We start from the raw sequence: 288358 nt of genomic DNA, 5'->3' as shown, positions 1-288358 counted from the left end.
TCTGGGTATAGTAAGGATCAAAGTTTAAGAGCTAGAAGGAGTCTTACAGACCACTTCGTCCAGTGCCTTCATTAGATATATAAAGAAACTGAGGGTAAGAGTATTTACATGATTTATCTAAAGTCATCTAGGTATTAAGTGAAAGGGGTGGGATTTGAATCTAAGTCTTCTGGTTCTCAATCCTGAGTTCTCTCTACTATATCATATTGTACCCCAAAGCACTGACACCCTGACATAAAATACTTGAACAGGAAGACTGCAGTCATATTAGATGGATCCCTGATCATAGATTTGCAGGGAAGTCATGGGCAAGAAATACTAAAGATGAAAGGACTGGATATTTAAAATATAAGTCCCTTAAGGGCAGGAATTGTCTATTTTCTCTTTTACCTCTTAATAAATTGTTGTCAAAAGATTGATTGTCATAGTAAAAACAGATTCTAAAACACATAGTGGGGATTTATTCAAAACAAAAGAGGTCAAAAGGAATAATTTAAACCGCCCAAGAAAAGCTACCCCAGTCTACCTTGTAAACAAGTGTTTGGAGACATTTGAAACTGCATATTATCGCTACAGCATCTTTAAATGGTTTGAAATCCTAAATCCATAGACCATAGTAATTTACTGGTAGTCTGGATACAGCTGTAAAGTGTTTTTTAAATGTTGCTTTGTATAAGTGCTTGGCCTTCTGAGAAAAATGTTGAATATAAAATACAGTTTGTTCCAGAAAGTTCGTTATCATGATTCTGAAACTTGCAAAAAAGTTGCCTGTTAATATCTGGCCTTGGAGTAGAATAGTGTAGTCAGAGATTTAGAATAGTTTTCTGGAAAGAGTACAAGATTTCGGAATCAGTGGAATAGTCATTTTAAACCTACCTCTGCCTTCTTGGCTGTGTAACTAGAAGAAAGTTACTTAACCTCTTTGAGTCTCAGAAGGAGGCTCCATCCCTGGCAAAAACATAGATTGGGATAGCAATTACCTTACAGAGTAGTTAGGAGAATCAAAAGAGTTAATGTATTATGTGTTTTGAATGTAGCTCCCTTGTGAATAGAAGTTATTTCTTTGTCTTTCTATCCCCATCATTTAGTATAGTATCTAGTAGGCACTTAATGAATTATTGCTAGTTGACTGACAAACCTTAAAGTGCACAGAAATATTTATGGTTACTATTTAATGATTCTCTAAAACATTAAATATAGTTTTTCAATTCATTTGAATCTATAACAATAGCAAAAAGTTAAAACCTTGATGAATACATCTAATTTTATCCTTTGTACGTCGTAAGATATGTCTGTCTCTAAATGGATCTTATATCATTCTTTTGTATTTTCCAAAATTCCACAGAGCTTTCTGATCAATATTTAATATCACATTTTAAATTTATCTTCAACTTAAAATAGTGTACTTACAAAATTATTTGAGAAAGTGCTGCTTTGTTTATTGACATTGTAAATATTTTCTTTATACTTTCCCATAATTCTTCCAGACAAAAGTCTGGAATCACTAATATTGTTGCAAAGAAGAAATCCATTAATACAGTGTGGAAATTAACATATATTACTGTGGCTTTTATAATAATATATTTATTCATGTTAGTACATAAAAATATCATTTAAAAGGCAAAAAGCACACTTACCAATCTAGCATCTACCTTATTTCTAAAATTCCCCTGATTATCTCACAAAGGATTATTTCTGTCTCTATTCCTCTCTGATCGTTTCTATTTTTTAGAAAATCTAACAATTCTATTAAAATATTGCAAAAGAAATGGAAGCATTTTCCATGAGTAATAAATGGATGTTTTTTAAAAAGATAAGCTAGAAAATGCTGAACTGCCATAATATGAATAGAATAAGAACCTTGAAAAGGCAAGAGTTCCCACTTAAGCAAAATATAAGAAGTAATGTAAGATGACTGTTAATATAATTTGGAGTATATTCAGGCAGAAGTTAGAGTCTTTCTGAAGTTTTACAGATACTACTACAGGAATGGGAATATTAACAAAGGCTTGGACAAGTTTTAAAAGCAATAATTAAGGGAGATTTTTTTTGGTCATTAGCATGTTTCTATGTCTCCCATCAATTTTGTAGTAAGATTTTCAGACAGAGACATCAGAGTAAAACATCAGTGTGCAAGACAAACCTTTTCCTACTTCTAGCCCATTGAAGCCACATCAAAGGGGATATAAAACAATCAGGTTTAAAACATACTTGAATTCAAAGTTTCCTTTCATACTCAGTGGACCCACGTTGAGTCTTGAGCTGTGTCTTGTCTCAATTCTTTTAGAAATACTAAATAAAAGTGTTTCTTGTGTCAATTATTTTGTTTAATTCGAATGTGAAAAGAATATACATGCCCATCTAGGATCTAAAGATGAAAACAAGTATCAAATTATAGTTTGTCTTGATGCAGAACAAATAGAAAATTTATAGTTACTGACAGTCAAGATTATATGCAATTTTGTAAAAAAATCTCAGGATATCTAAAAAAAAATTAAATAAAATTACCGTAAGAAATTTCTTACAAAATTTTTATTCTTATTTTCTTCTCTTTCCTACTTACTGCTTTGCATCTTCCCGCCTCCACTATACACACAATGTCCAAATATATATCTAGTAGAAAAATATAGGCAGTCATAAGTATCATGGTGTTTGCTGGATATAAATTTGTTGCGTTCAGTAACTACTTAATATCTTCTTTTTAAAAATATAATTTTATATAAAGTATTTAAAGAGAAGATGTGGCATAATTTTAAAAACAAATGAAATAAAAGTAAGGAAAATAAAATTCTAGGAAAGTATATTTTGTCATCAATATGCCAAAAATGAGGAAGAAGACATTCTCCTACAAAATTACAGGAGACATTAGTGGAAAATGGAGATGACCATTTACGTGAAGTTGTCTTAATACCTGGTTCTTGACAAATACACGTATTCACACATGATTTTTTACAAATATGTGAATTTTTTTGTTTTCCTAAATTTTAAATAATGAAGCATTATAATTTTGAGAAAAGCAAAATACTTACAAAGTAACAATGAAAGAATGGAGCAGAATTCTGAATATTTATTTTAAAGTTACAACTTTTATAGAAAAAAAACTTCAGAAGTAGAGACTTAAAATTTGACTCATAGAAGACTCAGGTGTCTAATTTTACAAAATTTCTTTAAAAGGAAAATAAGCAACCTTAAACCACTATAACATATAAAAGCTATTTGATATGATTTCTGCAGACCTAAATTAGTAGGCAAGTTTTGCTCATTGCTACCCCGGTGGCCAAAGAAAAGTCATCTCACAAATCTCTTATCCTCCAGTTACTCATGTATATGGTGAGAGGAATAGACTAAATATTCTCTAAGATCCCTTTCACTTCTAGATGCTCTGATTCTACTTGTCAGTAGTACCAGCATCATATAAAAATGTCACACACACACACACACACACACACACACACACACAGCCCAATAGCATTAAAATGTTGACAAAGTGGATTTTAAATATTCTTAGCCACCAGACTTTCAGTCTTTGTTTAATTTTACAAATAATCGTTCTACCTATCCTATCTCACTTATGGATATGAATACAAAGTAAGGAATTCTGAAAAAGGGCGTTCTTTCTAGAATTATATTTTAGGAAAAACACAATATATGTATTTAAGTAGATTTACTTATTTTTAAAATTTATTGTTATCAGAGAAACGTTTGATCAGAAAAAAATATGGATGGATTGATTGTATTGTAAAAAGGGCAATTTATGTGCTCCATTGTCATCCACAAAATTTCAGGAGAATATGGTGAAGCCTCCTCCCTCAGCATTTAGAAGGACCCTTCAGTACTGAATTTATGGAAGGATATAAACAACGATTAATCAAGAGAAGGAGGCATGAGAGGATTATGATCTGCATTGTTGAAATGAAGACCCATATCAGTGAGATCAAAATCAATTGGGGAACAAGGTATAGATAAGTTAAGGACTTAATTCAAGGACCAAAAATAACTCCAAAAGATTCATGATGGAAAATGCCATCCACATCCACAGAAAGAAATATGGAGACTGAATGCACATCAAAGTATATTGTTTACTCTCTTTTTTTCTTTAGTTTAGTTTAGTTTTTTTTCTTTCTCATGATTCCTCCCATTCATTCTAAGTCTTCTATACAACATGACTAATGTGAAAGTATGTTTAACAAGAATGCACATGTAGAATTTATATTGTATAGCATGCTGTCTTGGGGAGGGAGACAGAGAAAATTTAAAAGCTACGGAAGTGAAAGCTGAAAATTAAAAATAAATAAATTATTTATTTAAAAAAAGTTAAGGACCTAAATAAATAGTAATGACCAGTGCTTTGAAGGCTGTTCACCTTTAAAGATATTCCAACTAGCATTTATATGTACACATTCCAGATCCATGAAATTGTTGGAGGGGAGGGATTTCTATCAGTACTCTAATGAATGTGAATATTTTGAAAATATGGGACATTTTGTAAATTTTAATTTATAATTCAGGAATTGTAATCAGCAAGTGAAAAGTGAATTTTGTGTTATGTGGATTCATTCATAAAAAGTAAAATAGAAGTTTGGTAAATATTAAATAATAATTTCAAAATATGTGCTATCTTAATAGTTCTGATCAAAATTTCCTTTCTAAAAGGGAAATATCATTAACTTAAAAAAACTTTAAAATAATCATGTTGAAAGAGACAGATGAGACAGAATTTAACCAAATTCTTGTTAATAAACAATTCCAGTAATTTTTAGGAGGCAATGTTGATTCTTTGTCCAATTTTTTTTGTTCTCTGTCACAATACATAAAACTGTCTATTTTTCATCCAAATGTATTTTCACGGACTAGAATTTGTATCTCAATCAAACCTTTTTTCCCTCCAAAATTAATGAACTTATTTTTCAAATTAACTCAAAACCACATTATACTATAATAGTTAAAAAATAAATATCATAATTTTTCATCTTCTTTCATTTTGTCAGGGCTCTTGGTATTCCATAAACTTGAAAAACATTGACTGAAGTAATAACATGAAGATCTGAGACTTAGGAATGAATCAGCATCCTCTTGTCATAAAGCCATGGTGCAATGATCCCTGCAGAGCTCTAAGACTTGATTTAAAATGGAAATGCTCATCCCCTCCTGAGCCAGCAAGATTAAACTTCTAAGATCTCACATATATCACCTCTGTGCACAGAATACTATGGGAATAACTTCTCACTGTTCTTGATCTTTTAAATCCCTCCAATAATCTCTGAGTGTTATAATACATGTATTATTTATGTATTCATACATGCATGTATACAACGAAAGAATCGAACAGAAGCTTGAACACATTTTGTGGAATTGCAACTTCTAGTTGGGTGTGTTAAGAAATATATAAATAAAAGATAAGTTTGTAGAAGATCCAAGAGTCTATTTTTACAAAATTTCCATAGTAATGTCTTAAAGACTACAGAGTATGGTTTTTGTATATCTGAATTTGAAGTCAAGCTCTGCTCACTGCGTCCCATGTGACCTAAGAATATTCTTCTAATCTCACCAGATCTCAGTTTAATCATGTACATTATAAGACAAACTAGAAGTTCTCTAATGTCTCTTACAGCTCTAGAGGTTCTGGTCTAATTTGCCAGTGGTACCAGCATCATCTAAAAAATGGTCACAAAAGCATAAATATATGTATAACAATGTATATACATATAGAATGTATATGTGTGTATAATGCATATAACTATGTATGCACACACATATACATATAACATATGTACATATATATTCTACTTTAAAAAGCTTGAAAGTTCCATTTACAAATAGTCCAATTACAAATCGATACTTCATGATTAAGTTTTTTAATTAAATTCAGTGCTTAGGGACATTTAAAAAATTCAGTAATTTTGTAGAAGATTATTTATTTGTGTACTGGTGTACATTTTGTCCTCAAGTTCCCCTCCTGAACCCCAACAAAATGTAAGTTTCAATTTAGTTCATGTATCCCAAATGTCTGACACATAGTAGGTGATTAATATATGGTTTTAGAATTGAATAGAATTCGTGCATTCACAAAATATTTATTCAGAACCTGTGGCATACAATATACTGTGTTGAGAACTAGAGGAGATTAGACAAAGAAGTCTTAAAAACAGATTGTCCCTGGTAAATACAAATAACTGTAATACACAACATTATGTGACAAGTGCCTTAGAGATCTGGAGAGTTAAAGATGAAATATAGCCATATTCAACAATAATATTTTAAAAGGCAAAATGAAAATTTACCAACTTTTTTTAGGTACCCTTTTGAGAGACATCTACTTTTTAGTATATTTTTTTTTTTACCCTCTCAATGTTCTTCTTAATTGGCATATATGCTCTAAGTACATTCTAGTTCCAATCTGGCTATCTAAAGTCTTTTCACATATCTATATTCCCAGTGTCCTTTATGTCACCTCACTGACCAGTTTACCAAGGATGCAGTTCTAACTAGCACTATTTCATAGAATATCCTCATCTGCTGGACATATTAAAGAATAAAGAAATTTCTAACCTGAAAATACCTAAGAGTCAAGAGGGAGTCAGCTATAGATATTAGGCCCGTACTAGATAGCTTAGGAATCTGATTTTGAAAAGAAGTTAAAAATGAGTTGTTTGGAAAATTTAAATCTTAGGCATCTATCCCCTAGCTCTTTTTCTAACGCACATTTTTTCTTTTAAAAAGAAAATCTAAACTAAGCTAACATATCCATTTTTTAAATTAATTACATTTCGTAATTTGACTTCTGTGTGTGCACTACCAAGATCATTTGTGTCTGTGCGTGACAGTTATGTGAAGAACACAATATTTTCTCCTATATCTCCATCTGCTGGCTTAGAGGGAAAAAGTCAGACAAAACTGATTGTGATTTTTCCATTTCTTTAACATTAATGTTCTCCATGATAAATTTTGTTCTATGAATCTGAAATAGAATTTTTCAAAGACTACAGATATTTGCAAAAACCAAATATCAGAACAAAGTTAAGTGATTAGCTACTTATCCTGATTGAAGAGGAGGTTTGTCTCATGCTATATTCTCAGCAACATCGTAAGTCATATTTGCTAGGGTTGCAGCTTTTTTCATAAAATGTCCTTTGCAAAAGTTTTTTTTTTTTTTTTAATTAATGAGACTGTCAGGCTATAATTGTCAAAGTAGAGAAAAGTCCGTCATTTGCCTCCAAAGTTTGCTCTTATCTGTTGCACTTAATGGAATTTAATTTGTGATAAGACTGCATATGTCAAGATTTAGGACAATGCTTTCATAAGAATTCAAATCTTTATGGGACAATTATGAGTAGAAAATGTTGCAAAGAAGCATACCTATGTTCCAATCCAAAGAAAAATTGCTTGACAAAAAACAACAAATTGTCAGCAATGTGTGAAGGATACTATCCATATAATTGAGTGAGATAAATATTCCAAAAGGTTAAATAAAAAGGTCACCAAAAGAAATAAAAAATAGAGCAATTGTTCCAGAAATTAATATTCGATAATAATAATAGTACGGGATTCACCTGCTGAACTGAAATTTCTTGCTAATACATTCTGAAAATAAAATTCCATTTTGTGAGCAATTTAAAGGGAGGAGGGCAAAGTCTATCATAGTAGCTCCATCTGTCTCAGAAATAAAAATAAAATTGAAAATACGTTGTTTTTTGTTTTTGTTTTTGTTTTTTTGTCTCCAGGTAGTCAGTGAAATAACAGATAACAAATGGATACTTTTTCTTTTAATGGGTAACTTTATCACCCCCCCCCCCCCCACTGTGAATGATAAAGCAGATAGGACTAGAAGCATTTCAGAGTAAAACATATGTGACTCTTCTCCCAAAATAAATAAATAGTAAAGTCATCTGATCTCTTCATTTAAGTTTTCAACCACACTGTTGATCTTATTGATTACTTATATTAGTGCCTATTTAGTCTGATCTGATAGAGAAAATCCTCAGTCTGGTATCCTACATAAACTGAAATGAACAAGTTATGCCATCAGTAAAAGCACTGATCTACTGAAAATAGAACAGAAATATAGCCTATAAAACTTGATTTCCTGTGGTATGTTGGGCAAGTCACTACATCTCCTTCTGACTCAGTTTTCTCATTTGTAAAATAAGGAGATTAGACATAATAACCTATATAGTACTTGTCGGTTTCAAATAATAAGATTCTAATATTGTATACATTTCCCATTGAGATATGTCTTTTTTTAACATTGTAGGAATAAGTGTTGCTTTACTAGCCATATAATTTTCAAAATGAAAACAGAAAGAAAAATTCTATCAATTTCTAGAATTCAATGGAAAAGTAATTGTATTAGTTAAGTCACGAATCTTGATTGGCCCTACTGTTTCAAATGTATCGTGGGCAAAACTTTATTAATGCCAAGATGAGAAGACCAGGAAAAGAACCACAGAGTAGCGAGAGGTTTTCATGACTTTTGGTAAGATTAAAAGGATAAAGAGTCCATATGGTAAGCTTATCTCATTTTCTCAATATTGCCTTGCATTTCACTCTAGTCTCTGGCTTAGTAATTGAGTTTGTCAACAGGGAATAAAGTATAGAGAATCAACCTTGAAGCCAAGAAGACCTGGGTCCAACTTCTGCCTCCAACACATACAGGTTACATATGTGTGTGTATACATATATATATATTACTCCCATGAAAATCACATAAGTTTTCTAGGTAACTCTCTAAGAACATAAATTCCAGAAATGCACACCTGTATCAGCAGAGGGAGTTTCCTTATCTGGGAACTGAACTCTCAGATCCAGTCCCATTCTCTATTCCTACATTCCATTTAATCAGATCTTCAAAATGACATTAGTATGACAGATATTATTATCCACGTTTTAGAAGTGAAGAACTTAAAACTCAGAGAGTTTAAATAATAATAACATAATTATATAGCTTTTATGGTTTACATAGCATTTCATATATTTTACTAATTTGAAATTTTTAACCATCCTATAATTTTACTATATAACTATATAATCATCCTCATTTAAGGATGAAGAAATAGAGCTATTATTAAATTTAGAGAATTTAATTTCCTTGTCTGAGATAAAATAAAAAGGGAAGAACCAGAATGCAGGCCTTTTACACAATTTTGTTCCACAAAGGGTTAAATCATTGTCAATTGTTCCTGTTTACACTTACGCTGTAATTATTACAACAAAGGAGAAACTGAGGCAAAGAATGACTAAACGACTTGTCCAAAACCACACAGAAAGGCCTAGGCAGGTCTCATGAGTTTACAGTAGATTTGAGTTTCTACATTATACATTATACATCATCAAATATTTGATGAATCTCCTTATAACTTTGGAATCATGGTATCACTAGTCTGAATTGTAATACCTAAAAACTGGAAAACATTTGACCAAGAATAATGACTCCACATTTGTTGTAATGTAAAGTAAAATATTTGGTAAATTAAAAATGCTCATTTTCCCTTTCAGTCTAGGTTTCCCAGTCATATGTATGATCTAAATTTAAATACTCAAATTCTGATGTCATTCTGAATACTACTTCTTTCCCTTTAATCGGTTAATAATCATACAATTCATTTATTTTTTCTAGGATTTTTGTTTTAATGTTTCAAAAATGGTTCTGGGGATGATTTAGATTTTTTGAACATGTAGGGTACTCTGAAACTATATACGTATATGTGTGTATATATGTATATATATATATGTAATATACACATATATACATGTAAGTATATGTATATAGAGAGGGATGCAGATAGATAAAGATTTATAGAGATGCAGATAGATACAGATTTATGTGTCTCTATCTCTATGTCTATATCTATCTATCTATCTATCTGTCTGTCTGTCTGTCTCTGTCTATCTATCTATTTATCTATGGAGAGAGAGAGGGAGAGAGAGAGAGAGAGGCCAAAATTAAAATCACTGTATCTCTCTACAGTAGATTTGTTTTTGAGTAAGAAGCATGGTTATTTAAGAATGTTTTCCCAGGAAAACCTATCCCGATCAGAATCCTCAAATCAAGTAAGAGATTTCAATCATATTCTCTTCCATAATGTAAAACTTTTAAAGTATCATTGTATTTAAGATTTAAGTCTTCACTAAATCCATCTTAAAGTTCACTTCTTGTTATACATTACTTTTCAGACCTTGTTTCCCAGCCATATTTAATCAGATAAATGCTTGCTAGTACCTCGTAAATCAAACCTATTTTGGGGGTGGGAGTGGTGGGAGAAGAAAGCAACTTGAAACTTAATGGAAAGATTTTAAAATTAAGAAAAAAGCTTTCAAACAAGTCATTGAAAGTTCAAGAAAAATACCACCTTAAAATTACAGTAACCCCATCTTTATAGGTCTGCTACCTTCTTACCCACCCATCACCCACCCAAGTCATTAGTAAGTATTTTTTATACTATTTATGGCCTAAACTACAAAATCACTTTAGACATTTCTTCATCTCATTATTTTCTCCTGAAGACCTCTTCCCTCATTTCCCCCCTACAAGCACTGATATTTCAGTCATCTATTGTGATCGCAGTCCTGTCCCTGTTTTGTCAATCAAATAACGAAATTTCCATCCACCCCCCTCCTCGGCCCAGAATGGTTTTGAAATGAGCTGATACCTCTCAAGTCTATGAAATCAACCTAAATTATTGATAATAAACTCAAGACTCGATGGAAATGGAATTTCAATCACTTCTTCCCAAATATGTTGGTGAAACGTGGAGATATTTCACCTCCTTTCTTCCCCCACTGTGAAAGTGGTCACCTAGCTCTTGGATACTGGACGTGTGTGTGTCTAGTGGGGTCAGAGTTAGGGGATGGTCATCGGCAAATCACTTGCATCGTTTCATATGATATAATGGCATGAGGATCAAGCCTTAGGAGAAAATGGATCAATCCACCCAGCAGCAAATTATGGAAGCCAAACCAAAGAGACAGTCCCTTGGTAGTGGCATCCTGGGCCAAGCTCAGGGTTGCGGTCTTGGTAAGATGGGAGGAGGGAGTGACGGGAGTGGAGATTTGCAGCTAGAGAGGCGAACTATTCCAATGCAGTTTAAAAATCACTTGCTTTGTCTTTTTAATATTTTAATGGCAGCCAAACACAGTCTCCCACGAGGGACGAAAATTGTTGAGAGATGGGAAGGAAAATGAGAGTGACAGGGGGCTAATATGGATTGTAGAAAAGAATAAAATGGCTGATAGGCAGCGGTTCCTTTTCAAACTCAACCGGATCCAATTGTTTTCAGATCTCTTTCCATTTCGTTTCCTTTGCTGAAGCCCCGCGATGCAACCCAAAGCTAGCTGAGAACACAGCAGGCAGAGTCCGCTAGCAAAGAGCTGCCGGGTGGACAAAAGAATCTCTTTCAGAATAACCTGGAAGCACAATTGCCTTACAAATACTAGACACCTCCAAGAAGAGATCTCTCTCTGACCCTTAATAGCACACACACATCACAAAGTCTGAGATAGGAACCAAGTCTAGCTTCCCTAGTGGAGGAAAAACCCTGCCTGGAATACAGCTACCCCCCCGGCCCCTGAAAAAGCTGTTATGTAACGCACCCCTAGCCCAGCGCATCCGGAACCTTGTGTGTGTGTGTGTGTGTGTGTGTGTGTGTGTGTGTTTGTGTGTGTGTATGCGTGTCCCATCGAAAAGGAAATAGTGAATGTTCACTTGAACCATTGCTGGCAGTGCAGGAGCTGATCCGGGGCGCCAGAGTCAGAGAGGAAACAGCTTCTAGAATGGCTATGACCTCTCATTCAGTTCCTGGATCTGTCCAGCATCCCATGAGTCTGCTTACCCTGGGAGAATAGTTTGTCCAAGAGAAGTAAAGACTCTTGCAAGGACAGGGTGGGATAAGGGGAGAAAGGGGAGGGAAGAGATCAAAGCATAAAGGCCTGAGGTTGAGAGTGGGAACCTAGAGGCCCTAGGAATAAAGCAGCCCAGCCCAGGCCACCTCAACCTTGCCCACGCCCCCAAGCCCCTAGTGCGCACGCACATTCTCCAGTTCCCCTCTACTCTTTTCAGCTAGAGGGGCCCCCTGCTCTTCTCCTCCCACCACACAGGCGCACCCACCACCACCACCCACTTCCTCGCACCCAGTTTCTTTCTTCTTCATTTGAATAGCATGAATATTCATTACTCACAAGCATTGGTGACTGCAAAGCTGTTGGCTACCTCCAGATTGTCGATGTGGGGTGTCAGCCTAAACTCTGAAGTGGAAAACTGAACCATCCCTACCCGAAATGCACTGTATTCCTGATCAGCGCCCCTTGGAAATAACCCCCCTGTAAAGAACAAACACAGGAAACAAGAGAATATTGTCAGTGCCAGAAAGAAAGAAGATCAGTCCCCTACGGGGAAGAACAGGAGCCGTGTTTCCCCTAAAGGGGAGAATAAAGCCATCATTCCTCTGTGGGAGTGGGGACTCACACAATCCAACTAGGGGAAAGGGGGTCATGCAATTTATCAGAATTAGAGGCTATAAGATAGCTAGTCAAAGATATTCGCCTTTTCCTTTCACCAGAAACGTTCCCATACAGATCCTGAAGAACCCAAGCACACGTAAGAACATTGTGCAATTGGAGGGCGAGCATCTTTCTCTGTTGTATCACGGACATAGCCTTTCCCCATAGCCACATTCTAGTTACTATATGCATATTCTACACATTTAAAATCTGGAATGTGGACAAGGTATGACATAACTCTACATGATAAGAATTGTCAATACAGAACCAGGATTAGCATTGAATAAAGGACAATTCAAAAGCATAGTCTAAGATTTACCTACCTATCTGTATGCTGTTAGAAGAGACACCAAAAATCAGTCCCCAAAAAACAGGAGAAAGGAAGACAGAAATATGCATAATCTTTTGCATTTCCAAGAAAAGTAGAGCATCCATAAAATATTCTTTTGTTGTTGTTCTTTTCCTCCTCTTTTTTGGCCGTTTCCGTCAGTAAATTAGATCCTCTGCATTTTGAGAGACCAATTTAGCACCAAGCCCCTAAAAACCTCTAAGTGGAGATAGGGGAGCCCGTAGTCACAGCTGCTGCTGGGGGCTGCTGCTAGTCTGCTCGTTGTCCCAGCTCCAGAAGTCAGAAGAAATGGTTGAATGCAGTTTTCAGTGGTGATGCTGCTGTGGTCCGGTTGTCTCAGTACATTCAGCACACTCACATGCACTCACTGCTCTCTCGCTTGCTCTCGTTCTCTTCTCCCTTTTGCCACACACACGCACACATACAGACAAGTCACAGAGAGGCAGGCAGTCCCAGGCGCGCGTGCGCGACTCGTCAAAGCAGCCGGGAGCGCGCCTCTCCTCACCACCCCTCCTTTTACTCACCCCACGCAGCTCCTAGAGCTGGGCTTCACCGCACTTAGCCAAGAGCTCTACTTCCTCAGTGGCAGCCGCCCTCTCACTAGCAGAGCAGCTGCCACTGAAGGCACACTAAGGCCCTAAGAAGGTTCAGAACCGAGGACAGCGCCACAAGCATAGCAATTAAGCGTCCACAGGATCTGCAACAAACCTGAGAGAGACAGAGAGACAGAGAGAGAGAGAGAGAGAGAGAGAGAGAGAGAGAGAGAGAGACAGACAGACACAGACGAACACACACACACACACAGAGAGAGAGAGAGAGAGAGAGAGAGAGAGAGAGAGAGAGAGAGAGAGAGAGAGAGAGAGAGAGAGAGAGAGAGAGAGAGAGAGAGAGAGAGAGAGAGAGAGAGAGAGAGAGAGAGAGAGAGAATGAGAAAACCGCTATCCCCAAAGCTGCGAGTACCAGTTCGAAAGCAAGGGTTCCAGCGCTTTGAAACCGCGCCTTGCAGTTTGCAGTATTTAGTTGATCCCCCTTCTACCACTGCTGCGTTAAATCTATTTTTGCATACTCCAGTCTATATCCAAATAAATGGATATAGTTTAAAGTCCAACACATTAAATTGGGAGGGGGGGGAGTGAGTGGGCGTGATTTGTGATTGTTATTTTCAGCTGTCCCCTTCTCCAGACATCCAAAAATCAGAATCATCAGGCAGATCCATAGTTTAAAATCCCCCCAATGTAAATTCCAATATATTCTCTATGCAGTCAAGAGTTCTAGACAGAGTCGATCCGCATTGGAAGGAAAATACCAGATGGACTGTTTCTCCCGAATACTTTATATACGGGATAAGAGAACTGTAGGTCTTTTCTGTCTTTAAAGTCTGTTCCTTATAGGTCGAAATGCGGACTTCCAGAACCACATCGCACGTAGTCTTCTTTCTTGCAGCTCTCACTGCAGGGTTCCTCCTGGAGACCTGTAAGTGTGGACCAGAGGGAAGCAACCTTCCTTACTAGAATTACGTTACTCCCAAGACGAAAGGGAGAGGGCTGAGGAAACAGTGCATTGGAGGAAGAGCATATAAGAAAGTGAAGAGAACCTGAGCTAGGAAGACGGGAGAACAGCCGAACTTCTCCGGGACTATCTTTACATAGAGTGTGAAGAACTCGTGACTGTGAGCAGATATGGGATATTCCCTCTGGGCTCGGCTCGGTAGTTTGGAGAATAGCTGGGGGGGTGTGTGTGGGGGAGATTCGAAGTTGCAATTCTGCAACTAAAATGATAGTGTTTCTGAGGGGAAAAGAAAAAAAAAAAACAAAAACCTTTCTTTTTTTTTTTTTTTTTTGGTGAGTGGAGGTAAAGATCTTTGGACTTTCATCCAGAAATTCCTATGCTTGCTTCCTGGACAATTAAACCAGGAAATTTTTTAGCCTACCTCTCCTTGAAAAGTCAGCTCTTTTCTCAAGTCTTACAATACAAAATATGGGCCTTTATAACAGGAAGAAAGGCAAAATTCTAGAAATGCTGCTAATTTATTTTGCGAGGCCTCCTTTTTGTGTTTTTTCCATGGTCATTACCGTCTTTCTCTCTTCATTTTAAGACTGTTCAGGTTCTTCAAATAGCTTGCTGAAAAACCGTCTCTCATTTTCTCTCTGTTAAATAGTGTGGATTAGATGACTCCGCTCCAGTCCCACCAATCTGTCATTCGATTATGTGGACATTCCATATAAAACAGCTTTTACTTGTTAAAATTTTCAGGGCATATGTGTTTACTAGTCAAAATTAATTAAATGACTTTTCAAAAAAGAAAATCAGAATTGTCTGACTAGTAGAAAAATTTTCATTAAAAATGAATTAAACAATGAATTCAAAAGGAGTTAGAAAAAAGAAAAGTGCTTGGAGAAATGTAGCATAATCACCCAAATAAAAATTAACGTATAATTTTAAACATCCATTAAATATATCCCTCAATTACTAAATTATTGACGTTTCAGTATCGTTCTAGAATTATTCAAGTATGCAACTTTTTTTTATATACAATGACTTCTCTTCAATTATATTAACATCATTCTTCTTAGCTGTTATAAAAAGAAACCTCTGAAATTCCTTGTTAGTGTTTTAAATCGAATATATTTGATCTCAAGTCAGCTACAAAGTATTAACAAATCAAGTGTAATAAATTAATTTTTACTGAAGCAAGTGAGTTATGCAAATATAGGAAAAAATAGGGAATGCATCTTAAGAATTTAAGACACTTTTTCAAATGATGAAAACACCACAACTTCATGAGAACAAAGCCATATATACTTCAGAGTTTTACTTTTAAAATTTAAAGCATTAAAGCAAATCTCGAAAATCAAATATTTAAGTGAAGTATAATTCCTGTCATCTAAAACTTTGCGCCCTCTGCTGTTGAATTTCGTATATTGCCTGCGTTGTTAGCCACTCCCCTAAAGTTGGACAGTTAACAGAGATGATAGAGATGGAAGAAACTAGTGTATGCATATCACCTCTATTATTCAGGGACTTAAAAATAAATCATCAAGCAATGACACAAAATTTAGATTTATATAATGTAGTTTAATATATTTTTTGAAATATAGTAAACAGTTTTTTTCCCTTATTTGCTTTAAAATACCAACGCTAAAAATAAGTCCTTATGTCCTTGATCTGAATTTCATCAGTATGTGGGCAAATACTTTTTGATGCCTGATAATTACTAGAATTCAGTGATTCATAATTGAAGGAACTACTGCCAACTTGATCATCTACCTCCTCCATCTCCAGGTGAAAATGATCTCCCGCTAAGATCTTTCACAGGCCTTTTTCTGAATTCTCCTTTGAACTTATCTCAGTCTCCATTGTGGATACGTGTGTATGTATGCACGCACACACATATACGTACATGTGTATATGTACATGTGTATGTATAAGATATACACACATACATGTAAGTGTATGTGTGTCTTCCAGTTACCCATAGATTTTTAGCTTCTTTAGTGCAGGTTTTAAGCATTATTTATCACTGTATCTTAAGAACTCCATCTAATTCCACATACATTACAGACACTTTATAGATGTTTCATGAAACGTATTGAATAATAGAGGCTAAGAACTGGAAAAGATCATCTGATCCAACCACCACACAATGAAGAAATGCCTTCTTTTCTGCCATGTATAGTGGGAAAAAAATGGTGTCTTTTGTAGTCATAGGACCTGGCTTTCTAGCTGAGTTTTGCCACCTACTGCCCGGTATGATATAGGCAAGTTACCTACTATCCCTTGGCCTCAGTTTCCTCCAGTGTAAAATGAGGTAGTTTGACTAGATTACCACAAGGAGGCATTCCAACACTGTCAGTGATCCTCTTAGAGTCTGCTTCCTTGTCCATAAAATGAGGGGAAAATACTTCTATTTCATCCAGTTAAGAACAGCATAGTGCAATAAGTGAGCTATAGTTTATGTGAGCTATAGTTCCTGACAGATATGTTTTATAGAAGGACACTTCATGAACACTTCAAGAGGCAGGAAGTTCACTTTATGAAGTAGCTTACTCCATTTTTAATAGCTTTTATATTTGGGTCAAAATCTGCCTTCTTGTAATTTTCACCCATCTGACCTTACTTCTGGGGTCAAACAAAATGCATTTCATTCCTCTTTTATATTATAAACTTTCAAAAATACAAAATTAAGGCTTTATATCTCCCTTTTTTCCAGGCTAAATATACTCATTTTCTTCAGTGGATTCCTACATGACATTTTCCAGATCATTTCACCCTTTCATTTTGTCAATATATTGGTATATCAAAGAAATGTCTAGCCAATACATCCATTATTCATCCAAGCATTTCAAGGTAGATAGAGACAAGGTCTTGGAGTTCAGAAGACTTAGTTTTGAGGTCCATCTAATACAAGCAATAGCTATGTGAACACTGGCAAATAACTTAACCTCTTGGTGGCACAAGTTACTCTCCAAGACTCTAAATTACAGAAAATATACTAATCTTCATCAATGAAAAGTGTTTCCATTGATGAAAATCGCAGGATTGAATTTCACAAGTTTCTGTCAAATATTTTGCTAATACACATACACATACTTATGTTAGCAAAATATTTGAGATGCACACATGTAAATGCTGTACAGAGAACAAAAAATGTGCTAGCAAAGTAGCTGATACACATATGTTTATATTTCTATATAGTATAGAGTGTGTATGCAAAGTATTTGATAAAGTCTTTGAAGTGTTTGTTGGCAAGATGCAGAAATATCAGATGAATCAAATAATATCATAATTTGTTAATATACTGGGCCAGACCTAGTTCAGGCCAATTCAGAGATTCATGATCAGAAACAGAATTCAATAAAATACTTATAAGCCATAAAATGTAATAAAAACACCTTTATTTGTGCCATTTTTTTTAAAATGGAAACAGTTTCTAATTAAGTTCAGATAAAATGTTATTCTCCCTTTCCCTGCAGGTTCAACACCTGGCCATTCTTGATGGGCAATGGAAATTGCACTAAAACTTCCCAAAGTACTAATTAACTATAAGCTGGGTCTGCTATGCCTCAGGGAGGAAGGAAACCAAAGCAAACATTTAAGCCCTAGTTCTTGATCAACCAAAATCTCAGACTGTTTTCCTGTACCCTTAAAAGACTATATAAAACATGGCAGGCACTGTACCTACCTGAAGGAATATTTCATATCCCTTGAATAAAGTAAGTTCACTCTGTCCTTTTGGTGACCTCTCAAGGAATATAACATGCGCGAGTTGGCCATGCCTTAATGTTTTGGGAACTAGCCACTCCCGGAACACATAGATAATACTTGGAGGATCTGGCTAGTCCTCTCAGTATATGATTAATTAACTTATATCTTGTGGCCCCCGTATGATATGTCCTTGACGAACAAACACCTGCATTCCCATGGCCTTGTGCCTGACCAGCTTGGAACAGTGTGCAGAGCCCTTGGCAAAAAGCCTTCTTTGTCTAGGTCCCTATAAAGTCCCCCCGCTTAGTGCAAGTCCTCGGAATCTCACCTGTGGAGAGGACGCTCTGCCTGGGACCTCTGTGCTCCCAATTCGGACCCTGAGCGCTGTATCCCGGGATTCCCCAGCTGATGTAATTCAGGTGTTGGTGCTCCTCGAATTGGTGATGTTTTCTTTTTCTTTTTCTTTTTCTGCTGTACTGATTATTATTATACTTATTACTCTGTGCTTATTGTGTATTATCTGTTGTATTGGATGTAATTATAGACAGTCTATAATTAAACTACCTTCATTTTTAAAGCAGTGTGAGAGTGTTATTTACAGGAACGAATCTGAACCCCTAAAAATCACAAAACACTACCACAACTGGATTAATATAAAAATAATATTAATTAATGATTATCCCCAGTAAAGGTTAATGGCAGGCTCAATATTTTCAGCAATGACTGGATAAGTATATATATCTATATATATATATATGCCATTCTTATTGAATTTCCTGAGCATACAAGTGCTGGGAGAGCTAGATCAATGAAATAAGAATGAAAATTTGTAATAAAGGTAAGAGAGAATTTTAAAACATTTTCTACATGATAAGAATATTAATGTTCCCTCTGAAAATTCTTTGCTACTTATGTAAAAAAGTACAATGATAAGGTTATTATGCTTAGGGGGTACCATGTCTACATTTGCATGTGGTATAAACTAAGAGAGGATCCCTGGAAATTATTTTTTTTTACTTGAGTATTGAAGAGTAGACTAGCCATGGTAATTTAAAAATCAGTTTTCCCTTATGGAAAATGGAAAAGGCCATTCATGGTATAACCCAATCCAGACTTTTTAATTGTTTTGAGAAAAATATTCAATTTTAAAATAAAATTTTATATTTTGAATTTAAATTTATAATTTAAAATTATATGTGTGTATATTCAACTAACATTTATCTATTCTTTTCCCCTTCCTATTTTCCCCCTATCTATACCTTTTCCCCCTCCAATTCATTGAAAAATGTAGGGGAGAAAAAAATTGGCACAAGAATGCACTGTTGGTGGAGATATGGATTGATTTAGCCATTCTGGAAAGCCATTTAGAACTATGCTGAGAAAGTTTTTTTTTTTTAAACTGTGCTTAACACCAGAGCCAAGATGGTGGATGAAAGACAGTGACTCACTTGAGCTCTCCCTAAAGTCCCTCTGAACATCTTTAAGTAATGCATAAAACAATTTAAGAAGAAGCAGAATCCACAAAAGGATAGGGTGAAGCAATATTCCAGCCAAAGACAACTTAGAAGGTCAGCAGGAAAGGTCTATGACACCTTGGTGAGAGTGCGGCACAGTGCAGCACAGGCCACAATAGCTCAAATCAGGCCCCAACAAAATAGGAGCAGGTCTTGGGAACCACTGAATCAGCAGGGGTAGTAGCTGCTTCCAGAACTCTCATCCCACAGATGGTAAGGGAGTTGAACAATTGATCAAAAAGATTATAGTGATGTCTTTGTTGGAACTGAGGCAGGACTCTGTTGCTTTGCCCACACTCAGATCTGGGTCCCAGTTTTGTGTGGCAGTCTCATGGCAAAAAGGAGCAATAGTACAGCAGAGTCTGCAGCTGCAGTAAAGTAAAGGCCTTTGTCACAATTTCAGGGAAGAAAACAGTACTTGTAGTCACTCAAAGACCAGAGCACAGGGTAGGCGAGTAGTAAACACACCTCTCCTTAAACCATACTACCTTGGAAAAACTGACAACTTACAGATCCAAGAAGTAACTCTGAAAACACCTGCAAAAACCCCCTGAAGTTTGAGACACTGCCCTCCTTGAAATAGAGCCCTATTTTAATAAAGAGTTAAAAGATAAGAAATAGATTGGAAAAATGAACAAATAACAGAAATTAATCCCCAAAACACAGAAAGTAACTATGGTGACAAGGAAGACCAAAACATATGCTCAGAAGAAGGTAACAAACTTAAAGCTCCAAAGAGAAAAAATATGTATTAATTGATATCAAGGCCATGGAAGAGTTTACAAAGGACTTTGGAAATCAAGTAAGAGAGGTAGAAGAAAAATTTGCAAGAGAAATGAGAGTAATGTGAGAAAATCATGAAAAACAAAGAGTCAACAGCATGGTAAAGGAGAGATGAAAAATGCCAAAAATTAGACCAAATGGTAAAAGAGGCACAAAAAGGCAATGAGAAGAAGAATGCCATGAAAAGCAGAATTGGCCAAATTGAAAAGGAAGCATAAAAATTCACCGAAGAAAAACGAAAACTCCTTAAAAAATACAATTTGTCAAATGGAAAAGGAAACACAAAAACTCTTCGAAAAAGAATAGCTTAAAAATTGGAATAGAGCAAATGGAAGATAATGACTTTGTGAGGAATCAGGAAAGAATAAAACTAAACCAAAGGAAGAGGAAAATTATAAAACAATGTGAAATATCTCACTGGAAAACTAACTGACCTGAAAAATAGAGACAAGAGAGATAATTTTAAAATAATTGGGCTACCTAAAAATCTCCCCCCAAAAGGAGTCATATTTAAAGAAATTACAAAAGAAAACTTCCCTGATATTCTAGAATTAGAGGGTAAAATAGGAATTGCAAAAATCCATTGAGTATCTCCTAAAAGAGATCCCAAAATGAAAATTCCATGGAACATTGTAGCCAAATGCCAGAATTATCAGATCAAGGAGAAAATCTTGTAAGCAGCCAGAAAAAAAAAACAATTTAAATATTGTGAAACCACAGTCAGGATTATACATGACCTTGCAACTTCTATATGTGAAAATTGGCAGCAAAAATTGAGCAAAATCTTTCAGGGGAGGAGAAGGACATTCAGTGAAAGAGAGGACTTCCAGACCTTCCTGATAAAAAAACAGAGCACAATGGAAAGGATAATCTTTATAGGCATAAAAAGGTAAAAAGGACAGAAAAAAACCCCATATTGTTCAATAAGGGCAAATTGTTTACATCTCTACATGAGAAGATGATACTTGTAACTCTTGAGAACTGTATCTTTATTACAACATTTAGAAGGGATATATGTAGACACAGGATGTGGGTTTAAGTTGACTTTAATGTGGTGATAAAAAGTCTAATTAAATGGTGAAAAGGAATTGTAATGAAAGAAAAGGAAAGGAGGAGACATAAAATGGAAGAAGACAGTAGAATGGATTAAAAACCATAGTCCCACAATATGTTGTTTACAAGAAACACATGTGAAGCAGAGTAAAGGCAAAAAGCACTGAGGTAAAAAGGTAAAGTAAAGCACTGAGTAAGGTAAAAAGCTGGAGCAGAATATAGTATGCTTCAAATGAAGTAAAAAAAAAAAAGCAGTGGTAGCAATCCTGATTTCAGGCAAAGCAAAAGCAAAAGTAGATTCAATTAAAAGGTATAAGGGAAGAAATTATATCCTGCTAAAAGGTACCATAGACAAGGAAGTAATATTATTACTAAACATATATTCACTAAATAGTACTGCATCCAAATTCTTAGAGGGGAAGTTAAGGGAGTTACAGGAAGAAATACATAGTAAAACTATGCTAGTAGGGGACCTCAATCTCCCCCTCACAGAACTAAATAAATCTAACCACAAAATAATAAAAGAAAGAAATTAAGAACAAGTTGTACACATCCAAAAAAAGAAAAAAGAATTATGGTGTCTGAATGCAGATTGAAGCATGTTATTTGCTCTTTTGTTGTTGTTGCTGTTTTCTTCATTCTTGTGGATTCTCCCATTGGTTTTAATTCTACTAATGTGAACATATGTTTAATAGGAATGTATATGCATAGTCTATATCTGATTAGATGTTGTCTTGGGGAAAAGGGGAAGGGAAGAAGGAAGAGAAAATTTAGAATTTAAAATCTTTTGGAAATGAATGCTGAAAATGAAAAATAAATGAATTAAATTTAAAAAGTAAATAAAGGAGGTAAATAGAATATTAGAAAAGTTAGATATGGTGCACCTTTGGAGAAAATTGTATGTTGATAGAACAGAATATACTTTTTTTCTCAGTTGTACATGGCACCTACACAAAAATTAACCATGTACTAGGGCATAAAAACCTCACAATCCAAAGTAGAAAGGCAGAAATATTAAAGGCATCCATTTCAGACAATGATTCAATAAAAATTACTTGTAATAAAGGGCCATGAAAAGATAAACTAAAAATTCATTGGAAACTAAATAATCAAATCATAAAGAATGAATGAGTCAAACAAAAAAAATCATAGAAACAATCAATAACTTCTTCCAAGAGAATCACAATAATGAGACAGCATACTAAAACTTATGGGATGCAGCCAAAGCAGTTTCTAGGAAATTTTGTATCTCTCAAAGCTTACATGAACAAAAGAGAAAAAAGAGATCAATGAAGTGGGTGCACCACAACAAAACAAAAAGGTTAAAAATTAACAAATTAAAAACTCCCAAATAAATGCCAAGTTAGAAATTCTGAAAACCAAAGGAGAGATTAATAAAATTGAAATTAAAAAAATTATTGAACTAATAAATAAAATTGATGTTATAGGAAAAAACAGTAAAATAGAAAAACTTTTGATTAATTTTATTTAAAAAAGAAAACCAAATTGCCATTATCAAAATGAAAAGCTTGAATTCACCATCAATAAAGAGAAAATTAAAGCAATAATTAGGCAGTATTTTACCCAACTATATGCCAATAAATTCAACAATCTTAGTGAAATGGATGAATATTTACAAAAATATAAATCACACCGATTAACAGAAGAGGAAATAAAATATTTAAATACCCTATCTCAGAAAAAGGAATTGAATAAGCCATAAATGAACCCCTGAAGGACCAGCCTCACTTCTCCTCCAGAGCCATCTGAATCCAGTGACCAGATATTCATCCGGATGCCTGGAGATGACACAGGATGAGGCCATTGGGGTTAAGTGACTTGCCCAAGGTCATACAGCTAGTGAGTGTCAAGTGTCTGAGGTGAGATTTGAACTCAGGTTCTTCTGACTCCTGCATTGGTACTCTCTCTACTGCACCACCCAGCTACCAATAAGAGGAGAAAACAAATTGAATGAATTAAAATAGGCAAAGAATAAACTAAGTTTTCACTCTTTGCAGATGATATGATGATATACTTATAGAATCCCAGAGACTCAAGTAAAAAACTCCTTGAAATAATAAACAACTTCCTCAAAGTTGCAGGTTACAAAATAAACCCAAAGAAATCTTTTGCATTTCTATGTATTACTTACAAAGCTCAACAGCAAGAGATAGAAAGAGAAATCCCATTTAAAGCTATAGTATACACTATAAAATATTTGGGCATCTACCTGCAAAAACAAATCCAGGGACTATATGAACACTATTACAAAACACTTTTCGCACAAATAAAGTCAGATCTAAGTAAGTGGAAAAACATCAGTTGCTCACGGGTGGCCCGAGCTAATGTAATAAAAATGGCACTACCTAAATTAATTTACTTATTCAGTGCCATACCAATCAAACTACAAGATCATTATTTTCTAGAGCTAGAAAAAATAATATCAAAATCCATCTGGAAGAACAAAATGTCCAGAATATCAAGGAAACTAATGAAAAGAAATGCTAAGGAAGGTGACCTAGCTCTACCAGATCACAAATTGTATTGTAAAGCAGCAATTATCAAAACCACTTGGTGCTGACTAAGAAACAGAAGGGTAGACTAGTGGAATAAGTTAGGTTCTTAAGGCACAGTAGTCAAAGAATACAGCAATCTACTGTTTGATAAACCCAAGTATCCCAGCTTCTGAGATAAGAACTCACTGTTTGACAAAAATTGCTGGGAAAACTGGATAACAGTGTGGCAGAAACTAGGCATAAACCAATGCCTGACACCATACACAAGAATGAAGTCCAAATGGCTACATGATCTTAGTATAAAGATTGATACTATAAATAAATTAGTGGAGCAAGAAATAGTGTATTTATCAGATTTATGGAGAAAGGAAGAATTTTTGACTAAACAAGAGAAAGAAAGCATTACGAAGTGCAAAATGGATAATTTTGATTACATTCAATTAAAAAATTTTTGCACAAACAAACCCAATGCAAGATTAGGAGGGAAGCAGAAAACTGGGCAAGATTTTTTGCAACTAGTGTCTGTGATAAAGGCCTCATTTTGAGAATATATGGAGAACTGAGTCAAATGTACAAGGATACAAGTCATTCCCCAATTGATATCTGAGGATATTGATATCTGAGGATAGGAACAGGCAGTTTTTAGAAGAAGAAATTAAAACTATCTATAGTTATATGAAAAAATGTTGTAAATCACTATTGATTAGAGAAATGCAGATCAAAACAACTTTGAGATGCCACATCACACCTATCAGATTGACTAACATGACAAAACAGGATAATGATAAATGTTGGAGAAGATGTGGGAGAGTTGGAACACTAATTCATTGCTGGTAGAGCTGTGAGCTGATCCAACCATTCTGGAGAGCAATTTGGAACTATGCTGAAAGGGCTACAAAAATGCACGTGTCCTTTGACCCAGCAATACCACTTCTAGGACTGTATCCCCAAGCGATCATAAAAATCAGAAAGGATCCCACATGTACAAAAATATTTATAGCAGCTGTCCTTGTGGTGGCCAAAAATTGGAAATCAAAGGGATGCCCATTAATTGGGAAATGGATGAATAAATTGTGGTATATGAATGTAATGCAATATTATTTTACTATAAGAAATGATGAATAGGAAGATTTTGAAGAGGCCTGGAAAGACTTATATGAACTAATGCTGAGTGAAAGGTACAGAACCAGAACTTTGTACACAGCAACAACTACAGTGTGTGAGGATTTTTTCTGGTAGACTTAGTACTTCATTGGAGTGTAAGAACTCAAAAAATACTCAGTGGTCTCTTAAGGTAAAATGCCTTCCACATCCAGAGAAAGATCTATGAAATTCAATCGCAGAATATTGCAGATTATTTTCTTTTGTATTATGTTTTGATTTGTTTTATGATTTCTCCCATTCATTTTAATTCTTCTATGCAATATGACTAAGGTGAAAACGTATTTAATAGGAATGTATGTGTAGAACCTATATAAAATTGTGTGCCGTCTCAGGGAGGGAAGGGAAGAAAATATAAGACTTATGGGAGGATCTTTTGAGCTCCATTTCCTAGCAGGTCCATTCTTTATATGGGCAGCCAGAAAGATAACATTGGAGACAAAGTAAGGGATTAATCAATTGAATTAATTAATTCATTCACTATTCTATTCTGCTCAGTGGATAATGAACACAAACTCCTACAACATCCCCTAATTATTCCTCACAAGGACCTGCAAGGTGTAGTAGTACCCCAGCCTTGAATGAGGCCAATCAAAGCATGCACAGCATTCCAACTTGTGCATTCCCATTCACCCTGTGAGTTCCTCCCCTTACTGACCAGTACTCACTTGATTTATAGAGAAGCACACAAAGAAGGCATTTTGCCACCAACAGCCTCACAAATTTGCTTTCACTTTAGCAATATCATGTTGATTCAGCACACGTGCTATGGGTGTTTACTGGCTTGATGCAAGTGTTTACATTACCTTAAGTTTATGATATAATGCACAAACATTGTAGAAATATTTGCAATCCTTGAGCCTAGGAAATAGTAGATTATTATGACCATAGAACTAGGAACTAGTATCTTAAAAAGAATAACAAAATCCACCTTACATATAGCCTCTTATGCTGAGGTCGGACTTGTCTGTTTTTAGGGAAAAATTGGCCTATTCATAGATTCAGCTTAAAAGAAGGGAGATAGATCCCAAACAGGTAAGTTGGTTTTCCCAAAGAGGGTGATATTGCCTCCTAGAGGGTACTGGAAATTTTCAGAAGGGGTGGTAGCAGCCTCGGGTATAATTGGGCGGAATTGAATAAAAAAGAAGTGTTAACCTCACTTAAACCAAGGGGGGCATTGAGTAAATTTTTTTAAAGGGACCAGTAAGGACCCACAACCCATAGAACAACTACAAAGAAGTAACTCACGGCGAATTCTGCACCCAGAGGCCACAGAACATTGGAGCGAGGGAGATTTCTGTTCCGGAGAGACCTGCAAACCTCTCGTAAAAGGTCCTTCGTGCTGCAGACTGGGCGCCGGGACTGGGAGCTGAGTACAGCCCTGCCGTGGCCGCGGCACCGAGAGGAACAGATCCGAGCGGGCTTCAGGGACGGGATCTCCAGCGGCCCGCACAAGTACCTCCACCCACAGGTGACGGGGATTGGTGAGAGAGTCCCTTTGGCGGGTCGAGGGAGGAGTGGGGTGCCCCCATGGCTCGGGGCCCCTCGGGAGACAGAAGCTGAGGGGCAGCGGCAGACCAGAGCTCCCCAAGCAGGCAGGAGCCTGGATCCATTGTTGAAGGTCTGTGCATAAACTCCTGAGGGAACTGAGCCTGAGAGGCAGCCCTGCCCTCACCTGAGCATCTGAATTTAATCTCACACTGAATAGCAGCCCTGCCCCCGCCCAAAGCCCTGAGGCTGGAAACAGCATTTGAATCTCAGACCCCAAACACTGGCTGGGAGGATCAGGAGGTGAGGTGGGTGTGAGGAAAATATTCAGAGGTCAAGTCACTGGCTGAGAAAATGCCCAGAAAAGGGAAAAGAAATAAGACTATAGAAGGTTACTTTCCTGGTGAACAGGCATTTCCTCCCTTCCTTTCTGATGAGGAAGAACAATGCTTACCATCAGGCAAAGACACAGAAATCAAGGCTTCTGTGTCTCAGCCCACTCAATGGGCTCAGGCCATGGAAGAGCTCAAAAAGAATTTTGAAAATCAAGTTAGAGAGGTGGAGGAAAAGCTGGGAAGAGAAATGAGAGACATGAAGTCAAAGCATGAACAGCAAATTAGCTCCCTGCTAAAGGAGACCCAAAAAAATGTTGAAGAAAATAACACCTTGAAAACTAGCCTAACTCAATTGGCAAAAGAGGTTCAAAAAGCCAATGAGGAGAAGAATGCTTTCAAAAGCAGAATTAGCCAAATGGAAAAGGAGATTCAAAAGCTCACTGAAGAAAATAGTTCTTTCAAAATTAGAATGGCACAGATGGAGGCTAAGGACTGTATGAGAAAGCAAGAAATCACAGAACAAAGCCAGAGGAATGGAAAAATGGAAGATAATGTGAAATATCTCATTGGAAAAACAACTGACCTTGAAAATAGATCCAGGAGAGACAATTTAAAAATTTTGGGACTACCTGAAAGCCATGATCAAAAGAAGAGCCTAGACATCATCTTTCATGAAATTATCAATGAAAACTGCCCTGAGATTCTAGAACCAGAGGGCAAAATAAATATTCAAGGAATCCACAGAACACCGCATGAAAGAGATCCAAAAAGCGAAACTCCTAGGAACATTGTGGCCAAATTCCAGAACTCCCAGGTGAAAGAGAAAATATTGCAAGCAGCTAGAAAGAAACAATTCAAGTATTGTGGAAATACAATCAGGATAACACAAGATCTAGCAGCTTCTACATTAAGGGATCGAAGGGCATGGAATAGGATATTCCAGAAGTCAAAGGAACTAGGACTAAAACCAAGAATCACCTATCCAGCAAAACTGAGTATAATACTTCAGGGGAAAAATTGGTCTTTCAATGAAATAGAGGATTTTCAAGCATTCTTGATGAAAAGACCAGAGCTGAAAAGAAAATTTGACTTCCAAACACAAGAATGAAGAGAACCATGAAAAGGTGAACAGCAAAGAGAAGTCATAAGGGACTTACTAAAGTTGAACTGTTTACATTCCTACATGGAAAGACAATATTTGTAATTCTTGAAACATTTCAGTATCTGGGTACTGGGTGGGATTACACACACACACATGCACACACGCACACACACATAGAGACAGAGTGCACAGAGTGAATTGAAGAGGATGGGATCATATCTTAAAAAAAATGAAATCAAGCAGTGAGAGAGAAAGATATTGGGAGGAGAAAGGGAGAATTGAATGGGGCAAATTATCTCTCATAAAAGAGGCAAGCAAAAGACTCATTAGTGGAGGGATAAAGAGGGGAGGTGAGAGAAAAACATGAAGTCTACTCTCATCACATTCCACTAAAGGAAAGAATAATATGCACACTCATTTTGGTATGAAAACCTATCTTACAACACAGGAAAGTGGAGGATAAGGGGATAAGCAGAGTGGGGGGGGATGATAGAAGGGAGGGCATGGGGAGGAGAGTGCAATTTGAGGTCAACACTCATGGGGAGGGATAGGATCAAAAGAGAATAGAAGTAATGGGGGACAGGATAGGATGGAGGGAAATATAGTTAGTCCTATACAACACAACTATTATGGAAGTCATTTGCAAAACTACACAGATTTGGCCTATATTGAATTGCTTGCCTTCCAAAGGGAAGGGGTGGAGAGGGAGGGAGCTAAAGAAGTGGGAACTCAAAGTTTTAGGATCAACTGTAATGTTCTTACCACTAGGAAATAAGAAATACAGGTAAAGGGGTATAGAAAGCTATCTGGCCCTACAGGACAAAAGAGAAGACAGAGACAAGGGCAGAGAGGGATGATAGAAGAGAGAGCAGATTGGTCATAGGGGCAATTAGAATGCTTGGCGTTTGGGGGGGGAGGGGAGAAAAGGGGAGAAAATTTGTAACCCAAAATTTTGTGAAAATGAATGTTAAAAGCTAAATAAAAAAAAAAAATGTCAAAATGAAAAAAAAAAAATAAAGGGACCAGTAGGCCAAATGTCTTTGGGAACCTCTGGAAAATGCAGACCACCCCCTCAACCTCAAAGACTTCACATCTTTGGAGATAACCATGTCTCATCTCCACCAAAGGACTAGACTAAAAAGCCCAGGCTAAGACTCATCAGGACCACAGGTGAAACTCCCTTCTTTCATTTGTGTGAAGATGAGCTCTTTACAAAAATTTCAGAGGAAAATACTGTTCCCTAAAGACGTAGCTATGTGGAATTACTCAGTATGGGCAGTGAGGAGAAAGGAAGGGAGAGAGTTTGGAACTCAAAATTTTAAAAACAAATGTTAAAAATTATTTTAACATGTAATTGATGAAAAATAAAATACCAAATAAATTTTAACAGAAAAAAGTGCATAAATTAGCTTTACCATCATTGGACTCATACTACAGAAAACAAAAAAAAAGTCAAGGAAAGAGGAAAAAGATTTATATGTATAAAATATTTATATTTACAGTAACTGTTTTCATGGTAGTCAAAGACTGGAAACAAATAGACTGTTCTTTTACTGGGGAATAACTAAGGAAAATGTAGCATGTGAAAACAATGGAATTTTATTGTGCTTTAATGATTACATCATTAGTTTTAGAGAGAATTGGAAAGACCTTTATGAATGGATGCAGAGTGAAATTAATGGAACTAAATGAACAATTTATACAATGATAACATTATAGAGAACAATAACTTTCAAAATTTTAGCACTCTCATGCATTGATAAACCAAAATAATGAAGATGAAATACGACACTCATCATCTAGCACAGATATGACAAATTTAAAATACAGAAACATTCTTTGCAGATGTGGCAGATATTTCACAAGATTATGTAGACATATTGAGGGAATTATTCAGTTTTTGTTTCTGTAACTTTTAGTTTGCTCAGTAGCAAGAGGTAGTGGGAGGGAAAGAGAATTATAATACTTGCTACTTGAAAAATACAAGCAATAACCTAAAAAGAAAATCAAATAGAAAGCAAACTATTGTAACAAATATACATAGTCAAGCAAAACACATCATTGCAGTATCTGGGAATAAGTGCTCTGAAGTGCCAATTGATCATCTATTGTATTGATTAGAATTTTTAAGTATTTTAAAGTTGTTTGTGTGTTTTTATTATTTTCTAATTTGTTCTCCTGATTCTGTTCACTTCACTACACTGTGTTGGTCCATACAGATCTTCCTGGGTCTCTCTAAATTTTTTTCTTTAATAATTTCTTATAGGTTTATTAAAAAAACATAAAAACAACTTGAATTAAATAATGAAGAATGAAATGAGCAGAATCAAAAGAACATTGTATACTGCAGCAACAACACTGTTTTAAAAACAATTTAGAGTAAGTAAGTTATTGTTTCTCTTATAAATATCTAAATTAAATGTGAAGGACATATAGAAAAAGACTATATGCATTCAGAGAAAGACTTGATAAATAGATAAATGCATAGAATAATTTTACATATGTGCAAACATATATAAATACTTACATGCACGATTTCTTACACATATGTAGATACATACACACATATATGGCTATATCTATCTATATGTATCTATAAACTTTTCTGTGTCTAACAGTAGCCATCTCTAGGGCAAGGGTGGAACTGGGGATGGGGAAGAAAAAAAGGAATTTATTTGATAATTTTGTTGGATATTTGAAAGGAATAGCAAGTTGTGCACAGCAGATTTGCAGTTTCAAGTAAATTCTTTTTTTTCCTCTTACTTTATTACGGAAACGGTTGTTTTATTCTGTACATTTCATATATATATATTTCTAAATTAAAAAATAATTTCTTGTAGTCCAATAGTATTTATTTACACTCACATACCATAATTATTTTAGTTATTTCCTAATTGATGGGAGTCCCCACAGATTCTAGTTCTTTGCTACAATGAAAACTGTTGCTATTGATGTTTGTACCTTCTTTTTAAATATTTCTTTAATCTCTTTTGGGTATTAGGCCCAGCATACATCATTGTTTCACAAGTAATGAATAATTTTATAACTTTGGAGGTGTAGTTTCAAACTAATTTCTAGATAGGCTGAATGAATTCACAGCCCCGCCATATTGCATGAATGTGCCTGCTTTCCTACAATCTCTTCAACATTTGTCATTTGCCTTTTAAAAAAATAGACTTATAGTGTGCGAGAGTTTTTTTCTGGTAGACTTGGAATTTCGTAATAACGCAAGAACTTCTTAAAAAAAAAAAGAAATCCCAATGGTGGTTCTCAAGGCAAAATGCCTTCCACACTCAGAGAAAGAAATATGGAAGTCATTCGCAAAATGTAGCAGATCATGTTTGTGTATGTGTATGTTTTTGTGTATCATGTTTTGAGTTGTTATATGATTTCTTTCATTTATTTTAGTCTGACTACATAGCATGACTATAGTGAAAATATACTCAGTAGGAAAGTATATGTAGAACCCATAGAGAATTGTATGCAGTCGTGGGGAGGGAGGGGGGTAGTGAGGGGTAGGTGTGAGGGGGATAAAATCTCAATTGTATGGCAGTGATTGTTAAATATTAAAAATAAATAAATAAATAAATAAAAAATAGACTTATATTGATATTATCTATTTCTGATGTATCACTGTACTATCCTACCCAGAGACTCATCCTCTGTGATATTATTTTTGAAGAAAAAAAATACAGAAGTGATCTATCAGAAAAAGTCCAAAAATATGCATAACACATATTGACCTCTTACCTGAACCAAAGGCTGGGTAGGAGGTGTCTCTTCGTTTGAGTTCTCCTTGATCTTTATATTATGTTACTTTTATTTATTTTTATGTTTTTGCTGTGTCGTTGTTCTTTCCATTTGCATTGTTTAAATTTCTTTCCATAGATTTCTCTGTTTACTTCACTTAGCATCAGTTTATATAGATCTTTCCACGTTTCCATTTATTCCTTACATACATCATTTCTATTCTAAAAGCCATTACCCAATTATTGGACATGTACTTTTTTTTGCAATTCTTAGTTTCTATAAATGGTGCAATAAAATTTTTGGAGTATATAGGGACTTTTTTCTTATCAGGAGCTTCCCTGGAACATAAGCTTAGTACTAAGTTTCTGGTTCATTAATATTTTAGCTATTTTGTGTGCATAATTCCAAATTGCTTTTCAAAATAGTCATACCATTTCACAACTTTGTCAACAATTTATTAATATACCTTTCCCCCCACAACTATTACAACATTACTGTCATTTCTGTGTTAATTTTGCCAGTTTGCAAAGGTGTGAGATGAAGCCTCAAGGTTGTTTTGATTTGTATTTCTCTTATTAGTAATTTAAAGCATTTTTATGTAGTTGTGAGTAGCTTGCAATTCTTTTGATAACAGTGTATTCATATCCTTTGACCATTTATCTGTTGGGGAATGGCATTTAGTCTTACACATAGTCATTAATTGTTTTTATATCTTGGATGTCAAATCCTTATCAGGGAAATTTGGAACCTATATTTTTTTTTTTTCTCATTCAACCACTTCCTTTCTCATCCTAAATATATTAATGTTGTCTGTACTAAAGCTTTTCAATTTTAAGTTCTCTCTTCTGTTGTACACACAATATTGTATTCCTTCAGTTACTTTTTTAAAACTTCTTTTTAAGGTTACACTGTTCCCACTGTCACTTTTACATACCCCAGACCCTCTTTTCTCATTCTTTCCCTTTAGAGTTTTATTTTGTAGTTCATTTTATATCTCCTGCTTTTATCTAGTATTATATTTCTCCTGCCTCTTTGTTCCCTCAGTCAAAAAGATTCCCCCCCCTTTCTCCTATTCAGTTCCTCCTCTATTTTTTAGGTTTAAAATTTTATTTTTGTACCCTTTCCTAAAAAAAAGAATTTGTCTCATTCTCTTCATTATCTATCTTCTCTTTCTGATTACCTTGGACCCTCCTTCTTTGATTTGTGACCTCTATCATTATCTGGTTCCTCTTTTCTGTGCATTTTTCATGCAATCAAAGCTTTCCCAGCTTCCTTCCCTCTAAGCATTTTCTTCTTCTATTTTGTGGGGCTTCCCCTTTGATTCCTCTTTTTCATTGTGCATCAGTTCCAGAATAATGCCAATTATTGTGGGTGTCAGAGAGGACACTGCTCCATGACTAGGCCCCTCCTGCTCCACATGATTTTGCAGTTCACCATTAATCTGTACCCTCCTTTGTTCAGCTTTTTTTCTACATATATTCAGAAATATTCTTTCCTATGTCCATGCTATTTCAGTCCTCTAAGTGACAGTTGCCTGCAAGGATTCCAATTCACCCCTCCAAGAAGAAGAGTTTTCAGGCACCAAATAACTTAGTTTTTATCTAGTGTAAGGTCCTTATCTCCCTTTACTGACCATCCCTCTTCACCTATAAGTTTATCGAACAATGAAAACCCTTCTCATCTCCAAAGTAAGATTTCCTTCCTTCCCTTTCCCCTTTTTTGATTTTATTCCTCCTTTTCACTCACTTCCCTGTAGGTTCCTCTCTTTCTGGGAACACAGAGGTTACCTGTCCCTCAACTGACATTCACCACTTTATCTATTCTCCACCTTTCCTACCATGTACCCTCTCATGTAATGTAGTCACATAAAATCAATATTCACTTTTGGGCAGGGTATTACCAGATTCTACTCATAATGCCTCCCGTCCTCCTCTTTGCAATTATATCTATTAGATTTCTGCCTTCATCTCTGTCTTCTTATATACCTTTACAAAGATGTCTCATTGTTCTTTCTGTTGTCATTCAACTGCAGTTACTGCATTTGTTTCATTTATTTTCTCCTACTGCACTTCTGTTGTTTGGGGTGTTTGTTAGACAAATGATCTCTTCAGTTCTGGTTTGCTTTCCAAAAATGTTTCAAAATTTTTTATTAATATTTAATGATGATCATTTATCCTGCATGGTAAAGTTCAGATTTACAAACTAGGTTACTAGGGACTGCATCTTGAGCTCCATTGTTCTTTGGAAAGCACTGTTCTATTTTCTCCTCTATTTTTCTACTGGTTACTTAATAATCTTACATTATTCAAATATTGTTTCTTTTCTATATGAATGTTCTTCTCCTGAGTGCTTGCAGAATATTTTTTTAACTGAATTGTTAAATTTAAATACTATGTTCTTGGAGTTTGTAACCTTGGATTTTGGGGGAAGGCTATCTCTGAAATCTATTGGAATTTCATTTTTAAAGTTTAGAATTTCTGGGCATTTCCTTCTTATTTCCTTCATTGTGGTGTTAAAGTTTTTTGTCCTGCCATGTTTTTCTCAGAGACCTGTGATCCTTAGTTTGCCTCTGAACACTTTGTCTTTGGGCTAGTATGTTTTGCTTGCATGGTGCAGATATATTTTTTCAATGTGATTGTTTTATCTTGTTTTTTTTTCCCTAGGTTGCCCTTCGTTTCTTTGTATTTGTATTCCCAATCTATTGTCTCTTTTTTATTTCTTTTGTGAAACCTGTCATTGTAGTTCCAAGTTTTCTGTTCTATTGTCACTTTTAATTTATTGTTTTTTGCTGTGAATGACAAAAATTCTGCTCTCATAATTTTCATTCCTCTTTTAAACCATGCAATAATAGTGTTGTGGTTCAATGTTCTGGATTTACACTAGTTTCTATATCTCCTTAATTAATTAATCAATTTTCTTAATTTTGCAGCATTTGTTCATATATTACTGAACCTTTTTACTAGATCTGAACACTAATTCTTTCTGTTGTTACTATTTGTTTTTCTTGTTGATTTATATATTTATATTCAAGGCCTTTGAGTTTTCTTCTTTCTGAAATTTTTTGTACTTTAAGCCTTCTTTTCCCCTCCTTATTCTCCTTATATCACTTCCTGACTCCCTCCTGTTTGACTCTGGTTTTCTTAGTGGCTAGATTGCAAAGTTTCTCAGCGTCCTCCCACACTAGGAAATTCATGATTGACCAGTCTAGATCTTTGCCCCAAATGGCTTTTGAATATTCAGAACTGGCCCACAAACAATGCCCTTTCTCTCAGATTGGTGGAGTGCTGCACAGCCTTCCACATACACAGTGTCCTGTCCTAGTGAAGTAACTTACTCCCGATTTTTCTCAGTTCTCTGACTCAGTACCATCAGTTCACAGAGTATTTTCCCCAGAAGTTCAGAGTTTGCAGCATTGGTGCTTCCAGGTTGTAGTCTCTGGGAGACTTGTGCTCATGAATGACCATGGATAAGATTGCTGTCAACACCTAAGAAAACTTCTACAGCTATGAGTCGAGGTCTTTGCAGCACTGGAAGGGGGGAGCATAAAATTAAGATATAAGGGTGGATTTGTTGTAAACCTTTATTGTGGTTTTGATTCCCTTAGTACAGTCTTGCTGCCGGTGGAGGGCAGCTGGTAAGAGAAGCGTGAATTCAGGGTCAATGAGGGTTCATGGATTGGTTTTGTTTGTTTGTTTTTATATTCTTTGAATTTTATATATCCTAGACTAGGGAGACAGTTGAAGTTGCTTTATTTTTGGTGCAAAATTCTCTTTTTAACAGGTTTGAGAGACTGATTGTGTGATCTTAACATCCTATCATTTTACTTTTTTCTAAACATTGGCAATTTGAGGATGTAAAGAAAGGAGCAAAAAAATACTAATAATTAATGCAGATGTACTATAGTATATTGCTAATTTGCATGGGTGGTACAGCATGAAAGACTGTAGATTTTTATGTGGTCAGAACAAATAACATAACAGTCATCTAAAATTAGAGGCAGAAAATGGGCAGCTACAAACACCAATAACCCTAAGATATTAAAAGAACCAAAGGAAGGATTCCATTGTGTTGGATGGCTTTTATATGGCAAGATTAAGGCAAAACATGAATGAGAATTTCATTGAATAAAAGGAATTAGAAAAGTTTCAATTCGTATTGGTTGAGGAAGCATCAACACCAGTGAAATCATAGCTTTATGAAAGTTGTAAACTTAAAGATCTGTACCTTCTGACTGAAAGAACCAAAAGCTACAACACTCAGCCAACATCATGAATTGGAAAAAGCAGACGAAAAGTGAAAAAAACATAGAATCTTTCTATGGGGATAAGGACCAAAACACAAACACCAAAGAGGTTAGGGCTGAGACTGTACTTCCATCTGAAACCTCAGATGGGACTATGAATTTCTCGCAAGCACAACTAGATTACCTGGAACGTCTGAAGAAGGATATAAAAGAAAAACTGGCCAATGATTTTAAAACTATAAAAAAAGAATTCACTGATGAGAACATCACCCTGAAAAAGAAAATTGAAGAAATGGAAAAGGAAGTTCAAAAATTAACTGGAAAGAATAATTCCCTAAAAGGAAGAGCTAATCAAATGGAAAAGGAAACCCAAAACCTAATTGGGAAAATTGATCAGATGGAAAAGGAAACCCAAAACCTAACTGGGAAAATTGGTCGATTGGAAAAAGAAGTACAAAAGTTAAATGGAGAAAATAGCTCCCTAAAGGGAAAAATTGGTCAGATGGAAAAGGAGATGGAAAAGCTAACTGAAGAAAACACTACGATGAAGATTAGAATTGGGCAAGTAGAAACTAATGACTCAATGAGGCAACAAGAATCAGTCAAACAAAATCTAAAGAATGAAAAGATAGAAGAAAATGTAAAATATTTAATTGGAAAAACAACTGACCTGGAAAATAGATCCAGGAGAGAAAATCTAAGAATTATTGGCCTGCCAGAAACCCATGATGAAGAAAAGAGTCTGGACAATATCTTCCAGGAAATCATCAAGGAAAACTGTCCAGAAGTACTAGACTCAGAGGGCAAAATAGTCATCGAAAGAATCCACCGTTCCCCTCCCGAAAGGGATCCCAAACTCAAAACCCCAAGAAATATAGTTGCCAAATTCCAGAGCTATCAAGTGAAGGAGAAAATACTACAAGCAGCCAGAAAGAAACAATTCAAATATCAAGGACACACAGTCAGGATCACACAGGACCTTGCAGCTTCTACATTAAAAGATCGAAAGAATTGGAACCCAATATTCCGTAAGGCAAAGGAGTTGGGACTTCAACCAAGGATCAACTACCCAGCAAAGTTCAGCATAACATTTCAGGCAAGGAGAAAGTCATTCAACGAAATAAGGGATTTCCAGAGCTTCCTGACCAAAACACCAGAACTCAATAGACAATTTGATCTTCAAATGCAGGTCTCCAGAGAATCATAAAAAGGTAAACAGAGGGGAAAAAACAAAAACAAAAACTTGCTACTCAATTAGGGCAAACTGTTTACCTCCCTATAAGGGAAGATGATACCTGTTAATCTTGAGAACTGTGCAGCTATTATGATAAAAGGGATATATGTAGAGGGAACGGGCATAAAGTAAATGATGTCATGTCAAAAATATGATTTAAGTATGAGAAGGGAATGTAATAGGAGGTGTGGAAAGGGGGAAGCAGAAAATGGCAAATTATATCACAGGAAGAAGTACAAAACTATAGTAGAGGGAAGGAGGGGAGGGAGATGAGCATTGTTTGAGAGGTACTCTCATCTGATTTGTTCAAAGGAGGGAACAATAATCTTAAGTAGATAAGCCTAACTAGCTCTATAGGTAGTAGGAGGGGAAGGGGGAAGAAAGGGGAGGGTGGCTAAAAGGGAGGAAAGAAGCAATAAGAGTAAAGGGAACTAAAAGGGAGGGGGGTCAAAGAAGGAGGGGAAGGCTGCAGGAGGAGGGGGAGAAAAGTGAATACTATTGAGGAGGGGAAGGGAGACGGGAGAGCTAAAAGCACAAATGGTGGGAAAGAGGTTGGAGGGAAATACACAGATTGTCATCATAACTGTGAATGTGAATGGAATGAACTTCCCATAAAACGGAGACGGATAGCAGAATGGATTAAAAGCCATAATCCAACAATATGCTGCTTACAAGAAACACATTTGAAACGGGGGCATACACATAGGATAAAGGTCAAAGGATGGAGCAGAATATATTGTGCCTCAGCTCATGTAAGAAAGGCAGGAGCAGCAATCCTAATCTCAGACAAAGCAAAAGCAGAAATAGATCTAATCAAAAGGGATAAGGATGGAAACTATATGCTGCTAAAAGGCACCATAGACAATGAAGCAATATCATTACTGAACATGTATGCTCCAAGTGGTATAGCATCCAGATTCTTAGAGGAGAGGTTGGGGGAGTTGAAGGAAGAAATTGATAGCAAAACTATACTAGTGGGGGACCTCAACCTCCCCCTCTCTGAACTAGATAAATCCAACCTCAAAATAAACAAGAAAGAGGTTAAGGAGGTAAATAAAACTCTGGATAAGGTAGATATGATAGATCTTTGGAGAAAATTAAATGGGAATAGAAAGGAATATACTTTTTTCTCAGCGGTACATGGAACATTTACAAAAATTCACCATGTACTAGGACATAAAAATCTCACAATCCAGTGCAGAAAGGTAGAGATAATCAATGCATCCTTTTCAGATCATAATGCATTAAAAATTACATGTAATAAAAGGTCATGGAAAGAGAAACCAAAAATCAATTGGAAACTAAATAATCTAATTCTAAAGAAGGGTTGGGTTAAAGAAGAAATCATAGAAACAATCAACAATTTCATTCGAGAGAATGACAATAGTGAGACAACATACCAAAACTTATGGGATACTGCTAAAGCAGTTATTAGGGGAAGTTTTATATCTCTGAATGCTTACATAAATAAAATAGAGAAAGAGGAGATCAATGACTTAGGCTTGCAGTTGAAAAAGCTAGAAAAAGAACAAATGGAAAATCCCCAAGTAAATACCAAATTAGAAATACTGAAAACCAAAGGAGAGATTAATAAAATTGAAATTAAGAAAACTATTGAATTAATAAATAAAACCAATAGTTGGTTTTATGAAAAAACTAATAAAATTGATAAACCTTTGGTCAATCTGATTAAAAAAAAGAAAGAAGAAAACCAAATTACTAATATTAAAAATGAAAGGGGTGAACTCACCTCCAATGAGGAGGAAATTAAAACAATAATTAGAAACTACTTTGCCCAACTTTATGCCCACAAATTCGATAATCTAAATGAGATGGATGAATATTTTAAAATATACAAATTGCCCAGATTAACAGAAGAGGAAGTTGAATACTTCAACAACCCCATCTCAGAAAAAGAAATTGAACAAGCCATCAATGAACTCCCTAGGAAAAAATCTCCAGGGCCAGATGGATTCACAAGTGAATTCTATCAAACATTTAAAGAACAGTTAATTCCAATACTACATACACTATTCTTGAAAATTGGGAAAGAAGGAGTCCTCCCAAATTCTTTCTATGATACAAATATGGTTTTGATACCCAAACCAGGAAGAGACAAAACAGAGAAAGAAAATTATAGACCAATTTCCCTAATGAATATAGATGCAAAAATTTTAAATAAGATTCTAGCAAAACGAATACAGCATCTTATCATGAGATTAATACATTATGATCAGGTAGGATTCATACCAGGACTACAGGGCTGGTTCAATATTAGGAAAACTATTAGCATTATCGATCACATCAACAACAAAGCTAACAAAAACCACATGACTATCTCAATAGATGCAGAAAAAGCTTTTGACAAAATACAACATCCATTCCTACTAAAAACATTGGAGAATGTAGGAATAAAGGGAACTTTCCATAAAATAATAAGCAGTATCTATCTAAAACCTTCATCAAGCATTATATGCAATGGGGATAAGCTAGATGCATTCCCAATAAGATCAGGGGTGAAACAAGGTTGTCCATTATCACCACTATTATTTAATGTGGTACTAGAAATGTTAGCTGTAGCAATTAGACAAGATAAAGATATCCAAGGAATTAAAATAGCCAAAGAAGAAACTAAGTTATCACTCTTTGCAGATGATATGATGATTTACCTAGAGAATCCCAGAGATTCAAATAAAAAATTACTAGAATTAATAAACAACTTTGGCAAAGTTGCAGGGTACAAAATAAACCCACACAAATCTTCTGCATTCCTATATATTAGCAACAAAGTCCAACAACAAGAGATAGAAAGAGAAATCCCATTTAAAGTTAGGGTAGACAGTATAAAATACTTAGGAGTCTACCTGCCAAAACAAACCCAGGGATTATATGAACACAATTACAAGACACTTTTTGCACAAATAAAGTCAGATTTAAGTAAGTGGAAAAACATTAGTTGCTCATGGGTAGGCCGGGCTAATATAATAAAAATGACAATTCTACCCAAATTAATATACCTATTTAGTGCCATACCAATTAAACTATCAGACAATTACTTTCTAGAGCTGGACAAAATAATATCAAAATTCATTTGGAAAAACAAAAGGTCCAGAATATCAAAGGGACTAATGAAAAGAAATGCTTGTGAAGGTGGCCTAGCGCTACCAGACCTCAAACTGTACTATAAAGCAGCAATTATCAAAACCACTTGGTATTGGCTAAGAAACAGAGAGGTAGACAAGTGGAATAGACTTGGCACTCAAGATGCAGTAGGCAAGGAATATAGCAACCTTCTGTTTGATAAACCCAAGGACCCCAGCTTCTGGGATAAGAACTCATTGTTTGACAAAAATTGCTGGGAAAACTGGATAACAGGCTGGCGGAAATTAGGCATAGACCCATACCTGACACCGTACACAAGAATAAAGTCCTAATGGGTACATGATTTAGGTATAAAGATTGATACCATGAATAAACTGGAGAAGCAAGGAATAGTGTATTTATCAGATCTATGGAGAAGGGAAGAATTCTTTACTAAAGGAGAGATAGAATGCATTATGAAATGCAAAATGGATAACTTTGATTACATTAAACTGAGAAGTTTTGCACAACCAAACCCAATGCAACCAAAATCCGGAGGGATGTAGTAAATTGGGAAAGAATTTTTACAGCTAAGCTTGGGGATAAAGGCCTCATTTCTAGAATATATAGAGAACTGATCCAAATGTATAATCATACAAGTCATTCCCCAATTGATAAATGGTCAAAGGATATGAACAGGCAATTTTCAGAGGAAGAAATTAAAGCTATCTATAATCATATGAAAAAATGCTCTAAATCACTCTTGATTAGAAAGATGCAAATCAAAACAACTCTGAGGTACCACATCACACCTATAAGATTGGCAAACATGACAGAACAAGAAAATGATAAATGCTGGAGAGGATGTGGGAAAGTTGGAACACTAATTCATTGTTGGTGGAGCTGCGAGTGCATCCAACCATTCTGGAGAGCAATTTGGAACTATGCCCAAAGGGCTATAAAAATGTGCATATCCTTTGACCCAGCAATATCGCTACTAGGACTATATCCCCAAGAGATCATAAAAATGGGAAAGGGTCCCACATGTACAAAAATATTTATAGCAGCACTCTATGTAGTTGCCAAAAACTGGAAGTCAAGGGGATGTCCATCAATTGGGGAATGGCTGAATAAATTATGGTATATGAATGTAATGGAGTACTATTGTGCCATAAGAAATGATGAACAAGAAGACTTCAGAGAGGCCTGGAAGGACTTATATGACCTGATGCTGAGTGAAAGGAGCAGAACCAGGAGAACTTTATGCACAGCAACAACCACAGTGTGTGAGAGTTTTTTCTGGTAGACTTAGATTTGTGTAATAACACAAGAACTTCTTACCAAAAAAAAAAAAAAAAAATCCCAATGGAGGATCTCAAGGCAAAATGCCTGCCACACTCAGAGAGAGAAATATGGAAGTCACTCACATATTGTAGCAGATCATGTTTGTGTATGTGTATGTGTTTGTGTATCATGTTCTGATTTGTTATACGATTTCTTTCATTTATCTTAGTCTGACTACATAGCATGACTATAGTGAAAATATACTCAATAGGAAAGTATATGTAGAATCTATACAGAATTGTATGCAGTCGTGGGGAGGGAGGGGGGGAGTGGGGGGTAGGTGGGGGGGATAAAATCACAATTGTATGGCAGTGATTGTTAAACATTACAAAATAAAAAAAAATAAAAAAAAAAAAAGAAAGTTGTAAAAGGCAGAGCTGGGAGTGAAACAGAACTTTCAGGTCCAAGAACAGTATGTGTGACTCTTTGCACCCAAATTAAGAAAAAGTTAAAATAAGCTTACACAAGGGAAAAAAAGTTGCAACAAAAATAGTGTAGGATATGGGTTCATTGATAAATGAAAATATGAACAAAATGAGGTTTCTTCTTTACAGAATGATGGAGGGAAGAGCTGATATGCTCAAAGACTACCTCACTGACCTTTATATAGTAGAAGCCTGAAAGATGTAAATTTAGGGAGAAAAGGAATTAAGATATATCATTTTTTCATAGATATTAACAAATATATGGAAAGCTTCATTCCCTAAAGATCATAGAGATGGATTTATTGAAAACATTTATCTACTGAGTCATTAATAAAAGCAAGAGTTTTTCGGGGCATGTCCCTAAGCATTGAGATGAATGTCAGAACGTGATTCTTCCCACAAAATATTTTTAGTTAGTATAACAAAAAAAAATGCTACTGTCAATTTAATCCAATAACATAGTTATGTTGTTCTTATGCAATTCAAATTAACTAAAGAAATTTATTATAAAATGCAGGAAATAGAGAATTTGACACAGTATCAAGTTTATATTATTCTCTGAGCAATACATAGATTTCAGCAATCATGAACATTCTCTCAGACTAGAGAATGTGCTCTGCAACCACTGAAGTAGTGTGAGGCCAGAATAGATCCCTGAAGTCCATTAGGCAAGTTCCCCTTCTTTCTTGGTTCTGCAGTTTTATGGGCATATAAATATTTTAGCTTCAAATACAGCTAATGAGTTCCATAGTATGAAACACAAGTATCATTGTTCATGATTCCAACTTGGCAACTGTAACTAATCAGTTTTTAAGACTATGTTAAAATATCTAATAGATTACTAATCTAAAGGTCAGGTTAAATGACCAAAAATTCTCTTTGGTACCATGGGACAAAAGACACAAATATGTCATATACATTATTTGTGTGGGAATATGTGTATGCATGTTTGTTCCAGAAAATGAGCAGCAGACTGCTGCATAATCAATTAATGATTTTTATGGCCCTTTGCTATATTGGTGAATGTTTCAAATTTTACTAATAAAATGTCGTATTTCAGACAATGACATGAGGGCAAGAATTCAAGTTAGCCTCCACTAAGCCACATCTCAGTTCCTTAATGGGGAAAAATTATGCTACTCCAAATCCAAGCAACATTTTATATATATATATATTTCTAAAGGCCTTATCTAGGTGTGCTCTCTCTCTACTTCTCTCTCTTTCTCTCTCTGTCTCTGTCTCTCTCTGTCTCTGTCTCTGTCTCTCTCTCTCTCTCTCTCTCTCTCTCTCTCTCTCACACACACACACACACACACAAACACATGATTTTGCCTTTTTTTCTATATCCAAGATAATAATAAACTCACCTCTGAATTTCTCAAAACTTCCTTTCCATTAGCATTCTATTCCAATGCTTAGAATATCATCATGGGAATTTTCTGATACTGATTTTAAACTATTTATTTCTATAATTTTAAATTGCTTTAGGAAAAGGTAATCACCCTCATGCTTTACAAAATTATTATTTACACAGTTGTGAAATGGTTTCCTGAAGCAATGTGAGAGAGTGGAAAGGCTGTTGACTGAGAATAAGAAACAAATAGGTTCCTATTCCGACTTTGAAACTGAATAGCCATGTGACTAATCTCTGAGACTCTCAATTTTCTAATCTATAAAAATGAAAGCATAATTGTTGGATGACCTACTGTTGTTGGCAAGAAAGGATCTTAGGATCCAAGATTCAGAGCTGAGCAGACCTTCACACGGAGCTTACATCTATAGAGGTGTGTGTATGTGGGCATCGGGTGTATGTGTTTACATAGGTATTTATGTGTGTATGTATATGTGTGTGTGTGTATATATGTATAATCTTCATTCAGAAAATACATCTAAAACACAAAGACACATACAGATTAAAAATGAGGGGATGAAACAATGTGAATTATTTTCAGGTAGATCCTTAAAAAAATGTATGATTATAGTCATAGTAATAAGATAAGATAATAATAAAAACTACCTAGTTTAGGAGTTCAGTGGTAGAGTAATGGAGCACCAGACTTGGAGTCAATAAGATATGAGTATAAACCCTATCTTCATGTAATTCTATCTTCATAAAATTCTATCTCCAATGTGTAACATTAGAGAATCTCAGTTTTCTCAGTCTCAGTGTCCTCATTTGTAAAATGGAGATAAATAATGCCACCTAAATCACATGGCTTTTGTGAGGCTCAAATGAGACAAATCGTCAAATGTGAAAAGTGCTTTGCAAAAATTAAACCCTATAAAAATATTGTTTGTCATTATTATCATTATTTCAAAACAGAAAAGGGGAAATTCACATTTTAAAACTTAATAGTATTTTATTTTTCCCATTACATATAAAGATAGTTTACAATGTTAATTATTGTTAGATTAGATTATAAATGTACAATCATGTTAAACATATTTCCCTAATAGTCATGTTGTGGAATAAGAATCAAACCAAAAGGGAAACATCATGCGTAATAGGAATTTAAATGGAAAGATCTTTCTCATTCATTAATAAGTCCATATCACCTGCTTGAATCACCTGGAGGCCTAAGACACATGTGGTAGGGGCAGCTAATTGAACAGGTGGAACAAGAAGGGTAGAATCAGGAGAAAGTGAGTGAGCATGGTCAGGAGTGGAGAAGGCAGGCAGGAACAGCAAGGTTCAGGCTCATGAGTGTTTGCTTGTGAGAAGGTCCCAGCAGAGGGTGGGGAGGCTTGGTAATGGTTTGTCTCTGCATTGATCATGTTTATTAACTTCTTGGTCAACATTAAAGATTATGATTTCTGGTTCTTGAATTTTGGCTTTCTGATATCTAAATCAATGTTTTCCTCTACCTTCTAAATGGAGAGTCTTTTATACATTGTAATTGAGAACTACACCAGCATATTCATAATTACCACCAGTGCTATGAGTATTGCCTTGGCTATACATTTGTCATCATGAACAGGATCACAAGGTATACAATTTTCATTTGAGGCACAAAGGATTTAGAGGAAGAAACTAGTACCCAAGGTTGGGATGATTTAATGTATTATTCCCTAGCTAGGGAATGGGTTAAAAACACTCAACCCTGTGAAAACCGGGAAGTGAAGTTATAGGAGAGGGAATCCAGAGAATTGAAAGGTGTTTCCAAGGAATTCCAATTAGCCCAGGGAAGTATCTGGTAGGGGTAAGTAGGAAAGTGTGGATTTTATTAACAGGTTACCTTATTATGACTAATTGCATAAGGAAAAAAATTAGATGAAAAAAGAGTAAGTTAGTTTGCATGGGAATTCTCAGCCTTTAAGCTCTCTTTTAAAAGAGCAGACTGTGGGCTCTGGAAAGGTTGTCCATTTAGCTCAGAAGAAGCTGTAATCTGACAAAAGAAATGCACATATGACCTTTGTATAGACCCATCCTAGTTGATGTAAGGAAGTCAGAGCAAGGAAGTGAAAAAATTTTAGAGGGAGATGTTTCTCAGGCAGAAGCATGCCCAATAATGAGGTGATAACAGGAGAACCAAGGAGGTAACATAGTGTTTAGGGAAATAATTGAGGATTGTACTCAGCAGAAGGTCACAGAAATTTTGTGTTGGTTCACTGAAAGGAAGGGAGAATTATAATATCTTTAATAGTGAGAATCAATGATGAAGGGGCTGGAAGAGTATGTAAAGATAGTGTGGATTGCTTGAAATTTATAAGCATTAGAATCCTTTTGTACAGTAAAGTTTCAGAGATTATAATATGCAAGGACGTAATACTACAACTTTTCTGTTAGCTTTGGCTGCAGAAGGCTGCAGTAGGCAGTATCCTACTGACTCTACGTAGCCTAATGGAGACAGACCTGCTATTCATTTAGGGACTGTATAAGAAAGTTAAAGGAGGAGGTAATGAATACTGCCATAATGATCAGAAATGCAGATGCATACTATGATACTCCCTTTGCAGTTTACCATAGGAATATAATAGTGTAGACAGCTTCTTCTATTTACAAGCACTTAATTTTGACTCTAATCATTGGGGGAATAGGGCACCCTCTTTTGGAGGTGCTGGACAAGATTTCACAGTTAAGTGACTTAGGGGACTGAGGAAAAGACAAAATTCCTTTAGAGAGAACAGTAAATACCAACAGATTCAAAGTCAGAATAGAATGACAACAAAAGAATTGTTTACTTCTCTATTGAGAGCTGTGGTAGATTTTTGGAAGCAAATACAGTATTCCAACTAATTATACAAAATGTACCAAGAAAAGGGGCTTGATACTAGATGAAATAGAGAAATAAGAATTGTCCTTAGAGATTCTCTTGAACCCTTGTATCCAAGTTTGCCACACCTCCAGGGAGAATAGAAAATTGGTTGAACCCCAGCTCAAATTAAAGAAATACATAGACCACATATCAATTTGAACACATATTGGAAAAAATGAATCAAATACTGTAACTAGAGCATTAAAAGATATTAGGACAGAGGCCTCCCTTATACATGCAAACCCTGATAAGTTTAAACATGGAACTCTTATCATCATCACAAGACTGGGAGGGGCTGAAATGTCAGCCAGTCAAATCAACCTAATGAGGCAAATTGGACAAATACCTAAGAAAGAATAAACTGTGGCAATTGTACCCTTTCCTGAATACATCACTGGAATACATGTATTGAAAGATATGACTTTAAATTTACCTAAGGGGAGATACCAATTTCCTGTAAGGAAGACAGGAATTAATACAGTATTAGTGGATAAAATAAAAATGAACCCATTCACTTTACCTGAACACTATGCAGTGAGTACTTTAAAGCAGTATCATATGCCAGTTAATCAAGATGAGATTACCAATACTGTAAAGGAATACGTTGAGGCAGGAGTGTTAGTCCCTACCACCCTTTGATGGAATAATATTGTCTGGTCAGTATGAAAGTCATATGGGAGATGGAGTATGACAGTGGATTATAGACAGTTGAATAAGGTTACTCCTCCCTTTTTTGCTGCTGTTCCAGATACCATTACCTTAATAGAAAGGATCCAGAAATATGATGGGACTTGGTATACAGTTATTGATTTACTCAATGCTTTCTTTACTATTCCATTTAATTCAACACAGTGGGACCAATTTGCTTTCATTTGGCAAGGCCAACAGTATATTTTTTACGTGCTTGCCACAAGGATATCTGCATAGCCCCACTATTTGTCATAGAATTGTGGCTGAACATTTGCATGAATTAGAGCTACCCACTATGTAGATACAAGGAAAAATTGTAGAAGAAGTGGAGAAGAGTTTGAGACTTAATTGAGCATATGAAAAGCAAAGGGTGGGAAATTAACCCTGCAAAGATTCAAGAACCAGCTTAAACCGTAAAGTTTTAGGGTATACAATGGAATCAGGGGCTGTGAGAGATTTTCCTGCAAGCCCAACAAAAGAGTCAGGATTTTCCTGTTCCCATCAATAAGAAAAAGGTCCAAAAGTTGATAGAATTTTTTGGATATTGGCAGTATCACATACCATATCTAGGACAAATTTTGAAACTCATATAAAATTAACAGGAAAAGTTATGAATTTGATTGGGGACTTGAGCTTTTGAAGAAGCAAAGACCTGCTTAGCCCTAGATTTATGACTTATGCAAAGTGGCCCAGTGGAATTACAAGTGACTGTACAGGATGAACATGAAAACTAGAGTTTATAGCAAAAACAGCAAAGTTGAAATGTACCCTTAAGATTTTGGTCTAGGAAATTCCCTTCATCTAGAGCTCAATATATATAACCCCCTTTAAAAAGCAGTTGTTAGCTGCATATTGGACTTTGGTAGAGACTGAACAGCTGACTTTAGGCCTCAAGATAATATTTAGGCCTGCAGTCCTAATTATGACCTGGGTAATGAGTACCCCAGCTTCTCATAGAATTGGACATGCCCAGGAATTATGTTCCATAATTAAATGGAAATGGCACATTCAAAATAGATCTAAATTAGGCAAAAGTGGAGTTTCTGTTTTATATGAATCTGTAGCAAACATAGATACTGAGGGAAATTATAAACCCTCTGAACCAAAGCAACAGTTTTTACAGTCCTTGGTAAATTAAAATGAGGGATATGATGGATTAACTGAAGAACAAAAGAGCATGCATGGTTTACTTATGGAACAGCCAAATATTTGGGCCAGAGAAGACACTGGAAAGTGGTAGCCTCCCCATATACTACGCAGATTTTGGAAAGTACTGAGATAGATGGAAGTAGCCAATATGTTGAACTTATCAGTACATCAAGTATTAAAACAGAATAAGGAGGACAATGTCATACATTTACTGATTCATGGGTGGTAGCCAATGGGTTAGCTACATGGATGCCCATGTGGAAAAATCAAAATTGAGAAATTCACGGTAAAAAAGTCTGAGGCAAAGAATTATGAGAAGACATACGGGAAATGTCTTTGGTTACCATAATATTTCAGTTTTTCACATAGATGCTCACATGGCCCTCACCACAGCAGAATGTGAGTACAATGCACATGCTGATCAACTAGCAAAGATTGCTACTAAACATGTTGTCCCTACTCTGATGCCAACTGATGATCTAGTACTAGCAAAATGGTTCCATCAAATGGCCAACCATTTAGGGGTCCAGGCCACACACCAGGGAATATAAGACCGAGGTATTATTATCTCTCACTCATTGTTAAAACAAGTAGCAGAAGAATGTTATATATGTCAGTTGGAAAAAGAACAAACTGTTCCTCAGGTAGTAACTGGAGAGATAGCAAAGAGAAAAGTATCAGTTCAAATCTGGCAAATTGATTATATTGGACCCCAACCCCAAGATAAAGGATGCAAATTTATATGTATTTGTGTTGACACCTATTCAGGTATACTAGTTACTTGTCCCTATAAAAATGTGACCCAGAAAAACACCTGTAAAACTTTAGATATCATAAGTTTATATTGTAGAACCCCAATGCAGACACAAAGCTACAATGTGTCACATTTCAAAGGTAGTGAAATGAAGAGATATATGTATTAAACAATATAGAATGGATATATCATATTCCATATTATCAATAAATGTCTGGGTTAATTGAAAGAATGCATGGATTATTGAAAGAACCATTAGGAAGTTAAGTTCTAGTAATTCTTATCAATATTGGAAAGATAATTTGTATATTGCTTTATATAATTGGAATAATAGATCACTGGGAGGAAGTACACCTCTAGCCAGAATGATGACCCCAAGTTTTCAATTTGAAAACAATAAACACATAAGATCCCAAATATTGAGAACTGTACTGTGAAGTCAGATGTCCCAGCACTGTATCCAGGGACACCTGTTTCAGCAGGATATGATTTACATTACTTAAAGGACTTTTGTTTGGATATGAAAGAAATAACAACAATCTCTATTGGAATATGTATGAGAATCCCTAAGAATCATTTTAGACAATATTACCTAAATTAGAATTAGTAGCTCAAAGAATACATGTATTGACGAGAGTGAAAGATTCCATTTATCAAGGAAAAATTATTGTGACATTCCAAAATTTAGATGATGAACCCATACAGCTTTGTAAAAATGATAGAATAGTTCAAGTGATTATTAGATTATTATTCCTTGTGAAACAATACCACTTGTGAAAGCTGAACCTCTTTCTGAAATAACTAGTAGATGTACTGAAGAACTGGGGTCAACTGATAGAATAAGATAGGGAGCTGATGTATGGGTCAAACAGAAGCCAGACAATATTCCAAAGGCTGTGGAAATTATAGCACATGAGAAAGATAATACCATAACTGTTGTTTATTCAAGAGAAGATGTTTACCCAATTGTACCCTTAACTCATATATTCTACCTTGAATCAGTCTATGAAAGCGGGTTCACAGACTCCAGAACCACGGCTGACCCTATATCTACCCTGGTTCTGGTTATTGTTTCCTTGTTTCTTTTTGGCTTTTCATCTGTTAAACTTGTTTGCTACATTTGTTTCCTAAAGACTCCGTACTCTTCACCTGCAGATACCTGTCCACTTAAACCGGATGTCATTCCCTATCCACAACTGTGATGTATCATCTCTGGGCCTGAAGTGAACCAAACTCCAGATGCCACCTAAAGAACTAATCTTTCAAATGGGACTTGTTGGGGCAGGGACAGCTCTATGTCCAATTTCAGCATGAAGTCGTTATGGAAGAAGAAACTTGTACCCCTTACTCCAAGATTTTAGGCTCCATTCATTCAAGGGAAGAATGATGGGGTACTTGTGCTCAAGCCCCACCCTAAGATATTGTTTTATGTGCTCATTTTGTATGAACTCTGTTGTACTGTTGCCAAGTTCTATTGACACCAGTTGCCTAAGATATTGTTTTGTATGTTTATTTTGTTATCCCTGTTACAATTCTGTTGATACCCATTGCCCCACCAACCTCTGTAATGAATATCAAAGATCTTGGAGCTGAATGTAATGGTAATTTAAATGGAAAGATCTTTCTCATTCATTAATAGGCCCACGTGACCTGCTTGAATCGCCTGGAGGTCTAAGATGCATGTGGTGGGAGGAGCTTTCTGAACAGGCAGAACAGGAAGGGTGAAGCAGAACCAAGAGAAAGTAAGGGAGAAAGTGAGTGAGCATGGTCAGGGATGGAGGATACAAGACACAGGCAGGCAGAAACAAAGACTCAGGCTCATGACTGTTTGCTTATGCATTGGAGAGGTTTGGGAATGACTTTGTCCCCTTGCATGGATCGTGTTTATTAACTTCTTGGTCACCATGACAGATTTTACTTTCTGGTTCTGGAATTTGGCTTACTGGTGTCTAAATCAATGTTTTTCTTCTGCTTTCTGTATGAAGAGTCTTTTTTATTTTGTGATTGAGAACTATACCAGCATATTCATAGTTACCACCAGTGCTGTGATTATTGCCTTGATGATATACTATGAGAAAGAAAAACCAAAACAAAGAAAAGTGTGGGTAGTATTCTTTGATTTGCATTCAGACTCCATAATTCTTTCTCTGAATGTGGTTAGCATTTCCATCATTAGTCTTTTAGAATTGTCTTTTATCTTTGTGCTGTTGAGAAGAACTAATTCTATTATAGTTGATCATTGCACAGTGTTGCTATTGCTGTATATAATGTTCTCCTGTTTCTACTCACTTGACTCAGCATCAGTTCATGTAAATATTTCCAGTTTTTTTTTTCTTTTCTGAAATCCAACTGCTCGTCATTTCTTATAGCTCAATAAGATTCCATTACATTCATGTACTGCAACTTGTTCTGCCATTCCTAAATTGATGAGCATCCCCCTAATTTCCAATTCTTTACTAGTACAAAAAGTTATTATAAATACTTTTGCACTTGTGGGTCCTTTTCCTTTTTTTATGATCTCTTTGGAATAGTAGTGATATTTCTGGAAAAAACAGTACACATAGTTTAGTTGCCCTTTGGGCATAGTTTCAAATTGACCTCCAGAATGGTTGTTTCAGTTCACAACTCCACCAAAAAATGTATTAGTGTTCCAATTTCCCCCATCTTCTCCAATATTTATAATTTTCCTTTTCTCTAATATTACTCAATCTGATATGTGTGAGGCGGCACCTCAGTGCTGTTTTAATTTGCATTTCTGTAATCAAGAGTGATTTGGAGCATTTTTTCATATGATGCTATAAAGCATTAATTTCTTCATCTGAAAACTGCCTTCATATCCTTTGATCATTTATCAATTAGGGAATGACTTGCATTCTAGTAAATCTGAGTCAGTTCTACATATATTTTAGAAATGAGACCTTTATCAGTAACACTGACTGTAAAAATTGTTTCCCAGATTTCTGCTTTCCTTCTAATCTTGGTTGCATTGGTTTTATTTCTGCAAAAACTTTTAAATTTAGTGTAATCAGAATTACCCATTTTGCATGTCATAATGTTCTCTATCTCTTGTTTGTTCATGAATTCTTCTCTTCTCCATAGATCTGACAAAATTCTTTCTTGCTCTCCTAATTTGCTTATGATATTATCCCTAATATCTAAATCATGAACCCATAAGTAATATATCTTATTACAACCCATAAGAAATAAACATATGCACTAAATAGCTATGACTAAATTATTCAAAGAAAATCTAACTGACTTATAATATTAGTGATATTAAAACCATAATAATAGGAAACTTTAAAGTTACTTTCTCAGAACTGGAAAAATTTATTTTTTTAAAGCCATGTAAGAAATTTTACTACTTTTTATGATTTAGAATAATCTTTTCTCTTGTCTGATTGCAAATGCTTTTTGAAGCTAAAGTAGAATCTTTCTTCTTATAAACTGCATTCATTCTCTGATTCTCTTATTCACCTGCTTCAAGGAAACCCATGTGTTTAATATGCTTCCTCAAAGTTTAGCCCATACCAAATGGTTACTGAATCCAAATATCTGGGCTGTAAACTGAGCTGCTCCCTCAGGTGAAAGTATAGTTGAACAAGTATGACCACTCGGCATTCAAAATGAGGACCACACATCCTGAGCTCCCCAATCAGGTGTAAGGGGAGGACAGTTGATTACTGGATACGCAATATTACCAGACATTACTGGTCCCAAACCATTGCTTCTGCCAGCTACTGCCACAAATACAGTAGGAACATCATGTGCTTCATATTTTGCTTCAATCTTTAGAGTTTCATCTGGTCCTTTATGGGTAGATATTACTCTAAGTTCACAGGGAATTCCATAGTTTCCACAAGCCTTCTTAATTTTTTCACAATGACCAAGGTCAGAAGTTGAGTTCATCAAAACCACAACTCTACATGGATTTTCCACTTTATGAAGTAACTCTACTCTTTCTGCCACTGATTCAAAGATTTTCTTCACCATCTGGAGGCCTTCAGGAGTCCCTTCCTTAAGGCTCTGATGTGACTGTTTGTCTTTTTGTTGGGTTCTATCGCCAGATGGCCAGAGCTTCCAGGAATCATTATCAGTAACATCAGCAAGAACAATTTCTTTAGTAGTTACATCAACACCAAATTCAGTCTTCATGTCAACCAGTGTACAGTTCTGAGGTAACCAGGATTTTTCTAGTATTTCAAAGATAGCCTGTATGGAATGGCTCATGATATCCACTTCAGTTTGACCTATGTTAAGTCCAGCAAAACACCATTTTGCAGCAATAATCTGTTCTTCAGAACACTGTGGATCACTGTTGGCATCATCCTTGAAAAACAACTCCACTTTAGGTGCATAGAACTTGTATCCTTCTTTGACACCAGGATTTCTTTTAGGAAAAGAACCAGTTGCAATTCTTCTATATACCCATTCAATTGGAATCATTTCACACTGAGCCGCAATGAAAGCTGTCTCACCACATTTTTTGGAGAAAGAAGTTTTGATTCCTGCTTCCTGTAACAACTTGAAAATACAGCTGGTAATTTTATTTGAGATTGCAACTTTTCCATACAGGTAATTTTTTTAGTTGCATTGCCTGCTGTGATCTGTTCTTTAGATTGCAAGAGGACTTTCCCAGGACTATCCAATAACTCATATACTTCTTTTCTTTTACCTTCATAGAGCTTCTTACCAATCTTCAATACTTTGGTTGTCATCATTTCTCTGATGGTGGAGGTGGCTAAGGGGAAGACAGGAACCTGGGGAGGAGAAGAGAGAAGAACTGGATAAATTTAACAAAAAGATTAAAAAAATTTAAAAAAATTAAGGAAGTTGTTGCAAAAGTTAACTATAGCTAACTTATGTTGACTTTTGAATAATAATATTAAAGAATATTCATATGTAGTAGCATTCTGAAACGTTTATTAAATTTGATCATGTACTAAGTCATTTAAGGGATCATAAATGCTTTCTAGAAAACAGATAAAATAAATGCACATTTATACACCACAATGTAATAAAATTAGCAATAAACAAAGAAATATGAGCCTAAGATACTTATTCAAAGAGACCAAGTAATGGTATCCTCAATAATGATTTTTCTCAAAAAACAATAAAATCTTATTCATATTAGAGAAAATAATAAAATAAATCAATATATCAAAATGCATGGATGCAATTAAATAGTACTCAGAGCATATATACAGTAGACAAAGATCAAATACTTGAGAGGTCAAAAGATCTAACATTTGTTTTAATTAGCAATGCCAAAACAGATACAAAAGAGAAATCTTGAAAATTGCAGGGAAAATAAAGAAATTTAAATTAAAATAAGATCAAAAATAAACCTGAGACGTGTTTTCAGACCAAAGGAAAAAAAAAAAACCATGTTATTTAAGCTAATTAGGAAAATAAATGAGAGAAAATAATTAGAATGTCAAAATTTGCACATTAACAAGATTTCACAGCAAGTAGATTTACAATTATCAGAAGTTATTATAAACAACAAGAAAACCAGTAACTGAAAATTCAAAGGGAATCAAAGTATGCAGAATAGCTCAGAAGAGCTGAATTTTGCAACTAGCTGTGTCCTCATTCAGGCAGCTTGCGTTACTCTCTGGTTATGTTTATCCCTTGTTCTTGGGGGATGATGACATGACTTGCAGTTGACTTTGATTTAAATGATGGAGGGCTGTGCAAGGTCACCAGCCTCACTTTATCCTCCAGAGCCATCTGGGTCAGTGGCCAGATGTTCATCAGGAAGGCTGGTGATGATCCAGGATGCAGTGGGAGACTCTGGCCCATTCAAGCTAAGGTCTTTTCAGATTCTTACTTTGAGTGAAATAACTCCCATTCAGTGAATTGGTCTCTTTAAGAAGTGAGTCAAGGGATGGCAGCTTTAATAAAAAAAATCAAAATGAGAGGGGAAGACCCTCAGTGATACTGGTCAAAAGAGAAACAGTTCCTATTTACATTCACTCTGAGCCAGGAGGGCCCCCCAAAAGGCAGGGGATGCTTGGGCAGGGACTTATTGTTGTTCAGTCTGCAGGCTCCACAGTGAAGTGGCTTTAAGGTTTGGTCTTTGAGAAAGAAATCTAGCTAGTAAACCCCAAGTAAACTAGGCAGTTTTCAGCCATCAAAATTTACCTTCCTTGGAAGACAAAGAAAAGAAGAAGGAGGAGGGAGGGAAAGGGAAGAGGGAGGGAGAAGGGGAGAGGATGAGCTAAGTCACCCAACTGGCTTGGTCCCCATCCAGGCAGTTCAGACTACTCACAGGTTGTGTTTGTCCTTCATTCTTGAAGAGGACCATGATATCAGGCTGGAATTCACTCTGGCTCTCATTGACTAACAATAGGTACCTGCAGAAGGACCACGTAGTGGCTTATTTTTGACTCCTTCTGGCTCAGAGAGAATATAAATAGGAACTGTTTCTCTTTTGGCCAGCAACCCTGAGGGTCTTCCCCTACTAGTCTGATTTTTTTTTATTAAAGCTGCCATCTCTTGATTCACATCTCATAGGAAAAACAACTGACCTGGAAAATAGATCCAGGAGAGACAATTTAGAAATTATGGGATTACCTGAAAGCCATGATCAAAAAAAAAAGAGCCTAGACATTATCTTCCATGAAATTATCAAGGAAAACTGCCCTGATATTCTAAAACCAGAGGGCAAAATAAATATTGCAAGAATCCACTAATCACCTCCTGAAAGAAACCAGAAAAAAGGGAAACTCTAGGAATATTGTGGCCAAATTTCAGAGTTCCCAGATCAAGGAGAAAATACTGAAAGCAGCTAGAAAGAAACAATTTGAGTATTGTGGAAATACAATCAGGATAACACAGGGTCTGGCAACTTCTACATTAAGGGATCAAAAGGGCTGGAATAGGATATTCCAGAATTCAAAGGAACTGGGATTAAAACCACGAGTCACCTACCCAGCAAAACTGAGTATAACACTTCAAGGGAATAAATGGTCATTCAATGATATAGAAGACTTTCAAGCATTCATGATGAAAAGACCAGAACTGAATAGAAAATTTGACTTTCAAACACAAGAATCAAGAGAAGCATGAAAAGGTATATATGAAAGAGAAATCATAAAAGATTTTCTAAAGCTGACTTGTTTACATTCCTACATGGAAAAAGAATATTTATAGCTCTTGAGACTTTTCTCAGTATTTGGGTAGGTGGAGGGATTACACACACACACACACACACACACACACACACACACACACATATAGACAGAGAGTACAAGTTGAGTTGAATCATATGATATCCATAAAAAAATTAATAAAATAAAAATTAAGGGGTGAGGGAGGAAAATACTGGGAGGAGAAAGGGAGAAATGGAATGGGGCAGGCTATCACTCATAAAATAGATAAGAAAAATCTTGTTCAATAGAGGCGACAAGGGAGAAGATGGGAGGGGAAAAGTGAAGCAGACTCTCTTCACATATGGCTTAAGGAGGGAATAACATGCTCACTAAGTTTGATATGAAAATGTATCTTACACTACAAGAAAGTAGGGTCAGAGGGGACAAGTGGGGTGAGGGGCATGATAGAAGGGAGGGCAAATGGGAGAAGGGAGCAACTAGAAGTAATCACTTTTGGGAAGGGACAAGGTCAAATGAGAGAACAAAAGAAAGGGGGGAACAGGATAGGATAGAGGACAATATAGTTAATATTGCACAACATGATTTTTATGGAAGTCTTTTGCAAAATGATACATATATAGCCAGTATTGAATCACTTGACTTCTCAGTGGGGATGGGTAGGGAGAGAGGGAGAGAGAGAAATTGGACTTCAAAGTATTAGAAATGAATGTTAAGAACTATTATTGCACATAACAGGGAAAAAAGAAATACAGGTAATGGGGCATAGAAATTTGTCTTGCCCCACAAGAAAAGAGAAAAGATGGGGATAAGGAAAAGGTGGAGTGTGATAGAAAGGAGGGTACATTGAGGGAAGGTGTAATCAGAATGCAAAGTATTATGGGGAGGCAGGAGGGGAGAGATAAGGAGAAAAATTTAAACCCAAAATTTTGTGGAAATGAATGTCAAAATCTAAAAATATATTTAAAAAAATAAGTGAAAGGGGGAAAAAGTATGTCATGAGCACAGCAGAATGTAAGATATGATTCAAAATATATAACAATATTTCTATTTCAAGAATATCTATATAATAATTACTATGCCTTGTGTTGAAAGAAAAAAAAAGAAATTAACTATTCTTTAAATGTTTGATAGAATTCACAGGTAAATGTATCTGGCCCTGAAGATATTTTCTTATGGAATTCATTGATGGCTTGTTCAATTTCTTTTTCTGAGATGGGATTATTTAACTTCCTCTTCTGTTAATCCGGGCAAGTGATACTTTTAAAACATTCATCCATCTCACTTAGATTTTCAAATTTAAGGGCATATAATTGGCCAAAGTAATTTCTAATTATTGTTTTAATTTCCTTTTCATTGGAGGTGAGTTCACCCCTTTCATTTTTGTTACTGGTAATTTGGTTTTCTTCCTTTTTTCAACCAAATTGACCAAAAGTTTATCAATTTTCTTGGTTTTTTCATGAAACTAATTCTTAGTTTTATTAGTTCAATAGTTTTCTTAATTTTAATTTTGTTAATCCCTGCTTTGGTTTTCAGTATTTTTAATTTAGTATTTACTTGGGATTTTTCAATTTGTTTTATTTCGAGCTTTTTCAACTGCATGCCCAATTCATTGATCTCCTCTTTCTCTGTTTTATTCATGCAGATGTTCAACGATATAAAACTTCTCCTAAGAATTGTTTTTGCAGCATTCCATAAGTTTTGATATGTGGTCTCATTATTGTCATTCTCTTGAATGAACTTATCAATTATTTGTTTTTTGTTGTTTAACCCACTCATTCTATAGGACTGGACTATTTAGTTTCCAATTAATTTTCGGTTTATCTTTCCATGACCTTTTATTACATACAATTTTTATTGCATTAAGATCTGAGAAAGATGCATTGAATGTCTCTGCCTTTCTGCACTGAGGCTTTTATGCCCTAAAACATGATTAACTTTTGTATATGTACCATGTACTGTTGAGAAAAATATATATTCGTTTCTATCTCCATTCAGTTTTGTCCAGAGAGCAATCATATGTACCTTATCTGGAGTTCTATTCACCTCCTTACCCTCTTTTTTTGTTTACTTGGGGATTAGATTTATGAAGTTCAGAGTTGGAGAGGTTGAGGTCCCCCATTAGTATAATTCTGCTTTCTATTTCTTCCTGCAGCTCCATTAACTTCTTCTCTACAAGTCTGAATGCTATACCACTTGGTGCATATATGTTTAGTAATGATATTACTTCATTGTCTGTTGTACCTTTTAGCAAGATATAGTTTCCTTCCTTATCTATTTTGATGAGATCTGTTTCTGCTTTTGCTTTGTCTGAGATTAAGATTGCTACCCCTGCTTTTTTTTTACATCAGATGAACATGATATGTTCTGCTTCAGCCTTTTACCTTTGTCTTGTGTGTATCCCCCTGTTTCAAATGTGTTTTTGGTAAACACCAAATTGTTGGATTATGGTTTTTAATCCATTCTGCTATCAGACTCCGTTTTGTGTGAAAATTCATCCCATTCGCATTCACAGGTGTGATTACAGTCTGTTTCTTTCTCTCAATTCTATTCCCCCCCTTTTATGACTTTAGTTCCCCCTTTTCCCTTCCCCTTCACAACAGCTTTAATTTTTGACCACCACATCCCTTTCTTCTCTCCCCTCTATCAACCCCACTCTCTTTTATTTCTCTTTTCCCTTCCTACTTCTTCCCTCCTTTTTAATTTCTGCTCCATTTTCTTTCCCCTCTCCCCTCATACTGCTTGTAGGGCAAGTGAGATTTCTATACTTAACTGAGCTTGTTGTTCCCTCCTTGAACAAAATCAGATTAGAGCAAATCTCAAACAGTGCTCATCTCCTTCCCCACTTTCTCTCTGCTATAACATGATTTTGTGCCTCTTCCTGTGATGTAATTTATCTTTTTCTGCTTCCTCCTTTTGACATCTCCTGTTACAATCCTTTTGTACCCTTAAATAAAATTTTATCATCACATCATATCATAATAAATGTACACTTCTCAAGATGAACTAGTATCATCCTCCATTACAGGGATGTAAATAAACAGTTTGCCCATATTAAATAACAAGTTTTTTTTTCCTCCTGTTTACCTTTTGATGCCTCTCTTGAGACTTGTATTTGAAGGTCAAATTTTCTATTGAGCTCTGGCATTTTCATCAGGAAGATCTGGCAATCTCTTATTTTTTTTTAATGTCCATCTCCTTGCCTGAAATATTATGCTCAATTTTGCTGGGTAATTAATCCTTGCTTGTAGTCCAAGCTCCTTTGCCTTAAGAAATATCATATTCTAATCCCTCTGGAAGGCAGAGGTCACATAGGTAGTAAGTGACTGAGGCTGGATTTGAACACAAGTCTTTTTGATTTTATGTCCAACAATCTATTTATTCACTGCACCATCTAGGTGTCCTGATAATATTGGAGGACTTCTGGGAGTTCCTCCAAAGACAGAAGGAACTTGAATAAATCACTTGACAATCACTATTTTTATATAGAAGAGATTTATTTTCAAATTGCCTGTGGGATGATGTATTTTTTTTTCACAGAAAACTAATGAAAATAATCTACTAAAAGGGAAGAGTTGTCCTTAGTCTATATAAATGTATCCATACATATCTATACTTCCTTAGGACAGTATACAAATTAGGGGGGACAAAGTAGGGAAAGGATAAGAATAAGAAATGGACCTGTGATTTCTTTGGCATAGTAAACTTCCAGGTAAGAAAACTTACTCTAGCAATGTAGATTGATGTCTTCTTTTTGAAAGTTACTTTATTGAAGAATTGCCTGGGGCATTGAGAGATTAAGTGACTTTCCCAGGATCACATAGACAGCATTTATCAACTGGTATTAAGATTAATCTCTAAATATCATTGTTTTTAATTTTCATTTTTTTTTGTCTGGGAGTAAATGAAATAATTAAATTATCTGTATGATAAAACTAGCAACATTTACATAGAAGGCTTTTAATATGCCGTATGTCTTTCCTTTCATGAAATCACAGACTTTGCAATTTTTGGCATCAGGATTTTGGCATATATTAATTCTTCATCTTAAAATTGCACTCATCTCATTTGGTAGCCAATATATTTTTGACAGTCAATTTTCCCACCTAGCCTTGAGTGTGGTACCCAGATTTTCAAGTAGGTGCTCCACAAAGCAAGCACATTTTAAAGTCATTGAATCATATACATGTATACACACATTTATACAATTATGTGCATGTATATGTATATATATATATCTGTATTTTGTATGCACACATGTGTGTATATGTATACACACATATTTTGAACAAATTTCTTAACTTTTGCACTATGTAGCATGATGAAAATTGGTGCTGCAATATTCCATTATCGTTTGAGAAATTTGCTAATTTTGGAACATTTCTGCTTCCCAATATATTAATATGAGTTCATCATTTTCACTTTGAATGTCTTGGAAGGAGGCCACATTACAAATATGTGGTAACATTATTATTAGATTGATCCCATGGTGAACTGTGTTAAATAAACTACTTATTTTGTTAAGGGAATTTCTTCACATGGTACATCAGTGTACCATGTAGTAAATTATCTCTTGAAGTGCCCTCCCTGATCCATAGACTAGGCTCATTCCCATCAGGTGAATAAGCTCCACACACCAAAGCAAAATTTTTTTCCTCTCAGGTTGTTCCGAGGATGACCTATATAACCACATATCACAAGAATCCCCTGATTCCCTCCGTAAATAAACTCATACCACTTTATTAATGTGTAATCAAGGGGAGTAGTAGAAAAAAATTTAAGTACAAAGTACATGTAATTTAGATACACTTTTAATTGGAGCAAAGGAAAAGAACTGCTTCACAGACAATATTGCATGAGGAAAACACTCCTACTTAAATTTCTGGCTACTTAAATTTCTCCTAATCACTCTACCTACCTCTATTCTTTCTTCTCATTAATTTGTCCTTCAGACAGCTTCAAACATAATCTTCATAATGCATGTCTTGACATGTCAGCTCCTTCCTTATGCAACTCACACATTTTCTATATCTCACAATTTACCATTGGTTACTGGAGGATAGTGTGTGAATTACTTGGGACAAGCAATAGTTTTGATATGTTCTCATTTTGTGGCACTGTATAGTCAAGACAATATTCACAGAACTAGTGGTGACTATGAATATACCAGCATAGTTCTTAATCACCAAGTATAAAAGACTCTCCACGTAGAAGGCAGAAGAAAAACATTTATTTAAACGCCAGAAAGTCAAATCTCAGAACCAGAAAGCAAAATCCAAAATCTAACTTTTCATAAATTTATTTTTAAACTGGATAAAATATATGCTTCCTATAACTGCATAGTTACTAGGAAGAAAAAAACAATTCCAAACCCTCTGCCCAATCATAAGAATGTGAATATTTTATGTCAGTGATCTATAGTGAAATTTCATTCTGGAGACGTTTTATAACTTTTCTCAAAATACTTCAGTCAAGTAATCCATGCTTTGTGATTTTCTATGTTTGAATCTTTCTGGGGTAACTGCTCTTCTTTAAATCTTTCTGAATCACAAGAGATATTTAATTTCTCAAGATTTCCTTGAATAATACTATTAAGAAGACCTTTGACCTAGAGCTCACTCTTTTGACTCCCTAGCAGTAGAGTTTAAAAACTCTCTACAAGTCAATACTAATATGTAGTCATTTTCATCTTATGTAAATTTCCTAATTAATCCTCTCCTTAATGACATAGATTTTTGCTTCTAAATGAAAGTAAATTTAAAATATTATTCAATTTGAGAATTTAGAAACCTCTCTTATATTTCATTCCTCCCCCATCCAATAAATTATTTGGAGCCATTGTGGGATATATTATTAAAATAAAGTTAAGAATTGATGAGGTTTTGAGTAAACTTTTCTTTCACTGGATTTGGCTTAAGGAGGGACTAACATACGTACTCAATAGTGTATAGAAATCTATCTTACCCTACAAAGGGGAAGGGCATAAGAAAGAAAGGAATGATAAAAGGGATAGGAGGGGGTAATCAATAGCAAACACTTTTGTGGAGGGACAAGGTCAAAGGAGAGAATGGAAGCATAGCTAGTATTTCACAATATGCCTATTATGGAAGTGTTTTGCATAACTACATAATTTCTTGTCTTCTCAAGGAATGTGGGTGAGGAGGTAGGAGGGGAGAGAATTTGCAACTCAAAGTTTTAAAAGCAACTGTTAAAAATTGTTTTTACATGAAACTGGGAAATAAGATATAAGAAAATAGGGTATAGAAATGTATCTTGCCCTACAGGAAAGTAGAAGGGAATGGAATAAGAGGAGAGGTGAGGCATGATTGATGGGAGGGCAGATTGAGGGAAGTGATAATCAGAATACAAGTCCTCTTGGAATGGGGGGCGGGGAGAGAGGGGAGAAAATTTAGAACTCAAAATCTTTTGGAAATGAATGTTGAAAACTAAAAATGAAATTATTAATGAAAAGAACTACTCTGTGAGGCAAATATGAGATATTACTCCCATTTCAAAAATGAATAAACTGAGGCTAAGAGATATCATTCTGATTATTTAAGGTTGGGGTGGCAGTGGTGCTCCCCTTTAGGTTTTAATGAATCACATACCAGCTTTCTAGACACTGTTTTCATACTGCTTCTATGTCAAAATATCAATAATACATTTAATCCATACAGAAGAATATACTCAATTTTCCTATAATATTCTCACAGCAGAATATCTTTCCTGATTTTTCCCCTAATAGCTATTTATTTAAAAGTATATCACCCCCTCATTCTATCTCTACCAAATCTTGAAAATTTCAAAGTAGTTACACTGGCGAAGAAATATTTGGTAGATTATATATCCAGTAGGTTATTTCTTTCTGAAATATTCCCATTCTTTGTGAGTGGACTACTAAATCAGTTTAAGTGTGGTATTGTGTATTGTGACATTTCTGGGTTTTTTTTAGTAAAAAAAAATCTAGAATTTTATTTTTAAACCTATAGAACAATGGAATGAGTTGCATCCCAAATACAGGCACCATACACTTAGTATATGAACACTGAACAATACGCTCTCAGCTCAGACATAAACTAATTTTCAGGACCTTGAATAAATCATTTTAAAACCCTGAATCTCAGTTTCCTTATTTGTAAAATGGGATATAGAAGTGGAATGACAACAATACATTCATGACTGGGTTTTGAGTCAGGGAGATCTGGGTTAGAATCGTTTTCTTTTTTAAAAATTTATTTATTTTTAGTTTTCACCATTCATTTCTGCAAGATGTTGAGTTCCAAATTTTTTCACCATTTTTACCCTTCCCCCACCTCAAGACACCATGCATTCTGAATATCCCTTCCTCCAATTTGAACTCCCTTCTATCACACCCCTCCCCTTCCCTTATACCCATCTTCTCTCTTTTCTTGGAGAGCAAGATCGATTTCTATACCCCATTACCTGTATTTCTTATTTCCCAGTTGCATGCAAAAATAATTCGCAACATTTGTTCCTAAAACTTTGAGTTCCAGCTTCTCTTCCTTCCTCCCTCTCCACCTAACCCCACTGAGAAGACAAGCAATTCAATTATGGTTATACATGTGTATTTATGTGAAAGACTTCCATAACAGTCATGTTGTAAAAGACTAACTCTATTTTCCTCCATCCTAACCTGATCCCATTTATTCTATTCTGTCTTTTGATCGTGTCCCTCCCCAAAAGTGTTTCCTTCTAATTACTGCCTTCTCCAATTTGCCTTCCCTTCTATCATATCCCCTCACACCCCACTTATCCCCTTCTTCTCTACTTTCCTGTAGTGTAAGATAGATTTTCATATCAAATTGAGTGTGCATGTTATTCCCTCCTTAAGCCAAACGTGGTAAGAGTAAGTTTCATTTTCTCACTCTTACCTCCCCCTTTTATCCTCCACAGAGAAAGCTTTTGCTTGCCTCTTTTAAGAGAGATAATTTGACCCATTCCATTTCTGCCTTTCTCCTCCCAATATACTCCTCTCTCACCCCTTAATGTTATTTTTTTAGTTATTATCCCTTCCTATTCAACTCACCCTGTGCCCTCTGTCTACATGTATGTAATCCCTCCAACTACCAAAATACTGAGAAAATTCTCAAGAGTTGCACATATTATCTTTCCTTGTAGGTAATATAAACAGTTCAACTTTAATAAGTCCCTTATGATTTCTATTTCCTGTTTACCTTTTCATGCTTCTCTTGATTCCTGTGTTTGAAAGTCAAATTTTCTACCCAGCTCTGGACTTTTCATCAAGAATGCTTGAAAGTCCTCTATTTCATTGAATGACCATTTTTTCCCCTGAAGTATTATACTGTTTTCCTCAGTACGTGATTCTTGGTTTTCATTTTAGTTCCTTTGACTTCTGGAATGTCATATTCCAAGCCCACGAACCCTTAATGTACAAGCTTAATGTAGATCTTGTGTTACCCTGACTGTATTTCCACAATACTTCAATTGTTTCTAACTGCTTGAAATGTTTTATCCTTGATCTGGGAGGTTTGGAATTTGGCTACAATATTCCTAAGAGTTTGCCTTCTGGGATCTCTTTCAGGAGGCAATCAGTGGGTTCTTTCCACATCCATTTTTACCCTCTGATTCTAGAAAATCAAGGCAGTTTTCCTTGATAATTTCATGAAAGATGATATCTAGGTTCTTTTTTTGATCATGGCTTTCAGGTAGTCCTATAATTTTTAAATTGTCTCTCCTGGATCTATTTTCCAGTCAGTTGTTTTTCCAATGAGATATTTCACATTGTCTTCTATTTTTTTCATTCTTTTGGTTTTGTTGTCTAATTTCTTGGTTTCTCACGAAGTCTTTAACTTCCATCTGTTCCATTCTAATTTTTAAAGAACTATTCCTTCAGTGAGCTTTTGAACTTCCTTTTCCATGTGGCCCATTCTGTTTTTTAGAGCATTCTTCTCCTCATTGGCTTTTGGACCTCTTTTGCCACTTGGGTTAGTCTATTTTTAAAAATATCATTTTCTTTGGCATTTTTGGGGTGTCGTTTATCAAGCTGTTGACTTGCTTTTCATGATTTTTTGGCGATGATCTTATTTCTTTTCCCAATTTTTCCTCTGCCTCACTTACTTGATTTTCAAAATCCTTTTTGAGCTCTTCCACAGCCTGAGGCTATTGCATATTTTTTTTGGAGGTTTTGAATGTAGAAGTCTTGACTTTGATGTCTTCCTCTGATGTTATGCTTTGTTCTTCCTCATCTGAAAGCATGGAAGAAGATACTTTTTTACCAAGCAAGTAACCTTCTATAGTCTTATATTTCCCCTGTTTTTGGTCATTTCCCCAGTAAGTTATTGACTTTTGAGTCCTTTGTCAACTGGAGGGTGTACTCTAGGGACCTGTAAGTTCTTAGTTCCTCCAAAGTGTCACAATCAAGGGAGAGGAATTGCTTCTCTTCTGACCTGAGTTCTGGTTTGGGAGCAACCACAAGCTTTTCTGCCCAGCATCGGTGAGTAGGATTCCCTCTCCAAAGCCACCATGACTTCCACCAAGCCAGCACTCATCCTTACCCCAGGAAAACCACTCAGAACTGAGACGCAAATCAGCTGCTCAGTTCTTTAGGTGGAACGTTCCAAAAATGGATGCTGCTGCTGAAGTAGCTGCCGCTGCCCTGGGGCCTGGGCTTGGACTGGATTTCACTCCCCTCTCACCCAAGTGAAAGAGGTTTCTTACTGACCTTTGAAGCTATCTTTGGCATTTTTGAGTTGAGAAATCTGGAAACTGCAGTTACTATCTATGATTCCACACCCTGAAGCCTGCTCCAATCCTGTTCAGGCTGTGCCCCACAGCTAAGGCTGGGTTGAGCTCCACTCTGAGCTGGTGTGATAGATCTTTCCTATCAGCCTTCCAGGCTGGCTTGGGCTGGAAATCTCTTTCAGTCTGTCCTTTAGTGGCTTTTGATGCTCTAGAATTTGTTTAGAGTCATTTTTTACAGGTACTTTATGTGGTATGAGGGTAGAGCTAGAGCCTTTTGTGACATTTCTGCTGCTTCTACAACTGTCTTGTTAACAGTTATGTTTCTTTAGTTCTCTGAGTTATTTTGTCATCAAATTTTGGTGGTAGGCAATCTAATTAGCCATTAGGCTAACTCATTTTAAGCATAGACACTGGCTTTTCCACTTTAGTACTTACATGAAACCATTTATAAACGTGAAAATTAGTGTGTTTATCTTGGAGGGAGTTGATCTCTAACATCCTTTTTGGTTATAAAATTTTATTTGTTTAATTCAGTAAGATTTTGGTACAGTGCATAAGGCTGACATAGAACTAAATTATAAAAACATAATTTGTAAACATACCTTGATAAAGAACTCTTGGCCCAGGATAATGGTAAAAATGGAATGACTGGATATTCTTGTCAGCACAGAATTGGCATTATGTCATAGTGCATGGATTATCTGTCTACACAGAACTGTAATATAGCAGCATTGATGTTAAAACTAGACAGAGTAAAATGTACATGAATGAATATAAAGTTAGTAAAGCTAGGGAAAAAATATACACAACATCATTACAAATGGAATGAACAAAAACTACAACGCAATAAAAAATGAAAGTGCAAAATTATAAAAATAAATCAGATCCCCCCAAAGTAAATATATAAGATAATTCCCCTTACTCATTTGCAGATGATAGGAATTCACAGGTGTAAATTTCTTTTCGTTGTATTAATAAGTTTTACTCATTTTAAAACATCCTTGTCTTTTTAAGACAAACGTTTGTGATGGGGGATGATTTTCTGGGAGGAGATAAAATTAAGGTACAAGACAACATCTGGAACACATAAAGACAAAGGATGTCAATGAAAATCTATTAAAAAACATATTGTCCAAGATTTTCTCAGAGATTCATAAGGTATTAGGTATAACAGTATGCTTCAGAATCTTCCTTACTTCTTTGTAGTATGCTTCAGAATCTTCTTTACTTCTTTGTACATATAGAAGGCATGAGATCGGGATGAATTTAAAGTCATCTTACAACAAAATCCTGCATTTGCATCACATCTAATTATTTTTTGCAAACTAGTAGACACACAAAAGTATGGTAAAACATATGAAAAGAGGGGGGAAAGAGTAATCAGTTAATTAAGTTCTATTTTTATTTGAATCCAAGATAACCTATGATGCTTTTTTTAAATTGCCTTCTTCCCCTTTGTCTACCTGCTTACAAGATAATATTTCAAAGCAGGTAGTTCCTTTATTCTTTGAGTTACTTATATATTATTGATCTCAAAGAAATCCCATCACATGGTCAACAATCCTCAAGTTCTGATATTTCAATAATTTATGGAAGATTGAATAAGGAGGTTTAGGGATAGAATGTGCTGCTAGAATACAGAAGGATAGGACAACTTGTGCCAAAGTCTCAGTGCATTCAATTTCAACATTATCCAATCATTCAAGTTACAAATGAAGTAAATTAATTTGGGGGAAAAAAACTAGAATCTGACCATAATAGAAGAAAAAAATACAATGTCTTTTAAGTGCACATAATCAGAGAAATCCTGGACTGGACTGGAGGGTACCCTAGTGAATGTGATAAAATTATAGGAGAGCTACCTTTGTTCAACTAGAACAGCTTTCATGGAGATGCATTGTGCATTTTGCTCCTTCAAGAGAGTTGATTTTCCATTCAGAAACACCTTATTGGTTCTCATTATTAGGGTTGGAAGGTAGTGCTGAAGATGACTGGATACTGAATCAAAAGGAGTCATTTACTCTAACCTGATTTTGGATAGCTTTGAAAATGGTGCTGTCCAGTCTCCTTCAGGATTTCTTCTGTGAGACTTATCATCTGAACTCTTTTGAATGGGTTTGAATCAAAGCTAGAGGGAGGAGTTTCTCTCCCTTCCTCCCTCAGTGGTAATGGTGGCTGCAAGCTTATGTCATTTGGAACATAGATTTGGTTAAGTAAACCTGAATTACTTATGACCTTCTTCTCTTTCTAGTTCAAGAAAAAAATACAGCCACAAGTGGTCCTGTGAAATGGACAGTTACAATCTTGGGTTTAAAGTTCCTGAGTCAATAAGAAATCCAGGAGGACAAGAAATAGTTTACATGTCAAATTTATGGAGACCAGAATAATTTTTTACCAAAAAAGAGAGAACATTATGAAATGCACAATAGATGATTTTGATTACATTAAATTGTAAAGCTTTTGCACAGGCAAAGTCAAAGCAACCAAGATTAGGAGGGAAACAGAAAGCTGGGGATCAATTTTTACAGCCATTGTCTCTGATAAGGGCCTCATTTCTAAAATATATAAACAATCTAGTCAAATTTAAAAGAATACAATTCATTCCCTAATTGATAAATGGTGAAAGGATATCAACAGGCAGTTTTCAGAGGGAGAAATTGGACCTGTAATCATATGAAAAATTGTTCTAACTCACTATTGATAAGTGACATGCACATTAAAACAACACTGAGATACTGTGTTACACCTATCAGACTGGCTAACGTGACGGAACAAGAAAATGATAAATATTGGAGAAGATATGGGAAAATTGGAAAAGTAATGTTTTTTTTGGTGGAGTTGTAAACTGATCCAACCATTCTGGAAAACAATTTGTCTCTATGCTCAAAAGGCTATAATACTGTGCATACCCTTTGAATCAGTCATACCATTCCAAAGAGATTGTAAAAAAGGAAAAAGGACTCATATGCCAGGCCTAGAGGCCTGTGTGGGCTACCCGAGTCTTCTTACCTCACCTCTGAGGTCTTCGGTTGGCCAAAACCGGATGCTCATATGAGAGAAAGGACGTTCCAGAGTCGAACAAGGGTTGAGCTTTATTTCACGGTCTAGGTTACAAGTGCAGGGGGATCTTCCTTAGGAGGAAGAGGGGGAGATTTCCTAAGGAGGCTAGGATCTTAAGGGATTGGAAGTAGAAGTACAAGCGGGGAGAGAGGGGGAGGGGAGAGAGGAAAGAAGAGAAGAAAAGCGGAGCCTACTGTCCTCTTGGCTCCTCACCTGCTAAGAGAGCTTTCAGGCTTCCTCAATCCTACTTAACCTTCAGCCACACAGTTTGCATCTCAATACCGTGCTGTTAGATAACAATAGTGTGCACAGATCCGGGATGACCTCGAGGGCAGGGAGACTCCACCCATCATGTATCTCCCGGGGAGAGGCGGAAATACCCGAGCTAGCCAGGCTAGCTCAGTCTGACCTTCTCGAATCCCCGCTGTTCATGGAGGGCCTCGTAAGACTCTAAGATTTAGAAGTCCCACTTTTACCCGCCCGAGACTGTCCACACGGAATTGAGCTTCCAATCCCAACATCTCCCCTTCTTTGTTATGCGCGGAGCGCACCTGGCTCTAGAGCAAACAGTGGCTGGAGGCTGAGTGGATTAGGAAGGCCTTTAGCATATGAGTACCCTACAACAAGACTTCATTCACACAGAAATCTGCAGCTAGCACAACTGACAAAGGGAGGCATCAAATAAAACAAAGATGAAACTAAATGGCTGAATTACAACAGGGGAAGTGCAATCAACTAATCCCAAAGCATATTTTAAGAGGAGCAGCTGGTGTAGGCGCCTTACACGTCACAACCCCCCTTAATCTTGCAAATGGATCTATACAGGTGAAAAATTGGTCACCTCCTCCCCCCCCCAATGTCCTTGGTTTGTGATATCAAAGTCCTCCTTCAGCCTGTGGAAAGAGATGCCTAGATGGGAAGCTGTCAGCAGCAGTGTCTGCGGTTGTGATGAGGGCTGCCTCCTCTCTGGGCATCAAAGTTAAAGCTGTTAGCAGCAGACTCAGGTGGTGTATGATCCTTCTCCAGGGTCTCCGGGCTCTCCGGGGTCTCCGCCTCCTGCGTCTCCGCCGTCTCCGACATCGGTTCCCACCTACGGATCCTTCTAATGGGAATCCACGCATGACCTTTTCCTATGGAGACACAAACATACCCTGGACCCCATATTAGTATCTTAAAATGTCTCATAGCTGGAGTAGTATGTGAGCTTTTTGAGACAGCTGTATCAAGCTCTGATTGTATTAGGCGACCTTTTCCCCTTCTTTGTTTAGCGAGGATCGCCTTCAAGGTAAAATTGATAAGAATGCATAGTGGCTCTTTACTTAGGTATAGCTGCTGCCAGGTGCTTACAAATGCTTGATTAACATCTGTAAGGAACCTGACTTTCCCGGATTTTTTCTTTATAACAAACACAGGAGCATTCCAGGGTGCTAATTGCTCCTTAACCAGTATTTGTAATGCCTGGAGTTTTTCTGAAGTCAGAGGCCACTGCTCCACCCAAATCGGGGTGTCTGACTTCCAATTCAAGGGTGGGGACTCCAGAGCAACAGCAATGGCCCTTACTAAAAATTTGATGACCTCATCCCGAGGCGGCTGATAGCCATTCCGGCAATCAAGACATAATTGGAGGCTGAGTACTGTAATTGATTTCCTGTAGCCTCAAACTGCCCTGTTCCTGTAAATTGCTGATAAGCCTGGGGGGCCTGAGCCCCTAGCCCACCGGTAGTGCTCTTTACCCTCTGAGAAAATTCTGATACCCAAATCACATTCTGCCCAGGGGTAAGGCAGGCTCTAGCTAAGCTCTTCCAGTCATTAGGAGTCAGAACGAACTGACCACTGAGAGTTTCAAGCATGGCTATGACAAAGGGTGAATTAGGGCCATGCTTGGTACAAGCCTCTTTAAGAGTCGCCACTCTCTTCCACTCTATGGGTATGTGGCTCCTTCGAACGCCACGGGGGACACTGGGGTCCGCTATTTCTAGCACAGGAAATGTCCCTACATCTTCTCCATTCTCTATAGCCTTTCTTATTCCTTTTTCCAAACTGGACTGTGTCCCTGAACTGTCTGACCAATGGAGCATGCTATAAGGAGGCGCAGAGGGAAGACACGGCGTATGCTCCCCTGCTTCGCCTTTTCCATCCGCTAGATGGAGCTCCGAGTCTATTTTTTCTTTACGCTCCTTAACTTTCCGCTTAACTTTCTGCTTGCCTGGACTCTCCATCCCTCCCGTGTTCTCCCCTCCCCTCTCTCCGCTTCCACTCTCATTCCAATCCCGCCCTGGCCTCTCAGGCCCTTCCAGCAGGCTCTTAATTACACCGAATATCAGGAAATCTAAATCCTCCAGCTCCCCAGGGTATTGTTGCTCATAAGCAGTCATTTGCTCTCCGACCACTCCCCACTTTTCTCTTGATATTCCTGCCTGCTTGAGCCAAGGAGAAACTTTCCAAATCCTTTTACAAAATTCTCGGAGGTCATCTAACTCTATTGTGACCCCCGCCTTCCTGCATTCCCTGTGAAGTTTCTCAGCCCAGACCTCCTGTTCCTCTGGCTTTATTACTGGCAATAGATTCCCCATCTCTGCCCTTTTCCCATGGGGGTGGGAAGCTTCTCTCACTCTTTCTCTCCTTCCGAATCTAGGATTCGGGACTCGCTTCTTTCACAGCCCCTTCCGGGTGTTCCCCAAAAACACCCAGGATATCTGCGCACCTGTCCCTGTTCGGAGACGCCAACTGCCAGGCCTAGAGGCCTGTGTGGGCTACCCGAGTCTTCTTACCTCACCTCTGAGGTCTTCGGTTGGCCAAAACCGGATGCTCATATGAGAGAAAGGACGTTCCAGAGTCGAACAAGTTTTGAGCTTTATTTCACGGTCTAGGTTACAAGTGCAGGGGGATCTTCCTTAGGAGGAAGAGGGGGAGATTTCCTAAGGAGGCTAGGATCTTAAGGGATTGGAAGTAGAAGTACAAGCGGGGAGAGAGGGGGAGGGGAGAGAGGAAAGAAGAGAAGAAAAGCGGAGCCTACTGTCCTCTTGGCTCCTCACCTGCTAAGAGAGCTTTCAGGCTTCCTCAATCCTACTTAACCTTCAGCCACACAGTTTGCATCTCAATACCATGCTGTTAGATAACAATAGTGTGCCCAGATCCGGGACGACCTCGAGGGCAGGGAGACTCCACCCATCACGTATCTCCCGGGGAGAGGCGGAAATACCCGAGCTAGCCGAGCTAGCTCAGTCTGACCTTCTCGAATCCCCGCTGTTCATGGAGGGCCTCGTAAGACTCTAAGATTTAGAAGTCCCACTTTTACCCGCCCGAGACTGTCCACACGGAATTGAGCTTCCAATCCCAACACTCATATGGACAAAAATATTTATAGCAGCTCTTTTTTGTTGGTGGCAAAGAATTAGAAATTAAAGGAACGTCCTTCAGTTGGTAAATGGTTAAAGAAGTTGTGGTATACGATCATAAAGGCATCCTATTGTGCTATAATAAATGCTGAGCAGGTGGATTTCAGAAAAACTTATATAAACTGATGCTGAATGAAGTGAACAGAACCAGAAGAACATTGTACATGGTTCCAGCCACATTGTGTGATGACTAAATTTGGTAGACTTAGCTCTTCTTACAATGTGAGGATATAGGATAATTCCAAAAAGTCTCATAACTGAAAATGCTATCAATATCCACAGGCAGAACTATGGAGTCGGAATATAGATCAAAGCACATTGTTTGCTCTTTTCTTTAAAAAAAATCATTTTGCTTCTTTTTTCTCATGGCTGCTCCTGTTGGTTCTAATTCTTCTTTACAACAAGACTAATGTGAAAATATGTTTAGTATGAATGCATATGTAGAGCTTATATCAGATTGCATGCTGCCTTGGGGAGATGGGAAGGGGAAGAAAAAGAAAATTCAAAACTCAGAATGTTGTGGAAGTAAATGTTGAAAACTAAACATAAATAATTTTTTTTTCAATTCTAAAAAAACAGAAAGAAGAAAGAAAGTTCTTGAGTCTGAGATTTAAGCATCAGTTAACCAGACAAACGACAGCTTTTTAAAGAACCATATTGCAGTGAAGAAATAAAAGAGAGCCTAAATACTAAATTAATCTCTAGCTGAGCAAAGAGAACCTTGTGGGTTATGAGACACTTTGGTTCATTGAAAAGATTCTGGATTTGGAGTCAGAATATATTCAATTTCTAGTTCTGGATTGAATCCCAACCCCTCTCCCTTTAGCGTGGCCTTGTTAAAATCACTAAACCTCTCTAGGCCTGTTTTCTCATCTGTAAGAAAAGAAAAAGGTCAAGTTAAGTTCTTTTCTGCTTCTGGTCCTATGAAACTCTGATCTGTCAAGCTAAAATCATACATATGTACATACATACATATATACATTTATGTATGCATATATGTGTGGGTATGTGTAGAGAGATATATAGCTATATACAAATATACATATACACAGATATGCGTATATATATATATATATATATATATATACATATATACATATATACATATGCATATGTGTGTGTACACAAGTGTATGCATATGCACACAGACTCATACATTTTCATGTGTGCATGTATACATATATAACACATACTGCATGCATGTATCTATGTATGAGTGTGATGTGTTTATGTATACATGTATACACATACACACACAAACACACAGTCTGTGTGTCTGTCTGGGTGTCTGAGTGTGCCTGTATGTGTATGAGGAAAGAGAGACTGTCTGCGATGGATGAAATACCCCAAGAGATAAAGTATCTAGATAATTAATAAGCAATTTATTAATTAGAGTAGCTAATAATCAGTAAATTGGGGGTCAGAAGTTTCTCTTAGAAAACCAAAGAAAAAACCATGGACTATCTGAAATCCTTAATATACTTTTGGAAAAGGGGATACCCCTGAAAGTGAAAATCAATGCTGATTGGTGGACATTTAATGAGGAAATGAGTTAAAATTCTTCATGTCCTCCTGCTGATTATAGAGACTCAGCTGATAATGATTATGAGACTCACCTGCCTCTAGAAATCTGTACAAAGGAATCCATCTCTATCCAGGCCACTTTGCTTAGTTTTCTCCTTCATGATCCTTTCCTGGGTAATGCTAAATTCTAATGGTTGCAAGGACAAACACTCATTTCCTTGAGATAAGAATTCACTCAGGCCAGATTCTGCTTACACTCTAAAGAGAAGCAAGCAAACAGTTGAGTGGGGGTCTGACCCATGATCAAGTAGCATGTTCCCCAAGGGCAAGGGCTATCTCATTAATTAGCTAGGACTTGCTTCAAAAACTGACCATCTTTCTACAGAGGCTGAGCCTAAAATGAGGAAATTAAAAGAGAGAACCTGGATCCTAATTTAAGAATGAATTGTAATTATAATAGCAAAATAATAATTTCTCTCAATACATATATGCATAGAAAGACCTACATATGTAGATATATTTAGTAGTCCTTTGAAGAGCTTTTATTTTCTGGAGAGTATAATGAGTTTTATGAGGTATTTAATATATTTTGTGTTTTTCTCTAAATGTTAATGTACATATGTAGTTCTTTTGAATCTTAATAATATACTGTAATGGAAGAAATATCTAGCTATCCTGAGCCTGATAGCTATATTACGTATTAAGTAGGTGCATGACCAAGGCAATATGCATAGCAGAGAACAATGACTTTGCATATGCCAGTGAAGCTCTGAATTGCAAAGTATAAGAGACTGTCCATATAAAAGGCAGAGGAAAGACATATATTCAGAAACCAGAAAGTCAAATTCCAACACCAGAAAGCCAAATCCATCATAATAACCAAGAAGCCCATACACATTATCAGGCCTTATAACAAACAAACACCCTGAAGCAAAGTACTCTTCTCTCACCCACAGCCAGCCGCCTCCTTCCTCTCTCTCTCTCCCAGATCTGATTAGTTGTAACAGTAATTACATGGTAAGATCTATCTCATTAATTAGTAGGCCCATATGATCTGCTTAAATTGCTCAGAAACCTGGGGCACATGTGGTGGAAGGAGCTTGCTGAAGAAGCGGAACAGGAAAGGTGGAGCAGAACCAGGAGGAAGGAAGTGAGTGGGGTCAGGTCAGAGGGGATAGAACATAGGCCAACTGACACAGTGTGACTGCTGATAGTGAAAAGGCCCTGGCTGAGGGAGGGGAGATTTGAGAATGGTTTTGCCCTCTACTGTGATCATGTTTATTAACTTCTTGGTCACCATGACCAGTTTTGCTTTCTGGTTTTGGATTTGATTTTCTGGTGTTTAAATAAATGTTTTTCTTCTGCCTTCTGGTGATTGAGAACTATGCTGACATATTCATAGTCACCACCAGTGCTGTGTGTATTGCATTGGCAGTCTGAACAGCTTTCCCTCAGTTCTGTTTCAGCTCCTCCTCGTTCTGTTCTACCCTTCTTATTCTAACCATTTATCAAGCTTCTCCCACCACAGGCTTCATGTGATTGAAACTCACATGCCTTAGGCTTCCATGTGACTTAAATAGATCACATGGGCCTATTAATGGATGGGAAAGATATTCAAACTAAACAAGAATACATTAACAATACATTTGGGACCAAGATCTTTCTTATCCATCACATAGGTCAATGGGGCAACTGATATCAACAAGATTTCATAACAATATAACAGGGATCACACAAAATAGCACATAAAACAATATCTTACAGTGGGGTTTAAGCACAAACACACTATTATTCCCCCCTCAAATGAAAGGGGCCTAAAATCTTGGGATAAGGAGCAAAGGTATCTTCTTCCATGGCTACTTCCTGATGAAATTGAACCTACCCCCAAAGAGGTTCCATGCAAGAGATCACTTCTTTACCTGGCATCCAGAACTTGGTTGATGCCAGGTCCAGAGATCACACATCATAGTCATGGACACAGGACAAGGTCTGTCTTAAGTGACCAAGCATCTGAAGGTGGAGGGTACTAAACGTTCAGGAAACAGATCCAACAAACAAATTTAACAGACGAAAAGAAAAAGAAACAAGGAGACAATAATCAGAAGCAAGGTAGATATAGGGTCATCTGTGTTTCTGAAGTCCAAGAACCCACTATCATAACCTCATTCATGGTAGAATATATGATTTAAGGGTACAATTTGGTAATCATCTTCTCCTGAATAAACCACAGTTACGGCATTACCTTTCCCATTTGCCATAATTTCCACAGCCTTTGGAATATTGTCTGGCTTCTGTTTTACCCAAATTTACTTCCATATTTACTCCCTATTTTATTCTACCAGTAGACTCCAACCCTTCAGTTCTTCTACTAGTTATTTTGGAAGGAGGGCCAGTTTTCACAAGGGGTTTTGTTTCACAAGGAATAATAATCACTTGACCTATCATTTTTGTAAAACTATATGAGTTAATCACTTAAATTTTGGAATGTCACAATAATTTGTCCTTAATCATAAGGATCTGTCACTCGAACCAAAACGTGTATTCCTCAAACTGCTAATCCTGATTTAGATAATATCCATCCAAAATGATTCTTAGGCATTCTCATACATATTCCAGTAGAGGTTATTCGTATTTCTTTTCAATCCAAACCAAAGTCCTCTAAAGAATATAAATCACATACTCCTGAACAAGGTATCCCTGGATACAGTGCTGGGACATCTGGCCTCACAGTCGAATACTCAACATTTGAGATCTTATGTGTTTGTTGTTTTCTAATTTGCAGATATGAGGTCATCATTCTGGCTAGAAGTGTACTTCCTCCCAATGGCCTATTACTCAAATTATTAAAGCAATGAACAAATTATCTGTCCGATTAACTCAGATGCTTGTGGGTAATATGGAATGTGATAAATCCATTCTATGCTAAATATACAATATCTCTTGATTTCATTACCTTTGAAATGTGCACCATTGTTACTTTGGATCTGCATTGGGCTTCCATAATATAGACAGGATATCTGGAGTTTTACAGGTGTTTTTCTGGGTCACAATTTTATAGGGACAAGGAACTAGTATATTTGAATTGATGTTAACACAAGTATATATCAATTTGTGTCCTTTATTTTGGAGTAGGGATCCAATATAATCTATTTGTTAAATTTGGGCTGATACTTTTACCCTTGCTATCTCTCCAGTTACTTCCCAAGGAACAGTTCATTCCCTTCCTAACTGAGATATATAACATGCTACTTGTTTTAACAATGAATGAGATGTACTAATACCTTGGCCTTGTGCCCACTGGTGTGTGTTCTGAACCCCTAAATGGCTGGTTGTCTGATGGACCCATATATGGATTTGATCCACCATAAGTTGGTGTCAGAGTAGGGACGATATACTGAGTAGCAATCTTTGCTAGTATGTGCACTCTACTCATGTTATGACACGGTAAGGGTCTCATGATCATCTGCATGAAAAATTGACAAATTAGTAACCGAAGACATGCCCTGTATATGTTCCCACAATTCTTTGCTCCAGACTTGTTTGCCATGAATTTCTCAATTTTGATTTTTCCTCAAAAGCATCCATGTAGCTAATCCATTAGCTACCACCCATAAATCAGTGAATATATGACACTGTCCTCTTTGTTCTGTTTTGATAGCCTCAGTTACTGCCAGAAGTTCAGCTTCTTGACTACTTCCACCCATCCTATACTTTCCAAAGTTCATCTAGTAAATAGGTTATTGCTTTCCAATGTCTTTTGTGGCCCAAATATTTTGCTGTCCCATCAGTAAACTATACATGTCCCTCTTGTTCTTCAGTTAATCCATCATGTTCCTCATTTCATTTTACCAAGGACTGTACCAACTGCTGCTTTGGTTCAGGGGTATATCATTTTCCTCCGTGTTTATGTTTGCTAGATTTGTGCAAAGTAGAAAATCCACTTTTGCCTGTTTTAGATCTATTTTGGAAATCCCACTTCGATTTAATTAAGCTGGTCTCTTGTATGTGTCCAATAATGTGAGAAGCTGGCTCATTACCCAGATCATAATTGGGATTCCAGGTCTTCATATTAACCCATGACCCAGAGTCAGTCTCTGCCAAAGCTCAATATGCACCTGACAGAGTTGTGTGTGTGTGTTCATCCTTCGTTGCCAAAGAAGACCACGCCATCAGAGAAATAATGACATGACTTGCACCTGACTTTGTTTTGAGTGAGGTGGGGCTGTGCAGGTCACCAGCCTCACTTCTTCTCCAGAGCCATCTGAATCTAGCGACCAGATATTCATTAGGATGACTGAAGATGACCCAGGATGAGGCAATTGGGCTTAAGTACCTTGCCTGAGCTAGTGAGTGTCAAGTGTCTGAGGTGAGATTTGAACTCAGGTCCTCCTGACTCCTGCACTAGTGCTCTATCCACTGCATCACCTAGCTGCCCTCATGCACCTAACAACTGCTTTTCAAAAGGAATATATTGAATTTCAGATGAAGGGAGTTTTCTAAACCAGAATCCTAAGGGTACATTTCAGTTTTCTTGTTTTGCCATAAAGTCAAGTTTGTATGTTCCTCCTGTACAGACACTGGTAATTCCATTGGTCCACCTTACATAGGCCATAATGCTAGGGTCAATTGTACAGTGACCTTTGCTTCTTCAAAAGCTTTACTCTGTTCAAGTCCACAGTTAAATTCATATTTTTTTCCTAATAATTTTATATAAGGATTTCAAATTTTGTCCTGCATGTGCTATGTAATGTCACCAGTATCCAAATAATCCTATAAACTTTTAGGTCTCTTTCTTATTGGTGGGGATAGGAAAATCCTAAATCTTGAGCTTGTAGGAGAATCTCTCACAGCTCCTTATTCCATATACCCCAAAATTTTATGGTTTTACCTGGCCCTTGAGTCTTTGTAGGGGTAAATTTCTACCCTTCACTTTTCATATGCTCAATTAAAGGCATGAAACTCTTCTCCATTTCTTTTACATTTTTCCCTTGTATCATAATATCATCAGTGTAGTGGGTAAGCTGTACACTAGGTAGCTTTAATTCCTCCAAATGTTCAGCCACAATCCTATGACAAATAGTAGGGGTATGCAGGTATCCTCGTGGCAAGTGTATAAGAGTATATTTTCGGCCCTGCCAAGTGAAAACAAATTGGCCCCATTGTTTCAAATCTACTGGCATAATAAAGAATGTATTGGCTAAATCAATAGCTGCATATGAAGTACCATAATTTTTTCTGGATCCTATCTATTAAGGCAATGGTATCTGGAACAGCAGCATGCAAGGGAAGGTTTACCTTATTCAGTTGTCTATAATCAACTATCATCCTTCATGTCCCATCTAACTTTCTTATTTACCAGATAGGATTATTCCGTTGAGTGGCTGTATGGACTAACACTCTTGTCTCAGCATACTTCTTTATAGTATTAGTAATTTCATCTTGCTCACCTGGCACACAAAGCTGTTTTAAAGTAATTACTTCATAGTGTTCAGGTTAAGTGATTGGGTCCATTTATATTTTACCCACTAAAACTATTAATTCTTATATTCCTTACTGAAAATTGATATCTCTCCTTAGGTAAATTTAAAGTTATACTTCTCAGTATATCTATTCCAATGATGCATTCAGGAATGGGTACAGTTACCACAATGTATTCTTTCTTAGGTATTTGTCCAATTTCCATTGCTAGGTTGACTTGTCTGGTTGATATTCCAGTCCTTCCCAGTCCTGTGATGGTGATAGAAGGTCCATGTCTAAACTTATCAGGGTTTCCATATATAAGGGAGTCATAGTATCTATTAATTCCCTAGTTACAATATTTGATCCATTTTTCCAATATGTGATCAAATTGATATGGGTCTTAAATCCCATCTGTGGATTTCTTTAATCTGAGCTGGAACTCAACTAATTTCCTATTCTCCCTGAAAGTGTGACAAACTTGGATACAAGGGTTCAAGAGATCTCTAAGGGAAGTTCTTACTTCTCTGTTTCCTTGACTATCAAGCCCCTTTTCTTGATATATGTAATATGGTTCATAAGTTGTCACGCTATGTATGCTTCCAAAATCTACCCCTGCTCTCAATAGAGCAGTAAATAATTCTTTTTTTGTCAATTTATTCTGATTTTGAATCTGTTTGCTACTTACTTTTCTCTTTCAAGAAAATTCATCTTTGGGGGGTGGAGCCAAGATGGTGGAGTAGAAACACACAAATATGCTAGCTCTGAACCCACAGCCCATGAAATATCTGTAGAAAAGAGCTGCCAATAAATTTGGGAGCAGGAGAAGCCACATAACAGTGGAGAAGACAAGATTTCTGTTCCAGAGAGCCTGAAAACCTCTCCCAAAAGGTTCTTCATGCCACAGACTGGGAGCCGAACACAGCCCTGCCGGGGCTGCCCGGTGGCGAGAGGAGCAGATCCGAGTGGGGAGCAGATCCAAGCAGGCATCAGGGACAGAATCTCCAGCAGCTGCTGGGTCCCTCCACCCACAGGTGACAAAGGTCGGTGAGAGGGTCTCTTTGGTGGGTCGAGAGGGGAGTGGGGAGCCCCCATGACTCAGGCCCCCTCAGGAAGCACCAGCAGAGGTGGGAGCAGACCAGGGCTCCCCAAGCAGGCAGGAGACAGGATCCATTGTTGAAGGTCTCTGCATAAACCCCCTGAGGGAACTGAGCCCGTGAGGCGGCCCTGCCCCTAATCCGGGCAGCTGAACTTGATCTCACACTGAATAGCAGCCCTGCCCCCACCCAAAGCCCTGAGGCTGGGAAGCAGCATTTGAGTCTCAGACACTAAGTGCTGGCTGGGAGGATCTGGAGGCAAGGTGGGTGTGAGGAGAATATTCAGAGGTCAAGTCACTGGCTGGGAAAATGCCCAGAAAAGGGAAAAAAACCAAGACTATAGAGGGTTACTTTCTTGGTGAGCAGGTTTCTCCTCCCCTCCTTTCTGATGAGGGAGAGCGGTGCTCACCATCAGGGAAAGACACAGAAGTCAGGACTTCTGTATCCCAGCCCACTCAATGGGATCAGACCTGGGAAAAGCTCAAAAAGAGCTTAGAAAATTTTGAAAATTATATTAGAGAGGTGGAGGAAAAACTGGGAAGAGCAATGAAAGACATGCAAGCAAAGTATGAACAGCAGATCAGCACCCTGCTAAAGGAGAGCCAAAAAAATGCTGAAGAAAATAACACCCTGAAAAATAGGCTAACTCAATTGGCAAAAGAGGTTCAAAAAGCCAGTGAGGAGAAGAATTCTTTCAAAAGCAGAATTAGCTAAATGGAAAAGGAGATTCAAAAGCTCACTGAAGAAAATAGTTCTTTCAAAATTAGAATGGGACAGATGGAGGCTAATGACTTTATGAGAAACCAAGAAATCACAAAACAAAACCAAAAGAATGAAAAAATGGAAGATAATGTGAAATATCTCATTGGAAAAACAACTGACCTGGAAAATAGATCCAGGAGAGACAATTTAAAAATTATGGGCCTACCTGAAAGCCATGATCAAAAAAAGAGCCTAGACATCATCTTTCATGAAATTATCAAGAAAAGCTGCCCTGATATTCTAGAACCAGAGGGCAAAATAAATATTAAAAGAATCCACTGATCACCACCTGAAAAAGATCCAAAAAGAGAAACTCCTAGGAATATTGTGGCCAAATTCCAGAATTCCCAGGTCAAGGAGAAAATGTTGCAAGCAGCTAGAAAGAAACAATTCAAGTATTGTGGAAATACAATCCGGATAACACAAGATCTAGCAGCTTCTACCTTAAGGGATCGAAGGGCATGGAATAGGATATTCCAGAAGTCAAAGGAACTAGGACTAAAACCAAGAATTACCTACCCAGCAAAACTGAGTATAATACTTCAGGGGAAAAATTGGTCTTTCAATGAAATAGAGGACTTTCAAGCATTCTTGATGAAAAGACCAGAGCTAAAAAGAAAATTTGACTTTCTAACACAAGAATGAAGAGAAGCATGAAAAAGTAAACAGCAAAGAGAAGTCATAAGGGACTTATAAAAGTTGAACTGTTTACATCCCTACATGGAAAGACAATATTAGTAACTGTTGAAACTATTCAGTATCTGGGTACTGGGTGGGATTACACACACACAGATGCACATGCACACACACATAGAGACAGAGTGTGCAGAGTGAATTGAATAGGATGGGATCATATCTTAAAAAAAATTAAATCAAGCAGTGAGAGAGAAACATATTGGGAGGAGAAAGGGAGAAATGGAATGGGGCAAATTATCTCTCATAAAAGAGGCAAGCAAAAGACTTATTAGAGGAGGGGAAAAGAGGGGAGGTGAGAGAAAAACATGAAGTTTACTCTCATCACATTCCACTAAAGGAAGGAATAAAATTCACACTCATTTTGATATGAAAACCTATCTTACAATACAGGAAAGTGGGGGATAAGGGGATAAACAGGGTTGGGGGGACGATGGAAGGGAGGGCATGGGGAGGAGGGTGCAATTTGAGGTCAACACTCATCGGGAGAGACAGGATCAAAAGAGAGAATAGAAGTAATTGGAGGCAGGATAGGATGGAGGGAAATATAGTTAGTCTTATACAACACGACTATTATGGAACTCATTTGCAAAACTACACAGATTTGGCCTGTATTTAATTGCTTGCCTTCCAAAGGGACGGGGTGGGGAGGGAGGGAGGAAAAGAAGTTGGAACTCCAAATTTTAGGAATAATTGTCGAGTACTGTTCTTGCCGTTAGGAAATAAGAAATACAGGTAAAGGGGTATAGAAAGTTTTTTGGCCCAACAGGACAGAGGAGAGGATGGAGACAAGGGCAGAGAGGAATGATGGAGGAGAGAGCGGAGTGGTGATGGGGGCAATTGGAATGCTCTGTGTTTTGGGGTGGGGAGAGGGGACAAGGGGGAAGAAAATTTGGAACCCAAAAATTCTGTGAAAATGAATGTAAAAGTTAAATAAATAAATTAATTAAAACATTAAAAAAAAAAGAAAAGAAAATTCATCTTTTCCCCAGTGTCTTAAGTTACTTAACTGTGAAATCTTGCCCAAGACCTCTGAAAGAGGATGCCCTATTTCCAAATTATTAGCGAGAGAACTAGGTGATTGTAAGCAGGAGAAGCCCTCTTCATTATTATATTCTCTTTTTTGTGAGGGGTTAACAATATACCTTAGTCAAGCCCATATATCATTTATCAGTAGAGAAAAATACAGGAAGAGAAATAAAGATCCAAAGACAGTCCACTAATTATCTAACCATAATATATATACATATTTACCAGAGAGGGAAGCACAAACATCTAGGTTTTCAAAACTGGGAGATTGCTTAGCAGCTTCCTTAAGTCTCATCTAGTACATAAACCTTCTTCCAAAAGTCAAACCCTGAAGTAAACCTCATCTCAGAGTCTTTATTCACTGTTTAGAGCCATAGGACATCAGAACCCTTAAGAACCAGTGCCTCATTAGAAAATTAACAAAAATGTGGGCCTTCCTACAAATCTTCCCATGTGCATTAGTGGGTGAGAAAGATCTTTGTTAATCACATTATTCATTCAGAGGCACTTTAAGCTAAAGCAAAAACAGCAAAAGATCCTACTTTGCTTGCCATCGCACTCCATCCTTCTAGTATCCTTGCCCTTACAATCTAAATGGCCATGGATCCTGGAAGAAATAGGCATTAACATTTCTTAAGTAAATACAACATAATTTCAGCCCTCCTTCACTCAAAACAAAGTCAAGTGCAAGTCATGTCGTTATTTCTCTGATGGCATGGTCTTCTTCGGCAACAAAGGATGAACATACCACAACATAATTCACATTTGCAGAATACATAACATAGCAACTCTTACCAGGGTGGTCAAATGGCTTTAAACAAACACAAAAGCATATACATAACATAACATCATTTTTGAGGAGAGAATAACCAACTCTTCCTTCCTCAATCCCAAACAAAAATGTCTAAGCAAAGTCAAAGTCCTTGGGGGTGAGTCCTCCTCACCCTGCCACTGCAGGCACTCTTAGGTGTATAATGAGTCATGTCCCAGTCTCAACAATGGTCAGTCCCCTGCTTCCAAATCCTGAGGGGTGGTGGGACAAGGAAGTCATCAAGGTGGAGTCATTGAGGGGTACAGGGCACTTCCCCCCATCCACAATAGGCAACTCTACCCCCTGGGTCCCAAACTGTCCCAAGTAAATGCTGCTAAAAAGCTCACTCTGTGCCTAGCCAATATTGCTCCACGACTAAACTCCAAGCTCCTGGGTTCCTCCTCCTCCAGCAGGAGCTGACCACTCTTAGCTCCCACCTAGGTCTGTATGCAGGAAGCTCTAAGCTCCCTTTCCTCTCACCTCTCCAAGGTTGGCCCACTGACAGTTCTCCACTTGTGTTCTCACCTCACCAAGGTTAGCACATAGGCAGTTCTCTGTTTCTGCTGGGTCAGTATGAAAGCATTTTTTTTTTGTGTTCAGATTCCAGGACACTATTCCAAGCTCTCACTGCTCTGATCTGATTTCTGAATACAATACACTTTCAGGGCTTTCACTCCTCCAGCACAGTCAGGAGCTGGGCTAATCCACCCAAGTCTTGGCTTTGGCTATCTCTACCTCCTGTGGTTCCACAGCACAACAGCCACTACAACTGGGAAACAACAGACAACTATTCCAGCTCCACAAAATGTCATACATTTCTTTTAATTTATGCATATCCCATCCTTGTTGCCCCAATGTATTAGTAAGCATCCCAACATACACAGTGGGGTCTGCTATCACAGGCTCTTTGATATACTTTTCTAAAAGAAAAGACAACTTTTGAGGGTTTAACAATCACTTTTAATCAAGCACATATATCATTCACCAATAGAGAAAAATACAAGAAGAGAAATAAAGACCAAAAGACAGGCTACCAATTGTCTGATCATTACATATACATAGTTACTGGAGAAGGAAGCACCAACATCTGGGTTTTCAAAACCAGGGGGTCGCTTAGCAGCTTCCCAGAGTCTCATCTAGCACACAAACCTTCTTCCAAAACTAATCCCTCTTCACTATCATATTCTAATGGGAAACTGAAAAGGGGCTATCAAAGAATGTATCCACATTTCCAATTACTATGGAAGTCTTCATTATCTCTTCCTTTAATTTTCTCAGGCAGTCCCTAAGTGAATACCAGGGTCTATCTCCACTAGGCCACATACAGTCTAGGATATTGCTTACTTCATCCTTCTACTGCCAAAATTAACAGATTAGTCATTTTGCTACCTCCTTGCCTGTTGTAATCTCTAAAGACTTGCTGAACAAAAGTCTTCTGATTGATACCTACAAATTTCAAGCAATCAGTGCCATCTATTGATACTCCTCCAGCCCCTTCATCACTTATTCTCACCATCCAAGATGTTGACAATTTTCCCATCCTTTGGGTGAACTAACTCAAAATATCTATGACTTCATGCTGAGTAAACCCCTCAATTATCTCTCTAAACACTGTGTTCCCCTCTGGTTCTGTTTTCACCTTATTGGGGGTGCTTCTGCCTAAGAAGCCTCTACCTCTAGCATAGTTTCATTTCCCCCCTCTGATTTTGTTACATATTCCTCCCACGTACTCTCCTAGCAGTCATTGCCATGGCAACTAGGCTGGGTATATACAAAGGTTGCATGCATACTTCTTCTGAAAACCTTTTGCTTCTTCTCCTGCGCAAAATGAATAGCCTTTCTTCCACCTGTGACTCTGCAGTTTACTCTTGTCAAGAAGAGACCACACATTTAGAATTCCCATGCAAATTAGCTTACGCTTTTTCCATCTGAATTTTTTTATTCGGTAGCTCATCTGTGCTGTTACACAAAATATGGTAAGCTGTTAATAAAAGCCAGTCTCTCCTACACATCTCTGCCAGTTCTTTACTTGATTTTATTGGAATTCTTTGCAAATACCTTTCAAAATCACTAGGTTCTCCCTCCTGTAAGCTCAGTTCCCAGTTTTCACAGGATGTAATGTTAATTATGTAATGAGAGTTAAAGATCTTCCCCACCCACTAATGAGCCTGACTATTAAGAGAAGCTTGAATAGGGGAGACTTGTTTTGTAGGAAGGCCCACACCTTTTGTTAATTTCTAATGAGGCTCTGGTTCTCAAGTGTTGTAATGTCCTCTGGCTCTGAAAAGTGTATATGTACTCTGAGTTGAGGTTTCATTTGCGGGGCTTACTCATTGAAAGTGTGTGTTTGCTTAGATGAGACTCTAGGTAGCTGCTAAGAAGCTTGCTGGCCTTGAAAACCCAGATGTTGGTGCTTCTCTCTCTGGTAGTTATGTATTGTTATGTATTATATGTATTAGACAGTTGGATTTGTCTGTTGATCTATGATGCATGTACTACTTAGGGTCAGACAGTTAGAAACTCTTGTCTGTTCGTTTTTCTGTTTGTAATTTCTGTTTGTATTTTCCCTGAAGTTAGAAAAGCAGATCTAAGAACCTATACAGCAGGCTGTCCTGTGTATGTTGGGGTCCTTGCTATTACATGGGTCTTTCAGCCCATTCCTTGCTAGAGAGGAATAAAGTGAACCCTACCATCCTGGGACATAGTTTTCTTCCTTTAAATCTTTTCTGTCTCCAAATAGAGATTTTATGCCTTGGGATCCTGTTTGCGATGTCAGATGTATCTCCAAGGCAATATTCACAGCATGAACAATAACTATAAATATGCTCGCATAGTTCCGAATTGCAAAGTATAACAGTCTCTCCATATAGAAGGCAGAAGAAAACATTTATTCAGATACCAGAAAGTCAAATCTCAGCACTTGAAAGTCATATCCATCATAGTAACCAAGAAATCCATAATAGTAACCAAGAAGGCTCCATAAATTATTAGGCCTTCTCGTAAACAAATGCCCTCAAGCAAAATGCCCTTCTATAACCCACAACTAGCTGCCTGCTCTCTCTCTCTCTCTCTCTCTCTCTCTCTCTCTCTCTCTCTCTCTCTCTCTCTCTCTCAAATCTGACTAGTCTAACTAACTTCCTCTTAGCTTTGCTCCAGCTCCACCTCTTCTTGCTCCTCTTCCAACCATTCAGCAAGCTCCTCCTAGCATATGTTTCATGTGATCCAAACTCATGTGACTTAGGCTTCCATGTCATGTAAGCAGGTCACATGGGCCTATGAATGGCTAGAAAAGATCTTCAAATTAATCAAAAATACCTTAGCAATACAATAAGTTTTCTAGAAGTGACCTTGCTCCTTATATTTTGAGGAGCACCTAGACATGAGTGAAACATAATCATTGCTTTATGTATTTAATCATAGTTTTACTTTGAAGTTGAGGTAATGGTCCAGAGAGTTTGATAAACCAGAAAACCTTTTGGTATCAGGATCCACTAGGATGAATCTGGGTCCACATGATCCCAGAGCTGGACCTCCCCTAGCTTATGGGGTACACTTACAATGACAGTTTTTAAATAAACTTTCACATTTATTTTTGTATTTGATCCAGTAATAATGTAGTACAGGTAAATATTATTATTATTATTATCTTGAAATATGAATATTATGAAGTTTGTCTTTGGTCGCTAGGCTGTAAAACCATGAATTGAACCTAGATCATCCAACATCTAATACTGAGTTCTCCACATGCTACCTTCACACTGGGGCCAGTATCGTACCAGATGTGAAACTTCCCTTTTATAAAATTTGGAGATCTATTTTAGTTTGCTTAATTGAGATTGAGATTCTAATGTTACATCTGTTGCCTTGGGTGAACCTTCTGGTGATGTGATATTTAGTCCTTAGAGAATAAACAATACATGATCCATTACCAAGTCTGCTCTCAGTAGTTTCCCAGGGTAATATGGGAACCAGTGATGACTACTAAGGACCATAGATTTACAATTGGAGGGTCATCCTTTCTGATTCTCTCATTTTATATATAAGGAAAGTGAGAACCAGAGAAAGTAATTTGTACAAAGTCACATGGGTAGAAAGTAGCACAGACAGTACTCAGAGATAGGTGCTCTTAGTTCAATTCTAAAATTCCTTATACAATAATATAATTAGCATAGCTGAAACTTAATGAGATAATAATATACACTTATTCATCATACAACCCTTTGAAAGAAGAAATTTTGCAAAAGGTCATCAGCTCTCAAATTATTGGATAAGATCCCTTGGATGGTAGGAAGGAAGTAAAAAAGGATTTATATGCCCTATTATGTGCCATACTCTGTGGTATATGCTTTACGCACATTAATCTCATTTGATCCTCATAACTTAGGGAGGTATCATGCAAGGCATGATATTTTGGGCCAAAGCCCCAGTTCCTTCCTTCCTCGACATATCATCTTCTAAGACCTATGGTCTTGTGTAATCTTAATTGTGGCTCCATCATATTTAAATTGCTTTAATCTTGATGTTCTTAATGTTTTATCCTTGAGCCAGGAGTTTCAGAATTTGACTATGATATCCCTGTGAGTTTTCCTCATAGTATATCTTTTCAGCAGTGATTGATGGATTTTTTTCTATTTCTACTGCTCAACTGCACCCCTTGTTCTAATGCTTCAGACAATTTTCTTTAATGATTTCCTGTATTATTGTATTAAGATTCTTTTTTAGATCATAACTTTTAGTTAGTCTGATTATTTTTCTATTTTCTTTTCTTGATCTATTCTCCAAATCTGTTGTTTTTCTTATATTTTACTTTCTCTTCTATTTTTTCATTATTCATACTTTGTTTAATTATTTCTTGATCTTTTATAGTTTCATTCGCTTCATTTTGCCAAGTTCTAATTTTTAAGGTGTCATTTTCTTCCTTAAGATGCTAGATCTCCTCTTCTAATTGGTCGGCTTTCCTTCTTGTTTTTCTTGGATTATTCTTAATTTTTTTGTTTTTCCTCCATCTCTACCATTTGATTTTTAAAATCTTTTTAAAGATCTTCTATAAATTCTTGGTAGGCAAGTAACCATTTGACACTACTCTTTGGAGATTTTTTTGCTTCAGTATCTTCCTCTGAAGCTGAACCCTGGTGATCTCTGTTCCCATAATAGTTTTCTATGGATGAATTCTTTTTGTTTTGCCTGTGCATTTTTTTTTGTGGTAATAGCTTAATTTTTATAATCACCTCTAACCATGGGGTATGGAAAATGGTGCCTTTTGTCACAGACCTTCAGTTCCCCCCTCCCACCTGGAACCAAAGCCAAATCCCCAACCTCCTGTAAGTGCCCATAGGCAGAGGCTTTCTGCCCTACTGCTTCTGCACTCACTGGGGAGTGTGCTGGTTCCTTCTTGCCTCCCACTCTTCCTTCAGAGAACTGCTGTCTGGCATTCCTTATCAGTAGAGATTCCCTCAATCTTTTTGGGCTCAAACACCCAACTCCCTCCACTATGTGGAGGAAAACTTCTTTCTGCTGGGACCAATGAAGCTTCTTAAACCAAAAACCTCTAAGAGTTGCTACTTATTTAAGGGATTTGAGGTTTGTTAAAAGGGAACCTAGCCTGGCAGTGTTTACTCTTCGCAGGGACCAAACCTTGTCCTGGGATTTTTCTTCCAATCTTCTTGAATTGTCCCAGGAAGACTCCTGTTGTGTCCCTATTATTTATCTCCACCTACACTTTTTTCACCCTAAGGTGCTATTTAAACTCATTTGTGTGGGGAAATCTTGAGAGCTTGGAATTTTCTGGCTTATTCTGTCATATTTCCAGAATCCTGTCTGGGACCACCATATACTGAGAAGCTCATATCTTGTTTCCTGCTCACTCCAGATCTGTTCCATCTCCACCTAAACTGCCTTGCCCCCAAGAGATCTGAGCTGAAAGATCATTATCTGCCTGGATGCATTGGTTCATATCATCACTGCCAGTCTGCCCTTAATAGAGAGAGGTTCATTAGGCACTACAAGAAGAGCTAATGACCACGATGAGGTAAAGCCCAGCAGATGGTAGCAGAGAGCTCCTTGGCAACTACAGTCCCAGCAAAGACCATAGCATGGATATCAGAGATGCAAAATCCAAAAGAAAGCAGCATGATGATATCAGTTAAGAACATTAGCAACTCTTTAGCATTGGAAGGGGATAGTGTAGTGGAATGAGTGCATAGTTAGGTTCAGGGAACAAGATATTTCAGTTCATCTGTCATAGATTATAGAAAGAGAAGTATGATGAGCCATCAAAGACATGGTGGCATCAGGTTGTGAATGACCTTGAATACATTGCAGTATGAAATTTGCATGGCAGTAAATATAAATCATCTAGAATCTTCAAAGCTGTCTTTTTGTTGTTGTTGCTTAACGGATGAATTGAAAACTTTGGTTGTCAATAATCTAGTGAATATGCTTGTGAGCACATAAGTGAATTCTGCTGAAAAAATAGACTTTGTAAAATACTATGGCAGGCTTCCATAATTATGATCATCTCAAGTTCCATACATTGAGAAGAGAAAGATTATCTTGGTAATCAGAATTTTTTTTTTGCATCTGCTTGAGATCTATAAAGCAAAACAAAATTAAAAGCAAAAAGCCGGAGATAGTGTACATTTTAGTGTAGCACATAAACATATGTGTTAACAGGGAAATTGTAAATAACTATGTTGTATGACACATGGTAAGTGAGATTAAGACTTTTTAGCATTGCTTTTGCTTAATGCTTTCTGGCCTCTCAACAAGCATGTAAAGGAATGTTCAAAAAACAGTAGCTGTCAGACATATCAAATAAGTTAGGTTCTGCAAAGTCTCAACTTATTTTTTAAATTCGTTTCTTATTCATAGTAAAAAAAAAAGTTTTTTTTTTTTGTCATAATCAAAAGCACAAGGCAAGGCAATAGCAATTGGCCAATAACCTTATGCCCCAATGAGATCATTTGAAGATGACCCACAGTGGGTTGCAGAGAAATCTTTAGTAAATCAGTCTGAGTCCTGTAATCATTAAAGATGCCATGCTGTCAATGAAATTGAGATGAAGTTATCTACCACTGCAAGATCAGATATACAGCAGGAATTTGGAGATTAAGTTCAGATGAAGATTTTAATTGAGAAAGAAATATTACCTACTTTTGCAAATAGCATCAGAAAATAAATATGACTAATATAAACAAAGTAAATAGCAAAATGTTTAAAAAAGGATTTTGCCAGTAAGATTTTATTTAGGAAATTGCTTGGATTTTTGTTGTTGCTATGGTCTTTTTTGTTTGCTTGTTTTGTTTTGTTTTGTATTTTTTAGGTTGAAGTTGTGGATTGACCTATTTCAAGAACTTTTATATAATTTTATCTGAATAACTGGGACAATTACATTATTTTTTTTTAAATTGGGGGAGGAGCAAGACGGCAGGGAGAAAACAGGGACTCACCTGAGCTAAAAAGTGAATCTGAACAAATTTTAGGGTGGCAGATTCCACTAAGAGATGGAATGTGGCAGATTTCCAGCCCAGGACAACCTGGAAGGTTAACAGGAAGACTCTCTTACTCCAGGCTGACAGAGTACAAAATACATGGACTGCACCAGTGCAGATTTGGCAATAGTGGAGCAAGAATGGTCCTTGGAGAACTGAATCACCAGTAGCAGTGTCACTTCCCAAAATTTTCAGCACAGGATGGGAGTTAGGCACAGCTGGATGAGAGAGAAGTGCAGGGCCCATGGCAGCAGCAGCAGATATCCCTGCAGCTATCAGCCCACAGACTAAATGTTTGAAAGTCACCTACTTCAACTTCTGGGAACCAAGATGGCAGAGTGAAAAGGAAGCACTATCACACTCCCCTTGTTGACCTTGAAAAGTCCAGAGAATATTGCCCCAGGAAAAATCCTGAAATAGTGGAGCCAATAGAAAGGGTACAGCAATCTTTTAGCTCAAGAGGCTAGTAGGGAAATTGATGGGAAAGGTCCCTCTTGTTGTGGCTGAAGGGGACCAGTGCAGAACATGAGGTGCCTCAGCAAGCCCCACCTCAGCCAATGCCAAGAGATCCTGAGCCTCAGGGAAGTGGAGCAGGAAAGCACCAACACCAAGACCCCAGGCATACCTTAGCACAGTCAGTGGAACTGGGCAGAAACCAACACAGATGGGGGTCCACCAGCCACTGATACAGCCTGTGCTCTAGAACAACTGTAGGGGAGGAGGAGACCTCAAGTGTCCAGATCACCCCTCCCCAACACCTCATACAGTTAACTTAGTGATACTCTGGGAAAACTCAGTAAGATTTGACCTGTCCTTGGCCTTGGCACACATAAGCCAGCTCAGCACCAGGTAAGTTGTAGCATTATAGACCTTCTAGTTAAAGAACCAGAGGCCACAGTACACAAAACCAATAACCAGACCCCTAACTTCCAGCACAAGAAAAGTGGGACAGAGCACTCTGTGGCCCAGAAGGAGAAATCCACTTTAAAAGCCACAAAAAAAGGCAATAACCATGAACAAGAAGTAAAATAGAAAAGCAAAAACCATAGAATCTAGAATCTTGTTATAGGGACAGGGAAGACCAAAATACGAATTTAGAAAAGGATAGTATTGTCACTATACCCATATCTGAAACCTCAGAAGGGAATATGAACTGATCTCAAGCCCAAAAACATTTTTGGAAGAACTCAAGAAGGATTTTAAAAGGCAAGTTAGATAGGTAGAAGAAAAATTGACCAAAGATTTTAAAAAACACAACTGACAAAATGAAAAAAGAATTCACTAAAGACAATAGTTCCTTACAAGTGAAACTGGCCAAATTGACAAGGAGGTACAAAACCTCACTGGAGAAAATAACTCCTTAAAAAGAACAACTGGAAAAATGGGAAAAGGAGCTGCAAAACTAATTAAAGAAACAATTCATTAAAAAATTAAAACTGAGCAAGTAGAAGATAATGACTCTGAGTCATCAAGAATCAAACAAAATCTAAGGAATGAAAAAATAAAAGAAAACATAAATTATCTCATTGGGAAAACAACGGGCCTGGAAAACAGATCCGGGAGAGAAAATCTAAGAATTATTGGTCTGCCAGAAACCATGATAAAAATAAAATCGCCTGCACAGTATCTTCCAAGAAATCATCAAGGACACCTGCCCTGAAATCTTAGAACCAGAGGGCAAAATAGTCATTGAATAAGTCAACTGATCATCTCTTGAAATAGATCACAAATTGAATATACCAGGGGATATTGTACCAAAATTCCAGAATCATCAGATCAAGGAGAAAATACTGCAAACAGCCAGAAAGAAACAATTTAAATATCAAAGAGCTAGAGTCAGGATCACACATGACTTTGTAGCTTTTACATCAACATATCAGAGAGATTGGATTATGATATTTAGTAAGGCAAAGGAGCTTGGATTACAACCTAGGATCAACTACCCAGCAAAATTGACCATAATCTTTCAGGCAAAGAGATGTACATTCAATAACATAAATGATTTCCAGACATTCCAGATGAAAAGGCCAGACCTCAGTGGAAAATTTGATCTTCAAATACAAGACTCAAGAGAATCAGAGAAAGGTGAAAAGAAAAATATAACACCTTGTTATTCGATAAGAGCAAACTGTTTATATCCCTATATGGGAGGATAATAATTGTTAATCTTGATAATTGCATGTTTATTACAACATTTAAAAGGGATATATAAGAATAAAGTGTGTGGGTATAAATTAACTGATGTGAAGATAAAAAAATATTTAAAGAATGCAAAAGGATTTGGAGAGGAAAGCAGGAGGTGGAAAAGGGCAAATTACATCAAATAAAGAGGCATCAAATCATATTATAGTAGAGTGAAAGAAGGGAGGAAGATGAGCATTGTTTGAGCTTTACTCTCATTACATTTGATTCAAAGAAGGAATAACATGCTCAGTTAAGTATAAGAAATCTAACATGCCTTACAGGCAATAGAAGAGGAAAGGGGAAAGAAAAGGTTAGAAAGAAGGGAAGAAGTAAGAGAAAAGGGAAAGAAAAGGGAGGGGGAGCTGATTGAAGGGAGGGAAGACTGATAGAGGTAGTGGTCAAAAGTAAAATTCTTTTGAAGAGGGAAAAGGAGAAGGGAGAAATAAAAGCACAAATGGGGGAGGGGGACAAAGGATGGAGAGAATGACACAGATAATAATCATAACTGTAAATGTGAGTGGGATGAATTGTTTCATAAAACTGAGGTGGATAGCAGAATGGATTAAAAACCATAATCCTAGAATATGTTGTTTATAAGCAACACATTTGAAATAAGGGGATACACATAGGGTAAAGGTAAAAGGCTGGGAGCAGAATACATTATGCTGTAGCTGAAGTTTAAAAACAAGTAGGGCAAGTAATCCTAATCTCAGACAAAGCAAAAGCAAAGAACCAAAAATAAATCTAATCAGAAGACATAAGGAAGGAAATTACATCCTGCTAAAAGGCACCATAGAAAATGAAGCAATATCATTACTAAACATATATGCACCAAGTGGTATAGCATCCAAATTCTTAGAGGAAAAGCTAAAGGAGTTACAGGAAGAAGTAGACGTCCATACTATATCATTGGAGGACTTCAACCTCCCCCTCTCTGAACTTGATAAATCTAATCTCAAAATAAATGAGAAAGAAATTAAGGAGATGAATAGAATTATGGGAAAGGTAGATATGATAGACTTCAGGAGAAAATTGAATGGGGATAAAAAGGAATGTACTTTTTTCTCAGTGGCACGTGGCCCATACAAAACAATTGACCACGTACTAGGGTATAAAAACCTCACAATCCAGCATAGAGAAGCATAAATAGTCCATGCATTCGTTACAGAATATGATGCATTAAAAATTATATGTAATAAAGGGACATGGAAAGATAGATGAAAAATTAATTTGAAATTAAATAATTTAACCCTAAAGAATGAGCAGGTAAAATAATAAATTATAAAAACAATCAGTAACTTCATTCAAAAAATGACAGGAATGATAGAATATAACAAAACTTATGGGAGGCAGTAAAACCAATTCTTGGGGAAGTTTTGTATCTCTGATTGCTCACATGAATAAAATTGAGAAAGAGGAGAGCAATGAATTAGGCAGGCAACTGAAAAATTTAGAGAGAGAACAAGTTGGAAATTATTAATTAAATACCAAATTATACATACTGAAAACAAAAGGAGAGATTAATACAATGTAAATTAAGAAAATTATTGAACAAATATATAAAAATAAAAGCTGGTTTTATGAAAAAAATAAAATTGATAAATCTGTGGTCAATTTGACTAAAGAAAGAAATAAGATCAAATTAACAGTATCTAAAATGAAAACAATGAATCCACCTCCAATGAAGAGGAAATCAAAAAAAAAATAGAAATTATTTTGTTCAATTGTATACCCATAAATTTCATCATCTTAGTGAAGTGAATGAATATTTACAAAAATATAAATTGCCCAGATTAACCAAAGAGGAAGTAAAATACTTAAATAACCCCATCTCAGAAAAAAAGAAATTGAACAAGCCATCAATGAATTCCCTAGGAAAACTTTTCCAGGGCCAGATGGATATACAAAAGATTTTTATCAAACATTTAAAGAACAGTTAATTCCAGCACCATATAGACTATTTGGGAAAATTGGCAGAGTCCTACAAAATTCTTTTTGTGATAGAAATATTGTGCTGATGCCTAAACTGGGAAGAGCCAAAACAGAGAAAGAAAATTATAGGCCAAGTTCCCTAATGACTATAGATGTGAAAATTTTAAATAAGATTAGCAAAAATATTATAGCAACTTAACACAGGAATAATATACTTTGATCAGGTAGGATTTATATTAGCAATGTAGGGCTGGTTCAATATTAGGAAAACTATCAGCGTAATTGATCATATCAACAAGAAAACTAACAGACACCATGTGATTACCTCAATAGATGTAGAAAAAACTTGACAAAATACAACCCCCATTCCTTTTGAAGAAACTGGGGAGCATAGGAGTAAATGGAGTCTTCTTTAAAATAGTAAGGAGTATCTACCCCAAACCATCAGCAACCATTATATGTAATAGGGATGAGCTAGATGCATTTCCAATGAAATTGGTGGTGAAACAATGATTCCATTACAACCCCTGTTATTCAATACACAGTAGAAACTTTAGTTTTATCAGGAAGAGAAGAAAAAGAAATTGAAAGAATTATAATAGGCAAATAAAAAACTAGCTATCACTTTTTTTTGCAGACAATACAAATATATATTTAGAGAATTCTAGAGAATTAAGTAAAAAATACTTGATATAATAAACACTTTTAGTAAAGTTGCAAGATACAAGATAAACCCACATAAATCATCTGCACTTCTATATATTACTAATAAAGCTGATCAGCAAGAGATAGAAAGAGAAATCACTTTTAAAGTTACTGTAGACAATATAAAATATTTGGGAGTCTATCTGTCAAAAGAAACCCAGGGACTATAAACACAATTACAAAACACTTTCCACACAGGTAAAGATAGATCTAAATAATTGAAAAACATCAATTGCTCCTGAGTAGGCTGAGTTAATATAATAAAAATGACAATTTTACCAAAATGAATTTACTTATTTAGTGCCATACTAGTCAAACTAACAAAAATATTTTATAGAGGTAGAAAAATTAATATCAAAATTTGTCTGTACATCCAGAATATCAAATGAATTAATGAAACACTAGGGCTGGGGGAGAGGGCCAGATGGCAGAGTAAAAACAGGGACCAGAGCTTTCCCCCCAAACCCAGACAAATACCTTTAAAATGACTCTACACAAATCATTAAGCTGCCGAACCCACACAATGATGGGAAAGCAAATCTCCAGCTCAAGACTGCTTGGAATGTTGACTGGAAGCATTGATGGCATTGGACTGGGAGCAGAGCATAGTCCAATGTGGGCTGTGTCACCATAGATGAAACCTAAACAGGCCTAGGGGGGGACTGAATCTCTAGCACCTGTGGCAGTCTTCTGACTTCAGGACCCCAAAATGCCAAGGACAAATTGGAAGGTCAGTGGAAAAAACCTGTTGGACCTATGTGGGAGAGTAGAGTGGGCCAGCTCCAGACCCAGGGTGGCAGAAGGGGTAGAGGAGCTTGTGGCAGTAACAGCAAAAGTAGCAGAAGTTACTGTTTCTGGAGCTCTAGGCCCACAGATTGTGGGGCGATGGAGTTGCTGATAGTACAACTCCCACCCATCCCTGGAAGCAGAGAATTACCTTGACAAAGAGCTCAAAAGTCATGTAATTGACTGGGGAAATGAGAAAAAAAAAACAGAAAAAGAATCAGACTATAGAATCTTACTTTGGTTACAATGAAGACAAAAATAGACAAACAGAAGACATCCAAGTCAAAGCTCCTATGTATAAAGCCTCCAAGAAAAATATGAATTGTTCACAGGCCATGGAAGAGCTCAAAAGGGATTTTAAACATCAGGTAAGAGAGACAGCAAAAATTGGGAAGAGAAATGAGAGTGATGCAAGAAAATCATGAAAAACAAGTCAACTTCCTGCTAAAGGGGATCCCAAAAATGCTGAAGAAAATAACACTTTAAGAAAAATAGAATAACACAAATTGCTAAAGAGATCCAAAAAGACAACGAGGAGAAGAATGTCTTAAAAAGTATAATTGGTCAGATGGAAAAGGAGGTCCAAAAGCTCACTGAAGAAAAAAATTCCTTAAAGATTAGAATGAGGCAGATGGAAGCTAAAGAATTTATGAAAAAGCAAGGAATTACAAAACCAAACCAAAAGAATGAAAAAATAGCAAACAATGTGAAATATCTCATTAGAAGTACAACGGATCAGGAAAATAGATCCAGGAGAGAAAACTTAAAAATTATTGAACTACCTGAAAGACACATTCCCAAAAATGAGCCTAGACATCATCTCTCAAAAAAAATTATCAAGGAAAATGGTCCTGATATTCTAGAATCAGAGGGTAAAGTGAATATAGAAAGAATCAATTAATTGTCTCCTGAAAGAGATCCCCAAAGACAAATTCTTTGGAATGTTCTACCAAATTCCAAAGCTCCCAGGTCAAGGAGAAAATATTTCAAGATGTAGCAGCTTCTACATTAGGGGATTGGAGGGCTTGGAATACGATATTCTGGAAGTCACAGCAGCTAGGATTAAAACCAAGAATCACCTACTCAGCAAAACTGAGTGTAACCCTTAAGGGGGAAAAAATAACACTCAGTGAAATAGAGTACTTTCAGGCATTCTTGAGGAAAATACCAGCAAATTTATAGCAAATTTTACTTTCAAATACAAGAATGAAGAGAAGCATGAAAAGGCAAACAGGAAAGAGAAATCAAAAGTAGAACTGTTTACATTCCTACATACAAAGATAATATTTGTAAGTCTTGAGTTTTTTCTCCGTATTATGGTAGTTGACTGGATTATATATGTGTGTGTGTGTGTGTGTGTGATTTTATATATATATATATATATATATATATATGTATATATATATATATATACATATATACATTTATATGTATACACATATATGTATATATATATACATACATACATTTATATGTATACACATATATGTATATATATATGTTTATATATATACATACGTATGTGTGTATTTATATTTCTATGTATGCATGTATACACAGAGGGCACAGTGTCAATTGAATATGAACGGATGATATCTAAAAAAATAAAGTTAAGGGGTGAAAGGGAATATATTAGGAGAAAGAGAAAGGGGGAAATAGAATGGGGTAAATTATCTCTCACATAAAAGAGGCCAGAAAAAACTTTTTCAACTGAGGGTAAGAGGGAGGAGGCGAGAAGGAAAGAGTGAACCTTAATCTCATTGGATTTTGCTTAATGAGGGAATAACATGAACACTCAATTTAGTATGAAAATCTATCTTACATTACAGAAAAGTAGAGGGGTAGGGAATCAGCAGCGTTTGGGGGATGATAGGAGGGAAGGAAAATGAGAGGAGGGGGTAATTAGAAGTAAACAGTTTTGAGGAAAGACAGGGTCAAAAGAAAGCATAGAATAAATGGGGGCAAGATAGGATGGAAGGATAACATAGTCTTTCACAACATAACTATTATAGAAGTGTTTTGCATGACTACACAAGTATATCCTATATCAAATTGCTTACCTTCTCAGTGATGGTAGGGGGGAAAGGAGGCAGGGAGATGAGTTGGAACTCAAATTTTTTTTTTAAACATATTAAAAATTATTTTTACATGCAACTGGGAAATAAGCTATACAGGCAATGGGGCAAAAAAAAAAACCTATCTTGCCCTACAAAAAAATAGAAGGGAAAGGGATAAGAGAATGAAGGGGTGTGATAAAAGAGGGCAGATTGAAGGAAGGGGTAATCAGTATGCATACTGTCTTGAGATGGCTTATGGAGAGATATGGGGAGAAAATTTGGAACTCAACTTCTTGTGGAAATGAATATTGAAAACTAAAAAAATTAATTAATTAAAAAATAAGAAATGCTAGGGAAAGTGGCCTAGTTATACCAGATCTTAAGTTGTATTATAAAGCATCAATCATCAACAGCACTTGGTACTGACTAAGAAATTGAGAAAATCAGTGGAATAGGTGAGGTACACAAGACACAAAAGTCAATGAAAATAGCAGTGCACTGTTTGATAAACCCAAGGACCCCAGTTTCTGGGGCAGAAAATCACTGTTTGACAAAAACTGCCAGGATAACTAGAAAATAGAGTGGTGGAAAATGGGCATAGATCAATGCCTGAAACCTTATACCAGAATACGGCCCAAATAGTTACGTGATCTAGGTATAAAGGCTGATAGTATAAACAAATTTGGGGAGTAAGGAAAAGTTTATTGATCAGATTTATGGAGAATGGAGGAATTTATGACCAAAGAAGAGATAGAGAGCATTATGAAATCAAAATTGGATAGCTTTGATTACATTAAATTGAAAAGGGTTTGCACAAACAAAGCCAATGCAACCAAGATCAGTATGGAAGCAGAAAATTGGGAAAGAATTTTTCCAGCTAGTGTCAATGATAAAAGCTTCATTTCTACAATGTATAGAAAACTAAATCAAATTTACAAGAATACAAGTCATTCAGAGCAGTTTGGAACTATGTCCAAAGAGGTATAAAAATGTGCATACCCTTTGACCCAGCAAAAATGCTTCTAGGATTGTATCCAAAAGAGATCATAAAAAATGAGAAAAGGACAAAAATATTTATACCAGCTCTTTTTGTGGTGGCCCAGATCTGGAAATCAAGGGAATGCCCATTTATTGGTGAAGGGCTGAACAAGTTGTATATGAATGAAATGGAATACTATTGTGCTATAAGAAATGATGAAAAGGAGGACTTCAGAAAAACATGTAAAGGCTTATATGACCTGATGTTAAGTGAAGTGAGGAGAACCCAGAGAACAATATATGCAGTAATAGTCACAGTATGTGGGGACTGATTTTGATAAACTTAGTCCTTCTCAGCAGCACAAGGACCTAAAACATTTCCAAAGGACTCAAGATGCAAAATGCCATCCACGTCCAGATAAAGAACTATGGAGCCAGAATGCAGAATGAGGCAGACTGTTTTCTCTTTTCTTATGTTTTGTTTTGTTTTTCTCATAGTTTCTCCCATTGACTACAATTCATTTATGCAACATGACTAATGTGAAAATGTGTTTAATGGGAATGTATGTGTAGATCGCACCTCATACTACATTTGGCATTGAGAAATGAAGGGGAGAAAATTAACCTATGCAAGTGAATGCTGAAAACTGAAAACAGGTAAATTAATAAATTAGGAAGATAAAATAAGTTGTTAGCAAAACTAAAAATGTCACATTTCACATTACTTTTGATTTATAGGATATAAGATAACTGATATACCTAGCAATATTAAAGAATTGCAGTTATCACATGATTTAATCAAGTTGCTTTCCTTCTAAATCTTCAATTAATCTTACTTAACAATCTTTCTTATAGGTCTTTATCATGAATATTATTGATCCTATGTCTATTTAACTATCCCCTGGCGTTGCTATTAATTTGATTTTATTTTTTTATTGAATAATGTATTCTTACAATATTTCTAATCATATGGCTTTCAGTTTAAATATTGGTACAGCTCTTTTATTTCTTTATTTATCAATTCCTATATCATTGATAGTTTCAGGTTAAATTGCACTATCTTTTCATCTAAAATAGTTCCATTCAAGTTATATTTTGACATTGAAGATAAAATTGCTTTATCTATTGTGTTCCACATGTTGTGATACAAAGAAAGACAAAGAACATCTCTTCTATCAAGGATCCTGTATGAAAATAACTGGGTACATACAAATTGTATACAGAGTAGGTGGATGGTAATTTCATGGTCTATGTTCATCCTTCATTTTTGAAGAAAACCACTACATCAGAGAAATGATGACATGACTTGCACTTGACTTTTCTTTTGAGGGAGAGAGACCTGTGAAAGGTCATCAACCTCACTTTCTTCTCCTGAAACACCTGGGTCCAGTGTCTAGATATACATCAATGCATCAGGATGACTGGAGATGACCCAGGATGCAATGGGATACCTTAACCTTTTTAGACTGGACTTCTCCAGTACTCATTTAGAGGGAGGTAATGTTCATATAGGGATCTAAATAGTTTACCTATATTAAATAACAAATTTTCTTTTTCTTTTATCTTTCTGTTTATCTTTTTATGCCTCTCTTGACCCTTGAATTTGAATATGAAATTTTCATTAAATGTCTGTCTCCTTGCCTGAAAGATTATGATCAATTTCACTGGGTAATTGATCCTTGCTTGTAGTCCAAATTCCTTTGCCTTGTGAAGTATTTTATTCCAATTCCTCTGATCTTTTCATGTAGAATCTGCAAGGTCCTGTGTGATCCTGACAAGATTTCTTTCACATTCAATATTTTCTTTATGGCTTCTGGCAGCATTTTCTCCTTGACCCAATAATTCTGGAATTTGGTAAGAATATTGCTTGGTGTTTTCAATTTGGGATCTCTTTCGGGAAGTGATAGTGAATTCTTTTGATGATTATTTTGCCCTCTGGATCTGGAACCTCAGGGCAGTGTTCCTTGGAGAAAGTAGCTGAAGGAACTTCTCTAAATATGAGATTTGATGTGAGTATTGAAGAGATTCAGAGAAACTAAGAGGCAGTGGTGAGTATTCAGGAATGGGGTAAAAATAGTGCAAAAGAACAGACTGGAGAAGGAGTTTCCTATGGAAAGAATTAGAAGAAAAGATGATGTGGTGGAGACTGAGGAGAGTGCATAAATAAAGGTAAACTGTAAAAGAACAGGAAAGATATGATGGTTCAAATTCCAGAGAAATTTATATTTGAAACTAGAAGAAATTGGAAATTACTGTGTTGGGGGTGAGAAATGAAATGGTTATACCTAGTCAGCTGGTGGGTAGTAGATGAGTGGCAATGGAGAAAAACTTGAGACAAGGAGATAAATTAAAAGACTATTGCAATAATTCAGGATAAGAGTGACAAGTGCCTTAACTACATTCATAGCCCTCTAAGTAGACAAAAAGTGACATAAAGGAGAGATATAGTATAGGTAGAAGAGAAATGATTTGGCAATGGCTTGGATATGTGGGATGAAAATAAGAAGTTAATGAAGACATCAAAATTGTTGGCCTAGATGATCCAAAGATGTTGGTACCCTCATCAATAATTGGCAGTGTGAAAAAAAGAAAAGATTTAAGGGAAAAGATGAGTTTTGCTTTGGACGTGTTGAGTTTGTGAAGCCTATGGGACATCCAGTTCAAAATATCCATTAGATAGTTCATGATATGGGAATAGTTATGTAAGGATATGTACATATGTATAGATTTAGCCTACAGAGATGATAATTTAATCTATAAGAGTAGATGAGATCACCAAATGAGATGAGTGATAAGAAAGCATTGGACATGGGGAACATTTATGGTTTGAAGCATGACACTGATGAAGAAAAAGCAAAGGAAACCACAGATTAGGCTTATAAATATGGCCTACTATTTCATACTAGGCCCAATTGTGTCTTATTTTTGTCCTTCTCAATCATTTTCTCCCTAGCTACCTTGCCTTCCAGGACAGAAAAATTGTGTCATGGTGATTTAACTCTTTCAGTTTCAGAACTTCCCTCTTCGGGCCCTACTAGTATGAAGAATGTTTCCTGATCCCATTTCAAAATGGTCCCAGTCACGACTCACTTTAATCCCTAGTCATCTTCTCACCTAAAACCTTGCTGCTCAGAACCACAGTCCTGACACTTTCCAGGTCCAAAACTGTTAGCCGATTAATATAGCCATTGTTCCTGGAAAGGTTTTATTCATTTGTAACCCCATGACTTCATTCTTTATAACTTTCAAAACCAAAATACCTCTCTTTATTTACCACATTCCTACATGTGTAGGAAGCATCTTGAGAGCATGGACTCTTTCCTTTTGTATTTGGACCCCAAACATATGTATCTCTTCTGAAGTATCAATAACTATGTGAAATTAACAATTTGAATATCTAAATGCCTGTGATTAATTATTAGAAAAATAGATGTCACATTTAGCTTTAATTATACTTCACTGATGCATATATTTATAAAACTCAGGATACATCTCTAAATAAAGGCCAAATGCCAATTAATATCTAGAAAAAATGAACAATTATTTAATTCATGAATATTATTCTTATTTTTACTTGTCTTCCCAAATCTGATATTTACATGCCTTAACAAGCGTTTTTCTTGATGCCTGACATTAATAAATGAAAGTGTATATGCATTGCCATAAATAGGTGTGAAATCACAAATTTTGCTTTTCACACAAAGAAGAAATCTTAGCAAACATTACAAGCTACCACACCTCTGACTAAGTCAGATGACATATGTATGTATACACATACAGTCATGTCCTAGAATTTGCTATGAACATTGTTCAGTGTTGATTCTACAGTCTATAATAAAGACACATTAGATGTATGTTTTAATATGTTATGATTATTAGAATTTTTTATTTTGCAAAATATTTCACAATAATATTGTTACACAGCAGAAAAGAAAATAATTTACACAGATTACTACAGATAAGAGGTATCATGGATTGAGGAAAACAAACCTGCCTTATAGTACACTTACCATTTTAAGGCCTAATTTCTTACGCTTGACATGATCAAAAACACTCAATATTAATGGAATTTAACAGCACTATGAATGCATAATTAAGTTCTAAAAAGATGAAATGATTTCAAAAGGAAAATGGAGATAATTTTCCACATGGTCCATCAAATTGATGTAGTTGTACTCATTAGGGCTTTGTGATTACTGGAAATGTTCCCATTTTTAACCTTTTTAACCAATTGTCTATTAACATGTTGCTTACATCTTCTCTAAGTGATCTGGTTTCATCTAATTCTTTGCTGACTTTGCAATTCACATGTAACTAGCATAGAACTATTTTTTCAACAGACCACCTGACAGACTACCAGTTTATAAAATTTTGATGACTTCTGAGGAGCATTTAAAAAAATTTAACAGATTTGACACCAATGTGTCAAATATAGCAATCAGAAGAAATACACAGTGGCAGCGTTCACTTAAAATGATACTTTTATAGGAATCACTTAAATTAATGTAGAGTTTAATTTAGTCTTTATGGGGATGCTTGTTAATATTTATCCAATATGAATTGTTGATATCTTTGAATTTCAACAATAAAATTCTAAGACAAAATATAAAAGCCTTTGGAAACAATATTAAATAAAAAGCACATGCATCCTCAAATTTGAAATCACTTTTTATGTTGGAAGGATTAAAGTTGGTAAATCTTAACTAGAGAGCAAGATGAGGAGAAAAAAAATTGAATTCCTTTAAAAGAGCACCAAAGTTCTAATAGTATTTTTACCCTTTCAGTAAACTGATTAGGAAAATGCTAATAGTACAACAGTGGTTAAATGTCTTATAACAAATCACAAAAGACAAATGGGGAAGCAAAAGAATCACACAAAATTTATAAATGTGACTAAATAGTTGTCTGTGCAATGTGTATAATCATTTAAAAACTATTTTTAAAAAACTAGCAATCTAAGATCCTTTAGTAATTAATGAATTTTTCGTGTACCAAAGTAGTTCTAGCTATGGGACATTTTTACTTCTTTGAAAAATCATCCATACATTGCCTCTATATTCAAAAGAAAGCATTACTATTTCTTCTTCAAGGCACTATGGTATTGTGCCCACAGTATCACTTCAGTTTCAGTCCTGCTCAACAACAAGGTGCTATCCAATTTAAAAAAAATCACTTCAATAAGATTTTACTACCTTGGGTATTTTGTCATTTTGCCTTTCCTAATTTGGTCTTTCTTGTTTCACCAAAAACAGGGCATGATACATTTTCACATACTCCCATATTCCTCCAACCTTCCCTTTATGATATGGCGTCTTTTAAACAAGATTTCTTTATAAAATTAGCAATTCTCTGCTCTTTATCATTTTTTTAACAGAATGCAGATTAGAATAACCAATATTTTTACAACTTACAAAGTTAAATGAACTGAATTACAATTCTGTTTGTTCTTCAACAGTACCATAGAAAATTATATAACAACAAAATGGTTTTGCCTGAAAGTTACAAGAAAGGAGCATTGAAATACTACATATACTAGAATACTGACATTAATCAGAGAGCGTGCACATCATTTTCTCATTATTCAGGTTACCTGAAATATTTGCATGTTTACAGAAACAATAGCATTGTTTGAATTTGATCAATGATGTAGTATGTTATTTTCCATATATTCCTAAAGCAGGATGTATGCTGTACATATATACACATTAACTGATCAGAGCACAGACATTACAGTGTCATGCTTTCATTCAAAATTAAGATGTCGTATTTTCATTACAATCTCATGGCATCAAAATGCAATATATTGCTTCAAATATGCAAACGATTTCACAGACTAGCCTTTGTGATTGAGAATACAAAGAAGAAAGGTCTTACATTTTACACAAATGGAGAAAAAATACATCATAAATATATTGACCAATATATAACATTGAAGAACAAGAAACAAAAAGGAAACAATGCCCTCGCATAAAGATCAATTCTCTTTGCTGCTGTTGGAATAACTGGTTTCGCAGGGGGAGGTTTCTTGTTGTTCTTTGCCTGAGATTTCCCCAGCCCATTGTTGACTTCAATGGGTTTTCCATAACAGTCATAGTTGGACAATTCAAAATCTCTAGGTAAGCTACCAACAATGCTGAAGTCATTTGATCTCAGGTCAGATTTGGAAGTACAGACTTTTTTGCATCTGGTTTCACCAACCTGATAAATAAAAAGTTGTAGACATAATATTCTTAGAACTTTTTTCCATTCTTAAGTAAAGTGTCTTTGTAGAATACACATTTTGAGAGAACATAAGCAAAAGATACGTATTACATTAAGAATTTGTTAAATTCTAGTTTTCTTTTGAGTAAAAAGTAACTAATTGAATTATTAAATTTGTTGAATACTTATGTCCCCATAGCACTATCTGTGTAAAGTTATTTATGTAAAAGAAAGCATTACACCCACATAAATTATCAGCATTTCTATACACTACCACTAAATCCCAACAGCAAGAGGTAGAAAGAGAAATTCCAGTTAAAATAATGTCAGATAATCTAAAATACTGGGGAATCTACCTTGTAAGACAAATCTAGGGATTATGTGATTATAATTGCAAAACACTTTCAAAAAGTTGGAGAAATATAAATTGTTCATGGGTAGGACAAGTCAAAATGATAAAAATGACAATTCTACCTAAGTTAATTTACTTATTCAGTGCCATACCAATAAAACTACAAAATAATTATTTATGGAACTAGAAAAAATAGTAACAAAATTCATCTGGAAGAACAAAAGATTAAGAATAAGAAGAGAATTGGTGTAACAAACAAAAGGAGGGTGGTTTAGCAGCTTCAGATTTCAAACTATTACAAAGCAATTATCATAAAAAACAATCTAATATTTTCTAAGAAATAGAATGGTCGATGATTGGAATAGATTAGGAACACAATACAGAGTACTAAATGACAGTAAAAATCTAAAGTTTGATAGACACAAACATCCAAACTTTTATGGTAAAAAATTCAACATTTGACCAAAATTGCTGGGGAAACTGAAAAACAGTTTTGCAGAAACTAAGCTTAGACCAACAGCTCACTCCAACAGCTCACTGCACTTTGACCAAGATAAGGTAAAAATGGATACATAATTAAACATAAATGGTGATATAATTAAAGTATGGGAGAATGGGAAAAATTTACCTGTTGGCTCTATGGAGAGTTAATAACAAAACAAGGAATAGAGAGCTTCACAGAATGTAAAATGAATAATTTTGATGACATGCCATTAAAAGGATTTTATACAAACAAAATTAATGTAACAAAAATTAAAGAGAAAACCAAAAACTATGTCTCTGATAAATTTCTCATTTCTCAAATACATACACATATACATACAAACATACATATGCTTTGCATGACTTCGCATGTATAAGATGTATATGTATGTGTGTGTGTATATATATATATATATGTATATATATATATATATAAAATTGCTTTCCTTCTCAAGAAGGGTGAGAGGAAAGAGAAAGGGAAATAATTTTGTACTCAGCATTTTAAAAATTTTATATGTAACTAATCCAAATTTATAAAAAAAAAAAAGAGCCATTCTCTAGTTGGTAAATGGTCAAAGGATATGAACAGGCAGCTTTCAAAAGAAGAAATCAAAGTTATCAAGTTACATGAAAAAATGTTCTAAATAAATATTTACTAGAAAAATGCAAATTAAAACAACTCTGAGATACCACACTTTTATCAGATTCAGTAACATGATGGAAAAGGAAAATGACTAATGCCAGAGAGGATGTTGAAAAATTGGCACACTAATGCACTATTGGTGGAATTGTGACCTAGTTCAATCTTTCTGGAGAACAATTTAAAACAACCCAAAGGTCTATAAAACTGTACATCATCTTTGACAGAACAATAATGCTACTAGGTCTGTATCCCAAAGAGATGGAAAAAAAAGGAAAAACAATCTCTTTGAAAAACAATATATAATAGCCCCTTTTGTGGTAGCAACGAGTTGGAAATAAAAGGGCTGTCCATTAAGTGGGGAATGGTGGAACAAATCTGGTGTCTGTCATGGAATACTATTGTGCTATAAGAAATAATGAGCAGAATGGTTTCAGAAAAACTTGAGAAGACTTATGTGAACTGATACAAAGTGAAGTGAGTAGAACCCATTTTACACAATAACAGCATTATTGTAATTAACCACTCTGATCGAGACAATGACCCAACACAATTCCAAAGAGGTCATGATGTATAATGTCATTCACTTCTGGAGAGAGAACTGATGAACTCTGAGTGCAGATTGAACATGCTTTGTTGTACTCTCTTTGTTTTTATTGTTTTATCTTGTCTGAGGATTTTAATTTTTTTCAACATGACTTATGTGGACATTTCTTTTGCATGACTTCACATGTATAATACGTAAATATGTATATACATACATACATATATATATATATATATATATATATATAATTGCTTGCTTTCTCAAGGAAGGGAGAGAGGAAAGAGGAAGGGAAATAATTTGGAACTCAGCATTTTAAAATGTGATTGTTAAAATTTTATATGTAATTGAGAAATATTTAACAAAATCAATGAAAAAATATTTTTAAATCCCTTATGAGATTCGTCTATTTTGTCATTAGAGTGACAAAAAAACGTTCATCTTCAAAACAGTGGTGTTTGTAAAAATTCCAAGTTAGAATTCCTATAATTGTGAATTCCTGAAATTGTGCATTCAGAGGAGGTATGAAAGGCATTTTCACCCTATCCTGCCACTAAGATTCAACCATGATCCATGTTTGCCTCCCCTTAGGTTGATGCATTGCAGACATCACCTTGTACTTTCAGTCTTTGCCTTCTTTATTGGGACTGTTTCAAGAGATGTCAGCTTCTGGGACAAAGGCTTCTTTCTATTAGCTGACTTACATATAATTATTCTTATCAAAATTATAAAGTGAACAGACTTTCACATCTTATTATCAGTTGAGTGAATCAGTTGCCCTAGAGGGGGAAAAGAGTTAACTGTTCATCAAAGGACAGTATGCTGTATGAAATATTCAAATTATGTCACTACCTGAATTCAACTTAGTTCAACAAGATTATCAATCACCAGATCTCATTGTAATCCATTAAGAATACAATGATTTAAAACAGCACAGTTCCATAATCTACTAGAAGACTATAATATATATTATGATAAACATGATAAAAGGTAGAAGGTAAGTAGGGCAATAAGAACAATCTGATAGAGTATTCTGATCATACCACAATCATTAATCTACTGGAATTAATTATAAATTTGAATAGTTACCCTATAATCTAGAAATAAAGCATTAAAATATATATTATTTGGATTAATGTGTTTGGAAAGTCCAGTGATGCCCTTTTACTCAATTTTTTTTTTCAAAATAGCCCAATTAAGTCCTAATTAGTGCAAATAATAAATCATAGTCATGCATATTTGAATTTGCATTATTTGAGATTATGATTATGTGAAATATTGTCAATAATAAGACCACTTCAAGGGTATTTATTATTTTTACTCGTCATTATTTCTCTGTATCATAGCAAATTTTTTAAAATGCCAAATTTTCCCCTGCTTTGCGCTACTCTTGGAGTATAATTGAAAGACCTCAGAACACGGTATTAGCTCTTTAGCTATTTAAATGTACTGCTACTGAGAAATGAAACAATTCTGTATTTGAATGACACCCTGTTTTTTTATTACATGGCCTTCAAAATTAGAATCTTAGATATTTCAATAGTTCTGTCACCTCAATGATATGGTCAGTCTCTTTAACAGCACTGATTATAACTCATTCATGCCTGCTCATTCTCTCTCTCTCTCTCTCTCTCTCTCTCTCTCTCTCTCTCTCTCTCTCTCTCTCTCTCTCTCTCTCTCTGTCTCTGTCTCTGTCTCTCTCTCTCTCTCTGTCTCTCTGTCTCTGTCTCTCTCTGTCTCTCTGTCTCTCTGTCTCTCTCTCTCTGTCTCTCTCTCTCTCTCTCTCTCTCTCTCTCTCTCTCTCACTCTTTCTCTCACTCTCTCCCTCCCTCTCTCTGTTTCTTTCTATCTCTGTCTCTCTCTTCCAAACTTCCACACTTTCCTTTCCCCATGGCTACAAAACTAATTCAAGCCCTCATCACCTCTTGCCTGGACTAATAATGGCTACTTACTTGATTTTCCTTTTTGAAGTCTCTCCTAGTCTTTGCTATCTCTAACAATTACAGGATAAGCGTCAATTTAAAATGTCATAATACCCAGAGCCAAAGTAAGTTATTTCAAAATTTAAACTGCATTTTTCCTAAACAGCTGTGGCATTTAATAGTCTAAAGAATTTTTAAGATATGACTCTATAGGCTCTCATTTTCTTTAGGACCTCTCTCAATCTTCCATTCTCAAGTCTCCCCACTCCAACTCATCACTGACTCAGCTATCAAAATGATATTCCTAAAATATAGGTCTGATAACACAACTCTTCCTCCAACTGAAAAACTCTAGTGTCTACTTATTACTTCCTGAATCAAATATAAAACTCCTCGGCTTTTAAAGGCCCTCATAAACTGGCTCTTTCCTACCTTTCTGGTCTTCTCATACCTAACTCTCCCTCCCCACAACACTGCAGGATATTTTACTGACTGCCTCCCATAAATGTTTTCCCTCTTTATTTCCACCTCCTGACTTCTTTGTCTAAATCTAATCCTCATCTTCTGCAAGAAGCCTTTTCAGTCTTCCTTCATCTTAATACTTTCCCTCTGAAACTACCCCCAGTTTATTCTTTATGCATTTTGTTCATACATAGCTGTTTGTATATTGTCTCTCCTCCATTAGACTGAGTTCTTTGAGAACTGAGATTTTTTTTTTGTTTTTAATATTTTGTATCCTAGGTGATTAAAACAGTGCCTGAAACATAGTAGAGACATAGTAAATGTCTTTTGACTGAGTGATTACCTGTATAATTTATACAAAGTCTATTCTAAATACAAATTTGTTGTGCTGTCATTCTAATCACCAAATGGGAAATTATTGACACATAGTGAACTTACCCTTAAGAAAACAAAGGCATAATGCCAATTAATCTAAAAGTTAGTTACAATGAAAGCTGAGCTGTCTTTTTGTGACAATGGATGTTGTCAATTCTCCTGGAGAAGTTTGAGATTTTCACTTTTGAATTTCATGTTGTTTTTGTGTAACTCAAAAACTTTAAAAGAAAGTATGTTAGATGTTCTATTCAGACTTACATATGGCTTCATTGGCTGAAAAGAAGCAAAGAAAGAATTCCAAAAGAAAAGCAGTAATAATATCCAAAGAATAATAAACACAGGAATCAATTAATAGTGCCAAGTAAGAACTTGCTTCTCAGTAACACAAAATTGACAAAACCATACTCAGAGTATGCACTTACAAGGTGATATCATATATACCTAATTCAAATTTTATAGTTTTTATGGCATCTCCTTGATAAGTATGAGACTTATTTCCCTTTCTTGCATAAAGTTATGTCACTTCCCAAATTTGCTAGTAGCAGAAATTAAGCCAGTTATAATGAGGATCATGTGTGAAACAGATATAAATGACCCAGTGGGTCAAGTTATTTTCTTTTTTCTTTCACACTTGAACCCTTTTGCTTTAAGTATACCAAAAAACTGAGAGGCTGTTAGGCAAAAATATAATTCATGATAAACAGAAAATGTTACTATGCTGTACAGTATATAACATCTTCTTTAGATCTTTTACTTATCTAAAGGGTAGTATTCTGCTGGATTCTAACTTAAGAAACCAGAGTCAGGCAAATAAATAACTCATTTTATGCACAGATGAGGAAAAGGTTGTGTTTTCTATCTGAGTGGGGTAGAATCTGTGATTTCATCAGAATGGGGAGTTCCCAATGTAGTTTCCCTGTGATAGTGCAAATCACCCACCTTGACCTCTCTATTACTTAGTTATTAAGTCTCAGTGAGTCACCCAAGACTCACAGAGGCTAAATGATGTGTCTAAGATCACAGCCAGTATCAAAGATGGGATTTCAATCTAAGTATTCCAAATTCAAATTCTTGCCCTCAGTCTACTGTACCACTATAACTAAAGACAGCTGATGTGGAGACCTGGCCAAAACACTACCTTAGTAAAGATAGAAAGATGATTTGATTTTACATTTTTCTATGCATGGCTGTGAAATTCTGACATACACTGTAGAATCCAAAGTTTTAGAATTTATATTTGGAGAAGCCATACTAGAAAAGGAAGACAGATATTAACCACCATATGTAGTTTTTCTCTGTCATCCTTCCTTTCTCAGTAAGAGCAACATTTTTCTTAAATTGGCTTTAAATATATTCCGCTTTCCAATTGCTATTATAACTCAGTGTTATTATTATTATAATTTTGACAGAGGCAATTATAATTACACTATGTATTACGTGTGTATGTATTATGTATTATGATTAAAATAATTAGGCAACACTTGTATTTCAAAAGATAGCATATTTTAGAACAAAGAAATTCCTGAAAAGAAAAGCATAACTGCACGTTCACATCAAAGTTGATAAATCAAGAAAATATAATTTTTTGTGCAACCAAGTTGCATCTCTAGTTGCCTTGTGGTAATTTCTTAATGTACCTCAAAATGATTTTCAATCACATGAATATTTTAATTTTACAGTCAGCTTATATTGATGGGAGCCTAATGCTGATATGAAAGCTAAATTAACTTATACTCACAAATTCTCATTAAAAATCCAGCATCAAAGTATTAAGTTCAAAATTATATATATATATATGTATACATATATATATGTGTGTGTATACACATATACATACATATGCATGTATGTATGTATACTTTCACATATATATTTAAATATATATGTATGTATATTTATTTGAAGTCTGCTGTCATTCAATAGTAATCATGCCAAATTACATTTCTCCCAGAAAAACAAAATCTCCCATCAACACTCTAACATGATTTTATCTTGAAGAGTCACTGACTTGATTCAGTAATAATATTTCACAGTGATTTAAAAACCTTGTAGCCCAAGAGCAGCATGGGAAGTAGAAAATTAAAATGCTGACCTACTTAAATAGGTTATACTACTTAAGGGTGTCATTAGCTTGATTTGAAAGAACTTCTGTGAAAAGTAAAAGTAGCATAGCTGAGCCCATAAATTCAGTGATCTCATTTGTTATTTTCCACATACAGCTGTGGCAAACACATATATTTCATATACTATGAAAAACTGGGAAGATTATTTTATAATGAACTCTGGTCTTTGTGGCCGTAAAATAAATATGCCTGAGGATTTTTACTATGCACCATAAGCAATTAAAGTTCTCCCCTCTTTAGCTTGACTGCAAAAAAAAAAAAAAATAGACTTCATGAAAAAGGAAAGTTTATTTTTTATTCTTTATTTTTATTTTTAAATTAATTGTTTTGCTTTGGGTTGTTTTTCAATAAGTAATGTTTCAGGTAACAAGCATTATTTTTTGTATATACTTTTCATTTTATTCTTAGTTGTGTGTAATGGTAGGTAAATGGCTTATTGAAGAAATATCTGGACATGGACTCAGAAAGAACTTAATTGAAATCCTCCTTCACACATTTACTAGCTCTTTGTCACTGGATGAATCATTTAACCCCTCATCTCAGTTTTCTCATTTGAAAAATGGTGAAAATAATACCTATCTCATAATGCTGTGATGAAGATCAAATCAGGTAATATATAATGTTTTGTAAAGCTTAAAGTCCTATAAATGCTAGTTAATCTCTTTTTAAATTTTAATTTCCAAGGATAAACGACTGCCCAAAAATTCCAAGTACTTTGCATTAATAGAAATAATGTCTTGCCCACAAGGTCAACAAGAGAATGTGAAAAGTGTTTTGCCTGCTTAAAAGCATACTCACCTGTAAAGTACTGATGTGAACAGGAGTCCCTGTACCATTGACTGTGTTCTTCTTAGCTGCATTTCCACCTTTCCCTTCTGCTTGCTCTGCCTTGGCAATCCTGGCCTTCTCTGCTTCAATTCGTTTGGGATTGTTTAACATCACCTGAACCACAGCATACTCTACCAGTGATGCAAACCCAAAGAGAAGGCAAGCAATTAGCCAGACATCAAGGGCCTTCACATAGGATACTTTGGGAAGTTCAGCAGCAAGAGTGGTACATTCAGATGCCAAACTGAGGACTGAGAAGATACCTTTAAAAAGAGAAATTTGAGATGTAAAAAATAATTTTTTTCTTCATTTTTGTGACATTCTCAACATTGCACAGCTCAGTGTTGACAGTCTCTTCCAATGGGTCATTTAAATAAGAAGTACAAATCTGCAGCCAGAGATGACTGATATGCTTTGTAAATACTTTGTTATTTTAAGAAATAAAACAGAAAATTTGAATCAAGTTGTTTAAAAATGTACAGATCTGGTTTCTAATCTATTAAAATTTTATATTATTTTCACATATCACTCTTTTTGTGTATCTCTAATAAAGAAATGTGTGTGTGTGTGTGTGTGTGTGTGTGTGTGTGCGGTATATAACTGAATATCCACTTTCAACAATGACCTGAATTTTTAGCTAATTTTCAGGGTAAATGTAGTAGTAGCATTTCATTCTATTCTTTGAATCACAAGAAAAAAATATATAACTGATATCTAGCAAAATTCCTAGTAAACAAAAATAATAAGATGCAATTTATTAAGGAGGAAAAGATATTTAAAAAAAGATAACAGGGAAAATATTTAGTTCAGTCTTTTGAATCTATTTGATTCACTATTTGACAAAAACCGGGATAACAGAAAAGCAGTCTGGCAGAAATTAGGGTTATACCAATGATATCTCACAGTATACATCAAGAAAAATGGATACAATATATTACCAAGATATAAAAGGTGAAATTATAAATAAATTAAAGGAGAAAGGAAACTATTATCTTTTCAATCATGAAGAGTTTGCGATAAACCAGTAATAGAATTGCACATGATAAAAGTACAACTTTGATTATATAAAAATAAATTTCACAAATAAATGTTATGAAGTAAAATCTAGAAGGAGAACAAGTAACTCAGGGGAAATCCCATGGCAATTTTCTCAAATAAAGATCTCATTTAAAAATATATAAAGAACTAATTCAAATTTCTCAAAACTAGAAGTCATTCACAATAGACAGTCAAATCATATTAACATGCATTTTTCAAAAAAAAAATCAAGTTATAAAGTCATATAAAATTATTACATAATACCAACAGAGAGATATAAATTAAAACAACTTTTCTACCTCTATCAGAATAGCAAACATAACAAAAGAAGTAATTGAGAAATGTTGATAGGTTGTGGGAAAACAAGTACATTCACTCACTGTTGGTGGAGCTATGAATTGGTTCAATAATTCTGGAAAGCAATTTAAAAATATGCTTAGAAACTAAAAAAGAAAAGTAAAACAAATGTTGCTCTACCACTACTAGATTCATACATCAAAGTAATCAAAGAAAGAGGAAAATGATCTCTATGTACAGAAATATTTATAGCAGCTATTTTCATGGTAGCCAAAATTTGGAAACTACAAATTTATCCTCCAACTAAAGAATGGTTAAATGAATTATACATTAGTTATAATTGAATATTATTCTGAAATTATAAATTATAAGATTGACAATTTTAAAGGAAACTAGGATGGCCTTTGTTAACTGATACAAAGCAAATGAGCAGACCAAAAAAACAAAAAAAAACAATTTATAAAATGTTAAGAACATTACATGGAGAACATACATGGAAAGAGTTTAGAATGCAATGCAATAATAAGCCATGAATCCAAAAGAGAAAATCAATCATGCCATTCATCTCTTGGCTGAGGGATGAATTAAAAATTCAAGAAAAGACATAAATTTTTGGACATGGTCAATTCAGGCATGTGTTTTTTTTTTTCCAGACTATGCATGAATAAGAGGAATTTTTATGAAAAAAATCCTCAGTTGATGTGTGAGGGAAAGGATAGGAGGAAAAAAAGCATAATTTTTAATACCTATAAAACAAAAAAAAAATACACCAATCAACAACAAAATTCTGTTTTGAACCTATTAGGAAAGCAATAACAAAAAACCGATATAAGTTGTTAAGGAACCCTGAAAATAGCTGGAGTTGATGGCTATTGGGATGGGAAAACAATGGGTAGTGGCAAGTAGCAGAGTGAGTAGCTCCTGGTATACAACAGTGGAAAGTAACAGCCAGATTGGAGCAGGTTTGCAGAGAGCAATCCAATGACATCTGTAGAAGACACAGGGGAATTTTTAGTGTTGAATCCATAAGTTATCCCTCTATGTATCTGAAATTCTCATACATGTTCTCTGAATTTGAACTTCTTCATACAATATATGCATATTAGTAATAATTCATCAAAATGTCCAATTTTTCCACCGAATATGTGTGTACTTGTGATAATTCAAGTTTAATAAAGAAGAGATTGGTATATATTTCCTTCATTTATACTTCTATTTAATTAAAATTAATTGTGAACTGTTATCAGGCTGACTTCTAAAGAATTAAAAAATATAGATAAGAATCAGGAGTGATAGTTTGGTGACTATATGATGCTTTGAACCTGAGTTGAGTGAGGGGGGAGAAGCTGTGGACTACATTAGTAATAAATATTCATGTTCCTTAGTAATGGCAATTAGGAACCATGGGATATTTTAGATAAACTGAAATGTCTTAATATGTGGTATCCTGGGAAGAAAAAAGATGGAATCAAAACACAATAAAGAATTCAATGATTCAATACTGAAAACATATCTCCTTCATTTATACCTTACAAATAGGAAATATTACAAAACAAAAGCTGTAAAATTATCAAGTCAATGCAGAAGATTTTTAATTATAATTTTTAAATGTTATTGAAAAGAAAGATGAAGTCTGAACATACAACTAGATTTTCACAAAAAATGAGATCTATTTCAAAGGCCAATTTCTTTGAAATGTCAAAATAGTATTAAATGATTAATACTTAATATAAGCATATTTTTCCTATCCATCCAGGGTGAAAGGAGTACAGGTAGAGGAAGGAAAATTGTGGAGGGGAGAAGAAAAGTTTTTGGAAATATGTGGTGAAAGACAACAATTCTCAAGAGAAATCTATCAACTGTACATCTTGAAACAACAAATCTCAACAAATGATGAAAATTTGCTAACAAATGCCAAGTTATGTTACTGTTATTCTGGGCCACCCAGAGCATCAGTGTATGTTACTAAAAGAAAGGATAAACATGAATCTTGAAAGTGTATAATTATCAAACATACTTTAGTATGCCATTTATAACTGAAATTTGTCCTCATAGTCTATTCTCCATTTTTAATTTCTCCTATGTTACCAATAAAATCGCCAATCCTATGTCCAATATTTCCTTTTCTCTTTAGTCTTCAAAATTGCATTCTCATGTCCTGTTAGTATTTTATAAAGGAAAAGAAAATAATTTCAATAATCCAATATTTGCAAAGAGTTAGACAAACATTTATTTTTGCAAAGTACTATCTGCTAGTTATTAACATAATTATGATTTTTATTAGGCATACTATACTAGAAAAAAAACACTGACCTGACAACTTGAGATGACTTGGATTTAAGTGAGACTCTTTCATTTTCTAGCTAGATAAATTTAGGCAAATCATGTCTTTTCTCTGGGACACAGTTTCCTCATCTATAAAATGAGGATGTTGTTGATAATCTTTTTCAGTCATGTCTGAGTCTTTGTAACCCTCATTTGGGGTTTTCTTGGCAAAGAAACTGGAGTGATTTGCCATTTCCTTCTCCAGATCATTTCACAGATGAGGAAAATGTAGCAAATAGGATTAAGTAACTTACCCAGGGCCAAATTTGAACTCAAAAAATAAATGAGTCTTCTTGACTCCAAACCCAGCATTCTACCCACTGTGTCATATATTTGCCCTTAAAATGAGGATAGGAATCATATTATCTCTAAATTATGTTGTAGCTCCAATATCTTCTTACCTCTGTACCTTTATATAACCTTGACTTTCTAACCTATCTTCATATATATCATCAAACACAATTCCCATTCACTGTTCAGTAATTTTCTAAGTCCTCATTTAGACTAAAGTATAAAAAACTTTAATGTGTCTTTTCAAATCTTTTCACCTCTTTTACCAGCCACTTTGGGGTAAGAACTCCAAAATCTCATTTCTTAATTTACCCCTTTCCAGAGTTGCTATTTGGGTTAAAGTTCCTGTTAATTTTTTTCTAAGTACAACTGAATTATTCTGAATTCTGTTTTTTTTACATATATACCCCATTAACTGGATGAGCTTCTTCTCTCTATTAAGTTATGTTGATCAATGTGTCTAAAATATGACTGCTTCCTGTGGCTGTCTCCAGGGATCAGACTTGGATTACCACACTCATCTCCAACCTTTACTCGGTACTTTTGAATGTTTGATATGAGCAACTTTGACATAGTTAAATATGTGAAACTACCCTCTAATTATGTTTCATAAAAGCACAAAGGAGGATACTATATCTTATTTTTTATTTTTCACCACCTTATTATATTTCAGAAGAGCTCAGTATATGTTTCTTGCCTGCTTTTCACTAAAGTTTTTCATAAGGAAAAAAAAAAAGTGATGCTGTTGTGGCTTTTTTTAAGGGCATTAAATTGTGAAGAGAAAATAATATAACTGCACTGGTCTCAATATTCATTCTAGGCTTCAAGTGAAATATTAATGACCATATTACATCTAGCCTAGAATGCTGGTGACCTGAGGTGAGTCTTATTTATTCATTCTTTAAAAAAGTGTTTTCCTGAAAATAAGAAACAGTAAAAAAACAGAAAAATTATTTCACCTCCAGACTTATGGTATTTCTTCAGACCTAAATATATATAAATGTGTGTATATGCATAAGATTTTGTATGTAATGTATGTCTAATTTATAACTTACTATTTTTGGCTACTAAGAACTGTAAATAGAATTTTGACATTCTATTGTCTAGGGCTGCTCCACAAAGGAGCAAAAATAAAATTTGAATTGCATGCTAAACTGAAAATGATTTGTAATTTTAACCACAAAATAAGGAGGAATCAGTCTATGATCCTGTCTTGGAACAGATGATAGGATCTTCATTAAAAAAGTTATGTAGTTCTATTAAAGCAATGAAATGAAGAATTCATGTTACTGAGATTCTTAAAATATTCCAACTGAGACATTAGGTTAATTTTTTTAAATATGTGGTTATTCATGTTAAAATAATTTATTTTTTTGCCTGCTATTTTTCTGGACCTCAGTTTCCAATCATCCTTTTGAAATAAAAATTTATAATTGTTTCAAAAAGTAGGATTTTTCTATAGCAAAGTCCTATCAAACTAAACTTACAGATGAAACTGACTTTGTAATAGCTTTATGTCAAATGTGAAAAGTATTTATTAAAAGTCAAATATAAACATCAAAAGCTAGGAAAAATATATTAAGTCATCCTAAATATATTCTATATATGCCAATTATCTTTTCTATTAAGCTGTGACCTTGTTTATTAACCTTTGGAAGACTGACGTATTTTAAGACTGACATCTTTCTGAAGCACTCCGTAACAGGAAAAAAAATAAAGTTTATGATGTCAGTCTTTTGAAACTGGTAAAAATGAGATTACAAAAAAAATTGAAATAGACTAAAAAATATATATCAAATTATTTGGATAAAATTTTCAGTAAGAGTTTTGCCAAAACAAAATATATGTGCACCAATCATTACACAATAGAAATTAGCCAGTGTTCATGTTTAAATAATATGCAGAAAACAGCCAATGTTCTTCTGGAAGGATTTTTTTCTAAATGTATACACATACATACACATAAAGGTATATGTGTATAAATATGTGTATGTATATATATATATGTGTGTGTGTGTGTGGGTATGTAGGATATGTTTATATACACACCCTCATAAACACACAAACATACATATATGCATAAATTATTATAGCTGCTCAGACTCAACTCATTAAATCCAATATTCTAATAAACAATGGGAAGATTCTTCCTTTCCTTTTACAATCTTTTTTTATGAATCTATACAGCTCAAAAATGGTTGAATGATGCTACCTGTTAATAAACACTTGGTTGCACTTCTCTGTTTATTTCAAATACCCAAGAACAACAAAAAATACAAAATCCAGATAATAATTTAGAGGAAATCTATCTGAGCACTTCTCCACTGAGCTTCTCAAATAGACTGTTTTCACAGATCCATCAAATGGAATACTATGTATTTAAAAAGACATTGGATAATGAAATAGCTCCTACATTTGTAACCACTGAAGCAAAAGCAGCCTAATAAAATATCGTGTCACATTACTCTTCAAGACAGAAATGAATGACTAGGAATACAGAACACATATCAAAGAATACAATGAATGTCAAAAAGACTTTCTATTAAGAATACTGTGTTGCACAAAATTTCCTCTTCCCATTTTATTTCCCCTCCCCACTTTACCCCACATCACAACAGTACAATCTTTGACACAGTATCCCTATATTTTAAAAGGAGCACCTGAATCTTCTGGGTGAAATAGTTTCCACTTTTTTTCAATGGAAGAAAGAAGATTTAGAAACTATCAGGATTTAAATACTTTTATGAACTGTATAAAATATAATCTTTTAGATGACACCATGGAAGAAGATTTTTAAAAGTACTAACTTGTAGATAGGTGAAATAATGATTAGAGAACTGGATCTGAAGTCAGAGAAAACTTGAATTCAAGTCTACCCTCAGACATTTATTAGCTGTACAACCATGGGTAAATCACTTAACCTCTGTTTTCTCAGTTTCATAATCTATGTAATGAGGTAGTGGTAGCACTACTCCCCAGGTTCTTGTAAGGATAAAATAAAGAATATTTGTAAAGTGCTTTACAAGTTTTAACGTGGTATATAAATGCTAGCTGTTGTTATTGCTGTTCTCATTACTACTAGACTAGGGGCAACTAGGTGGTGCAGTGGATAGAGCACTAGTGCAGAAGTCAGGAGGACCTGAGTTCAAATCTCACCTCAGACACTTAACACTCACTAGCCATGTGACCTTGGGCAAGTCACTTAACCCCCATTGCCTCATCCTCAGTCATCTCCAGTCATCCTGATGAATATCTGGTCACTGGATTCAGATGGCTCTGGAGGAGAAGTGAGGCTGGTGACCTGCACAGCCCTCCCTCACTCAAAACAAAGTCAAATGCAAGTGATGTCATCATTTCTCTGATGGCATGGTCTTCTTTGGCAACGATGGATGAACACACACACTACACTAATATTACTACTGTTACTACTACCATTACTATAACTACTACTACTTTACTACTACTGCTGCTGTTGCTGCTGCTGCTGCTGCTACTACTACTACTACTACTACTACTACTACTACTACTACTACTACTACTACTACTACTACTACTACTACTACTACTACTACTACTATTACTACTACTCCTAAAGGAGAAATATATGAAGAGGTAGTCATTGAAAAGGGGAAGGGAATATCTTCTCCAAAAGTTTGGCCAATTAGATTTCTGGATATTCTTAACAGTTGAATATCAAGTCCATCTTAAAAATCTTGGCAAGGATCAAAGATTCTTTTAGAAATAAAAAATCTGTCATGTGTATATATTTTCCATGTGTTCCTGTTAGACTATTTGTACCATTTTAAAATTATGGTTAACTTACAACACTTAATGAAGAAGAAAAATGTAGAAGACCAAAAACAAATATGCTTTCAGCTAATGCTGAAAATTTGAAAGAAAACAAAAAACTTCTACAAACAACTAAGTTATATAGTCTAAGACTTGATCAGAAAAGGGTGAAAAAGTAAGGCTGTTTTTCTGCATGAGTCATTTGTATCTCAGTGACTCTCTGTAGCACAGTAGATATTTTCTTAAAAATTTTTGTAAGTCAGATTTTTTTTCTGTCATATCCTATTTCTAAAGCAATTTTTTCGCCTCTCAAAGGTCATCTCACACAATTCCTTTTATAAATTATACTCTTGAGGATGTAGACTTTTGCCTTTCCTTGGATCCTTAGCACTTAATACAGCACCTGAAACACACTGAGGGTTTAAAAAGTGTTTGGTGATGATGATGATGATGATGATGATGATGATGATGATGATGATGATGATGATGATGATGATGATGATGGTGATGATGATGGAGATGGTGATGGTGATGGAGATGATAATGGTGATGGTGATAAGAAGGAAAAGGATGAGGGGAAAAAAGAGAAGGAGGAAGAAGTGGATACTTGTCTCATCTAAAATAAAATAGATTTTGAATGATCAATTTCTATCTTCTGGTGAAAAGGTAAGATTAAAATGTCAAAGAACAGAATGAATTATTTTGCAAAATGAAGAATCCTTAGGCAAAAGAAATTCCCATTTTAAATAACCTTGTCTGTAAATCTTATTTTTCATATATTAAGTTTATATGAAGTGAGATAAAAATGATGTTTGTATGACACTTTTATTCCAAATATACTTATGACTAATTAAATACAGCATTACAATTGATAAATGTAAAGCTAATGTAATTAACTATGCCTATTTCATAAATATTTGTCAAATGTACATATGCATACGTGCACCAACAGTTGAGTTAATTTGAGGAGAATGACCTCCATTTGTATATAGTGTTACCTTTATTACAGAGTATGATGTAATTCATTGATCTAATTGCTAAAAAATAACATAGCAAAAGTATAAATTTCATAATGAAAAGGAATGTGGAGGGATGACTAATCATGTAAATATAAACATAGGCAAAATTCATCTAAATAATTCTACTTTTCTCATTTTTTTTCTTTTTTCATCTTTCCTCCTTAGTTTTACACTATTCTTTTTTTTCTCTTCCTCTTTGTCCTTGGTTCATTACTTCTACCTAAGTCCAGTCCTGTTTCTCATGACTCTTTAATCTCACTTTGTCCACTGGTTACCTCTTATGTTTTATTGTGAAATATCCTGTTCTCTCTGACATCAAAAACTCTTTCTTTGACCCTACTGTTCTATCCAACAAATGTTTCATATTCCATTTTCTCTTTGTTGCTTACCTTCTTGCAAAATTTGTTTATAATGAATACCTGTACTTCTTCATTACCCTCTCTCAAGTCATGTAATAGTATGACATTATAATGTGACCCTTATATTAAGATCTGTATTCCCACTTGTTTCCTCAAAGCTACCAAGAAATTCCTAGTTTCCAGATCCAATGTAATATTTTCTCATTACTTATCCTTCTTGACCTTTTCAAATTCTGTCCCCTTAGGTCACCAGTCCTTATTGAATATTCACTTCTTCCTCTGATCTAAAAGACCTTATGTCTTCTTTACTCAACTACTAAACAATCTTGAATCCTCATTCTCTTTTTGACTACTTAATGTGGGTATTTCCCAATGATCTGTCTCAGAATCTCTTCTCCTCCACAATAATTTAATTTAATCCCATAATTTCAAGTAATATTTTGTGCAATTACAAAAATCTGTATTTTTAGTCCTAACTTTTCTTTTGACTATAAGACATCTACGGGTATATAACGAACAACTTATGAGAACCTCCATAAGAATATTCCACTGCACTTCTTTTATTCCCCTTCAGGCTCCCTCCACTTCTAACTTTCCAGACTTTGTTTTCTATTTTGTCTCAGGAACTTTGTCATCATGAAATATGACTCTGTCCTAGTGGTTCCTTCTTTTTATAGTAGTTACTGATGAGAGGAAATATGAAAACACTAGAATTAGAGTCAAAAGACCTACATCCAAATCTTGACTGTTATTTGGAACTTTTGTGGATCTTATTTTTCTCATTTAAGAGAGCTGGAATATATGAGCTTTGAATTCCCTTAGAACTCTAAAAATGTGTCTGTCATCAAATATGTAGTACACATAAAATTAATCTTTTACCTGAGTTTTACTTGCTATTGTTGAATTTTCTCACAGGATGGTGATAATGGATGAAAAGAAAAGATAGAGAGTCATTCCCAAAGCCATAAAGGCCTGGTTTCAAGTCCTATTTAAGTCATGTACTGACTGTTTAATTTAAAATAAAAGTTCCATTCTAAAAATTCACTGTGACAAAAGTTTGATTGTAACCTATAAGAAGTAGTAAAATATCCATTAGTTCAGTCCTTATTCAGATGAAATTGTCACTTATTGTTTCTTCTTTCCTATTTTACCATCCACAATCATTTGTATTTAAAATAGTTTCTTGAAGGTTAATGAAATCTTTTAAAAGCCAATTATTTTATTTTGGATAAATAAGTCAGAAGAGAAATAAGAAAATTATATTTACCTAGGAGAGGATGCAACAGTAACTCCTCTTTTCAGACACGTTATTTAGGAGTCCTTCACAATCTACAGCTAAAAATTAAGTTAATAAAGGTCTCTATCTTTATTTATTTTACTTTGCCTAATTGTCATAGAAAAAAATTGGTACCCTTCATAGGCAAAAATGCAAAGATTGGAAGTGTGAAGAAAGGTAAATGGTAATTATTTGCTCTTGAAACTTTTTTTTATTCAAGCCAATGTCAAAACTATTGTAAGAATTGTACATGAGCACAATCTCGAACTCTTAATTAGACTGTAAAAAAGTTATATACACACAAACATTTGGGGCACATTTTATTTCCTGTGGGCCTGGAAATCTTGTACCATTAAAAATTATAAACTCTGTAATATGTCGAAAAGAAGAATTATTCTTGAATAACAGAAATTATCAAATGAAGATGTGACATTATTGCCCAACTTGTATCCTCATATCACATGTCATGAAAGGCTAAGAAATGATGGAATAAACATACTTAAAAGCTTGGCAATTTGATTTAAACCCTATATAAAGCCCATTGATTAGATTTAGAAGCATGCATTGTCAAATGTCTGCTTAATATTCAATGTGATGTGGTTTCATAATTAAACGTTAATGAATACATAACAAAATTTTTACTTCAGTTACAACTGAATAGAATAACTGCTCCAAAAGGAGTAAAATAGAATATTAAAGGTTTTTGATGTAAAGTTTTTAGATTTTTGGTCAACAAATTTAATAATTTTACTTATTCTATTTACTTTGCACACAGTTACACATGGAAGTGTACTACATAAGTGCATTGCAATAGTAACATATTTGAATTGTCACTGTACAATGATAACTTATATCTGAGGCTGAATAGGTACCATGACAATTACATGATTGGAGAATTGTTGCATAGTGGGAAGGTTTGGCTATCTTCCTGCTGTGAACATTTTAAGAATGGTTGGATGTTGGCTAAGGTATGAAGGAATGAAGATAAGGCTACAGTATTATTATACGAAGTGTCTTGAACTAAGGACAAAGTAAGATCACCAAAGATTACCAAAGGTTAAGAGGGGAGGAGGTAGAGTAAAACCTCTGATACTGACTAGGGCCTTAGTAAATAAGTTGGTGAAAGGCAGAGGTAAGGCAGAGGAAGGATTCAGCTAAACACTCCCAATATTCCCCTCTAAACAACTTTAAAATAATGTCTCAAATTCAATTATGGAGTGGCAGAGTCGACAAAAAGTCAGGGTGAGTCATTTTTTCCAGCTCAAGATAACTTAGGAGGACAGAAAGAGAGATCTGTGAAAGGGGGTGAAGCCTGACCCAGAAGTACATGGATGAAACAATGTTGGTGGGACTAGGCAGTGATGACAGAAGAAGTGGCAGTTTGGGTACCTTTCAAGCCACAAACTGTAAGGGGACCTATCTGCTAGTACTGGATGAAAGACTGGAAGCTATTCGACAATTCCATTGAATATACCCACTTCCAGTCACAAGGGAGCAAGAACCCTAAGGAACGAAATTGTTCTAAATCATAAGGGCTCAGAGGACCATCTGGGTAAGGACCAGAGTAATGAAGAGGAGAACAATGACCACATCTCTTCCCAGATCACACCATCTTGGAATCCTGGAAAACCTTTAATCTTCCAGAACTAGCTATAAAATGACCAGTGCAAAAAAGTCCAAAACTTTGCACAATACCCTCATTTCAACTTCGGGAGTAAAGTGCAGATCTGGCATAAAATCAAAGTCAAGAAAAAGGCTGGAAAAATAAGTAGACAGCAGAAAAAGAATTTGATCATAGAAAGTTACTATGATGACAGAGAGTATCAAGACACAATCTTAAAACAAGACAATGAAGTCAAAAGGGGTACAAGCAAAGCCTCAAAGTAGAGTGGGATGTGAGTTGGACACAAGTCCAACAAGAATTCCTAAAAGAGATATTTTTTCCAAGATTGGTTGAAGGAAAAGAGAGCAAAAGGAAGAAAATTATGAAAGGAATTAACAACTTAGTAAAAAGATGTATAAAAGTACTAAAGAAAATAATACCTTACAAAACAGAATTGATCAAATCGAAAAAGAGTGCGAAAATGACTACTAAAATGCAAAAATGACCAAATATAAAAAGAGTAGGAAAGTTCACTGAAGAAAATAATTCCTTAAAAATTAAAATATAGCAAGTGGAAGCTACTGACTTCATGTGACAACAAAAAACAATAAAAGAAAGCCAAAAGAATGGGAGAATTAAAGAAGCGTGCAACATAACATCAGAAAAATAACTGACCTAGAAAATAGATTGATGAGAGACAATTTAAGAATTTTTGGACTACCTGGAAGCCAGGATTCAAAATATAACCTAGATTTCATATTTCAAGAAATTAAGGAAAACCCTAATAGGAGGTCCCCAAGTGAAGTCAAATTCTTGAAATTTTGGGTCAAACAGAAAATACCAGAACTAGAAAGAGACCATTCAAATAGTATGGAACCACTGTCGGTATCACATAAAATTTAGGACCTACAAGCCATGTTAAAGGAGTGGAGGGATTGGAATATGATATGCCAAAAGGAAAAAAAGGTAGGATTACCCAAGAGAAACATATTAAGCAACACTGAGTATAATCCTTCAAGGGAAAAATGAACATTTAATGAAATTGAAAACTTTTAAAAATTCCTGATGAAAAGATCAGAGCAGAATAGAAAATTTAATTTTCAAACACACAACTCAAGAGAAGCACAGAAAGTTAAAAATGAAAGAGAAATCATAAAGGACTCGATAAGTCTTAGCTGTACATTTCTCTATAAGAATGTGATAAGTGTAACTTCAAAAAACTTTATCATTATTATGGAAGTTAGAAGCATTCTACATAAAGGGTTTATGAATGAATAGATTGGGAGAAAGAAGGATGCTCTGGAAGAAAGGGAAAGGGAGAGGAAAAATGAGGAAAATTATCTTGCAGAAAAGTAAAGCATTAGAAAGAGTTTTTACAGTGGAGGGAAAATGAAGGAAGGGACAACACTGTACCTCTTTCTCATCTAAATTGGGTCAAATAAAGAAATAAATGCATACGTGTGTGTGTGTGTATGTGTGTGTGTGTACCCAAAGAGATGAATACAGAAACCTACCTCACCCAATAGAGAAATAGGAAAAAGGGGATAAAACAAGGGAAGATAAAAGGGAGGGCCAATAAAACAAGGCTGTAGTTAGACAGGAAACAGATTTTAGAGGACACTCAGGACAAAAAGAGAGAGAAGGATAAACAGAAGACGAAAGGATAGAGGTAAATGCACACTTAGTAATCTTAATTGTGAATGGGATGAATTTACCCATAAAATCAAAGTAGATAACAGAATGGATTAGAAACCATAATCCAAAAATATACCATCTATAAGCAATACACTTGGAACAGGGAGACAGACATAGAGTAAAAATAAGGTGATAGAGCAGAATCTACAATGCTTCAGCTAAAGTAGAAAAAAAAAAAACATGGATAGCAAGGATCATCTCAGACAAGCAAAAGCAATAATAGACCTAATAAAAAGAGAAAAGTAGGGATGTTACATTTTGCTAAAAGCCCCTATATAAAATGACACAATGAAGATATACATATATGTGTGTATATGTATGTATGTATACACACAGATGTGTGTACATGCACACATGTATCTGTAAATATATATCTCTATCTATCTATATATCCATGTATCTATCAATCTATGTATCTTCGTATATATGTATCTATGTATCTCTCTCTCTCTACACACACATACACACACACACACACACACACACACACCATATATGCCCCAAATGGAACAGCATAAAATTCTTAAAGGAGGAAAGACAAAGTTCTAAAACTGTATTAGTAAAGGAAATCAATTTTCTCCTCTCAGAGCTAGATAAATCTAATAATAGAGTAAAAAGAAAGAAGTTAAGGAGATGAATAAAATGTTAGAAAAGCTAGATATGATAGACCTCTGTAGAAAAGTGAACAGGAATAGAAAGGAGTGTACTTTGTTCTCAAATGTATATAGTGCCTTCACAAAAATTAACTATGTATTACAGCAAAAAAATTTAAACCAAATGCTGAAAAGCAGAAATACTAAATGAACCCTCTTCATACAGTGATGCAATAAAAATTACTTTCAATAAAGGACCACGGAAGCATAGACTCAAAATTAATTAGAAGTCAAATAATCTAATTGTAAACAATGAGTGGGTCAAAAAATAAGTAATAGAAATAATCAATTTTATGAAAGAGAATTACAACAATGACACAATACACTAAATTTGTGAGATGCAACCAAAACAGTGCTCAGCAGAAAATTTATACAGGTATATCTCTTATAGAGGTAAACCGCTTCATTTAATTGTGTTTTGTACATATTGTCTTGTTTTGTTTTACAAATTGAAGGTTTGTGGCAATCTTGCATCTAACAACTCTATCATTGTCATTTTTCCAACGGCATTTTCTAACATAGAGTATATGTGATGCATTTTGGTAATTCTTGTAGAACTGCAAAACTTTTCATTGCTATTTTATCTGTTATGGTGATCTGTGATTAGTGATCTCTGTTGTTAGACTCGTGATTATTTTGGGGTACCAGGAACAATACATATATAAGATGGTAAACTTAATCAATAAATATTGTGTGTGTCCTGACTGCTTTACCAAACCATCATTCTATCATTCTCCATCTCTCTTCTTCTTTTTAGGCCTCCCTATTCCCTGAGACACAATAATATTGAAATTAGGCCAATTAATAGCCTTGTAAAGACCCTACAATGATTTCTAGGTGTTCAAGTGAAATGAAGAGTCATTTCATGATGCAAACTTCATTATTTTATTTTTTAAAATTGCCACAGACACCTCAGCCTTCAGCAACCATTACCCTAATCAAACAGCAGTCAATAACACTGAGGCAAGATGCTATACCAGCATAAAGATTATGACTTGCTGAAGTCTCAGATGGTGATTAGTGCTTTTAGCAACAAAGTATTTTTAGTTAAGGCATGTGTATTATTTTAGACATAAAATTATTGCACAAATAACAGATTATAGTATATTTCAAACTTAACTCTTTGTACTAAGAAATAAAATAATGTGACTCATTTTATTGTTATATTTGCTTTATTATGATGACTTGGAACTGAACTCACAGCTTTCTATAGAACATTAATGAATCAGACATGCAATAAAAAAAAACTAGAAAAAATACAAATTAAAAATCCCCAAATAAACATCAAAAAGAAAATCTTGAAAATCAAAGGAGAGATTAATATAATTGAAAGCTAAAAAAATTTAACTAATAAATAAAACTAAGGAGCTAGTTTTATGAAAAAAAATAGATAAACTATTAAGCTGATTTTTAAAAAGAAAGAAAAAGAAAACAAATTGTCCATATCAAAATGAAGAATAAATGAACTACAACAAAGATGAAATCAAAGCATTTATTAGGAGTTGTTTTGCTGAAATATATACCAGCAAAACTTACAATCAGTGCAGTGGATGAATATTTACAAAAATATAAACTGCCCAGATTGATTGGTTGGCTGGTTATTGTCCTTTATTCTCGAAGAGGACCAAAATTACAACATCACTATGCTAAAAGCAAGTTTCAATGTGGCTGACTGTGGTTAATCAGGCCAATATGAGCTCAGAATACTCTACCACAGGTCAGGCACAAATATTCTGTGTGAACATTAGGGGTGGATAGTCTCAATTTGTGCATTCTGCTTTTTCTTGAGTTATATCAATTCTGCTTTGCTCATAGAGCACAGTGCCTTCTCTGATGTGGGCATGCCATGCTGAATGACCCTGTATTATGCCACACAGGCAATTCCAAAATTCTTAAGAGAGATCTTGAGAATGTCCTTGTATCACTGTTTCTGACCACCCTGTGAGAACTTGCTCTGTGAGTTCTCCATAAAATGTTCCTTTTGGCAGGAATATGTTTGGCATTCAAATAACCTGGCCAACCCATTGTAGTTGCACCCTCTGAAGCACAGTTTGAATGCTTGGAAGTTTAATTCAAGAAAGGACCTCAGTGTCTGGTACCTTATTCTGCCAGATGATGTTCAGAATCTTCCTAAATAATTCCAATGTAAGCAATTCAGTTTACTGGCATGACGTTGGTATACAGTTCAGGTTTCACAGTCATACAACAATGAGGTCAGCACCATGGCTCTGCAGACCATCAATTTGGTAATCAGTCTAATACCTCTTTTCTTCCATACTTTTCTTAGGATCTTCCGAACACTGAGCTTCCTCTGGCAATGTGTGCATCAACTTCATCATCAATGTGTACATTCATGGAAAGTACACTACCAAGTTGAGTGAACTTATCCACAGAATTCAAAACTTCTCCATTAGCTGTAACCAATGGTTTCACATATGGATGACATGGTGGTGGTTGAGGAAGAGCTTGTGTTTTCTTAATATTGTTAGGCTAAAATCAGCACAACAGCAGAGAATTGATCCATACTTTGTTGCATCTCAGCTTCAGAGGCTGAATTGACCAGATTAACAGAAGAGGAAATACAATACTTAAATAACCCTAGCTCAGAAAAATAAATAGAACAAGCCATGAATGAGCTCCCTTAGGAAAAACACCCAGAATCTGACGGATTTAAAAAATCAGTTCTACCAAACATTTAAGGAACAACTGATCCCAATACTATATAAACTGTTTTTAAAGGTTCTACCAAATGATTTTTTATAATACAAATATGATTTTAGTAACTAAACCAGAGAAAATAAAAACAGTAAAAGGAAAACTATGGAACAATTTCCTTAATGAATATAAAAGCAAAAACAAACAAACAAACAAAAAACTAGCAAGGAAATTATAACAATATATCACAATAATCATTCATTATGACCAGGTGGGATTTATACCAGAAAGGCAGGGCTGGTTCAATCATAGGAAAACTATCACCATAATTAAGCTTATCAATGCCAGAAACAAAAAAAAAAAATCATATGATTTTTATAGATATAGGAAAGAATTTTGACAAAATACAGCACTCTCTCCTCTCAAGAACACTAGAAAGCATAGGAATAAATGGAGCCCTTCTTAAAATTAAAAAAAAAATCTGCAATGGCAATGAACTTGAAGCCTTTGTAATAACCTCAGAGGCATAGCAAGATTGCCTGTTGTCATCATTATTATTCAGTACTGTATTAGAAATGCCAATTATAACAATAAGACAAGAAAAAGACATTGGAGGAACAAAAATAGGAAATGAGAAACAGAACTATCACTCTTCGCAGATTACATGATGGTGTACTTAGAAATCTCCAAAGAATCAACTAAAAAACTAAGTGAAACAATGAACAACTTTAGTAAAGTTGCAGGATATAAAATAAACCCGCAGAAATCATCAGGAAAACTCAGCAGCAAGAGATAGAAAAAAAAATTTCATTTAAAATAAGGGTAGACAATATAAAATACTTGGAAGTCTACCTGCCAAGACAAAATCCAGGCACTATATGAACAGAATTACAAGACATCTTTCACCCAAATAAAGACAGATCTAAAAACTGAAGAAATATTACTTGCTCACTGGTAGGACAAGTCAATATAATAAAAAAATTAATTTTGAGTTAATTTGCTTATTCAGTGAATAAATCAAACTACCAAAGAATTATTTAAACAGAAAGAAAAACAAATTTCACATTAAAAAAAAAGATCAAGAATAGCAAAAAAAAATCAGTGGGAAAAAATCTGAAGGAAGGTGGTTGAGTAGTTTAAGATTTAAATTATATGACAAAGTTGTAATCATCAAAACAATCTGGTGCAGGCTAAAAAACAGAGAGGTACACCAGTGAAACAGACTAGATACACAACACATGATGATGATAAATGACCATAAAGACTGGAAATGATCACAGTAAGCTACCATTTGATAAACACATAGATCCAACATTTACGGGAAAGAATTTACCATTTCACACACAAAAAAATGCTGCTTCAATTGGAAATATTGTTGATGGAATACCACTGTGACATAAGAAATGATGAACTCATTAGGAAAAATTGTGGATAGACTCACACAAAATAATGAAGAATGAAATGAGATGAACCAAGAGGATACTGTAAATAATAAGAGTAATATTGTTTTAAGAGTAGCTTTGAGCAACTAAGTCGTTTTGACTAGTACAAATACCCAAATTATCTACAAAGGACATATAAAGAAAGAATGTATCTCCATCCAGAGGGGAAAAAACTAATAAAGAGAAGTATGTATACAATAATTTCACATATATATGTATATGTGTGTGTATACACATACATACTGATAAATGTGTCTAATGGTAGCCACCTATAAGGTAGGGGAGGGAGAAAGAAAAAAAGAGAGAAAAATGAAATTTACATGATAATTTTATTACATATTTAAAAGGAATAGTAAATAGTACATAATAGATTTGCAGTTTTATGTGCAATCATCTTTTTAAATTCTATTGGGTTATGGAAATGGTTGTTTTATTTAAGAAATTAAAAATAAATAAAAGTTTAAATAATTTAATTAGGGGAGCATGGAAAAATATATATTTTTAGATTGATAGATATGTGAAGAATGTATGACCAAAACAAGATGTAGAGATCTTGAAAATAAAATACATTATTTTAGTTCATGAAATTTGAAATAAAATTAACAAACAAAATTAATATAGCCAAAATTAGGTGGAAAACAAGAAATGAGGGAAATTACAGCAAATATTTATGAAAAACGCTTTATTTTTGAAATATATAAAAAACTGAGCCTAATTTATTTAAAAATATGATTCATTTCCCAATTGATTAAATTGTCCAAGGATATAAATACAAATTCTTCAGAAGAAATCAAAGTCATCAAAAACCAGATGAAAAAATACTTTAAATCACTATTGATTAGAGTAATCCAAATTAAAACAACCTTGAAATACTAGCCATCCCTATCAGATTGGATAACATGAAAAATTATAAAAATAACAAGGGCTGAAAGGGATGCAAAAAAAAAAAAAAATCAGGACACCAATGCGCTCTTGGTGGAGTAGTGAACCAGTCCAGCAGTTCAGGAGAACAATTTGGAACTACACCCAAAGGACTTGTGGTTTGTTTTTCCATCAGGAAGATGATGACGTGGCTTCCAACTGATTTGGATTTGAGTGAGGGAAGACTAATGTGAATTAGATCTTCTCTGCCCATTAATGGACCTCAATTACCTTTTCTTAATTTCTGTTGAGTCACTGGGTCAGAGGGTCCCACCTTCTGGCTCCAAAATAAGTGTATAAATACTCTGAGGTAAGGTTTTGTTTTGGGGTTTAGTATTTGAAAGAAGGTTTGTGTGCGCCAGATGAGACTCTACAAAGCTGCTAAGGGACCCCCTGGCTTTGAAAACCCAGATGTTGATGCTTGGTAACTACATAGGTATTGCTTACAGTCAGAAAGTTTGGAGCCCTGTCTGTTGATATTTATTTCTCTGTTTGTATTTGCTGACTTTTTCACTTGAACTAAATGAATCATATATGTGCTTGATTAAAGTGATTATTGACCCCTCAGAAGTTGCTTTCCTTTTAGAAATGCAGATCCAAGAACCTGTATCGCAGGCCCTCTTGTGTATGCCAGGGTTCTTGCTTTTATAGCTATGTAGTCACCAGCCTCACTTTCTTCTTCAGAGTCATTTGGGTCCAGTGGCTAGACATACAGGAGGATGACTGTAGATGACCCAGGATGCAGTGGGAGACTTTGGCATGTTTAATCTAAGGTCTTTCTGAATTCACACATGGAGTGAAGTAACATCCATTCAGTGAATAGACCCACTTAAGAAGTGAGTTAAAGAATAAACCCATTAATTATATGTTTTTTAAAAAATTAAACTGGGAAGTCATGACCCTCAAGGTTGCTGGCCAAAAGAGAAATATTTATTATTTTTATTTGCTCTGATCTGTAGGGATAAAAAATAACCATTAAGTGAACTCAAAGGGCTACAAAACCCTGCATGCCCTTTGACCCTGCAATACTATTACTAGATCTATATCCCCCAAAAAATTCTAAGAAAAGGGAAAAAGGATATTATTTGTGTATATATTCATATATATGTGTGTATATATATATGTATATATATATATATATATATATACATTCATAGCAGCTCTTTTTGTGGGCACATAATTGGAAAAAGGATCTGCATCAATAGGGGAATGGATGAACAATTTTTTGTATACAATAGTGACAGAATACTATTGTGGTATAAGTGGCTAGAAGAATGGTTTCAGAAAAGCCTGGGAAGATTTATATGATCTGATATAAAATGTACAGAATCACGAGAGTATTATACATAGTAACAGTAATTCTATAAGGATGATCAACTGTGAAAGACTTTTGCTACTCTGATTACAATTTCCTAAGGTAATTACAAAGAACCATGATTAAAAAATGCTATCCACTTCTAGAGAGAGAACTAGTGAAATCTAAGTACAGACTGAAGCATGCATTTTAAAAACTTTTTCTTTTTTTGCTTTCTTTTGCAACATAACTAATATGGAAATACATTTTTCATGACTTCACATGTGCAATCAATACCTCTTTTGCCCTTGCTCAAGAGTTGAAGAAGTGGCGGGAGGAAGATAGAGAATTTGGAGCTCAAAATTTTAGAAATTGAATGTTAATAATATTTTTTTATGTAACTGGAAAATATCTAAATATATATATATATATATATTTTGAAAAGAAGTGAAGGGAAATTAAACTTCTGCAGTATTGAAAAAATGGACTAAAACCAATATAAAAGGACTGGATAAAAAAAAATCCATCCATAAAACTCAATGCTGGCTATGACAGGAGGGGAGACAGAATATAACCCTGCTAGTTGAGCCACAATAAAATCACTAAAGAAAACTTCAGTATTGTTCAGACAGGTAACTCTACCTCTAATAAACACAACACATAAAAGCACAGGAGTCAGAGACTATTTATTGTAGGACAGACCTACAGTTCTACCTATCTCAAAACCACTGAGAACATTGCTCAATCACGACAGTATATGTAAATATTTATAGGGATCACCATGAGTCATCAAAAAAGCTTAATCTTTTCCAGTTATCTTCCACTTAGTAAGGTAGGATTAGAAAGAATGTTGTCAAAAATAGTTAATTAGTTTTAAGTAGTTTAGGTACTTATAGGAATAAGCTTTAGTTACCTACAGAAAACTTCATATATGGAAGCTAGGACAGTTGCAGACCTGGAGTGTAGTCCTTCCTTACCACTATAATCTTGGGAAGTCATTTTGCCTTGCAAGGATTCAGTTTTCTCATATTATAAAAAGAGGAAGTTAGTACAAATTGCTTCTGATGTTATTTTCTATTCTAAAATTCCACATCTCAAATAGTGTTTTTTTTATATTGCACTAATGATTTGAAAGATTTCCAAAGTGCCTTATCTCAAGAAAATAGGTTATACATTGAAAAAGTCACCAGAATATTAGAACAGAAAGGAAAACTTAGACAGATCTGGGTTTTTATCCATTTCTAAACTTTTTGTTTTCAAATACCAGAACAAGGGAAAACAAAGAACTCAAAGACTTTAAATAGAAAACAAAAGTAAGAGGTGGAGGGGAGGGCTACATTACCCAATGGCACTCTTGCAGCACTTGCATCAGGATTGATCCAAAATGATAGCCATGACAAGACCACGATGAGCAAAGTAGGAGCATACACACCCATCATGTAAAATCCCACTTGTCTTCTCAATGTAAAGATTACTTCAACACATGTGTAATAGCCTTTCAGAAATAAATACATATATAAGTTAAGAAACAATATTTTCAGAAATCAGTAATACTCAAATGAACCCACTTACCTGTCAATTGCACATCATTTACTAGTTGATTCAAATTGAAAAAGTCAATCCCTACACCAACCAACATGCCCCACACTAAAAGATTTCCTTCGAGCGAAAAAAAATGGTTCTGAGAAGTGAAGACAAGTCAATGAAAGCTAAATCAGCACAACATAGAACCTGCTTTCTCTGACCTTTCAGAACGTCACCATGACATTGAGAAACAGATACTACATGCTACTACAATATTTCAATGTCTAGAGTTAGAGGTCTTTCTTCAGAAAACTAGAAACGGACTTTCAATCTTTTCATTACTCATGGATGTTGCTCAAGGCAGATGACGTGAAATACCTACTTAAATGGGTAGCATATCACAGAAATGCTACTGGATTAGCATACTAGATAGAGAATATGGCTATAGCCATTCTGGTGGTGGGAGTGGGAGGGTTTGGAGAAAAGCTACCTGCAGATATCAAAAGGGGTCAAATTCAAAAGCAGCTATTTCTGCATTTTCAAAATACAAAAGAATTAATTAGGGTACTTGACTACAAATGTTAGCTGAGGATAAGAAAAATGAGTAAATAGACAGTATTAAAGTTCTTGTAATAAAAACATGATCCTAATTCTATCCCTCATGTTGACACCTGTGACATGCCGAAATTCAGGCTGAAATGTTTGATTTCCATTTTGCAGAATGAATGCAGGGAAAGTCTCAGCAGTGAAAACATTCGATTTTGACTCCTGGATAGTCTGACCCATTGAAGAGCAACCTAGGAAGTTAAGCAAAATTTCTGGCATTCTCATAACCAGCATGTGCTGCCAAAGGTTGTGAAGAGAAGCAACATAAATGCTGCTACAGCACTTACTAAAGAATGGGTGAGTCTTTGAGAACATTAAAAATTAATTCTTTTCTATATTGATAATCAAATTTTAAAGTTCAAAACTATTTTTAAAAATCACCTAACAAATTAACTTACTATTTTTCACTAAATAAGTTCAGTTAGGAATTGAGTGTAATGACATAGCATTGATCAATTAGGTTGCCTAATCCAATATTATAAACATGTAAAAATATGTTGAGAACAAATTTTCCCCCCAAAGGGAAGCTTTCTCATATTGAGTCCTTTTTCTCCTTTTTTCCCTGATAGTCCTGATACTTTTTTTCTAAGACTTTTAATTTTCAATTTTTTCTATGTTGGCATATTAGAATACATATTGAATAAATAACTTCCTTTTATGATGCCTAAGAATTAGTGTTGATAGATTCTTATATTGAGAAATAAATTAAGTTGAAACTCCATTCCTTTTGTGTGACTCAGTATTCTCTTTTCACGTAAGAGCATAGTTGTTGCCACCAGTAGGTTTAAAAAGATATTACAAGTCTGGGGATTGGAGTATGCATCATTAATTGTTGAACTACCTTTGTTCTAAATTTTTCTTTTATATTCAGTGAGGAAGAAGGAAATACAGAAGTTTTCTTAATAGAGCTAGTTAAACACAAAATGCTGCACCCAAATTTTCTTTTCCTTGGATAAGCTCACAACATATGTTTGTAATTGTCAATCATATGGAACATCTCCAAAATATATCATTGCTTTAGGACATTCATTACTCAAACTTAGAGGGGATCCAGTATTTCCTACAGGGGATTTTGAACTGCCTTTGTTTTGTTATGGAATTTTATGTTGCAGATAATTACCTATACACCTTTTATATATGAACCATATGAATATCATAGTGTTGTGTTCCTTCCACAAATTTGAAATTGTTTCAAGTGCCTTCAGATTTTCCAGATATTGTCTCAGTTCAGTATAATGTTGATTGTTTTGAAATGACTTATTTGTCATTCCATTCAGTGGAAGCTGAATGACAATTTTGATAAAATCTGTGTTTTGAGGCAGATTGAGATCAGATCTTTGGAATAGGACATACTACTCACTGAAGTCTTGCAGGTGGGTACCTGTTTTTCAACAGAAAAGCACACCGAGGAACTTTTTAGTGATTTAGTAGATAAATTTTTATGAGAAATGTTTGTCAGATCCTGGCATTGGATCTTTTTTCTTTTACTTATACCATGCTGTTTGGGGGTGGCTTGGGGGAAGGGGGAAAAAGAGAGAGAGACAAAGACAGACAGAGACATAGAAACATAGAGAGAGATGGGGGGGGCGAAGAAAAAAAGTAGAGTGGGAGATACAGACTTAACTAATTATAGACACTGAAGATAGGCAAGTTGAGTTTACTAACCATTCTTGGCAGAGTTTGGTTTACTTATTTTTATTGCAAATCTACAGTAAATTTTCAATTCAAGAATTTTAAATATAAATCATTTCAGAGTTTTTAATAAATAACTAGTGGAAAAAAAATTTGGATCACTTGGAGAGAGAATTATTGTGTTACTCGTGGGCATTCTTTGTCTAAAACATGAGAAAACGTGTCTATCATCTAAAAAGTTGTCCATATTTGTTGATATGTCTTCCCCCAAAGTCCAGCTTTCATATGCATTATTTGTCCCAGCTTTGAAAAGCATCTCAACTTTATGCTTCAATATTGATCCAACCCAGTGCAATATTAGTGACAATTTACGTGAGAGTAAAGCAATACCTCCAGGAAAAATGTTCTCATCATAACTTGATTTTAAGTTGAAATAGCTTAGAATGTTTTCTCAAATTTCATACTCATCAATTATCTTTATTAAGACATCTCCAAAATTAAAAAAAATTATCTCTCTGAAACACGTTTTAAATGGGAAAAAAATTCTTTCTATATAAAATGGAAAGTGGCTAATATTGAATGCTATTAGATTTGGTTTCATACAGAATGTTACTTCAGTCAATTCACCTCAGATTGTGTCTATACATGACAAATTTACTCAGTGAATTGCAGGGGGGAGATGGTATATGACATAAAATGTCTTTTTTTTTCCCTTTGTCTTCCAGATGCAGACTGAATCATCATCAATGAAGTCAATTCAACATTTTGGAAGAAAAAATTCCATCTGGGGAAAGTTCCAAATTCAAGTTCAGCATCTGTATTTGCTTGCTTCATTTTGCCGAACATCATTTGTCTACGTGGTGAGTTGCTCATTGCTTTTTACCTAAGATGATCTTGATGACATTGGTAATCCATTACTTCTGATCTAAATGTTAGCATTTACTTATGATATCCAAAATTCAACATGAAAGAAAACAAAATATACAATAAAAGACTGTCAAATATATGAAATTTTTAGCTTGTAGTACCAAATGATCATCTCTAAAGTAATAACGTGAATTGAAAGATGGTATTTATTTTTGATAGAAAAAAGTGATGTTCTAAGATGTTAAAAAATAACCCTGTCATAAAAATCGTTTTATTAATTCTTAAAAGTATTCTTTCATTTCCTAGAAAAGATATTATAATATCTAGAAACTATAAAGAATTTCCTTAATTCTTTATAGTTCAGCCATTCAATTTAAATTTAGGATAACCTGTTCAGTGAATGTTTTCATAATCAGATATGGAAGTGTCTGACAAGTTAATTTTTATTAGTTTCAAAGTTTCTTTTTTTATCTAAACATTATCTCAGTACAATTGCTAGACCTATAAACAGAATAATATTTTGAGCATCTTGTGAGAGATCTGAGGGGGAGAAAGCCACAGAATACAAAAGTAAGATAACATAAGGGAGCTCAAAGCTAAAGATTTCAGTACAGCTTAATTATGCTAAAATTGGACTAATATAAAATATAATATAAAAATAAAATATACCATTTTAATTGCAACATGATATGCAACTGGCTGATTTTTTTAAAAAAGTAACAACAGATAGTTGTCAACTTTTCACTCAAGCAACCACATACTGAATTTTTTATGTTTATTCTAAATATTATAGGCAGAGTTAATCACTGTTTGGCATGATGAGTTCGTGCAGACATCCCAATGTCACTGAGTCAGCTCACCTTTTTAGTTATCTGCAATGGATCAACATTACTGTTGTACAGAATTTAGGTTTCTAACGTTCTAATTAACTCATGAAGATATTCAGTATGTTTCTAGATCATATATAATGCTGATATTTTATTTAAATTTAAAAGAGAATCAATTACTAAGATTCATGAAATAATCAAAATGCTTTGCATTCAGTTTATAGTTAGGTGGCTCATTTAGATGTCCTTCAATTACTTGTAATAATAGTTAACATAATATAGTTTCTACTATGTGACATGCACTAAATGCTTTAAAATCACTAAAATATATCATTTGACCTTCTCAAAAACCCAAAAGGTATGTGTTATTATTATAATTCCCATTTTACAGATGAGGAAACTGAAGTTAACAGAGATTAACTGACATGCCTGAGGCCATGCCGAGAGTAAATGTCTGAGGCCTGATTTGAGCTCACATCTTCCAGACTATATCAATATGTACCTCTATTCTTGAAAGACAGCACTCTTGTTATGAGAACATTGACACAAGTGTAAGGTACTTTCATTTCTACAAATGTTGGATATAATTTAATGAATGAGGTCAATTTGTTCTTTTTTTCACATCAGTTTCTCTGTGACATAGGTCAAGCTGTGTTAAAAGGGTATACTGCCTTTGCTGATTTGCAATTCTTATTCTAAAATGTTTTATGTTTGATAAAAGGTACAAACAATGAAGTAATGTAAATAAAAATTGTAATAAGCTTCTCTGATGAAGGCTTCAAAATTCATAAAATTGATCACTTTTTAATTTACAAATTTAGAAATATTTGGAAAATTCAGAAAAATAAGAGCCATTTTTCAATTGATTAATTGTCAAGAGGCAGTATTCAGAAGAAGAAATCAAAACTATTTAAAGATATACGAAAAAATATTCTAAAGTACTATTGATTAAAGAATGGCAAATTAAAATAACTCTGATATAACCATCTTACACATATCAGATGTATATAAGATCCTTCTGGTCTCTGTGAAGGTGCTCAGATTCAATCTAGCTCTGATTCTGTCCAGCTGAGATCCAATCTGTCCCACTTGTCAAGACAAAGTTCATAAATGTGTAGGCTCCTTAAGAGTCTACCCAATATGGAAAATCTTGTATAAACATTTATTTTCTCTAGATAAAAAAATATTTGAGTAAAACTCATTTGGGCAGGACTTGGGGTGTTGGTATTTTGGGGTCTCAACATATGGTTTCCTGATATCAACAGAATTATGTCTAACAGGCTATAAAACTTGCATACACTTTGACCCACCCATACCACTAATAGCTCTATATCTCAAAGAGAACAAAGAAAAATGAATAGGAAATGTATACACAAAAATCTTTGTAGCATCTCTTTTTGTGGTGGCAAAGAATTGGAAATTGAAGGAATAACCATCAGTTGGGAAGTGGCTGAACAAATTGTGGCACATGTTTATTTTTTATGTTTATTTATTTATTTTTAGTTTTCAACATTCATTTCCACAAAATTTTGAGTTTCAAATTTTCTCACAATCTCTCCCCTCCTCCCACCCCAAAATGCCTTGCATTCTGATTACCCCTCCCCCCAATCTGCCCTCCCTTCTAACTCACCCCTCCCTTCCCTTACCCCCATCTTCTCTTTTCTTGTAGGGCAAGATAGATTTTACCCCATTACCTGCATTTTTTATTTCCCAGTTGTATGGAAAAACAATTCTCAACATTAGTTCCTAAAACTTTGAGTTCCAACTTCTCTCCCTTCCTCACCGCCCCCCCCCCCCCCCCCGCCCACCTATCTCCACTGTGAAAGCAAGCAATTCAATACAGGTTATATATGTGTTGTTTTGCAAAAGACTTCCATAATAGTCATGTTGTATAAGACTAACTATATTTCCCTCCATCCTATTCTGCCCCCTATTTATTCTTTTCTTTCTTTTGACCTTGTTCCTCCCGAAAAGTGCTTATTTCTAATTGCTCTCTCCTACCATTTGCCCTCCCTTCTATCATCCTCCCCACCCCACTTATACCCTTCTCCCCTATTTTCCTGTAGTGTAAGATAGATTTTCATATCCAATTGAGTGAGCATGTTATTCCCTCATGTTATTCCAAATGTCATGAGAGTAAGCTTCAGTTTTCCCTTTCATCTCCCTCCTTTTCTCTTCCATTGAAAAAGCTTTTTCTTGTCTCTTTTATGACAGATAATTTGTCCCATTCCATTTCTCCTTTTCTCCTCCCAATATATTCCTCTCTCACCCCTCAGTTTTATTTTTTTAGGTATCATGTCTTCTTATTCAACTCCACCTGTGCTCTGTGTGTGTGTGTATGTATATATATATATATATATATATATATATATATATATATATATATATATATATATATATATATATATATATATATACACATATCTATCTATGTATACATACACATATCTATCTCTCTATATAGACATATCTATATATGTGTGTGTGTGTGTGTGTGTGTGTGTGTGTGTGTGTAAAATCCCTCCAAATACTGAGAAAAGTTTCAAGAGTTACAAATATTATCTTGCCACGTAGGAATGTAAACAGCTCAACTTTAGAAAGTCCGTTATGATTTCTCTTTCCTGTTTACAGTTTCATGGTTCTCTTGATTCTTGTGTTTGAAAGTCAAATTTTCTATTCAGCTCTGATCTTTCCATCAAGAAAGCCCTCTATTTCATTGAATGATAATTTTTTTCCCCTAAAGTATTATACTCAATTTTCCTGGGTAGGTGATTCTTGGCTTTAATCCTAGTTCTTTGACTTCATATTGCAAGCTCTTTGATCCCTTAATGTAGAAGCTGCTAGATCTTGTGTTATCCTGATTGTATTTCCATAATACTCCAATTATTTCTTTCTAGCTGCTTGCAAAATTTTCTCCTTGACCTTGAAACTCTGGAACTTGGCTACAATACTACTAGGAGTTTCTCTTTTCAGGTCTCTTTCTTGGGGGTTCTTTCAATATTTATTTTTCCTTCTGGTTCTAGAATATCAGGGCAGTTTTCCTTGATGGCACACATTTATGATTGGGTACTATTGTGCTATGCAAAATTATGAAGGGGATGTTTTCAGAAAATCATGGGAAGAAAGAGCAGAGTCAGAAGATCATTTTATACAGTAACAACAGTATTGTTAATCATGCTGAATGATGAAAGACTTAGATAATTTAATGAATACAATGATCCAAGACAATTTCAAAGAAACCACGATGAAAAATGCTATCCACCTCTAGAGAGAACTGATGAACCCTAAGTAAAAATTGAAGTAATAGTTTTCTCACTTTATTTTTCTTGCTTTTATTTCTGGTGAAATGACAAACATGGAAATATTTGCCATGATTTTACATGCATAGTTAATATATTATTTGCCTTTTCAGTAGTTGGAGGAGGGGTAGGAGGGATGGAGAGAATTTGGAATTCAACATTTCTAAATGTTAAAAATAATATTTTTAAAAGAAAAAAATACAATATAATGCTTTCTGATCCTTACAGGCAGGGACTTCTCTTTTGCCTTTTTTAATCTCCAGCACTTTGCACAGTGCCAACACTTTTCTAATAAATGTTTATTGATTGATTGAGTCTTTGATCAGGATAAAGTTTTGAGAGCCTTTTCATTTTTTAAAATGAAGCATACTTCACCCATCACCCTGAAACTGGCAAAATAAGTAATTGCTTGAATTTTATGGGTTAGGACAATCTCAGTAGCAGCCTCATTTCCAATAATGTTTGGCTACCCAGTGAGGTCTTGCTAGAAATGGTATTTTTTGTATTCACAGGACAAAGTAATTTACTCAGGGTGGGGTAATCTACATTTTCAGCATATAAAATTTAAAGAGTTCTACCAAAGCTTTCAGATCCAAATAAATGTTTACAAGAAAGGTTAAAATCAATAGTGCAACTGTCATGTCATTAAATAATAAAGATACTTTAACAAATATGAAGTTTTTTCCTTTCAAAGTCAGAATGCCAGCTTACAGCTATTTCAAATTTAATTTTGAATAATTTTATTTCACACTTAGTCATTTATTGATATTACAATCAAAGTCTGATACACATTCTCTCTTTTTTTTTAATACTAAGGATTACTTACCAGTGCCTTTATAGTATTTGGTGCAGTTACCATATTCAATATCTTCCTTTTTAATATCAAACTGTGGCAAAGCTATTTTCTCTAACTGGACAGGATCACCAGACTGCCAAATAAATCGCAAATCATCTGTTGTATAACCAACTTTATGAAAAACAGAAGCAAACAAAAAAAACCAGTTTGAATCTAAATATATGTATGAATATCATGCACAAAGTAACCTTAATATTTTTCCCTCTGTATTATTTTAAATTTCAACATGATAAATGTTATAAAATAATATCATTAAACTTTTTCTGTTACAATTGGCTCTTTAAAACATATATACATATGTCGCCCTAACTGATGGTATTCTGGAAAGGGTCCATTACACAAAATGATACGATATGTTTTCAGGGTCTAGCTCTATCACTAGCTACAACTCCTTCATCAAGTCACATATAACCTCTCTAGATCTCATTTTGCTCTCCTTTAGAGGTGTAAGTTGGCAGAGGATATACTAAATAATTTCTACAGAGCTTTGCTAGATCTAACTTCTTTGATGCGATTGTATAACTCTAGAACCATAACTGTGTCATAATGTCTGTTAAAGTAATCATAGAATCTGGGTCTTTTTTAAACCCTACATAATTATTGTAATGCAGCATTTTCATTGTCTCCTGATCAACACTATTTTTACAGGGAATTTAGGCAAGACTCTTACCAGTTAATATCAATATTAGATAAAAGAGGCGTCATAAAATGTCAGTGTATAAAGCATGCAGAAAGGAAGAATACCCAGCTAATTTAAACTATTACATTTCTAGGACTTATTATATCTGCTGCAATAGCCTTTTCTACCCATGTGCTGTGGTTCAAGCTTCAGAGACAAACAAATTCACGTATCTCTTTTGTATTTAAAGATGACTATTGACTGTTATCACCAATTGCATGAGTATGACTCTCTGAAGGTGAGATGCCCTACATAAGAATTATTTGAAGTTTCAAAGACATTAGAAAGTAAACTTAGCAATTTTTTATAGTTTTGTTACTTAAGGGAGAGATGAAAACCTCACTTTAGAAAAAAGAATGAACACACAAGTATTTTTCCAAAGGTATGATTCCAGCTTTATAAAAATGGCAATATTTCAATGTCATCAAGAGTGTTCATAAGAGAATTCTCAAAAGAAAAAATGGGACATACTAAGTAAAATTTCATAGATGGTTCATGTAACCAATGACTCTAGGAAACATCATCTTCCACTAAATTTCAAAGTTTCCATCCCTAAGTTTCAAAGAATTGTTTATAGGACCTAATATCTAAATATCTTTCCCATCTAAAATTTAGAACTGTCTCAGAAAATACAGGGGAAGGATGGACAGATAGAATGATAGGCCAGAGTTTGCACAGCTCAGTTGTGCCAGAAAGTTATACTTATACTAAATAGAGGTTACAAAGTGTATGAATACATACTAAGTCATTAAAATGATGTATGAACTCCTTCGGGCAGATAATATTTTTGATATGGTTTCAATTTATGACCACAATGGTTGGGCATGTACTTCTCCTGATACTAAACTGCCTCTAAATATCTAACCTTGACCCGATGAAACTAGATATGACCTAGATTTGCTGCATTTAGTTAGTTCTCCATCAGCTGAGAGCTGGATTTCATGCCCTTTACATCTGTCACACTGTTCCCTTATTTTGTGTTTTTAATTCTATTTTTTGAAGTATTGTTGGGATTGGAAGCTCAATTCCGATAGAGATCGCCTAATATAATCAGAGCTTGATACAGCTGTCTCAAGAAACTCACATACTACTCCAGCTATGAGACATTTTGTGACTTTTCCAAGACAACCCCCGCAAGGAAAGTAATACCCAGGCTGGATATAAAGACACATGGGCCATGGTAAAGGATATGGCCTCAGGGAAATGGAAAGGTCCGTTTAAGATACTAATATGGGGTCGAGGGTATGTTTGTGTCTCCACAGGAAAAGGGAATGCATGGATTCCCATTAGAAGGATCCGTAGGTGGGAACCGATGTCGGAGATGGCGGAGACGCAGGAGGCGGAGACCCTGGAGAGCCCGGAGACCCCGGAGAAGGATCATGCACCACCTGAGTCTGCTGCTGACAGCTTTAACTTTACTGCCCAGAGAGAAAGCAGCCCTCGTCACAACCGCAGACACTGCCGCTGACAGCCTTCAATCTAGGCATCCTTTTTTCGCCAGCTGAATGAGGACTTTGATATCACAGACTCAGACACTTGGGGGGGGGAGGAGGTGACCAATTTTCCACCTGTATTAGTTGATTGCACTTCCCCTGTTGTAACTCAGCCATTTAGTTTCATCTTTGTTTTATTTGATGCCTCCCTTTGTCAGTTGTGCTAGCTGCAGATTTCTGTGTGAATGAAGTCTTGTTGTAGGGTACTCATATGCTAAAGGCCTTCCTAATCCACTCAGCCTCCAGCCACTGTTTGCTCTAGAGCCAGGTGCGCTCCGCGCATAACAGAGAAGGGGAGATGTTGGGATTGGAAGCTCAATTCCGTGTGGACAGTCTCGGGCGGGTAAAGGTGGGAGCTTCTAAATCTTAGAGCTCTCACGAGACCCTCCAAGGAAACGACAGGGAATCGAGGTGAACCGAGCTATCTTGAGTAATTCCACCTCTTCCCGTGAGAAATGTGATGGGAGAGAGATCTCCCCGCCCTCGAGATTGTCCCGGATCTGGGCACACCTAGTTACCTAACAGCACGATATTCAGATGCAAACTATGCGGCTGAAGGTTAAGTAGGATTGAGGAAGCCTGAAAGCTCTCTTAGCACGTGAGGAGCCAAGAGGACAGTAGGCTCCGCTTCTCTTCTCTCTCCCCTCCCCCTCTCTCCCCGCTTGTACTTCTACTTCCAATCCCTTAAGACCTTAGCCTCCTTAGGAAATCTCCCCCTCTTCCTCCTAAGGAAGACCCCCCTGCACTTGTAACCGAGACCCTGAAATAAAGCTCAACCCTTGTTCGACTCTGGAACGTCCTTTCTCTCATATGAGCATCCGGTTTTGGCCAACCGAAGACCTCGGAGGTGAGGTAAGAAGACTCGGGTAGCCCACACAGGCCTCTAGGCCTGGCAAAGTATGACTCAAAACAATCTCATGAAAGTTGTCACTCCTAACAAGCACTTTTTAACAACCACTAGGCATACTGAAGTGACTGGTGATGTAAGGAAGTTAAATATTCTAAGGATCATTCAAGTCAAAGATGAAATAGAATCTTTTGTACAAAAACCAAAGAAAAGTATGATCAAAATTTTAAAAAACCCCAGCACCAAACACTGGCAAATATTTGCCACAAAAGAGTCAAATGAATCTTCAAAAAACAAGCAAAGACCTTCAGAGGGATTTAACAATAAGGTAGATTGTTATAGATTCCTCTCTAGTACAGCAAAGGCTGCCTAATGTTCAAAGAAAAAAGAGAAGACTGGTATTTAAAATACACATGAAGATATATGCAAACACACACTATAACAAGAATAGTAAAACAAAAGTATTGCTAGTCATTATTATGAAAATAATTGTCACAGGCAAGATAATATAAAATATGTAGGTCTGAAGATTTTATAGTGGCAATTTTCAAAGCTGAAACTAACTTTTTTATTTAAAATTATAATCAAACTCTTGCAAGCATTCCAGATGAGCCTATAAGATCTAGATATGCTTCTTAGTAAAACATTCCTCTTCCCTCCCGCCTGCATCAAATTTTGGTGAATAGGTGGCATATGGATCTCATCCACAATGAGAGAATGATTAAATTGAAGAAATGTATTTACATATGAAGAACAGAATTATTCCAGAATTATACAAATTCCTAAATAGACATGAGACATTACAAAAAAAGTCCTTACATTGTATTATATGGCATGATGGGTTAAGAAATTTATCTAAGAGATGGAGATTAACAGTTTCCAAAGGCCTGAGAAGGGACTATGCAAAGAAAACAAGTAGGAGAAATAAGGAGGGTCCAGTTCCTCCCACATGCTGTCCAACAACTATCAAAGAAAAAACTGGACCACATAATCATTGGGAAATTGAAGGAGAAACTACAATGAGTCATCTTTCTAACTCAAGATAACAAAATAGACAGTCAAATAAGATCATGAGGTTGGGGAAAATATCTATTGTGTTATGAAGATCTTAAAAGAAGTCACAAAAAAAAGAAGAGAGAAAAAGATACACAGGGAGAAAAGCTAGATGTTCACTAATTGAATTAAAAAATTAGGTGAGAGAAAAAGGCTTGGTAACTCATCTTATTTAAAACTCATTAAAAATTTGGATGCTGTCATCAAGGCTATATTTGGGAAAATTAACTATCAAAGATACACTTTACATATGATGTGATAAAATATGATTTTAAAAATAAAAAAATTGTAAAAAAATATGAATTCTATATCAAATTGCAGAAAACAAGTGACTGTTGTAATGTAAAGATAGATTACATATTAAAAGTTTGTCAGGGGTGTATAAAGTTTTCTATACATTAACATTTTACATTGTCCCAGTTAATTTGCAAACTGCTGTAATAATAGTCACCCATGGAGCTTCGGGCTCTGAACTTAAGATTTGTTCTAGGCAAAAAATTTTCATCAGGGAAATCTCCTACAAAAACAAAAATTTACAACTCAAATGTAACTTACCGTCTTAGATAGTAAATTTTTAACAAAAGCAATACAGAATAGGTTACATTTGATTTTCAATATTTCCATACTCATTGATACTCAGTAAATTCAACTTCCCTACCTTTCAAAATAACATGTAAAGAACTCTTTTCATTTGACAGAAGCCTAAGTGAAAAAGCCCCAGTCTCCTAGAAGAAATGTATTCAAGAAAAGCAGAAAGACAAGACAACCAGCATCCTATCCAGTTATCACTCTCCTTAGGGCTCCAGAAGTTCCTGTTTCACTGGCCAGCACTTGGTCTGTCTTCATTTCTCTTCCATCTCCATATAGATAAGCATAAAAACTAATGAATAACTACAGTAATGCTTTTCTCATGCCAAGTAGCATAGATCAAGTGGAGAATCATCAAGTTCTAAAAAAGAGTTATGCTTCATTATGGCACATAATTAGTGTCTTCTCTTCATACATACAGCAAAAAAAATATCATTGAAATTACATGTCTGAGTTCAAATACTATCTGTGAGGTCACTGTCACCAATGAACTTATAGAAGACAGATCTGGGGAAAAGATTCAAATGAAATTGCTTCGAGGACATGAATACGATAAATACTTGTTACACAGTTTGCTCCCTGAAATGCAAGGCCGTAGATGTCAATCAATCATCTGGTTCAAGTATTGAAATACTCACTAATTGAGAAACCCAAAGTTAAGCCCAACTCTATAGGGATAGCTATCACAATACAACCCAAACAACCCAATAAATGGGTATATTCTGAATATTTTGTTTAATGACAGCATGATTTCAGAATTTTAAAGCACAGATGGCGAAGATATGCAAAGCTGACATAAGGTAAGGATCCTGTATAATCTTAGAACATACAATATAAAGACTCTGTTGTTCATCTCTCAAACATACAGATTACTCAAGGCTACCCTTGGGTCCATCTGGGAATAGGATCAAACACTCAATCTGTAGTCTTGGAAACATATGCAGATATTTTCCTTTTATAGCAGGGTGAACTTTTCTAAAGTTAGAAAAAAATCATTGCTCAATTTTAAGTTCCATTTCAGCACATTACAAAGAAAAATTTAATAATCACTGAACACACAGTCTGTAACATATCTTGTCTGCCCAAGATATGCATGATATTGAACAGAATGCTTTATACACTGCAGAAAAAAAATCGTTAACCATTCATGTATTCCTGGAAATGATGCAGTGACTTGTAGTACTTTCTGTTTGATTGAAATATTTAGTGACTTCAAAGACATGTATCATTCATAAATAACATAGAACTAATGAATGGAATTAATTCTATTTTGTTGGAGGTGTTTTCACATTACAATTTCCTAATTGTATCCAACATCATGGCTATTCCAAATTCAAATTATTTTCATCTTGTGTTTGATAATTAAAGAATGGGGAAAGGGAAAGATCTATAATTTAATTTGGTGTAGGGAACTCCCAGGTGAGGAAATTCCTTCAACCAGCACAGATCAGCAGCTTCTTTGAACTTACATATTTAGGGGGTTGCCAGGACAGTACCTAGAGGTTAAAAGACTTGTCTAGGGTAAGACAGTCAACACGTGTCAGAGATGGTACTTGAACTCTGACTTTCCTGGCTTCAAGGTCGTCTCTCAATCCACTATGCCAGGCTACCTCTTCAGTTAAAGAATAAAAATATTAATTAATAATCCTTCTGAGATTACATAAATTGTTTTTCTTTCTTCTCTACAATGACAATTTAATACTTAGAAATTAGCTTAACACCTGTTTCTACAACAGTGGTATAAAAGTATATAACAGGATAATAAAACTGTCTATGCATTAATAAATGAGTATATGTTGATGAGTGAAATAGAATGAATGTGTCCTAAACAAAAGAAAATGAATGAAGGGTTAGTAATTAATAACATTCATTTTTATAATTATTCTCTACAATGTTGAGGATATATACAACTATTTGTTTTAGGCATGTTTAAATGAATTCAAATCATGCATAACATTGTGTACATACAGCTTTCCAATTGCATCTTGCAACGTTGTGTATCCATAGGAAATAAGGTCAAATCCAAAGGGCAGGAGAGAGTAATAGATAATCTGAAAATATAAATACAGTACTTAGATGATATTCACCATATCTCTCAATTTAACCACTGATTTTAAAAGAAAATAATAAGGAACTGTACCTCATACTAACTAAGACATCTCCATCCCGAAAAATAAAAAGGAGGATATTTTCCTGTGTGACATCATGAAAATTAGCACTCTTTTCATTGGCAAAAAATAGGTCAGGTTTCCATAGACACTTGAACATGGTGGGATCCACTGTCAGTGCATCTGAGCCCCTAAAATCATTAGGAAGCTTCAGCCGAGGATCATTCCACTTCTGCCTCAGGAAGATGTTAACCCTATAGTCCTACCCATGAAAAAAAGAAAAGAAATATCATGTCTTTCTAATAAAAGAAAATGTTAAAAATCTGAAAGGAAGTTCAGCAGTTTCCAAGAAATATCTTCAACTTATTGAATTAAACTAAAACATTCCTAAATTTTGCTTTCTAAACAATAAGTAAACAAATTACTAATAATCCTGACAAATATCAAAGATTTAATGTTCTTTTATGCTACTGGAATTCATATGAATTAGCTAGATTCCATGGGGGAGGAAGGGAAATTCTAAGAGGCAGATGTAAAGAAACTTTTTTTATAGAAATCTACTTGAAGTGATATAATATTTCAGTTGCACACACCTTACAGTTTTCCAAATGAAATGCTCAGAAGGGCTTACATCATCAGTTGACAACCAAGCTATGAAATATGTACAGTTAGGGGTGTAGTGCCTGGGTCAGATAAATTAAGATTCATGTACTCTAAGAAATCCTCCTTGTCTTTACAGTACCACTAAAGAGAAGTGGAAACGAAGCAGTTATACTCTAATCACAGGCAGAAAGAGGATTTTTAAGACTATAGCAACACTTAAGTCATCTCCTGGTTTTTGCTAATAATACATTAGAAGAGACTCAACAAAATTCAAACATGAGAGGTCAACTAATTCTGTCCATATTAAATAAAGTCTTTCCTACAACAAATGGTCATCTACCCATTGCTTGGAGACTTCCCATGCACTACCTCCTGAGGCTGCAAGTCCCACTAGAGGAATGCAGTCATTAAAAATTTATGTTTCCTTCTACAAAGTTAACTTTTTACACTAAGCAACTTCTACTTATGCTCCTAGTTCTATCTCCTGGAATAAAGGGTCTCTGGGATTCATAAACTTTTTAATAAAATATTTTGATAACTGTTATGCCATTTTAGTAGTGTCTCCATGACCCCATTTGGAGTTTTCTTGCCAAAGATATTAGAATGCTTTGCCATTCTCTTCTCCAGCTCATTTTACAAATGAGGATACTGGGGCAAAAAGTGTTAAGTGACTTGCCCAGAGTTGTACAGCTATGATATGTCTTCAGCTGAGTTTGAACTTGGGAAGAGGAATCCTCCTGACTCTCAGACCATGCTATATCCACAGCAACATCTAGCTGCCCATTTTGGGAGCTATTTTAATATAATTAATTTCTTTTGTATTTTATTGTGAGAAGGTTCTCACAGGCTTTAGCTGATTGCCAAAAAAGGTACGACATGCATACACAAAATCAATAAGATCCTTTGTCTTAGACCAAGAACAATAAGTCTTATCCTTATAAGACAGTTTTTCAAATAATTAAGGACAGCTGTCTTGTCCCATCTCCCACAATCTTCTCTTCTCCACCCCAAACATTCTCATTTATTCAACTAACTTACATGGCAGGACCTAAGCCTCTTCCTCATCCTGGTTGCCATCATCTGGAAGCAAATTTTCTCAAATGACACATTCCTATGTAAATTTCCAAGTAACCACCCCCAAATTCCAGCCAAACACTCTACTAACTGTTCAGAAGAATGATAAAAATTTCTAAACTTGAGAATACATCTTTTGAACCTCTCAGGAGTAGAGGAGGTGTGTTTGAATTTTTAAGTTATATTAATTTTTTTCTCAATATGCATAAACCTTTGAAAATTAAAGGATTTCATTACAATATCTAAGAGAAAAACTGAATGAAACATCTTCTGATGACGACTGAGGCATGACCCCCTTATTGATGATGACAGGTGTGCACAAAACATCATGCAAGGATGAGTATGTATGCTATGCTGAGACCAGCTAGTGCTTCATAAAATTTTTAAAAGCATTTTATACTTTGATATTAACAATAACTTTAAGAATTCTGTCCTATGTCCTTCCTACTGACACACTGACAAGCAAATACCAACACACACACACACACACACACACACACACACACACACACACATACAAGGTCACACAAGAAAAAAACCCTCCAATATCTTTCTAAATAATTTCTCTAAGATGTGATCCAAGATGGACCTTCCTTAAACTGAGTTCCCTCATACAAATTCTTTGTATTGGCAAGGCGATGGATAAATCTCTGCACCTGGAGTCAGGAAGACCTGAGTTTAAATCTGTGCTCAGACACTAGCTATCTAGGTAAGTAATTGGACTTCTATCCCAATCTCCTCATCTGTACAATGGGAACGCATTCAAAAGTTGTCATGAAGATGAAATAATATTATCAAAGTACTTTGCAAACCTGGCACTATGTAAATGCTAGCTATTTTCATCAAAGTAAAACATATTTACTAATGTAGATAGCATGAGCACATCTATAAAATGAGATTCAGACTTGGATGCCACATTTTGAGAAGAATATTCGTAAGCTGAGTGGCACTGCGAAGTAAAGGATGGAGTTGAAGTAATGTTAGGCTTGCAGTCTGGGAGAGCTAGATACAAATTCTTACTGACATTATCTGTAAAACCCTGTGCAACTTACTTAACTTCAACATTCCTGGGTCGACTCCCTCATTAGTAGTTGTTAAGTGTTAGGCTTGTAAAGGGAGTTCCCAAGATAAAAAGAAAGATCCTTCAAATTTTTAAATATTAATAAACAAGAGAGTTTCTAAAGAAGGGCAATTGGGGCAGGGTGAAAAAGAGACAAGTTAGGTGAAATATGATTGTTGTTGTTCATTCATTCAGTAATGCCTGATTTTTAGTGACCCCATGACCATAATATGCCACGCCCTCCTATCCTTCACTGTCTCCTGAAGTCTGTCCAAGTTTTCATTGTTTGTTTCCATGACACTATCGATCAATCTTCATCCTCTGTTGTCCCCTTCTCCTTTTGCCTTCAGTCTTTCAAACATCAGGGTCTTTCCCAATTAGTCTTCTCTTTTAATTATGTGACAAAAGTACTTAAGCTTCAACTTCAGTATTTGTTCTTCCAAGGAGTAGTCTGAATTAATTTCTTTAAGTATGGTCTGATTTGATTTCCTTTCTGTCCAAGGGAATCTCAAAAGTTTTCTCTAGAATGACAATTCAGCAATTCAGCTTTCTTTAGAGTCTAACTCTCACAGTCATACATTGCTACTGGAAAGAGAAAATCATAACTTTGACTATACAGACCTTTTTGGCAAGATGATGTCTCTACTTTTAAGTATGTTGTCCAGATTTGCCATGTTGTCCTTCTAAGGAGTAAGCTTCTTTTTCTTAATTTTGTGACTGCAGCCATTATCTATAACAATCTTTAAGGCCAAGGATATAAAATATGCCACTGCGTCCAGTGGTTACCAGGAAACTATGGTACCAGTCCCCATGATCTTAGTGGGGCTTTTTTGTTAATGTTAAGCTATTTTTAATGTTAAGTTTTATGTTAAGTTTAATTTTAATTGTTTAATTTATTATGCAATTTATGTTTATTTATGTTTGATTAGTTTAAATTAACTGTTCAGTTAATTTAATTATTTAATTTATATTAAGTTTAATGTTAAGTTTTAAGCCAGCTTTTACACTTTCCTCTTTCAACCTATTCAAGAGGCTTCTTAATTCTTTTTCACTTTCTGCCATCATCATATGCTGAGTCTATATAGCTGAGATTGTTAATGTTTCTGCCAGCAACCTTAATTCTAGCTTTTGGTTAGCCCAGTCTGGCATTTTTCATGATGTACTCTGTTTATAAATTAAATAAAGAGGGTGAAATTTACAGCTTTGTCAGATTTATTTTCCAATCAGTTGTTCCATATTAAATTCTGAATGTTGCTTCTTGACACACAGACAGGTTCCTCAGAAGACAAGATGATTCAGAACCTCATCGCTTTGAGAATTTGTCACATTTTGTTGTAATCCACAAAGTCAAAGGCTGTAGTGTAGTCAATGAGGTAAAAATATGCATATATATACATGTATATATGTGTATATATGTGTGTACATATGTATATGTATATATATTTTTTTCTGGAACTCCCTTGCTTTCTCCATAATCCAACAATGCAAGCAATTTGGTCTTTTGTTCCTCTGCCTCTTTGAAAACCAGCCTGCATTTCTGGTAATTCTTGATCCACATATTGCTGAAGCCTAGCTTACAGAATCTTAAGCACAACCTTGCTAGGGTATGAAATAAGCAAAATTGTCCAGTAATTTAAATGTTCTTTGGAATTCAGCTTCTTTAGGATTGGAAAGTAAACCAATCTTTTCCAATACAGTGGCCACAGTTTAGCTTTCCAAATTTGCTGGCATATTGAGTACAGTACTTAAATAGCATAATCTTTTAGGACTTTAAATAGTTCAACTAGAATTCATTTCACTTTCACTAATCTTGCTGTAAGCCAGATGTGTGTTTCTAGATCAGTAGCGACATCATAGTGGTTATTACCATAGTGCTATTAAGATATTCCCTATATAGTTATTCTTTTATATTCTTGCTACTTCTTTTTAATCTTTTTTGCTCCTATTAAGTATGCAATATGATATCTATCTTCATGTATCTGCAGAACTCTCACTTGAAACGAATGTATGCACGCAAGAATGCATACACAAATTTATTAATTTAAAATTTTGTTAAGTACTTTATAATACAGGAGACAATACATAAATAAGAATAGTGTACAAGGAGTGATGTTTTGGTAAGGAAAGTCATTAGGATGGTGAGTGGAGCATAGAGAAGTAGTGTAACATGACATTTCCTATAGCAATGATAGTATCAATTAAATGATGGTTCCAGAGTTGGAAAGAGGAGATATGAATGGTACATGTGAGGTGGCAGATGGAGAGAAGATGGTCTAGATATAAAGTGAAGCATGGTGGAGAACAGCTAGCTATAATGAGATGCTCAATAATGAGAGCAACAGCAAACCAGGATGAATTTCAAAGCACAGAGAGCTGTCACCAAGGGCAAACCCTCTGATCTATTCTAGATTACACTTATTTTGCCTGGCTGTAGAGGCCAGAGAGTAAGAACAGTGATCAGAAGTTGCAAAGAGGCAATTTAGGCTTTATCTTATGAAAAGCATTCTAGCATTTTTAGTAATCCACACGTAGAATAAGTTGTCTTAGGAAGTATTAGGTTACCTTTAAGAAGTATTAGAAGACCTTTAAGCAAACCTGAATGACCACCTGGTATGACAGAGGGGTGGCGTCAAGATGGCAGGGTAGAAGAATGAACCTGTCTGAACTCTCCACCCAAACCCCTCAAAATACTTGTAAAAATGAGTGTGAACAAATTCTAGAGCAGCAGAAATGACAAAATGACAGAGTGAAACTGATTTAGAGCCCAAGATAATCTGGAAGGGCAACAGAAGGGGTCTACTATACTGGCCCAGAGCAGAATGCAGTCTAGAAAGGACAGGAATAGGCCTGAGGATGTTGAATCACTGTGCCATGATTTCCAGATTTCTCTCACCTAGGTGAGAGAGGAACTTGGTCTGGTCCAAGGGCCAATCCCAGCCCCAGGGCTGTGGCAGCCACTGCTGCTGCAGCAGGCTGCTTCTGGAGTTCTCAACCTATAGATGTTGGGAGAATCCAGTGTCTGATCTGAGTCACAGCTCTGGGTGGTGGACGTGGGTCAAGGAGAAGTGCTGGTGTGGTGAACCTGGTGGTGGCTGTGGAGAGGGAATTCTACTCATAGTTCCAGGGAAGAAAAGAGAACTTGTGGTTTCTCACAGACCAGGGTGCAGGCCAGAAGAGGAATAAACATCTCTCCTTTGATCATACCACTTTGGAGTAGCTGAGAATATCCCTGGAGGTACCTTTGAAAGCTGCTGCACAAAGTCCCTGAAACTTGGGACAGTGCACCTCCCACTTAACAAGGAGCTCCAAGGTCAAACAATTGGCTGAGAAAATGGCCAAAAGGAGGAAAAAATAAGACTACAGAAGTTTACTTTCTTGGTGAAAAGGTATTTTCTTTTGATGAAAAAGATCAAAGCATACAAATGGAGATAGATCAGAGCATACAATTGGAGGAAGACAGCAAGTTCAAGGCTTCTACATCCAAAGGCTCCAAGAAAAATATGCAATGTACTCAAGCCATGGAAAAGCTAAAAAAGAATTTTGAAAATGAAGTAAGAGAAGTAGATGAAAAATGGGAAGATAAATGAGAGCAATGCAAGAAAATCGTGAAAAATGAGTCAACAGCTTACTACAGGAGACCCTAAAATGCTGAAGAAAATAAAACCTTTAACAATAGAATAAATGAAATGACAAAAGAGGTGCAAAGAGCCAGTGGGGAGAAGAATTCCTTAAAAAGCAGAATTGGAAAAATGGAAAAGGAGGACAAAAAACTCACTGAAGAATACAATTCCTTAAAAATTCGAAAGGAGCAAATGGAAGCAAATGACTATGAGAAATCAAAAAGTATAAAACCGAATCAAAAGAATTAATAAATAGAAGACAGTGTGAAATATGTCATTGGAAAAAAACAACTGAGCTGGAAAATAGATCCAGGAGAGATAATTTAAAATTTATTGATCTATCTGAAAATCATGATAAAAAAAGAGTCTTTGCATCACCTTTAAAGAAATTATAGAAATGGAAAGAATCCACTGTTCACCCCCTGAAAGAGATACACAAAGGAAAACTCCTAGAAATATTGTAGCGAAATTGCAGAAATTCCAGGTTAAGGAGTAAATATTAGAAGCAACCAGAAAGAATTGAAGTATTATGGAAACACCATCAGGATAACATAGGATTTAGCAGCTTCTACACTAAGGGATGAGAAGGCTTGGAATATGATATTTCAGAGTCCATAGAAGCTAGGATTAAAACTAAGAATAAACTACCCAGAAAAAATGAGTATAATATTTCAGGAGAAAAATGGAATTTCAATGAAATAGTGGACTTTCAGTCATTCTTATTGAAAATACCAGAGCTGAATAGAAAATTTGACTTTCAGATACAAGAATGAAGAGAAACATGAAAAGGTAAACAGAAAAGAGAAGCCATAAACTCATTAAGGATGAACTGTTTACATTCCTCCATGGAAAGATATTTATAACTCAAGAGATCTTTCTCAGTATTACGGTAGCTAGAGGGAATGTATGTGTCTGTATGTATATGTATATGTATGTATATGTATATATATGTATATATTTATAGGGGTGTATGTGTTCATGTATATGTGTATGTTGTACATATGGATTGATACGCATGTGTGTATGTGTATGCTTGGATGTATATACACATATATATACATATGCATACACCCAGATATTCATGTATGTGTGTACATATACATATATATTATATATACATATATACTATATACACATACATATATGTGTGTGTATACATATATATGTATATACACATATACATGTATATATAGGGGGCACAGGGCAAGTTGAATATGAGGGGAGGAGACCTAAAAAATAAAATTAAGTGTTGAAAGGAATATACTTGAAGAAAGAAAAAGGTAGAGGTAGAGTTCATTAAAGCATCTCCCATGAAAGAAGCGAGAAAGTTTTTACAATGGAGGGGAAGAGGTGGGAAGTGAGAGGAAATAAGTGAGACTTACTCTCATTGGATTTGGCTTAAGGAGGGAATAATAAACATTCAACTGGGTATGGAAATCTATCTTTACCTGCAGTAAAGCAGGGTGGGATGGGATAGGAGAGGAAGAATAATAGAAGGGACTCTAGATTGGGGAAATGAGAATCAAACACTATTGTGCGGGGACAGGTCAGGGGAGAGAATGGAATAAATGGAGGGCAGGACAAGATAGGATAGAGGGAAATGTGGCTAGTCTTTCACAACATGACTGTTACGGAAGTTTTTTGGCATATATGTATGGCCTATATCGAATCACTTGGTTTCTCAATGAGGGTGGATGGGGAGGGAGGAAAGGAGAAAATGTGGAACTCAAAGCTTTAAAAAGTAATGTTAAAAATTGTTGTTACATGCAACTGGAAAATAAGTTATACAGGCAATAGGGTACAAAAATTTGTCTTGCCCTACAGGAAAATAGATGGGAGAGGGATGGGAGAAGGGGGACACTGATAGAAGGGAGGGCAGTTTGGGCAAAGGTGTGGTTGGGGTGCATGCTGTTCTTTGGCAGGGGAAAGGGATGGATAGGTAGAAATTTTGGAATTCAAAATCTTGTGGAAGAGGATGTTGAAAACTGAAAATGAATAAATTGTACTGAAAAAAATGTATAGATAGGATAAGATAGCCTCCAAGGTTTCTTCTAGACTTGAGATTCAAAGATTCTGTAAACTAGCTTCACTAGAATTAAAAATTATTTTTCTCATATGAAGTTCACAGTACTATATACAAGAAAGTACCCTACCTGTGCATATAGTTTAATAAATTTTCTTCCATATGAAATTCATTTTTCTAAACCTTAGTGAAAGTCTCATAAAGTTCTCTTGCCCCATTAGTATTTTTCTATATACCTAGAATGCCCTTATATCATTTGTTAATGAATCAAGGACAGAACATTTTAATGAGGGGAAATTGGATAAATGCCTTTGGCCAGAACAATTCAATTCAAATCAAAAAACATTTATTAAGAACATGCATGCTTGTAGAATATGCAAATTCAAACCCTTAAGTAAATATATATTAAATACAGGAATGGCATGCATATGTTTCAACACATAATTTTCCAAAATATTAAAAAAAATGCAACAGAAACTTTTTTGTAGATTCATTAAGAAGTAGTTGTTTATACTAGAAAAAAATTATTTCTCAAGAGGCCTACATTCTTCAGTTTTTGTCTATACACTGCACTGACCATGACACAGTCTGTCACTAACACTATCTTGAATGCAGTCTGAATTTGACCCCAGTCCTTAATTTGTATCCTTAAAGAGCAAATGTGGAACAGGCTCTCCTCTCCCAATTTTTATTCCAAGGTAACTGGGAGGGCACTGATGCATAAACTATCACTTCCCTATTTAATGATTCCTTAGTCTTTCATTCTTTAACTTACAGGTGAATTCATGTAAAAATGGAAAATGCCCATGAGGGGGCTTATATTTCATGTTATCAGTCATTTATCTTTTTTTCAATAAGTTTCAGAACATTTCCTAGGAATAGGTTTTGACAAAGGAAAAAGAAAGGGAGGATACTGAGAGCCTCAGGATAGGTGGAAAACAGATGATTGAGAAGCCAGTAAAAAGGGAGGTAACAGTTTCATTTACTTCATAGTTTTCCTTGTTTGTCTTTGGTGAAGTTGGTTGGTTTTGTTGTTCAGTCATTCAGCCATGCCTGATTCTTAGTGACTCTATGGACCATAGCACACAAGGCTCTGCTACCCACCACAATATCTCTTGAAATCTGTCCAAGCTTTCATTAGCTGTTTTCAAGACATTATGTATTCATCTCATCCTCTGCTGTCCCCTTCTTCTTGTGCCTTCACTTTTTCTCACTGTCAGGGTCTTTTATAATGAATCCTGTCTTCTCAGTATATGAGAAAAGTATTTCATTTTCAGTATTTGACCTTCTAGTGAGTAACCTGAATTAATTTCTTTAAGTATGGTTTGATTTGCGTTCCTTACTGTCCAAAGGATTCTCAAAAGTCTTCTCCAGGACCACAATTCTAAAGTATCGATTCTACAGTACTCAGTTCTCTGCATAAACCTAGACATAAGGAAATTATTCGGAGACTTCTGATGATACCATATAGCTATGAATCATGGAACAAATTCTCTTTCCCATTTCTTTTTGTCTCACTATATCATTTGAGCTCTCTCCTTCCCACTCTTGCGTGCTTGCTGTCCCAGTGAGCACCCACTTATTAGGGAATAGGGAGCTAGATTTGGAATCACGAAGACCTGGGTGTGACACATACCATCTGTTTGATCCTGGGCAAATCACTCAACATTCTCATGGAAGGAAGCAACTGTAAGTGGTAGAGTAGGTAACAATCTGTCCTGGAAAGGGGGTTTCTTTCCTGGAAATTCCCTTTACTAATGAAATCATAGATTCAGACTCAGCAATGTACATGGTGGTACACATGCATACTGCATGTGAGTGTGGGTTTGTGTGTGTGTGTGTGTGTGTGTGTGTGTATGAAAGAGAGAGACAAAGACAGATAAAGAGAGATAGAGGCAGACAGAGACAGAAAAAATAGAGATGAAGAGAGACAGACAAACTGAAAGAGACAGAAAAATAGAACCAGAGGGACAGAGAGAGAGGAAGACAGAAAAATAGAGAGACAGAGATATACAGAGAGAAATGGAGAGAATTAAGGAGAGACAAAGACAGAGAAACAGAGAGAGATTATCACATATGGTTGGCTTATAATTTAATATTATTATCATCTTCAGGGGGAAAAACCTGCAGAATTTTCTATATCTGGCATGGTTATGATATTATTTTCTTCTAGCTTTGGAAAATATCATGTTGTGCCTACTTCACATTTATAATGTAACTAGGCCACAGCATAAAAACATGGGTACTGTCCTGATTGACCAGAGACATGCTAATTACAACAGTGCAGACTGCAGCCCATCCCTGTGCCATACTCAGCTAGATAACTTATATAGGTATAACTACATATAAGTAACTCCTTATATACTATGCTACTTATAGAACTACTTATATATATTTACACACACATATATAAAACTATATGTAAATTATGTATAACTACTAATATATTATAACTTATAACTACTTAGAACTCTCCTTAAAACTTATTTATAAGTACTCCTTAGAAGATCTACCCAATACACAAATCTCTAGGTCTTTAAATATTTATTAATGCCAGTGCAATGTAAGTGAGTCAGCTCTTATCCCTTATAGTAGATACATTAACCCACTTCATTTTTCTATTCTTATTTTTACATTTTTAGTGATATCTTCTATGCTAATTTTTGTTGTATTGCTGGTTTTGTATTTTGGTATCACTGACATGTATTTTTGGTATTCTATTAACTTATCCTTGTTCCAAATATTATGATTATAATTATTTGATGATATTACCTGATCATCCCAAGTATATATCTCTACATTGTTCTTGGTTCACATGAAATTTTGATTCTTTGATTATTCTGAGATATACAGTGTTACCAGAAAAAAATAAAGTTAAAAAATTTGGGGGGTTTTGTTTATTTCAAGGAAGCAACTTGCTGTCTATTTTGGGTCCACACAACTTTCCACAAGCCCCTTCTATTTCTCCTACTCAATTCTGAGATCAGATAACTGCCTAGTAGTACTACCTATCCTATGAACTGATGCTATGAATATTTTTTACTAAAGGACCAACTAAAATGACTTCCTAGGGAGTGGAGGCAAGATGGCAGAGTAGAAAGATGGATTGTAGAAGCTCCCCAATATAGCCCATAAAATACTTGTAAAAAAAGACTCTAAACAAATTCTAGAGCAGCAAAAGCCATGAAACAACAGAGCAAAAGAGATTTCTAACCCAACAAAACCTGGAAGGCCGACAAGAAAGGTCTATCACACTGAGCACAGAGTGGAGCACAGTCCAGGATGGGCTGTGCAGAGTGGCAGGAATAGGACCTGGAAAGGAACAGGCTTCAGGGAGCCACCAGCAGCAGCAGATCTCAGATTGCTCAACCCACAAATGTGAAAGCAGCTTCAAAGGTCAGTGAAAAAATTCCTTCACCCAGGAGAAGGGAACGTGGTCTAGATCACTTGCAGCAACCATTGTAGTGGCACCACCCACTTTTAGAGTCCTTTGTCTAAAGCTCTGGGGCAAATTTAGCCACTGATCTGAATCTCAGCCTTGAAGGTGGTCCTGGAGTGAAAAGGAGGGATGGTGTGATGGAGCTGGAGGCTGCTGTGGAGAGAGAATTCTACTTGAAGATTCTGGGCAGAAAAGTTTTTGAGTGCTCCCAGATCAGTGTGCAGACCAAGAGAGGAGCAAAATCCTCTCCCTTGATTGTGCCACCTTGGAGGAACTGAGAACTTACAGCTCTCCAGAGTATACCCTCCTCTTGACAAAGCACTCAAAAGTCAAGTAACTGACAGAGAAAATGCCCAAAAAAGGAAAAAAATAATACTCCACCAAGGTTTCTTGGTGAACAGGTATTTTCTTCCATCGTTTTGGATGAGGAAGAGCAATGTATACCATCAGAGGAATAAAAGTCAAGGCTTCAGCATCCAAAACCTCCAAAATAAATATGCAATGGTCTCAGGTCATGGAAGAGCTCAAAAAGAATTTTGAAAATCAAGTAAGAGAGGTGGAAGAAAAACTGGGAAGAGAAATGAGAGCAATGCAAGAAAATCATGAAAAGTGAGTCAACAGCTTGGTAAAGGAGACCCAAAGAATGCTAAAGAAAATAACACCTTTGGCTCAGATTCAGTCCAGCTCAGACTCTGTCTAGCTGGGATTCTATCTGGCCTGCTTGTGAATATAAGCATCACAAATGCTTAGGCTCCTTAAGAAGCAATCCAATTTGGTGAATCCTTAATAAACTTTGTTTTCTTTGGCTTTAAGAAGGCTTGAATCAAATTCATTTGAGCATGAACCAGACTCTCGGCATTTTGGGGTCCATGATCACCCCTCAACCTCTTCATTTATGGTTCCCTGATCCAAATAAGCTGCTAATCTCAAGTTCTTCTGCTCAAACTGGAAGGTATGTAAGCCTCCCCCTCTCTCTATCCCCTACTTGCTCTCCAAGCACCTTGGAAGCGGTTTTTTGGACCTGGCTTCAGGTCCCAGTATCAGGCAAAGTCTCTGAACTTTCTGGGCACTAGAGAGTTAGAGACTCAGGTTGTCAGTCCAGTGGCTGTGTTTGAGGCTGTGGACCTGGGCATACCCTCCAAAGGACAATTCTCTGAACTTTCTGGGTGCTAGAAGGTTAGAGAAACATCAGATAAGTGGGTGCCCAATTCTCTGGATTTCCTGGGTGCAAGGAAATCAGGGAAAACTCTATTTTTACCCTCTTGTTTTTTTTCTCAAGGCTTACTTCCACGCCCCCCTTTAGGGGACTTCCAGCCCCAAAGAAAAAAGAAATGGGTCAAAATTCATCAGTTCCAAGGAATTCGCCTTTGGGCAGTCCTTTAAAAAATTGGAAAAAATTTGACTTCTCTAAAGACCTTAAAAAGAAAAAGCTGTCATTCTTTTGCAACACACTTTGGCCTCAGTATCACCTGGAGGACAACGAAGTGTGGCCCATGTTTGGGACTTTACAATGTAATATCATTTTACAATTACAATTATATTGTCTCCAAAAGGGAAAATGGATAGAAATACCTTACATAAGGGCCTTTGTCAGACTTTCTCAGGACCCCATTCTCAGAAAAAATTGTAAGATGCTTGTAGCTAGAGCTGCCCCACAAAAGGGAAATGTGGGTGAATTGGATGTTTTGGATGACCCCCTGTTTATGGCTCGTAGGGTCTCAGCCTCACTTCCTCCCCTATCTCCGTTCCCAACCACCACTCAGTTCCCAGCCACAGGGCTTGCTGAGGTGCCTCCATCTGAAGCCCCTCTCACTGGGGCAACATTCATTCAGACTTCAGGCCCCACCTCCATGGCAGTCTCTACAGTATCACTGCCTGTAACCCACCCCTTCTTGGGGACTCTACCTCAGTCCCCAACTATAGGTCTTGCTTGGGTGCCTCCCTCTGCAGCCCTTCTTGCTGGGGCAATATTGACTCAGGCCTTAGGCCCCACTTCCCTGGCATTCTCTGGGGCATCTCCTCCTTTGATCCCTACTCTTTCTCAGGTACCAGCGGATCTTTCCCCTTGCCAGCCAGATCCCCTGGCCCTGCAGCCTAATCCAGTTCAGCAGGAATTCCCCAGCCCCTCCCTCACAAAAAGTGGGACTTCCTATCTTCCTCCACAAGCCCCTGTCCCCACTGGGCCATCAGGGCTGTTTCTCTTGAGAGAAGGACCTATCCCGCCCAGTGGGACAACCAGGATACATGTTCCACTCTCTCTTTTGGATCTCACCCAGATTAAAGAGAAACTGGGGAGATACTCAGAAGACCCCACTACATTTACTGAGGGTTTTAGGGACATATCCCTACAATTTGAACTTTCTTGGAAAGATCTGCATATTCTTTTCTCTGTCTGTTGTACCACTGAGGAGAAGAGGAGAATTTGGGAACATGCCCAAAAGTTTGGGGATCGTACGGCTAGCAATAATCCCATAAAACACCCCCCAGGAACAGCTGCTGTTCTCACGAGTGACCCCAGATGGGACTATCAAAAGAGTAAGGACAGGGAAAAGAGAGACTTTATGGTAACTTGCCTGTTAGAAGGCCTAAAAACTGCATTTCAAAAACAAGTAAATTTTCAAAAAATTAGGGAAATTACTCAGGGAGAAAAGGAAAACCCTGCCCTTTTTCAAAACTGGCTAGTAGAAGCTATTAAAAAGCATACAAATTTGGATCCTGACTCCGTAGAAGGGGCAGCAATCCTTAGCATGTATTTTATTAATCAGTCTGCCCCAGATATTAGGAGGAAACTGCAGAAATTGGCAACGGGACCCCAAACACCTCAGACCCAGTTACTGGAGATGGCCTTTGGAGTCTTTAACAACAGAGACCTCATTGCAGCAGAGGAAAGACAACGAAGGAGAAGGGCTAGGGCCAGGGAGCATGCTCAATTCTTGGCTGCTGCCTTGGCCAGGAAAAGACCCAGGGAGCACCCCTCCAGGGCACCCCCTTGGAGGAAGGCTGGCTACTTGGGCAGTGGGGAAACCTACTTTTGTTGCCACAAGGAGGGTCACTGGTCCAAGGAGTGCCCCTCCAGGGCGTCCCCCCAGGGGGAGCCCCAGGAACCAACACCTGTGGAACCATGCCCATGTGACCAGGAGGGACATTGGAGGAAAGATTGTCCCTCAGGTGGGAAAAGTGGTGGAGCTGCCCCCCAGTACCCTGTCCTCCAGTCTTCTCAATACTTGGAACATCGGGAAAGCCTGGGTGCTCCAGTGCTCCCACTTTCTCCACCTCTTTCACCAAGCCCTGGGCAAAAACAAAGGCTGAAGGTAAGGTTACCCACTTTAACATGGCTAAATTCTCTGCTTTAACCAGTCACTCTGGCCCTACCCATCCCCCTGACCCCTCGGGTCATAGGCATTGAAGGGGAAATTAAGGAATGTCTCCATACATACCCCTTCCCCAGCCTACTTGCGAATCTGTTATTTAAACACTCCTGCCTTATGCCCTCCTCTGACCCTGCCCCCTTATTGGGAAGGGACCTGATGGTGAAATTGGGAAGGCAATTTTCTCTAGTTAAACCTCCCATCTCCATTTTGCCTCTGTTCACTATATCTTCCCGGGTTTGCTTGAGAGTGTGGGAGACAGTCAGGCCAAATATTTGGGACCCTGGAATTCCAGAGAGAGCTACTTCTGCCACCCCAGCCATTGTTAGTCTCACAGATGCTAAAGTGCTCCCCCATCTCAGCCAGTATCTGATTAAGCCTGAGACCTGGGAAGGACTACAAACTTTAATTGAAAAATTCTTTAAGTACAGAATTTCTGTCCCTTGTCCATCTCCATGCAGCACTGCAATCCTTACCACAAAAAAGCCTAATGGAGAATATGTTTTTGCTTTTGAATGTACTTTTCCTGGGGAATCAAGTCCATATAAGCTAACACAGACAGTTTTGCCCCAAAGCTTTCGAGATAACCCTCATTTATTTGGCCAGGCTTTGGGAAGGGATTTAAGGCACCTGAAACTAGCAGGCTGTAGCTTAATTCAGTATGTGCATGATATTCTTATTTGTAGCCTCACACAGGCAGGTTCTTTGGCTGCTGCCACAGAAGCCCTTAATTTCTTTGGCATTCGAGGCTGTAGGGTCTCTTTGAACAAAGTTCAGATAGCATGCCAGTCCATAACGTATCTGGGCCATGAACTCACACCCACCTCTCTCTCCTTAACCTCTGAGAGAAAAAGGACAAGCCTGTCTATCCCTGGTCCAGACAGGATAGCAAGTTCGAGTGTTTTTAGGCATGACTGGATTGTGTAGACTTTGGATTCCTAATTTTGGTTTTGTTGTTAAACTCTTTTATGGCCCTACTCAGGGCACTGACTCAGAACAGGCTAAAGTTTTTGAGACTCTGAAAACTAATTTGACCACCATCCCATCACTAGACCTACCCAGTCTGGGAAAACCTTTCACTCTGTATGTTGATGAAAGGAGAGGACAGGCTTTGGAAGTCTTAACCCACTCCTTAGGACCTGACCCCAGGCCAGTTGATGTTTTTATTTACTCAAAATGTGTTTTCCTTGTTCTACATACCTATGGAGCAATCTGGAAAGAAAGGGGATATCTGACAGCAAAAAACTCCCCTATCAAATCAAGCATGCCCTTCTATGTTTTGGCCTCAAATCAAGCATGCCCTTCTATGTTTTGGCCTTGCCACAGTCATCTTTAATTCTCTCCAGAGAAATTATCTTTTATGCCAGGGAAATTGTCTTTTCTTTATACTCCTTTTGTGCCTGTTTGGTGTATGCATGCCTAACCTCTTTGTCAGGTTTGTCTTTTCCAGGGTGCAAGCCATCAACTTCCAGATGACAGCCCAGGCTATATACCAACCTCTGTCTGAATCCTAGATTTCGAGCCCACTGTACCTGGCACCACCCAGATTCTGAAGTCTGACCCCTTGAACAGGACCCATCCAGGCAAGGACAACTCTACACCCCTTGCCAGCAGGAAGAAGTTTCAGAAACTGAGACTTTCGCCCTTTACCCCAAAAGAATTTGGGTTCAATCTGTTTGAGGGGGGAATGATGGAGTTCAGACTCTGGGAACTTCTTTGAGCTCCCCTGGAATCTCCTCACTTAACCTGACCTTTCATACTCAAATGGCTTTTCATACTCAAATCTGTGACCATTGTCTGTTATCTCTCCATTGACCCACCTGCTTCCCACCCATAACCCTCCATTGTCTGCTATCTCCTGATAGCCTTCGGGTGTTTCCAGCCTTTGACCCTCCTTGGACTTCTCAAGACCCTTCCCAAACCCCTCCTCCCATCACCCTGGACTACCAGACACCCCCCCCCCCATATTCTTTTCTGTAGTTAAGTTCCATCTTGCCTCCATGAAGGCACTCAGATTCAATCCAGCTCAGACTCTGTCTAGCTGGGATTCTATCTGGCCTGCTTGTGAATAAAAGCGTCACAAATGCTTAGGCTCCTTAAGAGGCAACCCAATTTGGCGAATCCTTAATAAACTTTGTTTTCTTTGGCTTTAAAAAAAAAAGAAAAGAACACCTTTGAAAATAGATTGACTCAATTGGCAAAGAGCTCCAAAAAGCCAATGAGGAGAAGAATGCTTTAAGAAGCAGAATTAGCTAAACAGAAAAGGAGGTTCAAAAGCTCACTGAAGAAAATAGTTCTTTAAAAATTAGAATGGAACAGATGGAAGTTAATGACTTTATGAGAAACTAAGAAATTACAATACAAAAAAAAAAAGAATGAAAAAATAGAAGATTATGTGAAATATCTCATTGGAAAAACAACTGACCTGGAAAATAGATCAAGGAGAGACAATTTAAAAATTATGGGACTACCTGAAAGCCAGGATTAGAAAAAGAACCTAGACATCATCTTTCATGAAATTATCAAAGCCAACTGCCCTGATAGTCTAGAATCATAGGGCAAAATAAATATTGAAGAATTCCACCAATCATCTCCTGAAAGAGATCTGAAAAAAGAAACTCCTTGAAATATTGTAGTCAAATTCCAGAGTTCTCATATCAAGGAGAAAATATTGTCAGCAACTAGAAAGAAACAGTTTGAGTATTGTGGAAATAAATCAGGATAACACTTGATCTAGCAGCTTCTACATCAAGGGATCAAAGGGCTTGGAATATGATATTCCAGAAGTCAAAGAACTAGGAATAAAACCAAGAATCACCTATTCAGGAAAACAATATAAGATTCAGGGGGAAAAGTGGTCGTTCCATGAAACAGAGGACTTTCAAACATTCTCAATGAAAAGACCAAAACTGAATGGAAAATTTGATTTTCAAACACAAGAATCAAGAGAAGTATGAAAAAGCAAACAGGAAAGAGAAATCATAAGGGACTTCCTGAAGGTGAGCTGTTTACTTTCCTACAAGGAAAGATAATACTTGTAACTCTTGAGACTTTTCTCAGTATTTGGGTAGTTGGAGAGATTACACACACCACACACATACCACACACACACACACACACACATATAGATAGATAGATAGATAGATAGATAGATAGATAGATAGATAGATAGATACAGATACAGATACAGATACAGATACAGATACAGATACAGATACAGATACAGATATAGATATAGATATAGATATAGATATAGATATAGATATAGATATAGATATAGATATAGACAGAGAGCACCGGGTGAGTTGAATAAGAAGGGATGATATCTAAGGAAATAAAATTAAGTGGTGAGAGAGGAATATATTGGAAGGAGAAAGGGAGAAATGGAATAGGGCAAATTATCTGTCATAAAAGAGACAAGGAAAAGCTTTTTCAATGGAGAAGAAAAGGGAGGAGGTAAGAGGGAAAAAGTGAAGTTTGCTCTCTTCACATTTGGCTTAAGGAGGGAGTAACATGGTCACTCAATTTGGTATGAAAATCTGTCTTACAATACAGGAAAGAAGGGGAGAATGGGATAAGTGGGGTCGGAGGGATGATAGAAGGGTGGGCAAATGGGAGGAGGGAGCCATTAAAAGTAAACACTTTTGGGGGAGGGACAAGGTCAAAAGAGAGAATAGAATAAATGGGGGGGCAGGAAAGGATGGAGGGAAATATAGTTAGCCTTACACAAAATGACTATTATAAAAGTCTTTTGAAAAACTACACACATATAGTCTATATTGAATTGTTTGCCTTCTCAGTGTGGATGGGTTGGGAGGGAGGGAGAGAGAGAAGCTGGAACTCAAAGTTTTAGGAAATAATTTTGAGAATTGCTTTTGTATACAACTGGACAATAAGAAATACACATAATGGGGTGTGGAAATATATCTTGCCCTACATGAAAACAGAGAAGATGGGGATAAGGGAAAGAAGGGGTGTGATAGAAGGGAGGACACATAGAGGGAAAGGGTAATAAGTATGCAAGGGCATTATGTGGTGGGGAGAGGTGAAAGATGGGGAGAAAATTTAGAACTCAAAATTTTGTGAAAATGAATGTTGAAAACTAAAGATAAATAAATAAACATTAAAAATTAAATAAAATAATATGACTTCCTATTCAAATGCATGTCATCATGTCAATAAATGACTATTCTTCATTCATGTGGTTCTTCTTGAAAAGATTGTTAATTTCATCCCTTTTGAGTGGTCATGATTCTCAAATGGGACTTTCTGGGATGTTCAGGGATTTGATGTAATCTGCACAATGCTGCCCCAAAACTGGGGCATTTGGAAGAATTCACTATCTCAATCAAATGTATTATTCACTAAGGCTGGTTCAAGGTACCCTGCATTACAGTGGTAAATAATTTTTACTGGCATAGCTGTTTCCCTCTTCACTTTACTCTGCTAATCAAGAAAAGTGTCTCTATCATTATCAAGGAAGTATATTTGTAAGTGCAAGTGTGTATACACATAACTACAGATGTATATGGAATTTTTTTTTTTGAGAAATAATTTTAGGTCAGAGTTTTTCTATTGAACCAAATGTCTTTTCAAAGTAAACAACAAAAAATAAACATAGCAGGATCTTAAATTCTCTATACTTTGGAATCAATTAATTTCATGACAGTGAAAATATGGTCTGTTGTATGTAAATAATTTGAGAAATCCTTGTATTTCAGAGTATGCATAGATAATTCTCAAAGCAATTCCATAATTATGATATGGATGCTTACAGGTTGGTGACTATTGATGTCTTCCCTATAATTTCCCTCCATCATTTTTACAATGGTTTAGTTTATCCCCCAGTTACCAAAAGGCTGAAAACTGATCCTTCAAAAACAAAAGTTTTCAAAATTTTGTCAATTCCATCAATCTTTTTCTTTCTTCTTTAGTGTTGCTTCTGTTTGTTCATATAGCAGTTCAAGTCTTAAGTTACTAGCATTCAAATGCAATGATTATCCTATCTTCAATAAAGGAAAGACTTTGTTATTCAAACTTTTACAGATCTATTCCAATTTTTATGTTTTTTATTGTGCTTACAATTCCTTCTATAAAGGATCTTGGAAGGATCTGATTTGGTTGAATTTCAAGCCAAGGTTTTTTTAAGACTTTTTTGCCCATCCCTTCATTATTGTTTTGTGAGAAGATTCTGCTCATAATTTTCCATCACACTTCTTTTTAACATTTTGAAAATTACATTATACAATAAATAGTAATATACTTGGCTTTCATTGCACCTCTGTTTATTGAGGAATTGAAGTGTTTTCAGAGATGTTTTCGGCTTCTTTGTTGCAGAAACTGCTTTACAACAGTAGTTAAGTTTGTAAAATATTAACAATATTTCTTTTTTACTTCATATAATTCTCTTTATTTACTTCATGTAATTATACTTCATATAATTTTTTATGCCACTAGCAAGTTTTACTAGATCGGATTAAAACTACTGTAATTGCATGTAGTGCCTTCCTTCCTTTTTACATATTCTTTAGATTCAACTTAGAATGACAGATTTCATTCATAGTAAGAATGTGAATATTAAAACTAATCTGTTCCTCCACAAATAGAACAACTGGTCACAGGGAAAAGACCCCCACATTGAGAAGACTACTGGTAAATTAATGTTTATAGATGACCTACAAACTGTGTGATTTTAGAATCCTTAATCTCCTCACTCACATTTTTTTTACCACCCTTCCATCAACACTGCATGAAAGAAAAGTGTGCTGACATTTTGTCAATTAACAGAAGAGGAAATAGAATACTGAAATATGATATTTCAGAAAAAGAAATTGAACAACTCATTAATGAACTACCTACAAAAGCAATCCAAAGGATCATTTGGATTTACAAGTGAATTCTACCAAAATATTTAAGAACCATTAATCCCAATAGTCTATAAACTATTTGAAAAAATAGTTCAAGGATGAATCCTATCAAATTCTTTATCACACAAATATAATTTTGATACCTAAGCCAGAGAAGACAGAAACAAAAGAAGGGAAAAAAACATTAAGTGCTCTCACTCTCCCCTTGTTGACCTCCAAAAATCTAGAGAATGTTACTCCAAAAAAAAATCAAAGAATAGTGGAGTCAAGAGAAGTGGTGCAGCAGTCTGTCAGCACCAGAGACTAGGGAGATTGACAGGAAGAGTACCTCTTGTTGTGGCTGAAGGGGACCAGTGCAGGACCAGAGGCATCCCATCAAGCCTCAACTCAGCAGATCAGGAAGAGATCCTGAGTCGCAGAGAGGTGGACCTGGTGAGCTCCACCAGGACCCCAGATTTGACTCTGCACAACGAGGGGAATTGGACAGAAACTAGCACAGATAGGGGTTCATCAGCCATTGAGCCTGACTGTGCTCTAGCTCAGCCCTAGCGGAGGAGGAGACCTCCTGTGGTCAGAATAAACTCCCCCACACCTCACGCCCTGAACTTCAGTGGAACACTGGGGAAAATCAGAAAAACTTCACCTGACCTCAGCTTTGGCACACACCATCCAGCTCAGAAGCACATAAGTTGTAGCATTATATAGCTTCTAGTTGAAAGAACCAGAGGACACAACACATAAAACCAATAAACAGGCCTCAAGCTCCCAGAAGAAATGTGGAACAGAGTCTCCTGTGCACCAGAAACAGAGACCCACTTTAAAAGCCAGGAAATATGCCATCACCATGATCAAGAAGCAAATCAGAAAGTCCATAGCATCTTACTACAGGTAAAGGGAAGATCAAAATATAGATTCAGAAGAGGAAAGCACTGGCAACATACCAACATTTGAAACTTCAAAACTTCAAAAGGGAATACCAAGTAGTCTCTTGCCCAAAAAGCATTCTTGGAAGAGCTCAAGAAGGATTTTAAAAGACAAATTGAAGAAGCAGAAGAAAAATCGACCAATGATTTCTTTTTACTAACAATAAACTAACAATTAAATGCATACTATATGTCAGATACTATGACAAATGATGGGGATACAAAGAAAGTTAAATGACAGTCTCTACTTTCAAGGAGTTCTCAGTTTAATGGGGGAAACAACATTGGAACAAATATACACAAAATGTTATATACAGGACATATTGGAAATAATAAACAGAAGAAGGAACTAGAATGAAAAAGGCTTCCTTTAGAAGACTGAATTTTAGCTGGGTCTTGAAGGAAGCCAAAGAAGCTGGTAGATGGAGATAAGGAGGGAGAACACTTCAGGTTATGCTTGGAGTGTTTTATTTGATCAAGAGCAAAGAGACTAGAGTCCCTTTTCCTTTTGTGGGAAACAAGGAAGTTTTGTTTCCACAGAGTTGTGACCTAGAACATATCTCTCAGGTAGAGGTCAGAAACTTCTGCACAGGTTTGAGGAGCTCTTTGAGGGAAATCCTATCAGAGAGGAGAACATGGAGCCATGTGACCAGGGGATGGTGGGGCGCTGAGTCCAAAATTCAGAACAGTATAAGAAGCATCCATCAGTCTGAACAAGTTGTAGTTTCTCTGTAGCCTTGCTAGGAAGCTACCTATTCAAAATGAACATAGAAGGCACTCCCTCCTCTGAAATCTATTTTAATAAATTTATTTTGATACCGTTTTGTGTGTCAAGTGCATCTCTAACACTTTGAATGGAATAGAGAATTTCTTAAGGTGAGTTTTCTTCAGGTATTGACAAACCACAGAGTCCACACAATCTATTTCTTTATGAAAAAGCCTTTTTATCTTTGTCATTCACTTTTCCAAGAAGGGCAAATCTGGAAAAGATTTTAGGTGAGAGATCATAGTTTTTAAACATTTTCAGTTTTGATAAAATAGAGGTTTTCCTTATGCTTCTGCATGATAGAAGAGATTCTTTGCTATGTATAATCATGAAAACATGCTGACTTCATCCACTACAAAGTTCTGTTACATAATCTCAATCAGGCTCTTATTGAAGCAAGGTAATCTTGTCACAGCTCCCTAATTAACTCACTCTCCAAAGCAACTCTTCCAGACTTTTTCCTCTGTTCTGGAACCTTCCATGGCTCTCTCTCTCTACCCTCTCAGCTGAGAACCTAGCCTATTTATTTCTTCTTCTTTTTTTATTATTCTTTCATTTTTTATCATTTATTTTTGGTTCTTAACATTCACTTCCACAAGAATTTGAATTCAACATTTCTCCCCATCTCTCCCCACCCCCCACCCCAGGACAGCATGCACCCCATCCACCCCTTCTTCCACTCTGTCCTCCCTTCTATTACCTACCTTTCTTCCATCCCTCTTCACCTCTATTTTCCTATAGGGCAAAATAAATTTTTATACTCCATTGCCTGTATAAGCATGCTAAAACAACTTTCAACATTCTTTCCCCAAGCTTTGAGTTCCACACTTTCTCCCTCCCTTCCCACCCACCCTCATTGAGAAAACAAGCTATTCCATGTAGGTCATACATGTGCAACAATGCAAAGCACTTCCCTAATACTTATGTTGTAAAATGCTGACCATGTTTACCTCTTTCCTATTCTGCCCTTCATTTATCCCATTCTCTCCCTTGACCTGTCCTCCCACAATAATGTTTGCTTCTGATTATTCCTTTCCCCAATTTGCTGTCCCTTCTATTATCTTCCCTTTCCTATCCCCTTTCCCCTTGCCTTTCTGCAGGATAAGATAGATTTCCATATCCAATTGAGAAAGTGTTTGACCAATGATTTTAATACAACTTATAAAATGAAAAAAAAAAGAATTCACTAAAGAGGACAGCTCATTAAAAAGTAAAATAAGCCAAATAGATAAGGAGGTGCAAAATCTCACTGGGAAAATTGGACAAATGGAAAAGGAGGCACAAAAGCTAAACGAAGAAAAAAAATAGTTAAAAATTAGAATTGGGCAAGTAGAGTCTAATGACTCTATGAGACATCAAGAAGTAGTCAAACAACAACTAAAGAATAAAAAAAATGGAAGAAAATGTAAATATTCTCACTGGAAAACAACTGACCTGGAAAACAGAATCAGTAGAGAAAATCTAGAAATTATTGGTCTACTAAAAAGACATGATGAAAGAAAAGACTCTGGACAATATCTTCCAAGAAATCTTGAAGGAAAACTGCCTACATCCAGAAGACAAAATAGTCATTGAAAGAATTCAACAATCACCTCCTGAGATGCCAAATTGAAAATGCCAAGGAATATTTTTGCCAAATTCCAGAGCTATCAGATCAAACAGAAAATACTGCAGGCAGCCAGAAAGAAACAATTTGAATATAGAGGAACTACAGTCAGGACCACAGAGGACCTAGCAGTTTTTACATTAAAAGATCAGAGGGATTGGAATATGATATACTGTAAGACAAAGGAGCTTGGACTACAATCAATGATCAATTACCCAGCAAAATTCAGCATAATATTTTAGGCAAGGAGATAGACATTCAATGATATAAGGATTTCCAGAACTTCTTGTGAAAAGGACAGATCTCAATAGAAAATCTGATGTTCAAATACAAGACTTAAGAGAGGCATAAATAGGTATGAGAGGGGGAGAGAAAAGAAAAGACAATGTTCTTCAATATGAACAAACTGTTTATATCCCTATATGGGAGGATGATATTTGTTAATCTTGAGAATTTTATATTTATTATAATTTAAAGTGATTATACATAGATGGAAGGAGTGGGTAAAATTAACTGATATAATGATTATAAATGTAATTAAAGGGTGTGAAGGGATTTTAACAGGAGAAGAAGAAAAGAAGAGGCAGAAAATCATAAATTACACCATAGGAAGTGTAACAAAAACTTATTATAGTAGAGGGATAGAAGAGAGGGAGATGAGCATTGTTGGAGCTTTACTCTCATCACATTTGGTTTGAGGTGAGAACAAGATACCCTGTTAAGTAAAGAAATATAACTTGCCCTAGAGAGAGTAGGAGAAGGAAGCGGAAAGAAAAGGGAGGAGGAATTAGAAGGAAGGAAACAAGTAGTGAGGGGAAAGGTAAATAAAAACGATGGGAGGCTGACAGAAGGGAGGTAAGAGTGAGGGAGGCAGTGGTCAAAAGTAAAACTCTCTTGAGGTGGGGAACAGAGAAAGGAGAAATAAAAGCACAGATGGTGGGGATAGGATGTAGATAAAAACACAGATAGTAATCATAACTGTGAATGAGATGAATTCTCCCATAAAATGGAACGGGTTAGCAGAACGGATTAAAAACCATAATCCTACTATATGTTGCTCACAAGAAACACATTTGAAATAGGGGGTTACACCCAGGTAAAGGTAAAAGATTGGAGTAGAATATATTATGCTTCAGCTGATGCAAAAAAAAAAAAAAAGCAAGGGGAGCTATCTTAATCTTAGACAAAGCAAAAGCAAAATAGATCTAACAAAAAGACAAAAGGAAGGAAACTATGTCTTGCTAAAAGGCACCACAGACAATGAAATAATATCATTACTAAACATATATGCACCAAGTGATATAGCATCCACATCCTTAGAGAGGATAAGCAAGTTACAGAAAGAAATAGCAAAACAATACTAGTGGGGAACCTCAACTTCCCCCTCTCTGAAATTGATAAATCTATCCTCAAAATAAATGAGAAAGGAGTTAAGGAGGTAAAGAGAATTCTCAGTAAATAGTTATAATAAACCTGTGGAGAAAATTGAATGGGCATAGAAAGGAATATACCATCTTCTCAGCATTATATGGCACATACAAAAACATTTACCTCATAATCTGGTATAGAAAGGCAGAGGTAGTCAATGCATCCTTTTCAAATCATGATGCAATAAAAATTATACATAAAAAATTTCTGTAGAAAAGTAGACCAAAAATTAATGGATCAACTGCAAATCATAGAAACAACCAATAACATCATTGAAGAGAATGACAATAATGAGACAACCTACCAAAACTTATGGGATGCAGCAAAACCAGTTCTTAAGGAATGTTTTATATCTCTGAATACTTACATGAATAAAACAGAGAAAGAGATCATTCACGTAGTCATTCAACTGAAAGAAAACTTGAAAAAAACCATTGAAAAGCCCCAAATTAAATACCAAAGAAATACTGAAAATCATAGGAAAGATTAATAAAATTGAAATTTAAAAATATCAAATTAATAAATAAAAGATCTGCTTTTATGAAAAAGCTATATAATTGATCAACCTTTCATCAATTTGATTAAGAGAAAGAAACAAAAAAAACCAAATTACCAGTACCAAAAATGAAAAGGGTGAATAGGAAATTAAAACAATAATTAGAGATTACTTTTCTTATCTCTATGCCCATAAATTTGACAATCTAAGTGAAATGGATGAATATTTACAAAAAATATAAATTGCCCAGATCAACACAAGAGGAAGTAAAATACTTAAGTAACCCCATCTCAGACAAAGCAATTGAACAAGCCATCAATGAACTCCCTAAGGGAAAAAAAAAAAACAAAATAAAACAGACAAAAAAAAAACAAAAAAAACAAAAAAAAAAACTTGAGAGCCAGATGGATTTACAAGCCAATTCTATCAAACATTTCAAGAACAGTTAATTTCAATACTATATAGATTTTTGGGAAAGCTGGAAAAGGAGTCCTACCAAATTCTTTTTATGATACAAATACGGTTCTGATGTCTAAACCAGGAAAAGCCAAAACAGAGAAAGAAAAGTATAGACCAATTTCTCTAATGAATATAAATGCAAAAATTTAAACAAGATATTAGCAAAAAAAATAGAACTACTTATCACAAGAATAATACACTATCACAAGGTAGGATTTACACCAGGAAACCAGAGCTGGTTCAATATTAGGAAAACTATCAACATAATTTATCATATCAACAACAAAACTAAGAGAAACCATATAGTTAATTCAATAAATGTAGAAAAATTTTTTTGACAAAATACAACATCCATTCCTATTGAAAACACTGGAGAGCATAGGAATAAATGGAGCCTTCCTTAAAATAAATAGTATCTACCTAAAACCATAAACAACCATAATAGGTAATGGGGATAACCTAGATGTATTTCCAATAAGAACAGGAATGAAACAACGATGTCTATTATCACCACTGTTATTCAATACAGTAGTAGAAATTTTAGCTTTAGCAATAAGAGTAGAAAAAGAAGTTGAAAGAATTAGAATTGGCAAAGAAGAAACGAAGTTATCACTCTTTATAAGTGATATGATGATATATGTAGAGAATCTTAGAGAATCAAGTAAAACACTACTTAAAATAATGTTTTTGCAACTTTGGCAAAGTTGCAGCACACAAGATAAACCCACATAAATAATCTGCATTTCTATATATTACTGAAAAAGCCCAACAGCAAGAGAGAGAATGAGAAATTCTATTTAAAGTTACAGTAGACACTGTAAAATATTTGGGAGTCTACCTGCCAGAACAAACCAAGGGACTATGAAAAAAATTACAAAATACTTTTCGCACAAATAAAGTCAGATCTATATAATTGAAAAACATCAGTTACTCCTAGGTTAGCTGAGCTAATATAATAAAAATGACAATTCTACCTAAATTAATTTACTTATTTAGTGCAGTAACAATTATACTACCAAAAATTATTTTCTAGAGCCAGAAAAATAATATCAAAATTCATCTGGAAGAACAAAGTTCCAGAATATCAAGGGAATTAATAAAATAAATGCTAGGGAAGGTGGTCAGCCATACCATATCTCAAATTGTATTATAAAGCAGCAATCATCAAAATCAATTGGTACTGACTAAGAAATAGAGGGGTAGATAATTGGAATAGGTTAGGTACACAAGACACAGTAGTCAAAGAATATAGCAGTCTACTGTTTGATAAACCCAAAGACCTCAGCTTCTGGGATAAGAATTCACTGAGAAAAATTTTGGGGAAAACTGGAAACTAATGTGGCATTAACTGGGCATAGACTAGTGCCTAACATCATATACCATAATAAAGTCCAAGTGGGTGCATAATGTAGGCATAAAGGCTAATACTATAAACAAATTATGGTAGCAAGCAGTGGTTTATTTGTCGGATTTATGGAGAATGGAGAAATTTATGATCAAACAAAGGGTAGAAAACATTATGAAATGCAAAATGGATAGTTTTGATTACATAAAATTGAAAAGATTTTTCACAAAGCCAATGCAACCAAGATATTAGGAGAGAAGCAGTAAACTAGGAAAGAATTTTTACTACTTGAATCTATGATAAAGGCCTCATTTCTAAAATATATAGCGAACTGAGTCAAATGTACAAGAATTCAAGTCATTCCTCAGTTGATAAGTGATAAAAGAATGCAAACAGACAGTTTTCAGAGGAAGAAATTAAAACTATATATACTCATGTGAAAAAATGCTCTAAATCATTATTAATTAGAGAGATACACATCAAAACAATTCTGAGCTACCACATTACACCTATCAGATTGGTAACATGACAAAACAGGAAGATGACAAATGTTGGAGAAGATGTGGGAGATGTGGAACACTAGTTCATTATTGGTGGAGCTGTGAGCTTATCCAGACATTCTGGAGCGCAATTTGGAAATGCCTACTTTCTGACCAGCAATATCACTTCTAGAGCTGTATTCCAAAGAGATCAAAAAAATGAGAAAAGAGCCCACAAGTATAAAAAATATTTATAGCAGCTCTTTTTATGATGGCCATCAACTGGAAATCTAGGGGATGCCCATTAATTGGGGAATGATTGAACAAGTTGTTGCATATGAATGTAATGGAATACTATTTTGCTACAAGAAATGACAAACAGTCTGACTTCAGAAAAACTTGGAAAGACTTATATAAACTGATACCGAGTGAAATGAACAGAACCAGGAGAATATTATACACAGTATAATGTTACACCACATAATATACACACCACAGTGTGTGAGGACTGTTTCTAATAGACATAAGCCTTCACAGTAATGCAGGGACCTAAAACATTTCCAAAGGACTCCTGATGAAAAATGCCACCCACATCCAGAGAAAGCACTATGGAGACAGAATGCAGAATGAAGTAGACTATTTTCTCTTTTGCTATGCTTTGTTCCTTTTTTTCCTCATGGTTTCTCCCATTCATTTCAATTCCTCTATTCAACATGACTAACGTGAACACGTGTTTAATAAGAATGTATGTGTAAAACCCATATAAGATTACATGACATCTTGGGGAGAGAGAGAGAGAAAATTTAAAATTTATGAAAGTGATTTTTGAAAACTAAAAACAAATTAATTCACAAAAAAAGAAACATTATATTCTCCTATGTGAATGCTATCATTGTCAATGCTGAGAAACTGACAGAATGTCTTTAGACAATAAAGTCTTGAACATTGTAAAATAAAAAATATCATATTTATTCCTTTTAAAAACACTAGAAAGCGCTGGAATAAATGGAGCTTTTCCTAAATTGATATGTAATGTCTAATACTAAGATGAAGAATTATCTTTAATGGAAATCAATTTGAAGCCTTTCCAAATAATGAAGCAACTATGTACATCATCATCACTATCATTCAATATTATATTAAAAATTCTAGCTATGATAATAAGAAAAGAAAAAAGAAATTGAAGGAATGCAAATACAGAATGAGGAAATGAGAGATTCCTGAAAAGTGAAGTGAACAGAATCAGAACATTGTACAAAGTAATAGAAATATTTTAAGAATGATCAGCAGTGAAAGACTTAGCTTCTCTGATCAATGATCCAAGAGGAAAATTCAAAAGGATGTCTTATGAAAAATATTATCTACCAATAGAAAATTAACCAATGAATTCTAAATACAACTTGAAGAATTTCTTATTAATAATGTCATCAATAATATATAATTATAAAATTAATTATTTTAACTTTTTCTTATTTTGTGTCTGTTTGCTTTTACATCACTAATATGAAAATATATTTGCATTATTTCACATGTAAAAAGTTTACCTTCTCAAGGAGGAGGGGAGAGTAAGCAGGAGGGAGAGAATTTGGAACTCTTTTTTTTAAAAACAAATATTAGAAACATTTACATGTAATTGGGGAAAATTTAATAAACTAAATACAAATACATTGAAATAAATAGCATGTTGATGTTTGAGCTGCAAGTAAACTTTTATACAAACATTCATTTAATCAAGGAACAAATATTAATGCAGCTGCAAAATACAATATTCTTTACTACATATCATAATGCACACAAAATCAATACAGTATGTTCTGACCTCAAGAAATTAACAACAGAATAATGGAGATGAGAGATGTAAATAATTATAGTAAGAGAGTACTAAAAATGTGCAGGAGTACAGAAGTGTATGTGTGAGTGTGTGTGCGTGTGTGTGTATGTGTGTGTGTGCATGCGTCCTCAACCCAAGTCAAGATCATTACTACTTGGGGACACTATATATATATATATATATATATATATATATATATATATATATATAAACTTAGTTTGTGTATAATTTTTAAAGGGGCAGGGGATACTGAATGACAAGAAGGGATAGAAATGAGGATGGTATTCCATATGGAGAGAACATTATCAGCAAGGTGCAAAGTTGGTAAAGATCAGCTTGAAAACAGTTTCTTACATGCCAAAGAAGGCCTAGAGGAAGTAAAAGGCCACAAATAGTCACAACCAGGATTATAATCAGCTTACTGACAATGAAGTTGTATAGTTCAGTACCTTTAGGTTATATATGTAAGGAAAAGGGCAAGAAAATGTTAAATATTTTATAAAGAGTTGAAGTTGTACAATGTTAATGACAAAAACAGTTCAAATTTCATCTTTTAAATTCAGTATTTTAGGGGGAGGACGCAAGATGGTGGAGTAGAAAGACACACATATGCTAACTCTTAACTCACAGCCCATAAAATACCTGTAAAGAAGAACTCCCAACAAATTCTGGAGTAGCAGAAGCCACAGAACAACAGGGTGGAGGAGATTTAGGTTCCAGAGAGACCTGAAAAACTGACACCAAATGTCTCTGGCACACTGGACCCAGAGCAGAGCCCAGCCCTGCCTTGCCTGCATGACACTGAGGGGAGAAGATCCGAGCAGGCTTCAGGGACAGAATCTCCAGTGGCAGCTCAGGTCCCTTCACCCACAGGAGCCAAAGGTCAGTGAGAGGGTCTTTTCACCTCTCCGAGAGGGGAGCAGGGTATCCCCATAACTCAGGCCTCCTCGGGAGGCAGCAGTGGACAGGGGCTTCCAAAGCAGGCAGGACCTTCGTTCCATTGTTGAAAGTCTCCACATAAACCCCCTGAGGGAACTGAGCCCCATGCGGTGGCCATGCCCCAACCTGAGCACCTGAAATTAATCTCGCACTGAATAGCACCCCACCCCCGCCGAAAGCCTAGAGTCTGGGGAGCAGCATTTGAATCTCAGCCCCCAAGTGCTAGCTGGGCAGATCTGAAGGCAAGATGGGTATGGAGAGGAAACTCAGAAGTAAAGTAACTGGCTGAGAAAATGCCCAGAAAAGGGAAAAAAAATAAGACCATAGAAGGTTACTTTCTTGGTGAACAGATATATCCTCCCATCCTTTCTGAGGGGGAAGAACAATGTTTGCCATCAGAGAAAGACATAAAAGTCAAGGCTTGTGTATCCCAAACATGGAAAATGAATATTCAATGGGCTCAGGCCATGGAACAGCTCAAAAAGGATTTTGAAAATCAAGTAAGAGAGTTGGAGGAAAAACTGGGAAGAGAAATGAGAGAGATGCAAGAAAAACATGAAAAGCAGGTCAACACTTTGCGAAAGGAGACCCAAAAAATGCTGAAGAAAATAACACCTTGAAAAACAGGCTAACTCAATTGACAAAAGAGGTTCCAAAAGCCAATGAGGAGAAAAATGCTTTCAAAAGCAGAATTAGCCAAATAGAAAAGGAGGTTCAAAAGCTCACTGAAGAAAATAGTTCTTTCAAAATTAGAATGGAACAGATGGAGGCTAATGACTTTATGAGAAACCAAGAAATCACAAAACAAAACCAAAAGAATGAAAAAGTGGAAGATGATGTGAAATATCTCATTGGAAAAACAACTAACCTGGAAAATAGATCCAGGAGAGACAATTCAAAAATTATGGGACTACCTGAAAGCCATGATGAAAAAAAGAGCCTAGAAATCATCTTTCATGAAATTTTCAAGGAAAATTGCCCTGATATTCTAGAACCAGAGGGTAAAATAAATATTGAAAGAATCCACCGATCACCACCTGAAAGAGATCCAAAAAGAGACACTCCTAGGAACATTGTGGCCAAATTCCAGAGTTCCCTGGTCTAGGAGAAAATATTGCAAGCAGCTAGAAAGAAACAATTCAAGTATTGTGGAAATACAATCAGGATAACACAAGATCTAGCAGCTTCTACATTAAAGGATTGAAGGACGTGGAATAGGATATTCCAGAAATCAAAGGAACTAGGACCAAAACCAAGAATCACCTACCCAGCAAAACTGAGTATAATACTTCAGGGGAAAAAATGGTCTTCCAATGAAATAGAGGACTTTCAAGCATTCTTGATGAAAAGATCAGAGCTGAAAAGAAAATTTGACTTTCAAACACAAGAATGAAGAGAAGCATGAAAAGGTAAACAGCAAAGAGAAGTCATAAGCGACTTACTAAAGTTGAACTGTTTACATTCCTACATGGAAAGATAATATTTGTAACTCTTGAAACTTTTTTCAGTATCTGGGTAGTTGGTGGGATTAGACACACACACACACACACATACACACACACACACATACACACACACACACATGCACACACAGAGACAAAGAGCACACAGTGAATTGAATAGGATGGGATCATATTAAAAAAATGAAATTAAGGGGTGAGAGAGAAATATATTGGGAGGAGAAAGGGAGAAATGGAATGGGGAAAATTATCTCATAAAGAGGCAAGCAACAGACTTTTTAGTGGAGGGAAAAAGAGGGGAGGTGAGAGAAAAACATGAAGTCTACTCTCATCACATTCCACTAAAGGAAAGAATAAAATGCACACTCATTTTGATATGAAAACCTATCTTACAATACAGGAAAGTGGGGGTGAAGGGGATAAACAGGCTAGGGGGGGATGATGGAAGGAAGGGCAATGGGAGGAGGGAGCAATTTGAAGTCAACCCTCTTGGGGAGGGACAGGATCAAAAGAGAGAAAAGAAGTAATGGGGGGCAGGATAGGATGGAGGGGAATATAGTTAGTCTTACACAACATGATTACTATGGAAGTCATTTGCAAAACTACACAGATATGGCCTATATTGAATTGCTTGCCTTCCTAAAGGGAATGGGTGGGGAGGGAGGGATGAAGAGAAATTAGAAGTCAAAGTTTTAGGAACAACTGTCGAGTACTGTTCTTGCTACTAGGAAATGTGAAATACAGGTAATGGGGTATAGAAAGTTATCTTGCCCTACATGACAAAAGAGAAGAACAAAAGACAAGGGAAGAGAGGGATGATAGAAAAGAGGGCAGATTGGTGATGGGGGCAATTAGAATGCTCAGTGTTTTGGGGTGGGGTAGGGGACAAATGGGGAGAAAATTTGGAACCCAAAATTTTGTGAAAATGAATGTTAAAAGTTAAATAAATAAATTTTAAAAAATAGTATTTTATTTTCCTCAGTTAGATGTAAAAAACATTTTTTAGCATTCATTTTTAAAACTTTGAGTTCCAACTTCCCTCCCTTTCTCCCTCCCTATCCCACCCCCCTCATTGAGAAGGCAAGGAATTTGATATAGTTTATATATGTGTAGTCATGAAAACACTTCCATAATACTCATATAAAAGTATGCTTCAATATGTATTCATACACTATCAGTTCTTTGTCTGAGAATGGATAGCATTTTTCATAATATGTCCTTCAGAGCTGTTTCAGATCCTTGTGTTGAGGAGGAAAGACAAGTCATTCACAGTCAATCATCTTACAATACTGCTGTTACTTTGCACACAGCACATTTCACTTTGCATCAGCAAACATATGTCTTTCCAGGTTTCTCTGAGCACATTCTGCTCATCATTCCCCATAGTACAATAATATTCCATAATAACTAATCACCACAATTTGTTAAGCCATTTCCCAATTGATGGACATCTCCTCAATTACTAGTTCTTTGCCCCCAGAAAACAGCTGCTATAAATATTGGGGTTCGTATAGGTACTACTTTCATCCTTTTATTTTAATCTCTGGGACACAGACCCAGTAGTGGTATTGCTAGGTCAAAGAGTATGTATGGTTTTATACCCCTTTGAGCATTGTTTTAAATTGCTCTTCATAATGGTTGATTCAGTTCATAATGCCACCAACAATGTATTAATGTTTCATTTTCCTCTCAACCCTCCAAAATTTGCCATTTACTTTTGCTATTCTAATAATCTATTAGTTCTGTTATATGTATGAGGTAGTACCTCAAAATTGTTTTAATTTGCATTTTTCTAATCAATAGTGAGTTAGAGAATTTTTTCATATAGCTGTGGATAGATTAGATCATATCTTTTGATCGTTTATCAATTGGGGAATGGCTCTCATTTTTATAAATTTGGATCATTTTTCAATATATATAATTTGAGAAATCAAGTCTTCATGAGTGAAACTTGCTTAACTTTTTACAATTACTAATGCTAACTGTATTTCCCTCCATCCTATTCACCCCACACCCCTGGTCATTCTAGTCTCTGTCTCCTATCCTTCCTCAATGGTATTTTGCTTCTAACTACCCTCTCTCCTATTCTGCTCTCCCTTCTATCATCCCACCTTCTATTATCCCTTTCCCCCAACTTTCCTGTTGGGTAAGGTATATTTCTATATCTGAGTGTATATGTTATTCCCTCTTTGAGCTAATTCTGTTAAGAGTGAGGTTCATTCACTCCCCTTCACTTAGCCCCTCTTCTTCTCCACAGTAAAAGCTTTTTTTGTCTTTTTTTAATGAGATTATTTACCTGACCCTACATCTCCCTTTTTTCTCCCAGTACATTCCTCTCTCCCCTTGATTTTATTTTTTTAGGTATGATCCCTTCATATACAAATCAGTACTGTGCCCTCTGTCTATATATACTCCTTCGAACTACCCTAATAATGAGATCACATGAGTTAGAAATATCATCTTCCTATGTAGGAATATAAACAGTTTAACTTTAATAATTCCCTTATGATTTTTCTTTCCTCTTCATCTTTTTATGCTTCTCTTGAATCTTTTATGTGAAAGTTGATTTTTTTCTACTGAGCTCTGATCTTCTCTCAAGAATGCTTGAAATTCCTCTATCTCACTGAATGTAAAATTTTTTCCCTCATGGATTATACTCAGTTTTGCTGGGTAATTGATTTTTGATTGTTATTCTAGCTTTTTGGCCCTCCAGAATATCACATACCAAGCCCTCAGATCCTTTAATATAGAAACATTGTCTTCTATTTTTTTTATTCTTTCAGTTTTGCTTTGTTTCTTGCTTTCTTATAAAGTCATTAGGATCCATTTGTTGCATTCTAATTTTTTTTATTTAAATTTATTTATTTAAGTTTTCAACATTCATTTCCACAAAATTTTGGGTTCCAAATTTTCTCCCTATCTCTCCCCTCCCCTCACCCCAAAATGCCAAGCATTCTAATTACCCCTATCACCAATCTGCCCTCCCTTCTAGCATTCCTTCCTTCCATTATCCCCATCTTCTCTATTGTTCTGTAGGGCAAGATAACTTTCTATACCCCATTACCTCTATTTCTCATTTCCTAGTTGGATGCAAGAACAATACTCAAGAGTTGTTCCTAAAACTTTGAGTTCCAACTTCTCTTCATGCCTCCCTCCCCACTTATTCCCTTTAGGAAGGCAAGCAATTCAATATAGGCCATATCTGTGTAGTTTTGCAAGTGACTTCCATAATAGTCATGTTGTGTAAGACTAACTATATTTCCCTCCATCCTATCCTGTTCCCCATTTCTTCTGCTCTTTCTTTTGACCCTGTCCCTCCCCAAGAATGTTGACTTCTAATTGCTCCTTCCTCCCATTGCCCTTCCTTCCATCATCCTCCCCACCCTGCTTATCCCCTTCTCCTCCACTTTCCTGTATTGTAAGATAGGTTTTCATACCAAAATGAGTGTGCATTTTACTGCTTCCTTTAGTCGAATATGATGAGAGTAAGCTTCATGTTTTTTCTCTCACCTCCCCTCTTTTTCCCTCCACTGAAAAGTCTTTTACTTGCCTCTTTTATGAGAGATGATTTGCCCCATTTCATTTTTCCCTTTCTTCTCCCAATATATTTCTCTCACCCCTTAATTTCATTTTTTAAAGATATAGTCCCATCCTATTCAATTCACCCTGTGCTCTGTCTTTCTCTGTGTCTCTCTCTGTGTGTCTCTCTCTCTGTCTCTCTCAATGTATCTGTGTGCGAGTGTATGTGTGTGTGTGTGTCTAATCCCACCAACTACCCAGAAACTGAAAAAAGTCTCAAGAGTTACAAAGATTGTCTTTCCATGTGGGAATGTAAATAGTTCAACTTTAGTAAATCCTTTATAATTTCTCTTTGCTGTTTACCTTTTCATGCGTCTCTTGATTCCTGTGTTTGAAAGTCAAATTTTCTTTTCAGCCCTGGTCCTTTCATCAAGAGTGTTTGAAAGTCCTCTATTTCATTGAAAGACCATTTTTCCCCCTGAAGTATTATACTCAGTTTTGCTGGGTAGGTGATTCTTGGTTTTAGTCCTAGTTCCTTTGACTTCTGGAATACCCTATTCCACGCCCTTAAGGTAGAAGCTGCTAGATCTTGTGTTATCCGGATTGTATTTCCACAATACTTGAATTGTTTCTTTCTAGCTGCTTGCAAAATTTTATCCTTGACCTGGGAACTCTGGAATTTGGCCACAACGTTCCTAGGAGGTTTTTTTTTTTTTTGGATTTTTTTCAGGAGGTGATTGGTGGATTCTTTCAATATTTATTTTGTCCTCTGGTTCTAGAATATCAGGGCAGTTTTCCTTGATACTTTCATGAAAGATGATGTGTAGACTCTTTTTGTGATCATGGCTTTCAGGTAGGCCCATAATATTTAAATTGTCTCTCCTGGATCTATTTTCCAGATCAGTTGTTTTTCCAGTGAGATGTTTCACATTATCTTCCATTTTTTTCATTCTTCTGGTTTTGTTTTGTGATTTCTTGGTTTCTCATAAAGTCATTAGCCTTCATCTGTTCCATTCTAATTTTGAAAGAACTATTTTCTTCAGTGAGCTTTTGAACCTCCTTTTTCATTTGGCTAATTCTGCTTTTCAAAATATTCTTCTCCTCACTGGCTTTCTGAACCTCTTTTGCCAATTGAGTTAGCCTATTTTTCAAGGTGTTATTTTCTTCAGCATTTTTTTGGGTCTCCTTTAGCAAGATGTTGACCTGCTTTTCTTTTTTTTTTTTTAAGTAACTTCTTTTTTTTTGTTTTATTTTTTTTTTATTTTGTAATGTTTAACAATCACTGCCATACAATTGAGATTTTATCCCTCCCCACCTACTCCCCACTACCCCCCTCCCTCCCCACGACTGCATACAATTCTGTATAGATTCTACATATACTTTCCTATTGAGTATATTTTCACTATAGTCATGCTATGTAGTCAGACTAAGATAAATGAAAGAAATCGTATAACCAATCAGAACATGATACACAAACACATACACATACACAAACATGATCTGCTACAATATGTGAGTGACTTCCATATTTCTCTCTCTGAGTGTGGCAGGCATTTTGCCTTGAGATCCTCCATTGGGATTTTTTTTTTTTTTTTGGTAAGAAGTTCTTGTGTTATTACAAAAATCTAAGTCTACCAGAAAAAACTCTCACACACTGTGGTTGTTGCTGTGCATAAAGTTCTCCTGGTTCTGCTCCTTTCACTCAGCATCAGGTCATATAAGTCCTTCCAGGCCTCTCTGAAGTCTTCTTGTTCATCATTTCTTATGGCACAATAGTACTCCATTACATTCATATGCCATAATTTATTCAGCCATTCCCCAATTGATGGACATCCCCTTGACTTCCAGTTTTTGGCAACTGCATAGAGTGCTGCTATAAATATTTTTGTACATGTGGAACCCTTTCCCATTTTTATGATCTCTTGGGGATTTAGTCCTAGTAGCGATATTGCTGGGTCAAAGGGTATGCACATTTCTGTAGCCCTTTGGGCATAGTTCCAAATTGCTCTCCAGAATGGTTGGATGCGCTCGCAGCTCCACCAACAATGAATTAGTGTTCCAACTTTCCCACATCCTCTCCAGCATTTATCATTTTCTTGTTCTGTCATGTTTGCCAATCTTATAGGTGTCATGTGGTACCTCAGAGTTGTTTTGATTTGCATCTCTCTAATCAATAGTGATTTAGAGCATTTTTTCATATGATTATAGATAGCTTGAATTTCTTCCTCTGAAAATTGCCTGTTCATATCCTTTGACCATTTATCAATTGAGGAATGACTTGTATGATTATACATTTGGATCAGTTCTCTATATATTCTAGAAATGAGGCCTTTATCCCTGAGCTTAGCTGTAAAAATTCTTTCCCAATTTACTACATCCCTCCAGATTTTGGTTGCATTGGGTTTGGTTGTGCAAAAACTTCTCAGTTTAATGTAATCAAAGTTATCCATTTTGCATTTCATAATGCATTCTATCTCTCCTTTAGTAAAGAATTCTTCCCTTCTCCATAGATCTGATAAATACGCTATTCCTTGCTTCTCCAGTTTATTCATGGTATCAATCTTTATACCTAAATCATGTACCCATTTGGACTTTATTCTTGTGTACGGTGTCAGGTATGGGTCTATGCCTAATTTCCGCCAGCCTGTTATCCAGTTTTCCCAGCAATTTTTGTCAAACAATGAGTTCTTATCCCAGAAGCTGGGGTCCTTGGGTTTATCAAACAGAAGGTTGCTATATTCCTTGCCTACTGCATCTTGAGTGCCAAGTCTATTCCACTTGTCTACCTCTCTGTTTCTTAGCCAATACCAAGTGGTTTTGATAATTGCTGCTTTATAGTACAGTTTGAGGTCTGGTAGCGCTAGGCCACCTTCCCAAGCATTTCTTTTCATTAGTCCCTTTGGTATTCTGGACCTTTTGTTTTTCCAAATGAATTTTGATATTATTTTGTCCAGCTCTTGAAAGTAATTGTCTGATAGTTTAATTGGTATGGTACTAAATAAGTATATTAATTTGGGTAGAATTGTCATTTTTATTATATTAGCACGGACTACCCATGAGCAACTAATGTTTTTCCACTTACTTAAATCTGACTTTATTTGTGCAAAAAGTGTCTTGTAATTGTGTTCATATAATCCCTGGGTTTGTTTTGGCAGGTAGACTCCTAAGTATTTTATACTGTCTACCCTAACTTTAAATGGGATTTCTCTTTCTATCTCTTGCTGTTGGACTTTGTTGCTAATATATAGGAATGCAGAAGATTTGTGTGGGTTTATTTTGTACCCTGCAACTTTGCCAAAGTTGTTTATTAATTCTAGTAATTTTTTATTTGAATCTCTGGGATTCTCTAGGTAAATCATCATATCATCTGAAAAGAGTGATAACTTAGTTACTTCTTTGGCTATTTTAATTCCTTGGATATCTTTATCTTGTCTAATTGCTACAGCTAACATTTCTAGTACCATACTAAATAGTAGTGGTGATAATGGACAACCTTGTTTCACCCCTGATCTTATTGGGAATGCATCTAGCTTATCCCCATTGCATATAATGCTTGATGAAGGTTTTAGATAGATACTGCTTATTATTTTATGGAAAGTTCCCTTTATTCCTACATTCTCCAATGTTTTTAGTAGGAATGGATGTTGTATTTTGTCAAAAGCTTTTTCTGCATCTATTGAGATAATCATGTGGTTTTTGTTAGCTTTGTTGTTGATGTGATCGATAATGCTAATAGTTTTCCCAACATTGAACCAGCCCTGTAGTCCTGGTATGAATCCTACCTGATCATAATGTATTAATCTCGTGATAAGATGCTGTATTCGTTTTGCTAGAATCTTATTTAAAATTTTTGCATCTATATTCATTAGGGAAATTGGTCTATAATTTTCTTTCTCTGTTTTGTCTCTTCCTGGTTTGGGTATCAAAGCCATATTTGTATCATAGAAAGAATTTGGGAGGACTCCTTCTTCCCCAATTTTCAAGAATAGTGTATGTAGTATTGGAATTAACTGTTCTTTAAATGTTTGATAGAATTCACTTGTGATTCCATCTGGCCCTGGAGATTTTTTCCTAGGGAGTTCATTGATGGCTTGTTCAATTTCTTTTTCTGAGATGGGGTTGTTTAAATATTCAACTTCCTCTTCTGTTAATCTGGGCAATTTGTATTTTTTAAAATATTCATCCATCTCGTTTAGATTATCGAATTTGTGGGCATAAAGTTGAGCAAAGTAGTTTCTAATTATTGTTTTAATTTCCTCCTCATTGGAGGTGAGTTCACCCCTTTCATTTTTAATATTAGTAATTTGGTTTTCTTCTTTCTTTTTTTTAATCAGATTGACCAAAGGTTTATCAATTTTATTAGTTTTTTCATAAAACCAACTATTGCTTTTATTTATTAATTCAATAGTTTTCTTAATTTCAATTTTATTAATCTCTCCTTTGGTTTTCAGTATTTCTAATTTGGTATTTACTTGGGGATTTTCAATTTGTTCTTTTTCTAGCTTTTTCAACTGCAAGCCTAAGTCATTGATCTCCTCTTTCTCTATTTTATTTATGTGAGCATTCAGAGATATAAAACTTCCCCTAATAACTACTTTTGCAGTATCCCATAAGTTTTGGTATGTTGTCTCACCATTGTCATTCTCTCGAATGAAATTGTTGATTGTTTCTATGATTTCTTCTTTAACCCAACCCTTCTTTAGAATTAGATTATTTAGTTTCCAATTGATTTTTGGTTTCTCTTTCCATGGCCTTTTATTACATGTAATTTTTAATGCATTATGATCTGAAAAGGATGCATTGATTATCTCTACCTTTCTGCACTGGATTGTGAGATTTTTATGTCCTAGTACATGGTCAATTTTTGTAAATGTTCCATGTACCGCTGAGAAAAAAGTATATTCCTTTCTATTCCCATTTAATTTTCTCCAAAGATCTATCACATCTACCTTATCCAGAGTTTTATTTACCTCCTTAGCCTCTTTCTTGTTTATTTTGAGGTTGGATTTATCGAGTTCAGAGAGGGGGAGGTTGAGGTCCCCCACTAGTATAGTTTTGCTATCAATTTCTTCCTTCAACTCCCCCAACCTCTCCTCTAAGAATCTGGATGCTATACCACTTGGAGCATACATGTTTAGTAATGATATTGCTTCATTGTCTATGGTGCCTTTTAGCAGGATATAGTTTCCATCCTTACCCCTTTTGATTAGATCTATTTCTGCTTTTGCTTTGTCTGAGATTAGGATTGCTACTCCTGCCTTTCTTACATGAGCTGAAGCACAATATATTCTGCTCCATCCTTTGACCTTTATCCTATGTGTATCCCCCCGTTTCAAATGTGTTTCTTGTAAGCAGCATATTGTTGGATTATGGCTTTTAATCCATTCTGCTATCCGTCTCCGTTTTATGGGAGAGTTCATTCCATTCACATTCACAGTTATGATTACAATCTGTGTATTTCCCTCCAACCTCTTTCCCACCATTTGTGCTTTTAGCTCTCCCGTCTCCCTTCCCCTCCTCAATAGTATTCACTTTTCTCCCCCTCCTCCTGCAGCCTTCCCCTCCTTCTTTTGACCCCCCTCCCTTTTAGTCCCCTTTACTCTTATTGCTTCTTTCCTCCCTTTTAGCCACCCTCCCCTTTCTTCCCCCTTCCCCTCCTACTACCTATAGAGCTAGTTAGGATTATCTACTTAAGATTATTGTTCCCTCCTTTGAACAAATCAGATGAGAGTACCTCTCAAACAATGCTCATCTCCCTCCCCTCCTTCCCTCTACTATAGTTTTGTACTTCTTCCTGTGATATAATTTGCCATTTTCTGCTTCCCCCTTTCCACACCTCCTATTACATTCCCTTCTCATACTTAAATCATATTTTTGACATGACATCATTTACTTTATGCCCGTTCCCTCTACATACATCCTTTTTATCATAATAGCTGCACAGTTCTCAAGATTAACAGGTATCATCTTCCCTTATAGGGAGGTAAACAGTTTGCCCTAATTGAGTAGCAAGTTTTTGTTTTTGTTTTTTCCCCTCTGTTTACCTTTTTGTGATTCTCTGGAGACCTGCATTTGAAGATCAAATTGTCTATTGAGTTCTGGTGTTTTGGTCAGGAAGCTCTGGAAATCCCTTATTTCGTTGAATGACTTTCTCCTTGCCTGAAATGTTATGCTGAACTTTGCTGGGTAGTTGATCCTTGGTTGAAGTCCCAACTCCTTTGCCTTACGGAATATTGGGTTCCAATTCTTTCGATCTTTTAATGTAGAAGCTGCAAGGTCCTGTGTGATCCTGACTGTGTGTCCTTGATATTTGAATTGTTTCTTTCTGGCTGCTTGTAGTATTTTCTCCTTCACTTGATAGCTCTGGAATTTGGCAACTATATTTCTTGGGGTTTTGAGTTTGGGATCCCTTTCGGGATGGGAACGGTGGATTCTTTCGATGACTATTTTGCCCTCTGAGTCTAGTACTTCTGGACAGTTTTCCTTGATGATTTCCTGGAAGATATTGTCCAGACTCTTTTCTTCATCATGGGTTTCTGGCAGGCCAATAATTCTTAGATTTTCTCTCCTGGATCTATTTTCCAGGTCAGTTGTTTTTCCAATTAAATATTTTACATTTTCTTCTATCTTTTCATTCTTTAGATTTTGTTTGACTGATTCTTGTTGCCTCATTGAGTCATTAGTTTCTACTTGCCCAATTCTAATCTTCATCGTAGTGTTTTCTTTAGTTAGCTTTTCCATCTCCTTTTCCATCTGACCAATTTTTCCCTTTAAGGAGCTATTTTCTCCATTTAATTTTTGTACTTCTTTTTCCATTCGACCAATTTTCCCAGTTAGGTTTTGGGTTTCCTTTTCCATCTGATCAATTTTCCCAATTAGGTTTTGGGTTTCCTTTTCCATTTGATTAGCTCTTCCTTTTAGGGAATTATTCTCTCCAGTTAATTTTTGAACTTCCTTTTCCATTTCTTCAATTTTCTTTTTCAGGGTGATGTTCTCATCAGTGAATTCTTTTTTTATAGTTTTAAAATCATTGGCCAGTTTTTCTTTTATATCCTTCTTCAGACGTTCCAGGTAATCTAGTTGTGCTTGCGAGAAATTCATAGTCCCATCTGAGGTTTCAGATGGAAGTACAGTCTCAGCTCTAACCTCTTTGGTGTTTGTGTTTTGGTCCTTATCCCCATAGAAAGATTCTATGGTTTTTTCACTTTTCGTCTGCTTTTTCCGATTCATGATGTTGGCTGAGTGTTGTAGCTTTTGGTTCTTTCAGTCAGAAGGTACAGATCTTTAAGTTGAGCTGATGTGTGTCTAGGCTAAAAGCAGGCTTTTGTTTTTTGTTTCCCCGATCAACCCTGGGGTTAGCTTGTTAGGTATGTGGGAGGGGTGGTCTGGTCTCAGGATATCTCCTCAGCTGACTTGAGGCAAAGGCAAGGTCAGGGGATGGTGATCCCAGCTTCCCTATTGTCTTCCCTTTTCCCCTGGAGGGCTGGGGCACGCCTAGAAGCTAACGCGTGTTCCCGCCCCTCCTGGGTCTCGTCTCCCGGCTCTGAGGCTTGCCTGGGTCTCAGTGCGAATTTTCTCTGCCCTGGGTCGTCTGTCCCTCCAGCCATCTCCGCCACTGTAGGAAGAATCCCCCTTTGCCACTTTTCCAGCCTCTGGTGTTATAAGACCACCCACCCCTTTCTGCTGTTCCCGCTGATCCAGGATTAATCTGGGGAAGAATTTTATGGTTCCCTCACCGTCATCAGGGGGGAGGAGAGAGCACTTACTGATCACTCTGCCATCCCAGTTCCTGGAAGTTCAAGTAGTGACCCACCGAAGTCCGTCTTCAGGCTGAAGATTTCAAGGGCTGCTGCTCTGATGTCTGGCACTCAGCGGCTCTCACCGGCTCGGCCTGGCTTATCTCCTGCTCCGCTGGTCTCGCCCGCCACTCTCGGGCTCCTCTGGTCCCCTCCGCCCTGCCGCACTGACCGCACTGCGCTGTGCGCCGGGGTCTTACCCCCGTGGAACAGATCCCTCCCATGGACCCTCCGGTCCAGCTTGGGCTCCGAATCTGTCAAAGTCCGTCACCCACTGGATTCTACACCTCCAAAGTCTGGTCAGACTCTCCCCCCAGAGATATCCAGAGGAGTTTTTCCAGGAGCTTAGGTGAGTCGTTGCTTTCACTCCCCCATCTTGGCTCCGCCCTCTGACCTGCTTTTCTTACATCTCATTTCTTTTACCAATTTTTCCTCCACCTCTCTTACTTGATTTTCAAAATCTTTTTTGAGTTCTTCCATGGCCTGAGACCATTGAATATTTATATTGGATGTTTGGGTTACAGAAGCCTTGACTTTTATGTCTTTCTCTGATGGTAAGCATTGTTGTTCCTCGTCCTAAAGGACAGGAGAAGATATCTGTTCACCAAGAAAGTAACCTCCTATAGTCTTATTTTTTTCCCTTTTTTGGGCATTTTCCCAACCAGTTACTTGACTTCTGGGTCCTCTGTCAGGAGTAGGGTGTATTCTAGTTATATGTAAGATCTCAGTTCCTCCAAAGTGGCACAGTCAAGCATGTATACTGGTCTTGGAGCAGGAAGAGATTTTTGTGCCCAGAATCTTAGCAGAGTTTCCTCTCCACAGCCACCTGGACTCCAGTTCTACCAAATCTGCACTGGGGGGCTGGGATTCAATCAAGCTGTGGGAGGAGCGCCACCATTCAGTGTGAGACAAAGAACAGCTCCCTCAGGGAGTCTACACAGACCCAAGGTAATAATTAGCTCCTCAGTGCCCCCAGGGGTTTTTACGATTCAACAATGGGTACTGGCTGCTGTAGGGTCTGCTGTGAGATTTGCTGCTTTCTGCACAATGTGGCCTCTATGACTGGCTGCTGCCTGAGACTGGAGCTATGGGAAGGCCCTTCTCCCTTCCAGACCAGCTGAAAAAACCCAGTCACTGACCTTTGGCGCCTGTGGGTTGAGGGATCTGCGAACCTGCTGCTACTGGGACTGGGGATTCTGCAAGTGGAGATTCTCCCTCCAAGGGCTGTTAGCAAGCCACGAGCCAACAAGGCAGGGCTGGGCTTGCTCTGCACCTGGTGCAACAGACATTTCCTGTAGGCCTTTCAGGTCACCCTTGGCTGGAAATCTCCACTCTTTTGTTCTCCACTTCTGCTGCTCCAAAATTTGTTGACAGTCCCTCTCTACAAGTATTTTATGGGCTGTGCAGGGAGAGCCTCCATATGTGTGCCTTTCTACTCTGCTATCTTGGCTTCACCACTCCATTCTAATTTTTAAGGAATTAATTTCTTCAGTGAGCTTTTGGACTTCTTTTTCCATTTGACCAATTGTACTTTTTAAGGCACTCTTCTCCTTGTTGCCTTTTTGGACCTCTTTTACCATTTGATCTAGTTTATTTGTTAAGGTGATATTTTCTTTTGCATTTTTTGTGTCTCCTTTATCAAGCTGTTGACTTGCTTTTTCATGATTTTCTTGCATCACTTTCATTTCTCCTCCAAAGTTTTCCTTTACTTCTCTTGCTTGATTTTCAAAGTTCTTTTTGAGCTCTTCCATGACCTGAGACCAAGTCCTATTTTTCTTGGAGCTTTTGGATGTAGGAGTTTTGACTTTGCTGTCTTCTTCTAAGTATATGTTTTGATATTCCTTGTCACCATAGTGACTATGGTCAGAGACTCCCATCGCCATTGTTTGCTCATTTTACCAGACTATTTCTTGACTGTTTAATTTTTTGTTAAAGCAGGGCTCTGCTTACAGGATAGAGGGCAAACTGTCCCAAGTTTCAGGAGTTTTATGCAGCTGTTTTCAAAGATACTTCTAGTAATGTGCAAGTTTTCCAATTCTTTCCAAGGTGGTGTGATCTAAGGCAGGCCTGCACAGCATGCAGCTAATGGGTCACATGCCGTCCACCAAAGGATTTCAAGTGGCCCATGAAAAATGTAAAGGATGTAAAAGAAAGTAAAGTTGTAACAAGTGCTTTATCTATAACCCACTAAACTCACCTTCCACTAGTCACTCTTGTGCCCGTCATGTAACTTGACTGGTGGGTTGTCACTGAGTGCTCTCTCCTGTTTGTGACATGACCTGAAGCAACCAACTTTCATCAGTCTATCTCTAGACTGAGAGGAACACTTTCATGGTAAATTAAAATGGTAAGTAATAAGTACAATTAATTTACCTTAATTGAAATTTCCATTTTTCTATATGATTCGTTTGCAAAATAGTTTAATCATTTATTATACTTTTATTTGGAAATTAAGCCACTTAAAATTTTTTCTGAAGGCTAAAGAAGTTTAGCCTATTTTAATTTTGGCCTCTATAAACTGCCAAGTTGTGCCTGTCTGATCTAAGGAGAAGTGTTTACTCCTCTCCTGGCCTGTGCTCTCGTCTGTGAGTGACCACAAGGACTTTTTCTGCCCTGGAAATGTGAGGAGTATTCCCCCTCACAAGCTCTACTGTGCTAGTGCTCCTCCTTGGCTTGGGACTGCCACCCAAAACTGTAATCCATATCCAAGTATGGACAAAGCAACAGAGTTCTGCTCCATTGCTGGCAAAAAGACCTCCATAATCTCCTACTGACCAGTTGTTTGAACATCTTCCGATCTGAGGAATGAAAACTCTGTAAACAGCCACTGCTACTGCCATTGCTGACTCAGTCACTCTTAAGGCATGCTCCTGGTTTGATGGGGCTGGACCTATGCTGGCACAGCCTGGGATGGACTATGCTACACTTTCCCCCCCATGGGCAACAGGCCTTTCCTCTTGACTTTCTAAGCTATCTTTGTCTGTGGGCTAAGAGGTCTGGGAACTATCAATGCTGCCAGTGATTCAGTCACCAGGAAGCCTGATGTAGGTTTGCTGGGGCCTGATCTGCACTCCTGCAGCTTATGTTGGACTGCACTCCTCTCTCACCTTGGTGCAATACACCTTTCCTGGCAACCTTCCAAGTTACCTTGGACCAGAAATTTATTTCACTCCATATTTTTCTTCTTTCCATCTGCTGCTCTAGAATTTGTTTAGATTCATTTTTAAAGATATTTGGAAAGGCTTGGGGGGAGAGCCCAGGCAGGTCCCTGACTTTATTTCACTATCTTGGTTCCATACCCAACAATTTATATTTTATAACTCTTTAAGGTTTACAAAGAGTTTTTTCCTTCCTGAAAAAAAGTATCTTTTGAGGTAGATGGTATAAGTAGTATTATCCTTATTCTAAGAGGAAAGCAAAGCTATATAGTAAGTGTTGTGTAGCATTCATAGATTAATAGGACATAATACCTGACCCTAAGAAGATTATAGTAATAACATCAGACATGACAGAAACCCAAATAACCATAATAAGACAGTATTTGATAAATGCCACAAATAAAGAGTGAACATATGAGTTCAGCACAGATGGAAGGGGGGTTACTCATAGAAGAGATGGTATTTGAACCAGATGACAAAGGATGAGTAAGACATAAAGAAGTGAAAAAAGGGGAGAGGAGACAGAAACAGGAGGACATTCCAAGTGGTTAAGGAATTTTCTCAGGATCATACTAGTAAGTATTCATTAAAATAAAGATGGGGGGAAGATCCTATGGTAATTTTTCCACAAATATCCTAAATCCTTGAAAGATGAGACAACAGCGACAAATTTATTCAGTTATGCTATGGTTATTAATATCAAATGAGGCATAAAATGAGATGACCTCTTTCAACCATGACATTTGCACCTGTCATGGCAGATGCCTAATGCAGAATCCAAGTGGAAAAAGTATTTTCTATGAATGATGAGGTCACCTGGAATTTCCTGTTTTCAGACAAAATTGATTTGATTTCATCAAGTCTTAATAAACTGTAGAATCTCAAATAAGATCAATATTTATTCAAAATTGTCCAGAGTAACTTCACACAGGAAAAAATATAGATGAATGCAGGGTGCCCGTTAAGATTATGCTTTATGTTTGATGGGTACCTCATAAAGCTGATCTTAGATAGATATAGAGCTTCGAAACATACTATGTATGAGCAATTAACTGGACTAGAAGAGGAGACCAGGCTGAACTGCATTTAATAAAATGTACTGTGTTTTTAATGACCCATAACTTCTCTCTTAAAACAATACCTGACTTTATACATAAAAATTCTTCTGATGATGCTGAATACTAGTCTCCAAAACTTCCAGCTACTCAAAAAGCAACGAAGAAATACTTGATAGGGGTGACTAGATGCCGCATGTCTCCACTGAAGAATGTCCAGTAAAAGGGGTAGAAAGAATATTAGAAAGATGCGTTACCAGAAAAGGAGATGGGTTAGTCATATAGTAAGAGCAAGGGACAGTTATAGGAGAGCCAAGCACTGAAACGATCTCCAAGCAATGACAGGAAATTTAGGAGGATTTTCACATGTTGTCTGAATCAACTCTGGAATGCATATGTATGAAAGGACATGATCAATAGTATAATCCAGTATAGTAAAGCAGGTACATGACATTGCACCTAGCAAGTTGGGGCTGGATTCAAACATTCAATAAATGTTCACTGATTAATGATTGATTGATCACCCTGGTAATTACTGTTATTAAAATGCACACATTAAATGGGTCTGTATAGTAATGAGATGCATTTTATAATGACTCAGTCTCTAATTGCAATTAAAAAAAATGTTTTGAGCAATGAGAAAATTGTTGTAATAAGTGTATTCCTTTAAATAATAACACTCTTTTTGAAAGTGCTAAAATATATTGTTAGAAAACCATAACTTACTTAGGTAAATCACTTTAGCTTTCTGATAATCTTATCCGTAAAATGAGGAACTTTTATGATTATATGATTTATATTCATGCTACATGCATATTTTATGTCAACACATAAATAGTTACTTTATTATATCTTTTTCTGAATTAAACTGCACCCTTACAAGCTTCTTAGAGACCCTTAACTAAGGGAATAGATTATGCTAACACAGTCAGATCCTAAGACTGATGCAATATACTTTACCACAATTGTACATTATTAAGTAGCATATATATTTTATATCAAAACTTTCCTCATACTGATCAATCAGTTATTGTTTCTATATTTTTTTGGTTGTTCATAGATACTTGGAGGTAGTGGGACACCTCTTCTGTATCTGTTCGCACCCAACATGGAAAGTCCCTAATTTTTCTGCCAGTTAGAAATCTGATTATCTAATGTTGTATTCTTATTGTTTTCTTTTAATCAGTTTATCTTATTTGATTAATTATTTTTCAGTTTTATTTATTTATTTTTAGTTTTCCACATGCATTTTTATAAGATTTTGAATTCTATATTCTCCCCCTCCCCAAAGTGGCATGCAATCTTATATAGTCTATACATGTATAATTATATTAAGCATATTTCTACGTTAGTCATGTTGTGAAAGAAGAATTAGAACAAAAGGGAAAAACACAAAAAAGAAAAAAAAGAGAAAATAGTATGCATTCAGACTCCATAGTTCTTTCTCTGGTGGTAGATAACATTTTCCATCATGAATCTTTTGGAATTGTTTTATATCATTGCCTTACTAAGTCTGTCAAAGTTGGTCATCACACAATGTTGCTATTACTGTGTAGAATGTCCTTCTGGTTTTGCTTATTTCACTCAGCATCAATTCATGCAAATCTTTCTAGATTTTTCTGAAACCTGCCTGCTCTTCATTTCTTATGAAACAATAGAATTCCATTACATTCATATATGACAACTTGTTCATCCATTCCCCAATTGATGGGCATCTCCTCAATTTCCAATTCTTGGCCACAACAAAAAAGAGCTGTTATTAATAGTTTCATACATGTGGGTCCTTTTTCCTTGATTATTTTGAATGTATAAAAATCTCTCACCTCTTGATTTGGGGCCCAGTGCCAAAACTGGGCAATGTGCCTGCTCCCAACTTTTTATTCAATTGGTAAACATTGCTAACTAAATCAATATGCTCAAAAGGTCAAACCTTTCTTTCCTCAGTCGTTTCATCCTTCATCCATCATATAATGGGCCGCATGATTGACATTTGAAAAGAGAATGTATGACTATAATCATAAGAGTTATAAATTCAGAGATGAATGTGTCTTTAGAGAGTATTCAATCCAACCTTCTCATCTTAAAGATGAAATGCTGGGAAATTCTGGTGTATAGATAGAATTCTGAACTTACAGTGGGGAAGACTGAGTTTTAGACATTTCAGTCACTAAGTATTTTTCTATCACCTGCGATGTATCAGGCATTGAGCTAAACACTGGGGAAACAAAGAAAGGCAAAAGACAGTCCCTACTCTCAATGAATTCACAGTCTAATAGGGAAGAAAATATGCACAGAACTATGTACAATTAAGACATATATGATACAAATTTGATATAACTAATACAGGGAAGGCATTAAGATTAAGGGGAGCCAAGAAAGACTTCTTGAAGAAAATGCAAAGCTGGGACTTGATGGAAGCCAGGAGTCATAAATAAGGAGGGAGATTATTTCAGCCAATGAAAATGTACGGAGATGGAATATATTATGTGAAGAAGAGGGAGATGTCCAGTGTCACAGTATCTCCAAGTACAATTGAGGGGAGGAGAGGAAATGTAAAGTTTAAGAAATATTGAAAAGGGAGAAGGGTACCAGGTTATAGCATAGCCCTGGAGAAGTCCCTTAATCTCTTTCATTCTCATTATTTTCTTCTGTAAAAATGGTAATAATAATAATATCAGGGGCCTCACAGGCTTGTTGTGAGGAAGGTGGAGATGGAGAGACAAGCATTTATTAAGCATCAACTATGTGCCAGACACTGGACGAAGCACTTTACAAATATTGTCTCGTTCGATCAGTTGAGGAAACTGAGGCAAACAGAGGTTAAGTTATTTGCTCAAAGTCACTCATCCAATACGTGTATGAAACTAGATTTTAACTTAGGACTTCTGACTCTACGCCAAGTGCTGCACCAAATATGCCACTTAGCTTAAAGTACTTTGCAAAGTTAAAGTGCTATGTAAGTGCTAACCAACATGAAAGGCCTTAACCAGTATCACAAAGAATCAGAATTTGAACCTAGAACCTCTAGCTCTAAATACAACATGCTCTTCACTAGGTCAAGTCTCTTTGACTACATTTCATAGGATCATGAGAGCATAGATTTGGGACTGAAAGACATCTTAGGAGACATCTAGTATATCTCCCTCCTTCATTTTACAGATAAGGAACATAAGCTCAGAAAAAATAAATAATTTGGTCAGAGTCATACTAGCAATAAGTATGTGGTTTATTAATAATATTTATTATTATTAATAAATAATATTTATTTAATAATAAGGATGTGGTTTATTTCAAAGCTGCAATGTAGAGTGGCTATGCTATAGCCCAGAATTTTCTCTGACTGTCCTCTATGTCTGGGATGCTTTTCCTCCTCATCTCAGCTGACTTCCTTAACGTTCGAACTAAAATTGCATATTCTACAGGAAACCTTCCCTTACCTCTCGTAATCTGAGTGCCTTCCCTCTCTTAATTGTCCCACAGCTAACCTGTATATATCACTTACTTGTGTATTTTTGTTTGCATGTTTCCCCATCCCCAACCCATCCAACTGTAGGCTCTTGGAGAGCAGGGACTACCTTTTACTTATTTTTGTATCCCTAGTGCTTAGCACAGTTCCTGGCACATAATCAGCACTTAAAAATGTTTATTAACTGACTACTGGTTGTAGTTGAAAAAGCTGCCATGTTTATGCCATACCTCATTGCCATTTGTTACAGACCAAACCAGTTTGTCTGCCTTCCTCTTTCACAATAACACACGATTAGGTCACCTTGTGGGAAGCTGTGCTGTACTGCAGCCTTAAAATGTTTCCCAAACTGTGTTCTCTGCTTTCAGCTGTCCCATTCTGCAACAGCTGTTTAATCCTTTCCCTTAATTAATATCATTCTCCATGTGTTTAGGCCAGAGTTCTGTTCCAGTGACCACCACTTCAGTCTGAGTGGATTGGCCACTTCCCAAGGCCTCCTTGTTAGTGCCCATGCCCTGCTATTTAACGAAGCTAGGGAATGAAGAAAAGCATGTGTAAGTGTGATTGTGTTTTAAGCCAGTTTCTGTAAATACATCATCATTTTTTATTCATTAACAGGCTATGTTTTGGAGCAGAAAAATACTTCTTATAAGGCAAATATTACATGAAATGATACAATTTAAATACATATTTAAGATTAAATATTTAGGAAAAGATAAAATATATTTATATGTTTGGCTCATGTTTTTGTGAGTACCTTGGAAGGACTCTAAAAAGTTTGAATTTTTATTTTATCCATTAAGAGAGCTCTCTTTGAATCCGGTTCCCAAATTTTCAGAGCTTCTATATTTTTCTCATTGTGCAGTATAGGAACTTCTATCTAGTAGTGACTTCTTTCCTCAGTGGAAATTACTTAATTGTGTTTTAATTAGTTGGTGACAAATAGGACTCATTGCACATTTCTAATGACATGGTATTATGTGGATGATGAATGTTTTCCAAAATGGTGCAACCCAACATCCAAATCATACACTTTCTTTAGGCCAACAAAACAAACATTGTATAGGCAGAAATAACCAAGGGTTAATTTTCATAGGGACTTTTTAAAGGTAGATACCTGTTATACCAAGCACAGTCAATATTATCAGGATAACAATTAGGGCTACCTATCACTTTGCTTGCAATGCACATATGCCATCTTAATTGATGATTTGTTTGCCTTAAGTTGTGAACAGTCACAACAACAAACCCCAAGCTGTCCACGTCTGGGAAGGAAAGACATCAGTTCTCAAAGCAGCTGGCTGCATCACAATTAAAGGTCTGTCAGCAGCATTTTTATATACATTATTATCAATCTAGTTTCAGGAGGATTTAAAATTTAGCCATTGGCGAAGCTTAGTAATTTAATGGAAAGATGGAAATATAACAAAATATCAGTACTAAGCTCTTAAGTCATGCTTTAATTGGGTCTTGCAATAGTAAATTTAAAAAAATTATTTGGAAAATATTTCTTATGGCACTGTATCTAGTTTCAAAGATTTGTATTCACCTCTCCAAATAGTTGGTTTATATAAGTTCAGAGAGATGGAGAGGTTAAGGTAGTTGCCCTGAGCTATCTTTACATGCCAGTAATTTTTTTTAATTTCTATTTTTTATATGCAGTAGTTAAGCAGGACCCAAATTATTGCAGTGAAATAAAACTCTGTAAACTGAAGCTTTTGTGGAGAAAAGGTAACACCTAGACAGTTACATGCTTTTATTCATACTCATGAAATTATATTCTCACCCCTACTCACTAGTATCATTGAAATGGCAAGTGAAAAGGTAAATTAGAAGTGAGATCATATAGCAAGTGTAGGCAAAAGTAAGAAGAAAAAAAAAAAACAATGCTTCATAGCAGTTTCAAAAATTGTTTCAAAGAAAATCCCTGAAGACTTAGTAGGGGCTTTAAAATATACATTGAATTGAATGGAAGCAGAAATCAAATGTATGAAATTGGATGTTTTTAATTAATAAAAGCATACATTAGTCCTTTAAGTATCACCTTAATAAACATAATGATTAGCTCTAGTGAGACCCATTTAACAGGAATCCCTAAATGAAAAACACATTGGCTAGGGAAGCTGAAAAAAATGCCATTGGAAATTCTATGTGTGAGCAGTAACCATATTGAAGGTTTTTAGAAATTTCTAGAAGGAGAAAAAAGCTAAGGCAGGCAATAATGCTTATTTCAGATAAGGCATATTTCAGAAAAGAGGAAAATAAAATCTGTCTCATTTTTTGTTTTCCTCTATAGTAGGTCAAATGATGGAAAAAAGGGAAAATGTGGTGATAAAAGAATAAAGGAAAAGGAAATCAGAGGTTAAAAAAACACAACAAAAGGTTCCTGAAGAGTTTTAAGAAGCTTTAAGAAGAGTTTTGCTACATATAAGAAAGGAGGTAAATTCAGCTAATTCCAGAACATCAGATGGTAGAGAGCCAAAGAAGCACTAGCTAGTTCATAACAGCTCAGTTTGTTGCCTAAGTAAATATTAATTCAATTCCAAAATCAAATGAAAAATTGCAAAAGAAAGGCATGGATGTGCTGCATTCTTTTTCTAGAGGGTATTAAGAATTGGAAAAATTGGGAAAAAAGCACCTAAACCTAAAAAAAACCTAAATTACTCAAACATATTTTCCTCTGAGCAGGTTTATCTATAATTCTAGAGAGAAAACCAGAATTTGTGGTTCTCATTTTGTTCCTGCCTTCAGAAAACTGTGGAAATTTTAATTTAAGGAGTTTGTCTTGGCTTAAGGAAAAGGCAGGGAAAAGAAACTGGGGGGGTGTTTGAGGAGGAGCCAATCTTAACTAGCATAACTACAGTCTTGCTGACCTCTATAGCCTTATGCAAGCTAATTTTCACTATTATAAAAATAGGAAACGAATCTAATAAAATTAGAAGTAATGACTCTAGTGACTTTCAATTCAGATGATAAAACAAATGTGACGATATTATTAGGTATCACAATTAGTTAATTATTTAAATGTCTAGAGAAAATTAATCATATACAGGTTGATGCTATAAGTACAATAGGGCAGGTGCTAAGTTAGTCAAAATAAAACTCTAACATGAGTCAATAGATAAAAATCAAAGAGGTAAACTGATATATATGGGAAAAGTTGCAACATGTGAAATATAGGTTTTGGTTTTTTCTCCTCCTATACTGTTATAAGGCATTGATTGTAGATGGGAAAAAAGTGCTGTTGAAATCTATTATTTGGCTAAATTATACTCCCAATACTGCTGTTTACTAAATACATAAAACCTAACTGAATTTCCTACCACCTCCTACTATAGTCACAACAAACACAATTCAAACCTACTATTTACCTGCCACGTACTACTCTACACTGAACATACAAAATTTACCTTCTTCCATCTGACTTAGACTGAATACACAAAGCCCTGATGCACAAGGCCTTTTTTAACTGCACAAATATTGTGCCCAACATCTTTTAGATTACATCCATTCATTCACACACTCTCTATTCCAAATACATTGCCCTGTTAACCTTTCTCTGTATATAGCATCCCATTTCTCATCTCTCTGCTTTACACATTTTCCCAGGTCACTTCCTTATAAGGACAGACCACATATCATTGGTTCATTCAAATGTTACTGAATGCAGCTTATTAGTTAGGCAAACGTGAAAAGGCTAAATATGCTAAAATATGTACCTATGAAACTGAACCCTGCTATTAGAGAACAAGCTTCCTTAATTCACTAATAAACTTCTTTTACTTTTAATTTCGCTATTCACTCCATTCATATGGTAACTTTTGCTGTTTCCCTCCTAGCCTTATGTTTTTCCTTTTCTTTATGTCTTTCTTTTTCTTGACCTCATTAAAGGGCCATCCCCTGGCTACTTCTTAAACAGGCCTATTCAATGAATGAGCCTTGCCTCATCCGAAGTGACTAACAGGTCCAAAGTCACCCAGTGCATCTGGGTCATCTCCAGACATCAGTAATCACTTATAGTATGATGGACTGAGAAGGACACTTCATCTGAAGGTTGAAGATCTAGGCTAACATCACAGCTGTTATTCATGCATGTGTGACCTTAGGCCAGTGTGCTTATTTGGGAAATGAAGACATTAGACGAGATGTCTTCTCAGGTCACTTTTAGCTCTAAAACTATGTCCCTGTGAGGAGTGCATGTAGTTATGAGTAAAATGAGTGGGTATTGGAAAACAAGCACCAATGAGAAAGCACCTGAATTTTGTGCCTCTTTTTATTTAACAAGATAAGAGGGTTCAAGAAGCGATTTTAGTCTACACAAAGTCACATGTAAAGCCACTAGAGCCACTACGTGCCATAATTGATGGGGTACAGAGCTTGGAGTCAGAAAGACAAGTTCAAATCTGGTCTCAGATACTTACTAGTTGTGTGATCCTGGGCGGGTCATGTAACCTCTGCCTACCTTTTATGTCTACCTTTCCTCAACTTCAAAATGGGAATCATAATAGGACCTACATCTCAGGGATGTTATAAGAATCAAATAAGAGAAGATTTGTAAAGCACTTCTCATACTGTCTGGAACACAGCAGGTGATTCATAGATGCGTATGTCTTCCTTCCACTGTGTTACTAATGGAGACATATAATTCAATTAAATTCATTAAACATTTATTAAGTGCCTACTTTATACAAAGCACTATGCTAGACTTGGATATACAAACATACAAGAAACAGTACCTGCAGGCAAAGAAGCTCTTATTCTATTTGGGTGACAGAATAAGAGTAAACTAGTAAATAAATGTAAAATATATATGAAATTATTTCGAGAGAAAGAAGAGGGAAAGGGTGGATCGGGAAAGGCCGTATGTGGCAGGCTGGCATGATTTAAAGGAAGCTATAAATTCTGCAAGGCAGAGATGAGGAGAGATTGCACTCTAGATATGGAGATAGCCTGGAGATAAGAGATGGAACGTTATGTACAGAGAAAGATTAGAGTCCAATGTAGCGGAAACAGAGTTCGTAAATAAGAGTAATCTAAAAGAAGATCGAAAATATATGGGTAGTTTTATTTGACTCTTCCAGACTCCATTGGCAGTGTTCTTGGCAAGGATACTAGAGTGGTTTGCCATTTCCTTCTTCAGCTCATTTTGCAGATGAGGAAACTGAGGCAAACAGGGTTAAGTGACTTATCCAGGATCACACTGCTAATAAGTGTCTGAGGGCAGATTTATGTTCATGAAGATGAGCATTCCTGATTCCAAACCCAGTGCTATATCCACTGGGCCACCTAGCTCTCTAGCTTGTAGAGGAAAGAAGTGGGCTAATAGTGAAATCTATTTATAGAAACAGTAAAGGAAGTGTCACTTCCTGTGGCTAGAGTGTAGAGTTAGTCATTATGTGAAGATAGTATGGCATATTTCTAAGGAAGTAATGAAACTATTCCACCAAAAAAACCCATAAGTTGCCAATTTAAATCATTACACATAGTTGTCAATTTAACTAACTGGAATTTTTCCTAACGTGCTTCATCTCCCCCTTTGAACATAGTTTCTAAAGATACATTGATCTACCCAAGTTACAATTCAAAGAAACTAGGACATTTCATAAAATATCTTTGGGTAATCATTAGATGCTTTTTCTTTCCTTCGTTAATATTATTACTGGTTGTCCTTGATGAATTCTACCATTTTCCTACAACAATGACAATTCTCTTTACCTTGGAAGTATTTATTTTTATGATAACTACATCCCTATAATGACTTCTGAGTTTCCTATCTAATAAGCAACAATGTCTCAGGGCATTTGCCTTTGAGAAAACTGAATAAGTTCATAAAACATTATGGGAAAGGAAATATCTGGGGACTCTTGTTCATCTTCCCAAAATCTTACTCTTATAGGTATATTAGTGTTGAACCAGTGCTTTCCTCGTGTCTCAATTCTTTGCATATGCACTGTGTTCAAACGCATTAAGCAAACAAACAAAAAATACCATCACAAAAAAATGCTTGTATATAAAATTCAGTGCTCATCAGTTAAATATCAAAAATCACTTAGCAGTTGGTCAGTCAACAATCATTTCAGAGCTTACTATGTACCAGGTATAGTGTTAAGTGTAGGTTTACAAAGGTAGGCAAAAATCAATTGCTAACCTTGAGGATCTTAGCTTCTAACAGGGAAGAAAATTTAAGCAGCAGAAAAAAAAAACATTTTATATATATATATATATATATATATATATTCATGTGTGTATATACATAAATACATACATATTAACAGTGTTGGCACTGGGGAGCTGGAAAGAGAACTGGGAAAGGTATCTCTTAGAAAGCAGGATATGAGGTGAGGTGGGATAGGAAGAGTTAGATTCTGTTTCTCAACATTTATATCCATACAAAGTGAAAAAGAGATCTGAAACTTCAGACAGCCAATCTAAACCATCCAATTTTTATAACATTAGCACAATTAAAAATCATTTCCCTTCCACATGCTCTAAAATTACTACAACATTGTAGTTTATATACACTTAACACTAAGTACCCAGCACTGATCCCCCCACTGGGTGTAAACTGTACCTTCTTTGAGTTATCATTGCACTTGATCTCTCTTACTTATGCATGGACACATCATTAGAGTTGTTTGTGCACATATTTTGTTCAGCTGATCCTTGATGAACATATGAGAAGGGAAAAGACAGGCTTTCACAAATGGGATTCTATTTCTTACCACATCTTCACAGAAACACAGATGACTAAAAGGTAATAGAGAACTCAAAGCCCATCCTTACTATTGTTTCTTGTCTTTAACTGTTCATTTGATTCAATAAAGCAAAGCATCATCTTAAAGTGTTTCTTCCATCAGTGATAGATTCTTTGGTAAAGGAATTAATAGAATGCTCTGTTTGTTAATATCAAGGTAGGCATAAAAGAGAAAAATATTTCTATCAGAGGTATTTGATACTATCATATAAAATTTCCAGTTTTTGATTAGTAATTTTTCAGTTTTTTCTGACTCTTTGTGATCCCATTTGGGGATTTTTAGGCAGACATAATGATATGAGTTGTCATTTCCTTCTCCAGCTCATTTTACAGATCGCAAACTGAGGCAAACAGGGTTAAGTCACTTGCCCAGGATCATACAACTGGCAAGTGTGTGAGGCCATACTTGAGTTCAGGAAGATAAGATTTTCTGACTCCAGCCATGGAACTCTATCTACTGTTACTTCGCTGCCCCCAGAATGTCCAATTATATATTTCAAATGGAAGAGATATTCACTATACTTGATGAAGTCCTGGAGGTGCTGTTTATAGAGGGCATAGGGCTTCCTCAATGGGAGCCATAATCATGAAAAAGAGTTAAACTTAAATATCCATAATGCCTGTCTGATTACGATAGGTAGCCAGTCCATCACTAGCGATATCTTAAATGCTGCTGGGGGATAATGATTTGAATAGGACAGAGAAGGGCTAAACTGGATTTGGGAAAATTGATACTACCAATTATCCCTTGTTGAGTTGTTTTTCAGTCAGGTCCAACTTTTCATGACCTCATTTGGACTTTTCTTGGCAAAGATATTGGAGTAGTTTCCCATTTCCTTCTCCAACTCATTTTATAGATGAGAAAACTGAGGCAAACAGGGTTAAGTGACTTAACCAGGCTCACACAATTATTGCTTTTGGTTGAATTTGAACTCAGGTCTTCCTGACTCCAGCCCTGGCACTCTACCTACCATACTATCTAGCTGCCTCATCAATTAATTATATGCTTGTCAATCACTCCAGAGTTATCAATAACCCCAAACTTCTCTCTGAAACAAACAAATAAAATCATCATTATGATTCTGGTGATAATAATATGTATTCAAATCCTAAAGCACTTAGCAGATTGCCTAGCACATTGTAGGTTCTATACAAATGATTATTCTACTCTCCTTCCCCTTCCCCATCCTTCCTCCATTTCCAAAGAAGCAAAACTCTAAGTCATTCAAGGCCAGTGGAGAGAAGAATGAACTGACTGATGCTAACAATGGCAAACCAAAATAAAAATTCAGCATCAAAGACACCATCAAATAAACGATGGCCACAAAAGGAAGTGAACCAGTCTTGTACCAAATAGAAAGAATAAGAGATGAGTAGTACATTGATCCTGGCAAAATACCAAGAGACCTAGAGGAAAGCTCTGAACATTCTGGGTGGACCATTCTGGAGGATATACATATAAGTCTTGAGAAGAATGAGAAAGCATTGATGGATTATGATTGGCATCATGGTAACGATAAACAGCTTTGAAAGACTTATAAGCTCTGATCAAGACAATAAGCAACCATGATTTCAAGGGATTCAAACTGAAATGGGCTACCCACTTCCTGAGAGGTAATGGTAATAGATTCAGAATATGCTTATGTATATGTATGTATATACATATACAGATACGTATATGCATGTAAATATGTATGTGTATCTATATAGATTTATGTACATATACATATACACATACACATATGTGTATACATATATTTATAAATATACACATTTATTTGGACACAGTCAATTCAAGAATATGTTTTGCTTAACTATGGATATTGGTTACATGAGTTTTGTTCATTATGTTTATTTTTATCATTAGGAGGGATAGCAGGTAGAGGAAATGAATTCTCATTAATTGAAAAAAATTGAATTAAATTAAAAATAAACTATCTGAGGAAACAAGATATATGGGACATGAAATGTGAAGTAACACTGTAAGAGTTATTTGTAATAATATTAGATATGGTTCAAATCAGTACGAATTCTAAATGCCAAATGAATTTGTGAATTTAGATTAGAGTTCAATATGAAAAGGCTTTCTGCAGGAAATGGAATTTCAAATAAGTTGTGAGGGATGGATAGAATCTTAATATGGAGAAATGTGGGGAAGAATTTTAGGTGGGGGGAGCAGCAAAGGCACATAGTAAAGTAAATCATACAACTTGGGGGATAATGAACAAATTGCATGTTTCAGAATAGAGGATTTGTAGGAGATAAGTTTGAAATATTGAAAAAAAAATATTCCTAAATAATTGTAGGAAGTCTCTTTATTTTTTTCATTCTAAACATTTTTTCTCCACGTAATGGAATAAGACTTCACCTGAGTGACAATTGAGATATTGACATATCCACTGGATGATGATGAGGTATTACCAACCCCAAAATCTGAAGATACAAAAAAAACTACATTCAAGAAATACCCAACATAAATAGAAATTCTGTACTCAGACAGTAGAAGACAATGAAAATTAGATTAGGCGTCTAATCTTTTTTTACCACACTGGCAACTGAAAGCCACAGAAGATTTCTGAGTAAAGCAACAAATGTACTGGTTTTTGATGATTAATCTGTTAATTAGCAGTAATCATACATCATGGCCAGAGGGTCTGCCTTAGTGTTAGGAAGTGCTGGGTTTAAGTTTTGACTCTAACATGCTATCTTTGTACATGAGGACAAATCATTTGGTGCTCCAGACTTCTTGTTAAGACTGTGTTACTGAATGGTGCTGACCTATATGAGTGGGTGAAGTTTACATACCAGGAATTTTCTGTACAAATAAAATCAAAGGTTTAACCTGACTCAACAGTACTCACCTACCCCTCCAAAAACAGAAAAGAAAATATGGCATGGTCCTATGGGATAAACTCAAATGTGGAGACACCAGAAACCAGAAGATCAACCAAACTATTTCAGCCAGAGTCACTGGCCCACTAAATCTTCCTTAAATATACATTGGATTTGATCAAACAAGTTTTATATTAAGAAAGTATCACTTACCACTTCCACTGGTCTGCTAGGTAGTGAAGGCAGGTAGACTGCATTTGATTTCTGACCAAAATGTATACTCCAATACTAAACAGCAGTGTGTATTCTGCTTAGGAAACTTTTAAAAGAGAACATACACTGGTGTCTAGTTTGGGAGTATCTTGATGTTAATCTACCTTGTGCTATGAATTTTGAACTTGAGTTCAAAGTTTTCTTTAAAATCAGTCACTAGAAATATTCACATACAGACCATGAAAATAATGCCTGTCTTTGCTTAACTCACTTTACTTTTCTGTTTGTTTGTTTTTGTTTTTCCTCTAGGTAAAGAAATGAGATCATGTTAGCAAAATAATGCATCAAAGCCCTTGTACTTAGAGTATTATATATACTACTCCTACTAAGCATCCCATTGCAATTACTAGCAAGAATAATCATAATTCCAATCACATCATTTTCCTGTTGCTAGTCTGTAGATGACTTATACCATAATATCCTTGTTTAAAATTCATTACCAAGGCTCTAAAGCCCTTCTGTCTCTACCAAGATTTATGGCAAATATATATAACCACGTCATGACAATTGTAGCTTCAGTGTTCTCAGGGCATAAATTTTGCGCTGATCATAATCAGTTAGTTACTCAGGAATGTTAACTCTTTCAAACTTTTAAAGTACCATGTAGCATTGCAGTTACATTTCAGCTAGGAAGTAAATTAGACTCTGGGGAAAAATGAGTTCTCTCTTCCATACATGATTCATAAGGCCTTGAAAGTCTTCGAATATTTTACTCTAGCAACAGAGTAGCAATACCTAACCCATAAATACTCAAAACAAGAACTTAACCTTAGTTTTAATTAAAATCTCTTATTATCCCTTCACTAAAAAAAGTTTAGCTTTACAAAGTGGTAACAGACGAAAATAGGTAGAGTCATCTGGATGTGAATATTCATATTTTATTCTTACCATTGTTGTTTCTTGTATGGAGCCAAAGCTGTTAATAAAGATATTTACCACCACATCAACTGGAATACCTATAAATACAAAGATAAGCAGAGGAGCTTGTGTAAATAATATGGTCAGATTTTTTTTTTAATTTACATTTTGGTTTTTCAGAATCACTATAGTGTAGTCTCAAAATATTTTCTTCATTAGCAGCAATTATTAATGAAAATATTGAGAATCTGTCTAATGTAATACAACAAGTATTACATTCAGTCAGAGGAGAATTGGATTTGAATCCTTCCTATGACTTATGCTAGCTAAATCACCGTTGGTATGTCATCAACATCTCTTTGCCTCAGTTTCCTCATTTGAAAAATGCGGGTAATAATCCTACCTCAGGACCTACGTCAAAGTGTTATTGTGAAGACCAAATGAGACTACATATATATATATGTATATGTATATGTATGTATGAGTGTGTGTATAAATTTCTTTGCAAAGCTTAAAAATATAAAAAGTGTTACTATTGCATTGTAACGCCATCCCCAAACCTTTACATAAAACATGCTGAAAATGAACTAGATTTGTCACTATGCAGCAATAGTAATCACTGATTTTACTATTTACTACAAAAGGATATGTATAGATAGATAGAGATACATACAGGATACACACACACACACACACACACACGTGGATGTATACACAAAGGCATTTAAATATTGCTTGTTTTTTAAAATGTGCTTTTTTTAAGTTTCCTCCTATAAAAGTCATAATATTCATGTTCTTCACTGAAAAGATTCCCAAAATGTAGCTTAATGATTTGTCTATTTCTACCAATATTTTCAATATAGGCATTTTAGTCATATAGGGAAATTTACTTTAATCAAGAAAGTACCATGACATTTGTACTTAATACTGGTCATAAACCAATTTTTTTAAAACTTTGACTAATTTTTTTTTAAAAAGAAATCAGACTTGTATCCAATTCATACTGAAGCTGCTCACCTCACTTTCAAGAAAGAAAGAAAAATTAATATTTACAGAAGGAGTGCTTTTGCAATAATCCTGCTACCCCCTTTCTCTTTGCTTTGTGAACTTCTGGTGGATTGGGGAGGGGGCGATGCTAGAGGGGGGCACAGAGCAAAGGGAAAACGTGCAGTTGGCCTTTTAACCACATAACCACCTACTGATGAAAAACAGGTGGGGAATGGGTTTATGGTGGACATGTGACAACCCAGGCCATGGCTGATGTTGAAAGTAACTGAATAGGCCGTGGTAATGAACAAAACCCCTTATTTTTACAACAGAGTTGTGTAACTTTAGTTGACTCGAAGCAGCTGCAGACTGTTTTTCCCCTGTAAAGGACGAAAAAACCTTATGATGTTAATCTGATATATGTTCATACCTGTCCTTAAATGCACAACTGGGATTAGTGTTTTCCAGGGCAGCCTTTTCATATATTTCATTTCTAAATCATCAGGAATAAGGTCTGCACAATCTGCTCATGACTTTAATTTTATTTTATGACAAGCATGGCTTTAGTTCTCATAAGGTGTGGGGATAGGATTTTCTTAGAAGAGAAATAAGTCTTGCTTGTAGGAAACTCATTTCATCTTAGCCACAACGTAGCACTTTTTTGACCAAGCAGCTAGAAAGGAGAAATGGGCTTTTGTTTTCCCCGGTGATTTATTTACTAAAATGTAATTTCTATATAAACCAAAAAAAAAGCTTCATTCTTTTTTTTTTTTAATTCATACCTAGGTGTAGGCATCATGGTACATAACCCTTGTGAAATTGTAGTCGTAAAGACCCTGTTTTGGTCTCTAACTCTGATACTTACTGGGTTTGTGACCATGAACAAGTATTTTAACTTCTTTGTCTATAAGTAACATTTGATCATCTACAAATTCCCTTCTAGTTCTAAATTTATCATCTAAAATCTAAGTCATAGAGGGGCTCCCATCTGTGCTGATAAAGGGAGTTTTTCACTTAGGAATTTACACATCAGATCCTTAACTGAACCATCATGATCTAGGGCAAGTATTGATCTGTTAAATAAACTGTGGCAACAGTTTTATCTGTTTATTTTTGCATAAGTTCTAAAGGATCCCTGGAGAATAATTATAATAGTAGCTAGTGTATGTGTGTGTGTATGTGTGTGTGTGTGTGTGTGTGTGTGTGTGTAATATTTTAAGATTACAAATCTTTTTACAAATACTACAAAACTTCCTCAAAAGATTGAGGGGCAACAATGAAGAAATATTCTTTCAAAGTAAAACCTAAGATTTTTTAAATAATACATAACAAACCCATTGACTACCATCCATTTACATAGACATTTATCATCTTAAAGCATATGGACAATATTAGTTATAGTCAAACTAACATACATCTAGTAATAATGTGAGATCTTAATCATATTAGTATATTCTCATTCAAGGAATTAGGTAACTACAAATTTAATACAGGCTGCTTAGTTTTTCTGTTCAAAACATTTTGGTGTTTTTCTCCCCCTATTCCTCCTATAAGGTTAAGGGCAGTTTTAAAATTATCTCACATTTTAGTATGGTTTATTTTCATGCAGACTGCTTGTCAGAGGACAAATCCTATTCTCTTAAATATAAATATGAATTCAAAAAATCTAATTTAACATTTAAAATTCTATTCCTCAACACTAGGATTTTATCAAACTTTATTCCTAAATCTTAGAAGTATCCAGTTGACTATAGGAAACACATACATACTGGAGGGGATAATATAAGCATATAACTTGTCAGTTCCAAATGATTCCACAATTCTTTTTTTTCCCATCCCTCCTTCCAACTGAGAAATCTTTTATACAGATTCTTATATTACACTTATAAATGGATTTAATTCTTAAGATTCAAAGGATGAAGATACTTTAATAAAGACAAACCTTTGAAATTGGGCCTGATCCTGGGGTCATAACTGACTAATAGTCTATTCAAAATATTGCTTGTGGAATTAGCTGGTACTCTGGCAAGGTCTTCAGCTGACTGTTGCCTATAAAAGAAAAGAAAAGAAAAGAAAAGAAAAGAAAAGAAAAGAAAAGAAAAGAAAAGAAAAGAAAAGAAAAGAAAAGAAAAGAAAAAGAAAAATTTAATGATTACTATTGAAATAGCAAGCAAGAGTAAGTATTAACATTAAGGAATACCTCTATACCCATGCCAAAATGCTGATCTCAAGCTTTCTGACCATAATCTACAACCAATGTAGTATTCCATTATATACTTCTATAGAGAGTTAGATCTTGCCAGAGGATTCAGAATTTCATCATAAATGCATCATCCAAGCAAAGACTTTCACACATTTTAATTTCAGGGCCACCATCAATAAAAATCATCTGAAAGATATTTATAAACCATCTATTATACCACCCATTATGCACCATTACCCTAAATTCCTATAGATCAAATTAAACCAAAGCATTCCTTACACTTAAGGAGCTTGTAACATATAATCTGGAAAGGCCTAAAAGGAAAGACAAACTCTGAGAAAGTACATGAATTAAAGAGATGATTTGAAAAATGTTTAGTATTAATATAATGCAAGGTAAGCATAAAAGTCATCAAAGGATAGGTGCAAAGGAGAAGGTATTGAAGAGGGAGACAGAGCATAGAGAAGCAATAACTTAATGGTATTGGCTATAAGTGCTTGTATTCCAAGCAACACCAAGTTCATTTCACTGTATTCATCATTAAATTGTTGTGTTTGGGGAAAAAAAGGGGATATACTGGTAAGAAAATATTTAGCCAGATAATTTCCTCTACTGATCATAATATCAATAAGATACAATTATTATTGTTTTCACCATGCATGTAAGAATTCCTGTCATTTCTTCAATAGCAGAGAAAGTCAAGTTTTATTTAAATATGACCTTAGATATGTACTAGATATGTGACCCTGGGCAAGGCACTTTGCCTCTGTCTGCCTCAATTTCTTCATGCAAAAAATGGGCATGATAGCACCATTCTCCTAAAGTTGTGAGGATAAAATGAGATATTATTTTTAAAGCATTTTGCAAACCTTACATTGTGATATTGATGTTAGCTATTATCATTGCTTTTTTCAAATGATTGACTTTTGATCTGACAACTTTAACTGAACAAGTTACTTCAGAGCATTAAAGATCTAAAAGATTAGATGAGTCTATTGAAGATTCTTTCAAAATAAGTTAAAAGCACATTAACTCCAGGCCTTGGGATAATGATTCACTATTTGACAAAATCTGCTAGGAAATCCAGAAAGCAGCCTGTCGAAATTTAGGATGAAACCAGAATCCCATACTGTATATCGCATAAAGCTCCAAATAGATTAGCGACATTGTAAACGAATTAGATGAGCAAGAAAGTTCTTTCACAATTATGAATAAGTGAAGAGTTCATCACCAAACAAGGGATAGAGAGCAATAAAGAAGATAAAACGAGCAATTTGGATAACATAAAATTGGAAAGCTTTTATACAATCAATTAAATTAAATGGCAGTGGTTAACTGGGAAAAATATTTATAGCAAGTTTTTCTAGTAAATAGTCCATATCCATGGTACATAAGGAACTGATTTAAATATATAAGAGCAAAAGCTATCCCCCAATCAATAAATAGGCAAATGAAATGAACTAGAAGATCTCAAAGAAAAAAAGTGAGGGTTTTCAAAAGCCACATGAAAAATAAAATGTTCCAAATCACTCATAATAAGATAAATACAAATTAGTACAACCCTGAATTTCTACCTCAATCCTACAAGATTGGGAAACAACAAAAAAGCAAAACTGATTTTTTTTATTGTTGTTGGGTATGGATGGGAAAACAAATATTGTTAACAGAACTGTAAATTGGTTATGTTTCTAGAAAGTAGCTGTCCCCAAATCATAAACTATGCGTGTCTTTTGACCCAGTAATATTGTTCCTAGTCCTATATTGCAAAGAGATCAAAGAAAGTGGAAAGGAATCCATAGGAACAAAAATATTTACAGTAGCTTTTAACTGTGGTCCAAAAAACCTGAAATTAAGAGAGTATCTACTAATTAGATATCTAAACATATTTTGGCATATGAATATTTAGGAATGTTTTTGTACTATAAGAAATTACAAAATGGATGGTTTTAGAGAAAGCTGGGGAAAGTATATGAACTGACTCAAAAAGAAATGAGTGGAACTTGGGTAAAAATTCATGCAATAACAGCAATGTAAAAAAAAAAAAATCTTTAAAAGATTTAAGAACTCTGATAAATGCCCGAAGGACTAATGATAAAACATGCTACCCACCTCCTGACAGAGAAATACTGTACTCAAGGTTCAAAAGTAAATATATATTTTTGGCCAGTGTCAGTGTGGAAATAAATTTTGCTTAATTGTACATAATTAATACAAAAGCTTGGGGTTTTGTTTGTTTACTTAATGTGCTGGAGGAATATTGTTGGGAAAGATAATTAGTCATATAGTTGTCAATAAATAAGAAAAAGAAAAAAGGGATAATTTAAACATTTTAATATACAGAAGAATTTTTTTTTAAAGTCCAGAAGGAACCAAAGTCAAGAATAACAGCTTTAAAAATTGCAGATTGAATTTATTATATACTTAAGAGGAAAAACAAGCTGCACGTGATAGTCATAGTTTAACGCACAATTCTCCTGCCTACCCCATTCCAACTATACATTTTTTGTGTGAATATTCAATTTCTATTTGGTATTTATTAAGTTTGGGACCTCAACATAAAAAAAAAAAAAAAGAATCGAAAGCTGAACTCATCATGTAGGTGTCACAGAACAATGTTAAATTTCTTTTCCAGATAAAAACATTATCTTTATCACATACCATTCATTTTTTATATTTAGATAATACTCTGGAAAGGCCTAAATACTCTAGAAAAACTAAATTGTGAGCAAAACCACAGAAGCTGCACTTGTAACTTGTTCATTTTTCTTTTTTTTTTTTAAAAAATGTATGTAAAGCATACAATTCCTGGAAGTGGTCACTTTAGTTCCATCTAGCAAAGGCTTTCAAGACAGGTTTTATGTTATGTGTAATATATAATATGTAACAAATAAAGTATCCATAAAGATAATACTGGTCCTATCCAACCCAATGAGCATTCATTAAATGCATAATATGTGCAAAGCACTGGGGATACAAAGACATAAATGGAACCATGCCTTTGCCCAAGGAACTTACATTCTACACCTTGGCAATATCTTGACCAATGCCTGATCTAAGTCACTCAATAAGAGGTGTCTTATACAGTAAGAGTAAGGGGAAGGAGGGGAAGGAGTAGAAGTAGATTTGAGTGTTTAGGGCGGTACTCGAATTATTTTAAATTTTCTTAGTAATAACAGAAAAGAGGATCTCCCTAGTTAGTAAATGAATTTTCACTAGACCAAATTATAATCTGATTCAAATTAATGGGACCCTACTAAATGCAAGGAATTATGCTAGGGTAAAACAACTGGATGAGATATAATCACTGCCCTAGGTAGCTTATAACCTACTAAGGAGATAAAATGGATGCAAGTAAATAGAATACAAATTAAAACAGGATAAGTGTGTATCTGGTATAGTAGATAGAGAGTGAGTACTGCAGTCAGGAAGATCAGAGTTCATACCTGACTTATACTGGCTATTTGACCTTGAACAAACTATATAACCTCTGAATGACTCCACAGAATATCAAGTACAAATAAGAGTATTGTGTAAAATAAATTAGCAATCTGCATCAGTGAAGAGTTTCCACAACAGGAGTTCCTTACACTGATGAAATCATAGATGCAGACCATGGTCTCTGTGCCATCATCCCTCCCCCCAACCCTACAAAAAAATAATGTGAATGATTCTTTAAAAACTGAAGGATGGATTTTTCCACTTGAATTATCGAGAACTGTTTCATGGAAGAAGTGGTATCTGTGTGTGTGTGTGTGTGTGTGTGTGTGTGTGTGTGTGTGTGTGCCCAAAGGGGGAGGATTTTAAGAGTCAGTGAAGATATCAGCGTAGGGGAATTAACTTTGGGGAAAGGATCCAATGTGAGCAAAAACACAGAAGCTGCGCTTGTAACTTGTTAATTTCTCTTTTTTAAAAAAATATATTTTATTGATCTTTTGCTTTTTCAATGCCTGTTTCTTTCTATGTCCCTCCTATAGAGCTGTCATTTATAACACATATTTGTTTTTTGAGAGAGAAAAAACAAATACAATCAATACACTAAAAAATAGCTTTTCAATGTATTTCAATCCCAGTGAATTTTATAGCCACATGAATTAAGGAAATGCAATAATGTAACTTTGGATAAATACTGTGGTGTGTGGTGTGTGCAACCTTGCTCAAAAATCATTAGCTTGAGAAAATTTCAATTTGCTTTTCCTACATTTGCCATTGTTGCTCTTTAACTATCCCTGCTTCCCTTTACTTCGCTCCAGAGCAAAGATCTACACTGAAGAAAATGAACATCTGCTACCAGCAAATAAATTCAGAATTCCTCCGTATATACCTGCCTCTATCAAAACTGAACCAAAGAGAAAATCCTTTCCAGTTCTCATTTGGGTGTAAGCATATGTTCCAGTGTTCATTTGGGATATATGATGACAGCATCACCGTTTGGAGTGTAGTTTCCCTTTGACTTAGAAAAGTCAACATTGACATAGCTTTTAAATGTGTGATCTGCAACAATATTTTACATGCATATTCTATGAAATTCAGGATTTTTCTAATGATACATATTCAAATACAGTGTCTATCATACTCAGTCTTGAAAAACTTCTAATATAACTGTCCACATAGCTATACACTGAAAACTTAAGAAGTCCACATGTATATTTTCACGTATTCTTCTGAATAGCTTCAAAACATTTGCACACAAGATACTCTCCCATATTCCTAAGATATCCTTACAGAGTAGGAAAATTACAAATATCCCAATGGAAGTTAGGTTTTTTGAGGGTATGTGACTACTTGGTCAAGCCCATGTTAAAGTCAAATCCATAACTCTCAGTTATGTGAGTTACATTGGAAACATAACTTTATTTATCAGAGTTTTAATTTTCCTGAAAATGAAGAGATTGGACCAGATTATTTTATATTATGCTATATATTTCATATTATGCTATATTACATATTATGTTATGTGATGTCTTTCCAAACCCTTACATTTGGAGATTCTTGGATCTTCTGGATTTCATATCACTGTTCAACTCATTTAACTATACTATTTAAGCTATTTTAAGAAACCTGTCAACAATTCACAATATCATGCATATGTAATTAATTTATAAAAAAGGTATGAAACCCAGAGAAAAACACCTCCATAGACAAAAATAATCAACTAAGTAGAAAAAATATTTTTCAATTAAGAAAACAAGCAGTCCTTTCTTGTTTACTTGTCTGAACCAGAGATTGTGTCATTACTAATATGGAAAGTTATGTGTGGAATGCATATGGTTTTTCAGCTATATGATGTAACACATTCCATTACTAAAGGAAAAATTATACTCAGAGACGTGGATTTAAATCCTCACTTGACCTTTAGCTTGTATACTATATAATATTCTTTTCTTTTTATCTCTTCTGTGGCTATCCTGTTGACCAAAAGGTAGTTAGTTCCATTTTAAAATGGACATAGAAAGGCACACATTCAGTGTCCAACTAAATTAAATTGTTGTCCTCTATATGTAGGATTTTTTGCCAAAAAAAGGTATTTTTAATTAAGGATGTCTTTTGCAATCCTGTCCTGAAAATGAGAAAAAGCAGCCATCCTTCCTTCCAAAATATAGGTGAAGTTCCATTCTGTGGTAGTCTCCATGGTCTTCATGTGGAGCACAGATAAGGTCAGCCTGGGAAGGAAGGTGTATGGCAGCGTAAAAGCAAAAGATTTGCATATTATCAATAGTTTCTCTACAAAGGAAGAACTTCAATTGGTATTATTTTTATGGGGGGTGAGGGAGGAGGTAACAGGCTCATATTTAGTCACCATAGGAATTCTAGTTTCTGAAGGAGAGAGAACAGAGGAAATATGTTCTAACATCTCCATACTCACTGTCACATGCAACTATATGATCTAGCTATAAATGACCTGGAGCCACCACTGTGTCAGTTTAATTCCCTGACCCTATTATCTACCAAACTACACCAACAAGGAAGGAAGGCTAGTAGTCGTAAATGGGAGTGGGGGAAGGTGTTGGCCCAAAATGGTTGGAGTCCTGGAATTTTTAAGTTCCTTTCCTTACATGACATTTCTTTATTTTAACATGTATATTGCTAAATTTCTCAACACTTAAGGCTTTTATGTATACAATAAATATACAATTTGCTGTAGTTTCTGATGGGTATTTGAGAAGAGAACATTCAGAATTTCAAAAAGGATACTTTCACAAAGGATCATGTATTTACAATCACACAATTGACTTAAAGGTGGAGATATTGTATGAGGTTTCACCATGCTTACTGTTTATAGACTATTAAAACATACACATATTTGTTTTGAGGATTTAAATGTTGCATTAAAGATTCTCATCCAACAAGATGTCTCCCATACATAAGCAGAAATAATGCAAGACCTGCAGCATAATAGATTTATAGATAGAAATTTCCTTAGAGTCCAATAAACTACTCATTTTACATAATAAAACTGAGGCACAAAGAGGTTAACTATCATGCTTAGGAATATGTAGGTAATAAAAATCTGACTCAAGAATTAAACCCAGGTCTTCCTGACTCCAAGTCCAGTACCATATACACTATGCCACGCTGCCTCTTCACTTTTCAAAGATATAACAATTGAGAACTAATACATTAGGAACCTTGACCTAGGGCTAAAACAGGTAAACACGCTCATCAAAGATGGGACAGTCAGGTAGTGAGAGCAAGGAAGAATTAACATATTGCCCCTGTGCTCTATACAATGCCAAAAAACTTTAGCAAAGTGGTCCTCCTCCCCATCCTCAGAATGTGGCATGTGGCATGTGTTAAAGGTTTGGGTGAAGACATACGCTAGAGTCATATAGGTTAGGTAGGCATGTGATCTACGCTGTTGGAAGAAATTTCCACTTTGATGAGATGGCAATATTCATTAGAGTATTTATATGTTTTTGTGTCTATGTATTTGGATTATTCCTTGAGTGATTATTTATGGATTCAGATTTTGGAAAGGAGGATACACTGGATCTTTAACTATTTGAGTAATTATTTATTTGTAACTTATAATATTATATTTATAATTAATACCACATCATATATTTTACAAATACATTACATGGGTTCAGTGATTTCTCCATATAAAATCACAAAATATAGCTTCTTAATATATTTGATATAGGCATAAAACTTAACAGAGCTTGCTCTACACACTGAAAATTACTTTGAAAAGTCTGTATTTTTGAAGTCACTTTCTTTCAAAAAGCTAAAAGAATTTGCATATAATAAATCATCAAGTATAGTATATTAATGAATGTCTTATGTCTTGAAGTTTATTATGTCTCCTATTACTAACAGATGGAATTGTGACTAAAAGAGATTTAAAGACAGATAGTGATGCTGCCCATATCATTAGTGAGTTAATTAGTTTATATTTATTTAAAAACAGTGTGAGTGTGTACTAGTATGTGTGTGGTGCTGCTTGTCATTTTAATAACATCCAAGAATGAAGATAAAGAACAGAATGTTCCTCATCACTCATGAATTTCTTCTTTCTTTATATTCCAGGAATTGTCAGAGCCTGTTTGGAAATGTTTTCTTTTTATGCCTTGTCTACCTCATCTGTGTGCTCTCACATCATTCATGGCTCAAAGGAGAAAACTGTCATGAACCAGAATCATCTACTAGAGAAAAAAAGCTGAATTATAGGCCCTTAAATTTGACTTTTCCAAAAATAGGAAAAGGCTATCTATTGATCATTTCTATCTATGCCACAGTAGAAAACCTTCATTCTACATATTCCATGATAGTATGTTTAATTCACCTACTACTTTCTATAAGGAATTGCAAATGCTTTCTAGTCTCATTATTCTTCACTGATTGATATCAAATTATAATTTTATGTCATATTTGAATTAAATATAATCCAAACAATATGGTTTATTGTTTCTTGTGCAGGCACTCCCCATCCTGCCCAGAGACAGGATAAAGTCAAGAAGCAGTAGTTAAAAGGCCTTGGTTATGTTCCTAACCCTTATATTGACCAGGTCAAGATTCAGTTTAAAAAGGAAATTGATAAGCTAAAGAAAATCCATTTTGTATAAGAATTAATTGAAATGATTTGTGACATATATTAGGAGAAAAGAAGGTTTGGAAAGGATTTGAGAACTATTTTCAAGTATTTAAATAGTTATTATGTGAAGAAAGGATTTCTTCCCTTTGCCACACTGACGCAGAGTCAGGAAAAGGAAAGAAGTTGTAGAGGGGTAAATTTAGGCTTGCTGGAGAGGAAAAGTTACTTAATAATCAGAGCTGAACAAAACTGAAATAGGCTACCTCAAGAAGTGGTGGTCCCTCATTGGATATCTTCAACAAAGTTGGTTGATGACTAGCTAGGTATGTTATAGTGGGAATTCCTTTCCTGTAAGAGTTCAATTTGATAGTTCCTGAGGTCCTTCCCAACTCTGAAAATCTATGATTCTATAGGACTTAAATGTCTTGTGTGTCAGTTTTGTCATCTATAAATTGGGGTAACAAAATTTGACCCTCTTTCCCTTGCCATGGGAATTGTGTAGAATTAAATGAAAGAATAAATAATAAAAAGTTTAGCATCAGGGTAATCTAAATAATCTAATCTAATCTAAATCTAATCTAAAGAATCTAATCTAATCTAAATCTCATCTAAAGAATCTAATCTAATCTAAATCTCATCTAAAGAATGCTGATTTTGTAGGTGGTTAATTATCTCCCCAATATCATCTCTCAAAACTTGTTTTCTTATCTCTTAATTGAGGAGGCTGAATTAGGGTACCTTCCAGAACATTCTATTCCTTCACATAAACACTGGTCCCACAGAAGCACAATACTGTAAATCTATGGTACAGTTTTAGTTTTAGTTAAAGAGAATTTATTTCAAACTACAAAACTGCCTATTTTCTACAAGCAAGAAAATTCAATACTTCCATCCTTTTTACAACATGGTGTGTGTAGGGGCATCAAAAGTCTATTTGTTCTAATATTTCAGTCAAATCTACAAGCTTTTAAGGATTAGGTTTAAAAGGAAATTATACAAAAGAGTAAACCTTGGAGTTAAAGATCTACATAATATTGTACATAAAATGGTATTGTCAAGAAAATAATATCAAGTAATAGAATTACTGTGTTTACCTATAATATATACTGTAAACGGTTTTTATTGTTTAATTTACTGTTGTATAATGTTCTGTCCCTTTCAGATATTGCCTTTTTATATGGAGCTATTTGACGCTCCACATGGCAGGAAAATGATTTCTTCTAAAGGAAAAAAATAAATTATGTAAGGTAAGGATGTAAAGTATTGCCCATTTTACAAGAGAATAGTTTTATGTCTGGAAGAAGTAGAAAATTTACTTTGGTTTAATAAAATAAACCTTTAAAATTCATGTGAAAATTAATAGTTTTCAAATGGGAAATGAGAAATTTGGTACAGAAAATTAAGTATGGCTTAAATATAAAGGGTTAAATCACTTTGTAAAGAATGTAAGATGCCTCTTTTGTATGTGAGCTGTCTAATGGTTCAAAGGATCAGAAAAAAAAACTTTGATTCATTAAAAATTCACAAATACAAATATGAAGAAGATTTGTTTTCAAAGATAGCCTATGGAAGAGAACTGCCTTCAAACTGGGAGAAGGGGAATTCAACAAGGTTATAGAGAATACAGTTTCCTTAGCCAATTTGATCTAACATATATAAGGGTAAAACTAACACAATGAAAAACCATTTCAGTGTCTAGAGAGGAAAGAATGAACAGATAAGAACTGTATATTTCAAAGGGGAATAAATTGTTGTTTTTTTCCTCATAAATGTTTAGTCACTCCAAGAAGCCTTGATTTAAGCTACTGAAAGCTTAGTGAAGAGATTAAAGAAACCTGCCTAGACTGGCCAAATTCAAAAAAGAGAGCAAAGATTCAGCAGGGGTGGGTATACAAAAAAAGAGGTCTGGTGATCTGCGTGCAGCTGGACCAGACATCTGATTTTACCCATGAGATACCTATTTAGGTGAAAAGATAAAAAAGCTTGTGGTTCATCAGGGATAGACACATAGTTTAAAATGGAACTTCTCAAAAGTTCCTGGTGATCTTTGCTGCCCTTTTCTGTCTGAGAGAAAAAAGTGAAAAGAAGAAAGGTTTTGCAACAACTTTGCAGTTGCAAGAAGCAATGTTGAGGTCTAATTTGACTGTTCAGCACCTTGTTTAATGAATTTCTATCTGAGGTTGTTGAGTTTGTTTGTTTGTTTACGTAGTCCAAAGAGGGACAGGCTGACAAGCTTAAAGGCAGCTGCTATCAAAATCAAGAAGCAAATCTTTCTCAGTACCCTTTTAAGGGTGATTATTTATCGAAGGAGTTTATTAGCAAAAAAGAAGAGGATATGTCTAGGAGGAGAGCAGTGAGGATCAGAAGGGGGGAAGTCAACAGAAAAGTGATTTCATGTGGTATTAATGTACCAACGACATCAAAGAAGACCTGAGTTCAAATCCAGCCTCAGACACTAGCTCTGATTCTGGACATGTCTTTTAACTCCTGTTTGCCTTAGTTCCTTAGCTCTAAAACAGAGGATAATAATAGCCCCTACCAAAGCCTACAATCCATCATTATGAGTTATCCCAAGTACATGGAATTTCCTTAATTATATGTTTTCTGCCAAGTTTCTGTAAATATGTGCTCATTCCTCCCCCCATGTAATATTATTTATTTTGCCTGTATAACCTCTGATATTATTATTTCTTTTGTCTTATTGTTAGGTGGATAGTTGTGGTCAGGAGCTAAATGTATTATGACTGTAAGTATAAATGGAAATGCACCAATCGCAGTTTAAGAGAAAAAGTTGTGAGTAGGAGGCATGGTTGCTTCTGTGAGCCTGGGAGAGTTTGAGTGTAGTTACATGATAGTGGTTGAAAGAAAGAAAGGCTAAAAAAGCAAGCCAGTCCACAGGGTGATTAGGCATCTACACCTTTGGGAGAGTGATGACACATTAGAGTGCGGGTAAAGGAAACTTGCACATGCATCTACATTGTACATAACCCCCCACTACAGAGAGAGACAGAGAGACAGAGACAGAGACAGACAGAGGGACAGAGAGAGAGAGAGAGAGAGAGAGAGAGAGAGAGAGAGAGAGAGAGAGAATTACCCTTGAATGGGAAATTTGTCTAAAAGACAACAATGTGAACAACAAGGTGAAGGACTAAACATTTCTTTTTCCGATCTCCACAGCCTCTCAAACCTCTCCAAAGCAGAAATTATATGCCAAAAATAAAGAAACTTCAGCTATCTCCATGGTCTAAGATACTCAAAATAATAATAATAATGAAAAGATTAAAAAACTTTTCTCCTATGACATATCATTAAAATGCCAGCATATTTTGAACTCTAGTACATGTGTGGTAGGTCTTTGCAAGCAGGAAAAAATGTAGAAATTTGGGGAGCCACCATTTTCTACATGCTATAACCAAAAAAAAGGGAGTATTTATATAATCTACAATTTACCTGCATCTAAATGTTAGAGAATCTGGAGATAGAAAGGACGTCAAAGAACAGATTCTAGTTAAAGCTGTGACTGAACAAGAATGCCTTCTGCAACATATTTGACAGGTGTTCATACAGACTTTTTTAAAAGAATGTCAGTAATGCTGAACCCACTATTTTCTTAGGGAACCTATCCCACTTTTAGATACCTCTAATTTCTTACATTAAGCTAATGGTCCTTGTTCTTCTCTCTGAGAAGAAGCCAATGAGAACAAGTCCAATCCTTTTCCATGTGACAAACCTTCAGTAATTTTAAGGTAGGTATCATGACCCCTCAGTGTCTTTGCTTTCCAGGCTGATCCACCCCCATTCTTTCAATGCCTTCTCATATGGCATGACCTCTTCACTGTGAGAACAAAACCTCAACATTTATGAGACATGTCAATTCCATCCAGTTCAGTTGAATACACAACTATTATGCCATACACTATGTTAGACATTAGGTTCTTAGTGTTCACTAGAATAAGGATCTATTTGGCACTTACTATGTATCAAAACATTTCTGCTGTCTCTGGTATTTGTGGTTATCTATTATAAAATGTCTTATGTGTAAGATTTATGTGATTCAGAAAAAAAGAAAATTGCCTCCATTGATAAACATTTCACTTCATTAGCTATATATACAATACCAATCAAAGGCAATAATGTCGTATTATTTATTTTGAAAAAATCAAAATCTTATGACATCTTAAGTACCCAAGTTAGAAGAACAAATAAAAGATTTAATCTCCTTTGGAATACATTCACTCTTTACAATTTCTGACTGGTGTAACAATGACAACAGATTCTGCTTGTACTAGGCCATGCTTGAAACTACTCTCAGTGACCTAAGAGCATATCAGAGGATCCAACATTTTACTGGATCACACAAATCTTTACACTCCCACTTATAACCTTTCCATTTAAAAACAGAACTGTTTTATGAAGCCCCAGATTCTTCCTAAGTATTATCAAACAAGTCCTATACTGTGAACACAGGAGATATCTTTGTGCATTGTTAGGAAGAAAACTGGTGATATCAAATACAAAGACAAAAAATTTCCCAATGCAGGAGGTAATCAACAAATAAGAGTAAGCACAAGTCTTCATCTAGAGTGATAAAGTATAGTTTTTGTGTTATGGGTGCATTTAGAAGGATATTTGCTATAAACGTAATCAAGAGTGAGGACAACTTAAGAATTCATGAGCAGTTATGACAGACTAGCTCACTTAATTAATTATAATTTTAATGATAACCATTTTAGAATTATATAAAAATTTCTCCTAATTTGCAATTATTCCATTAGAAAAATGAGTATAGAATAGATCATTAGAAGAAAAGTATATCTGACAGTCAAATATGAGGAAACACTGACAAAAATATTATTTTAATTTGAGGAAAAAATGACTAGAATTCCATGTGGAAGATGAAATTTCATGCCAAGTACATATTAATATGTATTCTACAAGACTAATACAAGAGTTTTACCTTCTACCTACTCTTACATGGAAGCAAGTGCCTTCCAATGATATGCTATCTTGAAGCCTGATAGAACCATGCATTTCCGGTAACTTGTCTTCAGCTCTTCAAGTGATTTTTATCTGTGTACTTCAAATGGTACATAGAGCTTACTGTAGGTGAATTTGGTCAATCCCAGTAACAAAAAGGTTTTTTCTGATTGATCAAGACCAGTCCAAAACCCAAAGTTTTTCTCAAAAAAGTTACATGTTCTTCTATAATCTGTGAAAATAGAAAAATGGAATGTAAATATTTATTCCCTTGGTATGGGATCAAAGAACAGTACTTAAACAACTGCACTTATTTTTAACTTTTACAATTAGCTCTCCATTATCCATCAACACAGTATCCCTGGGGAATTTGTTTGTTTTTAGGACTCTTGAATTCCTTAATTCTTTCACTAGTGTAGTACATGGGTCTACCAATCCAGCAGAAAATGAAAGGGAAGGTTTGAATGAGCTAAGATAACTGGCATATTCTGTCACATCTTAACTAGGTTGGGCCTCTGGGAGGATCTTTTTTTTTTTACTAAAAGCAAAAACATTTGATCACCCCTCTGTGTCCTGTTACCTACTAGTGATATTGAATGCCATGCTGAAAACAAGCTTTGACATGTAAAAAACACCTGTACTCAAAACTGTGATTCTTGGTGCATGATGGTGACAGTTCTGCTGTCCTTCCAGGAAATGGAACTAAGAATGGGGAAAAAAAGCAACTTTTGATTTTCCTAAGTTGGACTTAAATTTAGGTTTCATTATTTTGTCAGAAATCATATTAATTTCCAGAATATAAGAGATAATCATAGCAAAATACAAAAGCTAATCTTAAAATCTGAATTTTCATTATTAGGCAGTTGTCTATTACTTAAGGGGCAACATGACAAAGTAGATGGAGGACAAGGCTTTGGAGGCATGACAAACATTGAAATTCAAATCCTAACATATACTTTGTACTCATTGAAAGGCATTGAAAGTCTTAGTGTTTCAGGGAATTTTCTAAGATTATAAACTATAATCCAGCTGCCTATTTGTATCAATCAGTAAAGGGATATTACATACTAGAAGTTTTCCCCACTATGAAAATCATAGGACTGTGCTTCTTCCACCTACATATACACATACACATACATGCATATATATATACACACGTGCTCACATACATACAAACACACAAATGCACATTGCACACGTGTACACATATACATGTGTACATGTGTGTATGCGTGTATATACAGATGAGGTTCCTATACCTATTTCATACACACACAATGAGTATAGGTAATTAAACAGGTATACGAACACCATCTGTGCTTATATGTATGTGTATATTTATTAGAGTTAGCTACACAACTGTACTCTAGTAGTCATGATCAAGACATGATCCAAGTTTGATAAACAGAGGATCATATAGTATATAGCTCAACTAATTGGCAAGTTAATATTATTCCTCTGATCATGATATTTACAGTTACTGATAATGATTTTACCTTCCTTATGTGGCTTTTGGACTGGTCACAACAATGTGTTGTATAGGAATGTATATGACACCAAACGCCATCTTAATTCTCAAGAGTCTTAGATCCTATGAACAGAAAAAAAAGGAAAGAGAAGTTATCAGCATATACAAATGAGTAACATTCCATATCAATACAAATCTTTCATCATGATTTCCATAAGAGGCTTCTAGATAACTTACCTTTATGCCTTGGGAAGATGCTGAAGAGTATCTTCAGTATTACTTCCTGAAAGTCTGAGGCAAATGGAATATGCATTCTGTGCCTCACTTCTGGGTTGGGAATTCCTCTGTTGATCTTTCATATCCTTTGTGTATGGGGGGAATCAACTTGTAGTGCCATCAAATTTCAGGCCATGGTTAAGGATGGAATAACAACACTTAATAGAAATCTTGAGAAGGTGTGGTAGCAAGGAAAGTACTCTGGGAATTTAGAATCAGGGCACATTGGTTTCAATCCCAGACTTGTCACTTGGTACAAAAATGATGCTGGGCAAGCAACTTAACCTCCTTAGGCCTCAGTTTTCCCATGTGTACGATGGAGGTTGGAGTAACAGTGGGTCTTATTTAGGAGTTCATGCTAAAAAAAATGTTTAAGTTGTAAATAATTGAAGAAATAATGAGTAGTGTATTAAATTAGACTGGATGTTCACAGTACATTTTGTTGGTGGTGGTGATGGTGATGGTGGTAGTATTGGAATGGGTTTGAAGAGCAAAAAATGCAGGGAACCACTGTAGATGGAAGAATTGAGTTTGAATGCTCAAGTGTCTCAGACACTTATGTGACGCTGGGCAAGGCATGAAACTATTCTCAGCCTTAGTTTCCTCATCTGTAAGAGGAAGACAATAATAACACCTACCGTGTAGAGTTATTATGGAAATCTAATCAGAAAACACATCCAAAACATTTTGCAAACCTTAAAGTAGTATGTAAATATTATTATTGTTGTTATTAATCCCTCCTAGTTCTGACTCTATTTTGCTATAATCTTATGAATAAAGTAAATGCTGTATGCTCATGAGAAGAGATGTAGTTGAATTTGGATTTAGGAACTATATTAGAAAATCAGACCCAACATGACTACCTTTAAGCAAGTTGGTTGATGTCCATACGATATCTATTAAAGGGATATTTACACATATGATATATTAATTTATTAACATAACATTTGGATAGTTCATTAATAAGCTCTCATTCCTATATGACTAATCCATACATATGTGTGTAAGCCTATGTGTTCATATTGTACATATTATATATATATATGCATGTGTGAATGTGTATATGCATGTATATACATATACAGACAGATGTATGTAGATATAGATATAACATACATTCAAAAATGCATTTTATGCTTCCCTTATAAACAAGCTATTGCTGGTAAAATGCTAGAGCATGCTTGCACCCTATGAATTTCTTTAAATTTTGATCCTTCCGACAACATTACATTCCATGATCTGAATCTACATAACATTACTGAGAGAATGTTGGTATTGGAGAGATGAACTTCTTGTCTAATATGGAAATATATATTTTCATATGCATAAATGATATCCTATTGCTTATCTTCCCTGTAGGTAGAGAAGGGTCTGGAGGGAGGGAGAAAATTTGGAACTGATCATTTTTTAAAATAATGTTAAAGACAAAATTTTTTTTTAATTTAAAGAAAAAATTGAGATAGACTTTTGTAGCGGCAGTTGGGTATTACCCAAAGGGAGAGAAATCTGTTTTAAGGTAATATCTTTTAGACTGTTGAAAGTACTGGTAAACTGTGTGGTCTCACAAAAATACATGGTAATCAATTAGCAGACTGAAAAACTCAAACTCTCTGTGCCGTTTCAATTAAGAGCAAATTATGAACAGATGTTCAAAGCAAATGGCAAAGAGATTTAAATAAGAACACAGGAAGGCTGTTACAGAGTGTAGCAAGATAGCTGGATTAACATGCCTGGTATGCCACTTGTTCCACTGACAGGTATATTTCAATACAAAGAATTCCACAAGGCCTTTGCTGTTGAGATTAATCTTTGCTTAGTGTGATGTGGAATCCTCAGGCATGTGAATGGTCTGTTTTCAAGAATGCATATGAGGTTCATATGGATCCATCTTTCCTTCCACATGAACAGCAAAGATCAACTGGTTTGATTCATCCAACATGTTCAATTGCTAAGTTTAACTGATGTGTTACTGTTTTTCTAAACAGTATTCTTGAAATATAATTTCATCTTTATGTCATTCATTTAGCGATTTTGATGAGCCTGAATTTGAATAATTTATTTTATGAAGTAATTTATTTAGAAAACATAATTCTGCAGGAGAGCAATGCTATGCAAAGCAGAAGTGCCAGACTTATTTTAAGTAAATTAAAAATAAATTTCATGGTCTTTTGCAAGTTCTACTCTCCACTTTGTTACATTACAAAAAATAATTGCCTCCAAGGTACCAGTAACATACGGTGCCAAAGAAAAATATGTGATATTTAGAGTCAGAATATCTTGGTTCAAATCCTATACCTGCTATTTGCTACTTGTGTGATCTTGGGTGAGTCTATGGACCACTATGGACTTTAGAAGTTTGCTCATCTGTAAAATGAGGGAGTTTGATTGAATGGAGTAACTCCAAAATCAATGACATGCATGAGAAAACTAATTTATTTCATGTATAAAATTTGACATTAAAAAGTTATCTTCATTCAAGCCTCAGTTCAGGTACCATATTTTTCATCAGTCCTTCCCTGGTCCCTGAATATCATGCACACACACACACATACACACATACATCATGCACACATCATGCACATATCATGTACATACCACACACATACACATCCTCTTAAATTTTCTTTGAGTTCTTTATGTTTATTCCAATTTCTCCCACTGTTTTGCATATATATGTGTTAAGGTATACTAAAGGGTCCCCTGAAATTTGATCAGGATGAAACATACTTCAAGTGCAAGATAACTTAGGAGGTCTAAAAGAGAAGCCTTTAAGATAAGGACTGGTTCAGAGGCCACATGGAGAAAACACCAGTGATGGAACTTGGTTGTAGCCATAGAATCATCAGCAGCTTTGGGAGATCTCCATTCAGAGATAGTAAGGGGATCAAGCAAATCAGAAAAAGATGATAAAGGCCTATTGTGCTAACACTGGGAACAGGACCAGATGTTGCCTACCAATATCATTCTCAATACCTGCTTCCTGGTCAGAGTTCAAAGGAAGAGAGGGGCATTTTTGGTCATGAGGGAATAAGATACCTGAGAAGCAGTACTGCTTCCAGTGCCAAGGGAGTAGGAACCCTTCCCAGGTAAGGACCAAAGTGTATACCAAAAGAGCAGTGACCACTCCTTTTCTCAGATCACACAATCTTAGAAGTACTAAAAATTTCTAAGACCCTAGAACTAGGGCTGAAAATAGTAGTTTAAAAAAAAAAAAAAACCTTAAGCCTGGGACAGAGTGCCCCAAGTCTAGTAACAGAGCCCAACTTTAACATAAAGTTCAAAGTCAAGAAATGGGCTAGAAAAGGAGCAAACAAGAAAAGAAACCAACTATAAATGTGACAGAGAACATCAAGACACAATCTCAGCAAAGACACCAAAAGAGATACTAGCAAAGCCTCAAAGAAATATGTGAATTGGACAGAATCCCAAAAAGAATTCCTGAAAGAGGTAAAAATTACTTTCAAAATCAAGTAAGAGTGATAGAGGAAAAAATAGATAAAGAAGTAAGAGTAAAAGAAGAAAATATGAAAAGATAATAAAAAACTTAGCAAAATAGGAACCGAAAAAATAATAAAGAAAATTACACCTTAAACACAGAATTGGCTAAACCAAAAAAGAAGTACAAAACTCACTAAAATAATAATCATGATTGCTTCTAACTTACAATTGAGCAAATAGAAGCTAATGAGACATCACAAAATAATGAAGCAAAAATCAAAGAATGAAAAAATAAAAGAAAACATGAAATACCTCATTGGAAAAACAAGTGACCTGGAAAATACATTGGAGATAATTTAAGAATTATTGGACTACTTGAATGTCATGATCAAAGAAAGAGTCTAGACATCATATTTCAAGAAATTATTAAGGAAATCTTTCCTGATATCCTCAAACCAAAGGATAAAGTAGACATTGAAAAAAAAAATCAAATGATCACCATATGAAAGAAATCCCATAATGAAAACTTCTACGAACATAGAGAAATTCCAGAACTCCAAGATCAAGGAGAAAAGCTTTCAAGCAGTCAAAAGGAAACTATTCAAATATCATAGAGCCACACATGATTTAGCAGTTACCATGTTAAAATGGCAGAGTGTTAGGAAGGCAAAGGAACTAGGATTACAGTCAAGAACAACCTACTCAGCAAAACAAAATACAATCCTTCTAGAGAAAAAAATGGATATTTAATGAAATAAAAGACTTCAAGCATTCAAGATGAAAAGAAAAAAGCATAATAGAAAATTTGACTTTTAAATACAAGACTTAAAAAAAGCATAAAAAGGTAAACATTATAGAGAAATCAATATATATACACACATACGTATACATACACACATATGTGTATATATACATGTGTATAGTCACATATGTATATATACACACACAAATATACACAAACACATAAATGGATAGAGATAACTGTTATTCACTATAACTGATTTCCCTGTATTTCAATATAATTGGTAACCCTTTATATTTTATTTTATATATTTAAAAACATTATTCTCAGAAGAGTCCAAAGGTTTCACTAGACAGTCAAAAGAGTTCATAATAAAATAAAAATTATTAAAAACTCTTGTAGGGTGATGAATTTTTTAACAATAGAAATTTCCAAGACTTCCAAGACTGTCTGTTGAGAAGTACAGTTATAATACGTGTCAGGGAAAAGATAACCATACCAACAAAATAACAAACACTAGAAGCATGAATTATCATCCTCACAGTATGTTATTGATATTTTATTAGTCCATAATGTACTTGAGTACATCAGGCAGACAGTAAAAAGAAGTTAAATTCAAGTCAATGCATGCGGCTACTTTATAGCAAATCTCTTAGAAATCTGCCACAGAAGGACATTACCTACAATAAATTTTAGGAATTTTATGTGCTTTTCAGGTACCCTTAGTATTCCTGTGCTACTTTATGACAGAAATTAAGGGTTTCTTACAGTCAAACTATTGTGATAATTTACCTAGTAAATATTATAATTTATTAAGAAGAGAAGATACAGTATTTTTCAATACTGGTGTTCAATACATTCTTGCAAAAAAGGCAATACAGTTAATGCCATTGATTAAGCAAAATAACTCAATCCCTGGGAGCCAAGAAGGCATTTACCAGTAGGTTACTCCCATCCTCCCTTATAGACCTTAAAAAACCCAGAGAACATTGCCTCAGGAAAAATCTTATAATAGTGGAACCAGCAGAAAGATGGGGTAGAGCAGTCTTTTAGTTCAGGAGGCTGGGGAGGTAAATGGGAAAAGCCCCTCTTTCTGTGAATGAAAGGGACCAGTAAAGGATGGGAGATCTATGGGCAAGCCAGCAGCAATCCCCACCTCAGGGGACCAACAAGAGAGTCTGAGCCCCAGGGTGGAGGCTCAGGCAAGTACCAACACCAGGCAAACCCTGGCCACCACAAGCAGCTTCAGATCAGCAGCAGGTAAGCTACCAGACCACTACAAACTCCAGGTGCCCAAACCTGAAGTCCCAACACACAAAACCAGTAACCAGGCCCTGAGCTCCCACCATAAAAAGTCTGGGACAGTGCCTTCTGGGCCCCAGAAGCAGAAACCAAATTTAAAAGCCAGAAAAAATCCAAACAACATGAGTACAAAGCAACAAAGTAAAACAATGACCATAAAGAAGCAGCTTGGTGACAGGTAAAATCAAAACACAAATTCAGGAGAGAACAACATGTCAATATACCCACATCTGAAACCTCAAAGAGGAATATGAACTGGTCTTAAGCACAAAAAGATTTCTTGCAAGAGCTTAAGAAGGATTTTTAAATTCAAATGAGAGAAGTAGAAGAAAAATTGAATAAATCCTTTGAAAACACAATTGAAAAGATGAAGGGGAAATACCCTGAAGAAAACAACTCCTTAAAAAGTAGAATTCTTACCTATATAGAAAAGGAGATACAAAAGCTAACGGAAGAAAAGAATTTGTCAAAAATCAGAGTTGGGCAAATAGAAGTTAATGACTCTATGAAACATCAAGAATCAGTCAAACAAAATTTAAAAAATGAAAAAAATAGAAGAAAACATAAAATGTCTCTGAAAAACAACTGGGGGTGGAGACAAGATGGCAGAGTACAAGGAGGGACATGCTCTAGCTCTTCCTCATAGGCCTTAAATTACCTGTAAAAAATTACTCTAAATAAATTCTAGAGCCACAGAAGCCACAAAATGACAGAGTGATAAAGATTTCCAGGCCAATATAGCCTGGAAGGACAAAAGGAAAGGTCTGTTGCACCCAGCTCAGAGAAGACAGCAGCCCAGTGGGGGCTGTGCTGCACTGCCAGGAATGGAACAGTCTTCAGAATCATGAGCATCTGCTGTGGCTCACAGATTTCTCAACATACAAGCACCAAAGACAGCTTCAAAGGTCAGTAAGAAAACTCTTTCACCTGGGTGAGATGGGAGCATGGTCAGGCCTCAGACCTGGTCCCAGGGCAGCAGCAGCCACTGCAGCAGAAACATTGACTTTTAGAGCCCTCATCCTAAACATCCTGGGGGAATTGAGCAGTTGATCTGGGTCTCAGTGCTGAGAGGCAATCCTGGCTTGAGGAGGAGTGCAGGTGTGGCAGAGCTGGTGGTGGCTGTGAAGAGGGAATCCTACTCACAGTTCCAGGGTAGAAAAGAGTGCTTTCAGTTGCTCATAGATAGGAGCACAGGACAGGAGAGGAATAAAGTCCTCTTCCTTGATTGTGCCACCTTGGAGGAAATGAGAACTTACAGGTACCTAGAGATATCTCAGAGAACATCTGCACAAAATCTCTGAAGTCTAGGGTATTATACCCTCCAGTTGACAAAGGACTGAAAACTCAAGTAACTAGCTGGAAAAATGAACAAAAAGGGGAAAAATAAGAATACAGTAGGTTACTTTCTTGGTGAACAGGTATTCTCTTCCATGTTTTCAGATGAGTAAGAACAAAGCATACCATCAGAGGAAGACATCAAAGTCAAAGTTCCTGCATCCCAAACCTCCAAAACAAATATGCAATAGTCTCAGGCCATGAAAGAGCTCAAAAAGGATTTTGAAAATCAAGTAAGGGAGGTGGAGGAAATATCGGGAAGAGAAATGAGAGAGATGCAAGAAAATCATGAAAAGTGAGTCAACAGCTTGCTAAGGGAGACCCAAAAAATGCGGGAAAAAAACTGCTTTAAAAATAGATGAACTCAAATGGCAAAAGAGGTCCAAAATGCCCATGAGGAGAAGAATGCTATGAAAAGCAGAATTAGCCAGATGGAAAAGGAGGTTCAAAAGCTCACTGATGAAAATAGTTCTTTAAAAATTAGAAAGGAGCAGATGCAAACTAATGACTTTATGAGAAACCAATAAATTAAAAATAAAACCAAAAGAATGAAAAAATAGAAGACAATGTAAAATACCTCATTAGAAAACCAACTGACCAAAAAATAGATTGAGGAGAGAAAATTTAAAAATTATGGGACTACCTGAATGTCATGATCAAAAAAAGACCCTAGACATCATTTTTCATGAAACTATCAAAGAAATCTGCGTTGATATTCTAGACCCAGAGGGTAAAATAAATATTGAAAGAATACACTGGTTACCTCCTGAAAGAGATCCCTAAAGGAAAACTCCTAGGAATATTGTAGACAAATTCTGGAGTTCCCAGGTCAAGGACAAAATATTACAAACAGACAGAGAGAAACAATTCAAGTATTTTGGAAATACAATCAGCATAACATAGGATTTAGTAGCTTCTACACTAAGTAACCAAAGTGCTTGAAATATGATATTCCAGAGGTCAGAGGAGATAGGATTAAAACCAAAAATCACCTCCCTGGGAAAAATGAGTATAGTACTTCAAGGGAAATAATGGAATTTCAGTGAAATAGAGGACTTCCAAGTATTCTTGTTGAAAAGAACAGAGATGAATAGAACATTTGACTTTCAAATACAGGAATCAAGGGAAACAAGAAAAGGTAAACAGGAAAGAGAAACCTTAAGGAACTCATTATAGTTGAACTGTTTACATTCCTATATGGAAAGATGTTGTTTTTATTTACAACTCATGAGACCTTTTTCAATATTGGGCATGTATGTATGTATGTTTCTGTTTATGTATGCGTATGTATATATACACACACATACATGTATACACACACATATATTTAAATACATATATACACATATACATATATATGTAGGTGTCTATTGGTATGTATGTATGTATATCTTATATTTGTGTAGGTATGTATATGTACATAGATGTATGTGTGAATGTATCTATACATAGAGGTATGTATATATGTGTGTATATATATATAGGTACATACATGGGTATATATGTATATAGACATGTATATATATGCATGTGTAGATAGATATGTATATAAACATATATGTATATGTATTTAGATATTTGTATATGTGTGTGTATACACATAGCCAGAGGGCACAGGGTGAGCTGAATATGAAGGAAGAATATCTAAAAAATAAAATTTACTGTTGAGTGGAATGTACTAGGAGTAAGTGAAAGGGAGAGATTGAATGTAGCAAATCATCTCACATAAAAGGGGCAAGAAAGAGCTTCTACAATGAAGGGGAAGGAGGGAGACGAAAGGAAATAAATGAGCCTTACTCTCATGAGATTTGGTTTAAGGAGAGAATAACACACACTCAAAGGGATATAGAAATCTATTTTACCCTGAAGGAAGGCAGGGGAGGAAGGGGATAGGAGAGGTAAGATAATAGAAGGAACAGCCAATTGAGTTAAGGGATAATAACAAGCAAACATTATTGTGGGAGGACAGGTCAAGGGAGAGAATGGAATAAATGGAGGGCAAGATAGAACAGAGGGAAATATGGTTAGTCTTTCACAACATAACTACTATGGAAGTGTTTTGCATGGCTACACATTTATGACCCATATTGAATTGCTTGTTCTCTCAATGTGGATGGGTAAGGAGGGAGGAAGGAAGAGAATATAGAAGTCAAAGCTTTAATAATGAATGCTAAAAATTGTTTTATCATGCAACTGGAAAATAAGATGTACAGGCAATGGGATATAGAAATCTATTTTGCCCTATAGGAAAATAGAGGGGAAGGGAAATGGAAGAAGGGGGGATGTAATAGAAGGCAGTACAAACTGGAAGAGAGGGTGGATGGGGTGCATGCTGTTCCGGGATGGGGAGTGGGGAGAGATGGGGAGAAAATTTTGAATTCAAATTCTTGTGGAAGGGAATGTTGAGAAATGGAAAATAAATAAATTATATATTTTAAAAGATGAAGAAAAAAACTGACCAGGAAAATAGATCCAGAAGAGATAATTTAAGAATTATTTATTGGTCTACCTGAAAGCCAAGATAAAAAAAAGAGTCTGGACAACATCTTCCAAGAAATCATCAATGAAAAATGCCTTGAGATCCCAAAAACAAAGGGTAAAATAGGCATTGAAAGAATCCACCAGTCATATACTGAAAGAGATCCCAAATTCAAAACACCAAGGAATATTATAGTCAAATACCAAAATTATCAGATCAAGGAGAAAATATTGTAAGTCGTCAGAAATAAACAATTCAAATATCATGGAACTGCAGTCAAGATTATGCAGAACTTTGTTGCTTCTATGTTAAACAATCAGAGGCCTTAAAGTATGATATTTCATAAAGTGAAGGAGCTTGGATTACAACCAAGGATCAAATACCTGGTGAAATTGAGCATAACCTTTCTGGGGAGGAGATGGACATTCAATGAAATAAGGGACTTCCAGACTTTCTTGATGAAAAGACCAAAACTCAAAGGAAAAGTTGATCTTTAAATACAAGACTCAAGAAAGGCATAAAAAGATAAATAGGAAAGGGAGAAAAACAAACATTATACAATAAGGGCAAACTGTTTGCATCCTTATGTGAGTAGATAATTAAACAGAATAATTGGTACAAATATAAACATTACATGTGCCCTTTCCATTATACCTGCTGCATCTATGGCAAAGCCAAAACAAGAATGAAGACTATCTCTATAACAATGGTTAAAAAGAAAACAAAGAACAATTCTCTCTCTCTCTCTCTCCCTCTCCCTCTCCCTCTCCCTCTCTTTCTCTCTCTCTCTCTCTCTCTCTCTCTCTCTCTCTCTCTCTCTCTCTCTCTCTCTCTCTCTCTCTCTCTCTCTCTCTCTCACTCTCCATGTTTATTCCCTCCCTCCCCTTCCCATAAATATTTTGAAGAAATACAGCCAGGAAAGCCAAGGTTAAAAATATGCCAATATCACAATATGTCTGTACAGAAGCAATAATTCTCTGGATTAATTTAAGGACATATGTGATGGACTGAATATAGACAAAAAATGGGAGACAGAATATTCCCAAGCTAAAGTTTCAATATCTAACATGGAGGTATTTAAACATTAGCCAGACTAGGCTGTCACGTCATGAGCTATCAATCTCTTCAGAAATTAGAGGAAAGGAAAGGAAGGAATGGAATAGTCATTTATAGAATGCCTAGAATGTGCATGCTATTTACATAGTATCCAACAGTTCCCCTCAACTTTTTTGCAAGGCACTGTGCTAAACACTTTTATAAAATACTGTCTCATTTGAACCCTAAGAAGTAGCTGCTATTAGCCTCATGTTACAAATGAGCAAGCAGAGGCAAATAAATGTGAAGTGACTTGCTCAGGGTTACACAGCTATTAAGTATCTCAGGTTGCTTTCAAATTCAGATCTTCCTGATTACTCTGTGCACTAATGGCACTCTTGAGCTGTCTCTATGTAAAGCAACAAAAGTTTTGTACCTTCTAGATTTTAATCTGATAGAAAATGTGTTTCATTAAGACAGCATGAGTTTTTATAGCTTAGCACAGAGGACAAAATATGGAAACTGGAATCAAAGGATCAAGGTTTGAAAATCATTTCTGTGTGACTCTGGGAAGTCACTTTGTCTCTAGAAATTTTAGTTTCTCCATCTGTAAATTCAATGAGATGATCTTTAAGGTCCATTCTAGATCTAACCCTCAAATAATTTCCCTAAGAATAACAAAAACTACTATTTATGTTCTACTTTAAAGTTTAGTGTCCTTCCTCAGAACTATTCCATGAAGTAAAAAAAAAACAAAAAAACAAAAAAACATCATAAACAATCATAAAATCTCAGATGTAATTGAATTGGGACTGGAATCCCAGTTCAGGTCTCTTTTAACTGTGCTATGATACTCCTCAGTGAAGCAGAATATCATTTTATTGGAGTGAAATATTGATTATTTTGTTGGAAACTTTCTTGGACAGTATTCTTCTGTACTACAACTGGGTAAGAAGCACCTCATAGATATTCCACATGAGAATACAGCATAAATGAAGGGGCACACATTTTACAAAGCTATGTAAAATTCATTAGGATTTTTAAATGAGCAATATACAGTGTGTCCCATTACAAGTAATAATTCTTGGATTGCTTGGCTGGGGAAAAATGTTGCTTAACTTATTACTCATGGAATTAATCAGGGTTAACTAGGAAAATAAAAGATAACTTACTATTTTCAGGTTCAACCAGAAGACTTCACAGTAGATTTTTTTTTAAAATTATACTTTTTTGAGTTTTGTTTCACGTCAACTTTTTGCAAGCTATATAAGGTTATAGAATTGACTGTATGTGACATTAATTGACCATTGCTTCTTTCAATTCAATCAATATTCATTGAGTGTATACAATTGACAATATACTGTAGTGGTGAAGCTATAAAAATTAAATAGGACATCATGCCTGCCTAGAGGAGTTTCAACTCTAGTAGGAGAAAGAATCAACTTATGTATTTAAATAACATAAATACTCGATATAATACTAATAATCCATCACAACTACACAGTAATGAGCAAACTGAAAGATGCAATCACCAAAGAAATTCTGTCTTGGGACAGCAGAAAGAGAGACACAAAGGTGGGATAGACAACTGGAATATAAAATAAGTTTGACAAAATTTATAGAGTTCCAATAGGTATGAATAAATAGAAAAAATGTTCAAGTATACGAATGTCACAAAGCTTGAGAGGTATCTAGGAGGCAGTGAGTAGTCCAGTTCAGCTGACCCACAGCAGTGTGATAAAAAGATAGAAAGGTATATAGGAATGCAGATAAGAAGGGCATTAAATGACACTTTGAACTTTAGAAAGTAGGCCCTGATTGGGATGGTGCAGGGTATGGAGGAAAGAGAATATTACTGAAGGTTTTTGAATACAGATGTGATGTGAACAAAGGTAGATTGCCTGACTCTTTAACAGTCTGTTTTTTAATGAGTAAAATATACAAAATAATACTTAAACTATCTACCTCATAGGCTGAAGAAATCACTTTGCAAACTTCAAAGTACTATAAGAATGGAAGCCATTAATACTATTAAATAGATGAGAAAGATGTTTTCTCCTGCTTTTCAAACTACTGAGAAAGATTATGTATCTTCAAGACTTAAAAAGAAAAACGCAAAAATTATAGATTTGAAAATTAATTTGGAAAGCTCTTCATCAGCTGTAATTTTAGAAATCCTTAAAAAGTGAGAATCAGGGGCAGAGCCAAGATGGAGGAGTAGAAAGACACACATACACCAGCTTCAAACCCACAGCCCATAAAATATCTGTAAAAAAGAAGTCCGAACAAATCCTGGAGCAGCAGAAGCCACAGAACAAAGGAGCCAATGAGATTTCTGCTCCAGAGAGCCCAGAAAACCTCTAGCAAAAGGTGCTTCGAACTGCAGACCCAGAGCCAAGCCCAGCCCTGCCTTGGCCGCGTGGGACAAAGAAGAGTGGATCTGAGCAGGCTTCAGGGATGGAATCTCCAGCGGCAGGGTGGGTCCCTCCACCCACAGGGGACAAGGGTCAGTGAGAGGGTCTCTTTGGTGGGTCTAGAGGGGAGTGGGTTGCCCCCATAACTCAGGCCCCCTTGGGAGGCAGCAGCGGAGGCAGGAGCAGACCTGGGCTCCCCAAGCAGGCAGGAGCCCAGATCCATTGATGAAGGTCTCTGCATAAAGCCCCTGAGGGAACTGAGCCTTGTGACATGGCCCTGCTCCCACCCGAGCACCAGAACTTGATCTCACATTGAATAGCAGCCCTGCCCCCACCAAAAGCCCTGAGGCTGGGAAGCAGCATTTGAATCTCAGACCCCAAGCACTGGCTACCTAGATCTGGAGGTGAGTGTGAAGAGAATATCCAGAAGTCAAGTCACTGGCTGGGAAAATGCCCAGAAAAGGGAAAAAAAATAAGACTATACAAGACTACTTTCTTGGTGAACAGGTATTTCCTCCCTTCCTTTCTGATGAGGAAGAACAATGCTTACCATCAAGGAAAGACACAGCAGTCAAGGCTTCTGTATCCCAGCCCACTCAATGGGCTCAGGCCATGCAAGAGCTCAAAAAGGATTTTGAAAATCAAGTTAGAGAGGTGGAGGAAAAACTGGGAAGAGAAATGAGAGACATGCAAGCAAAACATGAAAAACAAGTAAACACCTTGCTAAAGGAGACCCAAAAAAATGCTGAAGAAAATAACACCTTGAAAAATAGGCTAACTCAATTGGCAAAAGAGGTTCAAAAAGCCAATGAGGAGAAAAATACTTTCAAAAGCAGAATTAGCCAAATGGAAAAGGAGGTTCAAAAGCTCACTGAAGAAAATAGTTCTTTCAAAATTAGAATGGAACAGATGGAGGATAATGACTTTATGAGAAAGCAAGAAATCACAAAACAAAACCAAAAGAATGAAAAAATGGAGGATAATGTGAAATATCTCATTGGAAAAACAACTGACCTGGAAAATAGATCCAGGAGAGACAATTTAAAAATTATGAGCCTACCTGAAAGCCATGATCAAAAAAAGAGCCTAGACATCATCTTTCATGAAATTATCAAGGAAAACTGCCCTGAGATTCTAGAACCAGAGGGCAAAATAAGAATTCAAGGAATCCACAGATCACCTCCTGAAAGAGATCCAAACAGAGAAACTCCTAGGAACATTGTGGCCAAATTCCAGAGTTCCCAGGTCAAGGAGAAAATATTGCAAGCAGCTAGAAAGAAACAATTCAAGTACTGTGGAAATACAATCAGGACAACACAAGATCTAGCAGCTTCCACAATAAGGGAATGAAGGGTGTGGAATAGGATATTCCAGAAGTCAAAGGAACTAGGACTAAAACCAAGAATCACCTACCCAGCAAAACTGAGTATAATACTTCAGGAGAAAAATTGGTCTTTCAATGAAATAGAGGACTTTCAAGTATTCTTGATGAAAAGACCAGAGCTGAAAAGAAAATTTGACTTTCAAACACAAGAATGAAGAGACTCATGAAAAGGTAAACAGCAAAGAGAAGTCTTAAGGGACTTTACTAAAGTTGAACTGTTTACATTCCTACATGGAAAGACAATATTTCTAACTCTTGAAACTATGCAATATCTGGGTACTGAGTGGGATTACACACACATACACACACACACACACACACACACACATGCACATGCACATGCACACACACATAGAGACAGAGTGCACAGAGTGAATTGAAGAGGATGGGCTCATATCTTAAAAAAATGAAATCAAGCAGTGAGAGAGAAATATATTGGGAGGAGAAAGGGAGAAATGGAATGGGGCAAATTATCTCTCACAAAAGAGGCAAGAAAAAGACTTATTAGTGGAGGGAAAAAGAGGGGAGGTGAGAGAAAAACATGAAGTTTACTCTCATCACATTCCACTAAAGGAAGGAATAAAATGCACACTCATTTTGGTATGAAAACCTATCTTACAATACAGGAAAGTGGGGGAGAAGGGGATAAGCCAGGTGGGGGGGGATGATGGAAGGGAGGGCATGGGGAGGAGGGAGCAATTTGAGGTCAACACTCATGGGGAGGGACAGGATAAAAAGAGAGAAAAGAAGCAATGTGGGGCAGGAGACGAGGAAGGGAAATATAGTTAGTCTTATACAACACCACTATTATGGAAGTCATTTGCACAACTACACAGATTTGGCCTATATTGAATTGCTTGCCTTCCAAAGGGAAGGGGTGGGGAGGGAGAGAGGAAAAGAAGTTGGAACTCAAAGTTTTAGGAACAGCTGTCCAGTACTGTTCTTGCCACTAGGAAATAAGAAATACAAGTAAAGGGGTATAGAAAGCTATTTGGCCCTACAGGACAAAGGAGAAGATGGAGACAAGGGCAGAGAGGGATGATAGAAGAAAGAGAAGATTGGTGATAGGGGCAATTAGAATGCTCGGTGTTTTGGGGTTAGGGGGAGGGGACAAAAAGGGAGAAAATGTGGAACCCAAAATTTTGTGAAAATGAATGTTAAAAGTTAAATTAATTATTTAAAAAAACCAAAAAAAAAAAGTGAGAATCATACCTTTTTTCCCCATACCTAGAAAATACAATTAAAATTTTAAACAAATGCAATCTTAAAGCAAGAACTATTACAAAACTGGATAAAAGACTGTTTGCCAAGAGGGAGGTAACATTCCACAGTCACGTGTCCAGAATAAAATTTGAAATGTTATTGTGACTTTCACTGAAGCGAGGATATATGTTATAATTCCTTAAATGGTTCACTGTGATTACTTTTGAACATTACAGGGAGCATTCTGGAGAAAAATCACTGGGCTTGTAGTATATTATATGCAAGTTTGAGTGAATAGTCCCCAGATACATTTGGTCTTCTTCCTTTCTAAGGAGAACTTTCAAAAAAAGATAACTATTCAAAAAAAAACCAAGAACATTACATGAATGCTCTATATCTTTAACCCTGAGTTCTTCACTGGCTAATTTAAGGTTGTCTGAATTTCAAAGCCAAATTCATATCATTTGTCATTCTTCAATTTTATAAATCTTTAGGGCTTAGTTTAGGCAAGTAATTTCAAATTCACATAGTCAAAAAATATTCATGTGTCATAAACCAATACTTTTTTAGGATCTTTGTTGAAAACAATGAAGTATGGTGCCAATGAGTCTTGCCTGAAGTGAAAGAATTCTTGTTTCAGAGGATGAGCTCACATAGAAGAGGCAATGTGATAGAAAGGACATTGAAGCAAGAGAAAGAAGACTGGCATTTATTTCATGATTCAACTCTCCATTTAGTAGTAATATGATTTTTAGGAAAATTACTTAACATCTGAGATTCAACATCAACATGTGTAAAATTAGGGGACTATTACCTACCCTGCCAAATGGTTGAGGTAATTGTGAGCTAAATGGGATACAAGATCAAAACTAGAACACTGAAAGAAAATGTTTTCTTCTTATTTGGTAAAGATATGTGATTTATATCAAAATCAACACTAATATTACAGACTTGAATTTAGGTAACCCATATAATTTTTGTGTAGAGCCTTTAATAGGTTTTCCTCCCCAGTTTACTACCTTTGCAATAGTTAATCAAAGTGGGGGCACAGCAAGATGGTGGAGCGAAAGTAGAGACCTGCTAGAGCTCTCCCCACCAAGCTCAGCTAAATATCTGTCAAAATGACTCCAAACAATTTCTTAGACAGAACCCACAGAATGGTGGAGTGAAGCATATCTCCAGCCCAAGAGAGCCTGGAAGGATGATGGGAAGCATCTATTATGCCATGCTGGGAGCAGAGTACAGTCCAGCATGGGCCACACAGGCACAGATAGGACCTGAGCAGGCCTCAGGAGACTGAATCTCTGGCACTTGTGGCAGTTTCCAGACTTCACAACCCCAAACCGCCAAGGACAAATTGAAATGTCAGTGGAAAAAAACCTGTCTGGCCTGTGTAAGAGAGCAAAGTGGTTTAGCTCCAGCCCTAGGGTGGCAGAAGGGTAGAGGAACACATAGTAGTTGCAGCAGCAGCAGGGGCTATTTCTGGAGCTCGAGGCCCACAGATTGTGGAGGAATCGAGTGAATGACAGTACGCCCCCATCCCCACTGGAGGCAGAGAACTACCTTGACAAAGAGCTCAAAGTTCAAGCAAATGGCTGGGGAACTGATTAAAAACCAGAAAAATAATCAGGCTATAGAATCTTTGGTGACAAGGAAGACCAAAATATGCAAACAGAAGAATCAAGTCAAAGCTCCTACGTCTAAAGCTTCCACAAAAAATATGAATTGATCTCAGGCCATGGAAGAGTTCAAAAATAATTTTGAAAATAAAGTAAGAGAAGTAGAGCAAAAATTGGGAAGAGAAATGAGAGTGATGCAAGAAATTCATGAAAAACAAGTCAACTGCTTGCTAAATGGGACCAAAAAATGCTAAAGAAAATAATACTTTTAAAAATAGACTAAACCAAATGCCAAAAGAGATCCAAAAATCCAATGAGGAGAAGAACAACTTAAAAAAAAGAATTGGTCAGATGGAAAAGGAGGTCCAAAAACTACTGAAGAAAATAATTCCTTAAAGATTAGAATGGAGCAGATGGAAGCTAATAACTTTATGAAAAATCAAATTATAAAACAAAATCAAAGGAATGAAAAACTAGCAGACAATATGAAGTACTTCACTGGAAAAACAACCTGGAAAATATATCCAGGAGAGAAAATTTAAAAATTATTGGACTACCTGAAAGCTATGATCAAAAAAAGAGCCTAGACATCATCTTTCAAGAAATTATCAAGGAAAACTGCCCTGATATTCTAGAATGAGAGGATAAAATAGAAAAGGAAACAACCCACCAATCACCTCCTGAAACAGATCCCAAAAAGAAATCTGCTAGAAATATTGTAGCCAAATTCGAGAGCTCCCAGGTCAAGGAGAAATATTGCAAGCAGCCAGAAAGAAACAATTCAAGTTTTGTGGAAATTCTATCAGGACAACACAAAACAAAGCTTCTACATTAAGAGATTGGAGGGCTTGGAATATGATATTCCAGAGGTCACAGGAACTAGGATTAAAATCAAGAAGCACCCATCTACTAAAACTGAGTATAATGCTTAAGAGGAAAAATGATCATTAAATGAAATAGGGAACTTTCAAGCATTCTTGATGAAAAGATCAGAGCTAAATAGCAAATTTGACCTTCAAACACAAGACTCAAGAGAAGCATGAAAAGATAAAGATGAAAGAGAAATCATAAGAGACTTACTGAAGTTGAACTGTTTATAGTGCTACATGGAAAGATTACATGTGTAACTCTTGAGACTTTTCACAGTATTAGGGTAGTTGAAGGGATTACATACATATAGACAGAGGGCACAGGGTGAGTTGAATATGAAGAGATGAAACCTAATAAGTAAAATTAAGAAGACAGGAATATATTGGGAGAAGGAGAAAGGGAGAAATAGAATGGAGTTAATTATCTCTCACATAAAAGAAGAAAGAAAAACTTTTTCCATGGAGGGGAAGAGTGGTGAGGTGAGAGGGAAAGAGTGAACCTTACTCTCATCTCATTTGGCTTAATGAGGCAATAACATGCACATTCAATCTGGTATGAAAATCTATCTTATGCTACAGAAAAGTTGAGGAAAAAGGATAAGTGGGAGTTGGGGAAATGATAGAATTGAGGGCAGATGGGAAGAGGGGGTAATTAGAAGTAAACACTTTTGAAGAGGAATAGGAAAATATAGTTAGTTTTCCATAATATGACTGCTATGGAAGTGTATAATATACACTATGGAAGTGTACAAATATATAATCTATATTGAATTGCTTCCCTTCTCAGTGGGGATGGGTGAGGTGGAAGGAAAGGAGAGTAGTTGGAACTCAAAGTTTTAAAAATGAATGTTAAAAACTGGTTTTATATGCAACTGGGAAATAAGAAATACAGGTAATGGGGTATGGAAATCTATCTTGCTCCTCAAGAAAAGAGAGACGATGGGGATATGGGAAGGAAGGGGTGTGATAGATGGGAGGACAGATTGAGGGAAGGAGTAATCAGAATGCATGATCTCTTGGGGTTGGCAGAGGGGAGAGATGGGGAGGAAATTTGGAACTCAATATCTTGTGGAAGTGAAAACTAAAAATTAATTAATTAAAAATAGTTAAAGTAAAATGTTTTTAATTTCATTTGTTCTGTTTTTCTTTACTAATACAACAAATCAACTGGCCTTAGTACTTCACTGAAAAGTCCAAAAAAAATCTATCAAATTTACAGAATATACTGTAAAGTCTTTATATTTCATTATTTATTTAATCATCTGTTTGTTACACTATTTCACAGGATGACGGGCAGCATGGTGTGGTGGATAGAATGCCACAGCTGGAGTCAGGAAGACCTGGGTTCAAATTCTGCCTCTGACAGGTAACTGTTGTATGAGCCTGGGCAAGTCACTTAACTTCTCTGTACCCCAGGCACTTCTCTGAAAAGTTAAATTGAATAGTTGCTGATCTGCAGTGGTAGGGGGAGTTTCCTTACTGGGAATTATCTCTAACAATAAAATCACAGGTTCAGCTATTTCCTTCTCCCCACCCCACCCCCCAAAAATTACAATTTAATCCTACCAAAATAAGCAAAGTGATCATAGTATTCCCTAAAGGAAAATACAAATTAGGCGTGAAATCTCTACCCCCATTAATAGGGTCCTTGATCTTTGTGGGTATGTATGTGTGATGAATCCCTTTGTCAATCTGGTAAAGCCCATGGACTTAGAATAATTTCTGTTACCTCCACTGATAAATGAAGGAAATGCACTTCAGTTAGAGGTTAATGGAAGCAAAGATGTATTTTCTTCACATCCAGAGCACATAAAATAATAGTATGACATGTATGACATCAAGGAACTTTATTTTGTGATGTGGACCAAATAAACACATTTTCTTTAATCGTAACCTAAGAAAGTGAGAGTCCCCTTAAGTCCCAAGAAGTATTCAAAAAAAATGAAGTCAGAGACATCCTTAACACTATGGTTAATGTAAAAACAAGTGACTCCAGAATGTGAAATATCAATCTTGTTATACAAATTATGGAAAATATTCACATAGCTCTGTCACTCTATAGCAATGCCTATATATAGTCATTATTTTTTTAAATGAGTATTTCTGTGAATGAAATTTTACTCTGCAAATGATAATCAGCAACTCTCTGGCACCTTTTATTATTTTGAATAATCATAAGTCCCACGAAAACATTTCAAAGTATAGGGATAAGTCATGGCCTCAAATATCCATTGTCACAAACAAGATTAAAATATTGAAGTATTAAAATATTAAATTTAGAGTTTGTCAAGTCATTTGTCAAAATTTCAAGTTGAACGATTCCATATTTACTAAAACATGGCTATTTCATTCTGTATTCATTCTGATGCTGTATTTCCTTAACATAAGTAATTACCTTTGGTTGTGATATAAAGTAGATGGTTGTGTGCTGAAATGAAATAGAATGTTGCAATATGACATAATTCCTAAGCAATTATGTAACTATTTACTTGGATAACAAATATATACATACCAAATCAATCCTCCAAAACACAAATATGGTAATTGTAAGCCATTTCAGGGCCATCAGAGATTTTTAAAGGTTGCTGAGAAAAATTCACTAGAACAATGTGCTGAAAACTGACCACTTGCAAATGAACTACCATCAAGTGAAAAAAAAATCATTAACATATATAATGACTATGGTACCCTGAAATCATCATTTTACACATTTTAAATATTTGCTGAAATAATTCAAATAAGTCTTTTCAAAGGATAGTTGCTTTGGAGGAATAAAACAATGTAAGCACACACAATAAGAGTATATAATCAATTTTCCTTCTTAATGATACAACAGGGCCTGGCAATAATATTAACATACCCAAGGTAAGAAAGGTTCCCAAAATGCTCTCTAAAGAAGAAACTGCCTTGTGCCCTGTACAGACAAGGAATTTGAAGATTATGTAGTTTATCAGTGTCTTGTAATCTTTGTTTCTCTTCTGTTCTAAAGAGAGTAGAAGAAATACTGTGTACATTTAACTCCCATTTTTAATTTATTCAAATTTCCATCAAGGCCCATCCTAGGTGTCACCTCCTATGAAATTCTTGAATCTCCTCCTCATTAGTGCTCAACCCCTCCTCAAATTACCTTGTATTTAGTCATTTTTATACATATTGTCTACCCTTCTAGAATGAGTAATTCTTGAAGATAGGGAATATCTTTGTTTGTTTGTTTTTGTCTTTGCATCCTAAACACTTACATTACATTGTAGGAATACATTACAAATCCTTATTGACTTGTTGAACTGAACTACAGTGGAAGGCAATATGATATGCAGATACAGAGAATTCCCTGAACATATGGCACATCACTCAAAAACATATGAATTCAGAGACTGACTAATAAGAACTCTTGACTTCTGGAGTTTGACCATGACATGGGAAATATGTGTGTATATAGACACATATACATATATGTGTGTATATGTAGATGTGTGTATTAAACAATTGAGAAGTGTCCCTAGCATTAAGCTTTTCCCCCCACACAATGAAAGTGAAATCATTCCAATATTTGTAGACATTTATTTTCTCTCTCTATTTCTCTCTCTCTCTCTCTCTCTCTCTCTCTCTCTCTCTCTCTCTCTCTCTCTCTCTCTCTCTCTCTCTCTCTCTCTCTCTCTCTCTCTCTCTCTCTCTCTCTCTCTCTCTCTCTCTCTGTCTCTCTCTCTCTCTCTCCACATACACAATATGTAAAGCATATATACACTTACCCTGTATATATGCATAAAATGTGTATGAATACATATGTGTATATATGCATATTCTAGAAGCAGTCCTAATGTCTTTTACCTTCAAAAAGCAGTCTTTCTCTCACAGAACACTTTAAAAGAAAGGACTCCAACATCTCTTATAGACATTCAACATAAAAATGATCTACGTTTTCAAGAAGCGATGACATAGGAATAATATAATGCTGATGGCAGAAAAATGGAGCATTTTAAATTCATAATTGGTAATCAGTTGATACTTAATGAGAATTTAATTCTCATTACAGTTTTACTATACAGGTTACAGAGCTACCTATTAGATGTCTGTGTTTATCAGATGTCTATGTCTATGTTTATGCTACTAGATCTTTATTTCACTTATATGGAAGTGAATTTTTTAGGCAGTTTCATCAGGAGGCCATTATCCAATGCTATGGGGCAGCTAGGTGGTGCAGTGGATAGAGCACTAGTGCAGGAGTCAGGAGGACCTGAGTTCAAATCTCACCTCAGACACTTGACACTCATTAGCTGTGTGACCTTGGGCAAGTTACTTAACCCCAATTGCCTCATCCTGAGTCATCTCCAGTCATCCTGATGAATATCTGGTCACTGGATTCAGATGACTCTGGAGGAGAAGTGAGGCTGGTGACCTGCACAGCACTCCCTCATTCACAAAAAACAAAGTCAAGTGCAAATCATGTCATTATTTCTCCAATGGCATGGCCTTCTTCGGCAATGAAAGACAAACACACACATCCAATGCTATTCACTAGTTATGGAAATCATACTAGATTTTTAAAACATAGTCAGCACCGAAACACAAATCAGTGCCTCAATCATTTGACACTTTAAATTTATATACTGTCATTGATTTAAAAAAAACACACACTGTTTTGGAAATGACCTCATTAACCAATTTTTTCAGCATTTTTTCATATACATATATACACACATATGTACCATTCATCAAAATGAATAAGGTAGCTATGGATATTTCTTTGCTTAAGTAGATGTTCATTCATTACACACACACACACACACACACACACACACTCACACACACACATACACACATACCACATGTATTTGTGTGTATACATACATATATATACATATATACATGTACAGATATATATGTAGATAGATAGGTGCTTTACACACACACACATACATACACACACACACACACTCCTCCTACACAGATATCCAGGCCAACTTTAGCAGACTTATTTTCTGGCATATTCTAAAGAAACATAGTGCTTCAGTAACCCATGAAAAGCTTCCAATCATAGTAAAGAGGCTATGAAGGCTTTTTTTACTGTCTTACAAGAAATTTTAAAATTTTACAAGCTCATGGCATTTAATTTAGAGGGGATTTTTTTAAACAATGGAAGTTAACCATCCCACTTAACTATCTCTTCTCCTTAACTTCTTCTAAATATAAAAGAAACATGTTTAACCCCTAATAGGAAGCATTAACTTTCATATTTACAATATGCTTCCTTTAGAGATTGAAAAAAAAACAATCACAGCTTGTTTCTGCATATAAAAATATAAACAACATACGATGGGCACAGATACTGCTTCTTTTTCCCTTTCCCTTTCTTGGAAGACTTCTCTTTAGAATAGGCTTCTTCAACCCAGAAGGAGAATAAAATAAGAAAGAGAATCCCCCAAAAGAACTTCATCTTGAATAAAGTCCAAAATGATCTGTGAGAGAAAAAATAAAATGTTTACGTTAGTAAAGTTAATGGCATATACCTGAATTTCTATTCCAGTGTACCTTTTTGGTAACAAAAGCACCTGTTTATTGTCTTCTCAAATCTTTAGAGCTCAAAGCTCTTCAGTTAAAATTTGATTTTAATTACCACATGTTCATCTTCAGCCCATTTAACCTCTTCTCATGAGGGTGTCACATTGAGAAAAAATATAATAGATGGAATTCAGAAGGACTCATAAGGGAAATGCAATCACTAAATGTGTATGAAATTTTATTAGCCAATTTTAAAATTCTAACAAATATCAGTAAAGTTAAAAGAAAAAAATACTGTTGGGGTAGTTTCAAATTGTACTTCCACTAAAACTGATTCCTACATATAGATTAAAATCAATATCAAGCAATAAAAATTTATTAAACACCTACTATGTGCCAGGCACTGTGTTAAGCACTGGATTATTAAAGTGTTAAATGGAGAAAAGGGTTGTTTTCTTTTCCCAAGGAAGATATTAACTGGGGAAGGCTTTGCCATAGAGTACTAAAACAAATCATAAAAAAATATTGTTCATGTAGTCACAGGTAACATTAAAGGAAACAGTGGATCACCAACCATTCTGGGTCACATGCTTGATCACACACAATATTTCTCATGCTGCAAACCAGAGTTACATTTTCCCCTCAAAAAGATCAAGATAGCTTCTTGTCTCTGCATCTTTCACTTTCAGTACCATAACCAGCTTCCTCACTGTCTTCCCAAGGGTGAAAGAGGCATTCCAATTTCTTTAATGTCATTACATTCTTCCCTCTCTGCCTTAGAGGTTTTCATGGTCCCTCAGAAACAACATTTTAAATGGTCTTCTTTAGCACCGGGTCTTTTTCTTGCCTGCTCCCCAAGGGGAAATCCAGTAGGCCTTTTTCTTTGCTGCTTTTACAGTAGACATGGCTTATCATGACAACTGCAGGAAGGTCTCAGTTGCCATCTAGAGCATTAATGACTCCCTTCCCCCATTCTAGAAGGGGCACTAGTTCATTGTATGACACCCTTACCTATGCCAATAGGTCCCTCCTTCACTTTAATTCCCGGGGTGGGGTGGGGGACCTCCCTACATGCAGCAGGTTGGAATGGGAGCTTTCTTCCTTCAGCTACCAGTCCCTAACATTTCCAAAACCAGCGATAATGCCTGCTGGGGTTTACTGGCAGAAAGACTGCTGCTGGGATATCCTACATTCCAATTCCTCAGTCCCGCTCCCTTTCCATCTCCAAATGTGCCCAGCCCCTCTCCATCAGCACCCCCCAGGCAATGCAGGGCACTGAAGGTGACAGAGATACGATGTCTTCGCTCTGCAGGCTCTGATGCCCTACTGCTTCTTTCTCCCCTATACCCCTACACCGCAGTCCTTGCTTCCCCTCAAAGAAGTTAACCCTTTTTCCTTGCCCCAGCCTTCCCTCGGTTTATTTAGCACGGTTCCTAAAACCCAAGGAGCTCGCATGCGTCCTCGGCCCAGACAAGCTCTTCTCCTTCCTGCTCCCCCCGCCCCCAACCCTCACTTTGCAATGTTACCCCTGGTACTCACCTCCAAAGCGCCCCTAGTCCAAGCCGGCCCAGTGAGCGGAAAGCGCGGAGTGAGCAAGTGAGGGGGTCTGTGCACTCGTCGTCCGCGGAGTAGACGGCAGCCCGGGGTCCTCGCTGGGCTGCGAGCCTAGCCAAGGGGGCAGTTCTCCCCCTGATGGCCCAAGCCCAGCTGCGGCTGACGCGCCTGCTCCGAGCAGCGGAGCCTGCGCCGTAGCGAGAGCGCCCAGCTTCCCGGGCGTCCTCCGGCGCGGTCAGGACCCCGCTGCGGGCATCGCGAAGCTGCAGTCCGGGGAGCCGAGCGAGGATGCGGGAGAGGGGGAGGAGGGCCAGACTCAGGGCTTCCCTACGCTAAATGGAAGGAGATAGGGCTCCAAGAGGCTTTGGTAAGAGGGCAGGACCAAGGATAACTAAGCTGTCTTTCGGGGGCATAAAAACAAGACTGTCAGCAGGAGCAGACTCCTGTTTGGGACTGTGGAATTGGGTGGTCTCGGTTTGTGATCACCCAGCATCCAAGGCAGACAGAAATAGAATGTTCTCTCTCTCTCTCTCTCTCTCTCTCTCTCTCTCTCTCTCTCTCTCTCTCTCTCTCTCTCTCTCTCTCTCCCACAGTGTGCCTACATGATGGAATTTGCACTAAATTAATCCCTCCCAAAGATTCTGACAAGACTTATATCACCTAAAGTCATCCTTATTAAATTGTTCTGTGTTTCATTTCATACTGAGAAGTGAGTTCATGATACATTATATTGTGACACATGAGGCTCGGATGTGGCCCTTGCTCTCCAAGGGTTATCAATTCTTGTCTTGTTTGTTTCTTCTTCTAACATTTGGTACTGTTTGGGAGCAGGCTGCTTGTCAAGGACCCTAGGGGATGAAATGAAGTGAACTTTTTTTTCTCCTAACCATCACTTGAGAACAAACTGTCCTTGATTTACTCTTTCTTTTGTGGTTGAGAATGTATTTCAACCTCTTTCAGTGCGTCCAGGTCAACACTATGAAAGTCAGTTGGCCTTGTGCTGGAGAAGCAGAACAGTTCTTGTTAATGGAGATTTCCAAATGACAGAATACTGGAAAAAGAAGCTTTCCTAGTGACATTATGGTGTTTATAGGACCATACTCCATAAGCACAGCAAAAATAAATAAAAACAAATCATCTTCTTAAGTTTGACAGAGTACTTTTTAGAATTTCAAGTTCTACATGGGCCTCACAAATGAAGTAGGCATGGCTTTAGACTTCGAAAGTTTTTGAAGGCAACATGCAATGATGATTAAATGTTTGGATAATACACCTCATAAGGAAATTCTAAAGGAATTGGGTTTAGATAACCTTTTTTTAAAAAAGGTAGCCAAGGGAGGGATTTTATTGAAATCATTTGATTTTGAAGGAATATTAAATAAGAATGGGTGAGCAGCTCTACAATTCTTAGGAATGAAGTTTCAGAAAAAAAGTCAGCATACAAGTAAGAAAGAGCTCCCTCACTACAGGAACGTTTTTTAAAATGTTCCATTGGGTTAGACCAAAGGTCCATTCAACCAATAGTATCTCTGATATGTACCAAAGAATATTTTGTGGGAAAGCATGGTTGTGCTCCATGAAATAGACCTCAAAAGTTCAGAATATTTCAACAATATCCGTTACTATCTAAATGTCGTAAAGCAAATTAAAAAAATGATTTCAAAGCAATCAGAAGGAGATATGGAAGCAAATAGGCCATTATTCTTTTTAATATTTCAACTCTAAGTTCATCGTTTTGTTTAATTCAATGTTTTTCTCAATGATTTTCAATAAAATATATTAAATATTAAATCTGGCATACAGAATTGACAATGTTACAGGGATAACAAATAATATTCTGACCTTATTTTAAGGAATTTAACTCTAATACTTGCTCTCCTCCTAACTCCCCCCCAAAAGGAAATAAAAACTATTTAACATAAAATATAAAATATTTAGTATTATAAAAAGCAGAATGATCACTTTTAAACTAAAATTTGCTGTATTACTTCTCTATAAACTAGAACATATCTAATTTATTTTTATTCTTATTTTATAGATGCCATTCCCCATCGACAGATCATACAATGCTTCTGGTCTCAGTTTCCTCATCTGTAAAATGAAGGAGTCAGATTTGAAAATAATTTTCCTTCTAGTTCTAAATTTCTAGGGATTACCTTTTCATCAAAGAGATGTCATTAACTCACCGTACAAATAAAAGGGGTTAGGAATATATAATTCTCCACATTTCTATGCATAGCACCTAGCCCAGTTTCTTGAGTAAAATTTGATACCTCAGAGAAAACATGATGTCATTTATTTAGCTGTTCCACTAAAATGATCCCAATCCTTTAGTCCCTTCACACTCCATGTGATCCATGCCTTTACATAAATTCTTCAGGAAAGAAGTTAACCAGTGTGCCCAAGGCCCTTTTCTAGTTCTTTTATGTCATATGTACAAATGCACCTCTAAAGCTGCACATCTGTTATACTTTTTTCTTGCTATATGACCTGACACTTCCTTTTCAGGTTTGACACATCCTTGATGGTATCTTTTACAGCACTTCTCATGAGCTGGTCATTGTTTATTAATAATGTTTCACAGCCTGCTTAGAACCACTGTGTGTTTTTGCATCCTCCTTTAGGCCATCTGTTCTTTAAATTCTTATGCAACATGATATTATATGATTTATAAACATATAGCATCAGTGAAGAATACTGATTCTAGAAGATGAGATTTTGTAGTAAGCATGTCAGGAATTGCTGAAAGCAGTGTGTAATCTCCCAAATGAAATTTCTGCTGTTCAATTTTGGGCCCATTTCATTTTCCATGTGCACAATGTATAAAAGACCTACATATGAATTAGTTACTCAGTGGGCTGCCTATCCAATTGTTTGCTGCAGTTTTCCTGAAGTGGATGATTAGGCTGATCTTTTTTTAAATTGACTTCATTGAGGAGGTTTTATAGTGTTCTCAAACTCAATAGAAGCAGCACATTATCCCCTAGCAGAAGGATATAGATAACTTCACTGTAGGATACAGTGACCCTTGCTCAAATTAAACTCAGAGCCTTCTCAAGGTAGAAGGCAAAAAGGAATTTATTACAGTCTCATGAGAAGGAGCACTTCCTGGGAGACCATGGGTGGTGTCAGCAAGGGAGTGCACCTGAGCAGAGTGGAGTACAGCATTACCTAGTCCCTAATGCAGAAGCCCACTAGCCTCTCTTCCCATTGACTGGCAATCCAGACATACAGTCTAAGCACAGGAATCTACCCCAGAGACAAAGAAGACAGAAAAGATCATTGCTCACCAATGAAGGTTTTTGTTACCAAAGATGGAACTTAAGGGAAGAATGCTGATGTAGCAGTGGTGAAGGGGAAGGGTACACCAGGTCACATGACCAGAACTTTGGTGGTTCTCCTCCATACTGGAACATTTTATTTACCTAAGGGGAATAGTTATTTTAGCTTTGGCGGAAAGGGAGGGGGTTTTGGGAAATTCATGCCTGAGGGGTCTTTATTTAACCTGATTTCATTCATTCACCATCAATAGAAAATCTTTTTTATTTGGTAATTGTAAGCAACCCTCCATGACATTGATGCATTCCAAGTCTTACGTCAACAGTAGTCTCACTATTGTATATGCATGGATTGATGCAGACAAACTATGAATTATGGCTAAACAAAAGTATTTTCATATTTATATCTGACATAAAATGTCTCATGATCTTAATATATATGAACATTTTTGTCTACTGAAACAAATAAGATTATTGGGGGGGAAGGAGGTAACATTTTTTATCAATAAACAATAGAGGCATCAAAGTCTTAGGTTTTCTAAGCCTCTCACTCAGACATGTCATCATGAAGATGTAAAGATCATCTGTAAAAATCTGCCTGTTCTTTTTTCATATTTTAATCAATGATATCTTTAATACATGCATACATAGACCATTATTACAAGATCCTATGGAGGTAGGAAACTAGAAATATAAGTTTGTAGTTGCTGATATTGTCTAGTAAAATGCCAATGGTGATCTTTTTTCTCCTTTTCTTTCTTTTTTTATGACATTTTGAAAATTGATTTTTCAATGTCTGTACAATTGTGTCACCTCCAACACAGACTTGTGTGTCTGTGTACTTGGTTAGGTTCAATGACTCTTCCTTACTTTATCTTCTTTAGTGTCATTAATAATTTAGAAGTGCAGATCCTTAAATTCATAGCATTAGTAAGTGGTAAATAAGGGTTTATTGAACTGAAATGAATGTCATTTACTTTTCCTAATATGGTAACATTTTAAAAATTGAAGATTCTGAAAGATTTTTTGATTTATTCAGATACAATTTTTATATTATCCAGGTACAACAAATTTATAACTTTCAACATATCCTTATTCTAATATTAACAGTTAATTTTCTAAAAATGTATATGAATATACTACATAATTTTAAATTTTTTCTCAAAAGTAGGTCTGTCAGAATATTGATATAAAATAAATGAGTGCCTTGTTTAGGTCCTCTATTCCTCTTTTAGAATTTAAATTGTTTGCTTAAAAAAGAAAAAAATGCTTGATGTTTTTAGGTAAGCTAATATATCATGTAGATTGTGACTCTTAAAGTAGGTTAGATAAAACTAAAGAATTTTTCAATATAGTGCTTCAAACTAGATCCATATCACGTCTAAGCATGTTTTATATTGTTGGAATCATATTTTTTTACTATTTAGGAGAAAGGATTAATGATGTTTTTAAGAATATGGTCTCTTAGACCATTTTTCTTCTATTCTTTCCAGGTATGTGTAACAGTAAGCACCCCAACATACACAGGGGGACCTGCTATCACAGGTTCTTATATCTGCATTCATAAAAGGAAAGGCAACTTTTGAAGAGTTAACAATCATTTTGATCAAACATATGTATCATTCCTTTAACCAAGCCCTACTTCAGGGGACTCTACACCCTGAACTTAAAGAAAGCACAGAGAAATTAAAAATCAACAGACACAGCTTTCTCTGCCTGACCATAATTCAATAGACAGTCTAACTGTCTGACTGACCATAGTTACCAGAGAGGGAAGCACTGACAACGGGGTTCTCAAAGCCAGGAAACTCCTCAGCAGCTTCCCAGAATCCTCCTCTGTCCAAACAAACACTTCTGGTCAGTAAGCCCCAAAATAAATCCCACACCTCAGAATCTTTATAAACTTGTTAGAACCAGAGGGCATCACATTCGTTGAGAACCAGTGCTTCATTAACAAAAGGCTTGGACCTTCCTACAAATCTTCCCAGACCTGGACATTGGGCGGGAGAGATCCTCCTCTTGATTATACCAAAACAAAAACAGCAAAAGATTCTATTTTACTTGCCATTACAGTATGCAAGGATAATTTAGGTTTACTTATATTCTTAGATAATTCTGAGATCTTACTGGAATAGGTAACTCTCTCCACCCCACTTTTCTCTTCCAAAGAAGCATTTCAATGTTGTATGAATTGTGCAGACTGTTCTTCTTCCATAGATGACTCACTCAACACCCTACAAGATGCTTTTGGTTCTCTGAATGTTTTTATAAACAAACTTCACAAAACCCTTAACCTCATAATGATTTATATTTCCTGGTTTTACCTGCACCTGCAACAAATGTAATGAATACATTAATTTTATTTTTCATGACTTTTTAAAGAATAGTTATTTCAGTAGATCTGTGATCTCATCAGTATGAGTCTTCCCTCCTCTTTCCCCGCTCTGACACTCACTTGCCCTGGTGAACTGGTGAATCACTATACCTTCAACCATGATTTCTCATTCAACATAATTCTTATCCATGCCTTTCTATAATCCCTTTATGGAGTATCTACCTAACTTACTAGAGGTCTTCTAGGTATTTTCATGTTTTGGATCCCATTTCCACCAATCATTTTGGAAATTAAAAAAAATCTGTTCAGAAATAACCATCCTTCCTTCATGATAATACCAGATGCCATTTTTTGTAGCACTTTAAGGTTTGCAAAAGACTTTACAAATATCATCTTATTTTATCCTCATGGTACTGTCAGTTGTAATTATTGTCATCCCCATTTTATGTATCGGGAAACTAAGATTAAGCCACTTTGCCTAGGGTCATACAGCTCCCAAGTGTTGTAGGCAGGACTGTGATGATAGGTTCAACACTATCCAGTGCACCCTCTACCTGACTCACTGAGTGAGTCAAGGAACACAATATTTACCATCTTCCTAGAATACCTTACTGTGAACCATTTAATCTTTAAAATATTCTTCCATGGAAGCTAATCAAATTCCTTTTTTCTCTCTCTTCACCTGAGCTGTGCTTCTTATAGCAGTTTTAATACTAAGTGAAATAATCATCCATGTGTTTTGTTTTGTTTTGTTTTGTGGAAAAGACAGTCTATTAGGTTATGAAGAGTGACTTTTTCTTTTATAAGTTCCTAGGAAGCAGTTTAACTTAGACTTCTCTAAAAAAAAGAAAATGGGAGTATAAAACCAAGTGTTTATTTCTATCATAAAATGTAGAGAGTAGGAGAGCTTGATTAGACAAATGTGTTAAATTAAATGTTCAGCATCTGCCATGTACTATTCATGAATATGTGCAGCAAGAAAATATTCTTGTGTTAGGGGATTCTGGGATGTTGTCAGCTCAAACTGGTCAGGACATTTAGGGAAAATCCAGGCATGCATTACCCCAAACCACACCTCATTTCAAAGTTTTCTTTTTCTGACATAGCCCCTGCTGTCTGAAATGTTCTTTCTTTTTTCACTACATTTCAAATTTTAATCACTTTCAGGATTCTGAAACTTTATGAGATCGTGGGAAGACCTAGTTCATTTTTCTAAGTGACTCTCTTTCAACTGCCCTTCTTGGACTGTTTTACTGCATTTACTTTCACTCTCCCAGGAATACCTGGAACCATGTCAAGAACTTTCTTGTATGTGTATGGAGCATTTCACACTCATTCTCAACTGACAAAATGATCCTGCTAAAGTGGAGGTCTGACCATGCCACTCTCATACTCAGTAAACTCCAGTGGGTCACTATTATTATCTCCATAACTGAATATAAAGTCCTCTGTTTAGGATTTAAAGGTCTTCATAACATGACCCCTTCCTACATTTCTGGTCTTCTTATACTTTATTCCCTTGAATATATATGGTCTTCTAGGAATATTACTTTCAATTTATATTTCTTCTCTAGGTTTCTGTTCTTATGCATTCTATTCCTTACGCATGATATTTTATTTCCCATCTTCCTATAGATCTATTAGCTGGAATCCTTTCCTTTCTCATGTCTATCTCTTAGTTTCCCTGACTTTTTATAAGATTCACACCAAATCTCACCTTTTGTAGGAGACCTTTCTTTTTCCCACAGTTACTAATGATTTACCCTCCAAGATTAAGTTCCATCTCATCTGTATATATCTAGTTGTTTTTTATGTTTTCTCTCACATTAGAATGTGAGCTCTTTGAGAGTAGGTACTAGTTTTGCCTTTCTACATATCCTTTGAACTCAATGGTATTTAGTAATTGCAAATAAATGTTTGTGAGGCTTCTGTCAAAAACAGATAGATAGACAAATAGATAGAGACAGATGTGTGTGTGTGTGTGTGTGTATACACAAGCAAACACACACTCATACACATGTATGAATGTAACCTCACTTTCACCTAAGCCTGGGGTGGTTTTCCATGGTAGTACTTAGGTGGGGGGAAACATGACCCCCAACAGATGGGGAAAATATAAGATATCTAATATCAAAAGCAACTGACCTGGAAAACAAATCAAGGAAAGAAAATTTAAGAAGCACTACACTCATTAACTATGACTTTTTTTTCAGTCCTAGACATTATGCCTCAAGAAATCATAAATTAAGACTGACCAGATCTAAAAAATATAAAAGAGAGAGAGAGAAACAGAGACAGAGACAGAGAGAGACAGACAGAGAAAAAACAAAGTGAAAATGGAAAAATAGAAAGAATTCATAAATCACATCCTGAAACTCCTAATTGAAAAGTCCCAGAAATAACAACCAAAATCTAGAGCTTCCACATTAAAGAAAAAGAATATGATATAAGCAACCCAAAAGAGAGTTCATGTGTCAATGAACCACTATTTGCACCACTCAAGATATAGCAGTTTCCACTTAAAATAAGAGGGAATTTTGGAATACAATAAGATCTTAGCTCAAATCATGCTAAAGATAATAATGTCACTCAGAGGCAAGCCTTTCTCAACACCTCCAAAATTGCCAGGAGGCCAGGAACACTGATGAAGACTGGCTTTCATAAAGACAAACTGTACAATAAAATAGCATCAATAATATATGTGTATTCATATATAAATACATACACTCAATGGAATACCATCTAAGAATTTACAGGAAAAGTTAATTCTGGAAAGAAATATGGAGCAAGGGGGCTGAGCCAAGATGGCGGAGTACATAGACACACATACACTAGCTCCGAACCCACTGCACATAAAATATCTGTAAAAAAGAACTTCCAACAAATTCTGGAGTAGCAGAAGCCACAGAACAATGGAGCAGACAAGATTTCTGTTCCAGAGAGCCTGAAAACCTCTCGCAAAAGGTCCTCGCGGTGCGGACCCGGAGCCCAGCCCTCCTTGGCCGTGCGGCACCAAGAGGAGTGGATCCAAGCAGGCTTCAGGGACAGAATCTCCAGCAGCTGCGTGGGTCCCTCCACCCACTGGTGATGAGGGTTGGTGAGAGAGTCTCTTTGGTGGATCGAGAGGGGAGTGGGGTGCTCCCATAGCTCAGGCCCCCTCGGGAGGCAGCGGCTGAGGCGGGAGCAGACCTGGGCTCCCCAAGCAGGCAGGAGCCCGGATCCATTGTTGAAGGTCTCTGCATAAAGCCCCTGAGGGAACTGAGCCTTGTGAGGTGGCCCTGTCCCTACCTGAGCACCTGAACTTAATCTCACACTGAATAGCAGCCCCGCCCCCTCCCCAAGCCCTGAGGCTGGGAAGCAGCATTTGAATCTCAGACCCAAGCGCTGGCTGGGCAGATCTGGAGGCTAAGTGGGTGTGAAGAGAATATTCAGAAGTCAAGTCACTGGCTGGGAAAATGCCCAGAAAAGGGAAAAAAAATAAGACTATACAAGGCTACTTTCTTGGTGAACAGGTATTTCCTCCCTTCCTTTCTGATGAGGAAGAACAATGCTTACCATCAGGGAAAGACACAGAAGTCAAGGCTTCTGTATCCCAGCCCACTCAATGGGCTTAAGCCATGGAAGAGCTCAAAAGGGATTTTGAAAATCAAGTTAGAGAGGTGGAGGAAAAACTGGGAAGAGAAATGAGAGACATGCAAGCAAAGCATGAAAAACAAGTAAACACCCTGCTAAAGGAGACCCAAAAAAATGCTGAAGAAAATAACACCTTGAAAAATAGGCTAACTCAATTGGCAAAAGAGGTTCAAAAGGCCAATGAAGAGAAGAATGCTTTCAAAAGAAGAAATATATAGCAAAACTCTAATTGTTGGAAAGCTCAATGTGTCCCATTCACATGGAGACAAATTTAACACAAAGATAAATAAGAAATAAAATGAACTGAATAGAATTGCAGAATAAATACAATATGATCGATCTCTCGCAATTACTGAATTGAAATAGAAAGGAATATATGTGTTCTCAGCTGTGCAAGGTATATTTAGAAAATTGCCCATGTGCTAGCATATATAAAATTCTCATAAAGAAATGCAGAAGAATTTCAATTCATTTTGTGATTGCTATTGACATTTTGGGGGAGGGGAAAAGAGTAACAAAATAATTCTTACTATAAATATAAGAGAAGAAATTGTGTTTCCTCAAAATGTCATTGATTTCAATAGAAAATACTATTCATAAGTTATCTTCCCATAACCTAAATCTTATCCCAATAGTTTAAGAAAATAATGTTCAACATTCTTTAATGTACCAATGGACCTTCGGTGGCTCACAAACCTAGGGGTGAGAGTCCAGGATCAGGAGTGGTCATGAAAACTGAGGAAGGAACAAAGTCAGAAGCAAGTAGCAGCTTTGTGGTTGCAAACCCACTATGAACCATCTATGTTCTCCACTTTGCTGTTAGTGGCTGAGTTCCACAATAGTCTACTAGATCTCCAACCAGGTCATAAATATATAAAACTCAGGAAGGCACCGATGCAATATTCACAGTGTTTATGGCAGCCATGACTATCCTGGTGCAATTCTGAATTATGAAATACCACAGACTATCCATAGGGAAGACAGAACCAGAACACTTATTCAGAAACCAGAAAGCCAAATCCATCATAGTAACAAACATCTATACACATTACCAATACAGAAAACAACACCATCCCTAAGCCTTCCCCTGCTAGGCTTCCCACCAAATAGGTCCCTTAAACAAATCATAAGCAGACTTCTCTTAAATAAAATAAAATGCCCTTCTCACACTCACAGCCAGCTGCTGGCTTGCCTGCATACTTCAGTTCTGACCCCTCTCATGATTAACTTTCTCTCAGCTCTAGCTCTGCCTATTTCTCTTCCACCCATTCAGGAAACTCCTCCCACCACAGGCTCCATGTGACTCAGGCTTCCATGTGACCTAGGGAGTTCATATGGAACTATTAATGAATATGAAAGAACTCCCTTTTTAAATTATAATTACAACCAGAGAGAGTAAAACAGAGACTGATATTCCTAGAAAATATTGATGTGAAAATTAAAGTAAAATATTAGAAAGGACACCAAAGCAAAATATAATGAAAACATAAGTGCTATAATTAGGTCAGGTTTATACAAAGAATGATAGTCTGACTCTATATCAGGAAAACAACAAACAAAATTGATCACATTAATAATTGAAACAATAAAAATCATATGATGATATCAATAGACAGAGAAAAGCAAGTTACAATAACCATTCCTGTTAAATACAGAGAATTAAAATACTTCCTATAGGATCTTCTACATTCATGAAAATATACCAAGTCAATAAAGTCAGAAATGGTTATCGTTGTTCTTTCTGTTGTTGCTACTGTTGTTTCTTTGGCTTTGGTTTTTCCATTCATTGATGCATGTGACTCAAATCTTGGCATTAAATAATGACTCCTTCAAAATTTAGTGGTGCCTCTAAGCACATTTTCATACTGTCACAGGGAAGAGAATCATAAAAGTCTACTGACCCAAACCTTTCCTTCCAGAGATGAAAGATTAGGCTCTGAGAGATTAGGTGATTTGCACAAAACCAAAACATGAGGTAGTGATAGAGTGAGATTAGAAAGAATCCTTCTTGATTCTGGAGAGGCCCTTTCTGCCCCACACTGCCATCTGAAGTTCTCATTTCCAGGATTTCTCTCATAACTATAAAATAAAATCAAACACCATCAGCATCAAGAGCCTTAGTCTTCTGCTCTGTTTATGTTCCAAGTAGATAGAGCTCTACAAGCAATTTAAGTAGTACTGACTACAGAAATTAAGATTACTTTGTGAAAATGCCCAAAGGCTATGATGAGTGCATTCAAACAATGGAGTGAATATCCTTATCCAGTAAACAGGATGACTACTTGATTATATCTCCTGTACAAAGCCCTGATTTATAAAGTGTTTTTCCCCCAGCTTCAGAATTGCAAATTGTTTAGACTCACGAGAACAGAATTGCAAATTTACCTCTTTCTGTCCCATTTGATATATTCAAGACATTTACAGAGGACTTGAGTACTCTTACAATGCTCTCCTACATGTGCTTTCATCTGATCTACCTAATGATTCTTTGAAGCAATTAGTAAGGGTTGGAACCTACACTAAAAACCAAAGTCATTGCATATATGCACGTCAATGGTATACACATATGTTTGCATGAGACTGAGCACATAATATGTATACACGTATGCACACTTACAGATATGCATGTGTCTCTAAGTGCATATATGATACCTATGTGTATGTATCAATACTGGTTTATTTTTTTGGTATAAGCTATACATACTCACATATACAAATATGTCAGTAGCTAATACATATTTAATAAATGTCTACTATGTGTCAGGCCTTTTTCTAAGCCCAGAAATATACAAAGGAAAGTAAAGACATTCCTTGCTCTCAAGGTTTTCACAATTTAATGGGACAAGAAATATGCAGATAACTATGTGCAATCAAATGATATATAGGATAAATTGGAAATAATCAACAGAAAGAAGGAATTAAAATTACATGTCTATGTAAGTATTTATAATACATAATGAAATATATAATATAACCAAAGATAAATATATGCCTGTAATATGTATATATACAATACATGTATGTGTTTGTTTATGACTCTCAGACACAGAAAATTTCACACTAAGAAATCTTTGCTGTTTCCTATCATCAATGTGCTAAAAGAAGACAAGCTCATAATTGTGGATGATTTTAATGTTAGAGTAGACTCAGACTACCAGACTTGGAAGAGAGTCCTAGGGAAGAATGGAGATGGAAAGAGCCACAACAATGGTCACTTACCATTGAAGACTTGCACATCTCATGACCTTCTCATCATCAACACTTTCTTCCTTTTACCTAAATGCAATAAAACTGTGGATATACCCTTGTGTGACAGCAAACAAAATAGGATCTTTTGCTGTTTCTGTTTTAGTGTAATCAAGTGCCACTGATTGAATCTTGTCTTTATCAATCAAGAGTCTTTATTAGGAATACAGTATATAGAGAGAGACACACACATATGTGTATGTTCTTGAAAACAAATTTCCACTGTGTGAGTGTGTGTGTGTGTGTGTGTGTGTGTGTGTGTGTGTGTGTGTGTGGAGAGAGAGAGAGAGAGAGAGAGAGAGAGACAGAGAGACAGAGAGAGAGAGAGACAGAGACAGAGACAGAGAACACAGTTTGCATTTTAAGCCTATCAGTAATCTATCTGTAGGTAGGTAGCATATTTCACCATGAGTCCTTTAGAAGAGTAGTTAAGTGTTTTCTTGATCAGAGTCACTAAGTCTTTCAAAGTTGATGATTTGTAATATAATGTTTTTATATAAACTGTTCTCCTAGTTCTTCTCACTTCACTTTGCATCACTTCATACAGTCTTTCCAGGCTTTTTTTTTTTTCTGAAATAGTTCCCTTCCATCATTTTCTGCAGTATTTCATCACATTCATATACCATAACTCATCCAGCCATTCCCCACTTGATAGGCATCCTTTCAGTTTCCAATTCTTTGCCACATAAAAATTGCTACTATAAGTATTTTTGGAAGTATAAGTTTTTTCTGCTGGGGATGGAAGCTCAATTCCATGTGGACAGTCTCGGGCGGGTAAAGGTGGGAACTTCTAAACCTTAGAGTTCTCACTAGACCCCCCAGGAAACGACTGGGAATCGAGGTGAACCGAGCTATCTCGTGTATTTCCGCCTCTTCCCGTGAGAAACGTGATGGGAGAGAGCTCTCCCCGCCGTCGAGATTGTCCCGGATCTGGGCACACTATTGTTATCTAACAGCACGGTATTCAGATGCAAACTATACGGCTGGAGAGCTTAAGTAGGATCAGGAAAGCCTGAAAGCTCTCTTGGGCGGAGGGGCGCGGAGCGGACAGGACAGAAGGCTCCGCTTTTCCTCTCTCCTCTCTCTCCTCCCCCTCTCTCCCTACTTACACTTCTGCTTCCAATCTCTTATTGTAAGATCTTTGCCTCCTTGGGAGATTCTTCACTCCCTCCTAAGGAAGAATTCCCCTGCACTTGTAACCAGAACCGTGAATAAAGCTCAACCCTTGTTCGACCCTGGAACGTCCTTTCTCTCATACGAGCATCCGGCTTGGCCAGCCGAAGACCTCGAGAGGTGAGGTAAGAAGACTCGGGTAGCCCACAGGCCTCTAGGCCTGGCATTTTTCTTTATTAATCTCTTTGGGGTATCAACCTATAATGACACTGTCAGGGCAGAGGGAGGTACAATTTAATAGCTTTGGAGGAATAACTCCAAATTACTTTACAGAATGGCTGAATTAATCCACAGTTCCTGTAATAGTGTATTCATGTACCTGTTTTTCCACAAGTGCTACAGAGTTTATTTTCCTTATCTGTTATGTTAACCAACCTGATAGATCTAAGGTGGTAAATTAGAGATGTTTTAGTTTGCATTTCTCTAATCAATAATGATTTAGAACATTTTATGTGACTATGATTTTGATTTCTTCTTCTGAAAACTGACTGTTCATATTCTTTAACCATTTATTAATTAATAAATAAATTTATTAATAACTCATTTAAAAATAAATTTGCCTCAGTTCTCTATATATTTGAGAAATTAGGCTTTTGTAAGATAAACTTAATGTAATTTTTTCCCAGTTTCCTCTTTCCTTTTAATTTTAGTTGCATTAGTTTTATTTGTGCAAAAGGTTTTCAAATTTCATGTAATTGAAATTATCCATTTACTCTCCATGATCCTTTCTGTCTCTTATTTAGTCATAAATTCTTCCCTTATTCATTGCTCTAACAAGTGCATTTGTCCATGCTTCTCTAATTTGCTTCTGATATTACCCTTCATGTCTAAATCATTTGTCCATTTTGACCTTCTCCTGGTAAACAATATGTGGATTTACCTGGTTTCTTCCAAACTGGTTTCCAGATCCCTCACCTTTTTTTTTTTTTTTTTTTTTGTCAAATAGTGAGTTCTTACCCTAAAAGTTTGTCTTGTTGGATTTATCAATTTACTACTGTGTATTTTGTACCTAATCGATTCCACTGATCTACCACTCTATTACTTAGACAACACCAGATTGTTTTCATTACTACAGCTTTGAAATCTGATACTGCTAGGCCTTCCTTTACTTTTTTTGTATTGATTCCCTTCATATTCTTAACCTTTTGTTCTTCCACATGAATTGTATTTTTTTCTAGCTCTATAAAAGAATTCTTTGGTAATTCGATTTTTATGGTACTGAACAAGCAAATTAATTTTGGTAGAGTTGCCGTTTTTACTTTGTAATCCATGAGCAATTAATAACTCTTCCCCTCTCTAGATCTGTCTTTATTTGGGTGAAAAGTGTTTTCTTACTGTGTTCATATAGAGCCTGGGTTTGTCTCATCAGGTAGACTCACAAGTATTTTATACTGTCTGAAGTTATTTTAAATGGAATTTCTCTTTCTATCTCTTCCTGCTGGGTTTTATTACTAGAACAGAGAAATGCTGACACTTTTTGTGGGTTTATTTTTCATTCAGCAACTTTGTTAAAGTTGTTAATGGTTTCAATTAGTCTTTTTTAGTTGATTGTCTAGGATTCTCTAAGTATACTATCATATTATCTGCAAAGAGTAATAATTTGTTTCCACATCGCTGGTTTTTATTTCCTGAATTTCTTTTTCTTCTCTTATTGCTGGCATTTCTAATACAATATTGAATAATAGTGATGACATCCTTATTTCACCCCTTATCTTATTGGGAAGGTTTCTAGTTTATATCTACTAAAGACGATGCTTGCTCTTGGTATTAGATAGGTACTATATCATTTTTAGAAGTTCCATTTATTCCTGCGATTTCTAGTGTTTGTAATAGGAATGGGTATAGTAAGAGCTTAAAAATATTTTATTCACACACATAGACATGTCATATGTGATTTTTCCATGATTGTTACACATTATTATTGTTTGTTCACTTATAACTTTAACAAAATCCATACCTTTAGTCTCCTATACTAGGAACACTTTCCTCTAAATCACATTGCCTTGATTATAGTTACCTTTCTAAAAGTTCTTTCTGAGATGTCTGAAAAACAAAGCTAGGTTATGCCATTAGGAGAGGGGAAATGGAAATGAAAAGTCTGTGAGTCACAGTGGAAAGAGCCTGTAAAAGTAAGCACCCTAACACACATGGAGGGGGTGACTGCTAACCAAGCACATTCATCTAGTTCAGGGGAGTCAGCACCCTGAACTTCAAAGAAACTATCAAACATATCAAAGATCAACAGACGTGACTTCCTCTGCATAACCATAAACAAACAGGTCCAACTGTCTGGCCATAGTTACCAGAGAGGGAAGTACCAATATCTGGGTTTTCAAAGCCAGGGACTCCTTTAGCAGCTTCCCAGAGTCCTCATCTGACCAAAAAACACTTTCAGTCAGTAAGCCCCAAGGTAAAACTTCAACTCAGAGTATTTATACCTTTTTTAGAGTCAGAGGGCATCAAAATCCTTGAGAACCAGTGCCTCATTAACAAAAGACTTGGGCCTTCCCACAAATCTTCCCTAATCAAACTCCCCTTAACAAGCAGGCCCATTAAAGGATGAGGAAGATCTTTAATAACATTAAAATAATTAACAATACAAATATATATACTGTTTCTAGTTAAAGAAACTCTGGTTTCTGTACTGTATTCCTAATAAAGGCTCTTGATTGATAAAGACAAGATTCAATCAGAGGCACTTGATTATACTAAAACAAAAACAGCAAAAGATCCTAATTTGATTGCCATCACAGAGCTATAGATGTATAATGCTATTCAGAGAGTTAAAGGTCTTCCATCCCCACTTCCCTGTTAATGGACCTCCCATTAAAGAAATCATGATTAGGGGAGGCCCACACCTTTTGTTAATTTTCTAATGAGGTACTGGTTCTCAATGGTCATGATGCCCTCAGACTCCACAAAAGGTATACATACTCTGAGGTGAGGTTTTACTTTGGAGATTAATCACTGAAAGTGTTTGTTTGGACAGATGACACTCTGGGCAGCCATTAAGGAGCCCCCCAGCTTTGAAAACCCAGATGTTAGTGATCCTTTCTTTGGTAACTATGTATATATGGTCAGTCAGTTGGATCTATTTGTTGATCTATGATATATCTATTGCTAATGATCAAGCAGTTGGAAGCATTGTGCATTGGTGGATCTTTGTTTTTCTGTATTTTCTCTGAAGTTCAGAGCATTGAATTTTTCCCCTTTACTAAGTGAACGATATATGTGCTTGATTAAAGTGGTTATTGTCCCCTGAAAATAAATTTTTAGAAAATCAGATCTAAGAACCTGCAGCCCCCCCTGTATATGCTGGGATTTTTGCTTTTACAAAATTCAAAGTCAGTGAATGTAACTTTAGATTCCAACTCTTCAACTTGCTTTAGTTGTGACTTTAGCTACTTATACTCAGAAATTATTATTAGTGTCTAACACATAACATCAGAATTTGTCCTGTTTTCCCTAAACTATTTTTCAGTATTTGCATATTTGCTTCATGTATGATTTTAAAATAACAACTCTGATATCCTATACTGTTTGTCAGCTGTCCATATTTAAAGATTTTGATGACTTAAGTATACTTGTGATTTAATACAAGATGATTTCCCTGGATTTATTTTTATTTCAATGAAAGAAATAGCTGAGATTAACTTTGCTGGTAGATTGAATCTGTCCATCTGGATATTTTATCTCAGTCCAGTGGTATATGAATCACAAATTCTGTGATGCACTTTCATGAATTACCTGAAAATATATATATATATAAAGTTAGGTATACAAGCAGGGCAATTCATTGATATTGCAAAATAAAATCTACTAAATTGCTCCAGTAATGAGTGAAAAACAATGTATCATATGAATATTTTCTTTAACTGCTTATATATGATCATTATGGGGCTAAAAACCCCTGTACTTACAGTAGCCAAAATTTTGAATACTACATCAAATGTCAAAACTATATGCATAATACAAATAACATACATAGCTGTAACTAATAGGTTCCCAATATAACAAGTTCTGGACAAAATTGTGAAGGAGATGAATTTTGTGTTTACCCTCTCATCTTTCCTTTCCCCCACATCCAAATGTTCAGTTACTTCATGTGGTCACTACAGTTTTTCACTCAAGTCTCTCCTCCCTCAGCATTGCAGCTTGCTCTGAAATTTATCCTTTCCCACTTCCCCTCCCTATTTATTTATGGTATTGTATCTAGACTCTATCATTTAGCCACTATGTGATTTTTAATGAAGTATTTAAACTCTCTCTTCAATTTCCTCATCAAAATGGAGAAAATAATATAAATTCCACTTTTAATGGTGGGAATTTTCTCTATGTAAAACCTATCCAGAGAAGGTTAGAAGACAGATGATTTGGGGGAAATACACTTTATTTGGCTCATAACTTATAGGCAACTTCCTTTTCAAATGAAGCCAGTTGTGCATTATATCTTTAAAAGCACATAACAAGTATAGCAAAGAATCTCTTTTAGAAGAACAAAATACCCTGGTAGCATAGACCTAAGAAGAGATGAAAACTTAGAAATCATTCAATCTCACCATCTGCTTTTACAAAAGAAGAGATGAAAGGATGTACTAAGGTCATATAGCTAGTAAATAAGAGAACTCCAGTATGAACTTTGGTTATTTTGAAGTCAAATCTACTTTCTTTCCATCTATGAGAACCTAGGAATTCAGAAATGAACCAGCTTTTTTATTTCATCTTGGGTCACTTCTTCCTGGATTCAGCTGATAAGATAGATCCAGAAAAGAAATGAAGTATGTTTCATTTTAAAGTAGAAAATAACTTCTACTTTTCAACATAAAACTAGAGTCCTTTTTTTCCATTTTTTTGGGGGGGAGGATGTCTCCAATGAAGTATATTTCTTTCTTCACCAGCTACAGAAAATATGAAACTTTGGCTTTGTTTCATATGTTTGAGCCAAAGGAAAGTTAACTTCATTTGGATCTGTGGTTTGTCTCAAGAGCCTGGACTCTGGGCAAGCCTATTTTATGAAACTTACTAATTATCTCCAGAACTCATCCATTTTTCTGGGAACTATTTATCTTTGGATTTTGGCTTTCTGGAGAGGAATTTTTGTTCACCTTCAATTCTTGATCCCAATCATATGTATGTGTCTTATGTGTGATTTGCATTTCCTTGTTCCAGTGATGGGCCTTTGACACCAGACTGATGATAGACTTCATACATCTACTCTAACACCTGGGTTTGACTTTAAAAGGAGATGGAGAAACAAAAAGTCACAATGAAAGACAGAAGGTAAGAGAAGGAGACAAACACAGAGAAATCAAGCCGTTGGACTTAAGAGAAGTCTTAGCATTTTTTGTGCTTTCTACAGGGAAGCACACACAGCTTAGTGCCAGCACCAAACAGGTAGAAGGAGAGTCTATGATTCTGTTAATATAGTGACATCAAGCAAGGAACTTACCTTAATTTTATCTGAATCTGTTATTTCCCAACTCCCATAGTTCAACTCTTGATTTGTTACAGGGGTGGAGGACCTGTGGCATCGACGCTACATGTGGGTCTCTAGGCCCTCAATTACAACTTTGTGATTGAATTCAAACTTCACAGAACAAATCCTTTTATAGACCCTCTCTCCACCACCATAATCATGTTTAGAAGAGAGATCAGAAGATATAAGGAGATATAGTAGCAATCCTTTATATATTGGAAGGGATGTAATAAGAAAGAGGGATTAAAATTGTTACACTTGTCCCTAGGTGGCATGACTAAGAGTAATAGGCAGAAAATAAAGCAACAGATTTAGGCTTGCCATTGGTTTGGCCGTTGTCCTTTGTTCTTGAAGAGGACTAAATGACATCACTATGTTGGAGTCAAGTCACAGCATGTACAACTATGGCTGATCATAACAATATGAGTTCAGAAGGCTCTAGCACAGGCTGGACACAAATAGTCCATATGAACATTTGGCATTGACACATCTCCACACCAAATGCTAATTTCACATTTCTTTTGAGTTACTACAGTTCTGCTTTGCTCATAAAGCATGGCACTTTCTTTGATGAAGGCATTCCACACTGAATGGTCCTTTGCCAGCATGTCCCATGTCTTGTGATCAATTCCAAAGTTCTTCAGAAAGACCTTGAGAATGTCCTTGTATCATTTCTTCTGACCACCATGTGAGACTATTTTACAGAGATCTCATACAAGATAGGCTTTCAGCAAAGGAAAAAAAAAAGTCTCCTAACCATTGAAACTACCTTCAAGTAGAATGGGCTACCTTGGAAAGTAGTGAATTTTCCCCTCACTAGAGGCTTTTGAGCAAAAACTTTTTGATCATTTGTCAAATGTATCTAACATAGACACGAATGAACAAATTATTGAAAAAGCATGTATTAAACATTTACTCCATGCAAAAGTGCAGTGCTAATCTCTGGGGATACACGTAGAAAAGCAAGACAGAATCTTCTCTCAAGAAGTTCACATTTTCATAGGGAAGTCAACACAAATGCATTTCAGCTGTGAGTCAAATGAACAGATCACTAAGATGCAGCAGCAAGAAAAAAACGAGAATGCATCATCTTGAGTGTCATTCTCATTGACATTATCTGTCTCTGATGTTGAACCCTTACAAAATACTGCTTGCTAGAGCTTTTTCCTCTGGGTCTGGCCCTTTCACTGAGCCCAAATTTTATAGAACAAATCGTTTTATTAAAGAGATTTGTTCTGTGAAGTTTGGATTCAGTCAAAGGCCTGCACTTGAGGATCTAGAGGGCCATCTGTGGCCTCAAGGCCAAAGGTTCACCTCTTTTGATGTAGATTAAACCCTGCATTTATAGTCAGAGTCCTAGAAGGCAAATCCTCTCTGATACTTAATAGCTATGAAATAAGTCACTTGATTTTTCTGAGTCTCAGTTTCCTCATTTGTAAAATGCAGGTAATAATCTTGGAAAGACCTTCCTCATAGGATTTTTGAGAATATTAGATGAAATGATATATCTAAAGTGCTTCACAGACTTTAAAATACTGTACAAATTCCACGTGTTGTCATATATTATAAAAAGAATTCTTGTTCCATTACAGGTTAAACTAGAAGTCTTCTGAGGTGCCTTCCGATCTTGATGTTTTTTCGTGTTTATGTTCTTTCAAATTGTTACTCTTTCCTCACAATTATTGAACCTAAATACCTATTGCATGTATATAACTAATGTAATATTTCTAAAGGACCTGGGGAACTTTGTGGGAAAAGATATTAAGATAAGAAGCACAGCACAGTGGATAGAAGGTTGGCCTTGTCATCACAATGCCTGAGCTTGAATATTCCCACTGATAGTCACTAACAATCTAATGTCTTAAATATTCAATGCTTAGGCAACTTTCAACAGCTGTAGGTTACAGTCAAGTTTTTGGTCTGCATCAGTAGAAAAAGTTTGTCCAACCATAGTTCAATACTCCACCCCAAAATAAACAAAGAGGTATAGAGGAAAAGGTTGTGCTTCCCAGGTCTTGATTCATTTTATATTATGACAAGATTTAAACAATGTGGTAATAATATGTGAAATTAAATGTAAAATGGTGGTCATGGCTTTATGAAGCACAACAAATCCCCTGAGTTAATCAGAAAGGACTACAGATATGATGGTCAAATTAAACAAATTGGCTGAACTGCTGAGTTTTTCATATAGTTAATCCCTGATGAGAAGAGTACAGCAAAATGGCACAGTAGAAGGATGGACCTGTGGAAGCTATCCCCCTATAGTCCATTAAATACCTGTAAAAAATTACTCTAAACAAATTCTAGAGCATTAGAAGCCACAAAACGATAGAGCAAGAGAGATTTCCAGCCCAAAGCAGCCTGGAAGGCTGACAGGAAAGATATATCCCAGTGGGCATGGAGCAAAAGTGCAGCCCTTCGTTGGCCAAGCAGCAGGGACAGGACTAGAGCAGGCCACAGGGTGCACAGAATCCCTGACAGCTGCTGCAGTTCCCAGATTCCTCAATCCATAATCACCAAAGGCAGCTTCAAAGGTCAGTGAGGAAACTCTTTCACCTGCATGAGAAGGGAACAGGTTCTGGCCCCAGCAACTCCAGGGCAGCAGCAGTTGCTGCAGCACAGCGTTCATTTTAGGAGCCCTCAAGTTAAAGCCTGGCAAAGCCCCTGGGGGAATTGGGTGGCTGATCTGGATCTCAGCCCTGAGTGGTGGCCCTTGAGTGAGGAGGAGTGCTGGCTGGACTGGTGGAGCTAGTGGAGGTTCTGGAGAGGGAACTGTACTCACAGATCCTGGGCAGAAAGGAGGCCTTGTGGTTTCTCACAGATCAGGGTGCAGGCCAGGAGAGGAGTAAACTTTTCTCCCTTGACTGTGCCACCTTGGAGGAAATAAGAACTTACAGGGCCCCACAGTGTACTCTCCTCTTGACGAAGGTCTCAAAGGTCAAGTAACTGGATGGGAAAATGCCCAAAAAAGGGGAAAAATGAGACTCTAGAAGGCTATTTTCTTGATGAAAAGGCATTTTCTTCCATCCTTTCAGATGACGAAGAACAATGTATATCATCAGAGGAAGAAATAAAAGTCAAGGCTTCTGTATCCAAAACCTCCAAAAAAAATATAAAGTGGTTTCTAGCCATGGAGGAACTCAAATAGGATTTTGAAAATTAAGCAAGAGAGGTGGAGGAAAAATTGGGAAGAGAAATGAGAGCAATGCAAGAAAATTATGAAAAGTGAGTCAACAACTTGCTAAGGGAGACCCAAAAAAATGCTGAAGAAAATAATACCTTTAAAAAAAGGCTTACTCAATTGGCAAAAGAGGTCCAAAAGCCCAGAGGAGAAGAATGCTTTGAAAAACAGAATTAGCCAAATGGAAAAGGAGATTCAAAAGCTCACTGAAGAAAATAGTTCTTTAAAAATTATAATGGAGCAGATGGAAGCTAAGGATTTTATGAGAAACCAAGAAATTACAAAACAAAACCAAAAGAATGAAAAAATAGAAGAAAATGTGAGATATCTCATTGGAAAAACAACTCACCTAAAAATAGATCCAGGAGAGACAATTTAAAAACTATAGCACTACCTGAAAGCCATGATCAGAAAAAGAACCTAGACATCATCTTTCACAAATTTATCAAGAAAAATCTCCTTGATATTCTAGAAACAGAAGATAAAATAAATATTGAAAAAATCCACTGATCACTTCCTGAAAGAGTTGTAGTTGTAGTTGTAGTCCCAACTCCTTTGCCTTGCAGAATATTGGATTCCAATTTCTTCACTCTTTTGATGTAGAAGCTTCAAGGTCCTGTGTGATCCTGGCTGTAGCTCTGCGATATTTGAATTATTTCTTTCTGGCTGCCTGTATTTTCTCCTTCACTTGATAGTTCTGGAATTTGACAATGATATTTCTTGGGGTTTTGAATTTGGGATCCCTTTCGGGAGGTGAATGGTGGATTCTTTCAATGACTATTTTGCCCTCTGTATCTAGCACTACTGGGCAATTTTCCTTCATGATTTCCTGGAAGATATTGTCCAGACTCTTTTTGCATCATGGCTTTCTGGCAGGCCAATAATTCTTAAATTTTCTCTCCTGGATCTATTTTCCAGGTCAGTTGATTTTCCAATTAGATATTTCACATTTTCTTCTATCTTTTCATTCTTTAGATTTTGTTTGACTGATTCTTGCTGTCTCATAGAGTCATTAGTTTCTACTTGTCCAATTCTAATCTTTATCAAATTGTTTTCTTCAGTTAACTTTTGCATCTCTTTTTCCATCTGTCCAATTTTTTCTTTCAAGGAGTTATTTTCTCCAGTTAATTTTTGTACTTTCTTTTCCATTTGTCCAATTTCCCAGTTAGGTTTTGTGTTTCCTTTTCCATTCAGCCCACTGTTCCTTTTAGGGAGGTATTTTCTCCAGTTAATTTTTATACTTCCTTTTCCATTTGTTCAATTTTCCTTTTCCAAGAGATGTTCTCATCAGTGAATTCTTTTTTTATAATTTTAAAATCATTGGCCAGTTTTTCTTCTATTTCCTTCTTCAGCTGTTCCAGGAGAGCTGTTTGTGCATGTGAGCAGTTTATAGTCCCTTCTGAAATTTCAGATGGAAGTACAGTCTCAGTATTGACTTCTTTGGTATTTGTGTTTTGGTCCTTATCCCCATAGAAAGATTCTACAGTTTTTTCGGGCTTATTTTGCTTTTTTTTGTTCATGAAGGTGATTGTGTGTTGTGGCTTCTGGTTCTTGCAGTTAGAAGCTGGAAAACTTAATGTTGAGCTGACTTAACGTGAAAAAGCTAAGAGCAGTTTTTTGTTTTGTTTTTCCCAGATCAGCCCTGGAGTTAGCTTTTTAAGTGTGGGGGAGGGGTGGTCTGGTCACAGAGGATCTCCTCAGCTGAACTGAGGCAAAGGCAAGCTCAGGGGATGGTGATCTCAGCTGCCCTACTGTCTTCCCATTTCCCCTGGAGTGCTGAGGCATGCCTTGATGCTAGTGTGCATTCCTACCCCTCCTGGGGCTCCTCTCCTGGCACTGAGGTTTGCCTGAGTCCTAGTGCAAGTTTCCTCTACCCTGGGTCCTCTGTCCTTCCAGTTTGCCTCTGCCACAGTAGAAGGAATCCCCCTTAGCTATTTTCCTAGCCTCAGGTGTTATGAGACTATTTACCCGCTCTGCTGTTTCCGCTGATCCAGGATTTTTTCTGGGGAAATATTTTATGGTTCTTTGAAGGTCATCAAGGGGGGAGGAGAGAGCATTTACTGATCACTCCACCATCCTGGTTCCTGGAAGTTCAAATAGGTGACTTACAGATGTTTAATCTGCAGGCTGAAAGTCTCAGGAGCTGCTGCACTGATACCAGGCGCTCAGGGGCCACCACTCCTTTGGCTCTGCTGGTCTCCCACCATCATCTACCACTCTGTCAGTTTCACTTTAAGCTGTCTCAGGTTTCCCAGGGCGCTTCTGCTTCGCTGTGCTGGACGCACTGTGCTGTGTGCTATGGGCTCACCCCCTTGGAACAAATACTTCCCATGGACCTTCCAGTCTGTCCTGTGCTCTGAATCCACCACAGTCTGTCTCCCACTGGATTCTGAACTTCCAAAATTTGATCAGATTCTCCTTTCAGTGGTATCCAAAGGAGTTTGTCCAAGAGCTTAGGTGGGTCGTCACTCTCACTTCCCTGAAAGAGATCTGAAAAGAGAAACTTCTAAGAATAGTGTAGCCTAATTCCAGAGTTCCCAGGTCAAAGAGAAAATATTGCAAGCAGATAGAAAGAAAAATTTGAGTATTGTGGAAGTGCAAAATAGAGGACTTTCAAGCATTCTTGATGGAAAGACCAGAGCTGAATTGAATATTTGAATTTCAAACACAAGAATCAAGAGAAGCATGAAAAGGTAAATAGGAAAGACAAATCATAAGGGACTTACTAAAGTTGAACTGTTTACATTCCTACATGAAAAGATAATATTTGTAACTCAAGACTTTTCTCAGTATTTGGGGAGTTGGAAGGATTTTGCACACACACACACACCTATACGTATGTATTTATATGTATATATATGCACACATGCACACACATACACACACATAGAGGCAGAGATTACAGGGTGAGTTGAATAAGAAGGGATGATACCTAAAAAACATAAAGCTAAGTAGTAAGAGAGGAATATAATAGGAGAAAAAGGGGAGAAATGGAATGGGGCAAATTATCTCCCATAAAAGAGGAAAGAAAAAGGTTTTTCAATGGAGTTGAAAAGGGAGGAGGTGAGAGGGAAAAAGTGAAACTAAATCTTTTCACATTTGGCTTAAGGAGGGAATAATGTACTCACTCAGTTTGATATGAAAATCTATCTTACACTACAAGAAAGTAGGGGAGAAGAGGACAAGTGGGTTGAGGGGGATGATAGAAGGGAGGACAAGTGGAAGGAGGGAGTAATTAGAAGTAAATACTTCTGGGGAGGGACAAGGTCAAAAGAGAGAATAGAAAAAATGGGGGGTAGTAAAGAACGGAGAGAAATATAGTTTCACAACATGACTATTATGGAAGTCTTTTGCAAAACTATGCATATATAGCCTATATTGAATTGCTTGCCTTCTCAGTGGGGTGGAATGAGGAAGGAAGAAGGGAGAGAAGTTGAAACTGAAAGTTTTAGGAACAAATGTTGAGAGTTGTTTTTGCCTACAACTGGGAAACAAGAAATACAGGTAATGGGGTATAGAAATCTGTCTTACCCTACAAAAAAAGAAAGAAGATGGGGATAAGGGAGGGGAGTAGTGTGACAGAAGGGAAGGCATATAGAGGGAAGGGGCAATCAGAATGCACCATGTTTTGGGGTGGAGGAGGTGAGAGATGGAGAGAAAATTTGGAACTCAAAATTTTGTGGAAATGAATGTTGAAAACTAAAAATAAATAAATAAACATAAAAAAATAAAATGATGAGATTAAAAACAAAAAGAAAAGAAAATAGAAATGAGTACAGGCCTGGGAACACTTTCTAGAGAAAATCTCTGAAAGAGCTAGAGAAGGCATTTTCTATTTCCTTTCATCAATTATCCACATGGTTTCTAGCAGCAGAGTAAAAATCACATCATCCAGCAGCTTTAGTGTTCATCAATTCAAGAAAGTTTTGAGATTTAATTGAAGGAACACACAAAGACACACTTGAGGTGGCAGTCATGCTTTAGATACCTCTGAGTAGGAGGTCAAGTTGGAGGAGTAGGTGAAGGTATAAAGAGGTATCAAAGGAATAATAAGCCTATTAAAATAATTTCCATGAAAGTACATAAATGTATATGTGTATATATGTACACGTATAAATACATGCACATATATGTGTGTGTGCATATGCACATACACATAGGTGCATACATATGAGTACATATATACATATATAGATATATATGTAGACACATATACATGTATTTGTTCATGTAGGGAGCTGTGAGAAATCAGGCACATTTATGTACTTTCAGTGATCTGAGAATGTGTATAACCATACTGGAAAACAATTTGGAATTATGCACAGAAAGTTACTAAATAGTGTATGCTATTTCATTGAGTTGTACTACTGCTTATACTCAAAAGCAATTTTTAAAAAAGGTCTTATATTGCAAAAAAATATTTATTTATACCAGTTTTTTTATAGTGACAAAAAACTGGAAACTGAAGGAATACTCTCCAACTGAGCAATGGTTGAATAAGTTGTGGCATATGAAAGTGATGGAAAACTATTAGAAATGATGAAATATAATTATAAAAGATAAGTAAAGAATTATATGAACTTCTGCAAATTGAAGTTAGCAGATCCAGAAGAATAATTCACATTGTAACATTAATATTATAAAAAGGAACAATTTTGAGGACTTTTAAAAAATGATAGGGAATAACATTAGCAGAACAATTTATACAATAACAGTATGGTAAACACAAATAACTCTGAAATCTTCAAGAGTTATGATCAATACATTTATCTTTTATGATTCTAGAGGACATAATATATAGAATATGCTATCTTTGAAGAAGCATTGAATTTAGTGTGCAGAATGAGACATATATTTATGTAGACAATTATTGAGGTCTTTTGTTTTGCTTCACTATGAAAATTTATGACAAGTAATTTGTTTTGCTTTTCTGTTTTTTTTAATGGGGTGGAAATAGGAGGCATATAGAATAGATTTCTCTTAATAGTAAGACAGTGGAGTGCTATAAATGTATGATGTTGCATGTACTTTCAGAGGGAATCACTGTATTATTAGTTTTACCTAACTGTTGTTCTTACAAGAAAATTTCACGAAGTGGAAGTAATCTGTAAATGTAACGTAAAAAAAAATACATCAATAAAACTTTTTCAAAAGTACATATGTCAAGAAATATTCCAATTCCTTTGTTTTTTAATCTTCCAAATATCTCATTCATCAGCTTCCTTACTTTCATTCCCTAGATAGCAATGGTATCAGTAACATAGAGATATGATGGATAAACTGCTGAGGGAGCCACCCTGGAAAGCTGAATTTTCAAGGCCAGTAGTGTTGTCTTCTGACCTAGAAGCCTTGACTTTTTAGTTCTAATAAAAGATTTCAAATTTCCTCCTTATCTGCTACAGATACCTATTTTGTATCTCTTCCCAAATTCACTTGAAGAATCACAAAATCCCTCTCTAAACTGACAACCTAAGAGTGGAAACAATGATGAAGAAAACAAGCTTGTTCAGATGGACATGAATCTGTGGCCAAGAATAGCAATGATTTCTCTGGTGCCATTTCTATCATCAGTATTCTTTTTCCTGGCAACTTTACTTTACTGTTTGGGATCTTATTGAACAACAAAAATAGAATTGATGAGTCAACAAAAGCCACCCACCATCAGGGATTATAGACAGTTAGAATAAAGAGAGGGAAAAGAATGACTGTGTTCAATAATGTTAGTGCCTTAGATATTGCATGAAAATACTCAAGGGCTATCACCTATCAACTTTCTGTATAAACAAAGGATAGATTAAAAATTCCTTCTACAATCCAATCTTCCAAGGTCAGGTTTGGACAGAGTCCTAGTTTATTACATCAGCAAGGAAGAATTAAGGTGTTTTCCCATTTGTTAGACACTTACCTATTAATGTTAATTCTACTGTCCTTTGGTCACTTAGAATATCTGCTGCAAGCCTGGTTGTGGTGTATCTATCTACTATCAATAGCAAAAGCTTTAGTACATTTATGCTTTTTTCCATATGACCTATGAAGTCCTGCCCATTTCTAAATCTATGATTCATGATCCTTTGCCTAAGCTGCCTTTATAGACGGGCTACGATCAGCCCCAAGACCAGAGGATTAGTTCCAGGCTACTAAAATTGAGAAAATTGTCAATATTTATAATATCTGTACTTCAGAAACAAATGAATTTAGACCATAGCAATAATGACTTAAAATAGGAAGCCATAAATTTTCTCTTTACTCCCTTCCCCTCTATCCACTCAGTTTCTAAATGACTGAGCCTGCCTTGTACTACTCTTCTCCCTATCCCATGTTTTAAAGACTGAATTCATTTTAGATATCATATATACATATGTGTATATGTAGAAAAAATATATGCATATATCAATATGAAATATATACACACATACATACGTACACACATGTGTATACATACATATATATTTATTTATATACATATGCATGCATGCATATATACACACACATATAGGTATATGTGTGTGTATACTATTTGATCAGAAAGGTTTGTGATACTTGTTCTATTGCTAGAATTGCTAGCTAAGGGTCTCATGTCCCATTGTAATAATGCTAAGCCTATCCCATCCCTACCCTGTGCACTGTTTAAAGCTGTTACTGATTAAAATGTAGCCATTTAGATGATGGCATTACTTTATTAAGGCCATCAATTACTAAGTCGCTGATCAGAGAAATGATTGATACACTAAGAGTTCATTGATAGAAAGTGTGGTTAGTCTGCCAAAACTGTCCTATCAACTTGATTTTTCCTTTAGAGAGATGACTGTTTGATGGAGAGAGGACATAGCATTTCAATATCTTCAAACCTGCCAAGTCATAGTGGTTGTATTGTTAATGCTTACCAAATGGCAACTCAATCACTAGGTTAACTCACTCTAAAGCAAAATAAAACTTCAGACAATTTCCTTATAATTTAAGAATAATGTTTCATTAGAACCATACTGCAAAAGTTTGAGCATTAGGAATTAAATTTTTTGATTCATTTTAACCATGGAGCCCTGTCCTTACTTCTTTGCAAGAAGATGAACTCTACAGTGTCTATATGACAGGGAGCAAGGTAGAACTGCACCTCAGCTAAATAGCCAAAGACTGGGAGTTCTAACCTCTGTCTGAGGCCTATTCCTAACCAGAGTTATTCAGAGCAACTTATCTATTCTTATGTTCTCATCTGTCAAATTAGGAGGGTGATAAGGACCAGCTCACTGCTAAGGAAATATGTTGACAGGATACTATAAAACATTGAATATAAATGATGAAATTATTGGCCGTCCTAGAAATGACAAACCAATCACTCCTTCATTCATCTGTGTCCATACAGTTTACTGTGAAAGGAGGGTGGACAGATTTACCTGTTAGGCTCTGCTGTGCTTTATGTTCCATGTATATTCATTTTCAATGTAGTTACTTCCCTTGAATGGATGCATATGTGAGATGAATGCATTTTTTTGCCAAATCATGAACAGACTGGAATTTGAGAAATACAGAATCAGATTCTCAACTTATCAGCCCATAGTACGGCCCTCCACTGCCTCCTCCCACCCCCAGTGAACAATGTTGACATATTAGACACACTGTATACATCTTTTTTGATGCAAAATATTTTCCTCCATAATGTTTACATGCTCAAAGCACTCTGTTCTTCTAATTCTTTGGGAAAATCTAGGCCTTTCATACATCAATTTAATTAGTCATATGCATTAGAGAAGATTAGAGTGTGGCAGGTATTGGTAGGGGCTTGTATACAATATCAGAGGCTGAATGGCCACAAATTATTAAGAGGTACGAAGACAGCAACCTAACAAAGTCAGATCTTAACCCAATTGCTTCAGTTCACCATGAGTTCAAAGTTTTGTAGTCATCTAGTCCAACTACTGCATTTTACAGTCGAAAAAAAAATCAAGGCTCATAGAGTCTATGTCCAAGGACTCAACTGACTAAAGTCATAAAACTATCGAGTGGATCATAGAAATTTAAACCTATGTTTTCTGACTAGAAAGCCTCTACCCCTCACTACTTAACTTATTAATAATAATTATTGGTCTGAACGTTCATTTAACATAGGGAGTTTCCCTATGAGAAAACATTCTTTCTACCAAGCCAGATCAGCAACTATTCTGCAAATTATAGTCTTAGAAAGCTTCCTGGTGCATTGTGTAGTTAAGTGACTTTCTTAGGGTCAAACAGATATTATGAATTAGAATTTTGACTTAATATCAGGTCCACCTTGCCCATAGGCCAGTGATCTATCCCTTATGGCAGACTTCTTTTTCAATAATAATGTTAATCAAATAACAACTCATTTTTATAGTGCTTTGACATTTGTAGAGCACTTTGTATTCATCATCTCGTTTGATCCAAGAATATTGGAAAGATCATATATTTAGAGTTGGAAAGGTCCTTCAATGTCATTGATTCCAACCCCCCTAATTTACAAAGAAAATAAAGCTAGAGAGCTTAAGTAACTTTCTGTAGGATCATAAAGTCAAAATATGAAGCAGGAATCAAACCTAGGTCTTCTTGACTTCAGATCCAATGTGTTGTCCGCTATACTGCTTTGCTTCTCAAAAGTAATATTCTTTAACAAGTGATCATGAAATTTCTCATCTAAAGAAAGGAGTATTAAAGAGTAAGCCAAGGCAAAAGAGAAAGAGCTACTTCTGTGTTATTTGGATGATTACCTAGAAGCTATTCAGGATCTCTTGAGTGTTTGGTTATGTAGGATTATCCCATGATGGTTACTATTGTGCTATATTTCTGTTCTATATTATATGTGCCTTTTTTTTTGGAATAAGAAAGAACGACCTGATAATGTGTCAGTAACCTTTCTCTGTTTTCTCCTCCTCCCATCAACTTTCAAAAGAAGACGTTGATCACAATATAACTCTATAACACAAATTTTCCAAGATTTATTAGAAAAATGATGTATTTGTAAGATACAGGTTTTTATTTTCACCTACTTTTGCAGAAATTTGCACAAATTATTTGACTTCATATTCTGTGTTTATGTCCCTTTTTAGTAACATTAGGACTTTTGTTTCATTCCCTGAATTTACAAATATGTCTAAAATGTATAGTGGATTGGAGCTATGATAATCTTAAGAGATAATATTGAGGCAATTGTCCTAGCTTGTATACATAAGAGTATGACTTTCAAGGGCTCCTGAAAATAGGAGGATCAGGATTCCTTTGGTCTTATCTCTCCCCTACTGCAATGATTCTCCCTACTCCCACATCATCAAAAGTATGTAAGGTGCCTTAAACTTCTTGTAGACTTTCCCTATCCTTTTTCTCTTCTAGGTTAGTAAGAATGGTGGTATATTGTACATGTATATGCATACATAAATACATACATATATAAATGCATGTGTACATACAAATATATTATCCATCTCATCTGACTATCTATCTATCTATCTATCTATCTATCTATCTATCTTTCTATCTATCTATCCATCTATCTATCTATCATGAGGTAGTTAGAGTTCAGGGGTTTGGAGCTAGGAAAAGTCCTACATTTCACACTTGCTGTGTGACAATAGGCTGATTATTTAACTTCTGTGTTATTTCTAAGATAAATATGTCAGGCTATTTCACTGAAAGGAACTCCCCATACTGAAAAAAATCAAAGATCCTTTGTATTTGCATATAACATAGAGATCCTGTTCAGTACAATATACGTGGGCTGAAGACCTGCACCACTTTCTGTTCTGAATCCAGCCAGTGTAGCATGTAGACTGGGTTCAGAGGGAAGAGAGGTTTTCTCTAATTAGGAGAATGCATCTTTTTCTCTGGTCTGATACCACCACCACTCAGTTATGGGCCTTTATCATGTCGTGCTCAGACTACTGCAATAATAGCTTATTTGTGAGTCTGCCAGCCTCAAGTCTCTCCTTACCCCAGTCCATCCTTTATTCAGCCACCAAAATGATATTCCTAAAGCAGAGGTCCTACCACATCAAACCCTCCTCCCATTCAATAAACTCCAGT

General features: G+C 35.9%; 2 protein-coding genes, 2 long non-coding RNA genes and 1 pseudogene across 5 annotated transcripts in view; 1 reads left to right on the top strand and 4 right to left on the bottom strand.

Moving 5' to 3' along the window:
• LOC140510735 (uncharacterized) overlaps positions 1 to 7741 on the top strand; it is a 16133-nt gene extending 8392 nt beyond the window's left edge. Inside the window, exon 3 of the long non-coding RNA XR_011969356.1 lies at positions 4989 to 7741. This is a non-coding gene — a long non-coding RNA (uncharacterized lncRNA). The remainder of the gene's footprint in view (positions 1 to 4988) is intronic.
• The window catches only part of GRIA2 (glutamate ionotropic receptor AMPA type subunit 2), a 188060-nt gene extending 174817 nt beyond the window's left edge, over positions 1 to 13243 (bottom strand). For both annotated transcript variants that reach the window (XM_072621355.1, XM_072621354.1), the window contains exons 1-2: positions 12816 to 13243; positions 12172 to 12312 (exon numbers count right to left, since the gene is read on the bottom strand). In XM_072621355.1, the coding sequence (XP_072477456.1) occupies positions 12172 to 12312; positions 12816 to 12927 (253 nt within the window). In that variant the 5' untranslated portion in view covers positions 12928 to 13243. The remainder of the gene's footprint in view (positions 1 to 12171; positions 12313 to 12815) is intronic.
• A 39134-nt stretch (positions 13244 to 52377) lies between these two features.
• Positions 52378 to 53645, bottom strand: LOC140510734 (bifunctional phosphoribosylaminoimidazole carboxylase/phosphoribosylaminoimidazole succinocarboxamide synthetase pseudogene; annotated as a pseudogene).
• Positions 53646 to 103577: 49932 nt separating this feature from the next.
• Positions 103578 to 256508, bottom strand: GLRB (glycine receptor beta). The gene is made up of 10 exons (XM_072621352.1): positions 255990 to 256508; positions 254264 to 254407; positions 216118 to 216224; positions 213219 to 213286; positions 150724 to 150953; positions 150552 to 150634; positions 143894 to 144034; positions 135655 to 135807; positions 113626 to 113918; positions 103578 to 105923 (listed from the first exon to the last, which is right to left on the bottom strand). The coding sequence occupies exons 2-10, from the start codon at positions 254383 to 254385 to the stop codon at positions 105627 to 105629; spliced, it is 1494 nt and encodes a 497-aa protein (XP_072477453.1). The 5' UTR covers positions 254386 to 254407; positions 255990 to 256508; the 3' UTR covers positions 103578 to 105626.
• Positions 227767 to 233084, bottom strand: LOC140511998 (uncharacterized). Its single transcript, XR_011969746.1, has 3 exons — positions 231093 to 233084; positions 230884 to 230978; positions 227767 to 229619 (listed from the first exon to the last, which is right to left on the bottom strand). It is a non-coding gene; the product is annotated as an uncharacterized lncRNA (long non-coding RNA).
• Positions 256509 to 288358: the final 31850 nt, after the last annotated feature.

The sequence above is a fragment of the Notamacropus eugenii genome, chromosome 6 (genome assembly GCF_028372415.1).
Source record: "Notamacropus eugenii isolate mMacEug1 chromosome 6, mMacEug1.pri_v2, whole genome shotgun sequence".
Lineage (NCBI taxonomy): Eukaryota > Metazoa > Chordata > Mammalia > Diprotodontia > Macropodidae > Notamacropus > Notamacropus eugenii.
Note: the sequence above shows the minus strand (reverse complement) of the source record. Positions and strands in the feature narration are given on the sequence as shown.

What these genes read in the sequence shown, in the direction of transcription:
- GLRB (XM_072621352.1), bottom strand. Translation starts at nt 254,385, where the DNA reads ATGAAGTTCTTTTGGGGGATTCTCTTTCTTATTTTATTCTCCTTCTGG. An exon ending in GATGTCTTAGTTAGTATGAG is followed by an intron (nt 150,635 to 150,723) that starts GTACAGTTCCTT and finishes TTATATTTTCAG; the next exon opens with ATTATCTATTACTCTCTCCT. An exon ending in CAAATACTATAAAGGCACTG is followed by an intron (nt 135,808 to 143,893) that starts GTAAGTAATCCT and finishes TATTTCTGAAAG; the next exon opens with GCTATTACACATGTGTTGAA.